The 288358-nt window shown below is 38.7% G+C and overlaps 10 protein-coding genes and 4 long non-coding RNA genes across 22 annotated transcripts in view; 8 read left to right on the top strand and 6 right to left on the bottom strand.

The window, feature by feature from the left end:
• LOC106091098 (protein cappuccino) overlaps positions 1–44453 on the top strand; it is a 321527-nt gene extending 277074 nt beyond the window's left edge. For 5 of the 6 annotated variants that reach the window (XM_059366107.1, XM_059366104.1, XM_013257526.2 and 2 more), the window contains 4 exons: positions 35049–35940; positions 35985–37004; positions 37080–37377; positions 43809–44453. In XM_059366107.1, coding sequence (XP_059222090.1) covers positions 35049–35940; positions 35985–37004; positions 37080–37377; positions 43809–43917 — 2319 coding nt within the window. In that variant the 3' untranslated portion in view covers positions 43918–44453. The remainder of the gene's footprint in view (positions 1–35048; positions 35941–35984; positions 37005–37079; positions 37378–43808) is intronic. The other variant, XM_059366105.1, reaches the window with a different exon arrangement.
• A 9526-nt stretch (positions 44454–53979) lies between these two features.
• Positions 53980–54897, top strand: LOC106091096 (probable RNA-binding protein EIF1AD). The gene is made up of 3 exons (XM_013257520.2): positions 53980–54134; positions 54192–54363; positions 54438–54897. Exons 2-3 carry the CDS (start codon positions 54204–54206, stop codon positions 54809–54811), a joined length of 534 nt encoding a protein of 177 aa, XP_013112974.1. The 5' UTR covers positions 53980–54134; positions 54192–54203; the 3' UTR covers positions 54812–54897.
• Positions 54898–66156: 11259 nt separating this feature from the next.
• Positions 66157–94907, bottom strand: LOC106089161 (centrosomal protein of 97 kDa). The gene is made up of 13 exons (XM_059364631.1): positions 94551–94907; positions 93971–94128; positions 93646–93906; positions 79207–79403; positions 79066–79149; positions 78717–78991; positions 78542–78619; positions 78294–78476; positions 75391–75567; positions 74944–75244; positions 74714–74884; positions 67234–67528; positions 66157–67152 (listed from the first exon to the last, which is right to left on the bottom strand). Exons 1-13 carry the CDS (start codon positions 94552–94554, stop codon positions 66637–66639), a joined length of 2700 nt encoding a protein of 899 aa, XP_059220614.1. The 5' UTR covers positions 94555–94907; the 3' UTR covers positions 66157–66636.
• A 385-nt stretch (positions 94908–95292) lies between these two features.
• Positions 95293–96964, top strand: LOC131995735 (uncharacterized). The gene is made up of 3 exons (XR_009397585.1): positions 95293–95750; positions 96034–96152; positions 96237–96964. It is a non-coding gene; the product is annotated as an uncharacterized LOC131995735 (long non-coding RNA).
• Positions 96965–97621: 657 nt separating this feature from the next.
• On the top strand, positions 97622–105360 carry LOC131995734 (uncharacterized). The gene is made up of 6 exons (XR_009397584.1): positions 97622–97710; positions 99210–100144; positions 103024–103346; positions 103415–104146; positions 104430–104548; positions 104633–105360. It is a non-coding gene; the product is annotated as an uncharacterized LOC131995734 (long non-coding RNA).
• Positions 105361–110936: 5576 nt separating this feature from the next.
• Positions 110937–112935, bottom strand: LOC131996351 (uncharacterized). The gene is made up of 3 exons (XM_059365954.1): positions 112646–112935; positions 111194–112574; positions 110937–111127 (listed from the first exon to the last, which is right to left on the bottom strand). Exons 1-3 carry the CDS (start codon positions 112898–112900, stop codon positions 110997–110999), a joined length of 1767 nt encoding a protein of 588 aa, XP_059221937.1. The 5' UTR covers positions 112901–112935; the 3' UTR covers positions 110937–110996.
• LOC106089162 (uncharacterized) lies at positions 112929–113515 on the top strand. Its single transcript, XM_013254942.2, has one exon. It carries the CDS (start codon positions 113096–113098, stop codon positions 113429–113431), a length of 336 nt encoding a protein of 111 aa, XP_013110396.1. The 5' UTR covers positions 112929–113095; the 3' UTR covers positions 113432–113515.
• Positions 113516–117882: 4367 nt separating this feature from the next.
• On the bottom strand, positions 117883–133852 carry LOC106089169 (uncharacterized). The gene is made up of 6 exons (XM_013254951.2): positions 133764–133852; positions 133610–133701; positions 119873–120161; positions 119592–119805; positions 118140–119520; positions 117883–118073 (listed from the first exon to the last, which is right to left on the bottom strand). The coding sequence occupies exons 1-6, from the start codon at positions 133769–133771 to the stop codon at positions 117943–117945; spliced, it is 2115 nt and encodes a 704-aa protein (XP_013110405.1). The 5' UTR covers positions 133772–133852; the 3' UTR covers positions 117883–117942.
• On the top strand, positions 126912–128200 carry LOC131995542 (uncharacterized). Its single transcript, XR_009397496.1, has 2 exons — positions 126912–127131; positions 127805–128200. It is a non-coding gene; the product is annotated as an uncharacterized LOC131995542 (long non-coding RNA).
• A 5847-nt stretch (positions 133853–139699) lies between the features above and the next one.
• On the bottom strand, positions 139700–140187 carry LOC106089163 (uncharacterized). Its single transcript, XR_001221565.2, has 3 exons — positions 140067–140187; positions 139922–140012; positions 139700–139859 (listed from the first exon to the last, which is right to left on the bottom strand). It is a non-coding gene; the product is annotated as an uncharacterized LOC106089163 (long non-coding RNA).
• A 6418-nt stretch (positions 140188–146605) lies between these two features.
• Positions 146606–254003, top strand: LOC106089164 (uncharacterized). The gene is made up of 6 exons (XM_013254944.2): positions 146606–149451; positions 236474–236981; positions 237052–237246; positions 240683–240814; positions 240890–241214; positions 244417–254003. The coding sequence occupies exons 2-6, from the start codon at positions 236661–236663 to the stop codon at positions 244617–244619; spliced, it is 1176 nt and encodes a 391-aa protein (XP_013110398.1). The 5' UTR covers positions 146606–149451; positions 236474–236660; the 3' UTR covers positions 244620–254003.
• LOC131996071 (uncharacterized) lies at positions 193663–201677 on the top strand. Its single transcript, XM_059365519.1, has 3 exons — positions 193663–196768; positions 196863–197285; positions 201624–201677. Exons 1-3 carry the CDS (start codon positions 194003–194005, stop codon positions 201675–201677), a joined length of 3243 nt encoding a protein of 1080 aa, XP_059221502.1. The 5' UTR covers positions 193663–194002.
• A 3386-nt stretch (positions 254004–257389) lies between the features above and the next one.
• On the bottom strand, positions 257390–285792 carry LOC106089167 (large ribosomal subunit protein uL13m). Of its 4 annotated transcripts, XM_013254947.2 has the most exons (8): positions 285682–285791; positions 285321–285444; positions 271271–271518; positions 271060–271208; positions 266881–267397; positions 258453–258674; positions 258063–258391; positions 257390–257999 (listed from the first exon to the last, which is right to left on the bottom strand). In XM_013254947.2, the coding sequence occupies exons 1-8, from the start codon at positions 285703–285705 to the stop codon at positions 257537–257539; spliced, it is 2076 nt and encodes a 691-aa protein (XP_013110401.1). In that variant the 5' UTR covers positions 285706–285791; the 3' UTR covers positions 257390–257536. The 4 variants fall into 4 exon arrangements, with proteins under 4 accessions (XP_013110401.1, XP_013110403.1, XP_013110402.1 ...); XM_013254949.2 differs by lacking the exons at positions 285321–285444; positions 285682–285791 and adding an exon at positions 277687–277777; XM_013254948.2 differs by lacking the exons at positions 285321–285444; positions 285682–285791 and adding an exon at positions 271640–271706.
• Positions 271858–277326, bottom strand: LOC131995555 (uncharacterized). The gene is made up of 2 exons (XM_059364302.1): positions 276986–277326; positions 271858–271946 (listed from the first exon to the last, which is right to left on the bottom strand). The coding sequence occupies exons 1-2, from the start codon at positions 277284–277286 to the stop codon at positions 271942–271944; spliced, it is 306 nt and encodes a 101-aa protein (XP_059220285.1). The 5' UTR covers positions 277287–277326; the 3' UTR covers positions 271858–271941.
• Positions 285793–288358: the final 2566 nt, after the last annotated feature.

Here is a 288358-nt window from a genome sequence, read left to right as displayed (position 1 = left end):
TTATCGACAGATCGGTCTATATGAGGGCTATATCTTAATATAGCCAGATCTGAACCGTATTTGGGTCGAATGTTGGGAGCCCTTAAACTACACACTGTTTCATATTTCAACAAAATTGGATAAAACATAAAGCTTTTATGGGCTTCAGATTCTTTATCGCAAGATCGGTCTATATGGCAGCGAAATCGGACAAAAAATAAAGCATTTGTGGGCATTAGACCCTTTATCCGCAGATCGGTCTACAATATATAGCAGCTATAACTAAATATAGTCCGATCTAAAGCATATTTAGGTCAGAGGCTTAAAAGAACCCATTGATTTAAATTTCAGCGGAATCGGGAAATAAATAAAGCTTTTATGAGCATCAGACCCTTTATCGGGACATCAGTCTATATGGCACCTATATCCAAATATAGTCCGATCTGAACCATATTTGGGTCAGATGTCGAGAAGCCTTAAACTACTCACTGTTTCATATTTTAGCAAAATCGGATAAAAAATAAAGCATTTATGGGCATTACACCCTTTATCCCCAGATCGGTCTATATAGCAGCTATATCCAAATATGGTCCGATTTGGCCCGTTCAAGAACTTAACCAGCATGCATCAAAAATACGTCTTTGTACGAAATTTCAGGTCAATACTGAAGGCTATAGAGTGATTATAACAGACGGAGGGACAGACACATCGTTAAATCGTCTTAGAATTTTACGACGATTCAAAATATATATACTTTGTAGGGTCGGAAATTGATATTTCGATGTGTTGCAAACGGAATGACTATATGAATAATCTCAGAGAAGGAGATCGTGGCACCGCCCTTCGATGCTAATGGACATCGGACGATTTTCCGCTTGCCAGCCATATAAGGCTCAAATGAGTAGAATACAAATCAGACAACGAATTTTGTAGCCAAAACAATACGGATGCATGAACATTACGGATATGCAGATCGATAATAATAATATGGAAATCAAATGAAAGGAGTTCGGAAGAACAGTAAAAATAAGACATTTCTGAGAGTCAATGCCCGTGGCGACGCCTGTAATCCAAAAACCCTCAAATAGAACAATGTTAGACTTATTGAAAGGTTTTTAGGAAAGGGGTACATCTAACATCCAAAACAATAGGATCCTCAATAATGAGTCAATAAGTTATAAGGAAGGATTATTATTAGGATTATTAAAGAGACATGCATTATCACTTTCGCAATATGGTTTCCCACTTAAAGCTCTTAAATGATCAAATTAAAATATTCGAATCAAAATGTTGCTCCTTATATAGTAGAAGAAGGAAGCCTGTTTCAGGTAGTAGTAAAACCATTTAAGATTGGTTTGTTTAAAACATCTAAATCGCCCACTAGCAGTAGCTACTAAATTTCCCATGAACATACCACTAAGGAACAGGGGATACTACTCTCATATTAATGAGTGCAGCCCGATTAAAGTTTAAGCCTTCTTTTTTATGCCGAGTCCGAACGGCGTGCCGCATAGCGACACCCACTTGTTAGAGAATTTTTAACAACTCAGTATACCTCACAAATGTAGCCAGCATTAGTAAGGGGATAAACACCCCCGAATATTTTTCTGATGTTCATCCCAATTCCCTTCAACTCAATATATCTCATTCCAAATTGCACTAGCCCAATGTTTACCTATTTTTCGCGTTTCTCTTCTCTCTTGATATTTCCGCTGTCACTACACTTTTAACAAAATAAAGATAGTAGATTCGTACACTACTCCTGAAGGTTGTTATTGTCGTTGTCGTTGCCACATTTTCATGTGGAGGTTGCAATCCTCAAGCTCAAGCTCCATTAGGTGAGCTAGCCCGTTCCGCTGGGTGGCAATTGGTTATTTAAAGGCGACAATAACTCGCCTTGTCATATCGAGCATCCTAGGCGCTATTTATGCAAGAGCCGGTGCCGCCCGACCACCCACTGATACCGCTGGTTGTCCGCGACTGCCGTTGCAGCTACACCATATGGAGCACTCCACTATCCGCTGCCTGTGTACGCGCCTGGTAGCTCGCAGCTAAGCTTCCCGTGCCAGCTATGAACGCTCAACACATATCGGACCTCAATGTTCCAGCCTGTGTAGTGCTCACAGCTATCCCGTGCCTAGACTCCTGAAGGTATTATGGAGTATTGTACGAATCTACGATGGGTTTCGGGCTCGGTTTTTTAAAGAACTCCCCTTATCATTGGGGTAAAACTTGAATACGACAGCACTCAATGATATGAGAGAAGTATTCCCTAGCCAAAAGGTGGAGTGTTCAATTCATATTATTAAATGCCTGCAGTTCTTAAAAATCCGTTTCCACCCATAATTTTATTTCTAAAAATTTAAACCTTCGTTATACATTATTAAGATCTTTCTTGGTCTTCTTCTACTTTAAATGTAATAAATTACCTATGATCATCGTCAAAGCTGTCTTATATAAGTATTTTTAGTAGATAAAAATCCAAGGCGATTTCTACCTACCATGGAGATATCAACGAATTGAATAGATCTTTTGTTAATATTCCGACCTTGGATATAGACACCACTTTCTATCAAGTCACTAATAGGGTAGTGGACAACACACATGTTGACTGCAGTTTTGAGTTTAGATGTGTATCGCACGATGAAGTTATACATAGTCTTATGTCAGTGAAGTCTAATGCCATTGGTCTTGATGGTATTGACCCAAGATTTATTAAAATACTGATTCCTTACCTACTACCTTATTTTACTCATCTCTTTAACTCAATTCTAATCTCCAGTAGATATCCGAGTATCTGGAAACGATCAAAGATAATTCCTATCCCTAAATCCAATGGCGATTTTCGTCCGATTTCGATATTATGCTACCTCTCGAAAGTTTTCGAAAAGATTTTACATAGACAAATGTCTGAATATCTCCAAAGGGAATCGCTGTTATCTGATAGACAAACCGGGTTTCGAGCTCATTATAGTTGCGTTAGTGCATTAGTTGAAGTTTCGGAATCGATAAGGAGTAAAATTGATGATGGTAATGTTAGTTTTCTCGTCCTTCTTGACCATTCAAAGGCTTTCGACTCGGTTGATCATCGTAATCTATATATGAAGCTCAGAAGATTCTTCAAGTTCAGTGATACTTCTATAAAGCTTTTTCAATCGTATCTCAGTAATCGGCAGCAGTCAGTGTACGTAGGAGATGCCATATCAGAGTCAATAATAGTGCCCAAGGGGGTTCCCCAAGGCTCTATAATAGGTCCGCTTCTTTTTTCACTTTACGCAAACGATCTTCCAAGCCAGCTAGTCCACAGTCAGATCATCATGTATGCTGATGACGTTCAGTTGTTTCTTAGCGGTTCTGTTGATGATATTGGTGAATGCGTTACAAAACTCAACCAGGACCTTTCACGTGTTTATAACTGGGCCACAGCAAATGGTTTATTTCTGAATCCTCATAAATCGAAAATTATTGTTTTTCACAAGAGTAAAAGATTTACTCTACGAGACTTGGATGTCACTATAAATCGTCAGAAGATTGATATTGTGTCTAGTGCGAAGAATTTAGGTGTAATTTTTAATAGCTCATTGACTTGGTCTAATCATGTGAATGCTATAGCAGGGCAGACATATGCAAAGCTGCGTACACTGTGGATCACACACTCTTATACACCTATTGAGGTTCGGACTCTATTAGCGAAGATGTTTCTAATTCCTGGTTTGATCTATGGCTGTGAACTGTTTGCGAACTGCGATTCACTAAGCCAACGGAAATTGAATGTAGTTTTTAACAGCATTATTCGGTATGTCTATGGTGTAAGAAGAAATCAACATATTTCCACCATGGCGAATTCCCTTTATGGCTGTAGTTTTGACAATTTACTCAGAATCAGATCTCTACAATTCCTGCATAAGATCATTGTGACACAAACACCCAATTTCCTCTACGACAAATTAGTATTCGCCCGATCTAGAAGGGGTAGAAAACTTGTACCTTTTCGAAGAAGGAGTCTAGTATCTAAATGGCAATTTTATACGAGTACCATACGTCTTTGGAATACCATTCCCCACGAAATCCAAAACATCAGCAACGCGTCAGACTTTAAGAAAAGACTTTTTATTCTTCTTAGTAACTAATTATTCAAAAATTGTTTTTCTCTCCTTTTAAACATTGTTAACTTCTTCCTTAAAGTGAAAACTATTTTAATTTATTATTATTCTCAATAATTTGTATTTCCATCATTAATATTCAAAAAAAATTTTTTTACATTTCTTTTATATTTCCTTAAAATTTTTATATTATTTTTATTATTATTTTTTTCAAAGGATATATGACTGTTCTTATAAGCCTGCACTATAATTATAAGATTTTTTATCTTGTTGTGTAGGTATTCATCAAATAAATAAATAAATAAATAAATTGGTTGTGAAAGTTTGTAATGCCCATCTAAATTTCCGTTACCACATACTTTTTTAAAATTTGAAGAATTTTATCTCTTGCGGTAAAAGAAAGTTCAACTTTGATGGCTTAATCGAAACTTTTTTCCAAATTTTCACACATATTTTCCTTTCAAAATATTTAATTACTTTGCAATTTCAGCAGTCACCGCAAAACGAGAGAAGTAGCAGAAACCAAAAGTTTCGTAATTTTCTTCTTCGAACATCATTTTTCATTCATTCACTCATTCACATGACACCTTTTTTGGAAAGGAGCCTAACTGAAATTGTTGCCCACTCACAAGGTTAACGACATTAAATTCTATTTGCCAGAACGAAAAAGTTTTTGCCAAAGAGAAAAAGTGTTGAACGCTGTGAAAATTGCATATGTCACAATTTAACTGTGTAAGACAACATTTCGAAGAAACACAGTGTCCACTAAAAAATATTATGAGGATTTTCCAAAGGATTTGTGAAACAATTTATGTCAAAACTTAAAATTAATTTTGTTCTTGCTGCCAATTCTTGCCTAAAGAATTTGCTAGGGAATAAGCTATAGTACGGATTTTTATGCAAAAGGCATTTTTGATCCAATCAAACTCAAATTTCATGTAAATTTCGTAAATGATAAAAGTCCAAAAGTAATTAACAAATAGTGCCACTTTTGATAGAAAAGTATATTTTGCACTGCCTGTGGTACATATTGGTACTTGTTCGACGAAATGAGTTGATGCAATGTAATTTTACTTCGCCCACAGTAAAACAAAGACACAAATGGCACAAATGCCCTTCCTTCTAAAGCTTTATCAAATATATTGAATTTAGGCATTCTGTTTGCAAAACATCGATATATCCTTATTCTTGATCCTCGTAAAATTCTTAGATGATTTAATGATGTCCCTATGTCTGTATGTCTGCCCGTCCGTCTATCAGCTGTAATTACAGTTTTGCAGTTTAGTATTCTGCCCATACGCAGGTTAACTTCTTGAACAGGCCAAATCGGACTATATTTGGGTACGGCTGCCATAAGGACCATTTGCCCTATTTTGGGTTTTGAGCCCTTAATAGGCGAATTTATTACCCGATTTCAGTGGAATTTGAAACAATGTGTTGTATATGACCCCGATGTCCGACCCAGATATGATACAGATCCAGATAGGTTACAGACAACAGCTATCATAAAGACCGATCAGTCGATTTTGAGCCGCGTTGATTTGCCGATTTCGGTGAAATTTGAAGCAGTGGGTTGCACTAAGCCCCTCGAATATCGGACCGTATTTAGATCTAGCATTATATAGAGCGAATTGCCAGTGTAGTGTCTTAAGCTCATAATAGCCACATTTATTTTCCGATTTCGATGAAATTTTGAAAAATGGGTTTCTTTTTCAAAATTGAAAAAAGTGATAGCAAACTATTTTCTGTAGCATGCGTTACCGATTAACCAGCCACCAAAAATTTAATTTCAAAACAAATCTTTTTCATTGTAATAGCGACATTAAAAATAAAAAAAAAAACATTGTTGACGAAGCTAGTGAGGTCTAGGAGGGGCTGCAATTTTGTTTCGACTTCATTGTATCCCTTAACTACCAATTGGCCTCTCACACAAGCCATTCTCTTAATATTGATCCGATTTGGCCAGAATTTGGTCAACGAGTTACATTTATGCCGTCGAATATCCATACTTTACAAGACCCAAATAAGTGCACAGATAAATATAGCTGCCATATAAGCACATATTCCGATTTTTTATTTTGATCCCATAAATATCTCAATTTTGTATATAATTTGTCTGAAATTTTGTATTCAAAGCACTTTGATGCCTTCCAATACCCATCCAAATACAGCTGTGATGACTTCATTATAAAAAATAACAGCCAATCTCCACCTTTTCTGTTAGAGACCATAAGCTAATCAAAATATAAATTTCATATATAATTGAATATTTATTCATAAATTCATCCTTAAGCATAAAAACTCTCTAAAATGTTTTTAATAAACGATAACACATACAGTGGTGGCCATATAATGAGGGACAAAGCGTTTAATTTCGAAAGATCTACTTTTTATTGAAATTAAATGATAACAAGTAAAAGCATGCTAAGTTCGGCCGGCCGAATCTTATTTTCCCTCCACCATGGATTGCATTTGTCGAGTTCTTTTCCCGGTATCTTTTTTAGGTAAACAAAGTATAAGAGATAAGAATTGCTATGCTATTGAAGCTATATCAAGTTATAGTCAGATTCGAACCGTAATTGAATTGAATGTTGGATACCATAGTAGAAGTTATTGTGTAAAATTTCAGCCACTTCGAATAAGAATTGCGCCCTTTAGGGGCTCAATAAGTATAATAGGGATATCTGTTTATATGGGAGCTGTATCAGGCTATAATTCGATTCAGACCATATTTGACACGTATTATATTGAAGATCATGGCAGAAGCCGTCGTACAAAATTTCAGCCAAATCAGATAATAATTGCAACCTCTATGTAGACGTGGCTTTGACTAGGTGGTACACATTCTATTCCATCATCAGGGATTGGTTCTGCGGTACCAACGTTTTGTCGATATGAATTGGTTTGATAATCAAGCTTTGCTATTTTGAAGCTGTCATAGAACCTTGAGTTTAATCCATGATGGCGGAAACAATTGTCACTTCTTTGTAGGCCAATTTTTTTCCAAAGATGTGGGTTCGTGCTTCCATATCTGTTTCGTCACTTTTTTATAAACAGAAAAAAAAACTGAAATCGGTTTCAGTCACGAAATTTAGGTATCCACTTATGTGTTCATTGGAAAATGCTTTAATCACGAAAATGATAATATCATTCACAGTTTTTGAAAAAGGTGATTGAACAATAAAAAAATTGCATATTCAATAAAAAATGATGAAAAATTTTTTAAATTGTCAATTCAGTTTCTATTTGATTCAATTAAAAAAATGATTTAAAAATTTAAATTAAATTAATGATTGAAATGTTCGAAGTTTCCAATTATTTTTAAATCAATTTAAAAATTAATAGAAAATATGCAAATTTTATATTAAAACAAAAAACACTGTTATTAAGTAGGGAAGTTGGTTAGGTTAGAGGTTTGGTAAGAGTGGCAATCCTTTACAGACTCACTCAAACAATTTAAAATCCATTGTGATATTACGGTAGCTACGGACCAAGGCCTCTGGTGGGAATCGAACCCACGACCCCCGCTCTGGCAAACTTACGCGAGGAATGTGACACCAACAGAAAAACGATTGTCTAGAATATGTTATTATTAGATCGATGCTGAAGAAGCCGTTATGTCATTAATATGCATATTTTGATCAGAAAAGAAAGAGAAAGACTGTTGGTATGGGAAGTATATCTTATATTCGGAAAGTTTGCAAAATATCGTGCAAGACTTCTTCGAAAAACGGGCGCTCATAAATGTGCTGTTAGGCTAAGATCATATTTGAAATTAAAAAAAAAATAATCCGATTTGATTGAATTATTAGTTGAATATAATTATTGAATCAAATAATTTTTTAATTGACTAATCACGATCGTTATTGAAGAAAAGTTCACATTCAATTAGAACATGATTGAATTAATTAATTTTTTTTGAATATTGCATAAATCTATTTCAATCGAAAAAATTATTGATACAATTATTTGTATACCCTCCACCATAGGATGGGTATATGCTAGATATATGATATATGCTTCATCGACATGACATTTTATACCTGAATCTGAATCCACTGGCTCTGCAGAAGCGTGAATAGATTAGACCAATACTTACATACTAGACACATAGATTAAGTGTGAGGCAGCCTCTGAGGCTACACACTATCGCAGTATAATCGAGGTGATAATAGGAAACCTGGAAGGAATGGAAGAGGTTTTCGATAGGATACCTGAAACGACACTTCAGGTCGGGTGCGAGGCACTAGAGCCAGAGGCACAGTTTCGGATTGACAGAAATCTGGTATTGTCATCTAGAAGATCATGTCACACAGATGGATCAAAGCTAGAGGCCAGATTGGCCCTGGGGTCTATATTGAGAACGCAGGGACTCTTTTTCGAAATTACTTTTTAGTATTTATTCTGGCTATGGTGTATGTCCATAGTGGCATGGGACGGATTAACGTCCGTACCCTCTTTTCAACCTAACCTAAAGCTATGCGCCTGAAATTTTCCACAAATACTTCCTTTCAGTATTCTCGAATCTTGACATCTTGAGCCTCTAGAGGGCGCAGTTCTGAAATTTTACGATTTGGCTGAAAATTTACGAGGTTTTTTGTTTTTACTTTGAATATTTCTTTTTAATTTAAATAAATTTTCCATGAACGGCCCAAATCGGTCCATAACAGCTGCGATATAAACCAACCACCCGGTTTGACTTCTTGAAACTTTAGTAGGGGCGCCATTATTATGCGATTTGTCTAAAATTTTTAATGTGGTATCTTATTATAACTTCCAACAAGTATAGTATGGTGAATGTACTATTATGTGAACTATTATGCTATTGGAGCTATATCAAGTTATAGACCGATTCGGACCATAAATGAATGCTGAACATTGCAGAAGTCATTGTGTAATGTTTCAGTTCATTCGGATAAGAATTACACCTTGTTTAAGTCAATACCCAAGATAGGTTTATATGACAGTTATATCAAAACATGGACCGATTTGGCCCATTTACAATCCCAACCGACCTACACTAATAGAAAGTATTTGTGCAAATTTTCAAGCGCCTAGCTTTACTCCTTCGAAAGTAAGCGTGCTTACGATAAAGAGACGGACGGACGGACGGACAGACAGACGGACATGGCTAAATTGACTTAAAACGACATGACGATCAAGAATATATATACTTTATGGGGTCTCAGACGCATATTTCGAGGTGTTACAAACAGAATGACGAAATTAGTATACCCCCATCCTATGGTGGAGGGCCTACATGGGGTATGGGATATGCCTACAGACTACTAAATATATACATATATAATTCTTATATATTACATAAAACAACTCAAAGCGTGCTAAGTTCGGCAGGGCCGAATCTCATATACCCTCCGCCATTGATCGCATTTGTCGAGTTCTTTCCCGGTATCTCTTTTTAGACAAACAAATGATGAAAGAAAAGAATTACAATGCAAATTTTCAAGCGCCTAGCTTTACTCCTTCGAAAGTAAGCGTGCTTACGATAAAGAGACGGACGGACGGACGGACAGACAGACGGACATGGCTAAATTGACTTAAAACGACATGACGATCAAGAATATATATACTTTATGGGGTCTCAGACGCATATTTCGAGGTGTTACAAACAGAATGATGAAATTAGTATACCCCCATCCTATGGTGGAGGGCCTACATGGGGTATGGGATATGCCTACAGACTACTAAATATATACATATATAATTCTTATATATTACATAAAACAACTCAAAGCGTGCTAAGTTCGGCAGGGCCGAATCTTATATACCCTCCGCCATTGATCGCATTTGTCGAGTTCTTTCCCGGTATCTCTTTTTAGACAAACAAATGATGAAAGAAAAGAATTACAATGCTAATTGAATTGAGTGTTGGAGACCACAGTAGAAGTCTATGTGTAAAATTTCAGCCAAATGGAATAAGAATTGGGCTTTTTAGGGGCTCAAGAAGTAAAATAGGGAGTTCGGATTATAGGGAAGCTATATCAGGCTGAAGACGATTCTGACCTTTTGGACGTCATAATGAAACATGTCATGTAAAATTTCGGCCAAATTGGATAATATTTGCGCCCTCTAGAGGCCCAAGTTATCAAGATCCCAAATCGGTTTATATGGCAGCTATATCAGGTTATGGACCGATTTCAACTGTACTTGGCCCAGATGTTGGACGTCCTAACGAAACACGTCATGCAAAATTTCAGCCAAATCGGATAGGAATTGCGCCCTCTAGAGGCTCAAGAATGTTATGGACCGATTTGAATCAAAATTGACACAGTTGTTGGAAGCCATAACAAAACATCTCAGGCAAAATTTCAGCCAAATCGGATAAGAATTGCGTCCTATAGTGGCTCAAGAAGGCATGATCCCAAGATCTGATCGAGACATTAAAAACAAATTCGACTAAGAAGGAATTCTGACTCAATTTTTCCATTCCATTGGTATTCATTACAAAATTAACATTCAATATAAATAGTTCTCCGGCTTAACAATGTAGGTAGTTTAATAACATCCAGTCTAAACTCATATGACGGTATGGTATCCCTCCAGATTGGAGTGAAGAGTATTGTGGGGGTTCTTAAGTTTTTGAACGGTTTAAATCGGATTTGGATATAGCAGATCTCCCACTTTAAGGTCATGGGCTCCTAAAAGGCTCTATTATAACCTGATATAGACGAAATTCGGAGAAGTGAGTAATTTTTGTCCCCTCGAAATTCTTACCTGGTATAGAGCGATACCCTTAAAAATACTTCTTGGGTTCACAAATGTTAAATCTTTGGATAAAAAGTATATCCATAGCAGTGGGTATCCAAATTCTGCACGTCCGAACTTAATGCATTTTTATACCTACCACCGAAGGATGGGGGTATATTCGTTTTGTCATTCCGTTTGCAACACATCGAAATATCCATTTCCAACCCTACAAAGTATATAAATTGTTGATCTCGTAAAAATCTAAGACGATTTAGCCATGTCCGTCCGTCTGTCTGTTGAAATCATGCTACAGTCTTTAAAAATAGAGATATTGGGTTGAAACTTTTCACATATATTTGTTTTTTTGTCCAAAGCCAGGAAGATATAATAAAGCCCCCATATAGATCGATCCGCCGATTTAAGGTCTTAGGCCCATAAAAGCCACAAATTTTATCCGATTTTGCTTTTGGGACTGTGCGTTAGGTTAGGCCCCTCGACATCCTTCTTCAATTTAGCCCCGATTGGTCCAGATTTGGATATAGCTGCTATATAAACCGTCTCTCGTCTTGGACCCATAAAAGGTCTATTTATTGTCCGATTTTGTCAAAATTTTGTACATTGAGTTGTGTTAGGCCCTTCAGTATCCTTCTTCAATTTGATAGGTTCAAATTTGGATATAGCTGCCATATAGACCCATCTCCCGATCTAAAATCTTAGCCCCATAAAAGGAGCATTTATAATCCAAGTTCGCTGAAATTTGTCACAGTGACTTATGTTAGGCTTTTCAACATCCGTATCGTATATGGTTCAGATCGGTCTATATTCGGATATAGCTACCAAAAAGACCAATATTTTGTTCTATAAAATTGAACTATGACCACTCAATGTCCGTGCCGAATTTGGTCCACATCGTACCATATTTCGATATAGCTGCTACGGGGGCATACATTTTGCATTTTTCACCGGATTATGAAGAAAGGTGGTTTACATATATACCCGAGGTGGTGGGTATCCAAAGTTCGCCCCGGCCGAACTTAACACCTTTTTTCTTGTTATACCCTCCACCATAAGATGGGGGGTATACTAATTTCGTCATTCTGATTGTAACTACTCGAAATATTCGTCTGAGACCCCATAAAGTATATATATTCTTGATCGTCGTGAAATTTTATGTCGGTCTAGCCATGTCCGTCCGTCTGTCCGTCCGTCCGTCCGTCCGTCTGTCTGTCGAAAGCACGCTAACTTTCGAAGGAGTAAAGCTGGCCGCTTGAAATTTTGCACAAATACTTTTTATTAGTGTAGGTCGGTTGGTATTGTAAATGGGCCATATCGGTCCATGTTTTGATATAGCTGCCATATAAACCGATCTTGGGTCTTGACTTCTTGAGTCTCTAGAGGGCGCAATTCTTATCCGATTGGAATGAAATTTTGAACGACGTGTTTTGTTATGATATCCAACAACTGTGCCAAGCATGGTTCAAATCGGTTCATAACCTGATATAGCTGGCATAAAAACCGATCTTGGGTCTTGACTCCTTGAGCCTCTAGAGTGCGCAATTATTATCCGATTGGAATGAAATTTTGCACGACGTGTTTTGTTATGATGTCCAACAACTGTGTCAAGTATGGTTCACATCGGTTTATAACCTGATATAGCTACCATATTAACCGATCTTGGGTCTTGACTCCTTGAGCCTCTAGAGTGCGCAATTATTATCCGATTGGAATGAAATTTTGCACGACGTGTTTTGTTACGATATCCAACAACTGTGCCAAGTATGGTTCAAATCGGTTCATAACCTTATATAGCTGTCATATAAACCGATCTTGGGTCTTGACTTCTTGAGCCTCTGGAGGGCGCAATTCTTATCCAATTTGAATGAATTTTGGCACGTAGTATTTTGTTATGATATCCAACAACTGTGGCAAATATGGTTCAAATCGGTTCATAACCTGATATAGCTGTCATATAAACAGATCTGGGGACTTGACTTCTTGAGCTTCTAGAGGGCTCAATTTCCATCCGATTTGGCTGAAATTTCGCAAGACGTTTTTTATTGTTACTTTCAACAACTATGTCAAATAAAGTACAAGTCGGTTCATAACCTGATATAGCTGCCATATAAACCGATCTGGGATCTTGACTTATTGAGCCTCTAGAGGTCGCAATTATAATCCGATTTGCCTGAAATTTTGTACGACGGATTCTCTCATGACCATTAACATATGTGTTTATTATGGTCTGAATTGGCCGATACAGCTCCCATATAAATCGATCTCTCTATTTTACTTCTTGAGCCCACAAAGGGCGCAATTCTTATTCGAATTGGCTGACATTTTACACAGGTCTCCAACATAAATATAATTTAATTGTGGTCCAAACCGGACCATATCATGATATCGCTCTAATAGCAGAGCAAATCTTTTCTTATATCCTGTTTTGCCTAAGAAGAGATGCCGGGAAAAGAACTCGACAAATGCGATCCATGGTGGAGGGAATATAAGATTCGGCCCGGCCGAACTTAGCACGCTTTTACTTGTTATTTGTTTAAACTTGTAACATAGTTTAGATTGGGTTAGGTTGAAAAGAGAGTTTTTTATGAAATTTCTTGCTTTCCAATTTCAATTCTTAAATTTAAACCAATTTCAATGCAATCCTTAATCCTTATTTTGAATAGAAGCCTTTTGCTTTCAATTATAAAAGTTTTAAATAATTTTTTTTTTTTTGGTCCTCAATTAAAAATTTCAGTATTTATATTTTTTAACTTCTTTAACTTCCGCTTTATTGCATATCTGAGAAGCAAAAATACAGCTTATGCCACTTTTCCACAGTCTATCAAAGATTAGTTACTTTAGGTTCATGTTATTTGTTACTCCAGATGTTATACGCACCTCATTAAATTGTTTGCGACCTATAATAAATCAATGTTGTGCTGAAAATTGTTGCCAATGTTCACCGCTTTACGATGGTCAGACAATGTCACCAAAGCGGCAAAGTTTTGCTGTGACTGAACCACAATAGCAACCACCAAAACTTTGGGGATTAACTTCTCCTCCCAGAGTTGAAGAAAGCTTTCTTTTATGTGTTGAATTGTTTTGTGTATCTAATGTGGGTGTGTTGTGTGTATAAAAAGGGCGGATATTAAATTGGCCAGTCCAATGATTTGGCACAGTAGGCATACTTCGAATTCAGATTATTTAGAATTTGATTGGCCCTAGAAGTTGAAATTGCCTTAAGCTATTATTTTGCTATCCCTTGCCTTGGGATATTTCTACTTCTTTGGTCGCCCCCGTCTGTAGGTTAGTAGAAAATTAACATGACTTTTTATCTGTTTTATCTGTCGCCTTCATTTTGAATCGCAATTTTATTCCACAATTGCTTCACATCCATACATGTATGAGTATATGTATGTGGCTGGGGAATTTGAAATACTTAATGTTGTCCTTCCAACTCCTAAGACTATATGTAGACAATGAACAGCAGTAGCAGCACCATCACCAATATGACTGCATGGATGTTCATGCCAATGATGACGACGATGATGGCAAGGGCAATGAAAAAGTTTTGAGCTATCAAAACTAATCCATATTGATCCACTAAACGAAGAAACTCTTTTTAAACACTCATCAGATAATGCAAAAATATCGAAAAGTTTTTTCATTAAAACAATTCAAGTGGATTTAAGAGGACTATTATACATGTCAACTTTACTTTGGCTGAAGCAAAAAAGTCTAAAACAACACAAAGACAGAGCCATAGTCAAGGAAGCATGACAATGATGAACCACGGCGTTGGTGATAATGCTTACTGTTGGCTTATGCTACTCAAGCACAGGGATGTCGTGTCATATGATTTTCTGTATTCCATGCACTGCCTTTAAATTGTGACATGTCGGCCACACTTTGTGCCTTTGTAGAATCAACCCAAGTGGCCTGAAAAAACAATCCAAGCTCGATGAGATCAATTTTCGATATAGCTCCATATATACCAATTCCTCGATTTGACTTCTCCAGACCGCGACAATCCGATTTTCATGCGATTTAGAAGAAATTCAATGCGTTGAACACCTCCAATAACTATGTTAGCAGTCGTTTAAAACAGCCGTCGAGTTCGTGGATGATTCAGAAAGTTTAGTTTAACCGAGCTTAACGTCCCTCTACCTATAGCAGGTGTGACATCAACGCCGTTGTAACACATCGAAATATTTTTTTGAAACCCGAATGTTGTGTCAGATTAGGCAAATATTTGACTCAACTTTTTATCATATTTGTCTAAAATATGTCAAATTCATACAATGTTATGTAGTTACCATATGTAGTTAATTATAGATATGTAGTTAATAATTAGATCAAAAAAGGCTTTATTTGCCCTTCATTCGATTGCAGGCAAAATTTAATGGCCCTTGTTTAAACTTAAAATGTTTTTGTAAGGGCATACTCGAGCAAATACAATATTTGACTAATCTAAACCTACCTTAAAACATTTTAGACTTGTTCGCCTGTCTGTGTCTTCAAATGACGCAAACTTCGGAACGGGTAAGGCTAAGCGCTGGCAATTTTGCAAAAATATATCTTAATGTTGGAGTTCGATTGAAATAGTAGGTTCGGTTAGGTTGAAAAAGTGGTGCGGATATTATTCCGCCCCATGCCACTATGGACATACACCTAAGCCAGTAATCGGCTTTTTGTGCGCTCTAAATACTAAAAAGTAACCTTAAAAAAGAAAATGTGAGTAAGGAACTCCGTGCTACTTACAAAATCCTTAATTGTTTACCATAACTATGTTGTTCCTATGTTGGTTTATGTCTGGTATTGTGTCCCCACCTAAGTAACGATGTCTGTTGGCCGCGAAAGCCGGGCAATGAGATAGTGAGACGTTGGAATGCTCCAACGTCTCACTATCTCATTGCCCGGCTTTCCACCACATGCCGTGCATTGGAATTGTAAGTGTTTGTTATAGCTGTCATACAAACTGATTGTATGATTTGACTGCTTGAGCACGTGGTGGGTGAAGTTTTTATAGGATTTGGATATTATTGAAAATTTGAATGTAATCTTCTCTTGCGACATGCAATACATCCACTTGGAGTCTCGTCGAACAAAGTATCATGGCTGATACTATGTTCGTTTTTCGCGACATTTTTCCGTGATGACTTTTTCTAGATAATAGATTTTGAAGGAAAAAAACTTTCATTTCCCTCATTACTTATGAAAAATCTTCATTAAAGTATTATGTTTTCATTAAGATTTTTGTAGTGTATCAAAAAAATAACTGTGAACTAGTAAGGAAGGACAGAAGTCGGGCGGTGGCGACTATATAATACCTTATGAGTACAATGTGGGAGCTATATCCAATTCGGAACCAATTTTGATGGTCGTCGGACAAACAATCCGTATCAAATTTAGAGCAAATATGTTCAAACTGTAATAACTACGGTTGACAAATGACAACATAATTGCAAATTACCCAAAAACGGACGAACATATATCTGGGAGCTATATCTAAATCTGAACCGATTTGGAGTAAACTTCTTAGCTATTGTGGTAGTTGATACGGAAAGCGTTGTACAAAGTTCATGCAAGATTGGTCAATAAATGCGCAGGCAGTGGCTCTAGAAGTGAAAATCAAGCGATATACATAAATGGCAGCTATAACTAAATCTGAACCGATTTCTATGAAATTCGAGAGTCAAGCGGAAATCCTTCCTACCAAATTACGAGGGAATCGGTTAACAAAAAACCATTTTATTGCATTATTACTGCAAATCGGACAAAATATATGGGGGAACTATATCTAAATCCAAAACGATTTCGAGCAACCCTCTCAAATATTGTGGCAGTCATCAGGGAAAGCGCTGTACAAAATTTTCGGAAGATTGGTTAATAAATGCAACTGCAGTGACTATAGAAGTGAGAATCGGGCGGTATATATATATATGCTAGCTATATCTAAATCTTAACCGATTTCTATGAAATTCACCAGTAATGTTAAAAGTCATAGGAAAATTCTTCCTCCCAAATTTCGAGAGAATCGTTTAACAATTGACCATTTTATTGCATTATTACTGCAAATCGGACGTACATATATATGGGAGCTATATCTAAATCTGTACCGATTTCCATGAAATACACCAGTAATGTTAAAAGTCATAGGAAAATTTGTCCCGCCAAATTTCGAGGAAATCAGTTAACAAATGACAATTTTATTTCATTATGACTGCAAATCGGACGAACATATATGTGGGAGTTATATCCAAATCTGAACCGATTTTTTCCAATTACAATAGGCTTCGTCTCTAAGCCGAAAAACATGCCTGTACCAAATTTGAAGACGATCGGATGAAAATTGCGACCTGTAGTTTATACACAAATTAACATGGACAGACGGACAGACAGACGAACGGACAGACAGAAAGAAAGACGGACATAGCTAAATCCACTACCACTCTTCCTTTTGGGTGTTACAAACAAATTCACTAAATTATAATACCCTGTACCACAGTAGTGGTGTAGGGTATAAAAATATGTGTTGTCAACTGTGGAAAACTAATATAGTACCAGCCTTTACATGCAAAACAAATATCCTCATTTCACCGCCCTTATGAGATGTTATGTCTTATGAGATGTTACTTTTTGTATTCACATATAATCGAAAATGTTTGTCAAAATTGTCAATTTTCATTCGATTCATCATATTTGCTATCACACCTGTACGTTATTTTTGTATGACATAACCTAAAAATTTGAGCAAAAGTTAATTCTTTTTATGCGTAAAAATGATCAAAGTTGTAAGAAAGCTGGTTAAATCATAAATTTGTGAAAACAATTTAATTTGCGGTTGCTTTCATTCGAAACAGAACAGCAAAAATAGCTGATTTCCTTATGTTTTTGTCAGAAGGAATAGAGCACGCTCTACTCGAAAAAAATTACATGTGCTATTTTGAAATGTGATTTTCGTTTGTATCACACAACACGTACTACTCAACATGTGCTAAATTTGACATTTCATAAGACAACTGTTAATTTAGTTGGACCTTTATTTTGGCACTTATGCGAACGTATAGAAGGCAATTGGCATTAGGTTTGCTAAATCACAGATTTCCCATTTGGCATCCCTGCTTAAGAAGAAAGCAAAAGTTTTCCCCTTTTTGCGGTGAGCTGAAGCTGACGCTTCTGTCTGCTGGCTCTAACGCCAGCTTTTGCCAACCACTAAACATTAACGCTGGCTGGATTTGTTTAAGTGACAGTTGCATTTTGTGGTGTGTTAAATGTACGTTAAAAGGATAACACGAGCTGAGCGAGCCAAGGGGGGAACTTGTGGCTCTTGAAGTAATTGACGAGACACTCTCCCACCCACACACACACCCAGGCATAGGCTAACTGACACATTGTGTACATTGGCACTTGTTGAGACTTCTAGACACATCAAAAGTCGAGGGGGGAAATTAAACACCGCGATTGTTTTGGAAGGGAAAGCTGTATCATTAAATATGATAAGAGCATCTTTGAGCGGTGTTAAAATCCTGTCATATTTTTTATTACCCAAGGTTCTGCACTCGATTAGAATATGATTTTAGACCACAGAGACAGAAGTGCATGAAATGTTTCCGGATTTCGTGTCGTCATTATTTTATGACATTTTTATAACCTTGGATAAGACAAATAACAGTTCAGTGGTATCTTCGCAATCTGTCTTTTATTATGAAGCAGTTGGCGTTTCCACCAACTTCCGAGCCCTACATGGATGGTTAGTGAGTCATTCTTAGTGTATGGAGTATTAATATTACAGGACACTAATTCGTCATTTCGGGCATCTACGATAACGACGTTAAAAAGTCCAAATGTTGTGTTGTAATTTTTTTGTGCTCCTACGATGCACATACTATCAAAAATGACTTTTGTCTGGCTAAAAGGAAATGTAAGATTATCTTTTAAATGATATGGCAACATCGACGACTACCACATTATCTGAGAAGTTTGCTCGAAATCGGTTCAGAATTAGACATAGCTCCCATATATTTGTTCGTCAGATTTTAGGTAATTTGCCATAATGTTGTCATTTGTCAACCGTAATTTTACAATTTGAATATATTTGCTCGCCGAGGTCCTACAAAATTGGTTCAGAATTGGATATAGGTCCCACATTGTACTTATAGGGTAGGTGTAGGGTATTTTAAAATCGGCACCGCCCGACTTTTGCCCTTCCTTACTGGTTTAAACAAATACGTCTGTTTTGCTATTTAACTGTACACATCAAAAAATCGCCAAAAAAATTTTTCAATTTAAAATTAAATTGAAAATAAAATCGTTTCAAATAAAAATTTATTGAATCCATCATTTCTTAATTGAATGTGATTTTTATACCCTCCACCATAGGATAGGGGTATACTAATTTCGTTATTCTGTTTGTAACACCTCGAAATGTGCGTCTGATACCCCAAAAAGTATATATGTATATTCTTGATCATCATGCCATTTTGATTCGATCTAGCCATGTCCGTCCGACTGTCTGTTGAAAGCACGCTAACTTTCGAAAGAGTAAAGTTAGCCGCTTGAAATTTTGCACAAATACTATTGGGTTGCCCAAAAAGTAATTGCGGATTTTTCATATAGTCGGCGTTGACAAATTTTTTCACAGCTTGTGACTCTGTAATAGCATTCTTTCTTCTGTCAGTTATCAGCTGTTACTTTTAGCTTGCTTTAGAAAAAAAGTTTAAAAAAAGTATATTTGATTAAAGTTCATTCTAAGTTTTATTAAAAATGCATTTACTTTCTTTTAAAAAATCCGCAATTACTTTTTGGACAACCCAATATTTATTAGTGTAGGTCAGGATTGGAATTGTAAATGGGCCAAATCGGTCCATGTTTTGATATAGCTGCCATATAAACCGATCTTGGGTCTTGACTTCTTGGGAGTCTTGAGGGCGCAATGCTCATCCGATTTGGCAGAAATTTTGTACAACGGCTTCTGTCGTAACCTTCAAAATACATGTCTAATATGGTCTGAATCGACCAATAGCTTGATACAGCTCCCATATAAACCTATCTCCCGATTTTGCTTCTTGAGCCCCTACAAGGCGCAATTCTTATCCGAATAAACTGAAATATTACACAATGACTTCTACAATGTTCAGCATTCAATTTATTTATAGTCCGAATCGGACTATAACTTGATATAGCTCCAATAGCATAACAGTTCTTATTCAATATTCTTTGTTTGCCTAAAGAGAGATACCACGCATAGACCTCGACAAATGCGATCCATGGTGTATTAGATTCGGCCCGGCCGAACTTAGCACCCTCTTACTTCAATTAAATATTCAGTGAAATCGGATTATAAATGCGCCTTTTATGGGGCCAAGACTTTAATTCGAGATATCGGTCTACATGGCAGCTATATCCAAATCTGGACCGATTTGGGCCAAGTTGCATAAACATGTCGAAGAGCCTAACACTAAGCACTGTCCCAAATTTCGACGAAATCGGACAATAAATGCTTCTTTTATGGGCCCTAAACCTTTAATCCAGAGATCGGTCTATATGGCAGCTATATTCAAATCTGGAGTGATCTGGGCAAAATTGAAGAAGGACGTCGAAGAGCCTAACCAAACTTACTGTCTCAAATTTCAGCGACATCGGACAATAAATGCGTTTTTTATGGTCCCAAAACCTAAAACCTAGATATCGGTCTATATGGCAGCTATATCCAAATCTGGACCGATATGTGCGATATTGCAGAAGTATGTCAAGGGGCTTAACTTAACTCACTGTTCCAAATTTCGGGGACATCGGGCAATAAATGAGCATTTTATGGGCCCAAAACCATAAATAAAGAAATCGGTCTATATGGCAGCTATATCCAAATTTAAACCGATCTGGACCAAATTGAAGAAATATGTCAAAGGGCCTAAGACAACTCACTGTCCCAAATTTCAGCGAAATCGGACCTTAAATGTGGCTTTTATGGGTCTTACACCATAAATCGGAGGATCGATCTATATGGCAGCTATATCCAAATCTGGACCGATCTGAGCCAAATTAACGAAGGATGTCGATGGGCCTTACACAATTCACTGCCCCGAATTTCATCAAAATCGGATAATAAATGTGGCTTTTGTGGGCCTAAGATCCTAAACCGGAGGATCGGTCTATATGGCAGCTATATCCAAATCTGAACCGATCTGGACCAAATTAAAGAAAAATGTCAAAGGGCCTAAGACAACTCACTGTCCCAAATTTCAGCGAAATCGGATAATAAATGTGGCTTTTATGGGCCTTAGACCCTAAATCGGAGGATCGGTCTATATGGCAGCTATATCCAAATCTGGGCCGATCTGAGCCAAATTGACAAAGGATGTCGAAGGGCCTAACACAACTCACTGTCCCAAAATTCAGCAAAATCGGATAACAAATGTGACTTTTATGGGCCTAAGACCCTAAATCGGCGGATCGGTCTATATGGGGGCTATATCAAGATATAGTCCGATATAGCCCATCTTCGAACTTAACCTGCTTATGGACAAAAAAAGAATCTGTGCAAAATTTCAGCTCAATATCTCTATTTTTAAAGACTGTAGCGTGATTTCAACAGACAGACGGACAGACGGACAGACGGACGGACATGGCTAGATCGTCTTAGATTTTTACGCTGATCAAGAATATATATACTTTATAGGGTCGGAAATGGATATTTCGATGTGTTGCAAACGGAATGACAAAATGAATATACCCCCATCCTTCGGTGGTGGGTATAAAAATTACAATTGCAATCGTGGTTGACATTTTCTTGTTTTCAATTAAAAAATTTGTTGATCAATCATTTTTAAGATCAGATTCCTGTTCTACTCCTAAATACCTTTAATTTGATTTCCATATTGCCCTGATCGATCGCCATACCTTTTTGAGGGGGTTTTTTGAATGGTTTACTTGTGGGGTAAAGGGGAAGTCCGCCCCTCTTTCGACATACAAAAACCGTGCAAATTTTAAGAAAATTGGTTCAGCCGTTTTCGAGTCGATACGAAAAAAACAAACATACTTTGACTTTTTATAAATGATCTATTACGGATGCTGACTGAGGAGCTTCCAAGGGGTAAGAATCCGAACCAGCTATGCAGAAGGACCCATAGGATCTTACATATGGCATATGACTGGGCTAGACCTAGGAGTCTCAATGTTAACCCAGAGAAGACTGAAATATGCCTGTTCACGAGGAAGACGAAGGTGGGCCAATTTAACGCACCACGTTTCCTCAATAAGACGATTTCGATATCTGACAAGGTCAAATACTTAGGCGTGATCTTGGACAGAAAACTGAATTGGAAGTGTCACATTCAGGAGCGTACTGAGAAGGCTCACAGATATTGGGCACTTTGTAGACGAGCCGTAGGCTCGAAATGAGGCCTGACTCCGAGGATAGTTCACTGGCTCTACAGGAGCGTGATTAGACCAAGACTTACTTACGCCTCAGTGGTTTGGTGGACTGCTGTGGAGAAAAAGTGCAACATAAGAACCATACAACAAGTTCAGAGAACATGTTGTTTTGGCATAGGCGGAACGATGAGGACCACGTCCACTAGGGCACTGGAGACTATTCTAGATATCCGACCCATTGACATACAGATTAAGTGTGAGGCAGCCACTGCGACTATGAGACTTAAAGCGATGGGAGAATGAATTGTGGATGGGAGCAGCTCAGGTCATCGGGTCTACATTAAGAACCCAGCGACCGAGATCTGTTTTAGACTGTCTGACCATAATACGGTTCTACAGGCGGAGATCCGGGGGATCACGGAATGCGGTGGTGTGGTGCTAACGCGAGGACGTTTAGTGTGAACATCTTAACGGACAGTAGAATTGCCAAAACAACCAGGTTGGTAAAGTCACAAACAGTCTTGCAGTGCAAGAAGGAGATTAACGTCTTCTCTGATGATGGGAAAATCCGTATTGTTTGGGTGCCGGGCGATAACGAAATTTGGGGGAATGAAAGGCAGACGATTTGGAGGTGAAGGCCGTCAATAAACTTGGTTTACCCGAAGCCTTTCGGATCGACGCTGTCCGAGTTAAGGGCGTGTGCGACGAATGCGCATGCAACCGTATGGAACAGCGAAACGGTCGGTAGGACAAGAAAAATCCTATAGGGGAATCCAGATCGTGAGAAGACGAAGCTAATACTGAAAGAAAGTAAGAAGGAAGTCAGTATAGCTACTGGTGTCATAATAGGGCACATAGGACTACGAGCTCACTTATTTAAAAATCCTAACATAGATTTTCTTGTTCGAGGTTACTTCTTTTTTAGTATTTAGAGCGCACTACAAGCCGTTTACTGGCTTAGGTGTATGTCCATGGTGGCATGGGGCCTAACCTAAGCTAACCCTAAGTTTTATATAAAAGATATTTCGGATGCAATTTTTTATGACGCCAGATATAATTAGATCAACTTGTAATTTACTCAGGTGTAAATTTTTGCAATTATTGTACTTTTTCAAAAATGTATTATCATTTTCGTGATTGAAGCAGTTTCAATAATAAAATTAATTTATCAAATACTTTCGTGATTGAAAGCGATGTTTATTTTTTCCTGTATGTAATAATAGTTTCAACTCTTCTTCATTTGAGTTTAAATTAAATTTAAATTAATTATTCTGTTACAGCAGTTTCCACAATAAATAATAAGCTCCACTAATTACATAGTCTGCATGATTCCATTTAAGAAGTGTTTAGGAAGATTGCCCACATCCACCTTTAATTTTTCACTCTCTCTCTCTCTCTCTCTCTGCACTTTCCTTCGGAACTATTTAATAAAGGTTGCAAATATTTTGAATTTTCAGCCAAAGTTCAAAGCTTAAGAAAAATTATTTAGCAATAGAATGAGTCTCGACAAATTCACTCATTCGAGCAAACTGTGGTAAAACTTTAAGTTATGTTTATTTTCTACCATAAAAATAAAGCACAATCCTGAACACACCACCAACACATTTACCCAAATATTTGCACAGCGTTACCACATTTTTGCCACATTTGGTAAAAAGGGAAAATAGTATTCCAACTTCGTACTCGTATTTGGGTATATACATATTACATAAGTGTCATAGGTAAATATACATACATTCTTAAAAGAACCACAAGTTTGTTTGTGTGTTTTTCGCATGTTCCCATATGCAAATACTGGTAATTTTAAATTGACCAAACCGAGGGTTTTTGCAGTTACCGGGCATATGAGAATGAAAAATCTCAGAAGTGTCAATTTTACTATGTATTAGTTCAAAAATTTTAGTTGGTATACGTGGGTGCAATATCAGGATGTAGTTTGATACGGCCAACCTCAAGTATGGTCTGCCAAGTTTTTTTTTTAAACAGACTTGAACTTTACTTTTACATTCGTGATTAATTCACGATTAATTGCAAGAAAAATTCAAAAAAAAAAAATAATACAAATTGCATTTGGCATTAATACATATTTATATACAAATTATCAAGAACTTCATGCCACATATTTAAACTCAAAAGTATTGCGGTCACCAAAATTGTTTATCACCAATATTTTAAGTGAGTGTTCGTAATTTTGGCGTGTATGTTTACAACGCTTCAATTTAGTCCATTTAAATTACTATTGTATCGATAGTTCGCCGAGCTCTGACTACTATCAGGGTGGCGGATAGCTGAACGAACTCAAGGTGATCTGTGAAAAATAAGCTACCCTCGACAACGAATGGCTGAGATCGAAGACATGCTTTAAAAAGCCATTTATTTATTCCCGACGACGTCTTTGCGACATGACCAACGGATGCCGCCAGTTGCCTAAGTATGCATCCACAGGGGTACTCTACAGATAGATACGTCCGTCCTAAATCTTGGCAAGTCTTGGAGAACGCTCTGTGCCACACAACCATTAAGTCGGTAATGTAGGTTTTGTTGATATGATATCCAGATTAATGACCGACCTGGCTCTGAACGCAAATACTCATAAGGCACATAGAAGATATTACCGTCCCCACAAAGACGTCGGTGAAGTTCCTTGGGATGAGACTGGAATCTGAGTTAAGATACACGAAAAAAAAATCCAGTACTCAACGGCGAAAGCAGCAGAAATAAACTCGCGGCTAAGCAGGCCAATGGTCAATATATGTGGATCTCTTCCAAGCAAGAGAAAGATTCTAATGGAGACCACAAACAGTATTTTATTTTATGGCTCCGAAATGTGGGCGCCGACCCTAAAAACGCTACGAGAACAAAGCGAATAGTATCGGAGCATAGAACAGCAGTGCTACAAGTCACATCAGTTTATCGCGTAGTATCAGGAGAAGCCGTGCTTATAAACGCTGGCATGGTCCCCATTGATTTCCTCGCAATGGAGCGACACAAGATCTTTAGAGTCAAACATGAGGCCGTGGATCAAACTGAACACACACGACGTGTAGAAGAAGAGACCATCCAAGTATGGCAACAGAGATGGTTAAACGAAGCTCGGGGCAGGTGGAGACACCGACTTATCCCTGATATACACAGGTTCACGTCTTCGTGCATACTGTATCTATGCACGCAGATGTGAACTTCTACCTAAGCCAGATGTTATCCTGCCATGGGTATTTCAAGAATGGGAAAGTTTTACCGCTGGGTAAATGCCCTTCTTACAACTGTTTGTACGAGGCGGAAGAAGTAGAAGACGACGAACATACATTCTTCGACTGCAGTCTATGGGCTGAGTCTTAATCACAGGGTGTTACAGGATGGGGTTTAAGTCTATACCGCCGACTTGACGGATACGGCGCATTTTCCGATCCTAACCCGCAAAAAAATAGTTCGATTTGAACTTTCCAACCCCGTTATCCCTCCACTTACTCTAGAGTAAGTTGTAAAATTAAATGTAGAAGAACAAAGAAAGGCAAACGTCGGGCTGAGCCGACTATATAATACCCTACACCACCGAGCATACGTAATACTTTTAATAGATAGCAAATATCGAATAGAACCTTATACGAATTTCTTACGATGGTACGAAAATTGTGGCTTCTACAGCCTTAAAAGTCGAAACGCATAAAAGATTTTGATGAAATTTTGTACACGTATTGGGATGTCAATTAAATCATCTCATAAAAAATTTTGTAGAGATCGGACCAAAATTGTGGCTTCAACAGCCTTAAAAGGTCATATCGGATGAAAAATATTGGGTTGCCAAAAAAGTAATTGCGGATTTTTCATATAGTCGGCGTTGACAAATTTTTTCACAGCTTGTGACTCTGTAATTGCATTCTATCTTCTGTCAGTTATAAGCTGTTACTTTTAGCTTGCTTTAGAAAAAAAGTGTAAAAAAAGTATATTTGATTAAAGTTCATTCTAAGTTTTATTAAAAATGCATTTACTTTCTTTTAAAAAATCCGCAATTACTTTTTGGGCAACCCAATATATAAGGAAGCTATACCTAAATCTGGACCTTTTTTTTTGAAACTTTGCACACACGCCATAAAAAGCACTTCGTACCAAAATTGTGCGTTTTACAGCCTTAATAGGTCAAATCTTTAGCACACATATTGGGACGTCAAAAAAACCACTTCGTGCCAAATTTGGTAGAGATCGCACCAAAATTGTGGCTCCTACACCTTTAAGAGGGTATATCGGATGAAAGATATATATGGGAGCTATATCTAAATCTGGACCGATTTCAATAAAATTTTGCAAGCAATTTGGGTCGTTGAAAAAAACCCTTCTTGCCAAATTTTGTAAGGTGGGACCAAAATTGTGGCTTCTACAGCTTTAAAAGAGCAAATCGGATGAAAGACATATATGAATGCCATATATAAATTTGGACCGATTTTTTTCAAATTCAATAGCATTCGTCCAAAAAAGACACTTATGCTAAATTTTGTGAAAATCGGACAACAACCAGTCACAACCAGTACCTTGATTACAAGAATATGTACAGCGGTCAAAAAAAGTATTCATCATTCAATGTTTTTTTTTTTAATAAGTCTACAAAAGACAATTGGAATAAAAACATATTAAACTAATGATGCAGTAGTGCTTGTGTGATATATATGTACACAATTTCATTGTTTTTAAAGAAAAAAATAGTATTTATTGGAACAAAAAGGGCCATTTTACAGCTGAACACAAAAAATTAAACAAAAAAAGTATTCATCATTGCAAAAAAACAAAAAAATAAATAACATAATTTAAAAAAATTAATACTTTGTTTTTCGACCACCGCGTCTTATAACTTCTTTTAAACGGTTTGACATCGATTGGACTAATTTAGCGGTTATATTTTGGTCTATATTAGTCCATTCCTCCATTATCACCTGTTGCATTTGACTCTTGCTCGAAAAATTGCGCGTTCTCAATTTGCGTTCGAGATGTTCCCAAAGATGTTCAATTGGGTTCAAGTCGGGACTTTGAGGAGGAGTTTTAATGACTTTGGGGCAGTTATACAGCATCCACATCTTGGTATTTAAAGCAGAATGTTTGGGATCATTATCTTGATAATATTGAAAGTTATTACCAAGCCCAAGTTTTACAGCACTATCTTTTAAATTCCTCTTTAAAATGTCAATGTAATACTTATGATCCATTACTCCATTAATAATTTCAAGATTTCCCGCTCCTGAAGCCGCCATACACCCCCAAACCATTAAACCACCTCCACCATGTTTTACAGTAGCAACTGTGTTTCGTTCTTCAAGCTCTGTATTTGGTTTTCTGTAAACTATGACCTTTCCATCGCACCCAAAAAGATTAAACTTGCTCTCGTCTGCAAAAATTACTGTTTTCCAAAATGATTCGGGCTGTTTTACATACATTTTTGCGAAGTTTAGCCTTTTCACTCGGTTTATTTTATTTATAAAGGGCTTCTTACGTGCAGTTCTTCCTCTGTAACTATGCCTTTTGAGTGTATTTCGAATTGTTTGTGTAGTAACTTCCTTCCCTAAATATTCCATAGTGTTTTTACGAAGAATGGTCGCATTTGTCTTCGGAGTTTTCTGAACTTGCCGCACTAGCCAACGCACATCTCCAACTGAAAGTGCTTTTGGTCGACCAGATCTTGGTTTATTGTCAACAGTTTTCGTTTCTGTCCACTTTCTGATGATGGATTGTATAGTAGATCGTGGTCTATTTAATATTTCACTGATAGTTTTTTGAGTTAAACCATTCCTGTGGTGTTTTATTATCAAAACTTTTACCTCATCAGAAACCTCGTTTTGCTTACGACCCATTTTGACAAAAACTATATTTTCAATGAAATTAAATATTTGCTTTCAAGGGCAAAGCCTCCTTTACTAAATAAAACAGAAAAGGGGGATTCCCAAATAATATTTGAATTTGACTTTGATGATAGCACATCAATGATGAATACTTTTTTTGTTCTGTTTTTGGTGTTATTATATAAAATTGCATTTTTTGCGCTAATTAAATTTATTTTTTGAATTTATTTTAAAACATATTACGAAAAATAAACTATTGCATAAAACTGCATTATTTGTTTACTTTAAATTTTCTTCAATTACCCAAAATAAGTGAATTTATTATCAATTTTGCTAATGATGAATACTTTTTTTGACCGCTGTATATTTATCGATGGGTCTAGGCTCTTCTCCTTCTTAGCGTGCAAACAAATGCACAAATCTATAATACCCTGTACCACAGTAGTGGTGTAGGGTATAAAAATGAAAAAAGGCCACTGTTTGACTTCGTTATTGGATTAAAGTGGCAACACTGCAGCGAACATTGGTTTGGTCGTGTTTTGTGCCTTGTGATAATGTTTCGTTAAAGAATTTGTAAAATCATCATAATCGCTAATTCAAGTATCATTCAGCCGAAGAATACGGCCAGACAGGGCACAACTATTGAGACACCCACATAAAAAATCTTCACTTTCCCATGGGGACCAACTTTGGGTGTCAAAACAAGAATTACTGTCATCTGCAAGTGTCTTCTCCTACATCGTAGTCCCCTTCGACCCCCTAGCCGGCTAAGTATGCTCACACTCGAATGACTTATTGAAACATGTGTTTGGCAGGCAAAAGATAGCATCACTCCCCTTCTCATCCTCATCCTCATCATCACCACAACTCAGACAACATCATAGGATTTGTAGAGGATAAAAAATCAAAGAGTCATAAACAAAACTTTTTTCATTTATACTTAAATGTAATCTCTTATACATTCCTCTCACTAGTTCTCTGTTTGCCACTTTCGCTCACTTCCCACAGAAGCTTAGACAAGCATAAGAAAACAAATATGGGGCAATGATATCACTTGCCAAGGATAAGCATTGGGTTGTGTGTGAGTGTGGGCTTGTGTTTGTGGGAGTGTTTGATGGTTGGTGTCATGAATTTTACCACAGCCAATAAAGCTTAATGCTAATTTCTTGTGAAACATTCATAATTGTTATTATTATTGGCCCCTATTGGTTGATATTAGAGAGACATAACATTGGCAACAGGAAGCATTAACACTAACAATAATAATAGCAGATATCTTCTGGTAATACCACCCTCACCGCCACCGCCTCTCGCCAACCAAGCAAGGCAAGCCGTTTGAATCAAAACGAGGAGGACGATAATGTCACTCGCTCTACGATATGGACAATGTTCTGCGGCTATGTAGTTAAAATAAGCACTCTTTTGTGGTCAGTTCATTATATTTTCATTTGTATCAACACTTTCATGCCTTGTAATCTTTGCTTTGTTAGGGGAATTTGAGCGTTTTAATAAATAAGTATTGGTTTGATGCTAAACATCTGCGATTTGGAATTTGGAGTAGTAAAGGCGGTGGGCAAACACACACACTACACATTATTGCAAATATTCACAAGAAGATGAGCCCGCGGGCATGGATATATTGTAGTATCCAATGATGTCCAATGGTATATTAGCTAAACACTGCCACTCACTTGAATAGAACACATACTCAATTAATACAACAATCTTAATTTTTTTTCTCAAAATTGTAGCAGAAAGTGGTAGTAAATCTTTTAAAACTTGTCTTTAATATAACTAAAGGTAGGCCACCTAGCGCAGAGGTTAGAATGTCCGCCTATGACGCTGAACGCCTGGGTTCAGATCTTGGCGAAAACATCAGAAAAAATTCTCAGCGGTGGTTATCCCCTCCTAATACTGGCGACATTAGTGAGGTTCTGTACAAATGCCGCCATGTAAAAATTTCTCCACAAAGAGGTGCCGCACTGCGACACGCCGTTCGGACTCGGCTTTAAAATGGAGGCCCTTTATCACAGGATGAACATGAATCGCACATTCCTCATTGATAGGCGAGAAGTTTGCTCCTTTTCCTTAATGGAGTATTCATAGGCAAATTTGCATTTGCAATATAACTAAAGATAATACAACAAAATCATTAAATCAATGGGACATCCCAATTGAAATTAGTAAAGTCATGAAAATTAAAGTCTAATATTATTATTATTATATTCTAAATTGAGTACGAAGTTTTTCCAACATATTCCACAAGTTTGTGGCATTATCCTGTTGAAGGATCCATTGCTTTATACTTTTTGATGTAAAATTTTGTAGGTTAGGTTAGGTTGAAAAGAATGTGCGGATCAGAGAACTGCATAAGACCCAATATTTGGCACTCAATAGACACTTATGAAAAACTCTCAATAGACACTTATGTTTGTTTCGCATGTCACCACAAAAATAAGTTACATATACCTTAAAAATTAAGTTACAATTTAATTTTTAGCTGGCACACTATTTTAAGTTAAAACTTAAATTTTAATTGGCATGCGAAACAAAACATAGGTGTCTATTAAGTGTTTTTCATAAGTGTCTATTGAGTGCCAATCATTGGACATATTTACCCCCTAAATCGGACATATTTACCGACCATAGCAATATGGTACTCCAATAAAAGGTATTTGCGGGTAAAATACGAATCTGATATCTAAATGTGGGACCAAGTTTCTGGGGGTCCACCTCTTCCCCAAAACACCCCCATCTGACCATCGCAATATGGGCCTTAAATAAAAGGTATTTGAGTGTAGAATACGAATCTGATATACAGATGTGGGGCCAAGTGTTTGGGTGGCCGCCCATTCCCGAGAACATCCCCCAAAGAGGAAAAATTTACGACCATAGCAATATGGGACTCAAATGAAAGGTCTTTGGAAGTAAAGCAAGAATATGATATCAATATTCGGGAAAAGTGTCTATAGGGCCACCCCACCCCCATAACACCACCCAAAAAGAAAGTATTTGCCGACCATTGCAATTTGAGGCTCAAGTGAGAGGTTTTTTAGAGTATAACACGAATCTGATATATATTTTCAAAGCCAAGTCACTGAGTGGCCGCCCCATCGCCCAAAACACCCCCCAAACCGAGCATGTATGCCGACTATGGGAAAATGGGGCTCAAATGGAAGGTATTTGGGAGTAGACCATGAATCTGATATCAACATTCGGGACCAACCAACAACAATGAGGGGTTCAAATAAATGATATTTGAGAGTATTTCACGATGCTAATAAATGTTCCCCTTTCCTTTCCCATATGGGCTCAAATAAAGATATTTGGGAGTAGAATACGAATCTGATAACCAAATGTGTGACCATGTATTTGGGGTACCGCCCTTCCACAAAGAGAATTTACTGATTATTGTAAATGTGGCTTAAGTGAAAGGTATTTGAGATTAGAAAACTAATTTCATAACCAATTGTTAGAGCCAAGTGTTTGGGGACGTTTCATCCCATAAACTCCCTTTAACCCAATGGCAATATGAGGTTTAAATAAATGTTATTTGAGAGTAGAGCCCGATGCTGATATATATTTCAGAGTTAAGTATCTGGGGAACCACACCATCCCCCAAAACACCCCTAAATCTGACATATATATATATATACCGACCATTGCAATATAGGGCTCAGATGAATGGTATTTGGGAGTAGAGCACGAAATTGTTACCACGTTTTTGGGTTTCATACTACACCCTTAACCCACCAACCACCACCCTGGGTGCCTTCCCACTCCCAAAATCCCCATGAGAATATCGGTCTCAAATAAAGCCTTTTTAGAATGGCCCTAAACCCTCCGAGCGAATTCATAGACCAATTAAGATCATATGGATTCAGATAAAGGCAGTTATATTGTTATACTGTTAGTCAAGCGATATTCTATTTTCGTAGCATGGCAATTCACTAAATTTTGTTCCATATAAAGTAAAAGAAGGCGCAGCGGAGCGGGCCGGGTTCAGCTAGTCTTGGAAATAATAATGGAACTTTTGAACGGATAGAGATATGTCCACGAAACTATACATAGTTGAAGTATATATACAATGTTGAGGTATTTTCCAATAAGTATGCAAAATTTGGGTTTTCATGATACAGCAATATTATTGTCAATTTTGTAAGCAAAAAAATTGGATGATAAATGTCCATCGCAAATCAAAAAACACGAAGTCACCCTGCAAGATTTTTTGACTCTCCGGATGAATTTTTCACCTGAGGTTAGCAATTTGAAAATAAAATTAGGGGAGAACCTTCCACCTTTTATGCATGTGTTATACATTTTTGAAAATATATTTCAGGGGACTATTGTATTAAAAAGTTGTGCGGAAAAATTCCGAAAATGGGGTAAAATGGAAAAAAATTAAAATTAATTTTTTTTTTTAACAATGACGTGTAACTTTGATTAGCTTTAAAATCGGAATGCATAGAAATATTATCATGATTTTTTCACAGTTTATAGATAAAATGCTGCTTTAAAGAAAAAAATAATAAATGTACCAATATATTACAAAAGGCGTTCCAACTGGCCAAAATAAGGTATAAACATCGCTAAAAATAACCTTTTTAGTAAATTAATGTAGAAACCTTCTGCAATTTGTTATTAGACTTCTGGGGCTACTTGAAAGTGCTAAAAACTTTTGGAAGCGGTGCTGTGAGATTTGAAAAATTTTAGGAAAAAAAATTTTGTTTAAAAGTTTTTAATTTGGGGCTGCTTTAACAGATATATTAGTTGGTCAAATCGGGACTTCCGCAGCATTAATCGCATCTACATTTACATATAAAAGAATATAACACCTACTTAAAGAAAAACAAGTTAAAAAGCGTTAAGTTCGACCGGGCCAAACTTTGGATACCCACCACCTCGGGTATATATGTAAACCACCTTTTGTCATTATCCGGTAAAAAATTCATAATTTATGCCCCCATAGCAGGTTTATCGAAATATGGCCCGATTTGGACCAAATTCGACACGGATATAGAGGGGTCTAATAAGTACAAGTCATTGTTAAATTTTGTACAACAAAATATTGGTTTTAGTGATAGCCAAATCCAAATATATACCGATATGAACCATAAATGGCACGGATGTCGAAAAGTCTTACATAAGTCACTGTGTCAAATTGCAGCGAAATCAGATTATAAATGTGCCTTTTATGGGGCCAAGACTTTAAATTGAGAGATCCTTCTATATGGCAGCTATATCCGAATCTGAACTGATCTGAGCCAAATTGAAGAGGGATGACGAAGGGCCTACCACAACTCACTATCCCCGATTTCGGCAAAATCGAACAATAAATGCGCCTTTTATGGACCAAGACTTTAAATTGATAGATCGGTCTATATGACAGCTATATCCAAATTTAAACAGATCTAGGCCAAATTCAAAAGGGATGTCGAAGGGCCTAACGCAACTCACTGTCCCAACTTTCGGCAAAAGCGGACAATATATGTGCCTTTTATGGGTCAAAAACCTTATATCGAGAGATCGTTTTATATGGCAGATATATCCAACCCTGGACCGATCTGTGCCATATTCCAGAAAGATGTCGAGGGGTCTTACCTAACTCACTGTCCTAAATTTCGGCGACATCGGATAATAAATGCGCCTTTATGGGCCAAAACCTTAAATCAAGATATCGGTCTATATGGCAGCTATACCCAAATTTGGCTCGATCTGGGCCAAATTGCAGAAGGATGCCGAAGAACCAAACACAACCCACTGTCCGCAATTTCGGCGACATCGTACAATAAATGCGACTTTTATGGGTCCAAGACCTTAAATCGAGAGATCGGTCTATATGGCAGCTATATCTAAATCTGGACCGATCTTGGCCAAATTGAAGAAGGATGTCGGAGAACCTAACATAACTCAAAGTCTCAAATTTCGGCGAGATCGGATAATAAATGCGCCTTTTATGGGCTCAAAACCTTAAATCGAGAGATCGGTCTATATGGCAGCGATATCCAAATATGTCCCACTGTCCCAAATTTCAGCTAAATCGAATAATAAATGTGGCTTTTATGGACCTAAGACCTAAATCGGCGGATTGGTCTATATGGCAGCTATATCGAAATCTGGACCGATCTGGGCCAAATTGAAGAAGGATATCGAAGGGCCTAAAACAACCACTGTCCCAAATTTCAGCAAAATCAGATGATAAATGTGGCTTTTATGGGCCTAAGACCCTAAATCGGCGGATCGGTCTATATGGGGGTTATATTAAAATATAGTCCGATATAGCCAATCTTCGAACTTCGAACCTGCTTAAGGACAAAAAAAAAAACCTGTGCAAAGTTTCAGCTTTTTTAAAGACTGTAGCTTGATTTCAACAGACAGACGTACGAACATGGCTAGATCGTCTTAGATTTTTACGCTGATCAAAAATATATATACTTTATGGGGTCGGAAATGGATATTTCGATGTGTTGCAAACGGAATGACAAAATGAATATACCCCCATCCTTCGGTGGTGGGTATAACAAACGGAAAGACAAAATGAATATGCCCCCATCCTTCGGTTGTGGGTATAAAAAGTTATGATGGAAAAATGGTAGCACCATGATTTTTTGCAAAAAAAATGCAATCCTCTATTTTTTCTGGAAGTTTTAGATTTTGAAGCGAATAACTTTTAATAAGAAGGGACAGTTTGCACAATTTTTTTACTCGTAGAATTTTGAAGCCTTTCTGGCGATATCAAAAAATTTTCAATCGTGTCTGGGTCGCCCACACAAACTGGGAGTTAAACACGAATCTTATATTGAAATCTGGGGCAAGTATCTAGAGTCCGTTTCAGCTCAAAAAAACGCTCCCAAATGGTCACATAGGTTGATCGAAAAATAAGGTTTTATTATAAGTCCTTATGATGTGGTTGTGCTAAAAATACGACCTTAAGAAGTTTATTCGAAGATCGATCATTTGTCAGCTATTACCTCAGTCATTGAAATGATTAAGATCTCAGCTCATGGTTGCCCTACCATTTTTTCTACCCCTAACTAAACTGCTAAATTTTTTTTTATTTCAGCCCTTCCATATGTACCAATGGACACATACCGAAGCTCCCACAACATCTCAACCCCACACCCCTGGAAAACTGGATAAAGTGAACGTTTGGCCATACTGTTCTACCCCAGCCGTTGTAACACGAATGCCCAAAAGCATTCAAGTGGACACACCACAATTAGACAGGGAAAATGGTTTTCAATACCTCTTGAGAAAAAGACTCCTCAGTTGCTCAACTATAGCGGAAGTCCATGCCGTAGTCAATGATCTCATGTCAGCGGGTGAACCGTTGAGAAAACCCTCGAAACGTTGCATACCTTTGATGGATCTTCTTAATGCTAGTGAGACGACCGTATATCAGTATGACAAGAACGTAAGTGATGATGGAAGTTCAGGCATTGAAGTTGGCGGTCTGCAAGAGGCTGGAGTGCAAGCAGTTGAGGAATCGCAGGCGAACCACGAGTTTGTTTGCACAAAATGTGGCGGTACGGATAACGCTCGACGGGAAACCGAAACGAGCGATAAAGCTGTGCAAGCATCACTTCTTGAGGAGATATCTGCAGAAGCAAATGATAAGCCAACAACAAGCACGGGCGCACCACCTCCTCCTCCGCCACCTCCACTGCCAGATATGATACCGTCGGGTGCATTACCTCCACCACCGCCCCCGCCACCACCACCTTCTCTAGGGTTACCACCACCTCCGCCACCACCACCTTTAGGTTCAGGACCTCCGCCACCACCACCACCGGCTCCACCTTGTGCTAGCACCCCAATACCTTCCCTAAATAATCTTAATGCATCTACTAGCGGCACTACGCCACCTCCACCTCCTCCTGGTACTCCTAAAACCCCCTCCACACCTGCTCCTTTGCCAAATCCAACCGAGGGGGGCTGGTTCAATCAATCAAACAGTAAGTATATCTCCCCTAAGATCCCAATCTAAACTAACTATCAGTAATTCCGCCAAATGCCCACCATATAGCGCTACGAAAGACTGCCGTTAATCCACCAAAACCAATGAAACCCCTCTACTGGACCCGCATTGTGACACAACCTCCACCGCCTAAGCCACCACCAACATTATCGGCCACGCCCTCGGATGAAACTGACTCCAGTCCAACAAGTTCCCCTGACGATGCACCTGCGTTCAAGCCTCATGTGGCTAAAGAAATCTGGCAGGAAATCGATGAGACATCATTGGACAATATTGATGAGTTCACAGAGCTTTTCTCTCGCGAAGCTGTTGTGCCCGTCACCAAGCCCAAAGTAAAGCCAGAGGTGCGGGTACGTCACACAAAAGTGCTGGACAGCAAAAGATCTCAAAATGTCGGCATCATTTCGCGCAGTTCACATGTGGATTTTTGTGAAATAGAACATGCTATCTATCATGTCGACACATCGGTTGTCAGTCTGGAAACCCTGCAGCAAATCATCAATATTAAGGCCACCAATGAAGAGCTGGAACTAATCAAAGAAGCTGCCCAGAGCGATATTCCCCTAGACTATCCCGAACAATTTCTACTGAAAATCTCACAAATATCCATGTCTACCGAACGAATATCCTGCATCGTATTTATGGCTGAATTCGAAGAATCGGCAACACTCATTGAACGCAAGCTTGAGGTTGTTATGCACTTATCGCAATTCCTTATAGAAAGTGAAGAGTTAAAGCTGATTTTCGCGATTATTCTAACTTTGGGCAATTACATGAACGGTGGCAATCGCCAACGGGGTCAGGCAGATGGTTTCACTTTGGAAATTCTAAGCAAACTCAAGGATGTTAAATCGAAGGAGTCTCAAACCACACTATTGCATTTTATTGTGCGCACCTACATTGGACGAAAACGCAAAGAAGGCGTACAACTGCTGGAGATTCCCTTGCCCATACCCGAACCATCTGATGTTGAGAGAGCCAGCCAAGTGGACTTCGACGAGGTCAGGCGGCAAATAACCGAATTAAATCGTCAACTTAAATGTGAGTTATGACTTTTTGTTAGGCAAATTTAACTCTTTCATTATTGTCTCTCGTTCCTCTTCGTTTTTTTCTTAGCAAGTAAAGCCATTACCGAAAAGGTAATTTCAAACTCAACACCCCAAAATATGGAACCATTCAAATCAAAAATGGAAGAATTCATAGAGCATGCGACAAAAGTTGTTGACAAACTCTACAAAGAACTTGACGATTGTCGGGATATGTTTGTAGAGACAATGAGATTCTACCACTACTCACCGAAGACTGGCACTCTAGAATCTTGTACTCCGAAGACTTTCTTCGAACATTGGACCAATTTTACAAATGATTTTAAGGATATTATGAAAAAGGAAATTGCTGTGCTGTGGAATGATCTGTAAGTAACTCCTCAGTGTCGATTTTATCTGTCTCATATGGCCCTCTGGTAAAATAGTAAACTTTAACTATGAGTGTCAGTGTAAAATTCCTACACTCAACGAAGTTTGTTATTCAAAACAGCAAAATTGTTTGCTAAAACAACAGTTTTTGTTTGCTGAAAAAGGGAAAGCAGACATGGCTGCTGTTTCAGCAAACAAAGTGCTTCTGTTTTTGCAATCATTTCGTACTGCTATTTCATCTAACAAAATCTGCTGTTTTAATACAAAAATCTGCTAAAAAAATATTCGAAAAAAAATCTGCTGAAAAGAAAAAATGTTTTAATTTTTATTTTATGCTATTATTTATTTTTACATTTTATGGCCGGTCATGTGTTTTGATTACTTTGAGCATTTTTTACAAAAGTAGTCAAGCTTATGACCATCGCAAATTATCTTGGTAGAGAAGATTTTAATTTGAGGGATATTACTGAAAGGAAATTACCTGATCACAAGATCTTACATACATATACATTGCGGTCGTTGGTATTCATCTGGACCAATCTGGGCTAAAACCAAGAGGGATTTCGAAGGCCCTAATACAACTCACTGTCACAAATTTCGGAAAAATCTAACAATAAATGAGCCTTTTATGTACCCAAAAATCAAGCTATATCCAAATCTGGATGGATCTTGGCCGAATTGCAGAAATATATCGAGGGACCTAACACAACTCACTGTCCCAAATTTCACCGAAATCGGACATTAAATGCGCCTTTTATGAGCTTAAGACCTTAAATCGAGAGATCGGTCTATATGGCAGCTATATCCAAATCTGTACCGATCTGAGCCAAATTGAAGAAGAATGTTGAAGGCCTTAACACAACTCTCTGTCCCAAATTTCCGATATAACCCATCTTCGAACTTAACCTGCTTATGGACAAAAAAAGAATCTGTGCAAAGTTTCAGCTCAATATCTCTATTTTTAAAGACTGTAGCGTGATTTCAACAGACAAACGAAAGGACATGGCTAGATCGTCTTAAATTCTTACGCTAATCAAGAATATATATACATTATAGGGTCGGAAATGGATTTTTGTATGTGTTGCAAACGGAATGGCAAAATGAATATATACCCATCCTTCGGTGGTTGGATTAAAAACCATATGAAATGTTAACAGTTACTGAGACACACCTCTCCATTTGCCTACTGGTCAATATCTCATCCAAGAACTTGCTTAAATCTGGCTGTGCCAACGTTTTTTTAGCCTACCTATGAAGGACACAAATCTAAATTAGCCTACTGGCCAACATCTTATTCTGCAAACCCATTTATTTGGGTTTTCTGATATTTTGCATTTTACCACAATAACAAATAGAATAGAATAACAACAGAGCAAAGGTATTTAAACAGGGAAATGCCGCAGAAGTTCTTCATACCTACTTGATGCCTATTATGCCATAAAACGCAGCGCACATGCGCCTGTGCTCAAAAGTCTTTTACAAACAAAATGTGCAATAAACAACAACAATGAAAGGATAACTTCAGCGTGAGAAGTTTGGGTGAGTGGCCGGAATCTTTTTTTCTCATTTTCTTTCCAAAAATCTTCTTCTAACAAACCCAACATAAATGCGGCAGTAATTTTCAGCAGTAAGTCTGCTGTACTGAAATTGCAGAACTACTGCTATAGTAGCAGCAAAATTAACTACTAACAATCAACAGACAGCGTTTGTTATTTTTAGCGGATTTTTTTATGGATGTAGTTCCATCGAACTAGAGGAATTGACAAATTTTCAATTTCTTTCTTCATTCTCAAACATGCAAATGCAAATTTGCCCATGAACATTCCATTAAGGAACACGTCCAAACTTCTCACACATCATTGAGTGCTGTCATAAGCGGACATGCTATTCTCTACGCTACGGTGGCCTCCTAAAACATATCGGCACTGAAAAGCACTAAAAAGTTTAGGCCGAAGCCTATATATTGGGTTGCCCAAAAACTAATTGCGGATTTTTAAAATTAAAACTTAGAATGAACTTTAATCAAATATACTTTTTTACACTTTTTTTCTAAAGCAAGCTAAAAGTAACAGCTGATAACTGACAGAAGAAAGAATGCAATCACAGAGTCACAAGCTGTGAAAAAATTTGTCAACGCCGACTATATGAAAAATCCGCAATTACTTTTTGGGCAACCCAATATTATTTACAAAACTAATGCAAAAAAGATCGGTTTATAAAGAAGCTATACTGGGTTATTTGTCGATTTTATCGAAGCCTAGTATAGGCTGTCTATCTCGACAGCAGCACTGGTATAGCAACACCCAGAGAAATAAGTTTGAAATTTTGCACAAAAACTTCTTATTAGTGTAGGTTGGCTGGGATTATAAATGGGCTATATCGGTCCATGTTTTGATATAGCTGCCATATAAACCGATCTGGGATCTTGACTTCTTGAGCCGCTAGAGGGCTTAATTCTTATCCGATTTAGCTGAAATTTTGCATGAGGTGTTTTATTATGACTTCCAACAACTGTGCTAAGTACGGTTGAAATCAGTTCATTACCTGATATAGCTGTCATATAAACCTATCTGGGGTCTTGACTTCTTGAGCCACTAGAGGGCGCAATTTTTATCCGATTTAGCTGAAATTTTGAATGAGGTTGTTATAACTTTCAATAACTGTGCTAAGAATAGTTCAAATCGGTCCATAACCTGATATAGCTGCAATATAAACCAATATGGGATCTTGACTTCTTGAGCCTCTAAAGGGCGCAAGTATTACCCGATTTGGCTAAAATTTTGTACAACGACTTCTCTCATGACCTTTATCATACGTGTCGAATATGGCATGAATCGGTTTATAGCCTAATGCAGCTCACCTGTAAAGCGATCTCCCTATTTTATTTCTTCAGCTTCTTAAGTGCGCAATTCTTACTAGATTTGGCTGAAATTTTACACAATGACTTCTACTATGGTCTCCAATATTCAGTTCAATTATGGTCCGAAATGAACCATTACTTGACATTGCTCCAATAACAGCAATTATTTTCTTTTATCCTTTGTTTGCCTAAAAAGAGATACCGTGGCAAGAACTTGAAAAATGCGATCCATGGTGGAGGGTATATACAATAAGATTCGGCCCGGCCGAACTTAGCACGCTTTTACTTGTTTTAGAAATTTTGTTGGAAGAGATGATTTTAATTTGTGGAATATTACTGTAAAGAAGAAACCTAATCTATCCAGTGGTATAAATTTCGAAATGTGGCTGAGATTGCTCGCATTTTGGTTATTGCTCTACTAATGTGTACATGACTGGCATGGCCTTTTGTATCTAAATTTAAAGGAAAAAAGATTATGGAAAGTTGATTATAAACATCCACTGAGACACACATTTACATAAGTATTTTATTCTTTCTTCTAACATCCCCTTCAGAATTAAACAGTAGTCATTTTCAGCAAACACAGACTTTTCACCAGTAAGCCTGCTCCTCTTAAATTACAGAGGTCGGAATAACGGGTCGAACGGTACTTTTTAATATTCATGCGAAAGCGGTCCAATTCAGTCCATGTGCGGATATACACTTAACCAAATTTTTTAATTTGACACATTAGCCAATCACGGATATATGGGACTCGGGTTGTTTGTTCCGTATAGACTAAAAAACGGCAGAACCGATTTTCTCGAAATTTTCGCTTATTGTGTAGGTTGGTCTGGAGGGAAACATAGGCTATATAATTTTTCGGTATCGGAAGGGGGACGGGCCCTCCCCCTTATGCCAAAAACACAACCCAAAATCAAAAGTGGACCGATCGCGACAATATAGGTATCAAATGAAAGGTATTGGAGAGTAGAATACGAATATGGAATTAAAATTTGAGTCTAAGTACCTATCGGACCGCCCCGAAAGGTATTCGAGACCAGAAAACGAACATGATATTAAAATTTGGGTCCAAGTTTCCTCCTAATGATACGTCAAATGGGTTATTTTACCCATTACGACAATATGGGACTCAAATGAAAGTTATTTGAGATTAGAAAACGAATTTGATATCCAATTTGGACCCAAGTGTTTTGGGGTACGCCCTAAAGCACCCCCTAAACTGAACTTCATTTCTGTTGGGAATAAAGAACCAATTTAATATCCATATTTGAGTCGAAATGTCTGAGTTGCCATCCCTCCCCTAATGACAATATTACCCTAAGGAGAAACATTTCCACCAGGAACCGAGTAAGCCTGCTCCTCTTAAATTGCAGAGGTCGGAATAACGGGTCGTACGGTACTTCTTAATATTCATACGAAAGCGGTCCAATTCAGTCCATGTGCGGATATACACTTAACCAAATTTGTTATTCAAAACAGCAAAAATATTTGCTACAGAGCAGTTTTTGTCTGCTGAAAATGGGAAAACAGACATTATTGCTGTTTCTGCAAACATAGGGCTGCAGCATTAGCAAAGATTTTTTATTGCCTTTAAAACTAACAAAATCTTTTTTTTGAGTACACAAGTCTGCTGAAAAAAATGTGTATGGTTCTTTTTATGTTTGGATGTTACTTGTTTTGATTACTTTTAGCATTTTTGTGAAATTTTTTTAGAAATGTAGTTGAAAGATGTGATTTTAGGCCTGCTATTCTGAAAATGCAGTACTACTGCTGGGTTAGCGGAATTACTGCTACAATAGCAACAAAATTAACAATTTATATTCAGCAAACCGTGTTTGCTATATTCAGCAAAAAATTTTCTATAAGTGTAGTAAATAGTACAGTAGACAAAAATGCAATACAGTACGGTGGACAAAAATGCAAAATCGAAAATGAAAAATGTTATGAAATGTTTGGCTAATCTTCTAAAAAACCCTTCAAGTAAGAAGATTTTAATCGACGTTTTCGTAAGATTTTTTAACAAATGAATGCTACATATTTTTTCTCATAAATTAAAAGTTTTGTTTATGTAAGCAAAATTGATTTTTTTAAATTCGGTTACCAAAATAGAAAAATATCTTAAAGAGGACATACCTGAAAGCTCATTTGTCAACGACAGGTGTCACAGATATAAACATATGGTTAGTACCGTTATTTTTATATAAGAGCCAAAAATAAAGCAATAAGTGTCAAAATTGAAATTTTCAGCAGAGTGGATCTAAAAAGGGCCGACCTGGGCCGGAAATCAGTAAAACGGAAAACACAATTCAGGGACCAAGCCGTAAGTTAAAGTAAACGCCTTCTATAGCCTTAAGAACTCAAATAAAGAGATTGGTTTATAAGAAAGCTATATCAGGTTATGCGTATACCGATTTGGACCATACTTGGCGGAGTTTTGAGAGTCATAGCAGAAGGCATTGTGCAAAATTTTAACCAAATCGGTTGCTAGTTGAACCTTTTGGAGGCTCAAGATGTTAAATCGGGAGCTCAGTTATGGGAGCTTTATCAGGCTACAGAGCGATTTGGTCAATACTTGTGCTAGGCGTTGAGGCTCGTAACAGAGGTCATCATGCTAAATTTCAGATAATAATTGCGACCTCCAGGGGCTCATGAAGTTAAATGGGAGATCAGTTTATATGGGAGCTATATCAGGATATAGACCAATAAGGCCCACACTACACTTTTTTCTATATAACTCTAAAATATACATCTGTGCACGTTATCACAGTACATAAACTACACTCAACCAAATTTGTTGTTCAAAACAGCAGAAGTTTTTGTCTGCTGCAGTTTTTGTCTGCTGAAATGGGAAAGCGGACATTACTGCTGTTTCAGCAAACATAGGGCCGATGTATTAATAAACATATCGGTCAGCTAAATCAGCAAACATCATCTGCCGTTTTAAGTACAAAAATCTGCTGAAAAAATTTTCATGCTATTTGTTATGGTTTGCCAGTTACTTGTTTTGATTACTTTAGGAATTTTTTTTTAGAAATTTTGTTGGAAGAAATGATTTTAATTTGTGGAATATTACTGTAAAGAAGCTACCTGATCCATCCATTGGTATACATTTCGAAATGTGCTCAGGCACATTTCGAAATGCATAGCTCGCATTTTTTGTTATTGCTCTACTAATGTGAACATGACTGGCATGGGGTCTTGTTTCCAAATTCAAAGACAAAATATTATGGAGAGTAAACTTTCAGTGCTGATTATAAGCATCCACTGAGACACACATTTACATTTGTATCTCATTTTTTCTTCTAACATCCGCTTCATAATTAAGCAGCAGTCATTTTCAGCAAACAACGGACTTTTCAGCAGTAGGCCTGCTGCTCGGAAATTACAGAACTACTGCTGAAATGGCAGAACTACTGCTATAATAGCACCAAAATTAACTGCAAATATTCAGCAGACAGTGTTTGCCATTTTTAGCAAACTTTTTGCTATGAGTGCAATTAGATGAAATTTGGCCCGACAAACAATCATATTAAATTTAGTATGTACTTCTTCTTCTTGTAATTTCAGTTTGAAGAAATCCAAGGCCGTACAATCGCGCAAAGCTGTCAAAACTACAAAAGTAAAACCCGGAGGACTCAAGGAACGTATTTTGCGTCTCAACAAGAAACCAACCTAGATATGTCCACTCAACACACTTAGCTAGTATATAGTTAAAAATCTTATGTTAAAAAAGAAAATTGCCTTACAGTCAAAAACGAAATGACCGAGAAATGCACACATTTAGTACCGAGTACTGATTACTGAACTGCGTTATTATTGATTAAGTTTACATATTATTATTTCTTTTTTGATATTATGAATCAATCTAAGAATCTATGTATTATTAGAAGTTTATCTAGATATTAACAAGTACGCAAACGAACAGTGATTATGAAAATCACTGCACATTCTGTACCCCTCCTCTGATTGTTGAACCTATCTTCACTTATTACTATTTTGGAAGACCAATTATCTTTTGTACACAGAAATACAATACATTTATATAGATGACACCTTTTGTTTACCATACTCCTTATTCAATTTAATGAGAAACCAGGATCCCGAAATGATGAGATCAATATCCTTCTAGGAATAAGTTTTTTTTTCCGGGCACTTTATGATGGTTGTCAATTTCACAATAATTATAATAAAAACTATAACTCACTTTTTGTATTCCTATGTGCTTTCAATCTATAAAATAAAATTTTTAGCTTTAAAAGTGTACGCATAAGCGCAAAGTAATTCTTTTTTATATATAAAATTCAATGGGATTCAAATGAAAGCTATTCAAGAGTAAAGTACGAATTTCATAATGAAAATTGGGTCCTGGAGGACCGCCCAGCCCCAAAACCCCTTAAAATAGGTTTGACCCTTAAATTTATTTGACGATCATGACAATATGGGACTCAAATGATAGGTATTCGGGAGTAGATTACGAATATGGTCAGAAATAAGGTATAACCTTTATGATTTATTGATAACGTTATTGATCCACCGTTACCCCAAAAACACAACCCAAAATCTAAAGTGGGCCGAAAAACAAAAAATGGGTATCAAATTAAAAGTATGCGGGAGTAAATAACGAATCTGGCATACACATTCATGTCGAAGTACAGGGGGTCACCCCACATCCACGAAAACGAACAAAATTGACACATTAGCCAATCACGGATATGTGGGACTCGGGTTGTTTGTTCCGTATAGACTGAAAAACGGCAGAACCGATTTTCTCGAAATTTTCGCTTATTGTGTAGGTTGGTCTGGAGGGAAACATAGGCTATATAATTTTTCGGTAACGGAAGGGGGACGGGCCCTCCCCCTTATGCCAAAAACACAACCTAAAATCAAAAGTGGACCGATCGCGACAATAAAGGTATCAAATGAATGGTATTGGAGAGTAGAATACGAATATGGAATTAAAATTTGAGTCAAGTACCTATCGGACCGTCCCGAAAGGTATTCGATGCCACCAGAAAACGAACATGATATTAAAATTTGGGTCCAAGTTTCCTCCTAATGATACGTCAAATGGGTTATTTTACCCATTACGACAATATGGGACTCAAATGAAAGTTATTTGAGATTAGAAAACGAATTTGATATCCAATTTTGGACCCAAGTGTTTTGGGGTACGCCCTAAAGCACCCCCTAAACTGAACTTCATTTCTGTTGGGAATAAAGAACCAATTTGATATCCATATTTGAGTCGAAATGTCTGAGTTGCCATCCCTCCCCTAATGACAATATTACCCTAAGGAGAAACATTTCCACCAGGAACCGAGAAGGAGCACATTCCCACACATCAATGAGTGCTTTCCGATTCAAGTTTAAACTCAATGATAAGGGACCTTTTTTATAGCCGAGTCCGAACGGCGTCCCGCAGTGCTACATCTCTTTGGGGAAATTTTTTTAAATGACCATGCATGACATTGTACCTCGCAAATGTCGCCAACATTAAGAGCGGATAAACACCGCCTTGACCGATGTTCTCGCCAGGATTGGAACGCGTTCAGCGTCATGAAGTACAATGGCACGAATTAGATATCCGCATTCAGGACAATGTGTCTCCACCCTAAAAAGATATTAGAGAGTTAAAGAAGACGCAGCGGAGCGGGCCCCGGTTAGATTCTCAATAAGTTCCTTATTTCATCACCTTTCTACCCTATAAAGGAAATTTTGAGAAAGCCATATTTGTATGAGAAACAAATTAATTAGCTCAGCCCAACTTTCTCAATGTTCGTCCGATCGTCATTCGTTTACCGATTCGCGCGAAATTTTGCACGAAGGATACCCGATTCTTGTCTGAACCGTTGAGTGGAGCGGACGTTTTGTTATTTCACTCCGTGAAACATACTCAGGCCGTAGCATGTTGTCTGCTACTGAAACCTCGACTGGTGGAGCGGCTGCTCCAGGCTCCAATTGAGTGACGAGCCTTAAGGACAAGGCCGAACCTATTCTTCCCTCGCATGCCTATAATTTGCCTAGGCCATTGGCATTCCCCGCCAAACCAACACGCTCTTTAAGAGGTTGGAATAATAGAAGAGGCATCGCTCTCAGGTTTATTGAGAGGCTTGATGCGAATGATGCTAATATTCTCACTCCGGCTGTCTCGCAGACCTCAACAAGTCTGAAGGGGTTGTATCCTACGGATTCAACAAGTTGAAACTGAAGATCTATAGAAGCGGTGGGGTTGGGTTATCGGGAGACGACTCAGCAGTCGTCGAGTGGGGATGGCACACAATCGAGACAGGAGGGGATGGCATCGAAACGGAACCCGCCAAGCCCTGTGTGGGTGGATCACAAAGTTGGACTGTACGCCAGCAGGGAACCACGGAACTCAAAAATTACTTCGACAGTACCAGTTAGTGAAGCATCTAAGGAGAAATCGTCCACACCGCAAGTGTCGAGTGTCCTGAGGAAGATTGTTTTCTCACCTGCCACTGGATGCGTACGGAAGCTCATCATGATAAGTTCTAACGAATCTTGTGAGGATGAACTCCTGGTGGAATCAGAAGACGAGGCCAACACAACTGTGGTGGAAGTTCTGAATCCTGACTATGGTCCGGTTTCTACAGATAAATCTCCACCATTGTAAGGCCGCTTCTGCGGCACTAAAGGTCCTCCTAGTGGCAGGGGGATTTGAAGTGGTTCTTACCCAGGAACCATGGGTGTGTGGAGGAATGGTTCGTAGACTAAAAATTCCGGGGTTTAAACTTCTCAAGGGTACGGGAAATGGGAGACACAGAGCCTGTATTCTTGCAAGGAGTAGTCTAAATGTTTTTCTTCTTTCGTCACTAAGCACTGAAGATTTAGTAGTAGCCAGCCTTGAAATAAACAAGTCTCATTACCGGCAGGCTTCCCTATATATGGCACACGATTCAGAGATGCCGCCTTCAAACTTTAAATCGCTGGTTGAAGCCGCTTCTGTAGGGAAGAAGAACCTCATTGTAGGAAGTGATGCTAATGCATATCACCACATATAGGGAAATTCGGATGTCAACGAAAGGGGTGAGCTGCTTATTGAATATATTATAAGCTGCAATCTGGCGATTTGTAATAAAGGAGATAAATCGACCTTTATTACCAGAAACAGGCAGGAGGTACTAGATATAACCTTTGTATCGGAAAATATAAATGGAAGTATATGCGACTGGAAAGTGTTGGATGACCACAGCTTCTCTAATCATCGTTATATTAGTTTCAGCTTTGGAGAAAATACTGAAGTAGTGGCCCCTCGGCTAAACAGAAGAAAGGCGGATTGGGATAAATTTCGGCACTAGAAAAGGAAGTAGAAACTATGGAGGATATAGACATAGTGGTCAAGCGGATCACGAAGGCCCTGAATGTGTCAGTATGCCCTAATAGCCAAGCCAAGGGGCAAACAGCGACCGCCATGATAGACCCCAGAGCTGGTTGGTCTAAGGAAGGACTGCAGAAACTCTTCAACAGAGCACAAGTCAAACGAGCACCACACGATTGGGACATCTATAAGGCTGGGCTAAGGATACAAAAGGGCGAGCTTAGAAACGGTACGGTAGACTTGGGATCTGTGGATCTAAAAAGATGGGTCAGCAGAGGAACACCTCAAGGAGATGTACGTTCTCCCCTACTTTGGAATATAGCCATTAACAATATATTATTGTCTCTGGAAGAAAATGTGTAAAAATGGTCGCGAATGCTGATGGCGTGGCAATTGCGGTTAGGGGAAAGTTTCCCAGAACTCTAAGAGATATATTTCAGGAAGCTCTATGTGCAACAGCAAAGTGGGCTACCGAAAGTGGCCTAGGTATAAATTCGTGCCAGACAGAAGTGTTTCTTTTCAGCAGGAGATACAAATTGCCTACTGTGGCACCTGTTTCGTTGGGTAGAGAGAATGTTCCGTTCACAGAGAGCGTAAAATACCTGGGTGTTTTGCTGGACAGGAAATTTAACTTCAAATCCAACATTTTAGAAAGGGCAATAAAGGCAACTCTTGCCCTATACACCTGCAAGAGAGCCACCTCGCAACGAAATGGCTAATCAGTTAAAAATTCACCTGTTCTGGGTGCCGGGCAGCAGAGATATCCCAGGGAATCGTAAAGCGGACGAGCTTGCGAGACTAGGAACTACCCTACACATTCCAGGGATACTGGAATCTGTGGGTATGCCTCCAGCAACATGTAAGTTAAGTTTTCAGGACCAGATCAGAAAGACAACGAATGATAGATGGTCACAAAGAGGGGGCTGTGAGCATTCCAAAACTATGTGGCCTAATCTAGACTTGAAGAGGTCTATTGCTTTGCTGTCATTGGCTAAAACAGATGTCTTAGTCATTGTATCCGTCATGACAGGTCACTGTCTAATCAGAAAACATGCTGACAGACTTAAGGTTTCCAGCAATGACTTTTGCAGAAGTATGAAAACATCGAAGAAGAAGTGACTATAGAACACCTTCTGTGTGTGTGTCCCGCACTTATAGTCTGAACGAGTTCCACTTTAGGTTCTCATTTCTTTGAGAACCCGCCTGATTTACCCTATGTGAATATTCGCGAGTTATTGGTCTTTTTAAAGCGATCTGGGTGGTTCAGCGGTAGGAACAAAAAGGCTTCTTCTGTTCCTGTGGCATCACAATGGACGAAAACATCTAATAAATCTGATGGCAGACTGCCACTTAAACCTAACCTACCCGACACTACTGCTGAATTTTATTGAAATCGGTTCAGATTTTGATATAGCTCCCATCACCGACGTAGCCAGGATTTCATTTTTGGATGGAGGGGATGCCCAAACCACTTTTATCGAAATCGAAAAATTGTCAAATAGTTCGGTAACTGTGAATTTTCACGCTTATTTTCGACCAATTTTCAGAAAGGCAATATTCATTTCGCTCATACAAATTCTCCTTCAAACTTTATTACAATCGGTCGAAAATCCTTTTTTGATGGAAATGATACTGGATACAAATTTAAACCAATATGTTTATATTTATATTTATATTTATATTATATTATATTATATTATATTATATTATATTATATTATATTATATTTATTATTATTTATTATATTATATTATATATTATTATTATATTATATATTATTTATTTATATTATATTATATTTATATTTTACTCAATATGTTTATATTTTGCATCTTGTTGTTATAAGTCCCAAATTTTTCAAATTTTCGAGAAAAATAAAAAGGTACTAGAACCGAACATCTAAAATGTATTTACACGAAGGGATATCTATGTTCTTACTATTGTAAATTTTGTTTCTTTTTTTTCGTCAATTTTGATTTCGTCGTCTTCTTTCGTCATAAATAATTTATGTCCTCATAATTTTCAAAAGAAAGAAAATTCCTTTTGAAGTGTAAAATAAAGATTTATTTCACAGGAAAAAGCTTGCATACTAATTGGAAGGTCCTAGGTTACCTAAACCTAACCTAGGTGTGTAGGCCTTTGGTGTCGCATAACTTGCCTTGCCGGGCTTGGGTATAAATACCACCCTTGACTTCGTCCGGGTGTACTAAATGGTTTGAAGTTCCTCAAGGCTTCCTTTATCATAAGTTCAGTGTGGAAGTGTGGAAATGCGTTTTCAGCAAAAGTCTCAACATGTCCTCCGTTGTATCTGCTCTCACTCCCATATCGTCTTCTAACCTTTCAGTTTGGATATGGGGCTTTGAAAGAAACTTTTTTCGTTCTTCCGCTCTGGTATGTGTGTAATGTAAAAGTCTGCGGACCTCTTTCCCAATATTGCAAATCTCCCCGGTCATCCATGGTTTTTCTTGGGCTGATTTCCTTTCCTGAAGAGGACAACTATCTTCGAAAGACTCCACCAGTGCAGTCGTAATCCTGTTGTCATTGTCGTCAATGTCTTCTATGCTTGGACAATATAAATTATCTTGCCCAAGTCTTCTTCTGAGTAGTCTTCCGAATTTTGGTCAGTTGGTTTTCGACTCACATAGGAAGCTTATCGGATTCTGCGCTGGTCGTGCTATTCTAAACCTAATATAGCGTTAGTCTGAGAGGGAATGCTCCATGGAGACCATCCAATCCTAAACCTCATCGATTAGATTTTCCGAACATATTTTCACATCTAAAACCTCCTCCCCAATCCTATTAACCAAGGTAGCGGTGTTATCAATATAAAGAGTTATTGGATCATTAGTATTCAATTCTGCCAGAGCTTGGCCCCGCATATTAGTGTTAGTACTACCCTACCACGAAATGTGGTGAGAGGTCGCATCGCACCTTATTAGTACCTCATTTCCTGTCACGGCACGGTCAGCGCCGAATCTGAAAAGCTTCTGGAATAAGTTGAAAACCAACTCGCCAAAATTCGGAAGACTATTCAGAAGAAGACTTGGGCAAGATGATTTAGATTATCCAAGCATAGAAGACAGATTATCCAAGCATAGAAGATGACAATGTCAACAGGATTACAATAGTGAAGTCTTTCGAAGATAGTTGTCCTCTTCGGGAAAGGAAATCAACCCAAGAAAAACGCTGGATGACCGAGGAGATTCGTAACATTGGGAAAGAAGTCCGCAGACTTTTTAACAGAGCACGTCGTAAAAAAAGCGGAAGTTTATTGGGATGTGTATTACACACGGCTCAAGGAATACATTAAGATTACCAGAGCGGAAAAACGTGCCTCCTGGAAGCTTTTCTGCGTCCAGGTCCATAGGGTTAACGACGCCGCCAAGATGAAAAAGTTTCTCTCAAAACCCCATGTCCAAACTGAAACGTTAGTAGTCGACATGGGAGTGAGAGCAGAGACAACGGAGGACTTGTTGATACTTTTGATGAAAACGCATTTTCCACAGTATACGACGGGGCTCACGGAGACAACGGAATCTTGGAATAATGAGGATGATCATAACAGAATTTATGGTGAAGGAATCCTTGAGGAGCTTCAAACCATTTAAATCACCCGGACCTGATGGAATATTTCTGCGTTATTAAAAATGCAAGTTATGCGACACCAAAGGTCCACAGAACCTATAAGACTTACGTATTTTCTACTCAAAACCATGGAACGTATTGTGGACACCATGATAAATAATAGGACATCCATCGAACTACTCAAATACAAACAGCATGCCTATGTCAAGGGAAGGTCGGTGGAGGCTGCCCTGCACGAGGTTGTGCATAAAATAGAAGAATCCTTCGATGCCAAAACGTACCAATCCTTAGACCAGTACCGAGACTGGATAAACCATATGCTAAGAAAAAGATGGATAAATTGTATGTCCCATGACATAAATATATGGGAGAAAGTGGCAGAAGGCACGCCACTTTTATGGGTGACCACCATAAATGACCTATTACGGGTGCTGACTGAGGAGGAGTTTGAACCCGTCTACTACGCAAACTATTGGGTTGCCCAAAAAGTAATTGCAGATTTTTAATAAAACTTAGAATGAACTTTAATCAAATATACTTTTTTACACTTTTTTTCTAAAGCAAGCTAAAAGTAACAGCTGATAACTGACAGAAGAAAGAATGCAATTACAGAGTCACAAGCTGTGAAAAAATTTGTCAACGCCGACTAGATGACAAATCCGCAATTAATTTTTGGGCAACCCAATATATTAAAATACTTCTAAGGAGTAAGGATCCGAACCAGCTATGCAGAAGGGCCGAAATGGTCTTACATGTGACATATGACTGGGCTAGACTAAGAGGGCTCAATGTTAACCCAGAGAAGACTGAAATATGCCTGTTCACGAGGAAGACGAAGGTGGGCCAATTTAACGCACCACGTTTCCTCAACGATTTCGATATCTAACAAAGTAAAATACTAGGGTGTGATCTTGGACAGGAAACTGAATTGGAAGTGTCACATTCAGGAGCTTACTGAGACGGCTCACAGATGTTGGGTACTTACGCCTCAGTGGTTTGGTGGACTGTTATGGAGAAAAAGTGCAACATAAAGACCATACAACAGTTTCAGAGAACATGTTGTCTTGGCATAGGCGGAGCAAAGAGGACCACGCCCACTAGCGCACTGGAGACTATTCTAGATATCCGACCCATTGCCATAAAGATTAGTGTGAGGCAGCCACTACCGCTATGAGACTTAAGTCAATGGGAGAATGGATTGAGGATGGGAGCTGCTCATACCACCGAAGCGACGATAGGAAACCTGAAAGGAAGGGAAGAGGTTTCCGGTCGGATACCTGAGATGAACCTTGAATTCGAGTGCGAGGCATTGCTGCCATCGGCACAGTTTTGGATTGACGGAACCCTAGTATTGCCATCTGGAAGATCATGTTACACGGATGGACCAAATGTAGAGGACAGAGTAGGCCTGAGGGTCTACATTAAGAACCCAGGGACTGAGATCTGTTTTAGACTATAATACGGTCCTGCAGGCGGAGGTCCGGGCGAACGGAATGAGTGAAGTGGTGTGGTGCTAACGCGAAGGCTTCGAGTGTGAACATCTTTACGTTCAGTAAAATTGCAATAAGGGCAATAACAACCAGGACGGCAAGGTCACGAACAGTCTTGCAGTGTAATAAGGAGATGAGGATGGAAAAATCCGCATTATTTGGTTGCCGGGCCATAACGGAGTAAGGGGAATGAAATGGTAGACGATTTGGAGATGAAGGCCAGAGGACTGCCGTCAATAAACTTGGTTAACCCGAAGCCTTTCGGGTCGATGGAGTCCGAGTTAAGGGCGTGGTTATTGAACGTGCATGCAACCCTGTGGAACAGCGAAACGGTCGGTAAGACGGCAAAAATCCGTCGCAGATCGTGAGAAGACGAGGCTGGTACTGAAAGGAAGTAAGAAAGAGGTCAGTATAGCTATTGGTATCATAACGATGTATCCCGTTATGACTACGAGCTCACTTATGTAAAATCGGTGAAGCAAGTGATACCATGTATGCCCTACACATGCGGGGAAGATGATGAGAAGTTGGAGCATTTCCTTTGTCATTGTCCGGCTTTCGCGTCTAACAGATACCGGCACTTAAGTGGAGACACAGTACCAGACATGAACCAACTTAGGGGCGTGGCATGCAAAGCAATTAATCATTTTGTAAGTAGCACGGAATTCCTAGCATACACTTTTTTTTCGATGTTACTTTTTAGTTTTTAGAGTGCATAACAAGCCGATTACTGGCTTAGGTGTATGTCTATAGTGGCATGGTGCAGATTAATATCTGCACCCTCTTTTTAATCTAACCTAAACTTACATATGACACCAGCATTAGAAGAGGATAACCTCCGTTTAAAATTATTCTGCTTTCGCCAGGATTAGAACCCAGGCCTACAGCGTCACATGCGTACATCTGCGCAATGGTGGCCTCCAACCAAAAATTTGCTACTTTTAGCAGATTCCATCTAGAACATTAATTTGTTAAATTAGATTAAATATCAACTTCATGATAGAACAACTTATTTAGCATGTTATACGACAAGTAAAATTCAAAGAAACAAATTTGTTTGTACCATTTTGTAGTATTAAACACTAAAAAATTTGGCTCAGCAATGTAAAAAAAATGCGACTGTTGTTAACGTGTTTTGTTTTCTTTGAATTTAAAACTTGAATAAACTTAACGCTTATTTTAGGCAATGCAACTCTTCTTCGCCACCAACACACACAGTTGTACAAATAGTATGTGAGTCATTGCTTGTGCAACACTGATGTGACTCGATGCCAACCAATCTCTTAAAAGTGTTAAGTGTTGCCGTATTAGCCTTTGGTTTTTGTGAGCTTGGCTACTCCCGAACAAACAGCAACACATTTTCGCAGATAAAATAATTTTTTATTTTTAGTTTTCACTAAACTAAATGAATTTAAAAATTAAACTGTCGATATATTTTGAAAGCACTGGAAAATATCTAAACTCCTGAGACTTGAACAGGTAAATTTATCAAAGCATACTTTAGTTAGCTTCCTTCTAATCGCTAGCTCATTAAAGATTTTGCACAAAATGTCCCGAGTAACACGTCAAAAACATGTCCTCAAAGAGATGATGGAGGACGATTATGAACTGCCCAAGGAGAATCAACAAATAGTTCGCGTAGTTTGCAGCCGCGGAAACAATCTGCATGAGGTGGAAACCGCCAATGTGGGAGAAGATCGTTTTCTTGGTAAGATTTTTGCGATATAACTGTAGTAGTAACAATAGATTGGGAAAACTGAAAATCTGTATTTTTCCACACAGTGACTATGCCCAACAAATTCCGCAAAAATCTTTGGGTCAAGCGTGGCGACTTTATTGTAGTTGAACCCATTGAAGAGGGTGACAAGGTTAAAGCTGAAATATGTAAAATTTTAACAACAGAACACATCAAGGAATACAGTAAAGCCGGCGTGTGGCCTGAGAGATTCATTAAAAAGTCCAACAACGAGCATTGCCCAATAAACGGTACTTACAGTAATCGGGAGGCCCCAAGCAATGGGAATTCGTCTAATGATGATGATGATGATGATGACGATGACCTAGAGCCTAATACAAATCGACCTGTTGCCAGGATAATAGATGATTCAGATGACAGTGATGATGACGATAGCAGTTCCGAAGAGGATGAAAGTTAGAGGAATTCTTAGTATATACCCCAAAATATTTTTATTGGAAATAAATAAATACCATGTTTTTTCTGTGCTGAGTACAGTTTTGTAAATTGCCTAAAGAATTGTGTTACTTTATTCTAAACAAAATTCCATGTCCATGTGATGTCGGACACATTACGAATTGCTGTCGTGGTTCCCAACTTCCGCCATTTTCTTTATCTGCTTGGTTGTACAAGGCGCTTTGGGAGCCCATTTTGTCTTATCCACATTTACTGGCAAACCCATTTTCACAGATTCTTTCACAGGCTGCGGTTACTACTACCGGTGACCGACCCATGATATTGACCTCCCCGGCAAATCAGAGCAGTCCTGGTTCAATTACGATCCGGCAGTGTGTTAGGTTAGATTTATGTGGCAGTCTGCCATTAGACACACTTAGACGTTTTCGTCCATTGTGATATCACAGGAAATGGAGAAGGAAGATGCCTTCTAGATCCTTCCTTGGAACCATCCAAATGCATTCTGCAGATGCAGCGGCCTCAACTGCTAAAGAGCTAGGATTGATCACAACGTGATCTGGGACCACGCGTCAACTGTTTAACTGCCCAGCCAGACCTACTCGACTCAGACCCAGATCCGTCTCGACGCACCCCACCTTAGTCCAAAGTTCCTGAATCTGACTATTCAGCAGAACCAAGCAGACGAAATATACAATAGAACACAACACACTCCTACAACAACAACAACCACCCAAACAAGACGAGAAAGATGCCGTGAGTTCCTACGATTAAACCAGCCAGGCCACTCAAAAAATCTAATAGGTTGCAATTGTTCACATCTGCTCATTCAGACAAGACCTCAATGAAATAGGAACCTAAAGTAAAACCTCTTCTTATCAGTGCTACACAGCTACTGCAGAAATTATTACTTACAACCTTCAGTCTTTCAGCTTTTTTACAATCAGACAATGACTTTTCATGACGAACACGTTGAGTGGGGCTTCTATTCTAGGCAACGACAGCAAAACGGTAACACTCTTTATGATAAGATTGATCTTGGAGCGCGGCACAGCGACGATCTGTTGGTGTTCTTGTAGCCACATTTTCATGTGGAGGTGGCGATCCTCGTCAAGCAACTGTAAGTGAGCAAGCTCGTTCCGGTCGAAAGAACCGATTGCCGCGGGCCATTGTTGTTGTTGTTGTTGTAGCAGTTTATTGTGTACTATCTTTCGTCTGCTTGATTCTGTTGAGTGTCAAGACCCAGGAACTCCGCGACTAAGATGGGGTGCGTCCACAGGGATCTGGGTCTGAGTCGAGTGGGTCTGGCCGGGCAGTTGAACAGGTGACGTGTATCGTGCGGTCCCTGGTTACAGTCGGGACATACATCTTGCACGTCGGCATCAATCCTAGCTCTGTGGGAATTGAGGCGGCTGCATCTGCCGGAACGTAATTGAGCCAGAATCACTCTGGTTTGCCGGGGGAGGTCGATTTCTTCGGGTGCAATGGGTGGCGGTCGTTCTCCAAGGACTACATTCACTCGGTAGCCAGTTAACGCGTCTGCTACCGTGTCTGCATGAATGTTGTTCAGACCCGCTTGATATGCCGCTTGATCTAGAGGTTCTCTCTTGTAGCGCTGGACCTCACGCTCTAGATCATGTAGATCTACCTTAAGGCTTCTGGGCGGTGGGTATCTATCCACAAGATGATGATTTGGATGATTTCTACGATAACAGCCCAAAAGGTATTGCTTAGACAGCATGTAGTTATGTCTTCGCACTGGTAGGATCTTTGTCTCCTGGTGGAGGTGGTCCACATGAGAACTAAGGAGGCAGCCCGTCGCAGTTCGGAGGGCGGCATTCTGACAGATCTGAATATTATTCCACTGCGTGTCACAAAGCTGACGTGACCACACTGGCGCTGCATAACTTACCACAGACCGGCCAATTGCTTTGTACGTGGTCAACAAGGTTTCTTTGTCTGCACCCCAAGTGCTGCCAGCGAGTGACTTGAGGACCTTGTTTCTACTTTTGACTTTATTGCAGATTGCTGTGGCATGTGGGGAGAAAGTGTAGGAGCTGTCAAATGTGACGCCAAGTATTTTGGGACACTTGATGGTCGGAATCAATTCTCCATCGACCATCACAGTCAGCTCAGAATTCACCTCACGCGTATTTGTAGTGAACAGTGTGGCTGAAGATTTGGTGGCGGATATCTTCAGATTTCTTGCAGCGAAATATGAGGCAAGCTCGTTGAGGTAGACGTTCAACCTATCGCAGATGTCATCAATGGGTGGGGGGCCTGATGCCAAGATCGTACAGTCGTCCGCATATGATACGATCTCTATGCCGTCTGGAGGAGGTGGGATGGAGGATAGGTAGAGGTTAAACAGAGCCGGAGATATCACCCCGCCTTGGGGAACTCCCTGTTTCACTCTACGGTGTTTTGACTTCTTATCCCTAAATTCCGCAAATGACTGGCGGCCACACAGATAATTCGCGACCCAACGTTTAAGGCCTGGCTGGAGGGACGTGTTGGCGATGTCCTCAAATAATTTGGCATGGCTGACCGTGTCGAATGCCTTCGATAGGTCCAAAGCCACGAGGACCGTCCTATCACATGGCCTGGGTTGATTGAAGCCACGGCAAATGTGTGTGGTGATGGCATGCAAAGCTGTTGTTGTGCTGTGCAGTCTCCGAAATCCGTGTTGATGCTCGGCGAATGGAAATTCTCCTACGAGGCTCGGGAGGAGTAATGCCTCAAGCGTCTTAGCCACTGGTGAGAGAAGGGAGATCGGTCTGTACGACTCCCCCAAACTCGGGTCTTTACCAGGCTTCAGTAGCGGGATCACTCTGCCCATTTTCCAGACATCGGGAACTATAAGAGTGTTCAATGACAGGTTAAGGACAGTGGTAAGGTACTCAACTCCAGGTAAATCCAGATTCTTCAGCATCAATGTAGAGATTCCGTCGGGGCCCAACGCCTTGGAAGGTTTGGCGCCACGGATGACATTCGTAACTTCGCCCACGGTAAATTGTGATGGCTGTTCATCGGCTCGGAGACCACGAATACGGCGAATGGCTCTCCTCCTTGCCCTGTCTCTCTCGGGATGCACGATAAATTGACGGTTGAACAACCTGGCGCATCTCTTCGGATCAGTCACGGTTAACTCGCCAAAAGTGACTGAGGTCCTGTCGTCCCGTCTACCGGGGTTCGAGAGAGACTTAACAGTGGCCCACAATTTGCCTGCACCGGTGCCTAAGTTACATTGCTCCAAGTGTTCCAGCCACAAATTCCGCTTATGTTCGTTGACTACCCTGTTTATTTCCAGATTCAGCTCGCTGATTCTGGGGTTAGCGGGGTCCATAGCACGAATCCCATCACGCTCGTCTGCGAGTACCACTGCTTGCGCCGGGAAATTGGGTCGCACTTGCGGTATTCGACCGGCTGGTATAAAGCGAGCGGCTGCTGCGTTGATGATGTCTCGGAATATCCTCTCGGCCACAAGCACATCAGAGGGGGGTGGCAGTTCATTGAAGCGGCGATTGGTATACTCTCTGAAGCCAGTCCAATTGGCCTTCTTGTAGTTGATGAACGTTCGGCGTTCAGAGGTTATGAAGTCGGGTGGTCGGTCGATGGTGAGGATTATGGGGAGGTGGTCTGACCCCAAAGAGATGACGGCTTGCCAGGATACGTCACTCAGGAGATCAGGGGATGCGATTGAGATGTCTGGCGAGCTGCTGCACCTCCTCGTAATCCTAGTGGGGGCATCCTCATTCACCGTGCAAAACGTGGAGCTATCTATCTGCTCTGCCAAAGCTATGCCACGCTGGTCGTTGCCTAGGGGAGAATGCCATGACGAGTGATGTGCATTGAAATCCCCCAGAACCAGACGACCATGGCCAGATAGCAACCCACTTATGTCGGGGCTGTAGGCCTGGCCATTAATCGGGGCACAGCTGCCAACCGGCGGTATATACACGTTGTATATCTCTATCTCGGCAGTACCAGACCTGACTGCTACCCCCATACATTCCATGTATGGGTCACTAGCGTCAAGCGCAGGCGAGATAGGTCTATACTGCACGGAATGGTGTATAACGAAGGCCAATCCCCCACCTCCATTCCTTGAGCGATCCTTACGTAGCACATTGTAGCCGTGACAACTGTGCAAGCTGCAGGTGTTAGTCAGCTTTGTCTCCTGGATCGCTGCGACCGATATGCTCTTCCGACTCATAAAATCTACAATCTCATCAATCTTGCCTCGCAGTCCATTGCAGTTTAACTGCAGGAGCGATACATTTCCCGACACTGGCCTGGCAATAGTAGGGCTAGGGTGCTGTCTTTGCATAAATTGCCGTACGGGAGAGGTCGGGGGGGTCACATAGTCCGACGACGAGGACGCCGAAGGCGACGACGGCGACGCTTGTGACCCACTGCTGGCTATGTTCGCACAGCACCTAGCGACATAGCCAGTATGACTATACTCCCGTAGCGAAGTTAGGCCAGAGCAAGAACGGAAATGTGCCCACTCCAAGCACCTGTTACACCTCACCGACACTGACCGATGATGAAGGCGGTTCTGGCAAACGGAACAGAACCAGGGTCCGGGGTTCTTTTCAATCCCGGCACGGACCAAAAGCATACGGAGAAGGCACTCCGGGATGTGCCTCTCCCATGACGAAAAAAGACGAACACGTACACTGAGGGCCATTAATTATTTAAAGCGCCAATAACCCGCCTCGTCATATCGAGCATCATAGGCACTCAGTATTTCCCACTGAGACTCTCCGCTCGATACCGCTGATTGTCCGCGACTGCCGTTACAGATACTAGGTATGGGGCATTCTACTATCCGCAACATGTGGGTTCGCCCGGTAGCTCGCAGCTAAGCTTCTCGTAACTGTAATAAACACCACACAGATCAGACCTCAATGCCGGTTTTTGTTGTTCATCTGCTAGGTTCTATTAAGTATCCAGACCTAGAAACTCTGCGACAAACTTAAGATGCTTCCAGAGGTTTTGGTCCTTAGTCAAGTAGGATTGACTGGCCAGTAAAACAGGTGGTATGTGTCGTGAGACCCCAAGTTACAATTGGGACATACATACATCTAACACGCAGGCATCAATCTAGCTCTGCAGAAGTTGAGGCGGCTGCATCTCTCGGAACGCAATTGAGCCGCAACTACTCTGTTTTGCCGAGGGAAACTGACTTCTTCAAGTGAATTGGATGGTTCTGCCGTGCCTGGGTCAATGCTATCTAGACCTGCTTAAAACGCCGCCTGATCTAGAGGTTGTCTCTTATAATGCTGAACCTCACGCTCTAGATCATGTAGATCACATTGATAGCTCTAGGCGATGGATGCCTTTGGTGTTTGGAATGGACGATAGCAGCCCATTAGATGCAGCTTAGGCAGCATGTAGTTGTACGTTTGCACGGCTAGGATATCGCAGCCCTTGCCGATGAAGGACTCCATCGGGTCAATCTGGTACGTACAAGCGCCTGCCATGGCATTTGCCATACTGTCGATACAAATTTCGATCCCTTATCTACATTGGTTGCACTCAACTCGTATCTTTCAATGTTGGGCAACAGCGTAGTTTTCATATTTTGGAAGTGCCTAAACCACCCGTTTGAAGAACCTTTCCAGTACCAAGACCCATTTATATGTTGTCTAAGCAGTGTCTGCTTTTGCACTAGCCACCCTAATCACCATATCGTGGACAGGCCAACTCAACCATCATCTCGTCAAACAGATTCTACGATGAATCTTCATGAACTAAGAGTGCTAATTTCAGCAGTACAAAAGGAAGACTCAAAATCAAGCAGCGTAACAGCGTTTGAACACCATTCATGAGGACATGGCAGCAGAAGCGATAACGGATTAGCCGCTATCCTACGGATGCAGACGAATTTATATTGATCCGAGATAGACAACAACGCTTCAGATATGTATCCCGCCTGTGACAATGTATCCCGTGAGCACACATCATCTGTTTTTATTTCCAATTTTACTTATCCTACAATTTGTAAAGATGTGTACGATCAAGTTATGAAGACACACTACACTGCTACATCTACAAGAACTTGGTTTTACCTTCACTTTACAGCAGGCGAAATTTCGCACATTCGTTCTTGACTAATTCAGGTTATTTTTTGTTTTTCACCTTTAACCGACCCAGATAACCGTCGTCGAACTATCGCCGTTAAGCGGTATGATTAGGTAAGAATAGTTGGTTAATTGTTAATTTCAGAGGTCAAAATTCGCAGCCCAATTGTTACACAAAGACCACAACAGCCTCAGATGTTTTCATATTGAATTACTATGATCATCAAAAGTGTATCAAAACCCATTGAAATTTAGTTTATTGTAACATTGCGGTTAAAATGTTGAAGATGTACGTATTTACCTCTTTTACTTGGGGAAAGTATGTATTTTCAATATTCATGCAAATTTGGTTTAATTTAATTTGATTTATTTTATACATGTAATTTGAAGCCTTCAGAATTAATAATTTGAAAATTGCTATGTACATATTAACAATAATCTCACAAAAGCCAAAAATTTCACTGGTATTGACACACTTTTGACGCTCACTGTTTATTTAAAAAACAAAACAATAAAACTGCACATAATTTTTTTTTCCTTTATTAAAGCTGGATTGATTTTTTATTTCTCATTGTAATTGCAGATTTCACAAAAAAAAAAAATAAATTAAAAATGTTATAATTGCATGTATAATAAATAATTGATTGGATTTTGTTGTTTTCATTTTTTAAATATTATTCACTTATAGCTAAACAGAGATTCATAAAAAACGAGAAAAAGATTTGATCGAATGACGTTCCAAGTGAAAGAATACTTAATGTTGGGAGTAGTAGAGCTGGACTATAAGAAACACAAGAAACCAAACCAATAGAGTTTATGTCCTGTAGTTTCGTTGTTCTTATTACAAGTGGAATATCTGGATGGAGTGTATTTTGCTTGTATCTTTTTCGGTGTATTATTTATTCTTAACAGAAAATATTTTTAAATCACAAATAAGACTAAACCTTTATTTACTGAAATTGTTTTCTTTTTCTTCTGAAATATGCAATCCCACCAATGGACGTCAAAAGTTATTGGAAACTAACAAAAGGAAAATATACCAAAAGCAAAAATTGATTTGTGTTTATTTCTCTTTCGATGAGCTTGAAACCAATTATTTAAATTACCCGGACCTGATGGAATATTTCCGGCGTTACTACAGAAGGAGACCAACTATCTAGCGCCCTATCCGGCCTGTTTTTTCACAGCGTGCCTGGGACTTGCATATACTCCGAAAGCCTGGCAGGAGGTAAGGTTGGTGTTTATACCCAAGTCCGGCAAGGCAAGTTATGCGACACCAAAGGTCTACAGACCCATAAGCCTTACGTTCTTTCTACTCAAAACCATGGAACATATTGTGGACACCATGATAAAGAGTAGGACATCCAGCGAACTGCTCAAATACAAACAGCATGCCTATGTCAAGGGAAGGTCGGTGGAGACTGCCCTGCACGAGATTATGCATAAAATAGAAGAATCCTACGATGCCAAAACGTACACACTGGCGGTATGCATTGACATCGGAGGGGGCTTTTAAAAATGCGCGGGCCTACACTCTGATTCAATCCCTAGACCAGTACCGGGTGGACCCGGTCCTTAAAGACTGGATAAACCATATGCTAAGGAACAGGTGGATAATTTGTGTGTCTAATGGCATAAATATAAGGGAGAACCCAGGACTGAGATCTGTTTTAGACTGGCTGACCATAATACGGTCCTGCAGGCGAAGATCCGGGCGATCACGGAATGCGTGAGGTGGTGCTAGCGCGAGAAAGTCGAGTGTGAACATCTTTACCGACAGTAAAATTGCCATAAGGGCAATAACAACCAGGACGGTAAGGTCACGAACAGTCTTGCAGTGTTAGAAGGAGATTAACGCCTTCTCTGAGGATGGCATAATCCGCATCGTTTGTGTGCCGGGCCATAACGGAGTAAGGGGAAATGAAAGGGCAGAAGATTTGGCGGTGAAGGCCAGAGGACTGCCGTCAATAAACTTGGTTAACCCGAAGCCTTTCGGGTCGACGCAATCCGAGTTAGGTAAGACGGCGAAAATCCTATGGGGAGATCCAGATCGTGAGAAGACGAGGCTATTACTGAAAGGAAGCAAGAAGGAGGTCAGTATAGCTATTGGTATCATAACGGGACACATAGGACTACGAGCTCACTAATGTAAAATCGGTGCGGCAAATGGTAGGATATGTAGGGCATGCGGGGAAGATGATGAGACGTTGGAGCATTTCCTATGTCATTGCTTGGCTTTCGCAGCTAACACACACCGGCACTTAGGTGGGGACACAATACCAAACATGAACCAACTAAGGGGCGTGGTAAACAATTAAGGATTTTGTAAGTATCATGGAATTCCTAACTTAGATTTTCCTTTTCAAGGTTACTTAAGAGGGCACAACAAGCCGATTACTGGTATAGGTGTATGTCCATAGTGGCATGGGCGGATTAATATCCGCACCCTCTTTTAAAACTAACATAGCCTAGCCTACGTACTAGACAATTTCTTTAAACCGTTTCAGTGTCTAGTACCATTTGATGCTTTCTGTTAAAAAAAAAATATAGTTATCGTATGACGATAAGCCCACTATTTTGGCCTATAGGTATGATTTTATGCCATGAGCAGAAAAATTCAATTTTCTTCGCTAAATGGTAAAATGAATGCTAAAACAATAACTTTTGGCGGTTAAAACTTGTGGCTGATAAAATTAAAACTGGAGAAATGCTACGTGGCTATATATGTCCTAAATAGCAAATATATTAAAGTTAATCAAAATTGGACAATGGAATCGATGCGTTGATTCCATGATTTGACGAGTTTCGATCACTTGGTAAGGGGGTCAGAAATCAGAAATCTTTGGGTATGTAGGGCTTTGTAGGTCGTACATTGGTAGAATGTATTTATCACGGAGAAATTGCGAAAATATTTCTATGATATGCATACTACACTATCAAAGTTCGACGCTTTGTCCAATTTGCTGTCTCTTTTCATACCGCATGTGGTCTACAGCCAATTCGTATTACGTAATAAGATCGATATTCCTTACACTGCATTCAGTGCGACAGTTGATTATGTATTTCTTCATCTTCAAACTAACTACTACAGACTGTGTATTTTGAGAGTGCTCTTTCATGCTTCTCCAAGTGTACTAGAAGGTAGTCAATCACTTACGTCCGCATTTTTTTTAATTACTTTGGAGATATAAAATCGGTTAGTGATTAAGGCTCCTATGGTCTCAAGAAGTCATATATGCGAATCTGTTTATATCGGCAAAAAAATGCAAATTTGCATTTTTAGACAAACTTCTCACAAATCAATGAGTGCTGTCAAGTTTAAGCTCAATAATAAAGCGCCTCCTTTTTGTAGCAGAGTCCGAACGCCGTGTCGCAGTGCGACATCTCTTGGGGAAAAGTTTTTACATGGCTGCCATACCGCGATAAAGAGAATACTGCAGAACCAATCAATGATGATGGTATAGAATGTTTACCTCCTAGTCAGAATGGGGTCCAAGTAGCAGTGACCCGACTAAAGAACAACAAGGCAGCAGGAGCCGACGGGTTACCCGCTGAACTATTTAAGACCGGAGGCGACACGCTGATAAGGCGTATGCATCAGCTTACCTCAGCATACTATGTCCCGTACACAAGAAAGGAGACAAGACGGAATGTGCCAACTACAGAGCAATTGGTTTCCTCCCCATCGCATACAATGAGAAGGACAAATCAACACCTACCATCTCTATGTTGGTTACAAAGCCGCTTTCGATATGCCTTTATTTCAAGCAATGTCTGAGTTTGATACCCCAGCAAAATTAATAAGACTCTGCAGAATGACACTTGCTGATACGTGTTCCTCAGTAAGAATAGGAAAGAATCTCTCCGAACCAAATGAGGTTTCAGACAAGGAGACAGCCTATCATGTGATCTCTTTAATATCCTGCTGGGGAAGATTATACGAGATGCAGATGTGAATAGATATGACACACTACTCACAAGACAACACATGCTACTCGCCTATGCCGATGACATCGACATCATAGGTCGGTCACCAGAAGTAGTAGTAACCGAAACCGAATGACACCAGTTTTGAGATAAAGCGAAAAATAATACTGGCAAACAGATGCTACTTGGGACTAAGCAAGCAGTTTTGAAACAAGGCCACCTCTCGACAGACAAAGATTACATTATACAAGACAATGATACTACCCGTGTTGTTATATGGTTCTGAGCCATGGGTACTTGTGAAAGCAGATGAGGCAGTGCATGGAGTATTTGAGAGAAAGATTCTTCGTAAAATATATGGACCAGTTTGTGTTAATGAAGAATTTAGGCGACATATGAACCACGGACTGTATGAGCTGTATGACGACGATAGCATAATTACACGCATCAAAATACAACGGCTGGGTAAGCTACGTCATGTTGTCAGCATGGATGAAGAAGCTCCAGCAAAAAGTCTTTTGAAGGCAAACACGGTGGTACACGCAAACCGGGAAGACCAAAAGTATAATGGGAAGATCAAGTTGTGAGAGACACCTTGAAACTTTTTGTCAGAGATTTTAGAATGAGCGCAGAAGATCGAGGCGCTTGGAACGCTATTCTACGTTCGGCTAGTGGAACAAATGTTCTGTCATAGCCAATTAAAGTTAGTGAGTATGACATACCGTTTTTTCAAATGGTACAAGGCCCCACAAATTTCGTCAACATTAGGAGGGAATAACCACTGCTGAACATTCAAAACCACCTAGGTTTCGGCGTCATAGCCGGACATGGTGGCCTCCATAATATATCGGCACTTAATCTATTTATGGGCCGTGCCAAATTTTAGCAAAATTGCTTGAAAAATTAAGCTCAAAATGGGGAGATCGGTTTATACAAAGTAATGTGTAACATCATAATCTAGTATAAAAAATAAATAATATACAAAATAAACAAAACAAAATATATATTAATTTTGTTAATTTTTCTTTTGAGACGCGCTTAATGATCAAATAATCTTTGCAATGGAAAAGGAAATCAAGGGAAACAAACCTACCAAATTGGGTAGGAACCTACTAAAAATGGCAACACCAATCACGATTTGGACGCCTGGTCTAATCTATCCGCGTTTTTAGCAATTTTCGCTTTGCTTGTTTGCTTGTGCACTTAATTTAGGAAACCCTAAATGGGGTCACATGTCCTTTGATAGAAGTGGTGGTTGCATATTTCTTCATTTTAGCTGCAAGAGATTGTGGAAGTGTTCATGTGTGGATGGGTGTGCTAGTTATTACAGAGGTCATCAATCAATCTTCACCTTTATTTTATTTATTATTTCATTCATTGCTAAGAAATGCAAAAGCTATACAACTAATGTTACGCCTAATGTAATCAATCAGTAAGTATGTACGTTAGTACATATAAGTGTATGTGTGTGTGTGTAAAAATACTATGAGATCTTATTTAAGCCTTTGGTGAAAAAGACACAAATACAAATGACTAGGAGCCTGAGACAGTGTTGTTGTGAGTGCTTTACATGGAGACGGAGAGGGGGAGCTAATAATTTAAAAATAATCGATGCAGCTTTCTTGCATATTCTCGCATACCTGATACATGATTTTATATGTAAAGCGATAGTGGATAGTGGAAAATGTGCCGTTTCTTTTTCATTATGGTGAATCATGTGCATATCATTCTAGAAAAATGATTGGGACCAAATGCAATGCGTTTATGAAATCAAAAAGTTAAATCATTATCCTCACACATCCCCTGAGTATCCAATTCAGCCACTGCTGCCGACAGAGGTGGCATGCAAATTGTGTTTTTCGTCATCATCTTGTTTCTCGCTAAACGAAACCGAATCGTTTGAACGCACATCATCACTGACAACACCGCTTTCCTCTTGCATCATGATTCGTCTATGGTTCGTGGGTGTTTCCAAGCGCTGGTCCATTTCGGTAGCTGCCGTTGATGTTGTGTTAGCGGTTGTACCACTACTACTGCTATTTGGAGTATTTGGATTCTGAGATTCTATCAAGGCTAGAGTAGATGGCCGTATTTTATTAAATGGAAAGTTTGTTTGATTCTCCATCTGAGGTGTATGCACCGCCACAATCTCTGTCTGCGTAGAGGCAGAATCTCGTTTATCACTATTGGTGGTATTTACACTGTTGGGGGTTTGCGATAAGGCCTCGGCCACGCCGGCAGTAAGCAGACGCTTAACGTTCTCCTGTGGCAAGTTACAAAACAGCGTCAGACAATTGAGAATATCCCGCATCGAACCCTGCAACTGTTGCACCTATTTTTCAGGCAATAGAAAATAAAGAACATGTATACACAAATGTTGTCATTGCTTTGGAAGCCTTTGCTTTCTATTTACCTGACTTGTTAACATGCCACACGTTTTAGCTAAATCGTTTACCACTGTTGTAGAACTATTATCGAGACTCAAAGTGCTCGATTGTGCCATACCTGCGGCTGTACTGGATACTGTTGTTGTCGGTCCACTATCTCCTTGAGTGTCACTGGCTGCATTTGAGGTGCTGTTAGTTGCTGTATTCTGCATAGAGGAAACTTTTTTCCAAAGTGCGTTAATGGCCTGCATTTGCAATTGTTGAATTTTTCGTTCATTTTCCAATTGTGCCTTTGTCATCTCCATGTCCTTGGTCAATTTGCTAAAAATAAATAGAAAAGCAAATTTCCAATTAAAATAAGATGCGATAACGTTTATACAATGAACGAAAAATTAAAGGGTAGGTCTCTTTATCATTTCTGAGTAGTAAGGCCCTCTCTATTGCTGTTATTGTTGTTGTAGCCACATTTGCATATGACGTTAGCGAGCTCCATAGGTGAGCAAGCGTGTTCAGGTTCAAAGAACCGATTGCGGCGGGGACGTTATGGCCATTGGTGATTACCAATAATTTGCCAATCCCATGGCAGCCGGTTGTACGTACCGGATTGACCCGATGGAATCTTCATCGGCAAGGGCTGCCGCCTCAGTGTACGTGTTCGTCTTTTTTCGTCATGGGAGAGGCACATCCCGGAGTGCCTTCTCCGTATGCTTTTGGTCCGTGCCGGGATTGAAAAGAACCCCGGACCCTGGTTCTGTTCCGTTTGCCAGAACCGCCTTCATCATCGGTCAGTGTCGGTGAGGTGTAACAGGTGCTTGGAGTGGGTACATTTCCGTTCTTGCTCTGGCCTAACTTCGCTACGGGAGTATAGTCATACTGGCTATGTCGCTAGGTGCTGTGCGAACACAGCCAGCAGTGGGTCACAAGCGTCGCCGTCGTCGCCTTCGGCGTCCTCGTCGTCGGACTATGTGACCCCCCCGACCTCTCCCGTACGGCAATTTATGCAAAGACAGCACCCTAGCCCTACTATTGCCAGGCCAGTGTCGGGAAATGTATCGTTCCTGCAGTTAAACTGCAATGGACTGCGAGGCAAGATTGATGAGATTGTGGATTTTATGAGTCGGAAGAGCATATCGGTCGCAGCGATCCAGGAGACAAAGCTGACTAACACCTGCAGCTTGCACAGTTGTCACGGCTACAATGTGCTACGTAAGGATCGCTCAAGGAATGGAGGTGGGGGATTGGCCTTCGTTATACACCATTCCGTGCAGTATAGACCTATCTCGCCTGCGCTTGACGCTAGTGACCCATACATGGAATGTATGGGGGTAGCAGTCAAGTCTGGTACTGCCGAGATAGAGATATACAACGTGTATATACCGCCGGTTGGCAGCTGTGTCCCGATTAATGGCCAGGCCTACAGCCCCGACATAAGTGGGTTGCTATCTGGCCATAGTCGTCTGGTTCTGGGGGATTTCAATGCACATCACTCGTCATGGCATTCTCCCCTAGGCAACGACCAGCGTGGCATAGCTTTGGCAGAGCAGATAGATAGCTCCGCGTTTTGCACGGTGAATGAGGATGCCCCCACTAGGATTACGAGGAGGTGCAGCAGCTCGCCAGACATCTCAATCGCATCCCCTGATCTCCTGAGTGACGTATCCTGGCAAGCCGTCATCTCTTTGGGGTCAGACCACCTCCCCATAATCCTCACCATCGACCGACCACCCGACTTCATAACCTCTGAGCGCCGAACGTTCATCAACTACAAGAAGGCCAATTGGACTGGCTTCAGAGAGTATACCAATCGCCGCTTCAATGAACTGCCACCCCCCTCTGATGTGCTTGTGGCCGAGAGGAAATTCCGAGACATCATCAACGCAGCAGCCGCTCGCTTTATACCAGCCGGTCGAATACCGCAAGTGCGACCCAATTTCCCGGCGCAAGCAGTGGTACTCGCAGACGAGCGTGATGGGATTCGTGCTATGGACCCCGCTAACCCCAGAATCAGCGAGCTGAATCTGGAAATAAACAGGGTAATCAACGAACATAAGCGGAATTTGTGGCTGGAACACTTGGAGCAATGTAACTTAGGCACCGGTGCAGGCAAATTGTGGGCCACTGTTAAGTCTCTCTCGAACCCCGGTAGACGGGACGACAGGACCTCAGTCACTTTTGGCGAGTTAACCGTGACTGATCCGAAGAGATGCGCCAGGTTGTTCAACCGTCAATTTATCGTGCATCCCGAGAGAGACAGGGCAAGGAGGAGAGCCATTCGCCGTATTCGTGGTCTCCGAGCCGATGAACAGCCATCACAATTTACCGTGGGCGAAGTTACGAATGTCATCCGTGGCGCCAAATCTTCCAAGGCGTTGGGCCCCGACGGAATCTCTACATTGATGCTGAAGAATCTGGATTTACCTGGAGTTGAGTACCTTACCACTGTCCTTAACCTGTCATTGAACACTCTTATAGTTCCCGATGTCTGGAAAATGGGCAGAGTGATCCCGCTACTGAAGCCTGGTAAAGACCCGAGTTTGGGGGAGTCGTACAGACCGATCTCCCTTCTCTCACCAGTGGCTAAGACGCTTGAGGCATTACTCCTCCCGAGCCTCGTAGGAGAATTTCCATTCGCCGAGCATCAACACGGATTTCGGAGACTGCACAGCACAACAACAGCTTTGCATGCCATCACCACACACATTTGCCGTGGCTTCAATCAACCCAGGCCATGTGATAGGACGGTCCTCGTGGCATTGGACCTATCGAAGGCATTCGACACGGTCAGCCATGCCAAATTATTTGAGGACATCGCCAACACGTCCCTCCAGCCAGGCCTTAAACGTTGGGTCGCGAATAATCTGTGTGGCCGCCAGTCATTTGTGGAATTTAGGGATAAGAAGTCAAAACACCGTAGAGCGAAACAGGGAGTTCCCCAAGGCGGGGTGATATCTCCGGCTCTGTTTAACCTCTACCTATCCTCCATCCCACCCCCTCCAGACGGCATAGAGATCGTATCATTTGCGGACGACTGTACGATCTTGGCATCAGGCCCCCCACCCATTGATGACATCTGCGATAGGTTGAACGTCTACCTCAACGAGCTTGCCTCATATTTCGCTGCAAGAAATCTGAAGATATCCGCCACCAAATCTTCAGCCACACTGTTCACTACAAATACGCGTGAGGTGAATTCTGAGCTGACTGTGATGGTCGATGGAGAATTGATTCCGACCATCAAGTGTCCCAAAATACTTGGCGTCACATTTGACAGCTCCTACACTTTCTCCCCACATGCCACAGCAATCTGCAATAAAGTCAAAAGTAGAAACAAGGTCCTCAAGTCACTCGCTGGCAGCACTTGGGGTGCAGACAAAGAAACCTTGTTGACCACGTACAAAGCAATTGGCCGGTCTGTGGTAAGTTATGCAGCGCCAGTGTGGTCACGTCAGCTTTGTGACACGCAGTGGAATAATATTCAGATCGTTATACCCCATTCCGTGCAGTATAGACCTATCTCGCCTGCGCTTGACGCTAGTGACCCATACATGGAATGTATGGGGGTAGCAGTCAGGTCTGGTACTGCCGAGATAGAGATATATAACGTGTATATACCGCCGGTTGGTAGCTGTGTCCCGATTAATGGCCAGGCCTACAGCCCCGACATAAGTGGGTTGCTATCTGGCCATAGTCGTCTGGTTCTGGGGGATTTTAATGCACATCACTCGTCATGGCATTCTCCCCTAGGTAACGACCTGCGTGGCATAGCTTTGGCAGAGCAGATAGATAGCTCCACGTTTTGCACGGTGAATGAGGATGCCCCCACTAGGATTACGAGGAGGTGCAGCAGCTCGCCAGACATCTCAATCGCATCCCCTGATCTCCTGAGTGACGTATCCTGGCAAGCCGTCATCTCTTTGGGGTCAGACCACCTCCCCATTATCCTCACCATCGACCGACCACCCGATTTCATAACCTCTGAGCGCCGGACGTTCATCAATTATAAGAAGGCCGATTGGACTGGCTTCAGAGAGTATACCAATCGCCGCTTCAATGAACTGCCACCCCCCTCTGATGGGCTTGTGGCCGAGAGGAAATTCCGAGACATCATCAACGCAGCAGCCGCTCGCTTTATACCAGCCGGTCGAATACCGCAAGTGCGACCCAATTTCCCGGCGCAAGCAGTGGTACTCGCAGACGAGCGTGATGGGATTCGTGCTATGGACCCCGCTAACCCCAGAATCAGCGAGCTGAATCTGGAAATAAACAGGGTAGTCAACGAACATAAGCGGAATTTGTGGCTGGAACACTTGGAGCAATGTAACTTAGGCACCGGTGCAGGCAAATTGTGGGCCACTGTTAAGTCTCTCTCGAACCCCGGTAGACGGGACGACAGGACGACAGTCACTTTTGGCGAGTTAACCGTGACTGATCCGAAGAGATGCGCCAGGTTGTTCAACCGTCAATTTATTGTGCATCCCGATAGAGACAGGGCAAGGAGGAGAGCCATTCGCCGTATTCGTGGTCTCCGAGCCGATGAACAGCCATCACAATTTACCGTGAGCGAAGTTACGAATGTCATCCGTGGCGCCAAACCTTCCAAGGCGTTGGGCCCCGACGGAATCTCTACATTGATGCTGAAGAATCTGGATTTACCTAGAGTTGAGTACCTTACCACTGTCCTTAACCTGTCATTGAACACTCTTATAGTTCCCGATGTCTGGAAAATGGGCAGAGTGATCCCGCTACTGAAGCCTGGTAAAGACCCGAGTTTAGGGGAGTCGTACAGACCGATCTCCCTTCTCTCACTAGTGGCTAAGACGCTTGAGGCATTACTCCTCCCGAGCCTCGTAGGAGAATTTCCATTCGCCGAGCATCAACACGGATTTCGGAGGCAGCACAGCACAACAACAGCTTTGCACGCCATCGCCACACACATTTGCCGTGGCTTCAATCAACCCAGGCCATGTGATAGGACGGTCCTCGTGGCACTGGACCTATCGAAGGCATTCGACACGGTCAGCCATGCCAAATTATTTGAGGACATCGCCAACACGTCCCTCCAGCCAGGCCTGAAACGTTGGGTCGCGAATTATCTGTATGGCCGCCAGTCATTTGTGGAATTTAGGGATAAGAAGTCAAAACACCGTAGAGTGAAACAGGGAGTTCCCCAAGGTGGGGTGATATCTCCAGCTCTGTTTAACCTCTACCTATCCTCCATCCCACCTCCTCCAGACGGCATAGAGATCGTATCATATACGGATGACTGTACGATCATGGCATCAGGCCCCCCACCCATTGATGACATCTGCGATAGGTTGAACGTCTACCTCAACGAGCTTGCCTCATATTTCGCTGCAAGAAATCTGAAGATATCCGCCACCAAATCTTCAGCCACACTGTTCACTACAAATACGCGTGAGGTGAATTCTGAGCTGACTGTGATGGTCGATGGAGAATTGATTCCGACCATCAAGTGTCCCAAAATACTTGGCGTCACATTTGACAGCTCCTACACTTTCTCCCCACATGCCACAGCAATCTGCAATAAAGTCAAAAGTAGAAACAAGGTCCTCAAGTCACTCGCTGGCAGCAATTGGGGTGCAGACAAAGAAACCTTGTTGACCACGTACAAAGCAATTGGCCGGTCTGTGGTAAGTTATGCAGCGCCAGTGTGGTCACGTCAGCTTTGTGACACGCAGTGGAATAATATTCAGATCTGTCAGAATGCCGCCCTCCGAACTGCGACGGGCTGTCTCCTTAGTTCTCATGTGGACCACCTCCATCAGGAGACAAAGATCCTACCAGTGCGAAGACATAACTACATGCTGTCTAAGCAATACCTTTTGGGCTGTTATCGCAGAAATCATCCAAATCATCATCTTGTGGATAGATACCCACCGCCCAGAACCCTTAAGGTTGATCTACACGATCTAGAGCGCGAGGTCCAGCGCTACAAGAGAGAACCTCTAGATCAAGCGGCATATCAAGCGGGTCTGAACAACATTCATGCAGACACGGTAGCAGACGCGTTAATTGGTAACGGGGGAATGTAGTCCTTGGAGAACGACCGCCACCCATTGCACCCGAAGAAATCGACCTCCCCCGGCAAACCAGAGTGGTTCTGGCTCAATTACGTTCCGGCAGATGCAGCCGCCTCAATTCCCAAAGAGCTAGGATTGATGCCGACGTGCAAGATGTATGTCCCGATTGTAACCAGGGACCGCACGATACACGTCACCTGTTTAACTGCCCGGCCAGACCCACTCGACTCAGACCCAGATCCCTGTGGACGCACCCCATCTTAGTCGCGGAGTTCCTGGGTCTTGACACTCAACAGAATCAAGCAGACGAAAGATAGTACACAATAAACTGCTACAACAACAACAACCAATAATTTGCCTTGTCATATCGAGTATCATAGGCACTCAGTATATAAGCAAGGGCTGGAGCCGGCCGATACTGCTGATTGTTCAAGACTGCAGTTGCAGCTACTTCGTATAAACAGCATTCCGTTATCTGGAACCTGTGGACGCGCTCGGTAGCTTTCAATTGCGCTTCTCGTCATGACAAGGAACACGACCCGGTACGGGATAGCTGTGACCACAACACAGACCGGAACATTGGGGTCCGATCTGTGTAGTGTTCATTGCTGTCACGAGAAGCTTAGCTGCGAGCTACTGGGCGTGCACAGGTTGCGGACAATCAACGGTATCAAGCGGAGAGTCCAAGCGGCCACGGATCTTGCTCAAATACTGAGCGCCTATGATGCCCGATATGACAGGGCGAGTTATTACTTTACTTTAATTGGATATGACAGAACATTTGTTCCACTAGCCGAACGTAGAATAGCGTTCCAAGCGCCTCGATCTTCCGCGCTCATATTAAAATCTCTGACACCAAGTTTCGAGGTGTCTTCCACCACTTGATCCATCCATCCATCGGGCTTTTGGTTGTTGTTGTTGTAGCAGTTTATTGTGTTCTATCTTCCATCTGCTTGATTCTGTTGAGTGTCAAGACCCAGGAACTCTGCGACTAAGATGGGGTGCGTCCACAGGGATCTGGGTCTGAGTCGAGTGGGTCTGGTCGGACAGTTAAACAGGTGACGTGTATCGTTCGGTCCCTGGTTACAATCGGGACATACATCTTGCACGTCGGCTTTTGGTCTTCCCGGTTTGCGTGTACCACCGTCTTTGCCTTCGAAAGATTTCTTTGCTGGAGCTTCTTCATCCATTCTTACAAAGTGACCTAGCCAATGCATATTTTCTGTGAATAGATAACTGTGCCTCTTAGGTATAGCAGATTTGACTTACGTTGGCGTTTCGGAGTTCAATCAACTTCCGAAAGTGCCCTTTTTTAATAAAAGTTCAGAACGTTTTATACATATAAACGAGAAAAACCCTATATAATTTTGGATTTTCATTTTCCGTATTTTCCATGCGATATCTCGTGTTAAATATTTGGACATGTACTATATGGTTTTATGAAAGATTTTTTTCAAAGACTTACTCGATATATTCATGTGTTCGTCGTTTTAGCAATTTTTCGGCAATATCCTTGGTTTTTTTGCGAGTGCGATAACCACGCCATATTTTTTGTATTACTACGGCAGACGATTCAGTATCATGACTACAGCTCAGCATATTCGAATTGTCCATGTTCTGCTTGAGTTGCTGACATCTAAAAGGCACGATAAAGCTTTAAATTTAATTATGTATTTTAAGAGCCATGCTATATACCTCTGAGCAGCTTTATTGCGTATTGTCTTCAGTTTGTCGACATTTATGTGATCACTATCATCGTCAGAGCTGCCACCTCCGGAACAGTCATCTGGTGCAGATACATGGACAGAATTGCTAACAAATTGCCTTGATTTTATTTGCTGTTCCATATGTTGTTGGTTGGCAACCATTTTAATACTTGAATGATGTTGCTGAGCATTAGAATTGTTTGATTTCCTGGGACTCATTATGGGGCTACGTTCCGTTGTGTTACGTTTTAAATGAGGACTTCGCATTTTTGGAGAATTTAGGCGATTATCTGTCGTCATAGAAGAAATTTATTAAATCAAAGAACATTTTATTCAAACTTTCTCCGTTGAGAAAAATCTGACATATTAACCAAACAAGAAAACTTTTTCAATATTTTTATTCAAAATTGATGTTGCAAGAGCTCTAAATACAAACCTTTGTTCTTGCTAGTCTTTGTTTGCTGTATCTGGCTATTTATGGCGGACACTGTCACCCTTTGAGCCACAGCTGCGGGACAGACATCGGGACTCATAAGAGTTTCTGGTACAGGTACCATTTTTGATGCAGCAGCTAAAGGACCTCCACTAAGAGGTTGGTTAATGAATGATTGTTCTGTAAAGATGGAATTTGGTTAATATCTACCTTCAGACTTTACAAAAAGTAGTAAAAAATATTTAAACAAAAAAAAATAAGTTCTAAAAACTTTGTAGAATAAAAAATAAAATGTTTTTATTTCTATACAAGACTGTTGTAATCAATTTTGCTATTTTTAAATTGTTTTTTATTTAAATTATTTATTGATATTTCGTTCGTGTTTAGTTTCTCATTTGGATATATCGTTTCTTGAAATGCACTCCATTTGCACGGTTATTTTTTTTAAGGAAATCAATGGATAAGAATTGCTATGATATTGGAGCTATATCAGGTTACAGACCCAATCGGGCGTACACCATAGTAGAAGTCGTGCTGCAAAATTTCGCCCAATAAGGGCTCAAAAAATAAAATCGGGAGGCCGGTTAATATGGGAGTTATAAAAGGGTTGGACCGAGTCAGACCATACTTAAAACGTAAATTGGAGGTCATAGAAGACATTGTACAAAATTTCAGCAAAATCGGAAAAGAGTTACGCGTTCTAGAGGCTCAAAAGTATAATCGGGAGATCGGTTTATATGCATACTATATCTAACCAACTTGACACAGTTGTTGGAAGTCACAGCAAAACAACTTATACAAGATTTTCGCCAAATCGGATACGAAAAGCGCCTTCTAGAGGCTCTAGAAGTCAAGATCCGATTTCGGTGTATATGACAGCTATACTAAAACAAGGATCGATATGACCCATTTACAATATCAACTGATCCATCAAGAAACAACCGACCTACACTAACGGACAGACAGACAGATGGACATAGTTAAATTGGATCAGAAAGTGATTCTGAGTCTTTCGGGTATATCTCTCTACTTTGTGCCACAGTAGTAGTGTAGGCTACAAAAACATTAAAAGCTTGGACCCGAATTTTGAATAAGCTCAATTTTCGAAAAGTTGAAAAGTCTATACTCAAAAACGTAGCACGAAACAAATTTGAAGTATTTTATAATTTTTTTAGTATTATAAACTAAAACCAGTCTGGACCAAATAACCCATTTGTAACAGCCATCTACCTTCATCAATAAGAAGAATCTATAAAATATGTTAAGGGGATAGCCTCATTCGTTCGAACGCTATCGTGATTCCGGCTATCTGTAGAGCGGATGGACGAATATGGGTAGACTGTCTTAACCCATTAACGAAGAAGGGATAGAAATATACCCATGAAAATATAACTGTTTAGCTCGAGTTAGAAAAGAGATGTCCTAATTAAATAAGGATTGAAGTAAAATGGACGAATGAAACTAGAAAAAAATGTTCCCGTCATATAAGGCCTTGTCGAAAATTGGCAATTTTTTATTTTTGTATTTTTTATCCCTGGTGAAATTCCTGGAAGCCGTTTTAGGTTACTGTTGCATTTGATGGTTTCTATACTTAAAAAAAATAAATGAATGGCGATAAGCCACTCTGTTTTATGTCAAAGTCATTCATATCCACTTTTCTTGGTTTCATAAAATATTAAGAAAATTACTTTTTTTTATAAAAGCGTAGTAACATGGGAAATAAAAATAATTTATTTTTTAATTTTTTTTAAATGCAAACAAAAAATATTGAAAAATGTAAGTGCTCGGAATCGACTCCGGTCTCGGAGTTAAACAATCTTCCCAGAGTCGAGTCAAAATTACTCGACTCCGCAGCCTTGGATATTAACTAAATGAACTTCGTCGAAATGAATTTTTAAATTATATTATCAAACGATTTATTGGATGCTTGGGTATCAAATATCATAATTTAAGACATTCGCACATTGCATAACGCTTTAGAGACATATATAATGAATCTTCATGTCAAGAGGTTCAAACAACAAAAAAACAAAACTTGTTGTCGTTAAAATAGGATCCTAGAATAAAAAATGTCAGCCTCGATTGTAAAAAAATTTCATTGATTCAATGGAATATATAAAATATCAGTTAACCGGTATTTCTCTAACTCACTAACGCCACTATCGGCAGGGACGGCCATTTAAACATCTTAACAAAGGGTTTTCCAATAGGGACTTGTCAACTTTGAATTTAATTTGTGAACGCACTTTTACAATAATCATCCAACTGTCACTGTCAATCACGGTAAAGTAAACTAACGAACAACATCTGGATATCTTAAAAATTTTCTATCGAAATTGCAAGTCGTTTACCGCTTCTTAAAGAGCGAAGTCAAAATAAAATCATCTCGATTGACGAAGCTCATTTTTCACTTAATAGGTTCATCAGTAAGCTAAATATGTTTCTTTGGTCAGGTGAAAATCCACATGTGCTTCACGAATCAACACTTCATCCACAATAAATAACAACACGACGGTGCCACAAGCCACACAGCACACGTATCAATCAATTGGCCACCTCTTAACATTTTCTTTGGGCCTACGTCAAGTCATTGACCTTTTCCAACAAGCCGACGACGTTGGAAGAGCTCAGAGCCAACATTGAACAAACTTGGAAATAGCGACCTTTTCAGCTGAATGTATGGTCGAGTCATCGAAAATTGGATGCAAAGTATTGACAGATGCAAACAAGCCCGCGGTGGCCATTTGAACGAGGTCGATTTCCCTCCATAAATGCTTTGATTGTGCTACAAGCCGATAAGAAAGTTTTTGAAATATCTCAAATGGTTTGCATTTTATTTAAAAATTTGTCAAGTCCTTATTGGAAAGCCCGATAGTTTATATTGTTTTGTAGAAATATATATTTACCGTTGTATGGATTTGGTGTTATAGTGCGAGGAGTAGATTCTTGTGAGTTATTCATTTTAGAATTTGAATTATTTGTAGCTGGAGACGTGTTACTATCCAAGCTTTGCATCATTATCGTATCACAATTTTTGACATTCTCTATCAAAGATGTCGTCATTTGTCCTATATGATTCACATTTCCCACTGCAAAAAAATTGTTTAAAGGCGTTTTATATTTGGCTTGGGGACATATCTTACAACAATCTTACCTTGATCATTTGTAGTGTTTCCATGATAGCTATTAACCATGGAATCTGGTGACCCCTGGCGACCACTTAAGCGAGAAACTAAAAAATGAGAAACATATGTGTAGAACGAAAAAGTTCCAATAAAATTTAATTTGATTAGAAAATTAAAAAAAAAACACTCATAATCATAACATACATCTTGGTGACTGAATTCGGCTTGCTGGTTTTTTGCGCCCCGAAGAAGGTGAGTTGTTGACAGAGGCATTTGAATTTTCTGAGATTTCTTCCTGTAGCTGACGTTGGTGATGTTGGGCCTTGCTTAATATCAAACGCAGTTTACGTTCATTTTCATTTTCCAAGGCTTTTCCTATCAAAGGGCATACTGAACTAAGGTATTTTGCAAGGGCAGCTTGTTCACCTAAACGGAAACTTCGGCCACGGCCTTGGCTGTAAAGCCATTCAGCTTTTAAGCTGTAATTAAAAAGAACAACATAAGCATAGACTGTGTAATCCAGACATTATTCGAAATTATTTGTGGAAAGTACCTTTCAATAGGATCTACTACAAATCCATCGATTACCTTTAGAGTTAAACACCAATTCAAGACAAAAGGTCTGTGATCAAATCCACTGCAATATAATTGTTTTTAATGTTAATGTTTTTAAAATCACTTTAATGTGTCTTACTCTGTCCCAGCAGTCATTGAAACACATGGGTTTTCGCTTATGGTTATACTGTTCAAATTATTTAGATGGGTCAATGTACATATTTCATTGAGATCGCTTATGTTATTCTTAGCCAACGTTAAAATTTCCAAGGACTGGGGCAAATATTTGTCACACTGTCTCAAATGGGTCAAACGATTTCCATGCAGATAGAGTTCCTAAAAAAAAAAAATAATGCAATATATGCAATTTTTTTCATTTCATTTATTTATTATTTATTACAAATATTGAAAAAAATATGACGAAAAGTTTTCAATTAAAAATATAATTGAAAAATATCATTTTTAATCAAAAATTTAATTAATAAAAGGACGAATTGGTTTTAAATCAAAATTAATTAAAAAAATTGTTGCCCATAACTTCAAAGAAAACTGTCAGTAATAATTTTGATAATTTTTTAGTTTTTCATACAAAAACCTGACTGTCCAGTCGAAATTTTGATAAATACATTCTATATATGCCTTCCGCTAAGGCTTCAATAGGACATCGCAGCTTTTAAGGCTGACTGATGCAATGAGAGAGGAAAATAATGAGAACAAGTTATGTTCTCTGCTTTCAATCGAATTTTCGCATGTGCATTCATCGCCCACGCTCTTAACTCGGACTGTGTTGACCCGAAAGGCTTCGGGTTAACCAAGTTTATTGACAGACCGCCAAACCGTCTGCCCTTTCATTCCCCCTTACTCCGTTATGGCCCGGGACCCAAACGACGCGGATTTTGCCATCCTCACAGAAGGCGTTAATCTACTTACGCCGCAAGACTGTTTGTGACCTCGCGTTAGCACCACACCACCTCACGTATTCCGTGATCGCCCGGATCTCCGCCTGTAGGACCGTATTATGGTCAAGCAGTCTAACAGATCCATTCGTGCAACATGATCTCCCAGATGGCAACACTAGGGTTCTGTCAATCCAAGAGTGTGCCGATAGCAGCAGTGCCTCGCACTCGACCTCAAGGTTTATCTCAGGTATCCGATTAGAAACATTTTCCCTTTCTTCCTGGTTTCCTGTCGTCGCCTCGATTATACCATGATGGCATGAGCTGCTCCCATCCTCAATCCATTCTCCCATCGCCTTAAGTCTCAGAGCCGCAGTGGCTTAATCTGTATGTCATTGGGTCGATTATCTAAAATAATCTTCAGTGCTCTAATGGGCGTGGTCCTCATCGCTCCGCCTATGGAAAGACAACATGTTCTCTGAACTTGTTGTTAGGTCCTTATGTTGCACTTTTTCTCCATAGTAGTCCATCAAACTACTGAGGCGTAAGTAAGTATTGGTCTAATCACGCTCCTGTAGAGCCAGTGGACTATCGTCGGATTCAGGCCTCATTTCGAGCCAACGGCCCGGCCTGTCTACATAGTGCCCAACATCTGTGAGCCTTCTCAGTACGCTCCTGAATGTGACACTTCCAAATTAGTTTTCTGTCCAAGATCACACCTAAGTATTTGATCTTGTCAGATATCGAAATCGTTTCATTGAGTAAACGTGGTGCGTCAAATTAGCCCACCTTCGACTTCCTCGTGAACAGGCATATTGCGGTCTTCTCTGGGTTTACATTGAGACCTCTGGGTCTAGCCCTGTCATATGCCATATGCAAGACACTTTCATAGAAATAACAGTAGCTTTTGTTATTTTTTTATTTATATTTTATTTTTTTATCGGGTACTTTGGGCGCTATAAACCAACATGATCGTCCCATCATTACTTTTTTTATCAACAGAGTTGACAGTTTTCAAGGCTACCATTTTTGGGGACTTCTTTTTGAACAGTAACACAGTGGCTAATATATAATAAAAATATATAGAAACTAAGCAATATTAGATAGCCTCCGCCTCACCAAAGAGAGAGAGTTTCCCTTCAAAATGATTCCAACGAGTCTATTCATTGTGTCTTAAAATTAAAAGCCTTCCAAATGGAGGGATGGATTATTAACACCGGGCCATATGGGTACCATGTAAAAACTTCTCCACAAAGGGGTGTCGACACTGCGACACGCAGTTCGGACTCTGGTATAAAAAGGAGGTCCCTTTTAATTAAGCTTAAACTTAATCGGACAGCATTCATTGATATGTGAGAAGTTTGCCGCTGTTCCTTATTGGAATGTTCATAGGCAAAAGGTTATAATTGGTGGGAAAATCTTGTAATTAAGAATTCACGGGATTGACAAATTTATTTTAGTAAAAATTAATTTGAAGATTTATTAAACGAACAGAATTCAAAGGTGGGTTATTTTTGACTGACTAAAAAAAAAAAACTGAAAAATATTTCTATACACCAATGCAAGGAAAACAAAACGTACTTGATTAAAATAATATATGTATAGGAAAAGCATACTTGATTATAATAATAACTAAACAAGTAAATATCGATTGGAGTATTTCTACAACACCCCCTCTCAATCGATTATTCCAGCTTCAACTCGTAGCTTCTGAAATTTATTGGTATCCAAGGATTTGGTAAATAAATCCGCCAACTGTTTTTTCTGATCTTATGTGTTCGACCACTATGTTTCCATTCATAATGTTGTCTCTAACAAAATGGTGCTTGATGTCAATATGCTTTGCCCTTTTGCTTTCAAGATTGTTAGACATTCCAATGCAGCCTTTATTATCCTCAAAAATTTTTACTGCATATCCGCTAATTTCCCTTAAATCTTCTAATACACCTCGTATCCACAAAGCTTCTGTACTAGCCATGCTTAGAGCTATGTACTCTGCCTCGGAAGAAGAAGTTGCCACTGTTTCTTGCTTCTTGCTGCACCATGATACTGTACATCCATAGACCTTGAACATGTATCCACTAACAGATTTTCTGTCTGACAAATCTGTGGCCCAATCAGCGTCGGCATATCCAATTACTGGTTCATCAGAGTAGTTTCTAAAATTCAGTTTCATCTTCATTGTACCTTTTAAATATCTCAGTACACGCTTAAGATGTTGCCAGTGAATTTCATTTGGGTTTTCTTGAAATCGACCTAAATATCCAACATGGTAACAAATGTCAGGTCTAGAGCATACCATAATATATATTAAACTCCCTAAAAGTTGCCGATAGGGTAGATTCGGGTTTGTTGGAGATTCACCTTTTTGCAATTGCAAGCCTTTCTCCATGGGAGACTTTACAGGATTACATTCTGTCATCCCAAACTTATTCAGGATTTTGGAAATGCTTGCTTCTTGCGATATGCTTAATTCTCCATTACATAAATCCATATTCATACCTAGAAAATGTTTTAAAGGACCGCAATCTGACATTTCAAAATGTTTTGATAGTTGAGTTTTTAAGTCCATTATTCGATTGATATTATTTCCAACCACCAATACATCGTCAACATATAGTATAAGAATAAGAACACTGGCTTTATCGGTATCCATTTTAAAATACAGGCAATAATCGTGCCTGGATCTTGAAAATCCTAGTGATTGAAGAAACACGTTAAATTTCTCATTCCAGCATTTAGGAGCTTGCTTCAGGCCATACAAAGATTTTTCCAATTTGCACACCAGACCAGGGTCTGCTTTGACGCCGTGGGGAATTTCTATGTATATATCCTCCTTTAAATCTCCATGTAAAAAAGCTGTTTTTACATCTAGTTGGTGAAAGTGATAACCGTGACGAACACCAATGGCTAATGCAATTCTCACAGTTGTTAGCTTAGCAACGGGGGCATAGGTTTCCCAGTAGTCAATGCCATGTTTCTGGAGAAAGCCTTTCGCAACTAATCTTGCCTTATATTTTGTAAGATTCCCATTACAGTCTTCCTTAAGTTTAAAGACCCATTTTGTCTTCAAGATTTTTGCACCTACTGGAGGCTTAACCAAATCCCAGACATGATTTTTCTTCATAGAATTCAATTCGTCATTAACAGCCTGCATCCAGCTATCGGTATATGCATCCAGCTAGGGTATATTATTTTGAACCACATTCGCCTCATGTCCAGTTATATAGTCCATAAATTTCATTGGAAATTGTTTAATTCTTAGGCTGCGTCTTTTTCCTATATCCGGGTCGTTTTCTTCAGCTGAATTTTGGCTATCATCTTCATCAGACGTTACTTCATTCTGTTCATTCATTTGTGCAATTGGTTCTTCAGATTCCGCTTTGTTGTTTGCACTATTCTCTTCAGCAGACACAGCATCATTACCGTCTTCCCCCTCTTGCTCGTGGATGCTCCAAATTATTTTGGGTTCACTTGATTCATTAACGAGACCTTTGTACGGGAAACAATTTTCGTCGAATTTAACATCTCGAGCCAGTATTACCTTTCTTGCTTGCATATCCCACAGCCTGTATCCATTTGGAGCGTAGCCAATAAAAATTGTTTTCTTGCTTTTCGAATCCAATTTCTTTCGGCATTTATCTGGTATCCAAGCAAATGCTTTTGTACCAAAGATTCTTAATTTATCATAATTTGGCTTATTCCCAAACCACTTTTCTGCCGGTGTTACCATTTCATTTAAAGCCCTTGTTGGTATTCTGTTTATAACATACACGGCGGCAAGAGCTGCTTCGTTCCAAAGAAATTTAGGAACTCCACTGTCCAATATCATGGCTCTTATCTTTTCTGTGACGGTTCTATTGAACCTCTCAGATACTCCATTCTGCTGCGGTGTGTATGCAATGGTGGGTTTAACTTGTATTCCTTTTGATTTGTACCATTCTAGCTGTGCTTTAGACAAATATTCGGTACCTTGGTCTATTGTAAGATTTGATATCTTCACATTAGGGAACATTGTCGTCACCATGGCCTCATATTCTTTGAATTTCTGAAAGACTTCTGATTTTTTCTTTATGCAGAAAATCATAGCAAAATGGCTGTAGTCATCTATGAATGAAACAAAATATTTGGAACCATCCCAGGCCACAGGAGTTATTGGCCCACATACGTCAGAATGTATCCTTTCAAGTAATCTTGTTGATCTAGACCTAGTTCCATCAAAAGGTTCACGACACTGTTTTGCCTCAGTACATATATCACAGAACCCCAAAACGTTTGGCTTTATGTTTTCCTTTATCAAATTTTGTTGTAATACGTTTTTCATACCTGATGTTCCGATATGTCCAAGCCTTTTATGCCAAATTTCGAAATTGTTTTGATGACAAATGAAAGCACCATTTTCTTTGTGGGTTAAGGTTAATTCATAAAGATTGCCACGCAAGTATGCCGATGCTATTTCTTCGCCATCTTTAAGAATCATAGCCTTATTCTTAACAAAATTTACCTTAAGTCCGGCCTTAGTCAACTTCCTCACCGACAGCAAATTATCTCTCAATGTTGGGGCATAAAGTACATCTTTCATTGTTATATCTATGCCCTTGTTACTCACACCTTGCACAACACCAACATTCTTAGCTACAATTGACTCATTGTCCTTGGCAACATTAATTTCAACTGGATTATCCAGGCTAGACATTGTGCTAAAAATATCTTTATCTTTTGCTAGATGGTCACTCGCACCAGAATCCAATTTAAAGACAATTTCAGCTTTCTCTGCTCTGGTTCTATTCCTGTACGCCATAAACGCGACTGCTTTCGTATTTGTCTTTGCAGATCGTGCTTCTCTTTGCCAACAGTCTTTAGATTTATGCCCAAACTTGTCGCATTTAAAACATTTTCCATTAAATCGGGGTTTGGCTTTTCGAAAAGCATTCTTCTTACTTGAAAACGCAGCTTTTTCTTCCACATTAGCTTGATCACGATCCAAGAAGTTTGCTTCTTCAGAAATGAGTCTCTCTTTCACGATGTTAAATGTCAATTGCCCATTTTCCATATTTTGCATAGCTGTAACCAGGGGGTCATATTTATCGGGCAACGTCAAGAACAGTTGTGCTAAAACGTCACTTTCTTCCACACAAGCTCCGGACAATTTCAGCTTTCGTATTAAATTTTCAAATGCCATTACATGACTTACAATTGAGTCTCCATCATTCATTTTCATCTTGGCCAATTGTTTTCTGATTAGAACTTGATTCGTTACAGACTTCTTCGCGAAAACAGATTGAAGGCTTTGCCACATAGCCTTTGTTGTTTCTTTGTCACGCACAAAACTAATGCAATCCGCATGTAGGAAACTCACTATTCTGTCCATTGCCTTTTTGTCCTTTTTCTTGAACTCAACTTTTTTAGTTGCATCATCTGGAGGGTCGCCGGTGAGAACTTCCAACAGATCCAGAGAGTCCAAATGAATTTTCACTCTAAATTGCCAATCATCAAATCCCTGGCCGTTAAACTGGGGAATTCCATGAACTTCCTTGATTTCGCCCATAACCTCTTGTAATTAAGAATTCACGGGATTGACAAATTTATTTTAGTAAAAATTAATTTGAAGATTTATTAAACGAACAGAATTCAAAGGTGGGTTATTTTTGAGACTGACTAAAAAAAAAAAACTGAAAAATATTTCTATACACCAATGCAAGGAAAACAAAACGTACTTGATTAAAATAATATATGTATAGGAAAAGCATACTTAATTATAATAATAACTAAACAAGTAAATATCGATTGGAGTATTTCTACAACAGAAAACTTGTGGCAACACCATGGATACCAACTGAAGGACTTCAATCGGACCATCTGAAGCACATTACGAAGTTGAGAGCGGCGAACTTATCCAGAAGGCAAGAACTTTTAACGCTGTTTTAAGCAAAGAATGCAAGTTAAGAATTGGTTTTCGATTCTGCCATGTCTGACTCTCGAAGTAAAGATAGCTCCGAGCGAGGAAACTCGGACCAGTACAGATTAATCGCATCACTACATGGCTGAATAAAACGAACTCCTTTTAATTGTATTAAAACCTAAGTGTATATGTACTTCTAATTCGGGAACCTAATATTTAAAACAATAGGCTTTCTGTGTTCGGGTATAGCAAACTACAGTTATGATGACTTCCGACGGTGAGGTTGGCTACCGGCGCCTCAGCTTAGCTACAATCTCATGTTGTTGTTGTTATTGCTGAAACCACAAATTTGTAGGTGAAGGCAGCGATACTCTGCCGAACGCCACGATAACATTATGACTATTGGTTATTTAAAACTCGCCATGTCATACCGAATATCAAAGGTGTTCAGTATTTAAGAAAGAGCTGGTGTCCCCAGACTCTCGGAGAGTTTCACGATACGATATTGCCAATTGTCCACGACTGCAGTTACAGCTACTCCGTAGTTGAAGACGAGCTCGCCTGGTAGCTCTAGCTGAGCTTCCCATGATGACGACGATGAACACCACACAAATCGGAGCTCAAAGTTCCAAGCCTTGTGTTGCCTATAGTTATCCCATGCGTGTTACAATCTCATCGGTTTTTGTGCCTTAAGGTTTTTGATTTTTGTTTTGGCAGTGTGCCAGCTAATACGCGAGGATGGTGGCGATCAATGCACACCGAGTTAATTTCAAATTCTGGATTTTGGATTTATAATATTTTTAATGCTCATACCTTTATGATTAGTAATATCTCAGAGATTTCCGAAGAGAATTTCTTTTAGGACGATAAATTAAGAGCGAGTCCACAGGTTACGGATAGTGGAATGCTCCATGCGGAGTAGCTGCAGTGAGAGGCCGAGCGACACCGGCTATTGGATCAATACTAAGTGCCTATGATGCTTGATTTGACAAGGCGAGTTATTGGCGCCTTTAAATAACCACCCTATTCCCGCGGCGATCGGCCCTTTGGACCGGAATGAGATTGCTCACCTATTGAAGCTTGACGAGGATCGCCACCTCCATGTGAAAATGTGTTTACAACAACATGGATATTTGGGTTCTTGAACAACGAGAAGGTCCTACGGGTCCATTACTTCCACTTTTCACCGTTCCAATCCCATAGCAGCCGGTTGTACGCACCGGATTGACCCGAAGGAATCCTCATCGGCAAGGGCTGCCGCCTCAGTGTACGTGTTCGTCTTTTTTCGTCATGGGAGAGGCACATCCTGTGGTGCCTTCTCCGCACGCTTCTGGTCCGTGCCGGGATTGAAAAGAACCCCGGACCCTGGTTCTGTTCCGTTTGCCAGAACCGCCTTCATCATCGGTCGGTGTCGGTGAGGTGTAACCGGTGCATGGAATGGGTACATTTCCGTTCTTCCTCTGGCCTAACTTCACTACGGAAGTATAGTCATACTGGCTATGTCGCAAGGTGCTGTGCGAACATAGCCAGCAGTGGGCCACAAGCGTCGCCGTCGTCGCCTTCGGCATCCTCGTCGTCGGACTATGTGACCCCCCCGACCTCTCCCGTACGGCAATTTATGCAACGACAGCACCCTAGCCCTACTATTGCCAAGCCAGTGCCGGGAAGTGTATCGTTCTTGCAGTTAAACTGCAACGGACTACGTGGCAAGATCGATGAGATCGTAGATTTTATGAGTCGGAAGAGCATATCGGTCGCAGCGATCCAGGAGACAAAGCTGACCAACACCTGCAGCTTGCACAGTTGTCACGGTTACAATGTGCTACGTAAGGATCGCTCAAGGAATGGAGGTGGGGGATTGGCCTTCGTTATACACCATTCCGTGCAGTATAGACCTATCTCGCCTGCGCTTGACGCTAGTGACCCATACATGGAATGTATGGGGGTAGCAGTCAGGTCTGGTACTGCCGAGATAGAGATATACAACGTGTATATACCGCCGGTTGGTAGCTGTGTCCCGATTAATGGCCAGGCTTACAACCCCGACATAAGTGGGTTGCTATCTGGCCATAATCGTCTGGTTCTCCCCTAGGCAACGACCTGCGTGGCATAGCTTTGGCAGAGCAGATAGATAGCTCCACGTTTTGCACGGTGAATGAGGATGCCCCCACTAGGATTACGAGGAGCCCCCCCTGATCTCCTGAGTGACGTCTCCTGGCAAGCCGTCATCTCTTTGGGGTCAGACCACCCCCCCTTAATTCTCACCATCGACCGACCACCCGACTTCATAACCTCTGAGCGCCGGACGTTCATCAATTATAAGAAGGCCGATTGGACTGGCTTCAGAGAGTATACCAATCGCCGTTTCAGTGAACTGCCACCCCCCTCTGATGTGCTTGTGGCCGAGACATCATCAACGCAGCACAGCCGCTCGCTTTATACCAGCCGGTCGAATACCACAAGTGCGACCCAATTTCCCGACGCAAGCAGTGGTACTCGCAGACGAGCGTGATGGGATTCGTGCTACGGACCCCGCTAAATAAACAGGGTAGTCAACGAAAATAAGCGGAATTTGTGGCTGGAACACTTGGAGCAATGTAACTTAGGCACCGGTGCAGGCAAACTGTGGGCCACTGTTAAGTCTCTCTCGAACCCCGGTAGACGGGACGACAGGACCTCAGTCCCTTTTGGCGAGATAACCGTGACTGATCCGAAGAGATGCGCCAGGTTGTTCAACCGTCAATTTATTGTGCATCCCGAGAGAGACAGGGCAAGGAGGAGAGCCATTCGCCGTATTCGTGGTCTTCGAGCCGATGAACAGCCATCACAATTTACCGTGGGCGAAGTTACGAATGTCTTCCGTGGCGCCAAATCTTCCAAGGCGTTGGGCCCCGACGGAATCTCTACATTGATGCTGAAGAATCTGGATTCACCTGGAGTTGAGTACCTAACCACTGTCCTTAACCTGTCATTGAACACTCTTATAGTTCCCGATGTCTGGAAAATGGGCAGAGTGATCCCGCTACTGAAGCCTGGAAAAGACCCGATTTTGGGGAGTCGTACAGACCGATCTCCCTTCTCTCACCAGTGGCAAAGACGCTTGAGGCATTACTTCTCCCGAGCCTCGTAGGAGAATTTCCATTCGCCGAGTATCAACATGGATTTCGGAGACAGCACAGCACAACAACAGCTTTGCATGCCATCACCACACACATTAGCCGTGGCTTCAATCAACCCAGGCCATGTGATAGGACGGTCCTCGTGGCACTGGACCTATCGAATTATTTGAGGACATCGCCAACACGTCCCTCCAGCCAGGCCTGAAACGATGGGTCGCGAATTATCTGTGTGGCCGCCAGTCATTTGTGGAATTTAGGGATAAGAAGTCGAAACACCGTAGAGTGAAACAGGGAGTTCCCCAAGGCGGGGTGATATCTCCGGCTCTGTTTAACCTCTACCTATCCTCCATCCCACCCCCTCCAGACGGCATAGAGATCGTATCATATGCGGACGATTGTACGATCATGGCATCAGGCCCCCCACCCATTGATGACATCTGCGATAGGTTGAACGTCTACCTCAACGATCTTGCCTCATATTTCGCTGCAAGAAATCTGAAGATATCCGCCATCTGTGTTCAGCCACACTGTTCACTACAAATACGCGTGAGGTGAATACTGAGCTGACTGTGATGGTCGATGGAGAAATGATTCCGACCATCAAGTGTCCCAAAATACTTGGCGTCACATTTGACAGCTCCTACACTTTCTCCCCACATGCAACAGCAATCTGCAATAAAGTCAAAAGTCTAGGTCCTCAAGACACTCGGTGGCAGCACTTGGGGTGCAGACAAAGAAACGTACAAAGCAATTGGCCGGTCTGTGTGTTATGCAGCGCCAGTGTGGTCACGTCAACTTTGTGACACGCAGTGGAATAATATTCAGATCTGTCAGAATGCCGCCCTCCGAACTGCGACGGGCTGTCTCCTCAGTTCTCATGTGGACCACCTCCATCAGGAGACAAAGATCCTACCAGTGCGAAGACATAACTACATGCTGTCTAAGCAATACCTTTTGGGCTGCTATCGCAGGAACCATCCAAATCATCATCTTGTGGATAGATACCCACCGCTCAGAAGCCTTAAGGTAGATCTACACGATCTAGAGCGTGAGGTTCAGCGCTACAAGAGAGAACCTCTAGATCAAGCGGCATATCAAGCGGGTCCGAACAACATTCATGCAGACACGGTAGCAGACGCGGTAATTGGCTACCGGGTGAATGTAGTCCTTGGAGAACGACCTCCACCCATTGCACCCGAAGAAATCGACCTCCCCCTGCAAACCACAGAGCTAGGATTGATGCCGACGTGCAAGATGTATGTCCCGATTGTAACCAGGGACCGCACGATACACGTCACCTGTTTAACTGCCGGCCAGACCCAGATCCCTGTGGACGCACCCCATCTTAGTCGAGGAGTTCCTGGGTCTTGACACTCAACAGAATCAAGCAGACGAAAGATAGAATACAATAAACTGCTACAACAACAACAACAACCGTTCTCAATGTAGCACTTTAGTGAAAGTTTTATTAATATGCAAAGGAAATAAGTTTGGCACAATGTCAAAGCAGTCGCAGCGGAGCAGAACGTGTGCAGTTGTTTTTGTTGTAACAGTGTGACGTGTTGTTCTATATTTCGTCTGCTTGATTCTGCTGAATATCCAGGTCTGGAACTCTGCGACTAGGTTGGGGTGTGTCCAGAGAGATTTGGGGCTGAGTCGAGTGGGTCTGGCTGGGATTGGGATCCCAGGTTACAATTGGAACATACATCCTGAACGTTGGCATCAATTCTAGCTCAGTAGGAGTTAAAGCGGCTGCATCTGCCGGATGGCAGTTGAACCAGTACTACTCTGGTTCTACATGAATGTTTTGAAGACTTGCTTGATATGCCGCTTGATCTAGAGGTTCTCTCATGAAGAAAAAGATCCATCTTGAGCCTTTTGGGCGGTGGATACCTATCCATAAGGTTATGATTTAGATGGCCTCTGCGAAAACAGCCCAGAAGGAATTGCTTTAGACGACAAGACATGTCATATGAGTTGTCACTTTTTGGATTTATAAGATTTGTCTATGTACCTAGAATACGAATAGAGTGCGCTCTTATCGACATGTATTCTCATATGTATTGTACGTTCTTTACAGACATGTATCTACATAAAAGTTCGATGAAAGAAAAGCTCAATTTATTCGAAATAGTTGCATATTTGTGCACGATGCATAGTTGCACGATGTGTACAACTTTCATAGTTGCTGTTTTTGAAATTACATATGACATGTCTTTTCGTCTAATGCCAGCTTTAGACAGCATGAAGTTTGTCTCCGGATGAAGGTGGTCCACGTGGAAACTGAGGAGACCGCCCGTCGTATTTTGAAGAGCGGCATTCTGACAGAACTGGATATTATTCCATTGCGAATCACATAACTGACAAGACTACACTGACACTGCATAACTTACTACTGACCGGCAAATTGCTTTGTACGTGGTCAACAAGATTTCTTTGTCAGCATCCCAAGTGCCGCCGGCAAGTGACTTGAGGACCTTGTTTCTATTTCTGACCTTGGTGTTAAATGTGACACCAAGTATTTTCGGATACTTGATGATCGGAATCGTTTATCCATCGACTAAAGCTCCTTCCCACCTCATTCAGCTCCTTCCACCTCATTCAGCTCCTTCCCACCTCCTGCGGATAAGTAGTGAACAATGTGGCTGAAGATTTGGCGACAGATATCTTTAGATCTCTTGCAGCGTAATAAGCGGCAAGTTCATTGAGGTGGGACGATTAATCTAACGCAGACGTCAATAAGAGTGAGGGGCCTGATGCCATGATCATAAAATCGTCCGCATATGATACCATCTATATGCCGCCTGGAGGTGGTGGAATGGAGTATAGGTAGAGGTTAAATACTGCCGGAGATATCGTACCGTCTTGGAGAACTCTACGGTATTTCGATTTCTTATACCTAAATTCCTAAAAGACTGGCGACCAGGCAGATAATTCTTCACCCAGCATTTCAGGCCTGGCTGGAGGGGTGTGTTATCGAAGTCTAAATAGTTTCGATAGGTCCAGTGCCACAAGAACCGTCCCATATGGCCTGGGCTGGTTGACGCCACGGTAAATGTGTGCGCTGAAGGCATGCAAGCAGTGCTATGCGGTCTTCGAAACCCATGCTGATGCTCAGCGAATAGAAATTCTCCAACGAGGCCTGGGAAGAGAAGTCTCTCAAGTGTCTTGGCTAATGGTGAGAGAAGGGTGATCGGGCTGTACGACACACACTTTGTCGGGTCCTTTGCAGGTTTCAGTAGCGGGATCACTCTGCTCATCTTCCAGACATAGGGTACTATAAGAGTATTCAGAGACAGGTTGAGGACAGTAAGGTACTCGACTCTAGGTAGATCCACAATCTTCAGTGTAGAGATTCCGTCGGAGTCCAACACCTTGGATGACTTGACGCCACAGATGACATTCGTAACATCGTATACGGTAAATTTTGATGGCTGTCCTTCAGCTCGGAGACCACGGATAGGACAAATTGCTCTCCTCCTTGCCCTGTCACTTTCGGGATGCAGCTGGCTGAATCTGGCTGCAACGGAATATTGGACCGCAATTGTGATATTCGACCGGCTGGTATGAAGTGAGCGGCTGCTGCTTTAATGTCTTGGAATTTCCTCTCGGCAAGTAGCACATTTGAGGGGGTTTCAGATCACTGTAGCGGCGAATAATCAGCTTTTTTTGTTTGAAAAACGTCCGACGCTCAGAGGTTATGAAGTCGGGTCGTCGTTCGATGGGGAATATTATGGGAAGATGGTCCGATCCCATGGAAATGACGGCTTGGCAGGATACTCAGAAAATAAAATGATGCAATGAAAATGTCTGGCGATCTGCTGAATACTTGTGTGGACATCCTCATTCATCGTCCAAAACGTGCAGTCTTCAACCTGCTTTGCCAAAGCTATGCCCCGCCTTGGGGAGAGAACCAGGCGTTTATGGCAGTTATCTGGAACACAACTACCAACCGGTGGTATGTACACGTTGTATAGCTTTATCCCGGCAGTACCGATCCTGACTGCCACCCCCACAAATTCCATGTAGAGTTCACTAGCGCCAGGCGCAGGCGAAATGGGTATATTCTGCACGGAATGGTGTACCGCGAAGGCCAATCCCCCACCTCCACTCCTTAAGGTATCCTTATGTTGTACCGTGAGAACTGTGCAGGTGTCAGTAAGTATTGTCTCCTGAATCGCTACAACCAAAATGTTCATCCGACTCATAACATCTACCATTCCTAGTCACATAAGGCTAAAGCAAGATCGGAAATGTACCCACTCCATGCACCGGTTACACCTTAGCGACACCGATCGATGCTGGATGCTATTCTGGCAAATCGAACTGAATCAAGGTCCGGGGTTCTCGTCAATCCCGGTATAGACCAGAAGGGAAAGGCACATTCCGTAGGGGATGTGTTGTGGTCTATGCCGGGATTGACGAGAACCCTTGACGAAAACAGGACGAATACGTAGAAGCGGCAACTGGGTCAATCCGGGAAACAAAACCGGCTGCCATAAGATTGACAGCTAGTTGTTTTACCATTTTCATTCATACGGATATCAGAGAACTCGGTTAGTTCTCTACGAAAGTTTGTTTTGATAGCGGCAACTACTACTGCAAACTATTGTTTGCTAAACTCTTATATTTTTTGTATAAGTGCGCGCACATATATTTACCTTTAGACATTTTAAAAACGATATTTCCGATATACTGCCAATACTATTTTCAGCCAAGTTCAAATACTCGAGTTTCGTATTCGTGTTTAAATGCTCAATATTTTTGATGTTGTTTCCCTCTAAATTTAGAATACGTAAATGCACACATTCCTTTAGACCCTCAATGGACAAAATGCCATTATATGATAGGTTCAATTCTCGAAGACAATGCAATCGACATATGCCATACATGCGTAGCAATTGATTTTTACTTAAGGACAACTGCAATAGAAAGAGTAGCACAATGGAAAAATGTGGTAAAACAGAGTGGCAGACTCTTACTTACCTTTTCTATTTTAAGATATGAGTCGATATTATCAATTTTCTGCAGCTCATTTTCATCCAACAGAAGAATACGAACATTTTGAGCCTCTTCTTGTTTTGGCACTTTCTTCAGTTGCTTGCGGGACAAGTCCAATACAATTTTCTCGCCTTCTTCTTCACCTGAAGAACAAAAAGAACCATGGGGACGAGTGTTAGATGGTAGATATACTATGTCAGCGTTCTTATAAATCAATTCAAGTGATGGTGGCGACACACTTAAGAGTGATTGTTGTGGCTGGCGGGCAGGCTAAGTGCATTATATGAGGGAAGTTGACTTGGGTCATTGATGGGTGGGTGGGAGGTTGGACTGTGACGTCATGGTCTTTTATTTAATATTTTTCGTTAGTGATTTAACAAAAAGAAATCACATAAATATGAACAAGGCCAGCAAATAGTGCAATTTATACAAAAAAAGCAGTAACTTATAATTAAGTAATTGTTATGAAAACTTAATTTTCTCATAAAACTAAAGGAATTTTAAAACCACCACATATCACACCAACAAGATTTTTTGCCAAATTTAAAGGACGAAGAGAACTTACTCATTTTCTATCACCAAAGTTCGTTTGCTTGAGTTTATTTGCAATGGTTTTAGTTGTCCAACAACTATTAACAACGTTTTGGAAAAATCAATTTTCTCGTCCTAAGTATTTTTTAACACTAGACCTCGGCTTCGAGGAAATTTTCTACATGGCTCCAGCTCGGCATAAAGAGCTACATAATATTTGCAGTATTAATCTTGTGTAGCTTGGCCATACTGGCCATTGATTTCACTTGTAAATCTTTTCTGGATGCTTGGTTCCCTATACTGTCCACGATTCCTCTCCGATTCCCGACTAGGATTTCCGCTCGTTTCACGATGAAGATGGATGGATGGTGGAATGGCCGCTGCACAGAGTGGATTGAGGAATGGAATGGAATGGATAAGAAAATGAATAATCGGCGGAATCGATAATCGTAAATCGGAACAATTTTTTTTTGTTTTTTAATTTTAAAGCAGGGTACTCTGTTCTAGTTCTAGTTGCGAAAATCTTCAACATAAATGTTAATACTATATGCGGTTTTCGCGGTGAAACTCCAAAAATGAGCAGAAAATATTACATGTAAATAGCAACATTTTGGCCAAAGAAACACAAAAAAAAAAATAAAATTTGGTAACCGTGTCAAACCATTTAAGTACGGCAAATTTTCTGCACCAATACAATCGTACCGTTATTAAAGTACAACATATTTCCGATCTGCATGGTGTTCATTGCTGTCAAGAGTATGTCGTGGACCCCGGAGGGTCCGAACTGCCTCAGCGGAGAAAGGGGACATAGTGTGCTGGCGGGCGCTGGCTGTTGGCGTTAGAGCTCCGGCTGTGGCTCAGTCTGGGGCGCGGTTCTTGCCAACACACCATGTCCAGAGACAGCTGACAAAAAAAACTAAATTGAAACCAGCTCTGGATGGGATAACAACACAGGGTCATACTTACTTTACGGCAGGCACGTTATTCGCCTTCTTACTCGCACTTACCGCTATGGATTCGCTCTTCAGGGGGCACTGAGACATCCTACAGTGCCCTGGACGGCCCACCCCAACCATGGTATCCGTTGTCCAACAGTTTTGGATACCCCAGAATCGTCTCCCCGTTCCCCCTCTACAGCATGGTGCACTACCCCTTCCTTACCTTAATGATCTACTCTTCCATAGCGAAATGAGAATACTAAGCCAAGTGGAATTTCATTTCTACGTTATAAAAGGTATGTATGGGCTTTATTTAGAGGTTACATCCTCTGATTTTGATTCTATACGTTAAATTAACATTGATCAAAATATTTAAATGTTAAAGAAAGCTTTATAATTACTGCAATTTACAAAAACAAAAAAAAAACGCAATTTTTAAGGCAATGCAAAGTAAGAAATTCAATTAATTAGATAAAGATTAAAACAAATCAAACTTCTAAAATCAATCCAAAAGGACTTAAAAAAAAAAAAATAAAAAAATTACAATATATATATAACTGTTTTTTTTTTTCTTTTCAGAAAAGTGCCTTTGTTGCGTCTGTCAGATCGCCGGACTGGAATGCTTCGACGACGGCTCCCCTGGATAGCAAGACAATTTGGTAGCGGAGGTGCCCTGGATCTCCCTTTTTATGTTCTTGGTAAGTATGTATAGGTAGTTCGTGTAATGTCTTACCCTCAATAAAAATATATAATTTCTTGTTTTTCTTTTTTTTTTTTTTTAGCCAACCTGCAGGGACAACATTAAACGACCAAAGGGTCTTTTATTTAAAGTGTATTCCTAGTGCCCTAGAATGAGCTCACCCTACTTCCTAGGTTGTATCGTCCGTTCAATCACCGGACTGCAGATATGAAACCCAATGTCTACCCTGTTTGCTGCCTAAGTTATTCTGTTTTCTTTTTTTTTTTATTTCTTATATTTTTATTCCAGGATGTGTGTCAAGCTAAGTTTCTCTGTGTATCGTTCTAAGTATTGAACATATAAAAAGGAGCATACATCGGCCTACCTTGGCACCTACGGGCTGCTGGTGCAAAATTCCCTCGGGGACACTGGAGCAGATGGCGGCGGTGGAACCAATGATGAAGCTGGAGATGCTGATGAGATGATGATGTTGTTGAGGATGGAAATGTTGACGTTGCCGTGGATGACGATGGTTAAAATTGCAGTAGAGGTGGGTATTTATTATTTGACAAAAAGTTTTTGTTGTTCTGTTTAGTCTTTGCTATGTTTTATTCGTGGCTCAAATTAACGTTCTTTTTCAAAGCTTTTTATATTTCACAGGATCTTTTTTCTTTAGCATTAATTAGCACTAATAAGTTTATTTAGCTTTAAGTTGATCTAAAGTAACTTCAGCTTTTTTACTACAAAAGCTAGTCTTTATTCCTTTCACAAAAAAAGGAACATTTATTTGCTTTTAAATAAAAAACTTTATGCCTTTGGCATCACATATTCTGATTTGTTTTTTTTTTTCTCTTTTGTTTGTCAAGCTCACAATCAAAGGTTTGTAGAACACAACATAACCTTTTCTTTTTTTTTTAAAGTTTTCTCTCTTTTTGAAACACCACTTTCAACACTCTTGAGTACACCACCTCTTACTGCTTGCACGGCTCCATCCAAAAAGAACTCGTCATCTTCCCTTTACTGTCCATCATGGTTCCCCCAAGCCATCATGTCCACCGAGGAACCATCATAAAATTTTGTTTTCCAAAATAGCAAAAACAAACAACATATGGTTTCCTCGATTTTCATTGTAGTAGTTACCTTTGTATGTGGAGGTAACATATGCTGGTATCGCAGGGTTGCATTCACCAGCTGCCATAAAAAAAACAGACTGTTCAAACCCAGATGTCGCTCTTCTCTAATCAGACATAGGGTGACACGCTACAAACCCAATCATCCTTTAGACGTCACCGTCATAGGATGGGAGGGAAAAACAAATTTTTGTCATGTATATAATAACATAACGTGTGAACGTAGCATTAGTCAAACCTATCTCAGTGGGTGTAGCCTCCTTAAGAAAAAGTAATTCTTCTCCAATAAATGTACCTTGGGCTATAAGTATACCTTGAGTCGAGTAGTACCTATCCGGTACTCGACTAACCAGTTATACCTTCCTTAGACATACCTTGATCAAATTAATTATATCACTAAAGCGGACGGACGGAAAAAATATGCTGAATAAGCATTTAAATTAAAAGGTAAGTAAAAGTGGTAAAACTAAATATTGTGAAATAAAAACGAAAAAAAATAAAATAAAATAAGCATATAAAAATGCTTTGGATAAAAAAATTACAAGGTGCGTCCAAAAAAAACCAAAAAAAGTGCGGTAAACTTTACGCGTGTGCGTGTGTGTGTGTATAGAAATGAATGGACGAGTAACTACGCCAAAAAAAACTTAATAAAAAACTCTACTTGCCTAACAAAACGCAATAAAAATGAAATGTAAATAAACAAAAGTGTAATGTATAGAAAATTATATGCCGGCCGTGGAGGAATTCCCATGAAAAAGTGAATTATAAGATAAAAATTGTTATACGGTGCTGTGTGTGTGTGAATGGAACCAAACGGCAGTAAACTAAAATAACAGGCACCGGCCAGTAAATAATGCCGGACAAAGAATTAATAGAAACAAAAAAGGTAAAAACCTAAATTTTTAATAACCAACAGTGAAAATTGGCAGAAAAATAAATTTAAGTGGTTATGTACAAATCATATGTGGTTTGCAAAACGTAACCTACAAAAAAAACTAACTAAAAAAAATTCAACCAAAAAAAAAAACGGTTTAATTTGATGTGCAAGTGTGTGTGACTTTAAGTGCGTATTACTTTACGGTATCCCTACCATCATCTGTAAACCACTCAAATCATGAATGGAGGTGGGGGTGCTAAAACCAAACTGAGTGCCAAGACAAATTACTCCGCAAAAAGTGAAGTGTGAGAAACCAACAAAAACAATTGCGGAAAATGTGTGTGTGTCATGTGCCTAATGTAATGCAACCATAGAACAGGTGTTAACACTCTCTTCTTCTTGTGATTTAAACAGATCGAAAGAAACAGAACGATAATGAAATGCTGTGAATCATTTATAAGTTCAATGAACGCAAAGTGAAAGTGTTGTGAGAAAGTTAAAGTAAAATCAAGGTAAAATCTCAACTTGGAAAACGGGAAAAAAAATAAAAGAAAATTTATAAAAATTGTGTAAACACAAAAAAAATTAAAGGAAATGGAAAATTAGAAATTTTCGAAATAACAATAAAAAAACTCTACCAAAGAAAATTTTCGGAACCAAAGCTAAAATGTTTGAATGAAATTAATGTGAAACAAAAGAATTATTTCAGTGAAAATACATACACCAAAGTTGAAAATGTAAAAAAAACAATATAAACAAAATTGAAGTCTATTTTCGTTTGGTCAAATAAGTGAAAATAACAAGCCGCTAATTTAAATCAGAAAAATTTTAAATGACAAAAAAAACAAGAATCTAAAAAAAACTACGAAGCTCCCAAAGATAAAAATACAATGAGATTCAAAAGCAAAAATTCCTCAAAATTCTAAATTTCAAAAAAAAAAATAAAAACAAAAATTCCTCTAAAAAATTAAAAATATCAAACCAAAGGAAAATCTTAAAATAATAAATAATTTTAGAAAAAAAAATTGCATTTTGACTAAACAAACTTTCTTCTTGGTTCTCTTTCCAGATGCTGCAACGACACCAAACTCGCATCGGCCGCTTCGCTTGAGAGCACGGACCATACCAGACGTGGACCAGCGACATAATGTGCCCAGGGCAGATGAACTGGTAATTGTCAAATAAATAATACGCCACGGCGTATTCTTTATTACTCCTCTCAGCCCCCTACTTGCACTCACCACGGCATCCCTCGCCCCATGTCCAAGATGCCATAGCGATAGAAAGACGGGTCGGCCCGACATACACCGAGGTCGTCAAGAGGCTCTACCGTGGTTGAGTGATCTCCTGGGGCCGGCATCGAAAGATGACAATCTCTCGTCCGGACAAAACGCCTTCCGCCGCAACTCGCGCTCCATGTCCAAGATGCCATAGTGATAGAAAGACGGGTCACCCACTGCGAGGTTGACAGCGAGCTCTCCGGCGGTCGAGGCACCCCAGATAGGCAGAGAGAAATGGCACTACCTCGTTCTAACCCCTGTGCACATTACACCACTGGAACACTCCTGGCGGCCCCGCACTCGCGACTGCGTAAGACCACGAGTTTCGTCGCTCTCAGTCCCCGACGGATAATTCAGGTAAGTATAAGGTAAGTATAAAGTTCCAATCCTCTAGGTCCATTTACTCATCGTACACACACACACGTCCTTCACCGCCCGTTGACCATGGGATGTAACTTGCAAGGAATTTTATGGAAGCAATTCAAATGACCATCTATAGACGGTTTCGCCTAAACTGCCGCCCAAGGCGAACAAAAAAAAATCTAAGTTTAACCCAGAAACTGCGTGCCTGCCAAAACTAAAGCTAAGTATCCTTAAATCTAAAATTAAAAGATAATTCAAATTCTAATTCATTTCAATACTTATCCTACAGCCTACTATTCTATTGCCTTGCATCTACTATCCTTGGATTCCTAAGGAGGATTTGGAAAGTACCATCAACCAGGTAAGTGATTGCTACTTCCTCATCAAAGGTGTCGCCGTAGTATAGCGATCTATCATCGTTATGCCTATTGCTTAAGATCCTTCGCGTGGTATACCCCTATTGTCCTGCCTTTCAAGTCTTCAATCTCGTAAAGACATCTTCCCACCGGGCGTACAATCCGACATCTCAAATACTTTTTGTTGAGTTTGGCATTAACGCCCTTACTAAAATCGCTCAATTGGTGATTTCGACGGTATACCTCTTGACCCGGGAAGAATCGAACCGCTCTAGCCCTTGTATTATACTTACCGGCCCTGCCTGTATAGGCCTTCGATATGTTCTTTCGAAGCCGTTCCCTTACGAGTTCCAATTGGGTAGACTTAGGCAAAGCGGCATACTCCGGGTCCTTCATGACATCTAACTGGCGAGCCAACCTGTACACGCTTCCATGAGTTACCATATTTGTTCCAAATAGAGCAAAATATGGTGTCATACCCGTGGAAGCATGTACCGAAGATCGCAGGGCACATTCGATGGCCGAGATATTCTGGTCCCACTCCTTCTGATCTTCCTGCAAATAGGACCTTATTGCTGCCAGTATAGATTGGTTCACTCGCTCCGAAGCGTTAGCCTGGGGCGAGTAAAGACCTGTCCTGAAATGGGTGACCCCATAGGCTTCGAGGAAAGCAGTAAAATCCTTGCTCGTGAACTGCTTACCGTTATCAGACATCAGGGTCTCAGGCACGCCAAACTTATGGAAAACCTCTGTCGTCAAGAACCGGATTACGTTGCGCGATGTGGCCCTTTCAATGCAATCCTGGCCAAGGCAACTCACCGTGGCGCCACTGTCCAACAGTCCCTCGACCTCTTCCTCACCAATCTTTATCCGCATGTAAAGCCGGGAATCTTCACCCTCATACAATTTCGCAGAGGCTATTTCTTTTCTAAGGTCTTTCCTTTTCTTGTACCTGAGCCTGGCTTTCTCAATTCTTGTCTTATTCACCTTGAGGTTACCTTCGCTAAAAATTCTGTTTCTAACCTCTTGGTACTTCGCCCTCCTTATGGTCCAAGGCGTTATTTCCTTTAATCTCAATTCAGAATTTAATTCATTCTCCAATTCATTCTTAATCCTATCCTTATTCTCTAAAATAGTTACTCCAGCGGAGTCCTGCTCCACATGATCGGCTACTACTGGGGGTGCATCGGTTTCGGGCGCGTTTCCCCCTCTCTCGGGCCCGCTTGTCGGTTTCCCTGACACCGCGGACATTTGGGTTTCACCACGTTCTCCATCCCGCACCCATAGCAAAACAGTTTCCTTGTGGTGGATGGGCAGTCCACAAAACCGTGGCCCTTCTCCCGGCAGTTCCAACAGATATAATTGGACTGCCTACTGATGGCTTCTATTTCCAGTTCCAGCTCCTCTTGGTCATATTCCAGCTCATTTACTCTAGGGGCAAATTGCTGGCGGTGTGCCTGAGCGAACTGCCTTTGATTTGCTAGCAGCAACTCCGCCTTCCTACACTCCTCTCTGAAGTGCTGCAACCCATACATTCTTATCGGAAAGACCAGCGCCGCCATTGCCTGTTTGAGATTGCCTTTCATCATCTCCACCATCATCTCCTCCCTCATGGGCTCCCGTTGCTGGTGGCGAAGGCGCAGCATAGCGCTACAGAAGTCCTCGAACGACTCGTGGGACCCTTGCCTTCGGTCCATCATCCTCCTCTGTATATCGAAGTCGCTCTCGAACTTCCGAAACTGCGCCAGGAATGCCTGTTTCAATTCCGGATAACTGCGAATGTACCCCAACCTCCTCTGCATCCAGTACCACTCCTCCGCCGGTCCCTCCAGCAGCTGTGGGAACTTCACCAGCACCTCATCCCACTCACACCGATAATCCTCCCGAAGCTGTTCTATACGGAACATAAAATCCTCGGCGCTCATCGACTTCGTGGTGCCATCAAACTTCACCCGCCATTTCTCCACATCTATTCTTCTAATGGCCTGACGATTCGGAATAGGCGAAACTTGCGGGTAATGTGGCGCCGGCGCGTTTACGGCATCCGGAAGATATGTGTTTCTGTCACCCAGGTGGTACTGCTCCGGTGGTGGATGAGGGGATGGCCACCCATCCGGTGGTCCCTGCGGGGCGTCTACGGCTGGAAAGGTTTGGTACTGATTCATTGTTGGCTCTCGGTACTCGCTGCCTCTCGGAATTCGATTCGATGGTGGTATCTGCTGGCCTACGGCCGTGTGTGGCTGCGCTGGTTGTGCGGTCGCTGTCTGTGGGACGCCTGTGCCCATCGGAACATTTAAGTGGGCCAAGCTCTGCTGTACAAGCTGGGGTACCAGCTGCCTCAACTTCTCATCGAGTAACCTGATGAGCTCTAACTGTCCCACACCAATGGCCGAATCTATGACCGCGTTTAGGGAACCTCCTTCTCGTGGAGCTTGGTAAAGCGCCTGGCGTGCAGCATTCGTCTCCCGGTTCTCTCTACGTTCTCTCTGGACCGTCTGAGCTGTCAAGCTGCTGAACTCCGGCGTGTCCGGAGTTATACGTACGTCCGACATATCCGATACCGACAAGGCTGGACTGGAAACCGCGGACGTGACCATCATGGGGGTGACTGTTGCTGTTGTTGTGGCCATTGCCATTGCCGAGGCTGCTGCTGTGGTCGTAATGGCTGTCGCCATGTTGGTTACTGTGGTTGTTGTTGTTGCCATAGCCGATGTGGTCGGATCAGGAACCTCACTAGTGTAACTATTTGCTCTGGTATTGACCATTAAACCTACTCCAACCTATAACCTATACTACTAATTAAACTTGATGACAATTCCAAATTACCAAATTCAGCCAACTCAAACTCTAAATACACTAATTATGTCTTCTTCTTTAAACGCAGATATGAAAACCAAAATTCACAAACAAGGTAGAAAGTGTAGTGCATATATCCTACTATAAGGTGGGGAACAAGTGAGAGAAGAGCAAATCCAAGCGGATAAGCGAAGCATTCTAAGTTTCCAAATAGGACTTCTCCAAACGTATCCGGAAACTGCTTTCTCTGCCGTAATGCATTGTATGACCCTGAGATGCTGTAGTATATTGGTATTACGTTTGCTACCTACGGACATAACCACACGGCTGTTGTTGAAAACATAAAGATAAACCCAACAACGTCTCATGTGCTTTGGCTCATGGGTATGATTGTATTAAGCGGACGGACAGGTAAGCCAAAGTAATTTGGGCTATTGCAGTTAACTATTGTATATAATGGCATCTCCTTCTCTCCTCAGGCCCGTCGCAAACGAAATGCGGATACCAAAATCCTTAAACTTCGTGACTTACGGGAGTTAAAGATTAGTAAAACACCGTGCCACATCCTGCATCTAACCAGCTTCCAGTCACCACCAGTTTGGCACGCGATCCAAGCTTTTGAAAACTTACGATCGGGACTCAATCCGGTAACCGAAATCCGATCAGTTGCTGGCTGTGGCGATAAAATGATGCGGTCAACCCGATAACTCGGGCCCCATGTTGCGGGCGCCATTCTTGTCGTGGACCCCGGAGGGTCCGAACTGCCTCAGCGGAGAAAGGGGACATAGTGTGCTGGCGGGCGCTGGCTGTTGGCGTTAGAGCTCCGGCTGTGGCTCAGTCTGGGGCGCGGTTCTTGCCAACACACCATGTCCAGAGACAGCTGACAAAAAAAACTAAATTGAAACCAGCTCTGGATGGGATAACAACACAGGGTCATACTTACTTTACGGCAGGCACGTTATTCGCCTTCTTACTCGCACTTACCGCTATGGATTCGCTCTTCAGGGGGCACTGAGACATCCTACAGTGCCCTGGACGGCCCACCCCAACCATGGTATCCGTTGTCCAACAGTTTTGGATACCCCAGAATCGTCTCCCCGTTCCCCCTCTACAGCATGGTGCACTACCCCTTCCTTACCTTAATGATCTACTCTTCCATAGCGAAATGAGAATACTAAGCCAAGTGGAATTTCATTTCTACGTTATAAAAGGTATGTATGGGCTTTATTTAGAGGTTACATCCTCTGATTTTGATTCTATACGTTAAATTAACATTGATCAAAATATTTAAATGTTAAAGAAAGCTTTATAATTACTGCAATTTACAAAAACAAAAAAAAAACGCAATTTTTAAGGCAATGCAAAGTAAGAAATTCAATTAATTAGATAAAGATTAAAACAAATCAAACTTCTAAAATCAATCCAAAAGGACTTAAAAAAAAAAAAATAAAAAAATTACAATATATATATAACTGTTTTTTTTTTTCTTTTCAGAAAAGTGCCTTTGTTGCGTCTGTCAGATCGCCGGACTGGAATGCTTCGACGACGGCTCCCCTGGATAGCAAGACAATTTGGTAGCGGAGGTGTCCTGGATCTCCCTTTTTATGTTCTTGGTAAGTATGTATAGGTAGTTCGTGTAATGTCTTACCCTCAATAAAAATATATAATTTCTTGTTTTTCTTTTTTTTTTTTTTTAGCCAACCTGCAGGGACAACATTAAACGACCAAAGGGTCTTTTATTTAAAGTGTATTCCTAGTGCCCTAGAATGAGCTCACCCTACTTCCTAGGTTGTATCGTCCGTTCAATCACCGGACTGCAGATATGAAACCCAATGTCTACCCTGTTTGCTGCCTAAGTTATTCTGTTTTCTTTTTTTTTTTATTTCTTATATTTTTATTCCAGGATGTGTGTCAAGCTAAGTTTCTCTGTGTATCGTTCTAAGTATTGAACATATAAAAAGGAGCATACATCGGCCTACCTTGGCACCTACGGGCTGCTGGTGCAAAATTCCCTCGGGGACACTGGAGCAGATGGCGGCGGTGGAACCAATGATGAAGCTGGAGATGCTGATGAGATGATGATGTTGTTGAGGATGGAAATGTTGACGTTGCCGTGGATGACGATGGTTAAAATTGCAGTAGAGGTGGGTATTTATTATTTGACAAAAAGTTTTTGTTGTTCTGTTTAGTCTTTGCTATGTTTTATTCGTGGCTCAAATTAACGTTCTTTTTCAAAGCTTTTTATATTTCACAGGATCTTTTTTCTTTAGCATTAATTAGCACTAATAAGTTTATTTAGCTTTAAGTTGATCTAAAGTAACTTCAGCTTTTTTACTACAAAAGCTAGTCTTTATTCCTTTCACAAAAAAAGGAACATTTATTTGCTTTTAAATAAAAAACTTTATGCCTTTGGCATCACATATTCTGATTTGTTTTTTTTTTCTCTTTTGTTTGTCAAGCTCACAATCAAAGGTTTGTAGAACACAACATAACCTTTTCTTTTTTTTTTAAAGTTTTCTCTCTTTTTGAAACACCACTTTCAACACTCTTGAGTACACCACCTCTTACTGCTTGCACGGCTCCATCCAAAAAGAACTCGTCATCTTCCCTTTACTGTCCATCATGGTTCCCCCAAGCCATCATGTCCACCGAGGAACCATCATAAAATTTTGTTTTCCAAAATAGCAAAAACAAACAACATATGGTTTCCTCGATTTTCATTGTAGTAGTTACCTTTGTATGTGGAGGTAACATATGCTGGTATCGCAGGGTTGCATTCACCAGCTGCCATAAAAAAAACAGACTGTTCAAACCCAGATGTCGCTCTTCTCTAATCAGACATAGGGTGACACGCTACAAGTAGCTTAGTTATAAGCTACCGGGCGTGTCCACAGTTTGACAATCAGTGGTATCGAGCGGAGAGCATCTGTGAGAAGCCGGGTGGCACCGTCTTATGCTTGTGATGCTCGATACGAAAAGGCGAGTTATTAGTGCTTTAAATAAATTAAATAACCAATGGCCATCATGTTCCTGCGGCGATCGGTCGTATAGACCGGAACGAGCTTGCTTGCCGATAGAACTTGACGAGGATTGCCAACTACACATGCAAATGTAGCTACAACAACAACAACAGTATACGTATACGACTAGGATGCACTTATGACTGCTTTGGCTTCTTATTTAAGGCTATATTACACAGCATGTAGTTGTCTTATGAAATGTCAAATTTAGCACATGCTAAGTTGTACATTTCGTATGATACAAACGAAACTAACATATGCAAATCACTTTTCAAAATAGCACATGTAATTTTTTTCTATTAGAGCGTGCTCTATTCATTCTGACAAAAAAAAAATAAAGAAATCAACGGTTTTTGTTGTCAGTCGAATGAAAAGTATTACCAAACAAAACTCTACCCCCAATGAAACTACCTTAAGTGGCAAATGCCGTAAATTGAAATGTCAAAGTAGCACATGTAATTTTTTTCGATTAGAGCGGGTTCTATTCCTTTTGACAAAGACATAAAGAAATCAACGGTTTTTGTTGTCAGTCGAATTAAAAGTATTACCAAACGAAACTCTACCTCCAATGAAACTACCTTAAGTGGCAAATGCCGTCAATTGAAATGGCAAAGTGCCACATGTAATTTTTTTCGATTAGAGCGGGTTTTTTTCCTTCTGACAAAAACATAAAGAAATCAACGGTTTTTGTTGTCAGTCGAATGAAAAGTATTACCAAACAACAAGTGGCAAATGTCGTGAATTGAAATGTCAAAGTGGTTTTAGAAATAAACTTGTTTTTTAAACTTATCCTCGTCAAATGTGTTTTATATATGTATTTTCATCATTATTTTTGTTTTGATTATGCAGTAAATCTAAATGTCAAAGACTTCATAACACAGCCGTGATCTTTTATAAATTCTTAAAAATATGTTCTACTTGATCCGTTATTCTACACATAAGCAACAGAACAGCTTATGTGTCGAGTAACGGATCAAATAGAACATATTTTTAAGAATTTAGAAAAAATCACAGCTGTGTTATGAAGTCTTTGAAATTTAGATTTACAACAAAATCAAAACAAAAATAAAAAAAAATTTGCTTAGCTGTTCGTATGACCTTGAATAAATATGTTGCGTTCTTCCTCTTTTAGTTTTGTTATTCAAATTGAATTGTGACGCCATATCTTTTAATAATAGGGGTTTAGATTAGCCGCTTATACATACATATAAACGAGGATAGCATTTTTCTCCATACGAACTAAACGAGAAAATCAGCTAAATGGGAAAATAAAACACCCCTAATATTGATGAAAATAAGGGTGCATTAGACACATGTACACCTAACCATCAGTCATGGCTGAGACCAATATCATTCGATTTTTTTTTCGATGAATGGTGTCTATCGATTACCGTTTACAAATAAATGTGTAGTCATTAATTGACAGATATTAAAAAACACGTTATATGCATAATGAAGTTATAAAATGAGAAGTAAAGTATGAACAATTAAATGAAATTATAGGAAAGAAAAAATCGATGTACCGCTTTGGCAAAAACTGTACTCCCTATCATGGCAAGATTAAAGGTGGTCTCATTTGTACAACAACCACAAATCATATGGTTTAATCCGTCATCTTGTCATCATTGTTTGATCATTGTTTTGCCAACACACGCTACAAATTTGTGTGGGTGTGTGTAACACATTCTGTTAAAAATTAAACTATAACAAAAGAAAAGTATGGAAAATTAAAAAAAAAATTAAAGAAAGGAATAAATCGACGTACCGTTTTTGGCAAAAGCTGTTATCAACATGTAAACACGATGTGTAGTATAAAACGCCTATGACATTATAGGTGAATGTCAGCCTGAGAACGAGAAGAAGAAGACTTAGATACTTAATTCATCGGTGCTTTCGGCGGGATTCTGTTTGGCTACTATTGTTTTTTTTTAACAATTTCGCAATATTGTTTATTAAATCAGCATAATTCTCAAAATTTCAAAGAAGTCATGGCATTTGAAGAGCGTATTCATGTGAACGGCAGCATGCTAAGACAATTTGCCGGGCAAAATATTAGCATCATATTGTGTGTGGAGGATAAAGCCGGGATGAACTTATCAGCCAGCTCAACTGATGACCAAAGAATTACTGTTCTGCTTCCAGAATCTATCACCGCATCGAAAGGTGATTGGGTTGAGGTCATAGGTAGACCTTCAGGCCCCACGGCTGTGAAGGCTAAAGAAGTTATTTGCTTAAAAGGCGACAACGCGGACTTTGATAAAGAGGCTTACAATATGATGGTTCAGTTTATGAATAATTGCAAGGAGATTTATCGTTGTGGCTAAACTTTGTTTATTCCTATACGATGTTTATTTATAAGATAATCGCTAAGTAATTTTGTTAAATAACTACACTATAAAAGTTCCGAATTTGCAGATTTTCCTTTATTTCTATTTCTTGAAATGGTGGCCTTAAATCATTTGTTGGCAAGTCTTTGGTTAAGAAAATTTTTTAGGCAGATTGCTTTAGTATATTGCGCTTATTTTTATGATACCTTAAACCATTATTGTGGTACAGGATAGAATAAATTTGTGCATTTGCTTGCAAGGTTAATAATGAGAAGACCTAAACCATTGCGAGCATGTATGCCAATTGTCATCTGATATGGTCACCTATTTTATGTCGTCCTAGGTATGACCATGAGTATATTGCGGTATGTTATACCGGCTGAACAAGTAGTGTTATGAGTATAAAAAGATATGAGATCCGGCCGTTTTTACCTTTCTTGTTTCGGATTTGACATTTATTTTAACCACTTTCGTGGCGCTTCCAAATTCAATTTATTTATATCCCTTTCTAAGCCCTAAAATAATAGCTAACACTTTATCACAAATAAACTGTTCGTCCCCCGGTGGTCGTGTCTATGCGCTAGCTCCGTTTTTATGCCCTCCTCCATAGGATGGGGGTATACTAATTTCGTCATTCCGTTTGTAACACCTCGAAATATGCGTCTAAGGCCCATAAAGTATATATATTCTTGATCGTCATGATATTTTAAATTTTGCACATGTACACATATAAGTGTAGGTCGGTTGGGATTGTAAAAGGGTCAAATCGGTCAATGTTTTAATATAGCTGCCTTACAAACCGATCTTGGGTCTTGACTTCTTGAGATTCTAGAGGGCGCAATTCTTATCCGATTTGGCTGAAATTTTGCACGTATCGTTTTGGTATTATTTCCAACTGCTGTGTCAAGAATGGCCTCAATCGGTTAATAAACTGATATAGCTGCTATATAAGCCGATCTCCCAACTTTTTGAGCCTCTGGACGGTGCAATTACTCGATTTGGTTGGCCTGGCTGAATTTAGCACGCTTTTACTTGTTTTTTATATGCTCGTTATTTTGCAGCAGTCAAAAATGAAGACGGCTTCTAGGTTCATGGAATCAAACCGATAGATTCCTTTATATGTGGATTGTATATCTATTATATGTGGATTGTATGTATTTATTAACTTACTCATCTGGCCCATATTTGTTGTGGTTGGCGATAAATATTCGACATATCGCGGTAAATATTCGACATATCAAAACATTTGCACATGTACACATATAAAATTTTGCACATGTACACATATAAGTGTAGGTCGGTTGGGATTGTAAAAGGGTCAAATCGGTCAATGTTTTAATATAGCTGCCTTACAAACCGATCTTGGGTCTTGACTTCTTGAGATTCTAGAGGGCGCAATTCTTATCCGATTTGGCTGAAATTTTGCACGTATCGTTTTGGTATTATTTCCAAATGCTGTGTCAAGAATGGCCTCAATCGGTTAATAAACTGATATAGCTGCTATATAAGCCGATCTCCCAACTTTTTGAGCCTCTGGACGGTCAATTACTCGATTTGGTTGGCCTGGCTGAATTTAGCACGCTTTTACTTGTTTTTTATATGCTCGTTATTTTGCAGCAGTCAAAAATGAAGACCGCTTCTAGGTTCATGGAATCAAACCGATAGATTCCTTTATATGTGGATTGTATATCTATTATATGTGGATTGTATGTATTTATTAACTTACTCATCTGGCCCATATTTGTTGTGGTTGGCGATAAATATTCGACATATCGCGGTAAATATTCGACATATCAAAACATTTGCGACATATCGCGGTATACTATTATATATTAAAAACAAGTTAAAGCGTGCTAAGTTCGGCCGGGCCAAATCTTATATACCCTCCACCATGGATCGCATTTGTCGAGTTCTTTTCCCGGCATCCTTCTTAGGCAAAACAGGATATAAGAAAAGATTTGCTCTGCTATTAGAGAGATATCAAGATATGGTCCGGTTTGGACCACAATTAAATTATATGTTGGAGACCTGTGTAAAATGTCAGCCAATTCGAATAAGAATTGCGCCCTTTGGGGGCTCAAGAAGTAAAATAGAGAGATCGATTTGTATGGGAGCTGTATCGGACTATAGACCGATTCAGACCATAATAAAAACGTATGTTGATGGTCATGAGAGAATCCGTCGTACAAAATTTCAGGCAAATCGGATAATAATTGCGATCTCTACAGGCTCAAGAAGTCAAGATCCCAGATCGGTTTATATGACAGCTATATCAGGCTATGAACGGATTTGAACCTTATTTGACACAGTAGTTGAAAGTAAGAATAAAATACGTCATGCAAAATTTCAGCCAAATCGGATAGGAATTGCGCCCTCTAGAAGCTCAAGAAGTCAAGATCCCAGATCGGTTTATGTGACAGCTATATCAGGTTATGAACCGATTTGAACCTTGTTTGACACAGTAGTTGAATGTAAGAATAAAATTCGTCATGCAAAATTTGAGCCAAATCGGATAGAAATTGCGACCTCTGTGAAAAATGAATATAGTACCAGCCATTATAACAATTTTGAACAACTTCTAGACGGACTATACAATGTATTTGTCTATAATACATGTTCAACAAATGGTAAGAAGTGAAAACATAGTCGCAAAATTAATCAAAGATAATCACAGTTTATTTTTACATAAATCAAATTTATTGACGAATGACTGTTTAGGCATAAATGCCTTCCATGTAGTTCTCAAATGATTTCACGATTTTCATATGATCTGGGCCAAGCTGTGTGTCGGCCATGACGGCCAAACGGTATTTATCACCAAAGTGATGTATGTTCAGCGAGAGACCTACGGAATGAAGGAGAAAATATAATATGCTTGCTTTCGGCATTATCATCTGATATTTATACTCACATGTTTTGGACTGAGGTGGTCTGAAAAATAAAACATCCTGCACTGTTTGGCCCCAAGTGGTTTCAAAGTTGGTACTTTCACCGTGAATTTCGGTTATGGTGATGGGAAAATTCGAAGAAAAATAATTGATGCAGACCTTGGTAAAAACTCGAGGAAAAATTGAAGTCAACATATCAAATTTTGTTTGACCCATAGAAGCTAAAAATATCATAATTTGCTTGCGGCGAATCTCGTTTACGATTGAATGAATTTGCAGTATATGTTCTCGATTTGGTACATTAAGGGGGAGCTGAAGAAAAACCACCCCACCAATGTAGGCCGATTTATCATCAAACTTGTCGGTGAAATATCCCTTAGCAATTGTTCGACAAGTGGTATTGAGCATTTTCGGTACCGGAACGTCTTTTGAATGAGCTTGGAAGTAATCGTAGATGGCACCCGACAAACAGGAAAGTACAAACTCCGACTCGCGCATTTCATCGTTAAAGTCGATGCGCTTTCGCAGCTCCTGGGCATCGATTGACTTGGAAAATGAAACAATTTTTCGTCCAGAATAAGACATTTTTTGGAGTTTATTCATCTCTTTGGAGGGATATTGAACCAGTTCCTCGAAAATATTGACCGGAGCTTTGAATATTTCATAACAAACCCTAAGAAATTCCATGTTGGCATATATCAGCAAAGGCATGAACACCGAAAGTTGTCCAAAATATGTGGACACCATTGTGGTTTGGCCCTTGACAATCAATTCTTTGAGGGCCAACAGTTCACAATAGCAACGATAGGGAAGTGCCAGAACACTGTTGACGTTTATTTTCCATAGCAAAGTAGCCCAAGTTTTTGCGAGATTCGCAGGGTGCATTGAGTTTTGAACAGCGATTTTACACGCATTCCATGACAAATGTCTATCTTCAGCTTCTTTGTAAAGGAGTCTACGTATAACTTGGAATTTGCTTTCTGTTTCGAACTGATACCTTTGAAGGCGATAGGGCTTCCTCTTATTCACCGTTTGGCATTTCCAATATGCTAAGGCCACATTAACCGTTAAAATCAAAAGAACGGAAAATAGTTGGGTGATAGATGTGATTTGAACGCCAGTGGTTCCGTCTGGTCCGTCCAGAGATTCAAATTCATATATGAACTTATTCCATTGATTAATGATCACCCTTAACAGGTATTTGAGTAGTCTCTCAATGTGTTCAGGCTTACGAATGAAATGTGATAGACGTTTACTTTTAGCCTGATTTCTGCTCTCGCCGCCTATTTCAATGATGGGCATTTCCGTGTTATCTCGAAGCATTAGCATTTCACTTATATGCAGATCCTCTTCCTCCGCTATGATCAGATGATGTATTTTCAGAAGTATGAAGAAATGTTCATCCTAAAGTGGAGAGTAAGCAATCATTTATAGGCCACACAAACACAAACAGATCTCCTATACTCGTACTATACCTGCTGCCCATCTACCTCAGTGTCACTGCTTTCGGTATTCAGCGAAGATTTGGTTACCGCTGTTGGTATGACAATCACTTGCCATTGTGGTAGATTTGATGGTATATACTTTTCAACTAGAGTGCTGACAAACTCTTGAATATTGCCATCGTGTACAGGACTTCCCCGGTATGTTGACTTATTCAACAAAATGTGGTTGTTTATGTTAAAGGAATAAATCGACGTACCGTTTTTGGCAAAAGCTGTTATCAACATGTAAACACGATGTGTAGTATAAAACGCCTATGACATTATAGGTGAATGTCAGCCTGAGAACGAGAAGAAGAAGACTTAGATACTTAATTCATCGGTGCTTTCGGCGGGATTCTGTTTGGCTACTATTGTTTTTTTTTAACAATTTCGCAATATTGTTTATTAAATCAGCATAATTCTCAAAATTTCAAAGAAGTCATGGCATTTGAAGAGCGTATTCATGTGAACGGCAGCATGCTAAGACAATTTGCCGGGCAAAATATTAGCATCATATTGTGTGTGGAGGATAAAGCCGGGATGAACTTATCAGCCAGCTCAACTGATGACCAAAGAATTACTGTTCTGCTTCCAGAATCTATCACCGCATCGAAAGGTGATTGGGTTGAGGTCATAGGTAGACCTTCAGGACCCACGGCTGTGAAGGCTAAAGAAGTTATTTGCTTAAAAGGCGACAACGCGGACTTTGATAAAGAGGCTTACAATATGATGGTTCAGTTTATGAATAATTGCAAGGAGATTTATCGTTGTGGCTAAACTTTGTTTATTCCTATACGATGTTTATTTATAAGATAATCGCTAAGTAATTTTGTTAAATAACTACACTATAAAAGTTCCGAATTTGCAGATTTTCCTTTATTTCTATTTCTTGAAATGGTGGCCTTAAATCATTTGTTGGCAAGTCTTTGGTTAAGAAAATTTTTTAGGCAGATTGCTTTAGTATATTGCGCTTATTTTTATGATACCTTAAACCATTATTGTGGTACAGGATAGAATAAATTTGTGCATTTGCTTGCAAGGTTAATAATGAGAAGACCTAAACCATTGCGAGCATGTATGCCAATTGTCATCTGATATGGTCACCTATTTTATGTCGTCCTAGGTATGACCATGAGTATATTGCGGTATGTTATACCGGCTGAACAAGTAGTGTTATGAGTATAAAAAGATATGAGATCCGGCCGTTTTTACCTTTCTTGTTTCGGATTTGACATTTATTTTAACCACTTTCGTGGCGCTTCCAAATTCAATTTATTTATATCCCTTTCTAAGCCCTAAAATAATAGCTAACACTTTATCACAAATAAACTGTTCGTCCCCCGGTGGTCGTGTCTATGCGCTAGCTCCGTTTTTATGCCCTCCTCCATAGGATGGGGGTATACTAATTTCGTCATTCCGTTTGTAACACCTCGAAATATGCGTCTAAGGCCCATAAAGTATATATATTCTTGATCGTCATGATATTTTAAATTTTGCACATGTACACATATAAGTGTAGGTCGGTTGGGATTGTAAAAGGGTCAAATCGGTCAATGTTTTAATATAGCTGCCTTACAAACCGATCTTGGGTCTTGACTTCTTGAGATTCTAGAGGGCGCAATTCTTATCCGATTTGGCTGAAATTTTGCACGTATCGTTTTGGTATTATTTCCAACTGCTGTGTCAAGAATGGCCTCAATCGGTTAATAAACTGATATAGCTGCTATATAAGCCGATCTCCCAACTTTTTGAGCCTCTGGACGGTGCAATTACTCGATTTGGTTGGCCTGGCTGAATTTAGCACGCTTTTACTTGTTTTTTATATGCTCGTTATTTTGCAGCAGTCAAAAATGAAGACGGCTTCTAGGTTCATGGAATCAAACCGATAGATTCCTTTATATGTGGATTGTATATCTATTATATGTGGATTGTATGTATTTATTAACTTACTCATCTGGCCCATATTTGTTGTGGTTGGCGATAAATATTCGACATATCGCGGTAAATATTCGACATATCAAAACATTTGCACATGTACACATATAAAATTTTGCACATGTACACATATAAGTGTAGGTCGGTTGGGATTGTAAAAGGGTCAAATCGGTCAATGTTTTAATATAGCTGCCTTACAAACCGATCTTGGGTCTTGACTTCTTGAGATTCTAGAGGGCGCAATTCTTATCCGATTTGGCTGAAATTTTGCACGTATCGTTTTGGTATTATTTCCAAATGCTGTGTCAAGAATGGCCTCAATCGGTTAATAAACTGATATAGCTGCTATATAAGCCGATCTCCCAACTTTTTGAGCCTCTGGACGGTCAATTACTCGATTTGGTTGGCCTGGCTGAATTTAGCACGCTTTTACTTGTTTTTTATATGCTCGTTATTTTGCAGCAGTCAAAAATGAAGACGGCTTCTAGGTTCATGGAATCAAACCGATAGATTCCTTTATATGTGGATTGTATATCTATTATATGTGGATTGTATGTATTTATTAACTTACTCATCTGGCCCATATTTGTTGTGGTTGGCGATAAATATTCGACATATCGCGGTAAATATTCGACATATCAAAACATTTGCGACATATCGCGGTATACTATTATATATTAAAAACAAGTTAAAGCGTGCTAAGTTCGGCCGGGCCAAATCTTATATACCCTCCACCATGGATCGCATTTGTCGAGTTCTTTTCCCGGCATCCTTCTTAGGCAAAACAGGATATAAGAAAAGATTTGCTCTGCTATTAGAGAGATATCAAGATATGGTCCGGTTTGGACCACAATTAAATTATATGTTGGAGACCTGTGTAAAATGTCAGCCAATTCGAATAAGAATTGCGCCCTTTGGGGGCTCAAGAAGTAAAATAGAGAGATCGATTTGTATGGGAGCTGTATCGGACTATAGACCGATTCAGACCATAATAAAAACGTATGTTGATGGTCATGAGAGAATCCGTCGTACAAAATTTCAGGCAAATCGGATAATAATTGCGATCTCTACAGGCTCAAGAAGTCAAGATCCCAGATCGGTTTATATGACAGCTATATCAGGCTATGAACGGATTTGAACCTTATTTGACACAGTAGTTGAAAGTAAGAATAAAATACGTCATGCAAAATTTCAGCCAAATCGGATAGGAATTGCGCCCTCTAGAAGCTCAAGAAGTCAAGATCCCAGATCGGTTTATGTGACAGCTATATCAGGTTATGAACCGATTTGAACCTTGTTTGACACAGTAGTTGAATGTAAGAATAAAATTCGTCATGCAAAATTTGAGCCAAATCGGATAGAAATTGCGACCTCTGTGAAAAATGAATATAGTACCAGCCATTATAACAAATTGACCAGCAAGACCGCATTGGCCCCTCGAATATATGGACTCCCAAAGATCCATAAAGAAGGTACACCGTTGAGACCAATATGTTCATCAATAAACGCGCCGTCCTATCATCTATGTAGGTACATAGTGAATATTTTGAAAAATATCACCAAGGATTCCAAATATAATGTGAAAGACGCAGTGGACTTTAAAGCTAAGATAAAGAACATGACCATAGAAAATGACGAAGTTTTAGTATCTTTTGACGTGGTGTCCTTGTTCCCAAGTATTCCAATAAATTTAGCACTCCAGACAATTGAGAATAAATGGGACGAGATTGAAAAATATACCAATATTCCAAGGGAAATTTTCAAGGAAATTCTAACATTCTGCATTAAGGACAGCAGATATTTTAAATACGATGACAAGTTGTATGAACAGCTTAGAGGAATGCCAATGGGATCACCCGCTTCACCCATTATTGCTGACATCGTAATGGAGGAACTTCTCAATAACACATTTGACAAAATAAGAAAACCTAAGATATTGACAAAATATGTAGACGACATTTTCGCGATTTTGAAGAAATCAGACGTGGCAGAGACGCTGAAGACTCTGAACTCCTTCAACAACTACATCCAATTTACGAAGGAAGAAGAATATGATGGCAAACTACCTTATTTGGACTCGGTAGTTTATAGACATGGCAACCAGCTAAAAATAGATTGGTATCAAAAATCGACGGCTTCCGGAAGATTAATCAATTTTTACTCTAAACACCACAAGAGAGTAATAACAAACACAGCAACGAATTTTATAAGAAGAGTATTTAGCATTAGTGATCCAGACTTTCATCCTGACAATGAGAGGAAAATAAAGGCAATTCTTAGAGCCAACGACTTCCCTAATTGGACAATTAATTCACTATTAGGCAAGGCCAAGGAACGTCTTGGAAAAATCATAGACGGAGAGCAGCCTACAAAAGAAAAATTTATAAATCGCTAACATACATACAAGGATTCTCCGAAAGATTTGGCAAATCAAATCTATACGACAAGGACAAATACCATCTCGCATTAAAAACAGGCAAAACTGTGAATGAATTATTCAGCAAGACAAAATGTAAAATTAAAAATGAGGAAAAATCAAACGTGGTATATAAAATTAGATGTAACGGCGACAAGTCCAATATATGCCCGATGGCATATATTGGCACTACCATGACGAAATTGAAAACTAGGTTATCTGCACATAAATCTGACCAAAAAGCCAATAATAGACCAATCGAGCAGAAAACTGCACTAGCAGCCCACTGTGCATTGACTGGTCATAAGCCAAACCTCAACGATGTGGACATCTTAGCTCAAGAGAATAATTACAAACGAAGATTCACTCTCGAGATGTTGCATATCATCGACTTACCGCCTGACGAGAGAATGAATTTCAAGAAAGATATAGAAAGCTGCGCGAAGGTATACCGCCACACAGTCAACAAGCACAGCAGAAGAGAACATTTAGTTGCCAACAGACAATAGTTCGTGTAACAACTCATTAAATGTAATAGGAATTAAAGTTTCTTAAAAATTATTGTTTTTCTGTTTTTATTGTGTGATTCGTTTTTACTAAAATTTGTGTTTTTCTGTTTTTTTATTTAAATACAACTAGCCTTGAAAATGGTAGACGGAGTCTACCGAAATATTGGAGAAAAATAAAAGAAAAAAACCTTAAATATTTGTGTTTTAATGGACCTATAGCCGATACAATACAACAAAATTACAAGAATTTTAAACCAGGTCAACAATACCCTAACAGAATTTTGAACAACTTCTAGACGGACTATACAATGTATTTGTCTATAATACATGTTCAACAAATGGTAAGAAGTGAAAACATAGTCGCAAAATTAATCAAAGATAATCACAGTTTATTTTTACATAAATCAAATTTATTGACGAATGACTGTTTAGGCATAAATGCCTTCCATGTAGTTCTCAAATGATTTCACGATTTTCATATGATCTGGGCCAAGCTGTGTGTCGGCCATGACGGCCAAACGGTATTTATCACCAAAGTGATGTATGTTCAGCGAGAGACCTACGGAATGAAGGAGAAAATATAATATGCTTGCTTTCGGCATTATCATCTGATATTTATACTCACATGTTTTGGACTGAGGTGGTCTGAAAAATAAAACATCCTGCACTGTTTGGCCCCAAGTGGTTTCAAAGTTGGTACTTTCACCGTGAATTTCGGTTATGGTGATGGGAAAATTCGAAGAAAAATAATTGATGCAGACCTTGGTAAAAACTCGAGGAAAAATTGAAGTCAACATATCAAATTTTGTTTGACCCATAGAAGCTAAAAATATCATAATTTGCTTGCGGCGAATCTCGTTTACGATTGAATGAATTTGCAGTATATGTTCTCGATTTGGTACATTAAGGGGGAGCTGAAGAAAAACCACCCCACCAATGTAGGCCGATTTATCATCAAACTTGTCGGTGAAATATCCCTTAGCAATTGTTCGACAAGTGGTATTGAGCATTTTCGGTACCGGAACGTCTTTTGAATGAGCTTGGAAGTAATCGTAGATGGCACCCGACAAACAGGAAAGTACAAACTCCGACTCGCGCATTTCATCGTTAAAGTCGATGCGCTTTCGCAGCTCCTGGGCATCGATTGACTTGGAAAATGAAACAATTTTTCGTCCAGAATAAGACATTTTTTGGAGTTTATTCATCTCTTTGGAGGGATATTGAACCAGTTCCTCGAAAATATTGACCGGAGCTTTGAATATTTCATAACAAACCCTAAGAAATTCCATGTTGGCATATATCAGCAAAGGCATGAACACCGAAAGTTGTCCAAAATATGTGGACACCATTGTGGTTTGGCCCTTGACAATCAATTCTTTGAGGGCCAACAGTTCACAATAGCAACGATAGGGAAGTGCCAGAACACTGTTGACGTTTATTTTCCATAGCAAAGTAGCCCAAGTTTTTGCGAGATTCGCAGGGTGCATTGAGTTTTGAACAGCGATTTTACACGCATTCCATGACAAATGTCTATCTTCAGCTTCTTTGTAAAGGAGTCTACGTATAACTTGGAATTTGCTTTCTGTTTCGAACTGATACCTTTGAAGGCGATAGGGCTTCCTCTTATTCACCGTTTGGCATTTCCAATATGCTAAGGCCACATTAACCGTTAAAATCAAAAGAACGGAAAATAGTTGGGTGATAGATGTGATTTGAACGCCAGTGGTTCCGTCTGGTCCGTCCAGAGATTCAAATTCATATATGAACTTATTCCATTGATTAATGATCACCCTTAACAGGTATTTGAGTAGTCTCTCAATGTGTTCAGGCTTACGAATGAAATGTGATAGACGTTTACTTTTAGCCTGATTTCTGCTCTCGCCGCCTATTTCAATGATGGGCATTTCCGTGTTATCTCGAAGCATTAGCATTTCACTTATATGCAGATCCTCTTCCTCCGCTATGATCAGATGATGTATTTTCAGAAGTATGAAGAAATGTTCATCCTAAAGTGGAGAGTAAGCAATCATTTATAGGCCACACAAACACAAACAGATCTCCTATACTCGTACTATACCTGCTGCCCATCTACCTCAGTGTCACTGCTTTCGGTATTCAGCGAAGATTTGGTTACCGCTGTTGGTATGACAATCACTTGCCATTGTGGTAGATTTGATGGTATATACTTTTCAACTAGAGTGCTGACAAACTCTTGAATATTGCCATCGTGTACAGGACTTCCCCGGTATGTTGACTTATTCAACAAAATGTGGTTGTTTATGTTAAACGAACTGTAACAAATTTCAATTATTATTCCTTTCTTTTTGATAAATGAAGTGGAGAAATACCCTATCTTACCTGTTGTCAATTACCCAGCCATAGTGGCCCCAGCATTTCATCAGTTTCTGTCGGAGCTTTGGGAATTTTAAATATCCAGCTTTTTCTCGAACTTCAGTCAAATGGTCCTCATAGTGTTTTTTAATGGCCTCAAAATCGCATGGGCCTCTTATCTGTAGAAGAAAACTGAAAATTCCAGCATTGCGTTGTGTATCGATGAACGATCGGATCTTCTTCGTTCTAGATATTTCCAATTCCGGATATTTTATGGAGAGAATGTAATGGACCAAAGCATTACAATAGTGGACACCTATGACAAATGGAAAGGTCGTTAATCGTCTTTAAGATTCAGCTTGATGTCTTAAAATTTATTTGATATAATAATACATCCGTAAATTTGCTTAAATATGATTCAGTTTAACCTTTAACTGGCTACATGACGATAAATTTTACCCTCATCCCATTTTTGTTTAACAACTTCATTTTTTCTCAATCTTGCATTTCTCAATACCGTGCTGGTGTAAAATTTACCATACGTCGACGTTTGTGCCATTTTTTCTTTGAAACATTTTTACCACCACCTCGCTATTATGGTGTGTATTTAGAAGAAAATAAAGTACCCCACGTCAAGTTTCAAAGAGTAAATTAGGGGGTCCGTTTGTTTGGGAGCTATATCAGATTATGAACCGATTTGAAACGTAATTGGCATTAATGTTGGCAGTCTTGCCGGAAGTCATCGTACAACATTTCAGCCAAATCGAAAAATAATAGCGCCCTCTAGAGGCTCAAAAAGTCAAATCGAGAGATCAGTTTAAATGGGAGCTATATCAAGTTATAAGCCGATTTAGGTCATACTAAGCATGAATGTTGGCAGTAATGACAAAACACCGCGTGCGAGATTTCGGCCAAAATCGGACAATAAATTCGCTATCTAGGGGCTCGAGAAGTCAAATCGGGAGATCGGAGCTATATCGGGTTATGAATCGGTTCATAACCGTAATTAGCATATATGTTGAAAGACATAACCGAAGTCGATATAGTCAAATCGGGGGATTGGTTTATACGGGAGCTACATACTATATCGGGTTATGGCCCGATTTGGCTCAAAATTGGAGCATGTGTTGACAGTCATAATAGAGTAAACGCCACATCGGCTAAAAATTGCCCCCTCCAGTGACATATATGTGTAGAGTGCAGTGCCCAATAACAGGACATGACAAGATTTAGTGGACCTGAGTTTTTTAAGACAAAACATGAATTTCACTTATTTATTTTTCAATCATAAGTACAGAGAGTGAACTTAACAAATGTAATGTTTGATACGAATTATATTATATTTTGTTGTAGTTTTGTTTCTTTAAAATTTAGTGTTTTTTGTTAATTAAAATAAGGCTCGTGCACCCAGAAAACAGATTTCTTGTCTCAACCAAATTTTTTGCCAACCGCATCTTTTCAGTTGGGACAACCGTATTGAGTAATCTCCGATCTTCGGGAAAACAATCCGAATCAGGCATAAGTTTATCAAAAATTATTAGTAATTATGTGTAAACAAATTGTCATATATGCATGGGGGCCACCGTAGCTCAGAGGTTAGTATGGCCGCCACTGACGCTGAACGTCTGGCTTCAAATCCCGGGGAGAACATCAGAAAGAACTTTTCATCGGCGGTTTCCCCTCCTAATGCTGTCGAAAGAGGTAATAACCTTAGGTTAACTGCCGTGTAAACTTCTCTTCTAAGTGGTGTTACTCTGCGGAAGCCTTTCTTACACGGAATTAAAAAGTAGATTCCTCCCCCTTACCCTAATTTTCAGAAACGCAAGATCTCGGAGATAAGTGGTGCGATTTAAGCGAAATTTTGTGTACTCTGTTATAGTAACCTAAAAACAAAAATTTGGCATCCAAATTTCGGATGGGGTACCTGGGGGGCCGCCCCAACCACAAAACCAAAAAAATTTATATAGATAAACCAATCACGACAATATAGGACTCAAATGAAAGGTTTTTAAGATTAGAAAACGTATCTGATATCTAATTGTCTGACCAAGTGTTTGGGAGACCACCCCAACCCAACAGCACGAATTTGATATCAATATTCGGGAAAGTGTCTATGGGGCCACCCCACCTTCATAACACCACCCATATAGGAAGTATTTGCTGACCATTGCAATATGGGGCTCAACTACGAGGTATTTTCAAGTAGAACAGGAATATGATATATGCTTTTAAGGCAAGTCAATGTGTGGCCGCCCTACTCCCAAAACACCCCTAAACTGCTCATGTTTGCCGACTATGGAAATATGGGGCTTAAATGAAAGGTATTTGAGAGTAGACCACGAATCTGATATCAACATTCCGGATCAACTGTCTAGGGGACGCCCCACCAACAATCCCAAAATAGGACGTATTTGCTCACCAATAAAGTTTGGGTCTTCAAGCATTGGAGCTCGATATTGATAGTTTTTCGGGCCCATACCCTAAACCAGATATAATAGCTGACTTTCGCAATAACGGGTTTAAATGGAAGGTATTTGAGATAAGAAAAAGAATTTGATATCTATTTTCGAGGTCAATGCAAATATGGGACTCAAATAAATGATATATAGATAGATGAGAATAGAGCCCGATGGTCATATATTTTCAGGGCTTTGCGTTTTACTGACCATCGCAATATGTGACTCAAATAAAGGTATTTGGAAGTCGAATACGAATATCTAAATGTGGGACCATGTATTTGGGACACCGCTCTTTCCCCATAAATCCCCCAAAGGTAAAAATTTGCCAACCATGCCAATATGGCTCAAATGAAAGGTATTTGAGATTAGAAAACTAATTTGATAACCAATTTTGGGGCCAAGTGTTTGGGGAACGCCTCACCCTATAAACTCTACTTAAATCAATGGCAATATGGGGTTTAAATAAATGGTATTTTAGACAAGGGCACAGGGCCAAGTGTCTAGGGGACACCCTCATCCCTGAAAACATTCCTAAATCGGACATCATTAGAATATCGGAGGAAATAAAGTCTTTCTATAATGGCATTAAACCCTCCGAGCGAATTCGTGGTCCAATAAAGATCATATGGGAGTCGGATAAAGGCACTTATATTGTTATATTGTTAGTCAAGCGATATGCATATATTGGGTTGCCCAAAAAGTAATTGTCGGTAATATAGTAGTAATATAGTCGGCGTTGACAAATTTTTTCAACGGCTTGTGACTCTGTAATTGCATTCTTTCTTCTGTCAGTTATCTGCTGTTACTTGTAGCTTGCTTTAGAAAAAAAGTGCGCGAAATTTTGTTTACATTTGTTTGTTTGGCGTCAATTTTAATATGGGTACCACATGTATTGAAAGAAATTCATTTAACAAACCGAATCAACGCTTGTGATATGCACCTTAAACGCAATGAATTCGACCCGTTTTTAAAACGTATCATAACTGGAGATGAAAAATGGATTGTTTACAACAACGTTAGTCGAAAACGATCATGGTCCAAGCATGCTGAACCAGCTCAAACCACTTCAAAGGCTGATATCCACCAAAAGAAGGTTATGCTGTCTGTTTGGTGGGATTGGAAGGGTGTGGTATATTTTGAGCTGCTTCCAGGGAACCAAACGATTAATTCGGATGTTTACTGTCAACAATTGGACAAATTGAATACAGCCATCAAGGAGAAGCGACCAGAATTGGTCAATCGTAAAGGTGTCATATTCCACCAGGACAACGCTAGACCGCACACATCTTTGGTCACTCGCCAAAAACTGAGTGAGCTTGGCTGGGAACTTTTGATGCATCCACCATATAGCCCTGACCTTGCACCATCAGACTACCATTTATTTCGATCTTTGCAGAACTCCTTAAATGGTAAAACTTTCGGCAATAATGAGGCTATAAAATCGCACTTGGTTCAGTTTTTTGCAGATAAAGACCAGAAGTTCTATGAGCGTGGAATACTAAATTTGCCAGGAAGATGGCAAAAGGTTATCGAACAAAATGGCAATTATATATTTGATAAAAGTTCATTCTAAGTTTTATTAAAAATGCATTTACTTTCTTTTAAAAATCCGCAATTACTTTTTAGGCAACCCAATACTATTTAGCATGGTATTTCACTAAAAGCTGTATTTCGTAGCATGGTATTTCACTAAAAGCTGTTTAATTATCGAAAATAAATATTCAAAGGATAATTTTGTTCCATATAAAGTAAAAGTAGGCGCAGCGGAGCGGGCCCGGTTCAGCTTGTTTTATATAAAAGTAACTGGGGGAAACTCCGCTCCTTCAAATCCTGTCATACTAACTTTTGACAAGATTTTGACAATATAGGTATCAAATGAAAGGTGTTTGGGAGTAGAGTATGAATCTGATATCCAAATTGGGGTCAAGTGTCTGGAAGAGCGCCTACCCCAAGCGAACCCCAAACGGACATATGAGTCGATCGGGACTATATGGGACTCAAATAAAGGATCTTTGGAAGTAGAGTACGAACCTGATATTAAAAGTTGGGCCATGTGTCTAGGGACTCCCCAATCCCATAAAAAAGAATCTTCTTTTGAAGACAAAAAGATGATAGAATTTTCCTTAAAATTAGAATTATTTTCAAAAGACAATATTTCAATGAAATGAAAATGATGACAAAATATGGTTATGGTTAATTAAGGCCATTAGTATGATAACATCTAAAAAGACGGCTATTGTTTGCAAGAAGTAGATTTACCAAAAACCCCAAATGTGACAATTTTTGAGAAACCGATTTTATAGCCCGAAAAACGAAAAATCCTATTTCAAAAACCGAACTGATCACCATACCAAAAACTGCAAAACAACAAAATGTTTTCTGTAACATCACACGTTTAATGCTTAAATTCTGCTGTTCCTAAATGCTTCAAATACTGGTGTATTATATCTTATGTTTTTATTTTGGTATATAGTCTAAATTTTTTTCTATTTTGATACGATTTTTTTCATTTTTAACGATTTTGAGTAACAGCAGACAAAAATCTGCCAAAATTATTTTTTTGAATTGAATAAAATTAACAATTAATATATAGCAATTGATTAAGTTATCGTTTAGAAGTTAAATAATGTTGAAAAGTTAACTTAAATAATGAGTTAAAATCAGCAGACAATATTTGCTGTTATCAGCAAACTTATTTCGCCCACCACAAAAACGGGCAAAAACACCGATCAGGAAAAAATGGATGCCTATTAGATTATTATTACTCTTGGATTTCCTTGTCCAGCTGAACCCCATAGGCTTTGATTTTACTTTGGAATAGAAAGCAAAATATTGGGTTGCCCAAAAAGTAATTGCGGATTTTTTAAAAGAAAGTAAATGTATTTTTGATAAAACTTAGAATGAACTTTAATCAAATATACTTTTTTTCTAAAGCAAGCTAAAAGTAACAGCTGTTAACTGACAGAAGAAAGAATGCAACTGCAGAGTCACAAGCTGTGAAAAAATTTATCAACGCCGACTATATGAAAAATCCGCAATTACTTTTTGGGGAACCCAATAAAACCCTTTCTTAGGCAGGTTAAAGCAAAATGTCGTGTGCTATAATCGTGATTTCGAAGCTGATCAAAGCTTCATCATCAGTCCGATCAGCCCCAAAAATATAACATGCTTTCATCAACTCACTAATTAGTGACCTGTGCAATGGTAGGAACATTGGATCATATTAGGGCACCTTTCTTCGAGCGCAGTAAGAAAAGAAACCACCAACATCTCTACTCAAAGATTTTGCATAATTTTCTTCAAAATTTTCTTTTAAGTAGGTATTGACTTTTTGTCTTATAAGCAGAGTATTGTGTTCAGCTTTCGGAAATGTTGCGAAAAATTTTAACAAAACATCATAATTTTTGAAATTTTTTGTTCTAACTCAATCTTACATCTACATTACACTAAGATTAATTGTTCTTTTGAGCAATTAGTGTTAAAAAATCATTTATATATTTCACATGTTTTTAGCTATACGTTTTTTTATATGGAGATAGACAGTTGTGAAAAGTCGAATAGAATACCATGCACATTTGAAATTATTTCAGTCATCTTTAAAACCAGGATTCACTAATAGAAGGTTAGGTCACATGCAAAACACAAAGTGGATAGGCCCCATAAACATCATTAAGGATGTCAAATCTGACGATTGAAAATGTCATCATATAGGAGAAAACGTAAACAAAGAATGAATGTAAAAAGAGAACAAGTTGACATCCTCAATGCCAAGTACTGCCAAATATTAAAAAAAAAGTATATCGGCTGATCGCTTGGCTTAACCTTATTCAGTGAATCCTGCTTTAAAACATTGTCAAATAAATATTAAAATTGTTCTCTTTTGTAAAACATAATTGTGGTGCGGTTTAATTTTGAGAATTTCTCTGCTATTCGCCACAATTTTAGTGATTTCCGACTACTATTCGGAATACTTTTATCATCTTTTTGGAACTAAAAGCGTAGAAATTGATCATTGAAGAATGGACTGTGACTTCTGGCATTACAATGAGTCTATCAGAAGATTAGTATTTGATGCACTTTAACCCATCGCATCCAGGTATTAAATGCACAGTAGACTTAATTCGATCGCGCTTCATATGGAAGTCTTTGAAAAAGGATGTGACAGAATGGTGAAGAAGCTGCATGAAATGTCAGCGCTCAAAGTACAGCGACATACCAAAAGTCCATTTGGAGAATTCAAGCTACCATTGCATACACATACACATAGATATTGTTGGCCCGGTGACTCCATGCCAAGGTTATATATATATTTTAACCTGTATTGAGAGATTCTCGAAGTGGAATATAAAAGAGGAAACTGTTGCTTCAGCATTTGTAAATGCATGGACTTCTCGATTTGGCGTCCCAAAAAAAAATAATTATGGACCAAAAAAAGCAGATTGAAAGCTGTCTTTTTCGTAAATTACCTCTATTACTTGGATCCAGGATTCACTAATAGAAGGTTAGGTCACATGCAAAAACACAAAGTGGATAGGCCCCATAAACATCATTAAGGATGTCAAATCTGACGATTGAAATATACGATACGAATATAGGAGAAAACGTAAACAAAGAATGAATGTAAAAAGAGAACAAGTTGACATCCTCAATGCCAAGTACTGCCAAATATTAAAAAAAAGTATATCGGCTGATCGCTTGGCTTAACCTTATTCAGTGAATCCTGACTTGGATCGAGAGTACAACACACAACTCCATATCATCCACAAGCAAATAAACTCGTGGAAAGATGGCATCGTACATTGAAATCAGCTTTACGATTTCATGGAGGTACAAATTAGATAGATGTTTTACCTTTTATTAAGCTTGGTTTAAGATCTAGAGTTGTGGCCGATAGTAATGTTTCTTCTGCTGAAATGGTATTTGGAAGTACATTGACTCCACCAGGTGAACTTGTTGTTGATTCAAACCGACTCAAGATGACCCGGATTGGATTGTCAATTTCCGTAACTGCGGAAATCATTGGACTTAAGCCATTAGTCATTGGACATCAGTCCAGCAATAGAGATACGTGAATGATGCACTGAAGACGTGTCAATACGTCTTTTGGCGGTTTGATGTGGTCAATAAACCTTTGCAAGTCCCATATGATGCACCGTATAAAAATATGTCAAAAAACGACAACATTTTCAAGATTCTTTAAGACGGTTAGTTTCCAATGATAGACTCAAGCCGTACACTTGCAAGAAGCATACATCCTGTCCTAAGAGGTTGTTAAGGAAAGCAGCAAAGAAGGTTCGTTTCCCTGATTAACAACGCTGAAGGAGGAGTACTGTGGTGATTTCTGAACAATCATACCAAAACATTTCTTAGCCTGATTTTAAGTAGGCTATGATTTTTTCCTTATTTTATGATGTGTTCCAGCTAAAGAAAATTTTAATCATGCTTGCTTTGATATTTTCTTTTGTTTATTGTAACCTAAATGGTATTGAAATTATTTCAGTCATCTTTCAAAATTTGGGAAACAAACATTAGAATTGTTCTCAGCGGCCGTAATGCACAAGCCATCGTTTGAATCCGGCTTAGTTTTGAACTGTAGCAGGACTTTTAAAGTGCCGACCACCAGACCACAACATTATAGATCTCACAACTACAGTATACAACCAGTGCAACCCTCGAACTATTGCCAATAGCTCTCTTGCAGGTCCATAGGCCAGAGCTTCCTTTCTTGGCTGTCCAAAATGTTGGATTTGAAGTTCAAATTCCTGTCTCGCAAACACTGTCTGCTGATATTAAATTAAACATTTTAAACTTTTGAATAAATCTATACACAATTTTTTAAATTCCAAACAAGAATTGAGGCATTTGCTATAGCTTAATAAAAAAATTGTCAATTTAAGGTATTCATTTATTGTTTAAAAGCATAAATATTATAGTAGTAGTTTTTTTGTTTGCTTATGTAAACTGGTTCAAAAGCAAAAAAAAAAACATGTAAGATCGTGCTAAGTTCGGCCGGGCCGAATCTTATATACCCTTCACGCGCGGTATCTCTTTTTAGGCAAACAAAAAATATTGAAAAAGATGTGTTATGCTATTGGAGCTATATCAAGTTATAGTCCGATTCGGACCATAAATGAATGCTGAACATTGTAGAAGTCAATGTGCAATATTTCATTTCATTCGTATTGCGCCTTGTAGGGGCTCGAGAAGCAAAATCGGGAGATCGGTTTATATGGGAGCTGCATTAAGCTATTGATCGATGTAGAAGGTCATGAGAGAAGCCGTTGTACAAAATTTCTTCCAAATCGGATGAGAACTGCGCCCTCTAGAGGCTCAAGAAGTCAAGATCCCAGATCAGTTTATATGGCAGCTTTATCAGGTTATGTACCGATTTGCGCCATACTTAGTTGTTGGAAGTCATAACAAAGCACCTCATGCAAAATTTCAGCCAAATCGGATGAGAATTGCCCGCTCTATTGGCTCAAGAAGTCAAGATCTGAGATCGGTTTATATGACAGCTTTACCAGATTATTAACCGATTCAAATCATACTTAGCACAGTTATTGGAAATAATAGCAAAACACTACGTGCAAAATTTCAAATCTGACAAGAATTGCGCCCTCAAGAGGCTCAAGAATTCAAGACCCAAAATCGGTTTGTATGGCAGCTATATCAAAACATGGACCGATTTGGCCCATTTACAATCCCAACCAACCTATACTAATAAGAAGTACAATATTTGTACTTCTTAAAAAACTCTACTTTATATGCTTGTAAAATTGAAAGTTAATATGTAATATAAAATGTTTTGAAATGTTTACTACAATTTTTAACTTTTTACCAAAAAACTACTGCTGTCCCATTTTCAGCTTTTTGCTGTTACAGCAAACATTTTTGCTGTTTTAACTAACAAATTCCCCTGATTTACTGTACTGTATCTCAATTATGAGAGCTGTAGCTCAATCTGTAGAGAAAGTATCATTTTGTACGTATTTAATTCTAGCTGTTCATAGGCTGCAGAGCAAATTACGCTATTTCGTACAATATTGCACTATTTGTGGTACCAAAATGTACGATTTGTGAAAAAATCGTTTGGTCACCCAACTCATTAAGACTTTCAAAGAAGGTTGCCATAGTGTACTTATATACCAAAATTCATACCACTAGCTCAATTAACAAAGAATATACCAAATAGTACCAAATGCGATACTAAACGTACCTTTTTCAAGCACTTTCCGTTCGTGCTGAGCTAAAATTCACCCTTTTGTACTTTTTGGTACTTTTTAGTACCTAAACGACGAATATCACCCAATCCCGTCTTATCCCGTGAAAGAAAATGTTGCACAGTATTTTTAAATGATCTATTTGACATTTGTCTTTGGTCTTAGGGTAGGGTATTACTATTAAACATTTTTATTTAAAATTGAATTGTATGTTATGTTTGGTTGATTGTTGCATTATTGTGTCTTTCTTTGATTGCATTATCATCTATTGCTGATAAATATAAAGTACTAAGCTAATATATTTTGTTCCACCGGAATCGTGCCAGCTTATCAGACCGCGAACCGTTATGACTAACGGCCAGCGTTCAAAGATCAAATTTGTACATTTTAATTGTCTCAGGCACATGATTGCTCATCAGCTCACTTGGATTGCAGGTATGCGGATTTTAAGAAAATATAGCATTTCAAAGTCTGTTGTCGATTGTTGACATTAATCGTTATTTATTTATAAATAGCATAAGTAGCTGGCCCGGTGGGCTTCGATACACCCTATATCAGTTATAGACCGATACGGACCATACAGAACGACGCTGACAAAATTGAATTAAGAATTGAACTCTACAAGTGTAAGGAAAAAATGAAAACACGAGATTAGTTTTATAACAATTTTTGTTTGCTAAAACAGCAAAGATTTTCTGCTGTTTTCAAATAGTAAAACCCAAATTTAGCCAACAAATATTACAAATACTTTAAAAACAAGATATTTATACCTTATCTCTTAATTTTAAGGATATAGCGTATTACTTTTCTAATTTTCTACACTTTCATAATCTTTTAAGGATTTTAAGGATTAAAGTTATGCTTTAAAACAAAAAATGTATATCTGAATTTGCCAATGTATATTAACAGGAAGCAAATGCTTTAATAATCGTCAATAAGTTAAAAAATGTGAAACATTTTTTTGCAAAAATGCAAATTCTCTTTTCAGGTTCTGATGAAATTTCATAATTCATATTTAAGCGCATTTATATTGATATATAATGTTTTTTAATTTTTTTAAGCAAAATTGTTGTTGTTGTGTTACAGTTGACCTTTTATTCTTTAGTTGTCGCTTTTAGTTTGGCTTGAGGTCATATGTATAAAAAAGGATATTTTTGTTTTTTAATTACATATTTTTTCCTTTATTTCGATAATCGCCGATTATCTTCCTCAGAGAATGACTGCTTTTTTGCAAAACAAGTAAAAGCGTGCTAAGTTCGGCCGGGCCGAACTATATACCCTCCACCATGGATCTCATTTATCGAGTTCTTTCCTGGTATCTCTTTTTAGGCAAACAAAGGTTGAAAAAAATTGCTATGCTATTGAAGATATATTAAATTATGGTCCGATTTGCACCACAGTTGAAGTTAATGTTGGAGACCATAGTAGAAGTCATTGTGTAAAATTTCCGCCCTTTAGGGGCTGGAAGCAAAATAGGGTTAATCTCAGGTATCCGATCGGAAACCTCTTCCCTTCCTTTTTTCCTATCGTCGCTTCGATTATACCGCAATGGTATGAGCTGCTCCCATTCTCAATCCATTCTCCCATTGCTTTAAGTCTCATAGCCGCAGTGGCTGCCTCACACTTAATTTGTATGTCAATGGGTCGGATATCTAGAATAGTCTCCAGTGCCCTAGTGGGCGTGGTCCTCATCACTACGCCTATGCCAAGACACGTGTTCTCTGAACTTGTTGTATGGTCCTTATATTGCACTTTTCCTCCATAGCAGTCCAACCAACACGCTCCTGTAGAGCCAGTGGACTATTCTAGGATTAAGGCCTCATTTCGAGCCTACGGCTACGTCTACATAGTGAAGATCATTAAATTTCACAATTTTTGTTTGTTTCTCTTTCGAGACGAGCTCAATGATCGGAGAGTTTCTTTGCAAATGGAAAAGGAAAGCCAGAGATAGCAACACACACCGACCACTATGGGACGCTTTACCTCTTGGACAGTTGTTGGAAATCATTACAAAACACCTCATGGAAAATTTCGGCCAAATTGCGTCCTCTAATGGCTTAAGAAGTCAAGATCCAAGATCGGTTTTTATAGAAGCTATATCAAAACATGGTCCTATATTGCCCATTTAAAATCCCAACTGACCTACACTAATAAGAAATATTTGTGAAAATTTTCCAGCGGCTAGCCTTACTCCTTAGAAAGTTAGCTTCCTTTCGAAAGAAAGACGGACGGACATGCCTAGATCGACCTAAAATGTTGTGACGATCAATACTTTATGGGGTCTTAGGCGAGAATAGAATATTCCGAATACAACGATATTCATGGCATAAGAGAGTGGACGGCCACCGTAGTGCAGAGATTATCATGTCCACCTATGACACTGAACGCCTGGGTTTGGAGACTGGTGAGAAAATCAGAAAAAAAAATTTTAGCGGTCGCTATGACCTACTAATACTGGCACCTTTCGTGAGGTACTATGCCACGTAGAAACTTCTTCCTAAAGAAGTTTTGCGCTGCGGTACGTCGTTTGGACTCGGCTATAAAAAGGAGGCCCCTTATCATAGAGCTTACAGCTTTAATCGAACAGCCCTCATTGATATGATATGATGATATGATATGATATGAAGATACCCATGTTCCTGAATGTTCATGGACAAATCTGGATTTGCAATCTAACTGATGGTCAGTCTCGAATATGCATCATTTTTTAAGGTGTTGAACTTAGTAGAGTTGGCCAATATAAGGCGGTGGTTAGCTTGGAGTCCTAACCAAGCTACCGTTTGCCATGGCCTATTGGCCTGCCTTCGATGGAAGAAGGACGGATAAACAGCTTGCTTTTGGTAAGGGGACGCTAAGTACAATAACAGGAGTCATTGACCTTGCGCTTTAGACCCTATGGTTGCGAGCATACGAATCTCATATAATGATTACGAGGATGAGAGCACTTGCACTTGAGAGATCGGGCACTTTATTCAAGTCCGAGTCTGCACATCGGCATTGCATCTTGTAGTACTTCTCCCACCTCGAAATATTTGTCTGAGACCCCATAAAGTATATATTCTTGATCGTCATGCCATTTTAAGTCGATCTAGTCATGTCCGTCCGTCTGTCTGTCGAAAACACGCTAACTTTCGAAGGAGTAAAGCTAGCCGCTTGAAATTTTGCACAAATACTTCTTATTAGTGTAGGTCGGTGGGGTTGTAAATGGGCCAAATCGGTCCATGTTTTGATACAGCTGCCATATAAACCGATCTATGGTCTTGACTTCTTGAGCCTCTAGAGGGCGCAATTCTCGTCCGATTTGACTGACATTTTGCACGTGGTGTTTTGGTATCACTTTCAACAACTGTGTTAAGTAAGGTTTAAATCGGTACATAACCTGATACAGCTGCCATATAAACCGATCTCGGATCTTGACTTTTTGAGCCTCTAGAGGGGGCACTTCTCATCCGATTTGGCAGACATTTTTTACAACGGCTTCTCTCATGATTTTCAACATACGTGTTTAATATGGTCTGAATCGTTCAATAGCTTGATACAGCTCCGATATAAACCGATCTCACGATTTTGCTTCTTGAGCCCCTACAAGGGGCAATTCTTATCCGAATGAACTGAAATATTACACGATGACTTCTACAATGTTCATCATTCATTTATGGTCCGAATCGGACTATAACTTGATATAGCTTCAATAGCATAACACTTCTTATTCAATATTCTTTGTTCGCCTAAAAAGAGATGCTGCGCATAGAACTCGACAAATGCGATCCATGGTGGAGGGTATGTAGGATTCGGCCAGGCCGAACTTTGCACGCTCTTACTTGTTACTTCTGAACACTTACGAGTGACATTATGCTCATATTCAACGCTTCAGTTGCAACGCTTACTTTTCTATTCAAAGTTAATGTTGGCGCACATCTTGGCTAACTTATATAGAAAGATACTCCCTTCACGTTTGATAAGTTTCATATGTATAGTTGTTATATTGTATAGATTAAAAAGTTTTAACGTTATAAATTCAGTTTTATACCGTTTTGAATCTTCCATAAATGTTGTTTGCGAATCAGGTGGAAACACATACTTACATATAAACAAAATGAACAGTACGGGTACAAGGAGACATGCCGCCAAAAAGCACAACAGTGTTTTAAGGAAATATTTTAGTTCATTCCAAATTCTAAAAGCAAAAAACACTCTTGATTTTCTTAATCAATCGATAAATTAAAAAAAAAAACATACTTTTCCATTTATTCTCTTTGCCGAACTACTTATTGCAATCCTAAGACGTGTGCCCTCTTTCGTTGATTGTACTTAACTGAGTCAAAGCTGTGCATGGAAGCAAAACCCGGGGCTGTTGTTCGTACTCGTATCTCTTGAAATGGGCACATATACACACACTGGCCTAACGTATTATTTTTTGCATTTCAATCGTTATCAGTGTCATGCTTCTCTTGCAAGTTGAAATTAATGGAAAGTTTTTGGTACCACTGTGCATCATTAGTTGATCGTAAGTTGTGTGGGAGTGTCATATAGATCTATTGACAGTACTTCGTGTTGAGGTTATTCGGAATAGGTTAGGTTAGGTTAAGTTGAAAAGACATAACATAGACATGGACATACACATAAGCCATTAATCGGTTTGTTGTGCGCTCTAAATACTAAAAAGTAACCTCGAAAAAAAATCTATGTTAGGAATTCCGTGCTACTTACAAAATCCTTTATTGTTTTCCATAACACTCCCCTAAGTTGGTTCATTTCTAGTATAGTGTCCTGGTCGTTATTGCCCTGATGGCTCGGTTGCTGTCCCTAAAGATGTTCACACCCACACGTGAAAACCACACTACCTCACGCATTCCGTGATCGCCCGGATCTCTGCCTGCGGGATCGTATTATGGTCAGGCAATCTAAAGCAGATCTCACTCCTTGGGTTCACAATGTACACCCTAGATGACCGGAGAGATTCGCAATATTTGAAAGAGGTCCGCAGACTTTACAACAGAGGCCGTCGTAAAAAGGAGGAAGTTTACTGATGTGTACAACACACGGTCCAGGGAATACAATAAGATTACATAAGATTACAGAGTGGCAAAACATGCCTCCTGGAAGCTTTTCTGCGCATAGGTCGATAGCGTTAACGACGCAGCCAAGATGAAAAGGTTTCTCTCAAATTTCATCAAAACTATTTGAATGATTTTTTTCTGTGTTTATTTTAATTTGGTCTCAAACTAGTTTCATGATTTCAACAGGTTATTGTTTGTGTCGGTAAATTGGTTTTAAATGACTTTTACTGCCATAAAATTTTATGCGAACAAATGGAAAAAAAACTAAGCTATTAAATATTTCAAAAAAATTAATTTTATCAGTTTTTACGACGGGCCATCTACATTCTGCTTAAATGGTGTCCCTAATTTCTTCTTCGAACTTAATTAAAATCTATCGAAAATCCATTTTTGATGGCAAAGATGTCTGCTAAAAATTGCATCCAACTATTGTCGGTTATGCTTATAATTCCCATCATGTCTATATGTCTTAAAGTTTTCCTAATGTATTGGAGATTAAATAAGAAAAGGTGGTAGAACTAGAAATCAGAAACACGAAGAGATTTCTACGTTATTGCAGTTGTAAACTTTTTTTCTTTGACCACTTATTATACCCTCCACCATAAGATGGGGGGTATACTAATTTCGTCATTCTGATTGTAACTACTCGAAATATTCGTCTGAGACTCCATAAAGTATATATATTCTTGATCGTCGTGAAAATTTATGTCGATCTAGCCATGTCCGTCCGTCTGTCTGTCGAAAGCACGCTAACTTCCTAAGGAGTAAAGCTAGCCGCTTGAAATTTTGCACAAATATTTCTTATTAGTGTAGGTCGGTTGGTATTGTAAATGGGCCATATCGGTCCATGTTTTGATATAGCTGCCATATAAACCGATCTTGGGTCTTGACTTCTTGAGCCTCTAGAGTGCGCAATTCTTATCCGATTGGGATGACGTGTTTTGTTATGATATCCAACAACTGTGCCAAGTATGGTTCAAATCGGTCCATAACCTGATATAGCTGCCATATAAACCGATTTTGGGTCTTGACTTCTTGAGCCTCTAGAAGGCGCAATTCTTATCCGATTGGAATGAAATTTTGCACGACGTGTTTCATTATTATATCCAACAACTGTGCCAAGTATGGTTCAAATCGGTCCATAACCTGATATAGCTGCCATATAAACCGATCTGGGGTCTTGACTTCTTGAGCTTCTAGAGTGCGAAATTCTTATCCGATTGGAATGAAATTTTGCGTGACGTGTTTTGTTACGATATCCAACAACTGTGCCAAGTATGGTTCAAATCGGTCCATAACCTGATATAGCTGCCATATAAACCGATCTTGGGTCTTGATTTCTTGAGCCTCTAGAAGGCGCAATTCTTATCCGATTGGAATGAAATTTTGCACGACGTGTTTCGTTATTATATTCAACAACTGTGTCAAGTATGGTTCAAATTGGTCCATAACCTTATATAGCTTTCATATAAACCGATCTTGGGTCTTGACTTTTTGATAGGGCGCAATTCCTATCCGATTTGAATGAATTTTGGCACGTAGTATTTTGTTATGATATCCAACAACTGTGTCAAATATGGTTGAAATCGGTTCATAACCTGATATAGCTGTCATATAAACAGATCTGGGGACTTGACTTCTTGAGCTTCTAGAGGGCGCAATTCCTATCCGATTTGGCTGAAATTTCGCAAGACGTTTTTTATTGTTACTTTCAACAACTATGTCAAATAAAGTACAAGTCGGTTTATAACCTGATATAGCTGCCATATAAACCGATCTAGGATCTTGACTTCTAGAGCCTCTAGAGGTCGCAATTATTATCCGATTTGCCTGAAATTTTGTACGACGGATTCTTTCATGACCATCAACATACGTGTTTATTATGATCTGAATCAGTCCATAGCCCGATACAGCTCCCATATAAATCGATCTCTCTATTTTACTTTTTGAGCTCACAAAGACCGCAATTCTTATTGGAATTTGCTGACATTTTACACAGGTCTCCAACATATAATTTAATTGTGGTCCAAACAGGACCATATCTTGATATCGCTCTAATAGCAGAGCAAATCTTTTCTTATATCCGGTTTTGCCTAAGAAGAGATGGCGGGAAGAGAACTCGACAAATGCGATCCATGGTGGAGGGTATATAAGATTCGGCCCGGCCGAACTTAGCACGCTTTTACCATCTACCGAGTGGTAGATGAAATAAGTAAATTATTGATGTTAAATGACCAAGCGACAACCCCAAGTTTAATACAGAACTTGCTCTCATAGATAGAAGTCTGCCGACTAGTATTATTTTAATATTTCCTTACCTAAGGTGGAATTATCTTTTCATCATAAAAAGATTTTTTTGGAAGATAAATCAATAATGCAATTCAAAAAATATGTCACTGTCTCCAACACTACGGTCAATCCCTACATAACTAATAAATTTCTACCAGCATCAACGCTGCTTGCTATGATTTCGATCCTAACTCACTATGAGCTCCGTATCAATTGCCTTAAATACTGTCTTCTAAATTATGAAACTCCAAAAAAAAACGAAATGGTTTCATTTGAAATAAAATTTTAAAATGCAAATTAATCTGGGCGATTTGGTCTTTAAATAAATTGTCATAACCCATTAAAAACGAATGGGTAGAAAAATACCAAAGAATGGAGTTATCTTAGAAAAATTCCAGACCGAGCTAGGAAGGAGGTATGCTAGACAGAAAAAAATAAAAAAAAAACTATGTGCAATTAAAGGTTCGCACCCGTTTGAGCATGGATGCTGGACATTGAAAAGATGCAACCACAACAGATGGACGGATGAACGGCATACTCCACTTGACTGATGAACGGCATACTCCACTTGACTGACCCAACTGCTCGATGAAAGCTCTACCTGTTCTGTTGATATAATGGCGCAGTGGCAAACTATTGCCCACTCTATGGAAAATGCTGCGAAATCCGTACTAGGGTACCGGAAGCCTCCCCCAAGGAACTCATGGTACGACTAAGGGTGTCGGGATGCTACAGAAGCCAAGAATGCGGCAGTGTCAATTGGACCAATAGAATAGTTTGTATTATTGATTAAACTTTTTGGAATTTGGATTTATGATAAGCTCAAAAATCCAATTAAATTGGTTTCTTACTCAATTAACCAATTTATTTGAAATTTTCCATTTCTTGTAATTATCGTTTATATAATAAACATTTTTTACATTAATAAAAAAAATTGTTTCATTGGATTAAATTGCGGATAAAACATGAAATATATCGCTTAAAAATATATTGTATACATATGTTTTTTCTAAACGTTCCCAGGCTTCAAAAAAGATAAATTGTCGATTCCATTTTGAGCTTCTCTTCATTGTCGGCAATACCGTCTGTAAAGAGTATTATAAACAAAATAATTTATATACATACATATTTAAAATGAATCGTAATAAATACCAATCCTAGCATTTTGCGTGCAATACCACGAAATCTAGATCCACATATCTTCCATCTTCAACCCCCAAGTCGATATCTTATATATAAAAATCAATTTGTGTTTGTTTGTTTGTATGTTTGTGTGTTCCTTATAGACTCAGAAACGGCTGAAAAGATTTTCTTGAAATTTTCACAGATGGTGCATAATGATCCCGTGGTGAAAATAGGGTACTACATTTTTTTACCCTAATTTTCAGAAACGCCAGATCTTGGAGATGGGTAGTGCGATTGTGTGCTCTCATATAGTACCCTAAAAATAAAAATTTGGTATCCAAATTTCGGATGGGGTACCTAGGGGGGTTGCCCCACCCTAAAACCCACCAAACATATATTTAGAACAATCACGACAATATGGGATTCAAATGAAAGGTATTTTGGATAAGAAAACGTATCTGATATCTAATTGTCGGACCAAGTGCTAGGGGGACCACCCCAAGCTCAAAAACACCCCTAAATCGGACATATTTACCGACCATGACAATATGGGACTCAAAGGAAAGGTATTTGCGAGTAGAATACGAATCTGATATCCAAATGTGGGACCACGTTTCTGGGGATCCACTCCTTTCCCAAAACACTCCCCAAACAGGACTTATTTACTGCCCATGGCAATATGGGGCTTAAATAAAAGGTATTTGAATTATACAATAGAATACGAATCTGATATCAAAATAAGGGACCAAGTGTTTGGGGGCCGCCTCTCACCAAAAACATCCCCAAAAGGGGACAAATTTACGACCACAGCAATATGGGTCTCAAATGAAAGGTCTTTGGGAGTAAAGCACGAATTTGATATCAATATTCGGAAAAGTTCTGACTATTGCAATATGAGCCTCAAATAAGAGGGATTTCAAAGTGGAACACGAGTCCGATTTATATTTTCAAGGCCAACTCACTGAGTGGTCGCCCATCCCCCAAAACACCCCCAAGCCGACCATGTTTGCCGACTATAGAAATATGGGGCTCAAATTAAAGTTATGTGGGAGTAGACCACGTATCTGATATCAACATTAGGGGCCAACTGTCTAGCAGACGTCCCACCACCATAACAACCCCCAAATAGGACGTATTTGCTCACCAAGAGAGTCTTAAAGAGAGTGGAACTAAATATTCATAGTTTTTAGGGCCAATACCCCAAACCGGACATATTTGCTGACTTTTGCCATAAGGAGTTTAAATGAGATTAGAAAAGAATTTGATATCTAATTTTGAGGGCAATGGCAATATGGGGTTCAAATAAATGACATATAGATATATGTGGAGCTTAAATGAAAGATATTGGGGGGTAGAGCAAGAATTGATACCCATTTTCGGGACCAATTTTCTGGGGGTCTACCCCTTTCCAAAATACCCCACAAACAGCAATTTTTTAGTGACCACCGCAATATTGGGCTCAAATAAAGGTATTTGGGAGTAGAATACGAATTTGATATCCAAATGTTGGACCATGTATTTAGGGCATCACCCCTTTCCCAAAACACCCCCATAAGGGAAAAACTTTTTCGACCATGTTAATATGTGGCTCAAATGAAAGGTATTTGAGATTAGAAATCGAATTTGATAACCTAATTTGGGGGACGCCTCATCCTGTAAACTCTGTATTTTTACCAATTTAATAAAAGAAAACAATTGATGTTTGGCATAAATAAAAAAAATATTTTATTGGAATAAATTGCTGATAAAAAATTAAATATATCGCGTTGAAATATTTTTTAATTTTAATTTATATTTTCTAAATGAAAGAAGAAAAAATTGTCTTCCCTTTATGAGTTCTCTTCATTGTCGTGGATACCGTCTGTAAAAAGTATAATGAACAAAATAATATACATACATATTAAAATGAATCGTAATAAATACCAATCTTAGCATTTTGCGCAAAATACCACACATGGACTACTGCATTTGTTATCTTCCGTCATTAGCATCGTTTTCCAACCCAATATAGTCTCTAAAGGGATAAATGAAATTAAAATGAAATTATTTTTATAAATACCTCGTCTACCTTCTTCCATGTCCTCAAATTTGTTTCATTTGGAATGTACTTATTTCATTTGATCACATCCTAATTTTTTCTTCCTCATACTATTTTAGCAAAACACTATTTAAAAATATATTTTTATACCCTCCACCATAGGATGGGGGTATACTAATTTTATCATGCTGTTTGTAACTCCTAGAAATATTTGTCTAAGACCCCATAATGTAAACATATTCTTGATTGTCATGACATTTTAAGTCGATCTAGCCATGTCCGTCCGTCTGTCTGTCGAAAGCAAACTATTGTAACTTTCGAAGAAGTAAAGATACACGCTTGAAATTTTGCACAAATACTTCTTATTTGTGTAGGTCGGTTAGGATTGTAAATGGGCCATATCGGTCCATGTTTTGTTTATGTTTATCTTTTAAACCGGTTCTTGAGCCACTAGAGGGCGCAATTCTTTTCCGATTTGGTTAAAATTTTGCATGAGGTGATTTGTTATGGCTTTCAACTACTGTGCTAAGTATGGTTGAAATCGGTTCATAACCTAACATAGCTGTCATAAAAACCAATCTGGGGTCTTGATTTCTTGAGCCTCTAGAGGGCGCAATTCATATCCGATTTGGTTGAAATTTGGATGGCGTGTTTCGTTATGACCTCCAACTACTGTGCTAAGTATGCTTTAAATTGGCCCATAACCTGATGTAGCTGCCATATAAATCGATCTTGAATCTTGACTTCTTGAGCCACTAGAGGACGCAATTCTTTTTCCATTTGGCTGAATTTTTGCATGAGGTGTTTTGTTATGGCTTCCAACAATTGTGCTAAGTTTGCTTGAAATCGGCTCAAAACCTGATATAGCTGCCATATAAACCGATCTTGAATCTTGACTTCTTGAGCCTCTAGAGGGCGCAAATATCATCTGATTTTGCTGAAATTTTGTGCAACGGCTTCTCCTATGACCTTCAATATACGTGTCAAATATGGTCTAAATCGGTCTAACACCACGTACAAAATTTCAGTCAAATCGGACGAGAACTGCGCCCTCTAGAGGCTCCAGAAGTCCAGACCCAAGATCGGTTTATATGACAGCTATATCAAAACATGGACCGATATAACCCATTTACAATCCCAAGCGACCTACACTAATAAGAAGTATTTGTGCAAAATTTCAAGCGGGTAGCTTTACTCCTTAGAAAGTTAGCGCGCTTTCGACAGACAGACGGACGGACATGGCTAGATCGACTAAAAATGTCATGACGATCAAGAATATATGTATTTTATGGGGTCTTAGATTAATATTTCGAGTAGTTACAAATAGAACGACGAAATTAGTATACCCCCATCCTGGAGGGTATAGAAATGATTTTTTGTTGATGTACATACATTGTGACTTAGGAAGTAAAAGTAGAAGCAGATTATCGCCTTCTCTGAAGGTGTCGCAGTCCGCATCGTTGGGTCATAGCATAGTAAAAGGGAACGAAAGAGCTGACGAGCTGGCAATGAAGGTCAGAGGACTGCCGTCAATAACCTTGGTTAACCGTAAGCCTTTCGGGTCAAGGCAATACGAGTTAAGGGAGTTGTCGTAATACTGTGAAACAACGACGGCGAAAATCCTATGGGATAGCGTCGTAGCGGGACACATAGCATGTGGGGAAGTTGATGAGTCGTTGGAGCATTGGAGTCATTACCCGGTTTTGGTGGCTAACAGACACCGGTACTTGGGTGGGGACACAATACCAGACATAAACCAACTTAGGGGCGTTGTATTAAAAACAATTAAGTATTTTGTAAGTAGCAAGGAATTTCTAAGTTAAATTTTCTTTTTCGAGATTAGAGCACACTACAGCCGATTACCAGCTTAAGTTATGTCCATTGTGTCATGCATGCTGAGCATTCCACTAAGGAACAGGGACAAACTTTTCATATATCAATGAAACGATTCAAATTTAAGCTCTTTGATAAGGTACCTCCTTTTTATAGCCGAGTTCATACGATGTGGTGCAATGCGACAAACCTTTGGAGAGAAGTTATTACATGGCTGCCGTACCATATAGTACATTACCCTCACAAATGTCACCAGTATTAGGAGGGGAAAACCACATCTGATATCTTTTTTCTGATGTTCTCGCCAGGATTCGAACCCAGGCTTTCAGCGTCATAGGCGGGCATTCTAGCCTGTGCGGTGGCCCCTAAGTGGAATGGGTCGAATTAATATCCGCACCCTCTTTTCAACTTAACCTAGCCTATAGTGTAGAGAGGGTTTTAAAAGTACAATACTTTCAATTGAGTATATGCATTTTTTGTTTATCTGCTATATGTTGGGAAAACTTTGATCACTAAGCAACAAAATTTTTGTTTTGCACTCAAAAATTAAAAAGAAACATATTTTTCGTGACGCACGTTGAAATGTTGACAAATTCGAAAGCTTCCTAAATTGGGAAATCTTTTCAAACAGGTGAGATTTCTATTGTGCGCAATTAGTCAGCATCCTTCAAAAAACGATTTGCGGTCGATTAAAAGGAAGTTCGAAGAAGAATTTGAGGCCGTCATTTGAGCAGAATGTATGTAGGTGGTTTTGTTCAAAATGTATTTTCTTCCAATGCATCAAAAAATAATATTTGCTTAATGTTTTAAGTTTGTGCGCGTAGTATTTTGTGGAAATAAATAGCATTTAAAACTGATTGGCGAAAACGGGACAATATCGTGTTGCAATATTTCACCAATTTGAGACAAATTAAAACTAGCGGAAAATATATATTTTTATATTATTTAACAAATATACTAGCCAAGTCGCCGAAATGTTTGACAAAATAATTGAATATCCCAATCTTTCTATAAAACTAAAAGTGATTTCGATTGTGCAAAAAAGTGTACAATTTTTTCGACATGTCGCAATGAAATCGAAATTTTGTGTTCGTTTGTCCAAATAAAAAATGTAACCCCACCACCGGGTGTAGTTTTCGTTTGTAATGGTTCTGCCTTAAGAGGAGGAACATTTTTTCGTTTCGTACACTGTGCCACATCTTATCCAAAAATCTTGGAAATAGTTCTGGTGTTTTCTAATATGAGCTTGCGAAATTGTTCATAATCACATGCGAAAATGTTCAGCATATCTCTAACGGTTTATGAGTTTAATGGGCTTACAACGATTTTTTTTGATAATTTTTGTCAAGTTATCTTCGGAAATTGTGAAACTATTTATAAACCAATTGAAATTTTTTTTGACATCTTTAGAAAGTATAAAAAAAGGAGCAAATAGCTCCTTTCTATTAAAAGTTATTCGCTTCGGAAAATAAAATTTCCGAAAAAATCAAGATTTTGCTTTTTTTTGCAAAAAAGTAACCTTATTATTTTCTTCATAGCTTTCTATACCCTCCTCTAGAGGATGGGGTTATACCAATTTCGTCATTCCGTTTGTAGCACATCGAAATATTGATCTGAGTCCCAACAAAGTATATATATTCTTCATCGGCTTGACATTCTTAGTTGATTTAGCCATATCCGTTCGTCTGTCTGTCTGTTGTCTATCTTCTTATTACAGCAGGTCAGTTGGGATTGTATACGTGCCAAATCGGTCCATGTTTTGGTATAGCCGCCATATAAACCGATATGGGATCTTAAGTCTGAAATATTGCACCAAGTATTTAACTTTAACTTCCAATTCTGCTAAGTATGGTTTAAATCGGTTCATAACCTGATGTAGCTCCCAATAAACCGATCTCGGTTTTTTACTTTTTGAGCCACTAGAGGGCGCAATTATTAACCGATTTGGCTGAAACTTTGCACCAAGTGTTTTGATATGACTTTCAACAACTGTGGAAAGTATGGATCAAATCGGTTCATAACCTGATGTAGCTCCCATATAAACCGATCTCGGTTTTTGACTTCTTGAGCCACTAGAGGGCGTAATTATAAACCGATTTGGCTGAAACTTTGCACCAAGTGTTTTGATATGACTTTCAACAACTTCGGAAAGTATGGATCAAATCAGTTCATAACCTGTATAGTTCCCATGTAAACCGATCTCTGATCTTGACTTCTTGAGCCTCTAGAGGGCGCAATTATTATCCGATTTGGATAAGAATTCCACTTTGGTCTCCAACAGCCGAACCAAGTATGGCCCCAACCGGTTCATATCTTGATAAAGCTGAAATAGCATAGCAATTTTTATCCATTGTCCTCTATTTGTCAATAAAGAAATATCGGCCAATGAACTTGACAAATTCGATCTATGGTGGAGGGTATTTAAGATTTGGCCCGGCCGAACTTAGAACGCTTTTACTTGTTTTTCTTCCAGTGGGTGTAATTTTCTTTTATATGTTTTGAAGAGGACTAAATGTAAATGCGATTAATGCTGCAGAAGTCCCGATTTGACTCAAGGGTCATTTTAGCGAAGTTTGTACCTTATTTTGGCCATTTGGAACGTTTTTTATAATATTTTGGTACATTTCATATTTTTTTATTTGATCCACCATTTTATCCACAAACTTTGAAATACTCATGATAATATATTTTTGACTATGTAAAGTTTCAGAATTATTTCCAAGATTTTTCGATTAGGCCGCACTATGCGGCGTTCACTAGCATAGAGGCAAAAAAAACGGTAAAATATCAAACAAGTAAAAAGGTGTTAAGTTCGGTCGGCCGAACTTTGGATACCCACCACCTCGGGTATTAATGTAAACCACCTTTCATCAAAATCCGGTGAATTTGCATATCTTATATCCCACAGCAGTTATAGCGAAATATGTTCCGATTTGGACCAAATACTAATATGTACAAATCATTGTTCAATTGCGTACAATAAAATATTGGTCTTTTTAGTAGCTATATTTACAATAAAAATAAACCGATCTGAACCATATACAACATGGATGCCGAAAAGCGTCACATAAGTCACTGTGCCAAATTTCAGTGAAAACGGCTCTATAGCTGCCATATATTTGCATATATGGCAGATATCGCTCTATAGCTGCCATATATGCAAATCTTGATCGATCTAGACCGAATTGCAGAAATATGTGGAGGGGCTTAACTTAACTCTCTGCCCCAAATTTCGGCGACATCGGACAATAAATGCGTCTTTTATGGCCCCAAAACCTTAAACCGAGAGATCGGTCTATATGGCAGCTATATCCAAATCTGGACCGATCTATGCCATATTGCAGAAGTATGTGAAGGGGCTTAACATATCTCACTGTCCCTAATTTCGGTGACATCGGACAATAAATGCGCCTTTTATGGGCCTAAAACCTTAAATCATGGGATCGGTCTATGTTGCAGCTATATCCAAATCTGATCCGATCAGAGCCAAATTAAAGACAGATGTCGAAAAGTCTAAGACAACTCACTGTCCCAAATTTCAGCAAAATCGGATAATAAATGTGGCTTTTATGGGCCTAAGATCCTAAATCGGAGGATCAGTCTATGTGGCAGCTATAACCAAAACTGGACCGATCCGGCCCAAATTAACGAAGAATGTCGAAGGGTCCAACACAACTCACTGTCCCAAATTTCAGCAATAAATGTAGCTTTTATGGGCTTAAGACCCTAAATCGGAGGATCGGTCTATATGGCAGCCATATCCAAATCTGAACCGATCTGGACCAAATTGAGGAAGGATGTCAGAGGGCCTAACACAACTCACTGTCCTAAATTTTAGCAAAATCGAATAATAAATGTGGCTTTTATTGGCCTAAGACCCTAAATCGGGGATCGGTCTATATGGGGGCTATATCAAGATATATTCCGATATAGCCCATCTTCGAACTTAACCTGCTTATGGACAAAAAAAGAATCTGTGCAAAGTTTCAGCTCAATAAAAAGATATATAATAATGGAAAAAATTAACGCGTTTTATTTAACAATTGCCATATTTGATGCATGGACAAAAATTTCTTCATCCGAAGACGAGGATACGATTTTTAACTTAGTTGTTGGACGAAAAGACAACATATTAGTGACTTAAATTGTCCATAAAAAATTTTGAAATATTTTTATCCGTTTCAAAGTTACAAAACGATTTTGAGAATTTGTCGATAACGAACCAGTGAGGTGAACCACTAAACATATCACAGACTATGAAAAAACAGATAAACTAAGCGATAAATTAGTATGCATATTGTGAAATATTTGCTAAGAATTTTGAAGTATTTTAAATTCCCAAATTTCTAATTGATCCTGAAACTTGACCACTTCTCGGATTTTGGATTTAGTTGGAGTGTTATAACAACAGATTTTGAATTTGAGTTATGACGCTCTTTAATAAATTTATACACCAGTTGTGGCGAATGACTGTGACATCGCTCTCATCTAAACTACTACATCAAACAGCACAATAAAATAAAATTCTGTGAGAGCCAAATAACAGCCTTTAGCAATGCATTGCATTGCTACTGCGTACTCTTTCCCAACATAAACATGAATCTCTCACATTTCAAGCTTCCCAATTTCTCCAAAGCTCCAATGGCTGAGTATATTGGACATCAACTCGGCTGATGGGCCACAAATAAGTGTACTGTAGATAGATCCTGATGAGTATTGTGGCTGCAGTTCGTGCGTTGTGGTCGTTGACGATTTTTGGTGCGCTGCGGTAAAATTTGTCTGCTATTATTTGCTGCTAAATGCTGCTGCCATTGTGTGTGTGTAAAAAGTGTTGCTAAATCATTAAAGTAATGGTTTTTCATTCTTTGTTAAATGAAAAATTAACAAATTGAAATGTAAAAAATTATCCGCATTAGCAAAGCACACACACGCACACACCTAGAAAAGAATTCTTCCTTAAAGAAAATAAAATTGAAAATAGCAAAAAAAAAAAAAAAAAACACATTCAGTCCTTGTACTCGTTCTTTGCTAAAGTGAAATCTTGTAGGAGTTCAATATTGTATAATATACGTTCATGCCGTCGTACATGTGTATATGAGTGAAAGGAGAGAGAGTGAAGAAACAACAGAAAAAAAACGTAACGAAAAAAGAAATGTTATTTCTGACGAAAAGGCATGAAGTGAAACAAGCCTATCAGTGTCCATTGTAAAAAGCAACGAAGCAAAAAAGGAATCAGAAAGCCTTTATCGCAGTACCTTTCGTAGTGGAGTATATGGTGTAATTCTTTGCCAGAGAAAAAATATTAAAAAGTTTAAATACTTATTTCCAAATTTTTTCTACAAAGTGCAAATTATATGTGTTCTGTATTTTGATATGAAATTGTCCTGAACGAAATTGAAAGTGACTTCCCCGAAGAAAACAGCAACAAAATTTTTATTCACGACAAAGGAAAGAAGGAAAATCAAGGATTAAACGTAGAAATAGCAAATGGAAAACAACACAGAAACGACAAAAATATGCTTGCGGGCTTTATGATGAAAATGTAAGTGTGTGCGTGCACGTTCCGTTGGTGAGGTGGTAGTGCGGTAATGCCAAGCTGGAGAAGAATGTGTTTGCTTCGTTAAAAATAGAAAAGTGATATATTTTATTGTCGCTCCTAAAAATCAGCTACGAAATCCTAAACAAGCACGCATACACTGTCATGCACAACGGGCGATAAGTAGACACATTACGCTACTAGGCCGTGGCGTGAAGGAGCACCCCCCCACCCCCCACACAAGAAAACGAAAATAATAGTAGTGCGTATGTGTGTGACTGGGAAACGGACATTACGCCAGACAAACAGTTCATTTGTTTGTTTGTCAGTCATCGTTGTCGCTCAGCCATAGTGAGACAAATAAAACGAACAAAAAGAACACACAGCGAGAGTGAGTAAGAGAGAACGAAACGTAAACCAAACCATACCAAAAGAGTGATTTGCTTGCTTGCACATATCTTGTGCTGAGATGTGGTGCTGATTATTGTAATGGCTGTGTTAGTGGTGTTGGTGATACCAATAGTATCGTCGCTTTGATGATTGTGGGGCATTGATTGTGAGTAAAAATTGTATAATGTGTACAAATGGTGTGCGTGAGTGTGTGCGCCAGTAACGGAGAATATGAATGAAAAAGCATAAATTGCTTGCTGCGCTCTTCCTTATACACTTACACCCACATAAAAGAAGGCAACCAAAACGTCAACGTTAACGTTAACAGCAACGACAACGTCAACGGCAACAACACGCCTCCCAACCAGATATAACAAAAGCCATAATCAACGACCGCATTGGTGGCAGCGACATCAAGAACAGACATCACTAACAACAACTGGTAACCATGTCCCAGAGAAGGTGTTGTAGAATCTGTCAAAAACAGCAGCAGGCTTGCTTCTGATAGTAGTTGTAGTAGTAGTGTTAACGTACATAAATACCTACATAGACACATACATACATGTCAGCCTATTATGTACGCCTGCTGTTGTGTGTACACGTGTACATGTGATGTCTGCCGACAGTGCTGCCAACGTACTGCTGTAATACACACTTTTACTACAGACAGAGAGCCTGCCACTTATTGCGCGAGCATAGAATTGAATTCTATTTGATTTCTTCACCTTATTCTACTACTACTACTGTTCTTTGATGTTCCTCCTTCCTTCCGTCCGTCCCCACTTTACACTAACAAGAAAAACAACAACAATAATAATAATAATACACCAACAATAACAACAACGATAACGACCCACATATGTATCTCTTCGCAGTAGCTGGCCTCAAAGTCAGAGTCGTCGCAACTACTCTAGGCCATCGAAATGCTTCTTCTGTCTGCTCATTGTGGTGCAAGCGAAGAAGGTGATGGTGTCGGAGGTGAATTTTGAAGTGTGGTGTATTTGAGAGGACACGGATACGAACCCACGTGTATTTACAACATTTGTGGTGTCTCTACGTCTCCAGTGTGCGTGTGGGATTCACTTTTCACTTCTCTCTGAAACAAAAATAAATCAACAACAAAATACCAAAAACATAGTTTACAGTTTAAACTCAAATAAGGCAATATAAACAGCAGCAGCAGCAACAACAACATAAAAAACAACAACGACATTCACAGCGCTGTATTATAAGAATACATGCAAACATACATGTTGTGTACATACACACACACATTTATACATATATATGCACTTATTCTCCCCCCATTTGGTTTCAAAACTAGCCAAACATCGTCGTTGTCAGATAGGAAACAGAAGCACCAAATCGCAGAACATCCATCCCAACCGATATATCCACAGAAGCACACACACATACGTACATACACAATACACAAACACTTTCTGACTCACATAACATCAACGTGGCAACGTGCTCCAGTTTACAGAGGATAAACGGAAAACAGCAGAACTCTTTAAATTTCTTGGTTTTTGGTGAATAAAACTCGACAACAAAAACAATAACAACTAACAGCTTCTTCAGAATAACAACAAGCAAATAGGAGCAAAACTGAGATAATGGAGGGCGAGTAGAAAAAGCAGCAGCTGGATAAAAAAGGTGGGTCAAGTGTAAATTTTGATACATACCATACACATAATGATATACCATACATACATATACATGTTTGTGTGTAGGTATTTTTGAATTAATACCACCACAACACAAACAAACACACACACACTCACATAGTAGATGAACGCTTGTATGTTCATGACAAAATCCTGTAAAACACATGGTGTCGATTTGCCAAAAACTTTTTACATAAAACACATGCCACGCAAGTAATAGCAACAAATCATGTTTCTTTAATGAAATGCTATCCCTTCTTCCCCGAATACGCCTGCACTTTTCCCAGTCCCTGACACTTGACAGTTGAACAAAGATTGCTTTGTTTCCTGCTACTCGTTGGCCAAATATTCAAATGTATTGAAGTGAAAGGCCAGAAAATGAAAGAAAGAATGAGAGAGAGAGAGAGAGAGCGAGAAACAAAGAGAACAAGTCCTTCCTTTTCATGTGTTATTTAATTACCACAAAGAAGAGTTATTTCACACACACACATGCACATACTCAAGTAGGCAATTTACTTTCGGTCCGTCGTTGTCAACTTTCGACGGAAGTCATCTGTGTGGTTAGGAAATTTAATTTAAGCTCTTTAAGCTAAGAACGGAAGTATCTGTGTGTTTATTTTTATCACATTTGTGTCTGCGAATGCCTATGAAATTATAAAAATCTGTCTTGTATTTAAATTGCACTAGAATCCTTTTGAGAAAGCAATAGTGCCATTCTAGTGGCTGTTTTATACACACACACACACACTCAGAAAAAGGTTCATTCAATTCTGTGATTCAGTGACTCTGACAGAACCGTTGATTGCAAGGCCGAACTTAAATGTTTGTATATCCCTAACTAACTATGTATATCGTTCATCAAAATATTGGTCTTCTTATATATAAAAGTCAAGGTAAACCGATGGGAACAAATGGGGTTTCAAGTAAAAAGGAATTGGGAGTAGAGTTTGATTGTAACATTTAAGTTTGGGACAAATCTCTTAAGGGCCACTCTACCACCAAAACCATCTGAAAGGTTCTAGTCTCCAACTCTAACAACTCCACAAATTTTTTTGTCTTTTTATAGGTATAGGGATATTGTTTAATACACGAAATTGAAATACTAAAATATATATATATACGATAATTCATTTTCAAAATTTTGCCTGTTAGGACTAAGATAATTTTAATTTCGAGACGAATGAGAAACGAACGAACATGTAAAATGAAAATGATCTTCGCCCTAACTGGCAAAAAATCTTGAAAATGAAAATTCGGTGGAGCCCGGCCGGGATTCGAACTTGGGCACACAGAGCAACAGCGAGAGCCGTTGCCGTTGTCTGGCGTTGGAAGTCATCAATGTAACTTTCAAAAGACGCACAGAATCATGTGTATGCTATGGGAGTAGTATAATTGTGTAGACAAAAAAATCTGCCATTATACAAAAACACATGTATTGGGAAAAGTAAAAAAAAAGTATTGGGAAAACAGCTAGTAGACAGGGTTGCCGAGCATGAGTAAAGTGGCATTTATATTATAGAGGCATTTTCGCAATAAATAAGATATAAGTACACCATACCAACGTAAGCCTTCACACCTTATATGGCCGATGAGTTATTCTAACTAAATGATGAAACGGTTGGCGTGTTTGGTGGTTGGCGTGTTTGGTGATCTCTGGCTTACCTTTTCCATTGCAAAAAAATTTCCGATCATTGAGATCGTCTCGAAAGAGAAACAAACGAAAATGATACCATAATTTATTTAAATGTTCTTTTTATGTAGCGCAGATTACTTTCTTAAGTCCGGTACAATATACTTGTTTGACAGTAATAACATGAACTCAATACCGGCCTTGAGTCGATAAAACCGTTTTCGTCTTTCACCAGACTTCTTTGAAAACTACTTAAAATATTTGAATATTATTTGTTGTATAATACGACGAACATATTTGCATCAACAGCATTTTCGATTTATTTTGTTAAATTATGTTACTGGCCTAAATGCAATTGTCAATTACTGAATAGACAATAAAGGGCTGCAAAAGCCAAAATTGATTGTTGTCACAGCAAGTCATTGTCCTGTTGTTGTTGTAGCAACATTTTCATGTGGAGGTAGCCATCCTCGTCAAGCTCTTGTAGGTAAGCAAGCTCGTTCCGGTCCAAAGGACCGATCGCCGGAAAGAGTGCAGCCATTGGTTGTTTAAAGGCGCCAATACCTCGCCTTGTCATATCGAGCATCATAGGCACACAGCATTTGTGCAAGAGCAGGTGCCGCCCGGTCTCTCACTGAGATTCTCCCTTCGATACCGCTGATTGTCTGCGACTGACATTGCAGCTACTCCGTAGGAGCATTCCACTACCCGCAACCTCTGGACGCACCCGGTAGCTCGCAGCTAAGCTTCTCGTGACAGCAGTGAACACAACACAGATTTGACCACAATGTTCCAGCCTTTGTGGTGCTCGCAACTATCCCGTGCCGGGAAGTCATTGTCCTGTTACCCACAAATACATTGGCAGACTTTCAGGCGTAGTATGTTATCAAATAACAGAGACATATAGTTGACGATCATCGCGGGTACATCATATGGAAAACAACATGTCTTCAACTTTGACTGTTAACCATGGACGAATTTTATACGCGTATGGATCTGGTAAGAATCAATTGCATGGAAGTGAAAAATACAGGAAATTCCTTACAAAATATTATAAAAAAGGTTAATGATGGAGAACTACACGGGGTTTCCAAATAAAGGTTGTCTGACAAATAGATGGCGGTAGCAATATGAAAAATAATTTCCTGAAAAGTGACAACTTTAAAAAACATATGTTTTAAGTTTGAAGCCATTGAAAATCGCTGGAAAAAGTGTACCGCGCTAATAGGGGACTATGTTGAGAAATAAAGAAGAAGTTTCCCAATTTCGACTACTACTCTTGCTACCGCCCTCGCATGTATTACAGCGAAGACATTTTTTAAAAGCAATTAATTTAACTTTGAGAGTTTGTAAAAAATAAAATTACTTAAGTTTAAATTGGCCAATGCTTTTTAAATACATTGCTATCTGTAGTAAATGAAAAACTCGCACATTCCACCTTAAATATGTGAAAACACCACAAATTTCATAAAAATCCCAAAATATCATAAAAAATCCAGAGGGAAAAAGTTTTGTTATGATGCATACACATAATTTTTTGAATATCCGTTTTACGCCATAACATAGAAAGTAAAAGTCTTTGGAGTTTTTCTGTTCTCAAATACTTTCAAAATGTCACATGAATTCCACAGATGTTTCGTTGATGATGACATGTTAGATCATTGCAATTGTTTCTGAAAGATGACATTAATAGAGAAAAATGAGACATTTGCAGGCTTTTAATAGATGAAGAGTGAAATTGGCATGCAAATGTCCATGGGAATTTTGAACAAGTTGCATTTCCACGAAAAGAAAGATTAGGGTCTGCGTCAATTGTGCTATGGTGAGATGTAAATATGTTTTGATAGAAGGGTCTAGAACCAATACGTACACTCTGCTGGTAATGGCATCCTTTAAGAATTTAGGGGTTTTGTTTGATGCTAGAATGATTGGGAAGTCTTTACTTGGATGCATAAAAAAGTGGTCTAAATTGAATGAGTGGAATCTGTCCAGAAGAATTTCCTCTTATTTGCACTATGGGCCTTAGGACGGACTGGTGTTATGCATCTAATCCCTTATCGACTTTAGTTTAGTTGGATATCGTACTCGTGGTGAAGTTAGTTAATGGTGAAATTGACTATCATTTCTTGATTGGTCATTTACATTCCAATGTGCCAATCCGGCTAATGAGATATTATGTCCCATTAAAATTACCCTTTGAAAGACGCAACTATGAAGCATATACTCCGTTTTGAAAGAGGTTAATAATGCATACCACTTATTCTGCTTGTCTGATACAATACCTATTATAAAAAGAGCTATCTTGGCGAACTAGATCTAATTTTTTTATCTTCGCTCAAAGGGTTGCCAACTATGCCGGCTGTTCAATATCTGGCTGTTTCAAGATTTTGTTTTCTATGTATGTGCTATTACCCCTCTTTTGTTTCTTCGCATTTCATTTGTTTTCATCATTTCATTTGACTCCTGTGTATGGACTTTTCAAGCTTTCCGTTACAATCATTGTTCCTACCATAACTATATTGATGCCTACCGTTTCTGTTGGAATCTGCTGCTGTACCCAGATCGCGTCGGAGACAAAATCTGTCACTGTAGATTCGATGAAGTTGCCGACTCAATCTGTATCCACCACTGCTGTTTTGATGACGTTACCGTTTTCATCTTGAACCCGTTACTGTGGGTTTGTATGCGTCTTCTGGATGCATGAGTGTGAATGTAGAAACCGGGTTCATTGACATTTTAATTGATTTCGGTGTACTGAGATGCTAAATCTGAATTCAATACTATGGGTTCGGCGATTACTTAATATACTTTGCCTATCTCTATGGGTGAATGTTATTTTACTTGGATTGATGTGTATATACTTAATGGATATTTTAATTGTAATGTAATATTTTTATTTGTATGGTTTATCCAGCTGCTACTAGCTGATGAAATGAAATAAATAAATAGCAAATATTGTCTGCTGGCAGTTAGTTTTTAATTTTGCTGCTGCAGTTCAGTCATTGCAATTTTAAAATAGCAGGCTGGAAGCTGAAAAGTCTGTTGTTTGGTGAAAATGTCTGACGTCTCATTAATGATGGGATTCCGCTTTTCACTTTTCAGGTGTCACACTACCAGACAGTGAATGTGGATTCATGGGCTAATCTCTATTCCAACTCAAATGAATTTAATCAAAAGAATTTATTACTCAAGTAACGGTAATCTTCTATTATCTGTTTAATGTTCTTCGAATTTTGCCATCTGCTGCTACTTTGTATTTCTTGTATGCTTTATAATTTTATTGGTAATTAACAAGTTATAGTCCGATTCGGACCATAAATGAATGCTGAACATTGTAGAAGTCATTATGTAATATTTCAGTTCATTGGGATAAGAATTGCGCCTTTTAGAGACTCAAGAAGCAAAATCGGGAGATCGGTTTATATGGGAGCTGTATCAAGTTGTTAATCGATTCAGACCATATTAGACACGAATGTTGAATGTTGTTGTCATGGGAGAAGCCGTTGTACAAAATTTCTTCCAAATCGGATGAGAATTGCGCCCTCTAGAGGCTCAAGAAGTCAAGATCCCAGATCGGTTTATATGGCAGCTATATCAAATCATGGACCGATTTGAACCATACTTAGCGCAGTTGTTGAAAGTGATACCAAAACACCACGTGCGAAATGTCAGTCAAATCGGATGAGAATTGCGTCATATAGAGGCTCAAGAATTCAAGACCCAAGATCGGTTTATATGGCAGCTATATCAAAACATGGACCGGTATGGCCCATTTACAATCCCAACTGACCAACACAAATAAAAAGTATTTGTGCAAAATTTCAAGCGGCTAGCTTTACTCTTTCGAAAGTTAGCGTGCTTTCGACAGACAGACGGACGGATATGGCTAGATCAACTCAAAATGACATGACGATCAAGAATATATATACTTTATGGGATCTCAGACGCATATTTCGAGGTGTTACAAACAGAATGACGAAATTGGTATACCCCCACCTATGGTGGAGGGTATACAAATTAGATTACATTTAACGTGTCTGTTTATTCATTGCGCTAATAAACAAAAATGTTATCGTAGTAAATATTGTTTGCCAGTGTTGAACTGGTGTTGAACCAATATGTGTTCAGTGTTTTATCCGATTTTGTCGTTAAAAAAGCAGTTTTAGTAAGTTAAAATAGCAGATCCAAATGTTGCTTAAGCAATAGCTTCCTATTTTAAGCACAAAAATATTTTGTTTTAGTAAACATGTTTAGCACTTAACCAAATACCAAATTTCTTTGAATTCCAAATTTTTACGAGAAAATATTTACTTATTTTTGAAACTAAATATACTTAGTATCAATATAAACAACGGCCAACGAAGATGGTCGCATAGCTTTCAGTTTGTAATTTTTAATTTTATTACACAACAAGAATGTACAATTCATATAATTAAAGATGTTAAATGTAGTGTTTTTGTTACTTAAAGTGTGGCCGAAATATTTTTCTAAGAATTACTACGCTATTTGAACTATACCAAGTTAGGAACCGATTAGGGCCATACTTGGTTTGGCTGTTGGAGATCAAAGTGGAATGCATTGTGCAAAATTTCAGCCAAATAGGATAAGAATTGCGCATAGTAGCTCAAGAAATAAAATCCGGAGATCTTTTTATATGGAAGCTATAACAGATTGTGAACCGCCCTCAAGAAGTGAAGATCCGAAATCGGTTTATATGGGAGCTATATCAGGTAATGAACCGATTTGAATCATACTAGCCACAGTTGTTAGAAGTTAAAACAAATCACTTCGTGCAAAATTTCAGCCAAATCGGAAAAAATTGCGCCCTGTAACGACTAAAGAAGTCAATATCCGAGATCGGTTTATATTGGAGCTATATCAGGTTGTGAACTGATTTGGACCATACTGCGCACAGTTATTGGAAGTCGAAATAAAACATATGGTGTAAAGTTTCAGCCGAATCGGAGTGGCTGCAATGAAAAACCCAATGAACCCAAATTCAACATAATGTATGAGAGTTTATTAGTTGTTATTTATAAGAGCTTAAAAGTTGTAAACGGGTTTCCAAAGATGATTCTTGCTTAAATGTTAATAAAAAGGAAGTATGTAACCGATTTTATGTATATTATTTCAGTCATTAATAAGCGATATTTCATTCATTCGTGCATCAGGATATAATTTTTAAGAAAAAAGTTATCGCCCTAATGGACATACATCTAAGAAAAGAAAAGAGGATGTGGATATTAATCCGCACCATGCCACTATTCAGCAATTCCGTGCTACTAACAAAATCCTTAATTGCTTGCCATACCACGCCTCTAATTTCACGTCTGGTATTGTGTCCCTATGACTGTTTCTGGAAACTTATATTTTTTAAGGAGCTAAATGAAAATACCTTTACCCCACTCCACATAACTAAAAGAGATAAAAAATTATTAAAAAAATAAAAACATTGAGGAAATTTTAATAACGAAATTACAAATGTTTACAAAGTTTTCTATCAATAACCTCTGTGGAAAATAGAGGAAGGAAGCGAACAACTTCATATATTTCCATCAAGAGTTAATTAACCCAGTAGAAAAATCCATTAAGACTTGGTTGGGTCATATCCTACCTTTTAGGCTGGAAACCGTAAGAATGGATAATGAGGAGCGACGCCCGAGAAGCGAATGGATTTGCTGTACCAAGAGAGAGTACCGAATAAAGCAAATGCTTTGGCCAACGATGGAGTTAGATGGAGAGAGCTTTTTCATTCCTTTGTTTACGCTGAACCATTTACTATTGGTCATCATATAAAATATTCCAATTGTTTAAAAGGACATATGTATAGATAACATTGGATTTTATATTTTTTATTTTTGTTCAATAAAGCACAAAACTTTTTTTTTTTAATTTTATTGCATCAGTATTAAAATATAAAAGATAAGAAAAAACAAGTTAAAGCGTGCTAAGTTCGGCCGGGCCGAATCTTATATACCCTCCACCATGGATCGCATTTGTCGAGTTCTTTTCCCAGCATCTGTTCTTAGGCAAAAAAGGATATAAGAAAAGATTTACTCTGCTATTCGAGCGACATTAAGATATGGTCCGGTTTGGGCCATAATTCCAATCCCAGATCGGTTTATATGGCAGCTATATCAGGTTATGAACCGATTGGAACCTTTTTCGACACAGTTGTTGAAAGTAAGAATAAAATACGTCATGTAAAATTTCAGTCAAATCGGATAAGAATTGCTCCCTCTAGAGGCTCAAGAAGTCAAGACCCAAGATCGGTTTATATGGCAGCTATATCAAAACATGGACCAATATGGCCCATTTACAATCCCAACCGACCTACACTAATAAGAAGCATTTGTGCAAAATTTCAGGCGCCTAGCTTTACTCATTCAAAAGTTAGCGTGCTTTCGACCGACAGACGGACGGACGGACGAACGAACGGACGGACGGACGAACGAACGGACGGGCGGACAGACGGACGGACATGGCTAGATCGACATAAAATGTTGAGACGATCAAGAATATATATACTTTATGGGGTCTCCGACGAATATTTCGAGTAGTTACAAACAGAATGACGAAATTAGTATACCCCCATCCTATGGTGGAGGGTATAATATATAAAATATAAGAAAAGCTGTATATCACTATTAGTTTTTCCACCACTGTATATTTCGAAAATATTAAAAATCTAAATCGGCCTGAGGCAAAATTGCGTATTAGCAGTACTTTGAAATGGAACTACGTCAATTTGACACGCCATATGGTATGCCAAAAATGCGTGGTAAGTCCTAGGTTATTGTCCAATGGAAAATGAAATGTTTTAAAGTTCGTAGCTCTCGTGATTTGGCAAGTATATCTAACACAGCACTAACCATTTCTTTAGTAAGTTTATTGGATATGGGTGCGTATGTTTACTTTTCGATAACTATGCCCTTATACGTTGTACTTCATACGCCACCTTGTTCACCAATTTTTCTTATAAAGGCTACGTGCCAATTGAAAACAAAGTTGTAGGGTTTGTAAAAATATGACGTTTGGGCGTGGTGAATAATTTTGGAATAGCCCAGGGGCTAGATTTTTGACTGAAGCAATGCAAATTTTGAATTTTATATTGGGTTGCCCAAAAAGTAATTGCGGATTTTTCATATTGTCGGCGTTGACAAATTTTTTCACAGCTTGTGACTCTGTAATTGCATTCTTTCTTCTGTCAGTTATCAGCTGTTACTTTTAGCTTGCTTTAGAAAAAAGTGTAAACAAGTATATTTGATGAAAGTTCATTCTAAATTTTATTAAAAATGCATTTACTTTCTTTTAAAAAATCCGCAATTAATTTTTGGGCAACCCAATAGATCAGAGTTGCATGTTCCCAGTTGTGAATAGATACGTAGGTCTAATTCAATTTGCGAGCAGCGATTGCTACTGCTTATGATTTATTGATAATATTGTTAAAAATATTATGGTATTTTGACATTCCCATTGAAAAATTGATTGTAAATGCTTCATTGTTGAAAAAAATTGATAAACCAACTTGTTTTTAATAGAGACATTTGCAAACGCAGTGTGAAATATTTGTTGAACGACTTCGGCATCAGCAATCATTCAGCTTTCATATGTTAATGAAATCTTGGTACAATAAAAGCATTAATCCAAAGAGATATTTTTCTGAGAAATATTGCCCAAGTAGCTAATTGTTCTTATAGTAAGTTTACTAAACAATTGTTTTTAATCAAGTTTTTTTTGCAAAATGTTGCAATAAATTTCGATTATTAAAAAAGCGTGGCTTGTTTTTGCTCTGGCAGATTTGTCAAAAATTTGGATTGTGAGAAAATTACAGCTTGACACAGAAAAATTTAATTTTTTTCTCACCAGCGTAAAAAATATTCACCAGAGCATTTTTACATCTCACCATAGTGAATTGCTATATTTTGGCACATCTCCAAAAATTCTAGGAAGAAAGTAAATTATCAAAAATTAAAAAAAAAATCTCAAATTATGACCCTAATCTATATCTCAAACACAAGAACTGTTGGTGAAAAACTGTTGCCGCATTTGGAAATAACGCGTCAATTTGAGATAGAGACCTTAAAACGCAGAGCAAACTTCAAATGTTTTTCATTTTGTTGACCAGTGTCATTGTTGTGAGCTAAATTTTGCATGTTGATTAGTAAACGTTTGATTCTTAAAAAAAAAAACAAAAATAATCAAAAAAAAAAAAAACTGGTTTGACCAAAAATCATCTTTTTTGGTAATGAACTGTGTTTTAACGTTAACGTTAAGTTTATGAACAGACGTAGTTCATAACAAAAAATTAATTCCTTCATAAAAGATATTTGTTTGACGTAAAGAAATCACAAATGTTATTTTTTCGTGTAGTTACATACTATATTACAAATGAAAGTTTATAATTTATAGAACTACTAACTGGCCCGTTTTTTTTAATAAGTATTTCTTTATGAATCCGGTGTTCAGTATATCAAGACTTAAGTGTCAGGGTTCGAATCAACATTATGTAGTTTGTTTATTTTGTTTGTATTTACTCACAAATATATGACTTATAAGTACTGTTGCTCATATAAAAGCCTTCATGGATCAATCTTATAAAAAAAATTTAATGTATAATTCGACCCCTACTCTCAAAGTTCCTTCCTTTTGTTCCACATTTTTTAAGTCGACAAGCATGCCCGTTTTTGGTGGGCGCTTAGACACTTTTGTCTAAATTTGGTTATCAGATTTGTACTTCAATCTAAAAGTCCCTTTTTTGAGTCCCTTATTGACTTGGTAGACAAGGATGTTCGTTTTTGGCGGCCTAAGTCACTTGGTACCTAATATTATAATCACATTCGTACTAAACATCCACTGACCTTAATTGTCCCATATTATTCCGATGGATCTGCGCACTTGGTCCTAAATTGTAGTTTCATATTCTTCTCCTAAATATCTTTCATTTGAGTCCCATATTGTCCCGATCGGTCTACTTTTTCGTTTTTGGGGTTTTTGGGAGAGGTGGTTTGTTGCATCTCTGAAACTGGCTGCCAAATTTAGATATGATCTATAACACCTTTTAGATCAAAATCTGCGAAAATTTCAAATACGGAACAATAGACTTCTTAGCAATTCCACAACTTATTTTATTAAAAGGATATCCCCACTCATAGTTCTCTCGTCCAGTCTTAGTTATTTTGAACACCAGCCAAAGCCCACGTGATCAGCGTCTCAGACAAAGTGTAGTCCACACTGCCTGTGATGTCTAGCATTGTGCCAAGGACAACACGTTTCCCATAACCGCCACTTGAGCAATTTGTGTAGCCACAATATCCGGAGGCATTTGGGGTACAATTAAATTCTGTTCGACTGCAATGTACAAACCTTGAATCCGGCTTAGTATTAAACGGTAGTGCATTTTTGGAGCATCGTCCACCAGACCACAGTATGATTAAAATGTTTGTCCCATTGTATGCAAATGTTTCATAGTTTGAAATGCTTGTTGAAGTGTAGAGAAAAAGTTTCAAATGTCATGTAATAACTAATTTCTACGGATCAAACAAAAAACAACTAAAAGCGAGTTAAGTCTGGCTAGACCGAATCATATATACCCCCCACACCATGCATGACATTTGACACGTACTTTGAATGAGGTCTGATCAAGAAATAACCGTTATTTACATTTTTTTCAAAAAGTATTTATTTACTCATCAATTACTATCTTGTCCCTTTCAAAGTAATGCTAACATCGTCCTTCTATTTGTAACTCATCGAAGTATTGATCTGAGACCCAACCAAGTATATGAGGTATGATAAAAAATAACCGTTATTTTACATTTTTTCAAAAAGTATTTATTTATTCATCAATAATTATCGTGTCCTCTTCAAAGTAATACCCCTCCAATATTTTTTCCCATTTTTTTTAGTTTTTTCCAATTCCCAAAACATTTCTGAAACGCGCTTTTTGATTACATAAAACTTGTACAGTTTCTTTGATCCACTTTTCGAATGGTAAAAAAATCGAAAACACGCCAAATCACGACTATCCTTTTTATCTATCAAAAATAAACTGACGATTCAAAATGGCTGATATTACCAAAATATATATCATACATGTGTAGCAAAGTAACAGAAAACAAGTAAAAGCGTGCTAAGGTCGGCCGGGCCGAATCTTATATACTCTTCACCATGGATCGCATTTGTCGAGTTCGTTTCCCGGTATCTCTTTTCAGGGAAACATATGATAAAAGGAAAGAATTGCTATGATATTGGAGCTTTAATATCAAGTTATCGTCCGATTCGGACCATAATTGAATTGAATGTTGGAGACCATAGTAGAAGTCGTTGTGTAAAATTTTAGCCAATTCGAAAAAAAATGCGCCCTTAAGGGCTCAAGAAGTAAAATAGAGAGATCCATTTATATGGGAGCTGTATCAGGCTATAGACAGATTCAGAACATAATTGACACGTATGTTGAAGTACATGAGAGAAGTCGTTGTACAATACATTTCAGCCAAATCGGATAATAATTGCAACCTCTAGATGCTGTGCCACATTTGGCACAGTTGTTGGAAGTCACAACAAAACACCTCTTCCAATATTTCAGCCAAATCGGATAAGGATTGCGCTCTCTAGTGGCCCAAGAAGTCAAGATTCAAAATCGGTTTATATGGCAGCTATATCAGGTTATGGACTGATTTAAACCGTACTGAGCACAGTTGTTGGAAGTCATAACAAAACACCCCATGCAAAATTTCAGCCAAATCGGATAAGAATTGCGCCCCCTAGTGACTCAAGAAGTCAAGATTGGTTTTTAGGGCAGCTATATCAAAACATGGACCGATATGTCCCATTAACAATCCCAACCGACATACATTAATAAGCATTCAAGCGGCTAGCTTTACTCCTTAGAAAGTTAGAGTGCTTTCGACAGAAAGACGGACGGACGGACAGACGGATGGACGGATGGACTGATAGACGGACGGACATGGCTAGTTCGAGGAGTTACAAACAGAATGACGAAATAAGTATGCCCCCATCCTAAGGAGGAGGGTATAAAAAGCGAAGATCGAAATTTGAAAATAACGATTATTTTTGATTAGACCTCGTATATAGGACATATATTAAGTTACGGGCCGTACTAAAATTTCAGTCAAATCGGATAACAATGGCGACCTCTAGAGGCTCAAGAAGTTAAGATCCAAGATCAGTTTATATGCCAGCCATTTACAATCGCAATCGACCACAACAAAGTATATGTGCAAAATTTCAGGCGTCTGGCCCAATTTCTGAGAAGGTTAGCGAGCTTTCGACAGACAGGCAGACGTACATGGCTAGATCACCCTAAAATGTCATGGCGACATATACACACTTTTTGAGGCCTTAGCCCCGTAAAAAAAATTGGCGAATTTTGAATTTGCAGATGTTTTGCAAAAATTCAGAAATTCCTAGGATATTGCATTCAATTAACGCTTCAAAATAAGTTTTGCGAATAAAATTTTCTCCGTAGCTCTAAACATTTATGATTTGAGATCGCTTGATGTTGCTAAGACATTTCTAAAAATCTGTATGGGTAGATTTACAAAAATAAGAAATGGAGACAATGCTAGTTTCCGCTCAATCAACTTGAGAAATTTTAATAACCAATTCCCTTGACCGATGAGTTTACTAGGTTTCTCCCCTTATCAAAAAGGAGTTTAATAAATTAAGATGTGAAATTCTCCGGGGAGCGTTGCCCTGTTCTTGTAATTTCGAATTTGACCCTGTCGTGTTATTTATGCTTGCATTCTTATCATCATATCACTTTGAGCCTATGCCCATTTACCCCTATCAACTGGTGGGATCGTGTGTGTGCCTCCTTTTTGGCCGGTGACCTTGTTTGTGTGTGATATAGAGCAGAGCCGATTCCCTTTGTTCCATTATTCTGCTTCGGTTTCGTTTTCTCTAAGACTGACATTAACAAATACTGTCACGTAGCGCAATACACCCACCGTCTTCTACTCTTTTGATTTGGAAAGGTAGGCAGACGGGTAGGTAGGTACGTACATGGTATGATGTTGGGTATGTACGAACACACATGAGTACTTGCTTGACAATCTGATATGGAGTACACTAGTAAATTGTACATCATTCGTGCCCACGTACAATCTGTACATGTGTCCATGCGTGCAGGCAAGTAGCATTCATTGTATGTGAATATATTTTCATTTTAGAACCTTGTCTATCCGTTGCTGTAATAATTCAATCCATGCTTATGCTAGGACAGAGGACTACGACGACTGCTAGCGCTATGAGGAAAAGGCACATCAACATAAAATAACCGTAAAAATGTTTTAGGGCCTTCTCGGTTGCAAGGATCATCCTAGGAAAAAGACCCATCACTTTCTTGGAGGGGGTTCATTATCGCACAAAATAGAGAGGCTCATTCACGCAAATAAACACTCACACGAGCACAAATACACAGGCGCTGCTCATAAGTAACCACTTACAACACCCTTCACAGTTTCTCCATGTCCATGCTTGCAATCCCACAAAGGCGTGCGGAGCTGATGAAGGAACCAACTTTCTACATCTGTGCAAGAAGAGAGAGTGTATGAGTATGTGTGTGAGTTTGTAGGTGGATAGTAAGGTTATACGGAATGCACGAACACACTTGAATTTTTGTGATGTGATGAAAAACGTGATTCTTTTTTGTAACGTAATGCAAACATTGCCCCCACATTCGTACACCCTAACAAAAGAATACGAGTACGTATGAATGTACCACACACAACACAACGACACAGATTACATTTCATTTGGCTAAGAAGAACATTGCCAAGAACAAACAGAGCACATTCTGGGTATCTGCTATCGCATGTGCTTTTTCTCTACGTATGTGTGTGACATTGTAGGTGTGTGTATCTGTTTGATATACCATTACATTATTTTATACATGGCACAAATTAGTTGCCCTTCCTGAATGGCGGTGGTGAAAAGCTTCATACGTCCTTTCTCTCTCTCTCTCTCTCTCTCTTTGTTCCTCACTCTCGCAAGCTTGAGTTTTGGCTTCCGCATTTCTCTTTTTGAACTCTGCAAAAACAAAATTTTCGTATCAAATAACAGGAGAGTAAGAAAAACAATTTTATGTTCTGAGTCAACGTTTCTCGCGCTCACAAATAAACCAAGTGCTCACACACAGAGCGAACAGTGGAACAGTTTATTTCTGCAATTGTGCGTGTGTTTATTTATAGCCCACATTGTTTTGTTTCCTGAAAGACATCAGTAGAAACAACATACTACTGAAATGTATAATGAGACATAAGCAGGCAGGCTGGCAGGCATTCACGCACATTTCGTTTTGACGTCCGTCCATAAACACCTTCATATTGATTCTATTAAGTGGTGCCTTTGCCATCATCGCTGTTGCGGTCGTTCCACCAAATTGCCGGAGTTACTTGCTTGTTTTCTTCGACGAGTCCAACGGCATTTCTAGCTAATTGCTCTAGTTTGAATGCCTTTGGAAGTTATAATCACGTATCATTAATTGTCATAAGAATTTGTGAGAATGAGTTTTTCCAACTGAAGCAGCAATTATGTGTCGCTTAGACCTAGGGTATACCGGACAGGATTGTTTGAAGTCTAAGTGCAGTGAGCTGCCTTTTCTGGATATATTTACACAGAAATACAATCAATTTAGGATTAAGAGCAAAAGTAAGCCGAAGCAGACTACATCAATCGTTGAACTCCATGTAGTTTTTGAAAAGTTCTACTTAGAATTATAGATATAAAATTGTGTTGAGGCGGTGTTTAAGTTTTGGCAAAATGATAAGACACCTCGCTTTTATGACCCAGTCTGAATGGCTTGCAGTGTTGCCAAATCGAAAAATCATGAAAATAATTGTAGAACTTTTGGACGGATAGAGATTGACGAAACTTAACTTAGTCAATATTGCCCAAATTCTATATACTTATGAAAACATTTCAATATATGTTAACTAAGTTGAGTTTCGTGTACATAACTCTATTCGTTCAAAAGTTCTAGAATTATTTCTACGATAATTCGATTCGACAGCACTGTGCGGCGGGCCACTTAGCGATGTCTCTTTGTACACAAATACTCCCAAAACGTCGGCACCATTATTGAGAAGATAATCACAGCGGAAAATTGTTTTTGATGTTCTCGTCTGAGTTCAAAATCAGACGTCCAGTATCATAGACGGACATGCTAACCTCAACGCAACGGTGAGCTACACTTTGTTCGGGAATTTTAATTGATGGGATCGAGGAATAGAGAGAGTTAAAGAAACGCAGCACTTAACTATTTTGGGTGAATCTGAAAGAGAGAAGAAGATGATTAAGGTGTGGTGGAACAGCTGGTGTCTCACGGACATCGACCATATAGCACCTTGCCCTGCCATCACATCACAAGAGCTAGGATAGGCTCTTATAGCCCCATTAGTTTCATTATTGTCCTATAAGCTTTTTTTGTTCATTCCTATGCCTCTTAACCCGCCCCTGTCGTGCTTTCGACAGACAGACGGACGGGCATGGCTAGATCGATTAAAAATGTCATGACGATCAAGAATATATATACGTTATGGCGTCTTAGACGAATATTTCGAGGAGTTACAAACAGAATAACGAAATATATATACCCCCATCCTATGGTGGAGGGTATAAAAATGGAGCTTTTATAGGCCTAAGAACTTAAATCAGGACATCGGTATATGTATATGACAACTATATCCAAATATAGACCGATCTGAACTATAATGAAACATCCCACTGTGTCAAAATACAGCGAAATTCGAGTAATAAACATGCTTCTATTGACCCAAGAGCTTAAATAGGAAGATCGGTATATATGGCAGCTATATCCAAATATGGACCGACCTTGACCATATTCAGGTTTAACAGAACTCAGTGTGCCAAATTTCAGCGAAATCCTTTTATGGACCTAAAACCTTAAACCGGGAGATCAATATATCTGGCAGCTACATCAAAATATGAACCGATCTGGGCCGAAATGGACGGGCATCTCGCAACTCGTTATACCAAGTTTCAGTGAAATTGGATAATAACGCATGTTATGGGACCAATACCTTAAATATAGAGATTGGTCTATATGACAGTTATACGTATGTCGAGCGGTTTAACGAAACACATTGTGCTTAATCGGTTAACAAATTCTCCTTTTATGGGTCTAGAACTTTAAATCTGGAAATCGGTATATATGGCAGCTATATCCAAATCTGGACCAATCTGGGCCGTATTGAACAGGGGTGTCGAGGAGCCTAACACAACTCGGTATACCAAATTTGTGCGAAATCGGGAAATAAAAGCGCTTATTATCGGCCAAAGACCTTAAATCTGGACCGATCTTGGCCAAATAGAACAAGAATGTCGAGGGGCCTTAAATAACTTACTCACCCAAATTTCAATGAATTCGGACAATAAATGCGCCTTTTATGGGCCCAAGACCCTAAATCGGGAGATCGGTATATGTGGCAGCTATATCTAAATCTGGGCCAATTTGGGCCGTTTTAAACCAGGATGTCGAGAGGCCTAACATAACTCACTGTCCCGCATTTCAGCGAAATCCCATAATAAATGTGACTTTAATGAGCCTTAGACCTTAAATCGGCAGATCGGTATATATGGGGGCTGTATCAAGGTATAATCCGATATAGCCCATCTTCGAACTTTACCTGCTTATGGACAAAAAAGAATGTGTGCAAAGTTTCAACACAATATATCTATTTTTAAAGACTGTAGCTTAATTTTAACAGACAGACGGACGGACAGATATGGCTAGATCATACTTTATAGGATCGGAATCGGATATTTCGACGTGTTTCAAATGTGTTATACCCACCACATTAGTAAGAGAATAAACATTATCCAGTTTGTACGAACCAATGAAGAAGTGTGAAAGTACTCGTATTGGTTGGGATCCAAGCAAACGCAATTTCTTACATTTCTTCAGATTGAGAGACATGCCATATGAACCCCAGCAATTGACGAGAGAATGTAGTTAGTACTGTAAGCAAGTCGATTCCACAAGTGAGTTCGTATGCATAAAAAGCTTCATGTTATCAGCGATCAGTAGTATTTTGGAAAAACGAATAACATCGGGAAGGTCGTTAAGATTAAGAACAAAAAGTAAGGGACATAAGTGACTTTCTAGAAAGTGACTTCAGAAGAAACAATGAAATTCTTTGAAAAATATCTCTTGAACTGAAATCTCTGCGTAGGGCGTAAGATGATATCCTGTCTTAAGAAGCCGTCGGAAACCCCGTCACATCGAGATTAATAAGCAACAGCTTATGTATAACGTTATCAAAAGTTTTGCTAAAATCTGTTATTTATACTGTCTGTCTATTCACAAAATCCTTATGAACGTGGCATACAAATTCCATGAAGTTGGAGGATGTGGATCTGGCTCATTGCAAAATCGAGCCTAAACGGTGAAATAACACCCTTCAGAAAATGTGATATACTCTGTGAAACCAGAAGTTCGAAAAGCTTAGGAGTGGTGCTCATTTTTGTGATACACCTATAATCTTATATATAAAAATCAATTGTTTGTTTGTTTGTTTGTATGTTTGTGTGTTCCTTATAGACTCAGAAACGGCTGAACTGATTTTCTTGAAATTTTCACAGATGGTGCATAATGATCCCGTGGTGAAAATAGGGTACTACATTTTTTGATATCTGAAGGGGGGCGTACCCTCCCCCTTACCCTAATTTTCATTAACGCCAGATCTCGGAGATGGGTGGTGCGATTTAAGCAAAATTTTGTGTGCTCTCTTATAGTACCCTAAAAATAAAAATTTGGTATCCAAATTTCGGGTGGGGTATCTAGGAGGGCTGCCCCACTCTAAAACCTACCACACATATATTTACACCAATCACGTCAATATGGGACTCAAATGAAAGGTTTTTAGGAAAGACATCGTATCCGATATCCAATTGTCGGACCAAGTGTTAGGGGGACCACCCCAAGCCCCAAAACACCCCTAAATCGGGCATATTTACCGACCATGGCAATATAGGACTCAAATGATTCAAATGATTTGCGAGTAGAATACGAATCTGATATCCAAATGTGGGACCACGTTTCTGGGGGTCCACCCCTTCCCCAAAACACCCCCCAAACAGGACTTATTTACTGACCATGGAAATATGGGGCTTAAATAAAAGGTATTTGAATGTAGAAAACGAATCTGATATCCAAATATGGGACCAAGTGTTTGGGGGGCCGCCTCTCCCCAAAAACATCCCCCAAGGGGACAAATTTACGACCATAGGAATATGGGGCTCAAATGAAATGTCTTTGGGAGTAAAGCACGAATCTGATATCAATATTTGGGAAAAGTGCCTATGGGGCCAGCCCACCCCCACAACACCACCCAAATAGTAAGTATTTTCTGACTATTGCAATATGAGGACGTATTTGCTCACCAAAACAATTTGGGTTTTAAAGAGAGTGGAACTAAATATTCATAGTTTTTAGGGCCAATACCCTAAACCGGACATATTTGCTGAATTTTGCAATAAGGAGTTTAAATGAGATTTGAAAACGAATTTGATATCTCATTAGGCCAATGGCAATTTGAGGTTCAAATAAATGATATATAGATATATGAGAATAGAGAACGTTGCTGATATATTTTGGGGGCGACCATCCCAATCCCCAAAACATCCCTAAATCCGGCATATTTACCGACCATGATAATATGGACCTAAATTAAAAGTATTGGGGGTAGAGTAAGAATTGATACCCATTTTCGGAACCAATTTTCTGGGGGTCTACCCCTTTCCCAAAATACCCCACAATCTGCAATTTTTGAGTGACCATCGCAATATGGGGCTCAAATAAAGGTATTTGGGAGTAGTATACGAATTTTATATCCAAATGTAGGACCATGTATTTAGAGCATCACCCCTTTCCCAAAACACGCCCAAAGGGAAAAAATTTGTCGGCCATGCCAATATGTGGCTCAAAAAAAGGTTTATGAGATAAGAAAACGAATTTGATAACCTATTTTGGGGCCATGTGTTTGGGGTACGCCTCATCCTGTAAACTCCTCTTAAGCCAATGGCAATATGGGGTTTAAATAAATGGTATTTGAGAGAAGAGCACGATGCTGATATTTTTTCAGGGCCATGTATCTGGGAGTACACCTTACATCCAAACTTAAATTCGTAGACCAATAAAGATCATATGGGATTCAGATAAAGGCACTTATATTGTTAAACTGTTAGCCAAGCGATATACTATTTTCGTAGCATGGTATTTCACCAAAAAATCTTCCATGGAAACTTTTGTTCCATATAAAGTAAAAGAAGGCGCAGCGGAGCGGGCCCGGGTCAGCTAGTTAACTTATAAACATCAATTGCCGGAGATGATGATGACAAAGCTCCATTTCCAATAGCGTGGAAAATAGGCTATATGCTATGAGTAAGTAATTATTCAAGTGAGAGGCAAACAAAGTTCGATGGCAAAAGATCTCAGAATATAGGTTGGGATACCATTGAGTCAAGGAGCGAGTGTGGAGCGTAATGGTGATACGATATTATGAGTTCTAAACGTATTCTATTTAGAGAGGACTTTTTGGTACAAATTTTTACTGTTTAGCAAATTTTCGCTATTTTGACAAATTTCGTGACATAGTACCTAAGCCCGCCCGTTGGCTAAGTTGATAGCGTAGTTGGCTTCCATTGCGGTATAAGTTGTTCTGTAACGGATTGCCACTATTAGCAACCCCACGCCAAATCTCGAAGCACTGTAAAAAGTCCAAACGGAATAATGAGCTATGATGGATGCAACCGAACACTGTCTTAAGGATAGTCCATATACTTAGATATAAATGTCATCATGTCTAGCAGAGTCAAATTAAGAAGGCGATAAACTTCTACGTGAGATGACAGAAAAAACACATATTAACCCAAGGACAACGTTGGGTAGTAGAGGGCCAGACCAAGATTGGGATAAACCTCTACGTCACAGGGAAAGCATCATATGGACAGCAGAACAACATTTGGTAGAAGCAGAATGAAAGAATCGACTCGCAGTGGACTTGGGAGTCTAAATTTCGGTACCTTATAGCTACAAATAGCTATAAGAAAACAGACTTTCTTAGATTTGTATTCGTTAATTCTTTCTAGTTCGATAACCTACTCAGTAACCATTCCAGGATCTCTCAAATGGTTGACAAACCTTTGCGGAAATTCGTTGATATATTATTTAATTGGATTAGAAAACAAGTAAGGAAAGGCAACAGTCAGGCGGAGCACACTGTATAATACCCTACAACATTGGTTCGACCGCTATCGTGATTTCGACAGACAAAGGTACGGACAAACGATCAAGATCAATATTTCGAGGTGTTACAAACGGAATGACTAGGTAAGTATACCCCCATCCTATGGTGGTGAGCATGAAAAGGAGGACCCTTATCATTGAACTTAAACTTGAATCAGACAGCACTCATTGATATGTTCGAAGTTTGCCTCTGTTGCTTAATGGAATGTTTATAGGCAAATTTTCATATCTAAATCTGGCCCCAGTTTGCACACACGCTAGGTCATTGAAATAACGGCATAGCGTTATTTCTCCAAAAAAGACAAATGTCATATCGCCCAAACGATGACACAAAGCCTAAAAACGATTTTTTCAAATGTCAGAAAGCCCAAATGAACGCAACAAAATCCAAAAATTGAATTTGGACATTGTAACAATTTAACATACCAATATGTCGCAATATTGAAAAATGTCACCAAGCCCAACATTTTTTGTGCCATAACACCTAAATCGAAAAAACTTCATGACATCAAAAAAATATCCATTGATTGTTTTGGGCCTTATGACATTTTCTTATATAAGAACTTTATTACGAAATTCACTGCTCCGCCGTTTCTGGAACCGTTTCTTTAAGGAACAGAATTCATCTTCTTGAATTGTCTTTTTTTATACCCACCACCGTAGGATAGGGGGTATATTCATTTAGTCATTCCGGTCTCTACAAAGTATATATATTTATTTCGGATCGTCGTAAAATTCTAAGACGATTTAATGATGTCCGTGTGTCTGTCCGTCCGTCTGTTTTAATCACTCTAGAGCCTTCAAAAATTGAGATATTGAGGTGAAATTTGGCGCAGATGTGTCTTTTTGATGCATGCTGGTTAAGTTCTTGAACGGGCCAAATCGGACCATATTTGGATATAGTGGCTATATAGATCGATATGCCGATTAAGGGTCTAATGCACATAAATGCTTTATATTTAATCTGATTTCACCGAAATTTGAAACAGTGAGTAGTTTAAGGATTCCCGACATATAACCCATGGTTCAGATCAGACTATATTTAGATATAGACCGATCTCCCGATTAAGGGTCTAAAACCCATAAAATCTTATTACCCGATTTCGCTGAAATTTGCAACAGTGGGTTATTTTAAGCCTTCCGACATCTGACCTAAATATGGTTCAGATCGAACTTAACATGGTTCAGATCGGTTTATAATTGGAAATATCTGCCAAAAAGACCAATATTTTGTTGTCATATATATTAGACCGTGCCGAATTTGGGTGCTTAAGTTATTCAATTTTCACCGGATTGCGACGAAAGGGGGTTTACATATATACCCGAGGTGGTGGGTAGCCGGGATCAGCCGATTTTTTATTTTTATAAGTTTTAATTTTTGATGAAAACTCGCCGAAGGCGAAAAATTTCTTGCGAAGGTCTTGGACTATACCGAATATATCTGAAGCACATATGGATTATGGAGGGATTCAACATGTCCACGACCATTCTACAAAGCATGCAATTCTGAGCCGAAGTTTTTTTCCTAAAAATTTCCCTAAAATTTTAAATGTTTTGTTTTTTGTTCTTTAATATACTTGAAGTTATTTTTTGAAAAATGCAATAAAAAATTCCCATATGGCCCAAATAATATTGGGTTTAATGTCATTTATTTATTGGGTTTTGAGTTTTATGGCATTGGGTCTTAAAACATTAATATTTTTTTGGTTAGTTGGGAGATATTTTGTTTCCATTTTCATCAAAGACCCTAAATTATTACGAGAAAATCTCATTTTACCTAAAAGGCGGTCATAGCGCGCAAAAGTGTGCTAAAACAACTAGCATAGGAAAAATTTGGGCGATATGACATTTGTTGTTTTGGGCGAAATAAAGCTACGTCAGATAAAGATTTATATGGGCAATTCCATTGTAATGGGTGCAACATTTTTACCGAAATATTTGAACTTTGTGCAATTGTTTCCCCTTTAACGAACCATCATGTCATAGGTTTTGAAAGTATAGAAAGTGCAACGGCCATCAAAACTAACGTAACGGGCGTTTCCGTTACAACTAGTCTATCGTCAACGACGTACTCTGTTATAAAGTCTGCGGACCTCTTTCCCAATAATATTACTTATCCATCACTCATCAATGGTTTTTCTTGGGCTGATGTCCATTCTCAAATAGGACAACTATCTTCAAAAGACCACACTAGTGCAGATACAATCCTGTTGACATTGTCGACAATGTCTTCTATCAATCTAAATTACCTTGCCCAAGTCTTCTTAGGAGGGGTAATCTCCGCTGAAAATTGTTTCTAATGTTCTCGCCAGGATTCAAACCCAGGCGTTCAGAGTCATAGGCAGGCATGCTTACCTGCGGTGGCCCTACGGTGGCTTCAAAGTATATTATGCCTAAGAGTATATTATTAATAAAACTTGGATTGCCGAAAGGAGCAGTTAAGTGTGTTGTTATTTATGGTTCGTGGGTACTAAAAGGTAAAAACTCGTCTAAAAGGACAACTTAAATTCATCGTGACAGAAAAAGGTTATTTATGAGGAAAACTTTAATTCAACCTGGCTGAATAAGGTTTTCTTTGGGAAAACTTTAATTCAGCTTGGCTGAATAATGTTTTCTTTAGGAAAACTTTAATTTAGCCTGGCTGAAAAAGGTTTTCTTTAGAAAAACTTTAATTCAGCCTGGCTAAAAAAGGTTTTCTTTAGGAAAACTTTAATTCATCCTGGCTGAAAAGGGTTATCTTAAGCAAAATTTTAATTCAGCCTTGCTGAATAAGGCTTTCTTTAGCACAACTTATATTCAGCCTGGCTGAATAACGTTTTCTTCAGGAAAACTTGAATTCAGCCTGGCTGAATAAGAAATTAGTCTCTTTCGATTGCCTAAAAATTCCTTATTTGAATTTCATTTAATATTTGCTGTATATATTTCTACCCCCAATTAGGCTAGGTTAGATTGGGTTTAAGTGCCAGTGTGCCATCAGGCTCACTTAGACGTTTTCGTTCATTGTGATACCACAGGATCAGGAGGGGGAAGGTGCCTTCTAGTTCTTACTGTTGAACCATCCAGATCGATTTAAAAAGCCCAACAACGTGCGAATGCTCACATCGGCTTAACCAGGCAAGCTTTCAAAGAAATGAGAAACTAAAGTGGAACTTCTTCTGACTACACACAGCAGATGTTCTACAGTCTCTTCTTCTTCTTCAATGTCCTCACTGGCAACCTGCAGTCATGACGGACACAATGATTGAGACGTATGTTCTAGCCAGTGACAGAAAAGAGCTAAACCTCTTCAAGTCTAGATTAGGCCACATAACTTTGGAATGCTCACAATCCCAAAATTATGACCATCTTTCATTCGTTGCTCTTCGGGCCTGATCCTGAAGACTTAGCTTACCAGTTGCTAGAGGCATACCCACAGGTTCCAGTTTCCCTAGAATGTGTAAGGTAGTTGCTAGTGTTGCAAGCTCGTCCGCCTTATAATTCCCTGGGATATCTCTGTGGCTCGGCACCGAGCCAGAACAGATGAAGTTTGAATGAATTTTGAATTCAGAAATACGTTTCCCAGGGATTTAATGGCTGCGTGGTAGTTTGAGAAGATATTTATGCCCACTTCTTTACTTGCAAGGATCTCAGCTTGATACACAGTGCAGTGGTCGAGTAATTTTCTCGATGTGATAGTTCTAGTTTTTCAGAGTAAACCCCAAAGCCCACCTGATCGTCTAGTTTGGAACCATCCGTAGAGAAGTCTTTGTAACTTCTATTAACAGGGAATTGTAGTTCCAGTCGGTTCTATCAGGAATAGTGGTACAGTACTTTTTATCAAGAGTGGCCGTTTTTATCAAAGAGTTCGCTGTCGCAGATCATTCAGAAGTAAATAAGAGTGCTGGGAAACTTTCCTTTAACCACAATAGCCACGTTATCAGCATAAGCGCCCACTTTTACCCCTTTTTCTTGAGGTCTTCCTTTGTTGACCCATATTTTTAGATTAACAGATCCCAAGCCTGCCGTAATGCATCTTATAGTTATTAGCTTTAGCTTTCTTATGGTAGTGTTATTGCTTAGTTACTCCAGCTCCCTTATGATTGATGTCGATTTTACATCATTGAAAGATATTCGGAGGCCTCCTTCTTCTTCTCTCCAAAGAAGTGTCGCACTGCGGAATGCCATTCGGACTCGGCTATAAAAAGGAGGCCCCTTATCATTGAGCTTTAACTTGAATCGGAATGCACTCATTGATATGTGAGAAGTTTGCCCCTGTTCCTTAGTGGAATGTTCATGGGCAAAATTTGCAATTTGAAAGCACATTCAATGTCCAGAAATGCTACTAAAAAAAAGTAAAAATTATTCATCCAAACACTAAAACTAATTTGCCGAAATATTAACCGAAAATAATTGTAAAACCCAATCTTACCATAAAACCAAGATATCCGAACAGACATACACATTTCAGCCATGAACAACTTCTCAACAAAGAGATGTCAGTTATCAGTGACACGCCGGAGGTCCCCTTAAAATTGAGCTTAACTGTGAGAAGTTCGTTTCTCTCTAATTTATTCCATAATGGGATGGTCGGGAAACAGTATACCTCATAGCAGTTAGGAATAAGCTTACCTAAAGTTATGTAACTGCAATTAGAACCACTTATCATCTTGAAAAAACATTGAATTATAAAACACTTTTAGTCCTTTGTTTCTTTTTAGTATACCTGATTTCTAATGGAATTCTAAAACATTGCAACTCCACCCTGTTATGCAGTGAAAATTGTAACAAGTTAATACAAAACATTCCCAACTGTCTCTTAAAGCAAGTTTTTGTGATCTTATGGTTGTTGCAAGTGGCTAAGAACAAACCGTTTACATTGAAACCCAGGGTCTGACATCTGTTTTAGACTGCCTGACCATAATACGGTCTTGCAGGCGGAGATCCGGGCGATCACGGAGTGGTGCTAACGCGAGGAAGTCGAGTCTGAACATCTTTACCGACAGTAAAATTGCCATAAGGGCAATAACAACCAGGACGGTAAGGTCACGAACAGTCTTGCAGTGTGAGAAGGAGATTAACACCTTCTCTGAGGATGGGAAAATCCGCATCGTTTGGGTGCCGGGCCATAACGGAGTAAGGGGAAATGAAAGGGCAGACGATTTGGCGGTGAAGGCCAGAGGACTGCCGTCAATAAACTTGGTTAAACCGAAGCCTTTCAGGTCGACGCAGACCGAATTAAGGGAGTGAGCGACTAATGCGCATGCAACATTGTGGAACAGCGAAACGGTTGGTAGGTAGACGAAAATCCTATGGGGGGATCCAGATCGTGAGAAGACAGGGCTATTACTGAAAGGAAGCAAGAAGGAGGTCAGTATAGCTATTGGTATCATAACGGGAAACATAGGACTACAAGCTTATGTAAAATCGGTGCAGCAAGTGATAGCATGTGTAGAGCATGCGGGGAAAATGATGAGACGTTGGAGCATTTCCTTTGTCATTACCCGGCTTTCGCGTCCAACAGATACCGGTACTTAGGTGGAGACACAATATCAGACATGAACCAACTTAGGGGAAAACAATTAAGGATTTTGTAAGTAGCACGGAATTCCTAACTTAAAATTTTCTTTTTAGAATTTACTTTATAGTTTTTAGAGCGCACAACAAGCCGATTACTGGCTTAGGTGTATGTCCATAGTGGCATGGGACGGATTAATATCTGCACCCTCTTTTCAACCTAAGCTAACCTAACAGCATCGCGTTTAAACTTTAATTATAACCAGTGTTGCCGTTATTGGTAGGTTCCTACCAAAATTGGTAGGTTTTTATTCTCTTGATAGGTTGGTAGGCTGGTCTCATTTTTTGGTAGATTATTCCAACGTACAAATACTAAGTCAATTACTGAAAAAATTGCCGCGCATAACTCAAAATTATTTCACTTCTCGTCGATTCTCCACAGAAAAAATAACTCTGAGAAAAACCAACTACCGAGTTTGTTTGTGAAACTTTAAATTCTCAACGAATTTTGGCATTGAATTGAAGACTACACGTTGAAGTAGATATCAAGAGACTTGACAGACAAAATAATTGAAATTTTGTGGATTTTCAACAAATTCTTTTGTTGAGTTAGTTGTTTAAATACGCGTACTACCATGTAACACACAAGACTCCCTTGCCATTAAGTACTACAAACTAATTTTATTTTGTTATTTTTTAAAAGTGGTTTTTATTTTTTTTTTAAATCGAATTTTATTGAAACATTTATTATTGTGCAATAATGCTTACTGAATTATTTCTGCATGAATAACGTGATGTCGGTAGGCAAGAGGTTGCGTACAAGACTACCGAACATGAAATCGTGAGTTCATATCACGCAGTGGCCGAAGTAACAAAATTGGATTTTAGGGTATTAGTGTAGAGAGAGAGAGAAGGAGAGTGGCAGAGAAAAAAACCTGAGAGCAAAGCAATAAATGAACAAGACAAGCAGTGCGAAAGAAAATAAAAACACCAACACACCAAATCTGTGCAGCAAGCACATGTGGTGGCTGATTAAATAGTTTTCTGTCTTCCTTATGAACATATTGTTGTTGTTTTTATATGTTGGCTTGCAAAGAGTGCCTTTCAACAACAAATTTGTATTTTGAAATTCAAAATAAATTGTTGCAGGAAAATTAACAAAATTCGGCAAAAGTTGTTGTTTTTCAAAATTATTTTTATTTGTGCGTATTCATTAAAAGTGCAGAATAAAACCATGGATTTTGATACATGGCCTCTCACTACTTTAAATTATAGAAAAAAGGGCGTATGTTCTCCTATTGACAGTAACTGGTACGAGTCAATTGGAAAAAGCTGCATACAAATATATTCAGATCTGGTACATACTCAGATGTTGCAACTCAGTGTATGCAACTTACGGTAAAGGCTAAAATGGGTAGTTAAAGCGTATTTCTGGGAACAAACCCTTATTCGTGCTATCGGATTATCCAAACTCGGCACAGTTGTTCATTGAAATCGGGACAAAAGTATATACGACTCTTACGAACTCAAGATTTCTTATGGGGAGATCGGTATAGATGGTGCTTTATCAAGCTATAGGCCATCTTTGAACTTTAGGCAATAGAGTGATTTCATCAAACGACGATCTAGTATTTATACATTACTATCCGGGTCCGCTCCGCTGCGCCTTCTTTAACTCTCTAATATGTTTTTAGGGTGAGGACACCCTACGCTGAACGCGTTCGAATCCTGGCGAGAACATCGGACAAAGCGGTGTTTATACCCTCTTAATGTTGGCGACATTTGCAAAGTAAAATGCCATGCATGGTCATTTAAAAAAATTTCCCCAAAGAGGTGTCGCACTGCGGGACGCCATGCTTAGAGTTAAATGGTAATGCCATATTCGTTTTCCGGTCTCCAATACCTTTCATTTGATACCCTTATTGTGCCTATCGGACCACTTGCGGATACGGGTGGCGTTTTTGGGGTAAGGGGGAGGGTCCGCCTCCACCCGATGTCTAAAAATTATATAGCCTATGAAAATTTTAAGAAAATCGGTTCAGCCAAGTATCATGTAGTCATAATGGGTCTAATAGCGTTTTTGAGGGGACGCGTAATTCGATCTGATTTTGTATGCCAGATTCGAAATCTACTCCCGAATACCTTTCATTTGACCCCCATATTGATATGAACGTTCAATATGTCTGTTTGGGGGGAGTTTTGGGGTTGGGTACTTTGACTCAAATTTTCATACCATATTCGTATTCTACTCTCCAATACTTTTCATTTGATACCTAAATTGTCCCGATCGGACCTCTTTTGATTTTGGGTTGAGTTTTTGGCATAAGGGGGAGGGTCCGTCCCCCTTCCGTTATCAATAAATTATAAAGTCTATTCCTACTTCCTGACCATATTCGTAATCTACTTCCGAATACCTTTCATTTGAGTCCCATATTGTCATGATCGTCAAATAAACCTATTTTAAGGAGTTTTGGGGCTGGGGCAGCCCCACAAGGTACTTGGACAAAACTTTTATTATGAAATTCATACTCTACTCTTGAACACCTTTCATTTGAATCCCATATTGTCCTGATCGCTCCAATTATATTTTTGGGTAGTACTTTTGGGATAAGGGACAGGGTCCGCCCCCTCCCGATATCAAAAAAAATATATAGCCTATGTTTCCTTCCAGACCAACCAAGGTAATCGGTTCAGCCTTTTTTGGGTCTATACGGAACAAACAAACAAACCGACAAACAGACAAACAAACACAAATTGATTTTTATATATAAGATATGTTTGAAAATGACTATCTCTTTGCTATTCCAACTCCAGCCAACAACTTCGGTGGTGTGTATGTTTTCCTTCCTTTGAGCTGTTACATTTCTAAGAGATTTGCTTTATCTTTACACAACCTACTTGAAAGAAGAGCTGGGGGATTTGAACAATTGTCATACTTGGACCAGTTTAACATGTGTTTAGATAACCTTCCACAAACCAATAACTCGTTTCTCTGACGATCAATTTGATCAATTTATACTTTTCCGTACATAGTCTTCGATGATAGTTCATCATTATAACCTAATATTCGTGTCATTGTAATGTAGAGAACGAATTTGACTATATGCCTTACGCTTTTGTGTGTTAGTTAATACGTCTCTCGTTGTTATGTCGCAATGTCGTTCACTCTCTCTCTATCTCTCTCTGCCACTTGTTTTATTATTTTCCTTTCTATTTCCCTCATTCATTGCTACTGCTTGAAAAGAATTGAACGGACTATTGTGACGAGTATTTAATAACTTTTACAACTTGGAGCAAAACAAAAAACCTCAACAGGAGGAAGAAGAGAAACATAAAGAGGAAATTAAAGTAAGAGGGAAATGAGGAAAAAATGAAAAGACTCTTGTTTGTTTCTTTCAAGCGTCTTAAGGCTGCCAAAATGAAATTGTATTCATACTCAGCAATGTACTTAATTTCATTTATGGCCACATGCCTACTCATAAATATGAATGTCCTTAGACTTTCCTTTCGTCCCATTCGCCAGTGTCTGAGAAGTACAAAGACTAGTTTATTGTTATGGTAATTTAGGCAACGAACACACAAAAATATGAGAAATAGGAAACATAACAACATTATGGAAATATTGCCATTGAGTCTATTTAGGGCGGTCTTGGTTGTGCAGCTTTTGCAATGCCTGTGGAGGCTAAATCGCATTCAATTTTACTTCATAATAAGGATGTCCTCTTAATATATTTTATTTCATTTCAATTAAACTTCTATGCTCTATGCAGCACAACAATGTACATATATCTCTTATTATTTATGGATAAAATTGATTTGAATATATTAGAGAGGGAGAAGGATATTGTGGGAGAGGTTTAAGTTGAATTATATTTTCTATCAGAGAAGTTTCGTTACGATATCGCGGTATTTGAAACTTTCAATGCTCAATGCAATGTAATCATTGTCACTTTAATTTCTATCATTTTCACCATTATATTCCACACCACTGCTATCGTGAAGAGTACTGCAATTGTATTTATTTATTTCATGCCTGAGAATGCTTGCAAATTTCAATTAGGTTAGAACTTTAGATGCTGGCGACATTTGTGTTTTACTATACCATGTTAAACTTCTCCCCAAACTAGTATAGCACTGCGGTACGCTGCACCGTGTGGAATTTGACCTCAGAACAAAATATGATGCACCATTCGAAAAAGAATACAATTCTCTTTCATATATGGTCTTAGGATATTCTTCTATTACTGCGAAATTGATAAAGACACCTCAAATTTTGTATTGAAGAGACCAGTGAGACCACTACTGGGTGCAGGAACTGACCCAACGGCAGTGACATTTGGTACTAAAGTCAGAGCTTAATTTTCTACTGCTTGTCAATATACTTTACGGCGATCCTATAATTTCAACAGGTCAACTGTTTTTAAATGAATTTAATTTCCATAAAATGTTAGATAAACAAACTAAAAGTATTAAGCAACCCTAATTCTTAAATATTAAAAAAAAATTACCAAATTTTACGAAGAGCCATCTACGTTCTGCTTAAATGACGTTCCAAAGTTCTCAGTTGAACTTAAACAAAATCAACTATTGGGTTGCCCAAAAAGTAATTGCGGATTTTTCATATAGTCGGCGTTGACAAATTTTTTCACAGCTTGTGACTCTGTAATTGCATTCTTTCTTCTGTCAGTTATCAGCTGTTACTTTTAGCTTGCTTTAGAAAAAAAGTGTAAAAAAAGTATATTTGATTAAAGTTCATTATAAGTTTTATTAAAAATGCATTTACTTTCTTTTAAAAAATCCGCAATTACTTTTTGGGCAACCCAATAGATCACGAACAATTTTGGAATGTAAGAAGGAGATTAACGCCTTCTCTGAGGAACTGAGGATGACACAATCCGCATCGTTTGGCTGCCGGGTCACAGCGGAGTTAGGGGAAATGATACAGCAGACTATTTGGCATCGACGGCCTACCAAATCGGCGTAGAAAGGATGTGCCGATAGACATGGCTAAGCCGTATCAAGAAAAATTTTTGTGTCGACCCGCCCGAATTTTAAGTATATTTACTTGTTTTAAAACTATTAACCAATATTGATATCAGTAAAAGATTTTGAGTCGATCGGTATACTTTTCAATGGTTCGATCTCTTCTCCCTTTGTGCTTTACATAAAATTTAGTAGGCTAAATTTTAATACCCTGGTGAATGGTATAACTATTTTCAAAAATATTAACTTCAGTTTTTATCCACCACTTACTAATCCTCCAGTCGGTGGTTAAAAGATTGGGATTACAGCCCCTTAGACTCCCAAGTATGGATTCAGGATCTAAGGGAATCCTTTGTATCCAAGAATGCGCCATTGGTCGAGAAGGAATATCTGCAACTGGCCAGATCTCGCCAATCTTTTTTAGGGCACAACGATACATCTCAATCGAGCGTTTATTCCTTAAAGCAATTAATTGTATCGTCCCCAATACCAGCCTCCTCACAAACTGGAGGAGGCCCAGGCAATTCTTCAAGGACATCGGAGTATAAAGATGAAAGCCCATTGACTATCCCACTCCAATTGTTCCTAGGTACGCAGCCCTGTTCTTCTCCCTTGTCGACAACTACCATCACCAAGCTGTTCTTAGCGATATAAGCAAAGGTTCTTGGACCCGTATTACTATTGTTCGCCTTAGTTCTTTTGGGCATGGGATGCTCTACAGGTGATCGCAGCCTTTTGGTTGGCTGTGATGTCGTTTCCGAATCTAAACTTATAGGCTTTGGGGTAGCCTATGCACCAAATCTCAGAGCGTATTGGTTTGCCGGAGAATGCCGATGTCCTAGACAAATAGGTACGGCCTTGTCCTTAAGGCTCGAACCGGGTGTTTCCGTCATAAGCCCCTGCTGACTAGCCGTCTGTCGGCTTGTGGAGCCTGGCAAGCCGCTCCACTCAACGGTTAAAACAATAAGCGTATGGGGAGTAGAATACTTCGAAATATTTGTCTGCGACCCCATTAAGTATATATATTCTTGATTGTCTTATCATTCTAAGTCAATATATTCCATCTGTCCTCCCGTCCGTCCGTCTGTGGAAATCAAGATAGCAGTCGTACGCGAAAAACTATTCGCTTCAAATTTTAAACAAATACTTCTTATTGATGTAGTCATCTCAGCTCTAACCATTCCAAACTTCAAAAAGATATCTCTACCCATTCTCACAGGGGATTTATTTATCTAATTTTTTTGTGCAACGGGAGACATCGTCTAACTCAATATTCTGATTTTCAGCGAAATCGGGTAATAAATAAGGCTTTTATTGGCTTTGGACTCTAAATCGGCGGATCGCTCTATATGACAGCTATACCAAAATATGGTCCGATCTGAACCATTTGCAGTTTGGATGTTAGAAGGGTTAATGTAACTCACTGTTCCTAATATCCACGAAATCGGTTAATTAATGCAACAGTTATGGCAGCTATATCTAAATATGATCCGATCCGAACCATAATCCGGGATGACAAGAGGCTAAATATGGCACAACTCACTGTTTAAAATTTGATTGAAATATTATTAAATGTATTGTAGCAGTTGTAGCCTTAAATCGGCAGATCGGCGTATATGGCTGCTATATGTTAAAATTATTCGATTTCACTGTTTCAAATTTCATCGTAATCGGGTAATAAATACGCCTTTTATGGGCTTAAGACCATAAATCGGCAGATCGGTTTATATGACAGCTATATCCATATATTGTCCTATCCTTTCAAGAACTTAACCTGCGTATTTAAAAAATATGTATTTGTGCGAAATTTCAGCTTAATATTTCAATTTTTGAAGACTGTAGCCTGATTCCAACAGACGAACGTACAGACACGCGAACATTGTTAGATTGTCTTTAAATTTTTCGATTTTCGAGCGATCTACAGACTTAACGACTTGAGGCAATAAAATGGTAATTTTTCATCTGAATTCGATGAAATTTGACACAGTGAGTTCCTTGTAGACCCCTACCCATTCCTGTCAAATGTGGTCCAAATCGGACCATATATGGATATAGCTGCCATATAGCTGCTCATAAAAGGAAAATTTTTCATCCGGTTTTGATGAAATTTAAAACAGTCTGATCTGAACCACACTTCACAGGAATGGGTGGGATCGACATGAACTCACTGAGCCAAATTTCATCGAAATCGGATGACAAATGACCAATTTATTGCCTCAAGACTTTAAGTCTGGAGATCGGTCTATATAGCGGCTATATATAACTAAAATCCAATTTTATGCGATCCAAAGATCAGGCTTATATACAAAGAATACGAAGTCATCAAAAATTGTTTGGAAAATATTTGTATCTCCAAGATATCGGCAATGTTATAAATGCCCAAAAAAGGTAATTATTGGGTATTTATCCAATAAATACCCAAGCGTTGGGTATTTACCCGGTAGAAACCCATCTCTAGTATTGGGAAATTAACATTAGTATCGATACTAACGATATTTATTATTAAAATTATCGAAAATATCGAATGTTGCGATTATCGATAGTTTGCCATCTCTATCTGAAGCACTTATAAAATACCTTTGCACTGTTGTTATTCTACTTTACTGCACACAAGAGATGGATTGTTGTTGTTGCGTTAAAAGGCCAAATATCAAATAAAAACCACAAATATGGGTTTACTCGCGGAGCGTAAGAAGGAACAATACGTAGGCAGACAAAAAAAAATGTTGACACAAGCAGATTTAAGGAAGTTTCTTCAATAAGTATTGACCAGTAGGTAAATGGAAATGTGTGTCTCTCATAGGAAAATGAAAAAAATTTTGGCACAGCCAGATTAAAGGAAGATATTGACTAGTAGGCAAATGGAGATGTGTTCTCAGGCTCTTCTCTGTTAATAATTTTTTTCTATTTTGAATAACAAATTCCGTTGAGTTTTTACTTCAAGTGCCAAATCTGTTGGAATTGGAAATAATGTGGCAACTTGATATAGAAACCACAAAAGATTGGAGAAAACAAAAGTTATAGACCCGATTGTCCCTAAATAACATAGATATAACTTCAATATTAACTGATACCCCGATTTGACTTTTTGAGCATTTAGAAGCCATTTGTGCGCCGATACGATGAAGGTTACTTCAAAATACTGAGACCAATCGCTTACAATCCGACAGATAATTATTTGATATCCTTATTAGAGTTGAAAAATATGAAAAAACTCCAAAAAATCTGCTTTTGAGAAAAACGATTAAAGAAAAAAACTCAACAATAGAACCGAAAAGTAGCTTAAGGGTCAAAAAAGATAATAAAAACGTTTACTTTAAAGTTGGTGGTTGCAGTAATATTGGCCAATTAATAATTGATTCATTAGAACATCGTGAAAATTAAAACTTCACATGAGCTTAATGATGATTTTCTTTACGGCACTTGTTACTTTGACTCCTTGCAACCTAATTAAGACTTATCGCCGGTATTTTCTCTTTTTATGATTTAATTTTTAATTACAGCCCTCGGTCGATTTCCCAATTTGAAAATATCAACCATGTTGATACCCATAGGCCTTGTGTTCGGTGTGTAGCTGTGCTAACCTGTACATATGTGTGCGTGTGTGTCGTTTAGAAAATTTAATGGAGTCGAAGAAAATTTCATATCTGACCTGAATTTAGCCAAAACTCAGAAAAGGCTCATACACCAGCACATAAACAAAAAAAGTTAAACATTACCCCCTCCCTCTAGGGCTTTCTATGTATGTCTGTCTGTCCCAATTTTACTCTCTCGGTAAACTCATCGGCAAACAACAAACAAGGCATCCCTCCTAGTTTATCGTTGTGCCTTAGCTTCATACGGATTTGCTCCGAATTCTCATATGGACGCACTTAAGACAACGATGTTTCCTTCAAGGCTTAAGAAAATACTTTGCCAAGATTTAGAAGAAGTTGTGGGGGGAGCGATGTATGGTCGGTCCATAAGGCACAAGTCTCAAATCATTGTTGGCCGCCACAAATGACAGTGCTGGCTCGTACATTCACATGGGCACTCCTCAGACAGTGGCTTGAGTACTTTCCTCTTTACACATGAACTCTGTCAAATTATGTCGTTTACTTACTTTTACAGTTTAAATCTTAATCTCCTCTCTCTCTCTCATCTTTTGATGGGATAATCCTATTTAGATTAAGGCATGTGAGCATCTACCCAACTGAACGATTTTCAAGGAGTTGGCTCTATATTTTCGTTTGAATATGTAACCGTATTTAATGAATATAAAATGGGGCGAAACTAATTTAAATGGAATAAAGTTTAATGATTCAATTTAAACGTGATCAATTAAAAAGGCGAAGAAACCGAAAGGGAGTTTGTAGGATAAACCAACATTGATAAGCCGCCCTATCTAAAGGAGTTTATTTTCAATTTGTAAAACAAATAGAGTAATGATGATTCATGCATTCATTACCAACAAAAGCCATCAATAAATTGTTGTTCAGCAAGGCTCTAGGCAATGTTAAATTATAGTGGCTGTCATCTATCTCACTCGTTTAGTAAATTTTTCTAAATTTTTGTTTGGAATCCAAACCCCTGAAATTCTCATGCAAACCTCCAATAAAAGTGGAGTTAATCGGGTTTATACAAGGTCAATTAGGCATAGTGAAACGTTTCCAAAAGACTGTTTATGTAAATTAGTGTTATAAAAACAACATTACAAATGAACATTAATGTCGTATATATAAAGCTAGGCTTATATACAAGGTGAACTACAACTATAAATTAAAATTACAGAAGAAGCCAGTATTTAGGGTATACAAACGAACGGTAACTATAATTCATATGTAGTTTTTTCATGGTATAATCTTCCTCTGAACTCTGGTTTTCGAATTCGCCAAATGCATTCCGATCCAATATTCTTCATCTGAATCATCAATCAATCAAAAGCGATTCTTATATACCCTCCACCAGAGTTACCGTTGCACAGAAGGATAAAATCAAAACAAAACAAGTAAAAAAGCGTTAAGTTCGGCCGGCCGAACTTTGGATACCCACCATCTTGGGTATATGTGTTAACCACCATTCGTTAAAATCCGGTGAAAAATGCATACCTTCCCAGCAGAAAATATTGCACCCCTGGATGCAATAGTGTAAGTTAAAACTATTGTGACATTAGCATACACAGTTGCTTCCGGCATGCATGATTTTTGTGGGCGATGTCCCACTTAAATGCGATTGTTTAAGGATCAAAAATGCGCTTCTTGTTTAACATCAAAAATGGAACTTTATCAGCACAAATTTAATTTGCCTTTTTCATGCAAGTAAAGTTTTCAATGAAAACACCGTTTTCAGCTATTAATGCCCCATAAAATAAATGATTTTTTCTATTATTTTGTTTTTATTTGCAGTGTGTAATTAAAAATAAATTTTCATTAACATACAAAACTCAGTGTCAGATGGCGTTTTATAGTAATTAATTAAAAAAATAAATGCAATAAAATAAAAGTATTTGAATTTGAATTCAGTCTCAAAATCTTTTAAGAATACTGCCTTAAAAAAGTATAAAACAACAACAAAAGATAAAACACAACACGATAACCTTTTTACCCGAGTTCACAAATTCAACTGAAGATATTAAACTCACTTTAAAGCACGCGGATAAAGATCGGGTCAATTTCTAGCTTTTGTGTAGCACGAATTGATTTACTTGATCTTCGTTCAATGAGCTCAAAACACTATTAGCATACACAACCGCTGATCAGAAGCAATATGGATGCAAAACAAATTCGTCTTTACCATACTTTAAAGTCGTGTTTCATGCATACCCTATGTAATAGATTACTGCACAAAAGTATGTTAAAACCATATTTTTTTGTAAATTTTTTGAAGAATATTACTTTATATTATAGTTTCATGCATACTTATTGAGCCTTCAAAATGCGCATTAGTATGCAAGAATATTTTCGTATTGCTTCCAAGACAGGAACAACTGTTTGCTGGGTATGCCCCATAGCAGCTATATCGAAATATGTTCTGATTTGGACCAAATACTAATAAGTACAAGTCATTATTCAATAGTGTATAACAAAATTATGGGTCTTTTTAGTAGCTATATCTAAAAATAAACCGATTTGAACCATATACGACACGGATGTTGAAAAGCCTAACATAAGTCAGTGTGTCAAATTTGTGAAATCGGATTATAAATGCCATGGGGCCAAGACTTTAAATCGAGATATCGGTCTATATGTTAACTATATTCAAATCAAGATCGATTTAGCCAAAGTTTCAGAAAAATGTCGAAATCAGACAATAAATGCGCCTTTTTTGACCACAAACCTTAAATTGAGAGATCGGTCTATATGACAGCTATATCCAAATCTGGATCGATCTGGGCCAAATTGAAGAAGGATGTCGAAGGGCCCAACACAACTCACTGTCTCAAATTTCAGCGAAATCGGATAATAAATGTGACTTTTATGGGGCCAAAAACTCTGAATCGGCGGATCGGTTTATATGGCAGCTATATCCAATTCTGGACCGATCTGAGCCAAATTGACGAAGGATGTCTAAGGGCCTTACACAATTCACTGTCCCAAATTTCAGCAAAGTCGGATAATAAATGTGGCGTTTATGGGCCTAAGACTCTAAATCGGCGGATCGGTCTATATGGGGGCTTTATCAAGATATAGCCCGATATAGCTCATCTTCGAACTTAACCTGCTTATGGACAAAAAAAGAATCTCTGCAAAGTTTCAGCTCAATATCTCTTTTTTTTAAGACTGTAGCGTGATTTTAACAGACAGACGGACAGACGGACGGACATGGCTAGATGGTCTTAGATATTTCCGCTGATCAAGAATATATATACTTTATAGGGTCGGAAATGGATATTTCGATGTGTTGCAAACGGAATGACAAAATGAATATATTCTAAGTTGTTTCTTATGTACCCTTTAATTTCTTCTTAATTAGTTTTTATAAGTTTCTACTTTAATGTTCACCATATCCAAAATATAATACGAGTATAAGAAAGTGCTTTCAGCACAGACAGGAGCAACTGAAAACTTTGCATCAACTAAAAAGCGACGACCATCAAGTTAAAATTTTTTCAATTGACCGGTCACGACTGAAGTTGCTGGCGCACGCATTAGCTAACAATGTAGAATAAATTCAGCGCCCGGTTTGTCAAGTAGTTGATGATAGAATGCAAGCCATTTAATAAATTTTTTTCTGGTTGAAATGAGAAATTTAAATATTTGTTTTGAAGTTTTTTCATATAAATATAATAAATGAATCAGAATGAATTAGACTGAATTGAATTCAAAATTGGACGATGTTTCATTTTTTGGATATTCTTTCATAAATTTTTTAGCTTGGGGTATATTTTGTAATGAAATAGCACCTATTTTTTATTTAGGTGTATTTCCAAAAATTTTAGGTTTATTTCATTATTTTTATTTGGGGTTTATTTTATTTATGTGTGGGGATTATTTTATTATGGCTTTTTTCATTTTCGGTTTGGGGTTATTTCGTAGTACCGAAGATTTGGCAGCACAAACAATTTTTCGAAATACCAAAGTTACCAACTTTAGGGCCCTGTTAAGATGCGCCCGGACCTCCTAGGGCCTTGACTTGTCATTTGGCACATGATCTCGATAATACTTGAGCTCTAACCATTTCAAATAGTTATCGCTATCTGTTCTCATATATTTTTTTACTACAATAGTTGTTTTCGCACTTTTGGATCAAATTTTACACATTTTTCAACGATTATACTAGTGTGCCTTTTTGGTTTTGGGACCATACTCCTCTGTGATACATTTTTGAATTTATATATCCAGAGGTGGTAGTCCCTTCACTAGTGTTGTTAGTGCTCTTCAAATTGTCTTGAAGATGATATGTCCTCTCTACGAACAGGTGTCGCTCAGCTGCTCCCCATTGAGAGTCCATTGGGTAGACTTAATCTTGAATGTTCATTGGATTATTAAGTAGAATTAAGCAGAATTAAGCATTGTCAATCCGTCCGTCAATATTTTGAAACACGAGAAACACCGGCCGAGTTTTTGCACAAATGATTCTATTTGATGTTCATGTTTAGGTTTCATATCCTATCTTTCGGTGACTTTTTAAATCCTCCTGGCGAGAATATTAAATTGAATAAGAGTGACAGTCTTGTAGTCTCAGTCTCTCTTTGACAATATTAGGCAGTTTTTTCATCACAGTAGCGACAAAACAAGCCACTGGTGCCACTCGAATACGAGATCGCTATCAACGCAGCTAGTGAATACATAAGAAAAAATTTGAGCGGTTAACAAAGGGGTTTTCAGAAGGGACGCTGCAAAAGTAGACCGATAGGCACAGCAAACGACGCCATAGTTTTTACCGCTCTTTCGACATTTCTCTTCAGAATAGAAAGATATACGAGCAAACAACATATCGAAATTATTAAAATTTACTACCGAAATTCGGAGTCAGTGGCCTCAGCGTTAAAAACGCTACGCCCAAGGTTCATTTCATTTATTGGTCAGACAGCAATCCACACGTACTCCATGAGTTATTATGGCATCCCGAAAAAATTACGGTTTGTTGCGGTTTATGGGCCGGCGACGTCATTGGGCCGTACTTCTTTCGTGATGATGAAGACCGGCACGTTACTGTAAATGGAAATCGCTACCGTCACATAGCCACATAGCGAATGTCACAATCAATTTATTGGAAACCATGTTTGGAGAACGTGTTATCTCACGAAATGGTATAGCCGATTGGCCGCATCGGTCCTGTGATTTGACGCCGTTAGACTATTTCCTGTGGGGCTACGTCAAGCCTATGGTCTATTCTAACAAGCCAGCCACAATTGATGAAATTCGTACGAATTTCGACGATTTATGCTTGAAAACTGTCGAAAATTGGGTTCATCGTCTGGACTTCTGCAAGCATGCTCGTGGTGGCCATGCAAACGAAATCGACTTCCATATATAATGGCATCGAACGTGCTTTCAAGGAATAAAGAATTTCATTCATACCCAAAACCATTTTTGTTTTATTTTAAAAAATATTTGTAGTGCTCTTATTGAAAAACTTCTTCACTTCTCAACAATGAGATGCCCGATTAAAGTTGAATCGGACAGCACTCATTCGTTTGGGAGAAGTTTTCCCTCTTCTTCATGGAGGCAGTAAGATCAGATTCAGCTTCAGCAAATTTTACGCCTGTATATAGTGTGTGTTTCTGCAGTTTTGTGCTCCTTTTCGAAAAAGCTATGGACCGAATAAGACAAATTCTCGGAGTGTTTTTTATACCCACCATCACAGAATGGGGGGTACACCAATTTAGTCATTGCGTTTTTAACACCTCGAAATAGTGATCTGCGATCCCATAAGATATAAGACATATAGTCTGGATCGACTCGACATTCTAAGTCGCTCTAGCCTTGTCCGTCTGTCTGTCAAAATCGCAAAAGCGGTCGAACTAATTGTATTGATGTAGGTTTTTGGGGATTTCAAATAGGCAATATCGGTTCAGATTTGGATATAGCTCCCATATAAACCGATCTCACGATTTGATATCTTGAGCCCCTGATAGCCGCAATGGTTATCTGATTTGGCTGAAATTCGGTATATAGGGTTCTTTTAGGACTTTCAACAACTGTCAAAATCGGTCAATAGTCTGATATAGCTTTCAAATAAGACGATCTGAAATCTTGAGCCCCCGGAAACCGCAATTTTTAAAGGATTTGGCTGAATTTTGCACTTAGTGTTCTGTTATGACTTCCAACAACCGTGCCAAGTGCGGTCTATAACCTGATATAGCTCCCATATAAAACCATCTCTCTATTTGAGATCTTGAGACCATGGAAGCCGTCGATTGGCCGAAATTTTGTACGTAGTGTTCTGATATGACTTCCAGCAACGTGATATGGCTCCGATATAAACCGATCTCCTGATTAGTCTTCTACGTTCCAAGAAGCTTAAACTTTCGTCTGATTTGTTAGAAACTTTATACTTACAGTACACATGTGCCCTAAAACTAAATTCATTTTTGAAAATGTTTAGTATAACCCATGGTGTTGGCTTCCCAAGATTCGGTCCGGCGGAACCTTACACGTTTGTACTTGTTTTTTTTTTTAAATTTATATATGTAAAAATGAATTTGTGTTTGTTTGTTTGTGGGTTTGTCAATTTATTTGTTCCGTATAGACTCAACAACGGCTGAATCGATTTCTTTCAATTTATCACAGATTGTGGGGAGTGGTTCGAAAGAGCAATGGGCTACATGATTTTTTGATATCTCAAGGGGGGTGGACCCTCCCGCTTACCACAAAAGTACCATCCAAAAATAAAAGTGGACCGATCCGGGCAATATGGGACTCAAATGAAAGGCATTCGGGAGTAGAATACAAATTTGATATCAAAATTTGGATCTAAGTATCTAGGGGGCTGCCTCGATCCCAAAATTCCTTCAAATAGGCATATTGATGATGTCTAAGTATTTTCGGGATGCCCCATCCCCAATAGGCCCACCAAATGGGAATTTTACTCCATCATGGCTATATAGGACTCAAATGAAAGGTATTTGGAAGTTAATTACGTCATTAAACTTTGTGTCCAAGAATCTAGGTGGTGCTTTACCTCCAAAAATCACTTCCAATAAATTATTTGACCAATTAAAACAATGGGGGATCGAATGATACATCTTTTTGAGAAGAGTTCGTCATTCAAATATATACGCCCTCCATCAAACGACTGTATCTAGCGGACCACCTCACGACAAAACAGTCGATCAATTGTAATGACCTAACAGGTTACTGTGTGATTTAAATAATGTGTGGGGACACAAATAAATGTAGACCGCCATACCCCAATAATTATGATGTTCAGCGTGATAGGAGGAGTTTTAAACCTTAATGTTAAGATTGCAACCACTTTTAGCTCGTTGATAGACAAGACCAAACGACGTGCTGCTAGGCAAAAGTTTTTTGTTCAAAAGTTTAACATGGTTTAATAGCACGAATTATCGCCACCGCACCAAATATATAGACGGCAATTTAGTTCTTTACCACAGAAAATCGTCTAATATGACAATTTGATTTGTTTAAAAAAAGTCTAAATGATGACTATTTAATATAGTCGCTTATAGACAACTACCACAAGATGATCAATGTTATAGCCACTCCAAGCGAGTAGTAGCACTAAAATTTAAATTAGCGCCATCTACTGGATGTTTTCAAACGGATTTAGTTGATTCAACATGAACAGATCGATATGACTTCGTTGCGTTTGTTTGCGGTATTTTTTTTAACTTTCCCACTCTAAGATGGGCCTTTATAGCACTTTTCAAAAACACCAGATCACGGAGATGAATAGGAATTTTTTTTTTAAGAGAAATTTTGTTTTCACGTTTACATTAACCTAAAATCAAAAATCTGGTATCAGAATTGGAGGTGGGGTGCCTAGGAGGTTCGCCCACCCCCAAAATCCGCCAAATGGATTTATAGACCAATCACTACAATATGGGTATCAAATTAAAGGTATTTGAGAGTAGAAAGTAAATCTGATATCCAATTGTGGGACTATGAGTTTCGTGGGTCACCCCTCCCCGAAAAAACCCCCCAAATCGGGCATATTTAATGACCATGACAGTATGGATCTTTAATGAAAGGTCTTTGGGAGTAGAGCACGAAATTGACCGTCACTTTTGGAACCAAGTCTCTGGGGACCCACCATACACTTAAACAGGACTTTTACTTATTGGGGTTTAAATAAGAGGTATTTGAGAGTAGAAAAATCCACAGGAAAATTGGAATACATTTTCAACTGAAATTATGCTCAAACATAGCATTATTGGGCGCAGCAAAGTGCGCCGGGCTCAGTTAGTCTAATATATAAAAATCAATTTGTGTTTGTTTGTAAGTTTGTTTGTCTGTTCTGTATAGACTCAAAAACGGCTAAACCGATTTTCTTGAAATTTTCACAGATGGCGCATAGGGTACTAAATTTTTTGATATCGGAACGGGGCGGACCCTCCCCATTACCCTAATTTTCAGAAACGTCAAATCTCGGAGATGGGTGGTACGATTTAAGCGAAATTTTGTTTGCCCTGTTATAGTAACCTAAAAACAAAAATTTGGTATCCAAATTTCGGATGGGGTGCCCCACCCCCAAAACCCATCAAATATATAGACCAATCACGACAATATTGGACTCAAATGAAAGGTATTTAAGAGTAGAAAACGTATCCGATATATATTTGGGGGACCACCCCACCCCCCAAAACTCCCCTAAATCGGGCAATTTATCGACTATGTTAATAAGGGGCTCAAATAAAAGGTATTTGAAAACGAATCTGATATTCAAATGTAGGACCAAGTGCTTGGGGCCGCTCTTCCACCAAAACACCCCAAAATAGGACAAATTTACCGACCATAGCAATATGGGGCCCAAATAAAAGGTCTTTGGGATTAGAGCATGAATCTTGAAAACACCCCCACTGTTCAAAATACATTTATTTTGAACATGAGAGATAACGCATTAGCATTTCATAGCCCACGCGTTGTTATCTTATAGAGTCTGTGTGCGGTTTAGGGTCTATTTGTACGATCGCCTATCTCATAAAACCAATACGCACAGCCGTATAAACCCTGCATGTGTACTTTTAAAAAGGGAATAGATAATGAGTCTAAGAAATGCATGTGTGTGTTTACTTAGGATCGTAAAATATCAGATAAGGAGAAACGGAGATATCACTGCGTTGGTATCTCGTTCTAGTTTAGTTTTAAGATTTTCATTTATTGTAGTGATAGGAAATTTGAAAATAAATGGTCAGTATAAATCTAGCATCAGAGAAGTGCGTTTTAGATTCAGCTCAACATTTGGTCCTTCGTAAAATTGAGTTATCCCCCACCCGAGGTAAGAAGCTCAATGGAACTAGGCCTATAAAGCAATTTAATAAAAATTGTTTAACACCCACTGAAAAATTAAATTCTGTGAAGAAGCGTCCTCGTGGCTTTAAACAACGAGAAGAAAAATAATAATAGAAATCACAATCCACTAAAAAGTGGAAATACAGTGAAGAAGCGTTCTCGTGGCTTTAGACAACGAGAAGAAAAAAAAAAAACACATAATAAAAATATCAGAAAAATAAACAAACAAAACTACAAATAAAGTAAAATGGTTCGTCAGCAGTTATACAAGCGTCAAAATGAGATTGGTGAATATATCATCAATTTGAAGCAAAGCTGCCTTAAGGAAACCGCAAGAAGTGTGGCTAAGGAAACCTGCAAAGCCCAGTTGGGGCAAGTTTGGCAGGAATTCAAAAATAACCACACGAAGTTAACCGAATTGGGTATCACCGAGGAACCGTACTTTAAAAACAAGTATTATGAGAAGGTGAACTCATTGGTGGAGGAAATCTGTGCAGCCCTAGAGACGAACGAGGATGCAGCCAGCCAATTGGAAACTGGAAAAACTGAATCGTCGGGGTTGAAATTACAACAAATCCAACCGCAGGAAAATGGGGAGTCCAAAAATGAGAAGGAAAGAATAGCGGGAAAAAGGAAGGAAAGAATAAGAAAACTTATTCGAAAGTTAGTAGGAGAACTACTAGAGTTGGAACAACTCAATATTAAAGTCTTGCTGGAAGAAGCAAAAAGATCATGGGAAACACAGATGAATCAAATTAATGATCTATTATGGGAACTCACTATCAACCATGAGGGGTCTTACGAAGACATCACTAAAGAAGTTGATGAAGTAGAAAACCTCTACAAAAGAAGTAAAACAACGCTGATCTTAAGATTGGACAAATGTAAGGAGGAGAGATGTCCTATAAAACTAGCGGAGATAAAAATACCGGACTTCTACGGTAACGTGGAAGAATGGCCATCTTTCCATGATTTATACAAGAAGCTCGTACATGAGGCCGAGAGCTTATCGGACGTTGAGAAAATGTTTTATCTGAAAGCTCATATTAAAGGAGAAGCGTCAAAAGTAATTAAACATTTACCGGCAGATGGAAGCAATTACCAGCCAGCGTGGGAGATACTAAATCAACGCTTTGGAAATAAAAGAATTTTGTTTCAAACGATACTAGACCGATTGTTAGATCAACCCCATGTGTGTAGTGAGAACGCTAAACAAGTAAAAGGATTACTTGATACAACAATTGAATGCGTCCAAGGGTTAAAAGCAATGAAATGCAACATCGAGGATGCTGTAATGGCGCGTGTAATCATCCGTAAGCTAGACAAAGAAGGTTTATTATTATACGAGCAGCATACAAAGAAATCGAAAGAAATTCAGGAGCTTAAAGATGTTTTGGAGTTCTTGGAGGAACGATATCAAAATTTGGAGGCAGCAGGTACAAAGAAGTACAGCAGCAATTACAATCATCGGCAACAGCAGCCTATGAAAAGTACGACACTCTATACGGATAAAAGTGCGTGTCTATACTGTAGAAAACAAGGACACTTAACGGAAGAATGTCGAAGTCTGTTGAGATTGCCAGTGGCGGAACGAGTATCATGGGTTAAAACAAAAAATATATGCCATAGATGCTTGAACCACAATCAGAATGCAAGATGCGATAGTACCATCAAATGTGGAACCTGTGGGTTTAAACATCATTCGGTACTCCATCTAACTAAGACATCCACTACATGTGTTGCTAACGGGACAAGGAGTGTCCTACTGGCAACGGCTCAGGTGCAGGTCAAGAATATACATGAAGAGATGGTTACCTTGAAAGCTTTGGTGGACCAAGGATCACAGTCAACGTTTTTAAGGGAAGAAGCAGCACAGATACTTCAAATCCCTCGAGAAAAGGCCAATATGGAATTGCATGGACTAGGTGACAATTTGGTGGGAGTTGCAAAATCAAAAGTAAAAGTTAGGATCCATCCGAGATTTCCCAGCAACTATTCACTCGATGTCGAAGCTCTTATTTTACCAGCGTTAGCTTCCGTCCATTTGGATTCTTCGTTAGTACACAACCAGGGTGTATGGAAAAACTTTCAATTGGCTGATCCAAACTACTACAAGAACGAGAGGATAGATATGGTGCTTGGCGGAGATGTGTATGTGGACATACTAAAGAACGGAATACATAAGAAGCATGGAATGTTGGGGCAACATACCAAGCTGGGATTAATGTTGTCCGGCCCATTAACGATTCGAGTCCCAGTAGCGAAAAAAGGTGTCAATGTCACTACAGAGATTGAAAGATTTTGGGAAACTGAAGAGTTGGATATGGACATGGTTACAAACGATGACAGCGATTTTGATGCAGAAAATCCCGGAGCGGAAGACGATGACGCCGAGGATGATGACGAGGACGACGACGAAGATGAGGACGACGATGGTGATGATGATGACGACGACGAGGAGGAGGATGAAGATGAGTCGGAGGATGAAGAGGTACAACAACCCAAAGCCAAACAACCTAAATTGGATAAGCCCGAGAAACAACAAAACGGCGTAGCCAAACAAAAGGAGCAACCCCCAACTGAGAAGAAATCGAAAAAAGAAAAGAAAAAACAGAAACAAAAGGAGCAACAACAACAGCAGCAGCAACAGCAAAATAAACAAGATAAGCAACAAAAAGCTGGTGGTGAACGCTCCCTTTCTGGCGGCGTAAAAGTTGTGGACATTCGTGTGGGCAATGGACCAGAAGCTAAACCCGGTAAAAGTTCTCAGGTCTACTACGAAGGTCGCTTGCTTTCCAACAATAAGGTATTCGATAGCGTGAAAACAGGCGCTGGCTTCAAATTCCGGTTGGGGCGCGGTGAAGTTATCAAAGGCTTGGATGTCGGTGTCGTCGGCATGAAAGTCGGTGGAAAACGTCGCATAACTTGTCCTCCACATATGGCATATGGTTCACGCGGTTCTCCACCAACCATACCACCTAACAGCACATTGGTATTCGAAGTCGACCAAAGAGTACGTCTGCGATGGAGGGTGGCCCTGGATAGATGCTAACGATCAATCTTGTGAGACATCTCCTCTAAAACCTCGCATCAAACCAAGCTGCAAGTTTGATGACTTTGCTGCGGATTCATTTTGGAAGAAATTGGCGCTAGTAAACAGCTGGATGTTTAAAGTTTTCAACCAGACAACGGGACATATTCAATGCTCGAGCCGCTCACAACGAATAATAGAGTTACCCCTGCAAGGCGTCTTGGAAGTGGAACCTGGCTGCACCGTTAGAACCCTAGGAACAACAATCACTGCGCCGTTAAGCCTCCAGTCTAGTCGAGATGTAGAAGATAGAGTGAATTTCACAGCAGACTTAGCTCAGATTGAAGAATTTAACATGCTTCCTTTGGGACCAATGATTATCAATCACACCCGCCAAGTTGATGAAGTGATGACGAAGCTTAGAGATGTCCAGAAAACAAATGTCGATCTAAGGGGCTTGCAGTTTCATCATATGAGTGGTCATGCTGCTCTTATTTTAGTTATTCTCATAATAATAATATTAGCGATATGTTTTATTAAGAAGTTTATTCAAAGGCAAAATGTATCAGCTTTAAATTTTTAGATCTTTAGAACTTATGTAAAATAATATATCTAATATTACAGTCCACTATTACAAATTATCGAACGACAAATCAAAGATATAATTAGACAAAAATACAGTCAGTCCACTATGTAGACTTACGCGCCCGGCAGAATGTTCAAAATACATTTATTTTGAACATGAGAGATAACGCATTAGCATTTCATAGCCCACGCGTTGTTATCTTATAGAGTCTGTGTGCGGTTTAGGGTCTATTTGTACGATCGCCTATCTCATAAAACCAATACGCACAGCCGTATAAACCCTGCATGTGTACTTTTAAAAAGGGAATAGATAATGAGTCTAAGAAATGCATGTGTGTGTTTACTTAGGATCGTAAAATATCAGATAAGGAGAAACGGAGATATCACTGCGTTGGTATCTCGTTCTAGTTTAGTTTTAAGATTTTCATTTATTGTAGTGATAGGAAATTTGAAAATAAATGGTCAGTATAAATCTAGCATCAGAGAAGTGCGTTTTAGATTCAGCTCAACACCCACTGTCCAAACCGGACATATTTGCTGACTATTGATATAAGGGGCACAAATCAAAAGTATTTGTGATTAGAAAACGAATTTGATCCAATTTTGGGTCCAAGTGTTTCGTAAACCAATGGTAATATGGGGTTCAAATAATTGATATTTAAGAGTAGAGCCCGGTGGCGATATTTTTTCAGGGTTAAGTTTTGGAACAAGTTAATTTTCAAATGAATATTTTAAGAACAATTCAAATAAAAAATCTAATTTTAGAAAATATAAACGGTGATGGTCCTACATCTTACCATTACCTCCAAACAATTACCTGTTCGAGCTATCAACATTTGTTAAAAAGTTATAAACTGGAACAGGCCATATAGGTAAATTCAAATGGCACAATGTAATTGTCGAATTCAATGCTAGAATGGACATTCAATGGTTTAGAATAATAAAAGGGCAAACCCAAATCCGGTATAAATTTCGATGTAATTTTAACTTTTTAAAACTTTGCAATCCACAGGAAAATTGAAAAATGGGTTTCCAACTGAATAAAGCTAAAAACCCAGCAACTGTTGTCAGTTTTATTCAAACATGCTATGTTTTTTTTTGGCATTGCAGCGTATGGCAGCCCTTTTTTTGTTCAATCGTCGTGGCACGATGTTGAGCTGATAATCGCATATCGTAGCAATGCATTTGTTTTCGACAGATGCCAGCAATAGAGAAAAATGTGACATTTGCAGGCCTTTAGTTCGTAATACGGTCTACATTGATGATTCCTTATTCCCCGGTTATCGAATATATTTAATGTTGTCTTGAAATTGTCAACCAAATTTCAACTATGCTAAATTTATTTTAAGCACTGGATCTGGGATCAACTCAAGAACCTTTAAACCCCATTTTTATTAAATTCAGTTATTCAATGCAAGATATTAGAAAATAAATAACTGGTGTCTTAATAATGGGTGAGACCTAATTACATCCATGCATTACCCGTACTTACTTACATTAATTGGCTATGACGGAACATTTGTTCCACTAGCCAAACGTAGCATAGCGGTCCAAGCGCCTCAATCTTCTGCGCTTATTCTAAAATCTCTGACACCAAGTTTCGAGGTGTCTACCACCACTTGACCTTTTCACCGGGCTTTTGGTCTTCCCGGTTTGCGTGCAACACCGTGTTTGGCTTCAAAAGACTTCTTTGCTGGAGCTTCTTCATCCATTCTGATAACATGACCTAGTCCAAGCAGCCGTTGTATTTTGATGCGTGTAACTATGCCATCGTCGTCATACAGCTCGTGGTTCATACGACGCCTATATTCTCCATTAACGCAAACTGGTTCATATATTCTACGAAGAATCTTTCTCTCAAATACTTCAAGCACTGCCTAATCTACTTTTACAAGTACCCATGCCTCAGAACCATATAACAACACAGGTAGTATCAGTGTCTTGTATAGTGTAATGTTTGACTTTCGAGAGGTGGTTTTGTTTCTAAACTGCTTACTTAGTTCAAAGTAGCACATGTTTGCCAGGATTTTTCGCTTTATCTCAAAACTGGTGTCATTCGTTTCGGTTACGGCGGTGCCGAAGTAGATAAAATTACTGACTATCTTAAAGTTGTGGTTCCAAACTTTCTCCATTTTCTTTATCAGCTCGATTGTACAAGGCTTTTTGGGAGTTGAAACCATCCATTTCGTTTTATCTCCATTTACTGCCGGACCTATTTTCACTGACTCTTTTTCGATTCTTTCAAAGGCAGCAGTTACTACTTCCGGTGACTGACCTATAATTTCGATGTCGTCGGTATAGGCGAGTAGCATGTGTTCTCTTGTGTGTGCCATATCTATTCACATCTGCATCTCGTATATTCTCCTCCAGCAGGATATTAAAGAGATCACACGATACGCTGTCTCCTTATCTGAATCCTCGTTTAGTATTAAATGGTTCGGAGAGATTCTTTCCTATTCTTACTGAGGAACGCGTATCAGCAATTGTTATCCTGCAGAGTCTTGCTAATTTTGCAGGGATACCAAACTCAGACATGGAATACCAAACTTTGAACGTAAAGGGGTATCGAAAGCGGCTTTGTAATCAACAAATAGATGGTAGGTGTTGATTTGCCCCTCTCTGGTCTTTTCCAGGATTTTGCGCAGTGTGAATATCTGGTCCAGGGTAGATTTACCAGGTCTAAAGCCGCATTGATTGGGCCCAAATATCTCATTGACTTTAGGTTTCAGTCATTCACACAGTACGCTCGAGAGTATCTTGTAAGCGATGGGGAGAAGACTTATTCCTCTTTAGTTATCACATTCCGTCTTGTCTCCTTTCTTGCTGAGGTTCCAATCATAAGGTATGCGTTCTTCCAGCCAGATTGCGCAGATAAGCTGATGCATACGCCTTATCAGCGTGTCACCTACGGTCTTAAATACTTCAGCTGGTTAACGTCGGCTCCTGTTGCCTTGTTGTCCTTTAGTCAGGTCACTGCTACTTGGACCTTATTCTGACTAGGAGGTAAACATTCTATACCATCATCAGGGATTGGTTCTGCGGTATCATCTTCGCTGCCAGTGACAGCCTTGTGGCTTTGTGAATATTTTTATGTTGAAATCTGGTTCTACTAACTACCAAGATTTTTGCCGCGGCGTAATCTATCAGTTTCAACCCATTACTGGACGTTATCTCGTGGAGGCTAAACTTTCCGACTGTTGGACCAAAAATGTCTTCCTCCCTATCTTCGCATTTAAATCTCCCAGAACGATTTTGATATCATAAGCGGGGCAGCGGTCATATTCTCTCTTTAGGCGTTCATAGAAAATATCCTTGGTCTGCTCGTCTTTGTCTTTCGTCGGGGCATGGGCACAAATAAGACTGATGCTGAAAAATTTGGCTTTTATGCGGATTGTGGCTAGCCTCTCATCCACCGCAGTAAAGCTGGAGACAAGATGTTTCAGTCTCCGACTAACCACAAATCCGCAGCCAAATTCATGCCTCGTGTTATGGCAGTTATAGTATAGTTCGTCACCGTTTGGTGTTGTAGTGACGCCATTCCCAGTCCATCGCACTTTCTGTAAGGTGGTAATATCTGCCTTGTACTTCTCTAATACATCCGCCAGTGCGTATACTGCACCTTCTCTATAAAGAGTGCGCACATTCCAGGTGCAGATCCGCAAATCATGGTCCTTATTTTATTTTGCGTGGGTCGTTAACGTTTGGGGGTCCGTTTTTACTATTCCTTTGTTTCTCATAGTAGTTCTCATAGTTTGCCGGTGGCGGGTTACTGCCCCAGCGCCCCAACCGTATGGGTCTTGGGAGATTGCACATGTATCCCTCGTTGTGATGAGCCGCTTTCTTCAAGATCCGACGCTCGCCCCTAACCTGGGAACAGACGCTATTATTGGCCATTGGTTATTTGAAGGCGCCAATAGCTCGCCTTGTAATTTCGAATATCATTAACACTCAGTATTTAATTAAGAGCCAGTGCCACCTGATTCCTCACTGAGACTCTCCTACCTTTAGTGCTTGAAAATTTAGACTTCCACTTTCAATGAAAGCTTTATAGTGCAAATTACAAATATGCAAAGGAAATTTTTTGCAGCGTATTGTAAAAGAAGAAGGCGCAGCGGAGCGGGCGTGTTTCGCCCAGTCCATATTGGAGTATTGCTCTGAGCAATTCTAAGTCTTCATCACTTTGTCAGTTGTTTTGCTGCATAGTTTGTCATATGTGTGCTCATGTTTTTTTTTTTTTTTTTATTTTTAACAGGCACAAGGTCATTGTGTCACTATAAACAAACACACTTTCTCACGCCTGCATTAAGAGAATAGATGAAGAATAGAGAATTGTCTGCGGCCAATCGCTGTGGTTGTTGCGCCATTACACGCGATGGTTTACAAATGTTGTTTTTTAACGATTGCAATTCGATTGATAACGTGCAAACAGTTAAATGCCTCTACAATGCAGGAGTGGGAAATCCAAATACGGCGAAATGTTGCCGAATTTAAATGATGAAGGAAGACCACAATTTGGGTTTTTTTACGCTAACTGGATTATGCTCCAGTTTAGAAAAGGCAGTTGTGAATTTATTTTTAGAAGGTTTGCATTTGTTTTGTGTTGTGTAATTAAAGGGAAAACTTGCGCGGTAAACAAAAGTGAACCCAAAAAAGAAAAACAGTTGAAGAGAGCATTATTTTATGTTGGGATCAAAATGCAAGCCCCTTTCAAGCTGGGAATAGACAGAAATGAAGAAAAACGAGTTAACTAAGTTGTTAAAGTATACACCTGTTATCACACGATATGTGCTGTCACTTTCAGTATTCGAAAGACCTCCCTTATGTACATCAAATCGAACAGAGCGCGCTCAAATCGGCATGAACTGTCATATGTATTGGATTTTTTTATTAGACAGGAGTCTACATGTATGTTCGGTGAAGTTAGAAAGCGTTGGATAATTATTCGAAATTTCACTTTTCGTTTAAAATTTTTCGTACGTGTTACACAATGTGTACAACGTTCAGAGTTCCTATCATATCGTATCATAGAATATCATTTTATGATGGCATTTATATTTATATGGATGCTTTTTCCCCGGGGCACGGGGTAGCTGTGAGCACCATACAGGCTAAAGCAATGAGGTCCGATCTGTGTGGTGTTCATTGCTGTCACAAGAAGCTTAGCTACGAGTGGAATGCTCAACATCGAGTAGCTGCAACGGCAATCGTGGACAGTCAGCGGTATTGGGCTGAGAGTCTCAGTGAGTGGTTGGGTGGCACCAGCTCTTGCACAAATACTGAGTCCCTATAATGCTCGATATGACAAGGCGAGTAATTGGCGCTGTTAAATAAGCAATGGCCACCTTGTTCCCGCGGCGATAGGTCCTTTGGACCGGAACGAGCTTGCTCACCCACAGGAGCTTGACGAGGATCGCTACATCCAAATGAAAATGTGGCTACAACAACAACAACATGGATGCTTTTCTTAGGTTTAGCCAACGAAACCCCATTCTATTCTCCTGTTGTGTGAGATAAACACTAGTTAAGCCAATATATTTTTAAATCATTTAGTTCGATGGATCATTGATTTATCAAATACAAATTGTCAATGACGGGCTCAACTACCGGCTGGATAGTTTAAGTTTCAAATCAGTTCATAAGGTTTTTGCTAATTGCTGTATCCATAGTACTGGAGGAAAAAATCAAACTCCTTAGTCTATGCTAACCAATACTGCTATATCTTGTTCTTTCCATATCAAATTCAGTCACCGTTATGCAGGGTTTAGCTTCCTAAGTTTTGATTGAGTAGCGTGCAGGATGTTTTGTCCTAGGCCAACAACACCACCAAATGGGAATTTTTTGGACCGATTAGGCCATTCCATGACGATCAAAATTTGCTTTAATATTTCGGGGTTTTCCAAACGAGTTAACTCGATTAGTATGTCTCCAGCCAAGAGTGTAGCAGACTCGTATTGCCATTGTCTACCATGAAAAATATAAGCCTACACGACATCAACAAAACGTATCCCGTGGTACTTATGGAAAAGGTGAGTCGATAATTTACTATCTTCATCAAAGGGCTTCATCAATCTGGAAAGAAAGAATATTATCAGAGATGGGCGATGGGTAAAAACCCAAAAGGTATTTACCGGTAAATTGGGTAAATATCAGGGTATTTAACCATATAACCGAAAAGCTGGATATTTATAATTTGGCAAATATCTTGAAATTTGGCCCAGTAAGTTTTGGTAGACCCCAACCCAAATGTTGGCCAGGTCGGATCATATTTAGATATAGCTGCCATATGAACCGATCTCCGGATATAGGGTATTGAGCCCATATAAGTAGGAGGTCGGCATATGGCAGCTGTATCCAAATGTGATCCGTGTTGGGATCTACCAAAACTCACAGTGCCAAATCGAAATCGAAAGAAAAGCAGAATTTTTATAAACTGAACACTCTATATCAGGGGATTGGTCAATATGGCAGCTATATCCAAATATGGTTCGATCTGGACGGATAAAAAAAGAGGAATTAATTGCCGCGACACTTTAAGTCTGGTGATCGGTCTATATAGCGGTTATATAGAACGATAGTCCGACTTTATGAGATCAGACAGTCAGTTTTAGATACAAAGAATAAGAAATTATAAACAATTTTTGCAAAATGATTTCAATTACCAAAATATCTGAATATTTATAAATACCCAAATAAATACCCACAAAAGGTATTTGTTGGGTACTTACCCGGTAGAAACCCATCTCGAAATATTGTAAAACTGCATTGTTTGCAAGTTCACGACTTAATGACGTACTGGTTTTAGCTCTCTAACCTTATCATTGAAAACTTGAGCTGAAAAGCCAAATTTTATGCTCCACACTGGCACAAATGTCCGTGGATCTTAATAATTTTATCAAAATACACAAAGGTAATTGAAATTCATTTGCGAAATAAGTTAACGTTATATTTAACGAAATAAGTTAACCTTTATCAGTTCGAGGTAATTGAGATGCTCAACAAGAAGGACGATAGGAAAAGGCATGAGCGGGATGCATTCAGGATTGGATTGCTACAGTTTTTCAATTTTGCGAAGAGCGGAACTTTGCCGATAATATCCACAGAAAAAATCCCAATCGATATTCAGCCAAAAAAACGATAGTGTTATCGACATTTTGCCAGCTCTACCGCTAGGGGCCCACGAAGTCAAGTCGAAGGACAATTTTATATGGGAGCTAAATCCAAACGCATCAATATGAAATATATGTGCAAACTAAAGGGGACGTTATTATTCGTTCCACAGATATTGTGATTACCGCGGGCGGATGGGCTTCGGACCTGTAAAGATCGACTTACAATGTCAACAAGATCAAGAATAGATATACTTTCTGGGTACGCTGACCAATATATCGAGGTGACTAGATTAGTATACCCTATGTCATACGCTCATTGTGCGATAAACCAAAGAACGTATACTATAGATTCTATTACCACATTCTTCGATAGTGACATCCTAGAACAAAGAAGCAATGCAGGTTAATTGCAGGCAAACAATCCTTTAACGTAATAATAGGAATCTTTGTAAAAAAAAGCTTTATTAAATTTGCTTCTGCTTAGGCATGAAGGCATTGACACAGCGCCACAATTAAGCCATCACACATCTTAAGATGTATTCGAGTACCTAATGGATGATACGAGAAGGCGGAGCAGGTTCCGTGTCTATTGTAGCACTCTGAGCCATTCGAAAGCCCTTAAAATAGGGAGCTACGTTTGGTTGCATCAAGATAATGAATTGATATTCTGTATAAAGCACGTTCAAGGAAGTCACTTTTCAAAGCTAATTTTCCAATGGTCTGAGTGTTCTACAGCCATGCTTTTATGTCTATCCTTTGAAAAGTATCTAAACAACAACAACTCAATGGAGGCGATAAAACAACAGACGCCAACTCTTCAAATGAAACCGTTTAACGTGAATGTCATAAGTGTTCCACTCCACATATTAAATAGGCATACAGCACCTGGTTGATAACTTAATGTTTACAAATTAAATTAATCCTTAGACAATGAACATTTTCGCAACTCTATCATATTTCGCACATTATTTAACTGTGTGTAAAATATTGAATATTTCTTGAATGTACCAACTCGTAAAAAGTAGGACAGTCTTTCAACAAAGAAAAGGGAAGTAATTTTGTGTCTTTTGTCAAAATGTATATCGATCTTTCCATGATTTATATAACATATTTTTATGCCCAACTAGGATGGGGGTATATTCATTTTGTCATTCCGTTTGCAATACATCGAAATCTTTTCTTATATATAAAATTCAATTTGTGTTTGTTTGTTTGTCGGTTCGTTTGTTTGTTCCGTATAGACTAAAAACGGCTGAACCTTTTACCTTGAAATTTTCAAAGATTGTGTAGGTTGGTCTGGAAGGAAACATAGGCTACATAATTTTTTTTTGGGGGGGGGCGGACCCTCCCCCTCGCCAAGAGTACAACCCAAAAATAAAAGTGGACCGATGGGGACTATAGGAGATTCCAATAAAAGGTATTCAAGAGTAGAGTACGAATTTCATAATAAAAGTTGGGTCCAAGTACCTAAGGGGCCGCCCCAGCCCCAAAACTCCTTAAAATAGGTTTATTTGACGATCATGACAATATGGGACTCAAATGAAAGGTATTCGGGAGTAGATTACGAATGTGATCAGGATAGGCTTTATAAATAGAGTTAATAATTGCTTTAATTGGATTTTTGGGCATGTCATAAATCCAAATTGCAACATTTTTAATCCACTAAATTTCCTATCTTTATCCTTAAATAATTCAGCTTTGGATTTCGAAATTTCATGACTAATATTTCGACTCGCCCCAAACCCATTATAAATAAGTTTGGCGCCCTAAAGAGGCCTTCGGTGAGTTCTTTGAGGGTTAAAATGATTTTCTGTAATAATGTTTAATTTCGGGAATTTTTTTTTCGTACCGCTCCGCTCACTCTCCTATATATATATATATATATATATATATATATATATATATATATATATATATATATATATATATATATATATATATATTTATATATATATGTATATACATATATATATATATATATAGCGAGTTACCCGCTAAACTATTTAAGACCGGAGGCGACGCGCTAATAAGGCGTATGCATCAGCTTGTCTGGGAAATCTGGCTAGAAGAACGCATAGCCGATGATTGGAACCTCATCATACTATGTCCCGTTCACAAGAAAAGAAGACAAGACGAAATGTGCCAGCTACAGAGGAATAATTGCATTGTATAAAAGATACTCTCGAGCGTACTGTGTGAAAGATTAAAACCTAAAGTCTATCAGATAATTGGGCCCTATCAATGCGGCTAAATTCACCCTAGAGAAGATATTCACACTGCGCCAAATTCTGGAAAAGCACGAGAAGGACAAATCAAGACCAACCATCTCATTGTTGACTCTGCAGGATGACACTTGCTGATACACGTTCCTCTGTAAGAATAGGAAAGAATCTCTCCGAATCATTCAATACCAAACGAGGTTTAAGGCAAGGAGACAGCCTATCATGTGATCTCTTTAATATCCTGTTGGAGAAGATGATAGGAGATGCAGATGTGAATAGATATGGCACACTAATCACAAGAGAACACATGCTACTCGTCTATGCCGACGACATCGATATCATAGGTCAGTCACCGGAATTAGTAATTGCAGCCTTTAAAAGAATCGAAATCTGGCAGTAAACGGAGATAAGACGAAATGGATGGTATCAATACCCAATATGCCTTTTACAGCCAATCAGATAAAGAAAATGAAGAATGTTGGGAATCACAACTTTGAGATAGTCAGCGACATCATCTCCCTCGGTACCGCCGTAACCGAAACGAATGACACCTGTTTTGAAATAAAGCAAAGAATAGTACTGGCAAACAGTACAAGGCCACCTCTCGAGTGTTTGAGAGAAAGTTTTTCGTAAAATATATGGACCAGTTTGCGTTAATGAAGAATATAGGCGTCATATGAACCACGAACTGTATGAGCTGTATGACGACGATAGCGTAGTTAAACGTATCAAAATACAACGGCTGCGTTGGCTAGGTCATGTTGTCAAAATGGATGAAGAAACTCCAGCAAGGAAGTATTTTGAAGGCAAAAACGGTGGTACAAATGCGATCCATGGTGAAAAGAATAGAAGATGCGACCCGATCGACGTTAGCACGCTTTTACTTGTTTTGTCATTACGTTTGCAACATCTAGCAATATTCAAATCCGACTATATGTATTCTTGATCGCCGTAAATATTGAACTATATCTTTATAAAGCCCCATACATACCGATGTCCCTATTAAACTTCCTAAGCCCCAGAGGGCGCAGATATTATCCGATTTGGCTGCGTAGTGGTTTCTTTTATGACCTTAAACTTTATTGTCGAATATAGTCTGAATCGGTCCATAATCTTATATAGCTCCCATATAATCCGAGCAGCAGATTTTAGTTCCTAGAGGGCGCAATTCTAGTCCGATATGCCTGAAATGCATAATGCATATGATTTCTCCTATGACCTCCAACATCCTGGCAAAGTATTTTCTGAATCCGTCTCTAACTTGATATTGCTCCAATATAAACCGATCATCCGATTTTGCTTCTAATGCATATGATTAGGTTAAGTTTAAGTGGCATTCTGCCACCAGACTCACTTAGACGTCTTCGCCCATTGTGATACCACAGATTCTAATGCATATACCTGCAAATAAAAGTTTGTTAAGTTTGGCTGGGACGAATCTGGGGTACCCTCCACCATGGGGTCTGTTTATAGCTTACACAAATGAGCTCAACTGAAAGGCATAGTTGTACTTTACGTACCAAATTTCTGGCAAACCAAGAAAACATTAAAAGTTCTAGGGGTCGTAGAAGGTCAATCAAAGCACCGGCTTACATGGTTTTAGATCGATTTTAAAATACTTGCGTGTTGGAAGTCATAACAAAACACTATGTTCACAGCTTCAGCGAAATCGGACAACAATTGCGGTTTCCAGGGGCTCGGGCAGACGGACAGATCGACGAATGCGCAGATGGACATTGCTAGATCGACATAGATTGTCAAGACGATGAAAAATATATGTATTGGGTTGCCTAAAAAGTAATTGCGGATTTTTTAAAAGTAAATGCATTTTTAATAAAACTTAGAATGAACTTTAATCAAATATATAATTGGCATTTTGTTCGATAACCTTTTGCCATCTTCCTGCCAAATTTAGTATTCCACGCTCATAGAACTTCTGGCCTTTATCTGCAAAAAAATGAACCAAGTGCGATTTTATAGCCTCATCATTGCCGAAAGTTTTACCATTTAAGGAGTTCTGCAAAGATCGAAATAAATGGTAGTCTGATGGTGCAGGGTCAGGGCTATATGGTGGATGCATCAAAAGTTCCCAGCCAAGCTCACTCAGTTTTTGGCGAGTGACCAAAGATGTGTGCGGTCTAGCGTTGTCCTGGTGGAATTTGACACCTTTACGATTGACCAATTCTGGTCGCTTCTCCTTGATGGCTGTATTCAATTTGTCCAATTGTTGACAGTAAACATCCGAATTAATCGTTTGGTTCCTTGGAAGCAGCTCAAAATATACCACACCCTTCCAATCCCACCAAACAGACAGCATAACCTTCTTTTGGTGGATATCAGCCTTTAAAGTGGTTTGAGCTGGTTCACCATGCTTGGTCCATGATCGTTTTCGACTAGCGTTGTTGTAAACAATCCATTTTTCATCTCCAGTTATGATTCGTTTTAAAAACGGATCGAATTCATTGCGTTTAAGGTGCATATCACAAGCGTTGTTTCGGTTTGTTAAATGAATTTCTTTCAATACATGTGGTACCCATATTAAAATTGACGCCAAACAAACAAATGTAAACAAAATTTCGCGCACTTTTTTTCTAAAGCAAGCTACAAGTAACAAGCCGTTGAAAAAATTTGTCAACGCCGACTATATTACTATTATATTACCGACAATTACTTTTTGGGCAACCCAATACTTCCTGAGGTCGCAAATCAATATTTCGAGGTGTTACAAACGGAATGACTAGGTAAGTATACCCCCCATGGTGGTGGGTATAAAAATATATGGAATATTTGTATTTTGTATTTGTATTTATTTTTATTGTGATAATACCTATACAAAAGACTAGGAAGACTGGGTCAGGTAATCGTACAGTTTTGATTTGCAACTTAGTTATAAAGTAAAAATTAAGTAATATATTTTATTTTGAACAAATTGAAGGCAGCAATTGAAGGCAGGAATATGTTGCTTGATACTTTTGAATGTATGCCTAGAAAGAGAAACCGTGCAAAGAACGTGACAAATGGTATTCATGGTAGTGGGTATGCAAAAACGTAGCACTTGTTTACTACTTTTGACTTAAGGATGAATCTTTTTAAAATTAGAAGAAGTCGGCTCTCTAGAATCTAGTGTTAACTTATTAATACAAAATATTTGTTTCAATTCGCCAAAATATTAACAAGTTTGTAAACCAACCAAATGCCCGGTAACTATTTATTAGCAAGAAAAGAATAATAGATTAGAATTGAAGTCAAAGGAGGAAACATCGTTCAAAATTTCGGCCATATCGGATAAGACCTACGCCCCCTACGGGCTCAAGAAGCAAAATCGGCAGATCGGTTCCTATGGGAGCTATATCAGGTTTTGTAACGATTCAGATCATAATGGGCATATTGGTCATAGGTAATGTCATCATGCACAATTTTAGAACCATAGGATAAGAATTGCGCCCCCAAGAGGCCCAAGACGTCAAAATCCGAGATCGGTTTATATGTCAGCTATATCAAAACTTGGAATTATATAGCCCATTTGAAATCTCAACTGAAGTACTAGTAATAGGAAGTACTTGTGCAAAATTTCAAGCGCGTAGCTTTTCTCCTTCGAAATTTGAGTGCTTTCGACAGACTGACGGACATGGCTAAATCGACTTAGAGTCTCAAGACAATCAAGAATATATACTTTTTGGGGTCTCAGATGCATATTTTGATGAGTTATAATGGAATGACGAAATTAGTATGCTGCCAACCTATGGTGGAGGGTGTAAAAATGTGAATTAACAAGCTCTTTATTTGGACGGAGCGGATTTTGAGATTGGAAACCGCTCCGCTCTGGGCTCTAAAAATTTCGATTCCCCTCCGACAAAAATAGGCATGCCGCGCTCCGCTCCGAATCCCTGCTGAAGACTTTATATATATCAAAAATTAAAGGTTTAGGAGCTTTCGTTTGTCGAATATTTACAAAATTTCAAGAAGGAGGAAACATCCCGTTCCTTCCGATGACAACTTTGAAAGCGCCGAACACTTGTCTTGTCTTTTTGTCCCTTCTTTCATAATATGTTCTGATTTCCTGTAACACAAAATTTTCCTTCTTATCTATATTTGTTCACTACTTTATACCGTAAGACAAAAGTATTTTTTTCCGCCGGATATACAAATTGCCCACAGTTTAACCTGTCTCCTTGGGTGGAGAGAATATTCCATTTACAGAAAGCGCAAAATACCTAGGTGTTTTTCTGGACAGGAATTTGAACTTCAAATCCAGCATTTTGGAAAGGGCAAGGAAAGCCATTCTTGCCCTATACACCTACAAGAGAGCTATTGGCTAAAGTTGGGCGTTTAGACTGCGTGTCATGCAATGGGATATATAGTGCAGTTGTCAGACCTATAATGCTATATGGTGTTGTGGTCTGGTGGACGGCGCTTCAAAAGTCCACCTGCTGCTCTATACTTTACCGGATCCAAAAGATGGCTTCTTTGTGCATCACAACCGCACGGAGGACGACACCATGTGATGCACTGAATTTAATTATACATTGTGGCTACCCAAATTGCAGCGACCATTGCCGTGAGGTTAAGGGAGCTTTCTCATCAATCATGTGGCGGCTACGGACACTGTTATCCTTGATACAATATCCGATGTTCCAGGTAGTGTGGATTACACCCTACCTGTGTCGCTTTTTGATAAAAATTACTGTACCACTATTCTTGATAGAACCGATTGGAACTACGATATCCCTGGTAACAGAAGTGACATAGACTTCTATATGGATGATTCCAAGCTAAACGATCAGCTGGGCTTTGGGGTGTACTCAAAAGATCTAGAACTGGTCGTATCGAAAAGGTTACCCAACCACTGCAGTGTGTATCAAGCAGAGATCCTTGCAATTATGGAAGTGGGGGAATAGCTAAGATATAATGTCATAACGACGATTGGCATAAATATCTTCTCAGACAGGCAGGCTGTTATTAAATCCCTGGAGATCGCATTTCTGAACACAAAAACCGCCCTCGACTGTCGCATATCTTTCAAAGAGATAGCTGAAAAGTTCAAAATGCGCCTATTCTGAGTGCCAAGCCACAGATATATCTCAGGGAATTGTTAAGCGGACGAGCTTGCGAGACTAGGAACTACCCTACACATCCCAGGGATACTGGAATCTATGGATATTCCTCTTGCGACATGTAAGCTAAGTTTCCAGGACCAGGCCCGAAAGATTCCGAATGATAGATGGTCACAAAGAGAGGGATGCGAGCATTCCAAAACTATGTGGCCTAATCTAGACTTGAAGAGGTATACCGCTTTGCTGCCATTGGCTAGAACAGACATCTCAGTCGTTGTGGCCGTCATAACAGCTCACTGTCTAATCGGTAAACATGCTGACAGACTGAAGGTTGCCAGCAACGACTTTTGCAGAAGCTGTGAGGACATCGAAGAAGAAGAGACTTTAGAACATCTTCTGTGTGTGTGTCCCGCACTAACAGTTAGAAGGAGTTTCACTTTAGGTTCTCATTTCTTTGAGAACCTGGATGATTTAGCGGATGTGAACATTCGCTAGTTATTAGGCCTTTTTAAGCGATCTGGATTGTTCAACAGTAGGAAATAGAAGGCATCTTCATTCTTCTGTTCATGTGGTATCAGAATGGACAAAAACGTCTGAGTAAGTCTGATGGCAAACTGCCACTTAAACCTAACCTAACCTATACCGTATTATCTAGACACAGCACACAGAAAACATTTTGATGACAAGATAGAGGAATCTACCGAATGATTTTAGGATGGTGTATAAATGAGAAAACCACAAAATTGATCCGTGATGGTTATTAAAGGACATGAAATGGCAGAGAAGGTTAAGATGTAAATCAGATTCTTTAGATCGGAACGTTGGATACTGTACCGTCTTTATGTAAGGTAAGATTAGGATGAAAAGAGGGTGCGGATCTTGATCGTTTTCTCACGATCAAGATCGCCCCATAGGATTTTCGCCGTCCTACCGACCGTTTCGCAGTTCCACAGTGTTTTCTCACCGTGTATTAGATATAGGTCAACCTAGTTCAGTGAATTTGAAAGTCTATGTCCTCCTCTAAAAATGCCTAGGACATTTTATAATGCTCCGGCTAATAGCTTTGTATTTATTTCCAAGCCTTTTCCGGTTCAGACCACTGTATGACGTTATACTTAACTTCAATGTAAAAAATCCGGAAAAAAAAACTATTACTACGTGCAGTTAGCACAACCCTCAAAGAAAAGAGGGTGTGATCAATAACACTTCATTGTTTTCGACAGACCAACACTCAATTACAGCTATATACTAACACCAATTGCAAATTGTCGCAGTTAGTGCCGGTCGTAGAAATTCTTTTTACCATTTGGTATTTTCTCACCGCAAATAAAGGTATTGACCAAATACAACGCCTGGACCGTATTATAGTCAGTCAGTCGAAAACCGATCTCAGTCACTGGGTTCTCAATGTAGATCCCCAGGCCGACTCTGTCCTCTAGTTTTGATCCATCGGTGTAGCCAGATCTGCCGGATGGCAATACCAAAGTTACGTCACTCCAATACTGTGCCTCTGGCAGCGGTGCCTCGGAAACCTGTTCCTTCTTTCCAGGTTTAATATCATCGCCTCGATTATACCACGATGGTATGACCTGCTCCTATCCTCTATCCATTCTCCTATCACCTTAAATCGCAGAGCCGCAATTGCTGCCTCACCTTAATCTGTATGTCAATGAGTCGGATATCTAGAATAGTGTCCAGTGCCCCAGTGGGCGCGAACCTGTTGCATTATCCTAACGTTGCACTTTTGCTCCATCGCAGTTCGCCAGTAAGTATTTGTCTAATCACACTCCTGAAAAAGCAGTGGACTATCCTCGGATTCACGCCCTATTTCGAGCCTACGGCCCATCCACATAGTGCACAACATCTGTGAGCCTTCTCGGTACCCTCCTGAATGTGACACTTCGAATTCAGTTTCCTGTTCAAGATCACCCCTTAGTATTTCATCTTGTCAAATATCGAAATCGTTCTATTGAGAAAACGTGGTGCATCAAATTGGACCACCTTTGTCTTCCTCGTGAACAAGCAGATTCCGTTCTTCTCTGGGTTAACATTGAGATCCCTAGGTATAGCCCAGTCGTATGCCATCTGCAAGACCCTTTAGGCCCTTCTGCAAAGGTAGTTGGGATTCGTTCTTCTTAGAAGTATTATAACATCGTTCAACATCGACGAGTTCAAATGCCTTCCTGTCAGCATATGTAATAGGTTATTTATTGCGGTCACCCGAAGTAGAAGCGATAAAATGCACTCCCGTGGCGTGCCTTGTGTCACTTTATCCACACTGTGTGTCATAGGACCCACAATTTATTTACCTATTCCTTAGCATATAGTTTTTTCCTCTATACCATTGGTCCTGCTGTATATTTGCATCATGGAAGTGGGTGATGGTTTCATCGTCTGATCCCTGTTCTTTAGATGGCATTGAGTTTCATGTCACTCCACTGTCTAATGTTTTAATATTAGGATCTTTGCATATCCTAGTTTTCCAAATCTTGAGAAAGTCGGTAATGGTTTCATCGTCGGGTCCCTGTTCATTAGGCTGTATTAAGTCTACTGTCTCTAAACTGTCTGATGATTAAATTTTGGGATCTTTGCCTATCCTAGTCTCTCAAATTTTGAGTAAAGGGGCTTCTTGGGAGTAGGTTATGGCTCATGTCGGCTCCCTGTTCGTTTGGCTGCATTGAGTGTTATGTCACTGCACTGCCTTTCGTTTCAATATTAAGATCTTTATCTATCCTGGTCTTTCGAATCTTGAGAAAGTCATTGGTGGTTCCATCGTCGGGTCCCCATTCGTTAGGCTGTTAAGATGTCCCCTCTATACTCAGAGTTTCAACACATTTTCGAAAACCCGTTCGTTTTCAAGATGCTCCACTTGGGACCGATGATCTGTTGGAAACCTTACGGATGAACTACCGATATCAATGACTGCACAAGTCATCTTATACCTGTTGTGCTTCCTTGCCACTCTGGCGCAAAATGGCGGTTCCTTTCCTTTCTTATCGACCATCTTCCCCTTCCGTGATGGCCATTGCATCCTTTTGGAAGTCACAATCCTCCATGAAAACTCAGGGGCCGTGCGTGCTTCCTTCGTTCCTGTTCCGACTTTGTCTCCCTCCGCAGCACACTCTCTGGAGTCTCCATTGCAGGAGGACAGGCTTGGTCTTACCAGAGTACTTAAAAGCTGGGAGCTCTTTTTCTTCTTCAGCATTTTAGCAGTGTAATGCTCTTCTGGAGATCTGATTATCTTTCCAGCTTCCATAGAAGTGCCTGAAATTTCAGTTCTATCCCTTCCAACATGCTGCACTTTCGCCCGATTTCGCTGCCGGTGCATACTCCTCTGTCTCCTTCGTCATGCCCCGGATTGCTTCCTCGGTTATCTTACGAGCTTAGCACTTCTGACGTCATTCCGCTGTCCTCATCTCTCGATTCTGCTGCTATAACTGTTTCATTGACACTGTAGTCTGAATCTGAATTAGAAACACCACTTTAACTTTAAGGCTGGGGACTAACTGCGCATCCTTCTGGCTTATCCGTCTCTTTCTCATTTGTTAGTCTGACGATTCGTTGTTCGTCTGGACCATTACTCTCGACTATACGTGCCAAGGCGCCCATACCTACAGGAGGTGAACAACATGCTACGGTATGATGCCACCACCGCGTCTGTTGGATCTTTGGAGTCTATTTTGAGCCACTCCTGAAAGGTTTTAAAGTTTTTTCGTAATAGGAAGTACCTATTGCGAGATACGGATATTTTTTTTTGAGGAGCGAAATGAAAACACCTCCGCTCCACTCACGGCAGCTTATGAAATATAAGTTCCTTTTGGTAGGATCCACTCTTTTTGAGTGAGTCGCTCTACATTTTGAAGGAATTTCTTTGTGTTCAGGAAGGCTATGCGCACGGCAGATGTTCTATTGTATCCTCTTCCTCGACGCCCTCAAAGCTTCGCAGAAATAGTTATTTGCAACCTTTAGTCTGCCAGCATGTTTCCAATCAGACATTGACTTGCATTACGGACACAATGGGTGAGTCTATTGTTAAAGCCCACGTCAGAAAAGCGGTAAAACTCTTCAAGTTTATATTGGGCCATATAATCTTTGAGCGTTCACAGACCCAATTCGTGACCATTTGCTATACCTTTGTGTCTCATCTAATGATATCTTTATCGAAAATTCCACAGTACTGAAGGTATGTACATTGCATAAAAACCGACCTTTGTAAATGAGATTTGTAAAAAAAGTCATAGCCAGGGTTTTAATTCACTTTGCCTCTGCTGTTTGCCTTGTGTGCAATATAAGACAGTGCCGCATGCAACTTTAGAATGCATCCTTTGTTCCATAATATAATGTAGAGGCTCTCAGAGCGTATCATCCTTACCCTTCAGTGCTTTTGCAGCAGCGTTCAGTGATGGATACTTTTCCGCTTTTATTTTCAACGTCGTCTTTGTTTGCTGGTTATCGCATCCAAAGTTATTAAATTTTCTATGGCTTCGCACAATGATGGGCCTCCTGCAAGGTTTCCCCAACGGAAAGGTGAACAGTTGCAAACTGCATGTGGCCATGTTAGCATGGACATGCACACATAACTGCAGTTGAATTGGATTGAATGTACATGCAAGTCTGCACAAAGGAGTATTAGCAGTGGAATAAACAACGGCAACAACAACGCCAACAGAAACACCAGCAGCCACGCTATAATCGTGTATGTATATTAGACCATCCCATCCCATTAGGCCGAAAAATGTGATCCCAATAAGCGAAATACGAAATATTATGACGATCGGTTAACGATAACACTTGCCGAAACGGCGTCCAAAATTGAGAAAAGTGATTTTTTGGTATCCATTGGAGGAATTTGAGAGACTGATCGAAATTTGCCGACTTGAATTAACCAAATAAATTGTAAGAGGGGCCTATCGAGAATTAATGAACTTTCGATAATATTTCTTGGTAGAAGACCCAGAATATACATTCAGGTGCAATGGATGGCAAGAGCATTTTACTCTTTAAAAATATCACTGCTAAGCCCTCAGTTCGAAATTTAAGACGGAGATAAAGCTGCTTTATTTGACATCTGTATATTCATCGCAACATCTTACGCCAAAGCCTTAAAGTTACAATGCCCTTCAGCAGTATTATGAGTGAAAATCGGACTATGCTATTGTATATATCGGAGCTATATGCGAATCTGAACCGATTTTTAAGCCGAGGTGGAAAGACTACTCCATACCAAATTTCGGTTAAAAATTGGTGCAACTACGACCATTTAAGTGAAAATCGGGCGAGATATATATTGGGTTCCCCAAAAAGTAATTGCGGATTATTCATATAGTCGGCGTTGACAAATTTTTTCACAGCTTGTGACTCTGTAATTGCATTCTTTCTTCTGTCAGTTATCAGCTGTTACTTTTAGCTTGCTTTAGAAAAAAATGTAAAAAAAGTATATTTGATTAAAGTTCTTAGTTTTATTAAAAATGCATTTACTTTTTTTTAAAAAATCAGCAATTACTTTTTGGGCAACCCAATATATATATATATATATATATATATATATGGGAGCTTTATTTAAATCTAAACCGATTTTCACCTAAATTCATTGCATTTGTTCTTAGGCCCAAAAAAGTGATATGTGTAAAGTTTCGTGATGATTGGGTAACAAAGGCGAATTGTACCTTCATAATAAAACACGGACAGACAGACAAGCGGATTCGCGACATGGAAGTAATTCTAAGTCAATGGGTACACTTTGAACTGCCAAAGTAACGGCTCAAGGTGTAACTTGTGTTTAATTAACAATAAGTGCTATATATATGTTTACGTTGTGTTCAAATTAAATTCTAGAACGTAAATTCCTCCAATCGATCCCAAAAATACACGTTTTCCTATTTGGACGCCGTTTCGTCGTTATCGTTAACCGATCATCGTAATATTTCGCTTAATGATATCAAAAGAAAAAAAAAATGAGGGGTATGCGTTTCAAAAACAAAAACACTTTTTGTTTTTTGGGACACTCTAATGTAAATGTCCCAAATTTGATTCCACGTGCAAATTGTTTTCCAACCGTGAAACTAGAGCAAGGACATTCAACTTTGGAGTGAATTCGTAATATGTATCATAAATGATTTAATATTTCCAACTTCATGCACATGAAATGCACAAGTGTGAGTAACAACTGCATATATGACTTATAACTGTTTACTATTTCATATTTGTTTGAGTGTGTGCGAATTCAAATTCCCCTTTTCAAAATGAACATAAAACAGCTTTTGAAGGCTTGTCCTCTCTTTGGTTGTTTAGTTCTTTTTCTCAGATTAAGAACTTTTTCACATAGAAAAGAAAACTGCATTGACTTAATTTAGAATAAAAAAAATAACAATGCATATGTAAGCGCATAAACCCATAATTATTTTATGACATGATAACACACGAAGGAAATTGCCAACTAAATCAACGCTCACAGCAGATGTTCTAAAGTTTCCTCTTCCTCGATGTCCTCACAGCTTCTGCTGAAATCGTTAGTTGCAACCGTTAGTCCACCAGCATTCCAATCAGACTAGGATATATCATGAGTGAGACTTATATTGTAGCAAACAACAGCAAAGCGATAGACCTCTTGAAGTTTAGATTGAGCTTCATATTCTTGGAGCGTTTTATGGTCTCCAAATATAGAATACTTGCTTATTTCATTTAACATAAATTTTCCCACAAACCTTCCACTAAGGAATAGGAGATGCAAAATGCAAATTTTGCCCATGAACATTCGTCTAAGGAACAGGGGTAAACTTCTCACATAGCAATGAGTGCAGTCCGATTCAAGTTTTAAGCTCAATGATAAGGGGCCTCCTTTTTATGGCCGAGTCCAAACGGCGTGCCACAGTGCGACACCTCTTTGGAGAGAAGTTTTACATGGCATAGTATCTCACAAATGTTGCCAGCATTAGGAGGGGAAAGCCACCGCAGAAAATTTTTTTCTGATGGTCTCCCCAGGATTCGAACCCAGGCTTTCAGCGTCATAGACGGACATGCTAACCTCTGCGATTGTACGGTCCATATAATTTAATGTTCGAAGATTATTTCATGCAAATGTTGACCATGACTGTGACTCAAATGGTCCATCCGCTTAGTTCAATTTTGGCACACTCTTCCAACACTTCGGCCGGTATCTCACGAACAAATGCTTCAATGTTGTTTTTCCAATGCGTCAATTGAAGCGGTCTTGCCTTTATAGACATGAGCTTTAACATAGCCCCACAAAAAATAGTCCAAAGACGTTAAATCGCAATTAAGTGGTCCCGAACGTGAAATAAAATGTTCACCGAACTCGCCTCTCAATAAGTCCATTGTTAGCCATGCTGTGTGGCATGTGGTACTATTTTGTTGAAACCACATGACATGCAAGTCAAGCCGTTACATTTTAAGCAAACAAAAGTTGAATATCATCTCACGATAGCGCTCACCATTTACAGTTACGTTACGATTCGCATCATCTTTGAAGAAGTACAGTCCAATTATGCGACCAGCTCATAAACCGCACCAAACTGTGACTTTTTTCTGGATGCATTGGTAGCTCTTGCAATGCTTCTGGCTGATCTTCACTCCAAAATCGAAAATTCTGCTTATTTCAGTGGTTCGATTAAACTGATCACAAAATGGTAGTTAGTCATGACCGAGTAGATCATGAACGGCTGTTTCAGTATACTTGTTCTTGCTGTTGCCATGACAGACAATTCTCGCCGTAGATATGTATCTGCCAACCCCGAAGTGAATGACTAGGAGGACGAAAATCTCTGTTTTTCGTGTGCTTTGATGTTTGATGTTGATACAAGCAGTTTATATCTTCCTAAGCCAGTCTATCGGACTCCGCTGTTAGTTCGACAGATGATACATTATCAGGTCCTGCAGATTTTAGGAAGTCGAAAATTTTGATCCACCAAAAAATTCTCAACACTATGACACAACAATCCCCGACGAATACATATCAGTGACAACATCTTCCGTTGTCACGTTGTTCGTTGGAGAGTTCCCTGTAAATTTTTATGCAAGAGAAGTTTTGTTATTCCTCGATAGACATTGCCCATGATTTTTATACCCAGCACCGAAGGATGGTGGTATATTCATTTTGTCATTCCGTTTTCAACACATCGAAATATCGATTTGCGACCCTATAAAGTATATAACAAAGCAAGCAGCCGATTTTCCCGCTCATTTTGTGTGGAGATAAAATTCTTTCCTGACTGTAAAAGGGCGAATTCGTACCACTGCCTGCTTATCAGAAATAACAAATGCTGGTGTTGAACAAAAGGCTGTAAAATGGTCTAGATATCTAGATATAGATGTCAATTTTGAAGTGTAGACAAATGCAATTAAAAACTTGATTTTCATTTAAAAATTATGAGGCTTACAAACTTTAAAATTAAAAAAAATATAAAAAAAAATTATTTATTATACATATATATATATATTTTTTTTAAGATTCTTTTTTATACCCACCACCGTAGGATAGGGGGTATATTCATTTAATCATTCCGTTTGAACACATCGAAATACAAATTTCCGACCCTACAAAGTATATATATTTCGGATTGTCGTAAAATTCTAAGACGATTTAAAGATGTTCGTGCGTCTGTCCGTCCGTCTGTTGTATTCACTCTAGAGCCTTCAAAAATTGAGATATTGAGCTGAAATTTGGCACAGATACGTCTTTTTGATGCACGCTGGTTAAATTCTTTATTTATTTTTAACCGATTTTGCTGATATTTGAAACAATGAGCTTTATTTTTGAACCGATTTCGCTGATATTTGAAACAATGAGTAGCTTTAGGCCACCCAACATAGGACCCAAATATGGTTCAGATCGGACTATATTTAGATATAGCTGCCATATTGAATGATCTGCCGATAAAGGGTCTGAAGACCATAAAAGCTTCATTTATTACCCGATTTCATTGAAATTTGAAACAGTGGGTAGTTTTAGGTCTCCCGACGTCCGTCTGAAATATGGTTTGTATCGGACAGTATTTAGATATAGCTTCCATACCGAGCGATCTGCCGATAAAGGGCCTGAAGCCCATAAAAAACTTTATTTTTTATCCGATTTTGCTGAAATTTTAAATAGTGAGTAGTTTTAGGCCACTCGCTATCCGACCCAAATATGGTAAAGATCAGACTGTATTTAGATACAGCTGTCATATAGACCGATATACCGGGTAAGGGTCTGGTGCTCATAAAAGCTTTACTTATTACCCGATTTTGTTGACATTTGAAATATAAAATTCAACAGCGACTTATATTTATTAGACCACTCAAAGTCAGTGCCGAATTCGGGTGCATAAGTTATCCAATTTTCACCAGATTGTGGCGAAAGGGAGTTTACATATACACCCGAAGTGGTGGGTATCCAAAGTTCGGCCCGGCCGAACTTAATGCCTTTTTACTTGTTTTTTATATCAAAACCGAAAAGTTGTTGACTGGGAATTCCCTCATTTCCCACTCATTTTACGACTTCGATCCCATTAAGTTTATTTTGTGTAAATTATGAGCAGAATCAACGTTTTTAATTATTATATTTTTCAAAATTTTTAGCCTATTTCAGTGCAATTTGAAACAACGTTGAAACATCGATATGTTTAAGTGACCCAGTTATGTGTGTCTGATATAATCATATTCGTTCCTCCGCCTGCCTATTCGAAGGACCTTCAATATTTCTAAATTTGACGTCTTGATGTTACCTTTCATCGAATTCGTCAAACATAACGCCGTTTTACTCAATTTATTTTATCCATTTTTCTACTAACACGAGGGGAAAAGTAACATTTAAGTCAACATCTTAACATCTTTTTTATGCGCTTTATTAATGTTCATACAAACACAAATACAAAAATTATATAAATATCTGTCCAATTGGACACATTTGTATGTACGTATGACTTAATGTCCTTACAAACGAAAGGGCATTGTGCTGTTTACAGTAGATGCAGGTATCTAACACACATACACATGTGCAAATGCGCACAAAATACATGTCTATTCAACGAAATGTGTGTCATTTGTTGCTGTAATACACGAACAATACGACCAAAATCCTAAAAGTAAATAAAAAAATTGCCTTTGCAGGTCAACAACCTTTAAATCGATTTATGTAACTTTCATAAGCGGACCAATCGTCTGTACAGTCGAATAAAAGCACATGTCAAAAACGTTCTTATGCACCAGAATGCTTATACGTTTGTTTAAATCGTTAAGACACAAAAAGTGATCGTAAAAAACCCGATCAACAAATTACTACGGCAAGTTCTATGAGGCCAAAATGAATATTTTTTATGCAAGTTCCCTTTAATGAAATCGTGAAAATGAAATAAAACCCCATAACAAATCTCCACTGACAACATTGAAATACTTTACGTTTCGACTTTGTAAAGTGGTTGAACTTTAAATTAAACTATATATATATATATATATATATATATATATATATATATATATACTAGCTGACCCGGGCCCGCTCCGCTGCGCCTTTTTTTACTTTATATGGAACAAAAGTTTCCATGGAATATTTATTTTCGACAATTAAAGATTTTGTGGTGAAATACCATGCTACGAAAATAGTATATCACTAGGCTAACAGTTTAACAATATAAGTGCCTTTATCTGAATCCCATATGATCTTTATTGGTCTACGAATTTAAGTTTGGATGTAAGGTGTACTCCCAGATACATGGCCCTGAAAAAGTATCCGCATTGTGCTCTTCTCTCAAATACCATTTATTTATACCCCATATTGCCATTGGCTTAAGAGGAGTTTACAGGATGAGGCGTCCCCCAAACACATGGCCCCAAAATAGGTTATCAAATTCGTTTTCTTATCTCATAAACCTTTTTTTATTGTGCCACATTTTGGCATGGCCGAAAAATTTTTTCCCTTTGGGCGTGTTTTGGGAAAGGGGTAATGCTCTAAATACATGGTCCTACATTTGGATATAAAATTCGTATACTACTCCCAAATACCTTTATTTGAGCCCCATATTGCGATGGTCACTCAAAAATTGCAGTTTGTGGGGTATTTTGGGAAAGGGGTAGACCCCCAGAAAATTGGTTCCGAAAATGAGTATCAATTCTTACTCTACCCCCCAATACTTTTCATTTAGGTCCACATTGTCATGGTCGGTAAATATGCCCGATTTAGGGGTGTTTTGGGGATTGGGGTGGTCGCCCAAACACTAAGCCCGAAAAATATATCAGCAACGTTCTCTATTCTCCTATATCTATATATCATTTATTTGAACCTCATATTGCCCGTGGCCTAAAAATTGGATATCAAATTCGTTTTCAAATCTCATTTCAAATCCTTATTGCAAAAGACTATGAATATTTAGTTCCACTCTCTTTAAACCCCAAATTGTCTTGGTGAGCAAATACATCCTATTTGGGGGTTGTTATGGTGGTGGGACGTCCGCTAGACAGTTGGCCCCTAATGTTGATATCAGATACGTGGTCTACTCCCACACACCAATAATTTGAGCCCCATATTTCCGTAGTCGGCAAACATGACCGGCTGGGGATGTTTTGGGGGATGGGCGGCAACTCAGTGAGTTGGCCTTGAAAATATATATCGGATTTGTTCCACTTTAAAACCCTCTTATTTGAGCCTCATATTGCAAAAGTCAGAAAATACTTACTATTTGGGTGGTGTTGTGGGGTTGGGCTGGCCCCATAGACACTTTTCCCAAATATTGATATCAGATTCGTGCTTTACTCCCAAAGACATTTCATTTGAGCCCCATATTCCTATGGTCGTAAATTTGTCCCCTTGGGGGGATGTTTTTGGGGAGAGGCGGCCCCCCAAACACTTGGTCCCATATTTGGATATCAGATTCGTCTACATTCAAATACCTTTTATTTAAGCCCCATATTTCCATGGTCAGTAAATAAGTCCTTTTTTAGGGGTGTTTTGGGGAAGGGGAGGACCCCCAGAAACGTGGTCCCACATTAGGATATCAGATTCGTATTCTACTCGCAAATCATTTGAGTCCCATATTGCCATGGTCGGTAAATATGTCCGATCTAGGGGTGTTTTGGGGGTTGGGGTGGTCCCCCTAGCACTTTGTTCGACAAATGGATATCAGATACGTTTTCTTATCCTAAATACCTTTTATTTGAGTCCCATATTGTCGTTATTGGTCTAAATATATGTTTGGTAGGTTTTAGGGTGGGGCGGCCCCCATAGCTACCCCATCCGAAATTTGGATACCAAATTTTTATTTCTATTGTTCTATGTGAGGGCACACAAAATTTCGCTTAAATCGCACCACCCAGAAGTTTTACATGGCATAGTACCTCACAAAAGTTGCCAGCATTAGGAGGGGAAAACCACCGCTGAAAATTTTTTCTGATGGTCTCGCCAGGATTCGAACCCAGGCGTTCAGCGTCATAGGCGGACATGCTAACCTCTGCGCTACGGTGGGATCATTATGCACCATCTGTGAAAATTTCAAGAAAATTGGTTCAGCCGTTTCTGAGTCTATAAGGAAATCACTGGCACTGTTGTTACTGTTACTCTTTGGCTCAACTTAAGGAAGGAGCAGATGGAAAAAATATGCGCCAACATATTGTGTGTCATTCAAACATAGAGGCACTTAAATAGAATGCCGATTGCTGGACCAGAGAGAAGTGGTTATTGTGGTCATTTACTTTTGGATCGCTCACATTGATTTAAGTAATGCAGTGGCTTTTAATTGTTGGCTTACACAATTGTGGCTAGTTATATTGCTGGTTGATGTTGGTGGAACTAACACATTTTGGAGTTTGGGGGAGCAAAGAAGTAGTTGCACATATAAACGTGAAAGCATTTATCAAATATATGGTCATTATGACGGGTTGATTTTTTTATTCCCACCACCATAGGATGGAGATAGAAAGGGTATACTAATCTAGTCATTCCGTTTGTAATACCTCGAAATATTGATTTGCTGCCCCAAAAAGTAGATGTTCTTGATCGTGTTAACATTCTAAGTCGATTTAGCCATGTCCGTCCTTCCTCGTGTCCGTCCGTCACTATAGTGGTTGAACGCGTAGAGCTAGCAGCACGAAATTTTGTACAGATATTTCTTATTCATGTAGGTCGTTTGGGATTGCAAATGGGCCATATCGGTTCAGATTTAGATATAGCTTCCATATACATATATATCGACCGGTTTTCATTAAAATGGTTGTAGTTGTCCCAATTTTCAACCCAATTGCACGAAATTTTGGTATGGAATGGTCTTTTGCCCATCTGAAAACCTTATTAAAATATCATCCAAATCGGTTAAGAATTACATATAGCTCTCATAAATATTAAACGCCCGATTTAAACTTCTTAGGCCGTAGTAGCTACAAATTTCGATCATCACGAAATTTAGTAAAGATTGTTTTATTAAATATCTTCACACCTCTGCTTAATTTTATTAAAATCGATTCAGATGAGCATATAGCCCACATATATATAGTAGTATAGTCCGATTTTCACTCAAATGGTTTGCAGCGTCAAGAATTTGTTAGAAATTTACAAAATTTGTTTGATATTGCACATGCCGATGCCTTGAATGCTGATAAAAAAAATAAGTTCTTACAAAGGCAGAGATACTTTTCGAGGATTTACTTGGAATTGGCCCAATATTAACATGGCCACTTATCTAAGGTTTAATTGAAATTGACCAACATGAACATAGTGTCAAACGCATGAAGGAGAAACAACGCTTTCGACATCATCATCGGCAAGAGAATCTATATTCTGAGTCTTTGGTTAGGTAAGTTTGAAAATAGGGTGCAGATATTAATCCAACCTATGCCACTATGGACATACACCTAAGCCAGTAGTCGGCTGGTTGTGCGCTCTAAAAACTAAAGAATAACTTCGAAAAAGAGGTTATGAGAGGTTGATGAGTCTTACATCATGGATTTAGAAGATTTTTCAATTCCAACTCAAAAAGTACATTCGAATGGCATATACCCGGGCAGAGATATATTGCAAATTTTGCCCATGAACATTCCACTAAGGAACAGGGACAAACTTCTCACATATCAATGAGTGCCGTCCGATTTAAGTTTTAAGCTCAATGATTTTCGATAAGCAAATCTAATATTCAGAGAATTCGGAGGCATATGCCAAGGGAGCGTGCAAAATTCCTAAAAGAATTTTTCTAAAATAAAGTGTCAGACTTTTTAACTGTGCACTGGGATGGCAAACTCTTAGATAGAACTAACTAATTTGCATTTCTGCGAATGTGTTTTTTTCATATGTCATAATGTCTTACTTCATATGCAATGTTTTGAAATTGGTTTTTGTTTGATTTTTTTTTTGTGTGGAAGAAATATTCTTTGGTAATATGTAATATATTTTAAAGTATATTTTGCCGCAATTAATGGAATGCTGCCAACCATTTGAACAGAGAGATGACGAACCGTCCAAAGGACGATCACAACTCTTCTCTGCTGTTTGGGCCCCTCAATGAGGGGAGTATATATAATTAGAAAGGTTATTTTCTTAACTAATTTGCATTTCTGCGAAAAAAATGAAAAAACTCTTAGATGCACATCAATCTAAAGAAGAACGTCTACCTATGGTTATTTCTTAGAAAAATACAGAACAGAAACTAAAAAAAAATAGATGCCAAAAATATAGAAAGCTGCGCAAAAACTTTATCCGGTGTTAATGCTGCAAGTATTGAGAAATGCGAAAATAAGTTACCCGGTGCTAATGCTGCAGATTAAGAGACTAATCGAACTTTACTTGATTTAACCAAAGAAATTGCGCTCCTTCTATAATCTGTGACACCAAGTTTCGAGGTGTCTTTCACCACTTGATCTTTTCACGGGCTTATGGTCGTTCCGGTTTGCGTATACTACCGTGTTTGCCTTCAAAAGACTTCTTTGCTGCAGTTTCTTCATCAATTCTGACAAGATGACCTATCCAACGCAGCCGTTGTATTTTGATAGGTGTGCATAATTACACGCATAGTGTATAGTTATAGTCGTCATACAGCTCATGCATCTTGTGGTTCATACGACGCCTATATTCTCCATTAACACAAACTGGTTCATATATTTTACGAAGTCATATATATATATTTTATATTTTACGGCTTTGTAGTCAACAAAGAGGTGGTAGGTGGTAATTTGGTCTGTGGTGGATTTACCAGGTCGAAAGCCGCTTTGATGGGGCCCAATTATCTCATTGGCTTTGGGTTTTAATCTTTCACGCAGTACGCTCGTGAGTATCTTGTATGCGATGGAAAGTGGACTTATTCCTCTGTAGTTCGCATATTCCGTCCGTATGCTAAGGCTCCAATCGTCGGGGGTGCGTTCTTCTAGCCAGATCTCGCAGACAAGCTGAAGCTTATCAGTAGGGGTTTCTCCTCTCTCATTTTCTCCCGATACCTCTCCTTCATTTGGTGCAGGTTGATTGGAGGGTTTTATCATTGGAAATAATTTGTGCTTTCATCAAGCAGTTGCGTCAGTCGAGTGGAGTATGCTGTTGCCATCTATTGTATTTGCAGCTTTTCAATGTCCAGCTTCCGTGCAATGTCAGATAGTACTTTTATCGCCATGCTCAGACTAGTGCGAGCCTTTGCTGCAAAAAGGTAATGATGAGAATCGAGCCCATCGATCGTACTAACTACCATGTGCTCTCTCCTACAACGGGTTTAATGAGGGGACTATCCAAAATTAATTGAACTTTCGATAATATTTCTTGGTAAAGACCAAGATAATACATTCAAGATTCGACCACCAGGTGCCATGAATCAGGCGTGGTGGATGGCAAGAGCAACTTACTCTTTTAAAATATGACAACTAAGCTCTCAATTCGGAATTACTGACAGAGATAAAGCTGCTTTATTGGACATCTGTCTATTCATCAAAACATCTTACGCCAAAGCTTGGTAACAATGCCCTTTAGCAGTAATATGAGTGAAAATCGGACTTTGGTATTGTATATATGGGAGCTATATGAGCACCTGAACCGATTTTGATCAAATTGAGCAAAAGTGGGAAAAGATTTTATAATACAATCGTTACCAAATTTCGTGCAGTCGGTTACGAATTGGGGTAACTAGAACCATTTAACTAAAAATCGGGCGATATAATCTAAATTTGAACCGATTTCCAGCAAAATTCATAGGGTTTGTGATGATTGAATAGCAAATGCGATCTGTACCTTGATTGCAAAACATAAATGCTAGAAATAAAAGCTTTTTTCAATTCGAGAGGGGCGGATTATGACTTTTTTTCGTAGATTTTTCTCACAATTTAAAGTGGATTACGTTTTTCCAATAAGATTTTTTTTATCCATACAAATAAACCCACCCTAACTATGTTAAGTTAGGTTAAGCAAGCAAGTTTAGCAAGATTTCGAAAACAGTCGTTCGCCTCGACAGGCCAACATGCTAAACTATGGGCTTCGCTATGTGTCTTAGATTTGACTGTTGTTTTGAGAACTATCAAAGGTCCTTTCTATAATTATCATATACAAACATGGACATACATTGCCCAGAGCACCCATTTCTAGTATCATATGACACTTCCTTTTCATTCCTTTTATGTGGTTTTATTGGCAGCAACAATATTAAAAACAGCCACTTTTCCCATTTGGCAAGGCACATAATATATATTTATGGAATGGAAAAGCAATTTATGGTGTTCGCCAATAATACCATAAACTATAAGTTCATGCATCCTTAGAGGGCATTGTACCCAGGCAAAGGGAGCTGAGATGCGACATATTTGCGGATACCTGTTCATGTGTCATAGAATATTGTCTCCTGGCAGGTGTGGTGTTCGTGCTCTTTGCTGTTCCACACTCTTGAGTGTCATAAAACACATGCATTGTCTCGACGACTGAGCGATATTGTTGGGGAATCAAATAAAGGGGATGCGATAACTTCGATGAAGCCTATTATTATTTAATGAAAAATGTTTAACGTAACCTAACCTAATTTTTTTAGGGCTTTTAGGGCATCCGCTTCAAATTGTGCATAATATCCTTAGCATCTGCTGAAGAAAGATTTTTTTTTATTTCACAAGTAACACAATCCAGCGAACAACATTGTTGCATCGATCGGAAAATTTATATTTTCTCTGACATTCAACTCCCAATAACTTTCAGAATATACCAAGAGTTCCCTTTTATGGAGTACCCAGAGAGGATATTCTATAGACCCCAACGACTTCGACAAATATTTCAAGTTACAAACGGAATGACGAACAAGTAGAAGCGTTAGGCCGGGCCGAATCTTATATACCTTTCACCCGGTATCTCTTTTTACGTAAACAAAGGATAAAAGAAAAGAATTGCTATGCTATTGGAGTTATATCAAGTTATGGTCCGATTTAGACCATATTAGAATTAAATGTTGAAGACCATAGTAGAAGTCATTGTATAAAATTTCAGCCAATTCGGATAAGAATTGCGCCCTTTGGGGACTTGAGAAGTAAAAAAGGGGGATCGGTTTATAGGGGAGCTGTATCAGGCTACATACCGATTCAGACCATATTTGACACGTATGTTGAGGGTCATGGCAGAAGTTGTTGTACAAAATTTCAGCCAAATCGGATAATAATTGCGCTCTCTAGAGGATCAAGAAGCCAAGATCCGAGATCGGTTTATATGACAGCTTTATCAAGTTAAGGACCGATTTGAACCATATTTTGCACATATTTTCGAAGTCATAACAAAACACGTCATGCAAAATTTCAGCCAAGAAGTCAAGATCCAAGATCGGATTATATGGCAGCTATATCAAAAAATGGACCGATATGCAACATTTCAAGCGGCTAGCTTTACTCCTTCGAAAATAAGCGTGCTTTCGATAGACAGACGGACGGACGTGACTAGATCGATTTAAAATGTCATGACGATCAAGAATATATATACTTTATGGGGTCTTAGACAAATGTTTTGAGTAGTTATAAAATATATATATTGAGAGTATAAAAATAGAATTCATGGTAGTGGTAACACCAAATTTGACCAGGCCAAACATTTATGTTTTTTTGCTTGTTTAATCTATACAGAAAATACAAATAAACAACAACTTGATTTGGAAATGAAGGATGTCGTTAAAATTTTAAGGATCTATGATATTCGTAATTCTCAAATAGTCTAAAAAGTTCTTTCGCAATTCAATCAATGAAACTAATGTTGTTTTAATAACTAAATTAATTAAATACAATTAGCATGCATTAGGAAAAGCGTTCTCCCAATAACTCGAAACGCGGTATTTAGAAATAGTTGGTTGTTGCACATAGATCACTCCCAAATGTTTACAGTATGTTTCAACTTATAGTAAAACAACATTATTGTAGGTTAAAATTTGTGGACTTAACATGAATAATATGTTAGAATAAAAAAACCATTCAGACAACCATGTGACTTCATGTTGTTTCGACTTGTTTTGGCCCGCGAACTGTCACTCGAGGAATTAACCTCACACAGCACAACCACGATTGTGGAAAAAAATATTTATGATTGGTGTAGTTTATTTTCATTTTGATAGGGCCCATGAAGCTCCAATGTCTCGTGGGAATACGTGTATGTGCCAGTGTGTAACTATATCTATTTGTATGTGTTAATAACTCGAAAACTTCCTAAAATACACAGAATGGTAGTTGGTCAGCTTGTGTTTATGGTTCCAAAGACTGCAAAGGGGTCTGTTGCTTGATTGTTGTTTCCCATTCTATTATAAATCCGAAATCCAGCTACAAAGTCATAGAAGTAATCGTGTACTGCATTATGAACATATGTATGTACATATACACCTGTAGGGATACACATACATTTCCACAAACAGAGCTACAGTTGTGGCCATACATTTGTTTAATGGCAAATGAGTTACACTCTGTGTAGACATTTTCGAACACACGCGTTGCTTTGTATTCGTAGCATGGTAGCAGACTGACTCACTAGGACTCCGTTTCATTTCCGTCTTACAAATTTCAATTACGACATGAGCACGCGACATTAAAGGAAGCGCGCATTCAATTGTGCACCTATGTCGGCCTGTCATCATTTCACAAGGAAATATGGTGTATGTATGTGTGTGTGTGTGTTAGTGAGTGAGTGTGTAAGTCCATGTGTCTTCGTGCACTTAATGAAGTGAGCAGCAGTAAAATATGCATAATTGTAACGGAAGTGCGACTTCCACATGTTAGTTTCGTATGAGAGGGTATTTGGTTTATCTGTGTATGTGTGTGTGTGGACGTGTGAAATACAATTAATTTGATTATTGCGTCAAGTATATCAATTCAGGGTTCTCACTTTGTGCAGTCAAAAGAAGAAATATGCAATGCAAAAATGTAAAATAGGAAGGAAATAAAAGCTAATTGATATGTCTACGACTTTCATTTTTTTAGAAATTTTGCTCTGACTGAATTTGGTTTATATTCTACGAATAACTGAAAAACGTAGTATTTATTAATTGCAAATAGCCAAATATAGATATTAAAATCATACTAATACTAAAATTTCCATAAACATTCCATTAAGGAACAGGGGATACTTCTCTCATATCAATGAATGCAGTCCGATTAATGTTTAAGCTCAATGATAAGGGTCCTCCTTTTTTATGTCGAGTCCGAACGGACGAATGTAGCCAGCTTTAGTAAGGGGATAACCACCGTTGAAAATTTGTTTGATGTTCACGCAGGGATTTGAACACAAGCGTTCAGCGTCATAGGCGAACATGCTAACGGATTTGTCAAGTTCATTGCTATGCTATGTTGAAGGGCATAGGAGAAGTCGTTGTACAAAATTTCAGCCAGATAGGGTAAGAACCCCCCACTTTAGAGAATCAAGAAGTATAACCATAGATTGTTTTATATGGGAGCTATATCAGATTGTGAACCGATTTAGGCCATACTTAGCACAGTTATTGGAAACCATAACAAAACACCTCATATACAATTTAAGCCAAATATCGTAAGAATTACGCCCTCTAGAGGCTCAAGAAGTCACGGTCCGAGATCGGTTTATATGGCAGCTATATCAGGTTATGAATCGATTTGAACCACACTTAACACAATTGTTGGAAGCAATAACAAAACACATCATGCTAAATTTCAGCCAAATTGGATAATCATTGCGCACTCTAGCGGCTCAAGAAGTCACGATCCGAGATCGATTTATATGACAGCTATATCACCTCAAACAAAATTTTAGTCAAGTCAAGATCAATGATCGGTTTATATGGCGGCTAAATCAAAACATGGACCGATATGGCCCATTTCCAATTCCAGCGCCTAGCTTATTCCGGATAAGAATTGCCCCCTTTAGTGGCTCAAGAAGTATAATCGGGAGAACGGTTTATATGAGAGCTATATCAGATTGTGAACCCATTTAGGCCATACTTAGCACAGTTATTGGAAACCATGACAAAACACCTCATACAAAATTTCAAGCGCCTATCTGTATTCCTCCGAAAGTCAGTGTTCTTTCTACACATAGACAGATGGATTGACAGACGGACATAGCTAGATCGAATTAAAATGTTATGGCGATCAAGAATATGGGGTCTCAGATCAATATTTCGATGTGTTACAAACAGGAATGACGAAGCTGGTATCCTATGGTTGAGGTTATAAAATTATCTCAATTAAAAATTTCAATATTCCGAAAGAAGTGGTTAGAGGTCTTTCTAATCATAACTAAAAGAAACATAAAGGAAATGTATTAGAGATAAGATGTAATACGATAGACCTCTTATTCATTAAGATGTTTTCTTATATATAAAAAATTTGTGATCAGAAAACGAATTTGATATTCAATTTTTGGGGCCAAGTGTTCAAGTAAATGATATTTGAAAGTAGAGTACGATTTTACGATCGGCCATATTTTCCGACCATGGCAATATATGGTTCAAATGAAAGGTATTGGAGAGTAGAGCACGAAATTGAACCCCACTTTCGGTAGCAAATTCTAGGATTCACCCCTCTCCCAAAATACCCGACAAACAGGGCTTATTTAATGGCATTGGCAATATGTGGCTCAAATAAAAGGTATTTAAAATAGAGTACGAAATTTAAACCCACTTTTGAGACCACGTATCTGGAGGCTCACACCAACCCCTAAGCCCACCAACCTCCACCCTGGGGCCTTTCCTACTCCCAAAATCCCCATGAGAATATCGGGCTCTAATAAAGTCTTTTAAGAATGGAGTACATCCAATATCCATTCTAAATGACCCTAAACACTCCGAGCGAATTCATAGACCAATAAATTTCATATGGGATTCACCCGGGCCGGGATCAGCTAGTAAACTATAAATTCAGAAATATCATTATATGAAAAATTTCTGACATGTTAACGAGTGCTCTTCGATTCAAGTTTAAGGCTTAATGATAAGGAACCTCATTGTTATAGGCATCTCCGAATGGTGTGGCGCAAAGCGGCACCTCTTATACCTCTATACGTGGACCTGCGCCACGGTAGCCTCCCTCATTATATGAACGCTATATTTATATCTGAACTGATTTAGGTGGACTTCGGCAGAAGTTTACCAAATGTCATACAAGCCAAAAATGCGGTATATGCTGACCCACCACCGAAGAGTTGGCCATTTTGTCATTTATTTGCAATACACCAAATAATACATGTTGAACCTTACAAAGTATACATACTAGACGTCGTAATATCCATAGACGATCTATCCGTTCAAATCACTCTACAGACTATAGTTCAAAGATGGCCTACACCTTGATATAGCACCCCTATGGTAAATTTGCATTTACCACAAGTTTTCGCCCCTCAACATTTGAGTATGGACCAGATCTGGTCCTATTTGTATGTAGCCGCCATAAACCCCTATTTTCCGATTGAAGACATTGAACGCACAAAAGCCGAATTTCTTTCCGACAATTTACGAAATTTGGAAGAGATCCCATGACACCCGTTACAGTACTTATCAGAACTTACGCACTTTGTAACAGTCTTTGTCCCTCGACATCCACTTTGTCCCTCGACATCCACTTTGTCCCTCGACATCCATGATTTTGTTCTTCACTCTTAATGAATACACAGAAGCGACTAGATGTGAAATACTTTACGGCAGCACTGATAGAGGCATGTTATTATTTCTCATATCATATTTATGTCTCCTTCAAAAATGTATTTGATTTTAAATAAATGAAGACCTTTTGTATTTAATTGGTACTAACAAAACAACGGCAATACCCAATTTTAGTACCAAAAAATAAATGAAAGTCATAGGAGAATCATGATTAGTGTAACCATGATTTGACGTGTTTAACGCCTAGGTAAGGGGTGTCATCATCACAAACTTTAGGTGTGGGAGGCTTCAAAGGTCGTAGATTGGTAGGTTTTATTTATCTCAAAGAAATTGCTAAAATACCTCTATGAAATGTATACAAAACTAACCAAGTTCGACGTTTTGGCGACATATTATTTGTACATAGACCTATAAAGAGAAATTAACACATTGCTAGAAGAAGAATGTCCCTCACCCTAGCAGAAAAACAAGAAAGAAAAAAACTCGACTGAGCCAGGCCGTGATTTGAATCTAGGACTTTCGGGCAGAACTGTTGTCGTCGTCTTGCCATTCAAAGCCATTTACACAACGATGCACAGAACTATGTGTATACGCTGGAAGCAATTGTAGGTGTGTGAACAAGAAATCCATTTTTTTCGGTTTTCCATTGCATAAAAAGATTTCGGTCATTAAGTTCCTCTCGAAAGAGAAATTAACGCATCATTAGATGATACTCGCCCTAACATACATAAAAATAAAATTTTTTTGAAATGCTTAAATCTGATTCAGCCTTGGTAAGGCATACATGTTATTTTTTGTTTTGATTTTTTACCGACCCTACAAAATATTTTTATTCCTGGTCGTCGTAAAATTCTAAGACGATCTAACGATGTTTGTGTATCTGTTCGTCTGTTGATTGTAACCTCGTTACAGCCTTCAAAAAATGAGATATTGAGCTGAAATTTTGCACAGATTCGCATTTCTTTAATACGCAGGTTGAGTTCTTGAACGGGTCAAATCAGGGTAGGGGTTGTAGGTTGGGGTGCCCTATAGACTTGTTGTTGTTGTCGTAGCAGTGTGTGGTGCACTGAGGCGGCAGCCCTTGACCGATGATGGACATCTACGGGTTAATCCGGCACGTAGAACCGGCTGCCATGGTGTTGCTATAAGTTTGTCCAAATGTGGGACGTATGGGTTTTCCAAATCTCCTTCCCTTTATATGGGACAAAATAGCCTTTAATTGGATTTACATAAACACCATATTTAAAATTTTTTTTTAAAATTCGATTAACAAATGTATGAATCAATTTATTTTTTGATTGAAAATTACAAAATTCATAGAAAACATTTTCAGATTCAATTAAAAATTAATTGAATCAATTAGTGTTTCAATTAATAATGGAAAAAATTTCAATCACGACTGTAATTGAAAAAAATCATATTCGATTTAAAAATGATTGAATCATTAATTATTTTTTTGAAAACGATTTGATTTTCAATAAAATTTTTAATTAAAAATTTGTGTGTGGGTTTTTTTTGTGTAGTGGGCATTATTCTCATCTCTTAATGGCTTAATATTACTCACTGTTCCCAATTTTATCGAAATGGTTTAATAAATGCAACAGTTATGGCCCTAAGACTCCAAATGGGCAGATCGGTGTATAAAGCAGTCATATCTAAATATGATCTGATCTGGTCGGATGACAAGAGGCTTTAAACAATTCACTGTTTCAAATTTCATCGAAAACGGGTAATAAATGCTGCAGTGGTTTTAAGACCTTAATTCGGCAGTTATTTTTTAATATTATCCGATCTAGACCGTATTCTGGTCGGATGACAAGAGGATTAAGATGTCTCACTCTTTCAAATTTAATCGGCTTAAGGCCCTAAATCGGCAGATCGGTAGGTATTATTAACCGATTTTGCTGAAATTGGGAACAGTGAGTTGTTTTAAGCCTCCCGACATTTTAACTGAAAACGCTCCAGATGAACCATATTTTGATACAGCTGTCACATAGGCCGATACGCCAATTTATTGCCCTCAGTCTATAAAAGCCTTATTTATAACCCGATTTCGCTGAAATTTTATACAGTGATTTGTTTTAAGCTCTCCGTTATCTGAACCGAATATGGATCGGACTATATTTAGATATAGCTGCTATGTAGACCAATCTTCCAATTTAGGGTCTTAATCCAATAGAAATCGGTTTTATTGGCCGAATTTGCTGAAACAGCTGAATAAATGCTGAATATATCCATGGTGGTGGGAATCCAAAGTTCGGCACGCCTCAACTTAAAACGTTTTTACTTGTTTAATTTTCGATATTATTCTTAGTAACTGGTGTCCTTTCTACAAACCACTGCATATAACGGAGCTATATCTAAATCTGAAAAAATTTATGAAACTCATTCGTAATGTCAAGAGTTACAAGAGAATTATATGTGCTGAATTCGGAATTTCGAGATATATGTAAATCTGAACCGATTTCAATTTACTTCCATATACATAGTGGTCAAAAAGTCATGAAAGTAAACAATGTACCTAATTTCGAAAAAATCGGGTGATAAATGTAGATCTGAAAAGAATCCATTGCCATGAATCTTTATGCTCTAATCATTCAACGGACCTACACAAAATTCTAACTTGCTACATCCTCCCACCAAATTTGAAATATAATACAATAAAACTTCTTTGTTCTCATTTTAGACTCATTGAAATAATCTTCAAACTTTCCCTTCAATTATACCATAAGTCAATAGTTCTACTACTATCGTATATCAAAAAAAACGCACACAATAAGAAGACAGAAGGCAGAGAATAACGTCACGTTTTCAGCTGTTAAATATTCTTTCGCACAAGATCCGGTGATGTGGGACAACCCCCGCAGCGGGAAATGCAACAAACCCAACGTTATATACCGTCTGTATCTGATCTATATGGAACGGACGAGATAGAACTACTACTGGACGAAATACGCGAACTGGAACCGGTCTGCTGTCAGCTGGACGATGAACAGGATTTTGAGATAGCTGGCAGCAGGGCCGGAGAGCTATCACTATCCTTGGAATCGCCACTGGGCACATGCACTTCGTGGGACTCACATGCCAATTATAAACAGCGTATCACCCAAACGCCACTGCCATGGGGTGTAGCCCTACACTGTGATCCGCAACATTTAAAAACGCCCACGGGCATCGTTCGAATATTGTTGGTGGTAATTATCAAACACTCTGATTATCAGCAATTAAAAATGATTTCATTTTGTTTCTGAACTTCCATTTCAGTTATCTTCAGCGGCCTGTTTGGCCTGTGAATGTTCAGCGGGAACAGTACAAGTTGGACTCTTTTTACTGCCACTCATTGGACGCCTCAGACTGATGGTTTTCTGTGCACTCTTTTCTCTTCTCATCACTTGCCTCATGTTATTTCTCGATATTTCGCATATAGCTCTAATGTTTCCCTTTAATTGGACAAAAATTGTAAGTATCGCCTAACAAGGAAGAAAAACATAAAATAGCACTCGATAATACCAATAGATATACATACTGATCGACATAATAAAAAAGCAATTGGCTTTCCTCTGATGTTTTTTGTTGTACTATCTAAAATTTGCGTGTTATTTCCAACACCTGAAGCAATTTTTCTCTATCGGAATAAGCCATAGGTTTCTCAAAAAGAGGAGAGGAGGCCACCATAGTGCAGAAGTTAACATGTCTGTCTAAGCTGCTGGGATTGAATCCTGACGTGGAAATCAGAAATATTTTTTTGGTTTTCCAAGCTACCACGCATAGAAACCATGTATAAACTTTCCCTTCGAAGAGGTGTAGCACTGGGGCACGCCGTTCGGTCTCGGCTTCAAAAAGGAAGTCCTTTATCATTTAGCTCAAATTTGAATTGGACAGCTCTCATTGATATGTGAGAAGTCTACACCTATTCCTTAAGGGAATGTTCATAGGGAAATATGCATTTGAAAAAATAGATGGCACAAAGTTCGTAACACCCCTGAAAAAGACATATAATGTGGAAAGGTAGTGTATAACAATTGCGCATTGTGGATGCCAGATATCGTTAGTAAAAAATGGTCTCAATTTTTTTAGTTATATTTTAGTTACATGTTGAAACTAAAATATAAAATATATAACACTGCTACAGTGTTAAACACTGAGGCGACAACCCTTGACTTTGAAGAACTCCATCGGGTCAATCCGGTACGTACAACCGGCTATCATGGGATAGTTTAGTTTAGTTACATGTAGTGATCAAAAGCTGTCGTTGGTCAAAAGGGACCCAGTCTTTTTTAGCGATTTTCCTAAAATTGGATATTTAAAATAAATTTTTGTCAATAAAAATAAATTAAATCAGCGAGCCCTTAAATAAATATATTTATCATTTAAATTAATCAGCACATGCGCTGGACTAGTATATATGTGTGCACTTTTTATAGAATATGTGATAGTGGATTTATTCCAATGAGTACAATGCCTTCTATGCGTTCAAAATTATCCCTAAACGACTTTTCCAAATGTTGAATCTTTACGTACTGCATGTCTTTGCCACTGATTTGCAGAGAACCTGTGACAAGGCAACAACCAACAAGAATTATTTCTTAAAATACGTATTAGACATGCGTGCGTATGATTACTGTTCGATAGACATTCCATTATTCATACGCCACCTTGGTTAAACATATTCCATTTCAAAACACTTATCAAAAATTTATTTGCAATTTTTATCACCAAATGCTACGAACTTACGAAATTTTGACAAAATTCGATGAAGGTTTCTTTGTATTTGTAAAATATATATACGCACTACAAGTATAGAGGAAATTATTTGGAACACGTACACAACATTTCCTTGCGAATTCGTGTCGAAAAATACAACAGTGTTCAAAACAAAAGAAAGCTAGGGTAGGTTTAATTGGGAAACCTAACTTTTCTAATGTCGAATCATCCAGGTCGCTTTAAAAAACTCAACAATTTAAGAATGTTCACATCCGTTAAATCAGACAAGTTCTGAAAGAAAAGAGAACCTAAAGTGCAACTCCTGCTGACTGCCTTTTTCTTTCTCGACATTCTCACAAAAAATTACAAAACTAACTTGCCCATGAACATTGCATTCGGCAACAGGGCCATGTATCAATGAGTGCTGTCCGATTCTAGTTTTTGCTCAATTATAAGGGGCCTCCTTTTTATAGCCCAGTCCGAAAGGCGTGCCGCATTGCGATACTTATTTAAGAAGATGTTTTTAACATGGTAAAGTACCTCGCCAGCGTCATATGCGGACATGCTAACCTCTGCGCTACGGCGGCCTACCCCGACGTCCTCGGAGCTTCTGCAAAAGTCGTTACTTGCAATTTCAGTCTGTCAGCATGTTTTCCGATCATAGGGTGACTTTTTATGACGGACACAATGTCTGAGACATCTGTTCTAGCCAGCGACAGCAAAGTCTAGATAGGTCCACATAATTTTGGAGTATTCACAACTTGAACTTTGTGACCATATGTCATTCGTTGCTCTTCTTTCCTGATCCTGAAGCCTCAGCTTTAATGTCACAGATTCCCCTGGAATGTGTTAGGTAATTCCTAATCCCACATCTCGTCTGCTCTAACATTTCTGGGGATATTTCTGTGACTCGGCACCCAGAACAGGTATATTTTCCTCATTTTTCTCATTGAGAGACCTGCGACAGTCGAGGGCGGTTTGTGAACTCAGAAATGTTTTTCCAAGATTTAAAGGTTATGTGAGAAGCTATTTATACCAATCGTCGTTATGATATTATATCTTAGCCATTCCACCATATCTTTTAATGTATGAATCACCGCTTGATACACATTACAGTGAACAAGTAATCTTCTCGATACGACCGTCCTATTTCTTCAGAGTACATCCCAAAGTCAACCTGGCCGTCTAGTCTGGAACTATTCGTAAAAAAGTCTACGTACCTTCCATTACCAGTGATATTGTAGGACTAATCGGTTCTGTTAGAAATAATGTGACAGTACTTACATACTTTCTCTAACTTACAATGTGTAATCAACACTGGCTGGAACATCGAGCATTCTATCAAAGATAACAGCGTCCATAGTAGACGCATGACCAAAGGAATAACTTCCCTTAGCAATTTGTCTAGCCACAATATCCAGAAGCATTAAGTGTAGCATTTAATTCAGTGCATGAGATGATCTCGTCCTCAATGCGGCTGTGATGCACAAACAAGCCATTCTTTGAATCCGGCTGGGTATTGAACAGTAGGTAAACTTTTGGAGTACCGTCCACCAGACCACAACACCACATAGCATTAAAGGTCTGACCCAGTGCATGATACGCGGTTTAAACCCCCAACATTTGTCAATGGCTCGCTTTCAGGTGTATAGGGCAACAGTTGACTTTCTTGTTCTTACCAATTCAATTTCTTGTCCACCCAGGTATTTTGTGATGTGAATAACTTGTATCTCCTGCTGAAAATAACAACTTCTGTCTTCGACGTATTTACGCCTAGATTACTTTTGGTAGCCCACTTCGAGTTCGTACGTAGGGTTTCCTGAAGTATATCTCTAAGAGTGTCGAGAAACTTTCCCTTTACCGCGATAGGCACGTCATCTGCATACGGAACCACTTTTACACCTCTTACTTCCAGAGGCAATAATAGATTGTTAATGGCTATATCTCAAGGTTGAGGAAACAATACACCTTCATGTAATGATTGAGAAATATCTTCGATTTCTCCGGTATTATTTTAAACATTCTATCAATATTATTGTATACTAGAGAGACAACTTTTTATTAAACAGTTATAAGAAATACGAGTTAACAGCTTGATGACTGTTATGGTCTTGCCACGTCTACCTTTTCTACAATTACCTATGCATATCTAAAAAAATCCTATTACACTTAAACTATCTTCCTTTACCAGAATACATGGATGTACCTGAGTATTGGTTTAATATTGATTTTGAGCTCCACACTAATAATGCATATGGTGCTCTTTGCCGAGGAGTATACGCTGGTACCAAAGTACACAAAAGATACACTATTTGCATCAGCGGTAAGTTATTTGTAAGTTATAACATGCCCCTTGCTGGTTTTATCAATCTTTTCTTCGCTGTCCCCCCTCTTTCAGATAATCGGTTATATTTGTGCCATTGAATCGTTGTTATTGTCTGGTATTGCTTCCTGGCCATGGTCACAATATCGCCACGTGCCCGACGATGGTAGTGATATGTATATCGAGGATCGTGAAATGACACCCATGAGTCCAATCGATAGTACGGATGTGCCGAATCGTCAACAGCTGCAACTACAACTGCACCAACAACAATCTCAAAATCACAATAATTGTAATAATAGCGCAACAGCGCACAGTGAATCGAACCATCACAACAATCAACACAATCGTACAATATCATCACCAACGTCCTATAATAATCAAAAGCCTTATATACCTGGTAAGCATTTTTTTCATCTCGTAATCATATTCAATGCTTTCTATACACAGAATAGCATAGCAAAGAACAGAAAGCATTGAATATTATCTTGAGGTAGAATATGTTCGAAAAATTTACGAAAAATTTTTAAAGATCAAAATAAACTAGCGCAAACAGATATTTTGCACTAAAGTCGTTAATTTGGGTGGACATTTTTCTTTTGCTTCGATATTTTTAATGGCATTGCCGATGTGTCAAATTTTCAATACAAAATTTTCTGGTTTACACAGATATTATGATAAAATTCATGTATTTTTTATTAATGTGTTTTCTCCCCATGTTTCTTTATTTGTTATACCCACCACCATAGGATGGGGGTTTACTAATCTAGTATTTGTAACACCTCGAAATTTTGATCTGAGACCATACAAAGCATATATATTCTTGACATTTTTAGTCGATCTAGCCATGTTCGTCCGTCCACCGTCCGTCTGTCGAAATCACGATAGCTTTCGAACGATACTTTTTATCGATACAGGTCCTTGGGGAATGCAAATAGGACATATCGGTTCAAATTTGATATTGCCCCCAAATAAACCGATCCTTCTTGAGCCCTCAATTTTCATCCGATTCGACTGAAATTGGGTTCAAGAACTTCTGTTCTGACTTTCAACATCCGTGTCGAGTATAAACGATATAGCATAGCCCCCATACAAACTGATACCCATATTAAACTTCTTCAGCCCCTAGAAGACTCAATGTAAACCTGATTTGGCTCTTATTTGGCACAAAGGCTTCTGTTTTGACTTCCAACATCTGTGTCAAATGTGATCCGTATCGGCCTATATACTTATATAGCTCCCTTATAAACCAATCCCCGGATTTAACTCTCGAGCTCCTAGAAGCCTCAATTTTTACTTGATTTGGCTGAAATTTGGCATATGTTAAATGTCTTTATATATGTATATTTCACCTAATCTTTATATGGCCAATGTCAGTTCGTACTCGACTCCTAAAACCTTTTTATTTGATACCAAGATTGACGGTCCTTGAGATACTTGGCCCAAAAAGTTGGTTATAAAATTCGTACACTGCATTTCCGTTAAGCCCTTTTGGGGTTAAAGCTCCCTGAAAGATGATTCCATATTATAATATTTGGTTGATACCATCCTTCTAATACCCTCGCATTTTAGACACCATATTGCCAAAACGGACATGTACCTTATGGGTATGTTCGTGGAAAGGCGACCTACCCCATATCCCTTTTTTCATCACAGAATCATTATTCACTTCGAACATTTCAAGAAAATAGACTTCGTCGTCTATATACTAACATACTAACAAAAATAAATTATTGCGTTCCTACCATACATAATAATGATATGAGCCGCCACATTTTGCAAAATACTGCATCCTCTACCCCCGTTCATTGAGTGGATAGCATAGCGACACAATTATTTACTATGACACTTCTATGCTTAAAAACAACTAGACAAATGTTTTGTCTAGTTGTGTAGGCACCCAAAAGGTATACATACAAACAACAACAAAATTGCAAATGCCACTCAAAGCCGATGTTTTCCTGTGTCAAAATTTTTACGTCCTTGAATGTCCTTTGGAATGTGTCCTGTCAAACTGCAATGAGCGGCAAGAACCGTCTTTTCTTCTATGGGTTTGCGAGACAGTTTTTTGTCGGAAAAGCCAGGGCTGTAAGTATAAGGCGTTCCGAAAAGCTAGGGATATAAGTTGTTGATTTGAATATCTTTGGCGATTTTTCCTTTTCTGAGTTGGAAGATTTTTCTTTTACATGTTTAATGAGACTGTTTATAATGTTGTTTGGAAAACCATTTAAGCTGAGGAGTTTTAGCTTGTTTTGCTGTCTATAAACCATGGTGTCCAGATATGGTAATTTTCCTCGCTCTCGTGTTCCATTGTAAACTGGATTTGTTTGTCAAATGAATTCAGTTCTCGGAGAGTATTTTCCATTTCTGTTTTTTTAATTACACAGAAAATATTTCGTCAATAGTCTTGGTTTTTTGGTTAATTTCTTCATTGTCACATTTAGCAATTCCTCCATTATGATGTCTGCAATAATCGGAGACACTGGGGATCCCATTGGCATTTTTCTTTTTCTTTGCTCATATATCTTGTCAAAGTATGTAAGCTGGAGTCCTTTATGCACAATGTAAGCATCTCTATGAATATATCCTTTGGGATCTTTGTATACTTTTCCACGGTAGTCTATTTCTCTTTTATCACCCTAATCGCCAAATTTACTGGTACGCTTGGAAATAGGGAGATAACATCAAATGATACAAGTATCTCTGTATTGTCGATAGTTGGATCGTTGACCCCGTTTCTAAACTGGATTCCATCCTTAATGTTCTACTGTGAATCCGTTGTCAAGTTGTTTAATATGTTAGTCAAATATTTAGATAGTCCATATATGGGAGAATTCATGGATGAGCAAGGGCATTCCTGCTTTGTGGATTTTCGGTAGTCCATACATCCTAGGTACAGTAGCCACTCGGCTTGTGAGTCTGTTTTTTTCAACCATGGTCGAAATATTTAGGTTGAATAATTTTTCCATGAATTTATTTTTTTTTTTTTGCCTGAAGCCCTGAAGTTGGGTCCCTCTTCAGACGCCGATTTATCACCTAAAATCATCCTTTTCCATTGCCATCCTTTTCCATTGTCACAGTTTTTCCTCCTTTGTCAGCGCAAAGTATCAAAATATCCTCGATTTCCTTTAAGAATCGCCTTGTTTCTCCCAGTGTATTAAGCACAAGCTTATCACGTCTGCTTGGCTTTGTTTTTCGCACGTGGTCATCTACTAATGTAACTAATTTTATAAGTGACTTTTATTGTAGCTCTCTACTCTCCCATGTTTGAACACAATCTTCTCCCTCAGCTATTACTTTTAATAGCGGGAACGTCACTTTTGTCATTGGAAGAAAATATTTGGGACCTAAAGTGAGTAACCACTCAACATTGGTTGGTACAGTCGTGTTGGTTGGAAAATTAACTTTTAACATTAACATTAACATTCAGGCGCTGGACCGTTAGATGTACCAAAATCTTTCCTTCATAAAACCCTTGTCCGTTTAATAATATATATTATCAGTTTTTGCAACAATATTGAGACAAAAGTATAGCTTTTATACAACATAAAACAATAAATTTCAAACCATATTAAAATCACGTATTTGTGTTCTCTTTTCAGCCAAACGACCCAATGAAATAAATAATCAAAGACCAACACTGGGTCACACTCAAACAACCCGTAAACCGAATCAGCGTTATCGTGAGGGTTACCACTATCAACCTGTTGCGTCTACGTCCCGCCAGAGTCCCACATTCGTCATAGGCGATGACATTGGGGCCGGTCCATCCACATCCCGATCCAATGATAATTCTAGTGCGTGATAGTTTTTATTCCTCATTATAATATTAACATTTTTTAAAAATAAAAACCAAATTTGCATTGAAAACCAAACCAAAAAATCTCAATCCAAAAACAAACAAACATTTTTTTTAATTTAAACATAACTAACTTAGAATTGATTTAAGTAAATTTGAAAAAGAGAAGCAAAACAAAAAACCAAAAACAAATTATAAGAGACACAAGTAAATTGTAATGAAATTAGATAAAAAAAATAAAATAATTATGGATGAGAAAGAAACAAAATCAGAGTTGAAACGAAAGCTAATGCGCAAGCGCAAAAGAGTTGAACACAAAACTAAAATAAAAACAAACAAAATTATTATTTAAACTGAAACTGAAAACAATTGGAAACTAGAAAGAAAAACTGAAAACACAACAATAATAATGTTAAATTTGTAACTGTGTAAAATTAAAAAATTAAACAAAACGAAAAAACCAAAAACAGCAGCATTATAAGAAACTGGAAATATAAGAATTTAAAAGAGACAACCCCCTTGCAAAAGGTAACACGATAAAGAAACCCCCTATAAAATACCAAATTTGCAATAAAAACAACCGAAAAAATAAAAATAAACAAAATTTAGTAATCTATAGAAAGGTAAAGCAAACATCATACTAGAAGTAAAGAACAGTACTGACATAACTAGAAAACAAATTGCAAATAAAAACCATCAAAATCTCTCATCAACACATCACAATTACCCATAGGCTTTGGGATACATCATTACTTGGGTATGCAGATCCATTAACATCCAAAAACTTCGAGTTACTTTGAATCGTGTTCAATGCTCAATGCGAGAATGTGTGCAACCTGCACAGTGGTTTCTTTAAGATATATGCATATTGCCTTATCTTGTATTCGTAAGCGATGGTACATATGCGTATTGATCATGTGTTTGGATCCCATGTCTGCCAGGAGAAAATAACGATTTACTTTGTGTCAACGCAATCAGCTGAATTAATTCATTTTCGTAATTAGTAGAGTTAACATATGCTCAAGCTTTCCCACGCTTTCGAACTTAAGACAATATTGAAAAACTTCAATATTGTGTCCCCATTTTATTTTATTTTATTAAAATTAATGAAATTCTCCCCAAAAACATTTATATTCTGCCGCACAGTTTGTTACACGCTATCTTACGTGGAAATAACACCCAATCTCACGTGGAAATAACATCCAAAGGTGTTACATGTATTTACATATGCTACATGTATTTGTCCTAAGACATGGTAAACTTAGGACATGGGAAAGTTGTACACGCCGTGTAATACGTAACCATAGCGTAAATGCCTATTAAATTATTGCGAAATCCGAAGAGCTATTTTCTTTGTCAGAACACAAAGTCAAACAACAACACACAACAAAGAAAATAGTACTGAAGTAGAGTTAATTTAGCCCATTTTGTGAGCATTTAATTACATACATTTGCTATTAAAATTTTGTGAAATTTATCATGATTCAGCGACATGTTGCTACTATTTTGCTCTTAGAACTCGGTATTCGTATTCGTCGGTGTATTCGTATTATCTTCGTCCCCATTTTTTTAGTGCGTTTTGACAGTTGTTACTGTGAAAAGTTGAAGTCAGTACTAGGCTTTATTCACAAAACTTAATGAAGCTTTAAAATAGGTTTATTTTACAGTTCTATAAAGTAAATATGTCAAATAGACCTATACCAAATCTACATTAAGTTTTGAGAATTAGGCCGTCATATGAAAAACGGATTTAGGAACCAATCAGAACTTTTTCGATCAAAGCAAGCTCTTATTTCATTAAATATATATGTAGAGATACACATACATACATACTAAAGGCCTGCAAATGACACATTTTCTCTTTTAATGCCACCTATCGAAAACAAACGCATTGCTACGATCTGTGATCATCAACCAAACATGATGCCATGACGGCCTGAAAAAACAGCCAGTCGTATGCTGCAATCCCGAAACAACATGACATACCTGTAATGCATCTGACAACAATGTGATTTTGAAAGTATTTGAGAAAAGAAAAAACCCAAAGAATTTTGTTTATCTGTTAAATGATGGCGTCAAACTAATATTTGACAAAATGCATTGTATTTTTTTTTTTTTTTGTAGGTTAGGATTTTTAGGATTTTTATTTTAATTTCAAATAGTCCTTAAAAAACAAATAGCCCTTAATTTATCGGAATACCTTCATATCCGAGAACCCACATCAGCGTCACATCGTGGACCCGGGACCCTTCCAAGGTCTCCAAACAATCCGCCACACACCTCGACCTTGCAGTCCTCGAACCCAAGGCCTTGAGTGCCACCATACCTAGTTTTGAGGGCGACAGATCCCTTACCAGAATTTATCTTGCGGCTACTGTAACGGCACAGACTCTGCCTGCAAGACTGTACGCTCATCCAGTCGTCTCAGAGACATACCAATGTTGAATGCGTCTGAGTAGAACCCCAATCCAGTTCCTGACTCCATCTAGCCATCAGTGAAAATCGAGATCTCATCTCCCTCAAACACAGCATTCGCCTTCATTCGCCCCTTTCGAGAAAACGAATCCTGAATGTCCTAATCCTAATCGATATCGGAGTCAGAGAGTCGGAGATTCTCCTCAGTTTATCCACCGCATTATTACATCTAGGATAGAACTGCGGCCACACCTGTCTTCCTTGAACATGCCGAGCTCCATCAGCCAAAGCGCGTCCTTGGCGATCTAGTTCCGAATATAGGTCTCAATGGGCTGCATGTGCAGCATAGCCTCCAGGACTGCCCACGGTGCGAATCTCAGTGCCCGTCTAACTCCGACATAAGGCAGTCTCTGGACCTTCTCGAACTCCCTCGCACTAGTCCTCTTTATCTACGGCCCTCCACCATACCAATGCCCCATAGGTCAGCACTGGTCTCACAATGGCCGTATACATCCAATAAATCATCTTGGGGGTTATACCCCACTTCCTACCGAACATCCTCCTGTAGGAAGAAAAAGAGCACAGTGCCTTATGGCTCCTTTTTTCCGCATTCCTTTTCCAGGATAGCTTAGAATTGAGGATTGAGGATTACGCCACGATACTTCGCCTCCTTCGACAGCTGCAGGGTGATTCCGTCCAACGAGGGAAGTCGGAACTTCGGTATCTCATATCTGCGAGTAAAGAACACCATCTCCGTCTTCTTTGGGTTGGTTCTCTACCCATTTCCGATAGCCCATCGCGACAATCTCCTCAGTGACTCTTCCATGATCTCACTTATCGTCGACAGAAACCTGCCCGGACCAGCAACACGGCGACGGCTGCATAAACGATTTACTTAATGCCATCTCCACCAAGATCCAACAGGATTTCATTCATCCTGGGTTCGACAAAATCAGCGAGATTCGAGAGCACTTTACGTAACCTAGATGCCTCACTAGGAGTTTCCAATTCTCCACAGAATTTCGCCCAGGAACTCCTCTTCGCCTTCCTCGTCTCCTTCTTGAACCTGACAAAGCTCTATCTTAGCCTTATTATAAGACCTCCTGCTCTGCCCCCTGAGTACCTTTAGTTCCGATGACCACCACGACTGGCTGGTTTTACCCGACGGTACTCGTTCGGGACATTCGTCCAAAACGGTCTCGTTCAGTCATCCCTTGACAAGAAGAAACATGAATCGAAGTTTAATTCGTTTTAATAGCCAACTAAATCTCCATGTTTTTTTCTAAAAAAAAATCGTCAAAAATTATACAAAATCATTTTAAATTAAAAACCATAAAAAATGTATGCTCATTAACCTACTACAACTAGGTTATATGTTCTTATAAAACATTTTCGAATGGTATATATATATATAATATTTTGTTATGGCTGTAATTTTAATTAAACGACACTTTTGAAGTAAAATTTTACACAGAACGACGTGCAAACCTACTTTGTAAATTTTTAATATTAACAAACTTACAAAATATTTAATATTTTTAACATTAGTATGTTTATCCATGAGATAACTGCCCAGGTATCATATGTTGGAAATCATGCAGCGTAAATAAGAAGTCAAAAGGCATTAAGTGCGGCCGGGCCGAACTTTGGATACCCACCTGTGGTTTATTTCGACAAAATCAGGTGAAAGTGAACCATTTATAAACCCGTAACAGCTATATCGTATTACAGTCTGATTTAGGCCAAACCCAACAGAAACGTCAAGGAACTTACTTAACACTTTGTTCCAAAATTCAGCGAAATAGGGTAATAAATAAGCCATTTATAGGTGAAGAATCATAAATTGGGAGATCGGAGTATATGACAGTTATATCCAAATATGGTCTTATCTAAACCATACTCTGAAATGTCGTTAAGAGGCCTACTACAACTTTCAGCGCCTAATTGCAACAAAATCGGACAATAAATGTGGCTTATATGGGTCTAAGACCATTTATCTGGAGATCGGTCTAAATATCAAGATATAGTCCAACGTAGCCCATCTTCGAACTTAACCTGCTTATGGACAAAAAAGTATGAGTTTAAAAAGTTTCGCCTCGATATCTCTATTTTTAAAGATTGTAGCGTGGTAATAACAAACAGACTTTGCTAGATTATCTTAGAATTTTACGACGATCAAGAATATATACTATTTCTTATAGCGTCGAAAACGATTATTTCGAGGTGTCGCAAACGGAATTACATATAAATATACCTCCGAGCTTCGGTGGTGGGTATAAAAATAGTGTGTTTTGCCATGTGATAAACATAGATGGTTATGGTATATTAGTATCATAATTCCTAGTCAGCTGTTCGCAACAACCTTTAAGTGGATATATCTTGAAATTTATTTAAAATATAAATATACTATCTGAGCCCGGCCCGCTCTGCTGCGCCCGATAATGCAATGTTGGAGAGGAGTACTCCTAATGTGGAATTTCTGCCCAATTTCAGTTGAAAATGTATTCCAATTTTCCTGCCGATTTTTCTACTCTCAAATACCTCTTATTTAAAACCCACAGTGCAATGGTCAGTAAAAGTTATGTTTGTGGGTGTGGTGGAACCCCAGGGACTTCGTCCCAAAAACGAAAGCAATTTCGTGCTCTATACCCAAAGACCTCTCATTTTAGATCCATATTGTCATGGTCGGTAAATATGTCCGGTTTGTGGGTTTTTTGGGGTGGGGTGACCCACGAAACACTTAGTCCCACAATTGGATATGATATTCGCTTTCTACTCTAAAATACCTTTAATTTGATATCCATATTGTAGTGATTGGTCTATAAATCCGTTTGGCGGATTTATTTGATTTTAGGATATGGTTAGTGTGCCATCTCCGGGATCTGGTGTTTTTGAAAATTATTGTTAAAGCCCGTCTTAGAGTGGTAAAGTTAAAAAATAATGCCGCAAACAACCGCAACAAAGTCATAACGAAGATAAATGCTGTATGATCAATGTAGTAAAGATGATTCTGTGGTAAAGAACTAATTATATTTGGTGCGGCGACGATAGTTCTTACAATTAAATCATGTAAAACTTTTGAACAAAAAAGTGTTACACAGCAGCACGCCGTTTGGTCTTGTCTATCGATGAGCTAAAAATGGCTGAAATCTTAACATTAAGGGTTGCAACTCCTCCTATTACGCTGATCGTCATAATTCCTTATACCTTTAATTTAACCCCATATTGCCATGATTGGTGTATACAACCGTTTGGTGAAGGGTGTCTATATGAGGATTGTGCGCCACACTCAATCTGCCACTTGAGCACATATTTGAATGACGCATTCTACTCAAAAATATCTAGCATTTGATCCCCCATTGTTTTAATTGGTCAAATAATCTACTGGAAGCGATTTTTGGAGGTAAAGCGCCACCTAGATTCTTGGACACAAAGTTTAATGTCATATTCGTAATCAAATCCCAAATGCCTTTCATTTGAATCTTATGTAGCTATGATCGAGTAAAATTCTTATTTGGCGGGCTTTTTGGGGGTGGGGCGACCCGCAAATATTTAAATAACATTTTTTATGTCATATTCGTAATCTTCTGCCGAATTTGAGTCCCATATTGATTGGTAAGTCCAATATATTTGTTTGGGGAACTTTTGGAGTCTGAGTGCCCCCTTGGTTTCTTGGACCCAACTTTTAACGCCATATTCGTATTTTACTCTCCAATATCTTTCATTTGATACCCATATTGTCCCGATCGGTCAACCTTTCATTCGAGCCCCATATTGTACTTATCGTCCAATTGGCCTATTTGAAAGGGTTTTGGGGTCGGAGCAGCCCCTTAGGTACTTGGACCCAAATTTTGACATCAAATTTGTAGTCTTCTCCCGACTACCTTTCATTTCAGTCCCAGATTGCCTCGATCAGTCCAAATTTTTTTGGATTGCACTTTTGGGGTAGGGGGAGGGTCCGCCCCTCTTGAGATATCAAAAAATTATATAGCCTATTGCTCCTATTCAAACATACAAATAAACACAAATTAATTTTTATATATACAGACAGATAGACAAAAGAAGAAGAAGATAACTATGACAAAGAACACGCGGCAAGAAATCAAAAATTAAATATTTTTTTTTAATTGAATCAATTATTTCTCATTCCAAACAGTCAATCCCGGAATTCGTTTCAAAATCATCTACTCATCATTTCGTAATGGGAAAACGGTCTGTAACTATGGTGACTGAAAAAACCCACGAACCCAATCTGAAAAATACATTTTCTTATATGGTGAATTAAAAATCTCAACACCGTTCAATGTTTTAAACAAGTTATTGCTTTACCAGAATGTAGCAGTGCGTGATGCTACCAGAGGCTCTGGTCTGTCGCTACTATGGTATCACAATAGGCAAACATTCCCTGATTTGAGGCTGCCACTATAACCAAAGCTAACATAACTATTTCCCTTCGAGGCGTCCCGCAGTCATTTCGCCACTGTCATTGTTGAGTTATTGTTCGATTTTTGGTATAGTGATGTGGCTTAGGACAACTTTTATGTGGTTAAGTTTTAAGCACACTACGAAACCAATATAGGCTCAGAGGTTAGCATGTCCGCCTTTGACCCTGAACCACTGGGTTTAAATCCCAAAGAGAACGCCAAAAAAATGTTCGGACGGTGGTTATCCCCTTCTAATCCTGTCGAGGAATTTACCGTGTATACCTTTTTGCCAAGTGATGTCGCTCTGCGGCAAGCCATTTGGACTCAGCAATTAAACCGAGGTCCCTTATCATTGAGCTTATACTTGTATCGGACAGCACTCATTGATATGAGAGTATATCCCGGCTCTTCCTCAATGAAATGTTCAAGCAAAATAATAAATTGATGTTTGTCATCATCTTGTATCCCGCAATCGTTTCCCAGTGGAGACATAAATGTTTTGGGTGCAACCGAAAATTTCGCTCTGGAGCTGCGTAACGGGCTTTAAGCACTGCTTGAAAAGCAAATTTTGTATTAGGATAAGCAATTAGTATTTTTGTAAAAAAGCGTCAATTATTTGTGTCCGAAATTCAAAGAACTTCAGGACAGGAGGCGCAATATGGATGAGACGCTTTCCAACGATTTGTTGGTTTGTTTGTGGGGTAGAATGAACAGAGTAGACTTTAACGCACAGAAGACACAGTGCTGATTCTTGTTTCACAAGCGATTCACTGACCCATTACAATCGTCAATATCTATCGACGTTCTGAGCATGAAGATGCAGTGTGATGTCGTTTAGTCAAAACACGTATTCGTAGTGTCGAAAGAATCATTAAAGTGTTTGGGCTTTCTTGAGCGGTGCAAGAAGTATTCCACCCCTTCTGATCTTTTTAATATCTATACAACCTACATCAGACCAAGGATGGAATATAACTCTCATATATGGGCGAAGCTCCAAAGTCGTCCTTAGCGCTACTTGACCGACCGGTTTCAGCGAAGATCGATGGTGTTGATAGGGAACAGTAGGATATCCAACCCTATTGCTTCTCTTGAACATCGTCGGAATGTGGGTTGCGTTATACTGCTCTATCGTTACTTTCAAGGCGTGTGTTCTGGGGATATCCGTCTTCTTATTCCTGACGTTAGGACGTTGACCAGGTATACAAGACTTGGCAGGAACTCACACCCATTTGTTATTGATTGGCCAGTTAACCGAACCATGCATTGCATAGAAAAATTCGCCCGAACCATTCGTATGTACAATAGACTTTCGGTTGATTTCTTTCTCACCAAACTTGATGTTCAAAAATTTAAGACGAATATCAACAAGCACTACACCCTCTTTCCCCACTCCAATCCTGAAATGTACTAATTGCCAACGCAATGCACTGCATATGTAGGAGACATCCCCTGCGTGTTTGTTAAGAGAAGAAAAAACAAGTTGACTGAATAGGCAAGCCTTTCGCTTATACATATATGTATTTCAATCATCATCTACTTTTATCCTAAAATATTTAATGGATTTTAGACCTGAAACGACAATTGTTTATATTTGGCAATAAAAGCAAAGCTATCGACCACGCATACAAGCAACAGGGTTTGCTATTGTAAGCATACATCTTTCACGAAATGTTTATTATTCACTTCATATTAATATTTTAATTTAAACCACTGTGCATTTTAATTTTGAAAAGTCTGTCCATTTCTGATTTGCGTACTCTTTCAAGTAAAACTTACCAGAAATAGAAATAAGAATCACATTTTACCATTTCACAAAGCAAACCATTTTACTGAAATAGCCCAGAGCTGCAAATACAAATATCCAAATAGCCTACACAAACACATGCGTATCTGCGACTACACACACACATATGTATATGCTGCAACAAAGTGTCATTTCCGTTTCTCTTACGTTTAGCGGAAAATATTGCATGTAACCTGTAGACCGTGCATTCAGCCCACACATTTCCATTTCTAGTCCAACCAGCAGAAAAAACTATTTGAAAATTGTCGAAAGTCCAACTCCAACAACACAAATAACAACATACAGACAAATCTAATGAAAAAATAATATTTAAAACAGAAGACAAACGTACTGCCTACATACTCACACAAACACAACAAAACATCCATACAAATACATCAAATAAAAAATACAACTGAGAACAATGAAAAAACACGAAATGTAAAAAACAAAACAAACTCAATCTAGATTAAAACCCGCAACTAAAGTACTTGTTGTGTACCCCTTCAGACAAGACATGCATATTCACACCTACAATACAAAAAAAAAAACGAAGCAACCATAACAGAAAATCAGAAAAAAATTAATTGAAGAAAAAATATTTTTTTTGACAAGAGGTAAACAGAAGAAAACGAAGAACAACATTTATTTATTAAGCATGAGAAAAATGAAAATCATCTTGTTATAAACGTAGTTTTGCTTATTTTTTAATAAAAGAATAAATAAAAACAAAACAATTATATAAATGAACAAATACAACAAAACAAATGCTAAATGTTTATTTTCACAACTTTAAGCACGGGTGTGGGGAAGACGGGGACCACCGCAGTTCAAAGGTTAGCATGTCCGATTTTGACACTGAAAAAATCCAGGTGAAAACATCAGAAAAATGTTCAGTGGTGATTATCCCCTCTGATAGTTGAGTCCTGGCGACTGATAGAAAATTTGATACCGAATGTGCCTATTTCGATACCATATGGTATTGATAGTGAAGCAGCCTCCTACGGTATCAATACAATACCGCCTGGTATGGATACAATTAAAAATGATACATGAGGCATTCTCTCAAAAAAAGCACTTTAAAAATGTACTCATATTTTTTGACAACTTTAGAGAACTTTAAAGAAAGAGTATTTAGGTCCGTGTGATACAGGGCCTGTCAGGATTCAAACTTTTCAGAAAAATGTTCAAGCCGCTATAACTTACAACAAATTAATGGATTTAAAAACGCCTAAAGAGTTTTTTGTGCAGATTTCCTAAATTTTAAAACTATATATCACAAAATTTTTGTGACTCCCGACATTACTTGTGAATTTTTATATATATTTAGAAAATTTATAAAAATCGGGGGCAGGGGCAGGATTAACTAAATAAGGCTAAACCAAGCGATCAGCCGACATACAATTTTTTTAATTTTTGGCAGTACTTGGCATTGAGGATGTCAACTTGTTCTCTTTGTTTACTTTCTCCTATTCGTTGTTTGTTTACATTTTATGTTATTTATTTATTTATTGAATTTGCATTTGACTAATAGCTTTGATTCTTCATTCTGTTGACTGTACGTTGTCGCTACGGAGCCAGGCATTATCTTCCCGCAACTGTTAGACGTAATCATTATCAATCTTTTCTCCAATAAAAGTATCACTTGACTGAACATTGAGATTCTCCTCGCAAAACCTTTCTCTAGGAGTCACATTCATAATCATAGAAAACAAGGGTGCGGCTTGCACAACACACAGTTTCAGAACTGTGAGCCGCCAGACGCTAAATTTCGAACAAGTTAAGCCAGCCGCTTGAAATTTAACACAAATACAAATAGCGTTGGTCGGTTGAGATTGTAGATGGGCAAAATCGGTCCATATTTTTATATAGCTGTCATAGAAACCGATCTCCAAATTACACTCCTGAGCCTTAAGAGAGCGCAACTCTTATCCGATTTGGCTTAAACTTTGCACGTTAACTTTTCCTGTGAACTCCAACATATGTATGTCACAAGTATGGTGTGAGTCGGTCCAAAACCTGATTAGCTCCCATATAAACCGATCTCTCGATTGAACCTCTTGAGCATCTGGAGGGCTCAATTATTATCTGATTTGGCTGAAATTTTACACATAGAGTTTGTGTATTAAAGCTCCACGCTAAGTATACCGGTTCATAACTTGATATAGCTCCCATATATACGAATCTCCAAATATTGACTTCTACAGCATCTAAAGGCGCAATTAGGTCTGGCCGAAATACTTTTACTTTTCGAATTTCTTCGTATACACACCACCATAGGAAATGTGATATATTAATTCTGTCCATTCATTTGCAAGATCTAGCAATATTCACCTCCGATTGTATGTATTCTTGATCATCGTCAATATCGGACTATATATTTATATAACTCCATATACGAGTATATCGATCTTCTGATTTCTCGACTTAAGCTCATAAAAGGTGTCTTTTTTTTACCCTCCACCTTTGGATGGGGTATACTAATCTAGTCATTTCGTTTATAGCACAGCGAACTATATATCTGCGAACCTAAGAAGTAGTATATATATTTTTGATAGTCATGACATCTTTAGTCGATCTAGCCATGTCCGTTTATCCAGCCTTCTGCGAACACCACCAATAAAACGATACGTTTGAAATTTTGCGCTAATACTCCTTTTTAGCCAACGTTTCGCCGCCGTTTGACAGCAACTTAATAGAGAAAATAATAAGTGCAGACCATGGTACAATTAAAGGCGCTTAATACGGCATGTAGATGTCTTATGACATGTCACTTTTTGTATTCACATGTAATTGAAAATGTTTGTCAAAATTGTCAATTTACATACTATTCATCATTTTTGCTTTCACATCTGTATGTTATTTTCAAATGACATAACCTAAAAATGTGAGTAAAAGCTGATTTTTTATGTGTAGAAATTATTAAAGTTGAGAGAAAGTTGGGGTTGCTTTCATTCGACTGATAACAGCCGATTTCTTTATATTTTGTCAGAAATAATAGGACACTCTCTAATCGAAAAAATTACAGGTGCTATTTTTAAAACTTGATTTTCATATTAGAAACAATCACAACTATGTTATCAAGCCTTTGACGTTTAGATTTACAGAAAAATCAAAACAAAAATAAAAAATGTACTCAGCTGTTCGCATGACCTCACCTTATAAGTGCATCCTGAGTGCAGATAAAGAAATTTGTTTTGGTAGGCAGGAAAAACATTTGATAACTGAAATTTCAAATTTCGCTCACGAAACAATTAAAAATTCAGCGACTATTCCGAAAGCGGAATAGAATACCAAACCCTTAGGTATGATCCCCACAAACATATATTTGCCTAAAAGTAGACTTAACATTTGATTTTTCTGTATTAAAATCGGTGATGTGGCCTGTAAGGTGCACTTCGGCGGAAACAAAAAAATATTCAACGATGACGGCTAAACTTAAATTAGACGTTCACATTTATTTCTTAATAAGATAAGATAAGATAAGATATTCATGCAGATACGTAAATTGTAAAAAAAAATATCTTTCAAAATTCAATTAAGGCTGCGTGCCAATTTATTGCAAAGTTGTAGGGTTTGTAAAAATATGACGTTTGGTGTGGTGAATAATTTTTGAGTAGCCCAGGGGATATTAAGATTTTTTCCAGAAGCAAAGCCAATTTTGACGTTTATAGAGCAGAGTACAACAGAGTAATTAAATTTGAGAGTGACGATTACTAGCCACTTATAAACACATATTTAATTTTTTATGATTTAAAAAATGGCAAAACAAAATGTTTTTATTCGAGATATTTGCAACTTCTGTGTGACATAATTTTCGGACGTCGTCGGCATCAGCAATCATTCGACTTTTACATGTTAATAAAATCCTTGTACTATAAAAGCATTAATCCAAATATATATGTATATATTTGTTCTTACTGCAAGTTTACTAAATTATTTTTAAGCAAGTCATGGGTGATTATTTAAAATAGCTTGGTTTGTTTCTGTTCCGGCAGAAATGTCAAAAATTTGCAGTGTGAGAAAGTTACCGTTTGGCACAACAAAATTTAATTTTTTTTCACCAGTGTCAAAAAACTTCCCACATTTTACCATAGAAGATTGCTACCGGTTGGCACAGCTGCTAAGGTTAAATTAAAACAAATCCGTAGAAATATTTTTGTTATGTATTTATTTAGAAAATGTGTTAATTAGGTGCACTCTTAAAGTTATTAAATAACTACATACAAACGAAAACACATATGTTAGATGAACGCAATCGATACTTTTAATTTAACCATTAACCATTTTCGAAGGAGAGCTTATTTCAAGCCTAAATCTTTTGCAATTGTATGTGAACAAACGGCCATCATTTGATCCTTTACACTTTCAAAATTTTTCAAGGCTATTGGTTTAGCTTCGGGCCATTTGCCCAAATCGCGATAAATAGGACGGCAGAATTTCATACGGAAATTTGAATTTGCAAATGCAATAATTTGATCCATTCTATTCATAAGTTTGGCCATAATGCAGAGACGCATAACACGGAACAAGACTTCCGCATTTTTTGTCTGTTTCAAGTTATATGTGGACTCCAAAAGTTCAATTTTTTTCTCAGTTAGATCCTTTATTTCCTTGCATTCGATTAATTTTCCTAGGAAATCAATCAATTGATGGGTAGATATCTTTTGCTTGACTTCAGCATTCTCAACCAATTCCTCGGTGGTTTTTGTACTCCACAGTAGGGCAAGTTGGTTTGAGACGTTGGCAAGAGTTTCATCTAATCTGAAAACAGTTAATTAAGGTAATTACGTATGAGTTTTTATTGCAAATATTACACAGGCTTACTTTGGTATAATTGGAGGCATGCCCTCGCAAGTCAACCACAAGTCCCAATCAATTTGTTCGAGTTTTTCCTTTTTATCAGTGCCAATGAAATAATCATACAAAGAGTTTTTAAAATCGTCGGTCATCACTGATTGGTATGCATATTTTTGCAAATACGATTTTAAGAATGGCTCAAACACTTCAGGCCCTCCCATTAATTCTTCAATGTATCGCAAAAAGGTTGATCCTTTAATGTAAGGCACACTAGAGAATGCATCGTCGGGACCACAGTTCGAAAGGTCAACTACAAGCTTGGTCAATTCCGGTGTATTACTCAATTGAGTTCGGATCTGAAAGGAGAGGATATAATAAAACAACACGATCATAGTATAAATATGGAAAATAACTTACACATTCTTGTAAATCAGTTAGATTCCTAATCATATGGAAATCTTGCTCTTTTGAACCCTTCATTCGGCCCACAATTTTGGTTTCGACGAACACTGTAAAACCTTCATTAAGCCAAAAGTGTTCGAAATTTTTATTGGTCACCAAATTTCCGGTCCAGCTATGAGCGATTTCATGGGCGACAACATCAGCCAATGACTTATCTCCGGCCAGTAAAGTAGGGGTTGTGATGTACATTTGGTTTATAGTTTTGGAACTTTGAATTTCAAAATTACTGAAAATTGTAGTAGGCTCAAAATTTTAATTTTTTTTTTTTTTCTTTGGAAGAAATGTCAGACTGAATTCAATTTCATTTTTGGTGTACATAATTTTTCATTTCAATTCAAATTTCATACTGTTCGGTCGTAATAATAAGAAAATTTTCTCAAATATAAAATTAAACGGAGAAAAGAAGAACTTAGGATAATTTTGCAAGAATAGGCATTTATACTTCGGGATTTCAGAAAGAAAATTAGCAAAGAATTGGTTCCCGGAAACTTATGCTAGTGATTGGAATTTTAAATCGCAATCCAACTCATAAGGACGCATAGCCCCATTATAGGCATATTTGGGGGCACATTTGGAGTCCAGCATTTTGTCAATTGGATTGTTGAAGATTACAAATTTTTTTTTTTTTTTTTGAAAATATTTCTGTTTCTCCCTACAAGCAACCAGGACTGACATATAGTTCTGGTATCCATAAGGATACCAGAACACTACCCGGATTTTACGATTCCAACAATGAATGGAACGTTTTTGGAACATTTTAACCAAAATTAACATTTTGAAGGAAAATTGACAAGAAAAACGGTGAAAAAAGTCAAATTTAAATATAATGTCAAAACAAGTCTTAATGGAGCGTTAACAGGAATTACATCAATGAAATAGATTAAGCTTTCACCCTAATTTAATATACATAGACACCTTAACTTAATTATCTACGAGCATCTCAAAAGTTTAACCCTCTTTTGCCATATCTAACTACCATGTCAACAACGATCGTCAACTGGCCAGATGACAACGTGGGACAATTGCGGTAAGTCTTTGATTATTTTCTCTTCCATTTGTTAAATCTTTGGAATGCTCGGAATATTAAAACAAAATACTCATTTTATCTACATAACATTTCAATAAGATTTTTTTTTTAATTTAACGTCATAACATTTCAATTAGGAATTAGAAATAAGTTCAGAATAATAACACATTTACATTAATAATTTATATTCCGTTTTATTTTTCATTACACCCTAATACACATTTTATTTTACATTTATTGTCATTGAATCACTGCATTTTAATTAATCTCTTCCACTCAACCAATTTTATGAATTTTTATTAATTTCTATAATATATATTATAATGTTTTTGTAAACGCCGTTTTTTTTCAATCACGAAAGGTTCGGTACTCTTGCTAAAGGATACTCTGGAGGGCAGTTAGGTATTCAGATACTTTTCTGCACGGCAGGGTGGGTGTAGGATACTATGTGACCAATTGACATCTTTGGTCACGCCTTCTTATTAACGTCATTCTCCTACGACTTCTATACTTTTCCTTTCCATCTGTCTATTATCATAAGAGCTACCTAAATTTTCTTTATGTAATTGCATCCATGCCTATTTCTGTTGGAGAAAGAACGCCCCCCAAGACTGAGCACGGCTGGGGCCAGTAGGTAGCCAGTTCCAAGGTGAATAGGGCCATTATATGGTAGATCGTTAAATAATTAAATGGCGCCCAACGTGGGGCACTCAGCGTAGATATTTGGTCAATTCTGACTTAAACATTTTGATAAATTTCAAGAAAAGAAAACTTGCTGAGGTCTCAAATTTTCTCTTTATACATTTCTCTCCTTTCACTTTTTCCGTCTTTTTTGATTGCAATACAGGATTTGTGTTTATTTTAATTGATAATTACACTAGTTTGCATCAAAGGTTCTATTCTTTTTCTATGATTCACTAGACATGAGTTTTATGGAGTTTTAGTTCTGGACATTTTTGGAGCTATACCATATAATCTCAGTCTCCTATTTTCCTTCGTCTATTTTTTTAAATTAATTGTGATTGAGATTTTTGAGTTTGGATGAATTTCGGATTTAAACTCTCATATTGGTTTAAAACTTTTCTGCTGGTATTTACAAATTATTCAGGTGGAGAGTTTTAATTCTGGATAAATTTCGGTATTATACTCCATTCAGAATAATGCTGTATAACAGTTTCTTTTATGGCGTTAGTTGGAGGAAGCAGAGTGAACTTTAGCCTTGAGATACTCAAACCGAGTAGTGATATTAGAGATATAGCTGTTATATTTGTTTGTTTAATTACCTTTTGAATTGGGGACCATATTTTTTTTTGTTTTGTTGAAATCATTTATATTTATTTCTATTTTACTTAAATAATGCCGGTTTCACATAGTAGGGATAACTCCGTTGTCCGTGACTCTGGTCAAGCTAATGGGGAACGTGCGATTGATTTGGAAAGCACTGATTCTAATCGTATGGGTAGGACAAGGTCGGAAACCAGACGACTTCAAAGACGAAGTCTGAGCCTGACGAGGCAAGTTGATAATTCGGTGCAGTCAGAGTTATCGCAACCGATGGGTGAGAGTCGAATTCGTGATGTAGTGTCGTCATCGATCAATGAGTTTCGAAATGAAATTACATCAATTATTGCGAGTCAGTTAAGTGCGGCATTAGGCGGCTTGAATTTGAATGGTAATTCGGATTCAAACCAATCTACCATTAGAAGAGAACAATTGCCCATGAGAAATGAGAATCCTATGGAAGCAATGCCCACTTCACAGGACAGTTCTGAAAAAGTCCTGAACATTATTCGTAATTGGAGACTGTCGTTTTCAGGAAGTAAAGATGGAATAGCGGTTGAGGAGTTTGTGTACAGAGTGGAAACTATGACAGACAACACACTTAGGGGAAATTTCACCCTATTGTGTAAATACGTACATCTTTTGTTTGACGGAAATGCCTTGGAGTGGTTTTGGCGTTACCATAAGAAGAATCGCAGTTTGAATTGGTTTGAGCTGTGCGGTGCCCTTAAAAGGCAGTATAAAGAGTTTTATAATGATTACGATATTAAGGACGAAATTAGGCGTAGACGACAAAGACCGAGGGAGACATTTGACGAGTTCTGTGACGCAATTATGGTCTTGTGTGACAAACTATCAGCACCTCTTTCCGATGAGGAGATTTGTGGGACTATGTTGCGTAATTTGCGACCAGAATTGAGACATGAACTCCTTCATATAGATATTACTCATGTATCGGAGCTCAGAAAGGCAGCACGAAAACATGAGAAATTCATGGATGATATACAGTGGTCAAATAAGAATCGTAGTGTCGGGAACAAGTCATATTTAAATGAGTTAGATGAATATGAGGAAGGATCTGAGACTGATTTGTGTGAAGTTAGCAGATCTATGGTATGCTGGAACTGCGATGAGCAAGGACACGGCTACAAAGAATGCATAAAGGAGAAAACGACGTTCTGCTATGGCTGTGGTAAGAAGAACACATACAAACCAAGTTGTCCAGAATGTCAGAGCTCGGGAAACTCCTTGCGGGATGTCCCTCGTCCGAAGAGAGGACATCCATTGAACCACATGAAGAAATAAAGAAAGACATAAAATTTGCTGCTGAAGACAAATCTACTAATTTATTCTCTGCAGCCACATCCTCTAATACCCGAATAAGACGTAATACAGATAGAATGAGGAATTTTTGGAATAAGTTGAAGGTTTTCAGAAAGTATGTAGTATCGGCTATAACCAACAAGGATAACGACACAAGACCTTACATTCATTTGACAGTAGATGGTAAGCTACATTTTGCATTAATGGACAGTGGCGCAAACAAAAGTGTCATAGGTGGTCAGTTTGCCGAGGAAATTCAAAGAAATGACAATTTTACAAGCTGCAAGGGATCCGTTAAAACTGCTGACGGTGAAAGACAAAAGATTGCAGGCACTATTGCGTTGAAATTTCTTTTCCAAGGGAAGCTATGTGAGTTTGAGTTTTTGGTCATACCGTCCATAAGGCAGGATATAATATGCGGTATTGATTTCTGGAATAAATTTGGAATCGGAATCTCGGTGAGGAATGAGGTCAGTGAGATCAGCTCAGTGGACATTGAGTCGGAGAAAATCGATCTTACGAATGACCAACTAAAACGTTTGGAATCAATTGTCGATACTTTTCCGAATTCTGAGAGAGATGGTTTGGGATGTACAACTTTAGTTGAACATTTGATTGATACTGGTGATGCGCGTCCCATCAAGCAGAGATACTACCCAATATCCCCGGCGAGAGAGAAAATATTATGCGAGGAGATTGATCGCATGATTTCTCTAGGTGTGATTGAGGAGTGCCCCGCATCCCCGTGGTCCTCTCCTGGAGTACTATTAATTAAACCAGGCAAAGTTCGGTTCTGCGTGGACAGTCGGAAGTTGAATTCAGTTACAATCAAAAATGCATATCCCATCCCGAATATAGATGGTATTATTTCTCGACTACCACCAGTGCGATGTATTTCAAAGGTTGACTTAAAAGATGCATTTTGGCAGATTAAGCTCTCCGAATCATCTAAGCCGAAAACTGCCTTCACTATTCCCAATAGGCCATTGTACCAATTCACAAGGATGCCCTTCGGATTGTGCAATGCGCCACAAACAATGTGTAGATTAATGGATATGGTAATCCCATACCATATGAAGAGCCACGTCTTTGTCTATCTAGACGATTTACTTATCGTTTCTGAAAATTTCGACGAACATTTACAACACTTGCAGGAGGTTGCAGCCCAATTCCGTAAGGCTGGATTGACGATAAATGTGAAGAAAAGTTGCTTCGCAATAAAGAGAGTCAGATATTTGGGCTATATTGTCGGAGATGGAAGCCTTAGCGTGGACCCTGACAAGGTAAAAGCAATAGCTGAGTTTCCTGCACCAAAATCAGTCAGGAATCTTCGTCAGTTTCTTGGAATGATAGGATGGTATCGACGTTTTGTGGAAGATTTTTCAACCCATTCTCACCCATTGACTGAGCTATTGTCAAAGAAACGTTGTTTTAAATGGACTGCAGAGGCTCAACAATCTTTTGAGTTATTGAAGTCAAGGCTATGTTCTGCTCCAATTTTAGCTCATGCAGATTTTAATAAACCTTTTATACTCCAGTGTGATGCGAGTTCTGTAGGTGTGGGCGCGGTTCTAGCTCAAGTTGACGATGAGGGTAATGAGCGACCCATTTCTTTTATGTCCCAGAAGCTAAATAAGGCTCAAAGGAATTACACCACAACAGAGCTGGAGTGTCTTGCAGTGGTGCTGGCAGTAAAAAAGTATCGTCCTTATATTGAAGGACATAGCTTTAAAGTGGTCACTGACCATGCAAGCTTAAAATGGCTAATGCAGCAAACAGATTTGTCCGGAAGATTAGCACGGTGGGCCCTTAAACTACAAGGCTTCGATTTTGTAATAGAGCATCGGAGAGGAAAAGACAATATAGTCCCCGATGCATTATCCCGCAGTTTTGAAACTGTCATTGAAGAGGTGGATATAGAAGTTCTCCCGTCAATAGATCTTAACTCACCGCATTTTGACAGTCCAGATTATGCAAAATGGAGGTCGGATATTTTGGATACTGAATTTCCCGATTTCAGAGTTGTTGGGAAAATCATCTACAAGCGGACTGAGTTTTCTACAGGTGGCACTGATGATGAAAGTCTTTGGAAGATAGTTGTTCCAATGGAATTAAGACACGATGTTATCTATGCGGCTCATAATCAGCCAACCTCGTCACATGGAGGAATTGCAAAAACCACAGAACGCATTCGACGATACTTCTTTTGGCCACGTTTAGTGACCGATGTTAAGGACTATATAAATAGTTGTGAACTATGTAAAACGTCGAAAGTTCCTTCAACAATTTTACGACCACCAATGGGCCAAATGGTCAAGACGGATCGTGCATTTCAACGTTTGTATATTGATTTGATAGGTCCTTTTCCTCGGACTAAGAAAGGCCACATCGGTATTTTAATTATATTGGACCATTTCTCAAAGTACACTTTCCTTAAACCTTTGAAAAAATTTGTGTCTAGGAATATTATACATTATCTGACAGACGACATTTTTAAGGAGTATGGTGTTCCGGAGATAGTCGTAACCGACAATGGTTCGCAATTCACAAGCAAAGAGTTCAAGGCGATGCTAAGCAAACATGGAATTGAACAACAACTCACGGCAGTGTACAGTCCTCAATCAAACGCGAGTGAACGGGTAAACCGGTCAGTGAATGAGGCTCTCCGATCATTCGTGCGAGAGGATCAGTCAAAATGGGACTTATTTTTGCCAAGTGTCAATTGCGCTTTGAGAAACAGCGTTCATCAGAGTATTGGAACTTCACCATACCAAATAATTTTTGGACAGAAAATGATAACACATGGGAAAGACTATGAGGTTTTGCGAAAATTAAAACTTTTGGAGGAGAATGATTCCGAGTTATCTAGACTAGACAAATTTTCGTTGTTGCGTGATTCGATTCAGACAAAGATCAAGGAAGCATATGAGAGAAATCAGAGAGTATACAATTTGCGTTCACGGAGGAGAGACCTCAAAATTGGGCAACACGTATATAGAAGAAATTTTGAAAAAAGTTCTTTGTTGAGAAAATTTAACTCAAAGTTAGCTCCTAGTGGGATCAAGGCCGAAGTATTGAGGAGGAAAGGGAATGCATATTATGAACTAAGGGATTTAGAAACAGGGAAAACAAGTACTTATCATCTAAAGGATATTTGGGAATAGTAAAAGTTTTTTTTTTTTTTTTTTTTTTTTTTTTGTAAGTTGGGGATAATTTTGTGATGTACATTTGGTTTATAGTTTTGGAACTTTGAATTTCAAAATTACTGAAAATTGTAGTAGGCTCAAAATTTTAATTTTTTTTTTTTTTCTTTGGAAGAAATGTCAGACTGAATTCAATTTCATTTTTGGTGTACATAATTTTTCATTTCAATTCAAATTTCATACTGTTCGGTCGTAATAATAAGAAAATTTTCTCAAATATAAAATTAAACGGAGAAAAGAAGAACTTAGGATAATTTTGCAAGAATAGGCATTTATACTTCGGGATTTCAGAAAGAAAATTAGCAAAGAATTGGTTCCCGGAAACTTATGCTAGTGATTGGAATTTTAAATCGCAATCCAACTCATAAGGACGCATAGCCCCATTATAGGCATATTTGGGGGCACATTTGGAGTCCAGCATTTTGTCAATTGGATTGTTGAAGATTACAAATTTTTTTTTTTTTTTTTGAAAATATTTCTGTTTCTCCCTACAAGCAACCAGGACTGACATATAGTTCTGGTATCCATAAGGATACCAGAACACTACCCGGATTTTACGATTCCAACAATGAATGGAACGTTTTTGGAACATTTTAACCAAAATTAACATTTTGAAGGAAAATTGACAAGAAAAACGGTGAAAAAAGTCAAATTTAAATATAATGTCAAAACAAGTCTTAATGGAGCGTTAACAGGAATTACATCAATGAAATAGATTAAGCTTTCACCCTAATTTAATATACATAGACACCTTAACTTAATTATCTACGAGCATCTCAAAAGTTTAACCCTCTTTTGCCATATCTAACTACCATGTCAACAACGATCGTCAACTGGCCAGATGACAACGTGGGACAATTGCGGTAAGTCTTTGATTATTTTCTCTTCCATTTGTTAAATCTTTGGAATGCTCGGAATATTAAAACAAAATACTCATTTTATCTACATAACATTTCAATAAGATTTTTTTTTTAATTTAACGTCATAACATTTCAATTAGGAATTAGAAATAAGTTCAGAATAATAACACATTTACATTAATAATTTATATTCCGTTTTATTTTTCATTACACCCTAATACACATTTTATTTTACATTTATTGTCATTGAATCACTGCATTTTAATTAATCTCTTCCACTCAACCAATTTTATGAATTTTTATTAATTTCTATAATATATATTATAATGTTTTTGTAAACGCCGTTTTTTTTCAATCACGAAAGGTTCGGTACTCTTGCTAAAGGATACTCTGGAGGGCAGTTAGGTATTCAGATACTTTTCTGCACGGCAGGGTGGGTGTAGGATACTATGTGACCAATTGACATCTTTGGTCACGCCTTCTTATTAACGTCATTCTCCTACGACTTCTATACTTTTCCTTTCCATCTGTCTATTATCATAAGAGCTACCTAAATTTTCTTTATGTAATTGCATCCATGCCTATTTCTGTTGGAGAAAGAACGCCCCCCAAGACTGAGCACGGCTGGGGCCAGTAGGTAGCCAGTTCCAAGGTGAATAGGGCCATTATATGGTAGATCGTTACAGGGTGACAAAAGTCAAACAAGGATTCTCCATACCACCGAATGGGAATGAGGGAGGCATGACCAAGAGATCATATTGTTTCCAAACATAAGGACCACACACATCGACGGCAGCTTTTAACATTTCTGATGTTTGTGAAAATTCTTCCGCACATTCATCGATTATTCCCTCTTCGGCCCAAACATTTGAATTCGGACCCAAGGGCTTTGACACCAAATCACCAATAGCAATAGCCAAAAGATATGCAGGGATTGGTACTTCTTGCTTGAATGTTGTTATACCAGCATCCTTCTTTTCAATTAAAGCACTCATGAGCGCCGTGAGATCTCTGGGATGCTCCACGGTTGCATTGTAAGTAAATTTCACCGCAGGTGTATCCTGACAGGGCACAATGGAGCGGGCGTGTATAGCTTGGCATTGACTGAACATATATGGATGTTTTTTGCCCAACGTCTGCTTAGGGTTTAACCACTGCAAACCGCTGGCGTTACTTGACGTTTCATATTCTATGAAAACAGAAAGACTGAAACAAGAGAAATGAAAGCATACTTGTGTTTAATATTAATCGCAATGATAAGTAGAGGAACAATAATTTTTTACGTCAATTTCATGGCAGCCGGTTGTACGTACCGGATTGACTCGATGGAGTCCTTCATCGGCAAGGGCTGCCGTCTCAAGGTACAACACAGTGCTACAATAACGTGAAATCATGACTTAGAGTTAGTATTCTACTCTGCTTTCGGATAAGTCGCTACAATTTTTGCGAAAAACATGGGGTTTCAACGAAAGAAAAATTGTGCAGCCATAATTTGGAGCAAAGAGTTGTAGCAATAGGACACCAGACTTAGGACCGAAAATAGTCAATATCAGTCAATATTTAAATATTGCTGTCATACAAACCGATCTGCTCATCTGATGTTTTGAGATCATAGAAGCCTTTTTTACGCAATGTTTGACAAAATATCCGATAGAGACCAATATCCCGGAAAAAAATTTGCTTTGTTCACAAATGTTAACTATGTGGAAAGAAATTTGGTAGGTTTTTTGAAATATTTGTTGTCGGATTTTTTTTGTAGTGGCAACGACTCACGAAACACTCGTGATTAGTGTAGTGAGCAGGGTTTCACTCACTCACGCATGAAGAATTTTAATTCAATCACGATTACGTGATTGGATTTAGATCTTACCTCATCTCATGTGCACACAGCAGTAACACAACAGAAAATGAAAATTCAAAATTCGATCAGATTCGTTTGGGTCTTTTTGTGTATTTTAGTGTGGATACAAATACGCTGAACAAATGAAGTAACTTGAATTCCAGAAATACGCAACGTCCTATGAAAAATTATTTTTAAAAAGCCGGGTATTCTCTTCTTTTTTTGGAAAATAAAGAAAAAATATTGATGGATTTTTTCTAAAAATAATTTTTTTGAGAAATTGTCTCTAAAGATAAAATTCAAAGCTTTGTCAATAGAGAAAAAGACTTCAATTAAATGAGCATAATAAAATGGGATTAGTATTGGGATAAATATGGGATACTATTTTTAAAAAGCCGGGTATTCTCTTCTATTTTTTTGAAAAATAAAGAAAAAAATATTGACGGAATTTTCTCTAAAAATAATTTTTTTAAGAAATTGTCTCTAAAGATAAGATTCAAAGCTTTGTTAAAAGAGAAAAGAAAATTAATATTGTATTTGATTTTAATACTCCTGACAAAAATTAAATATAGAATGGCAAAAAATAAGTGGAAATCGGATAATAAACACATAAGCGTGTCTTTGAAATCTAAATCAAAATTAGTAGTTAGAGCACTCAACAAGCCGATTACTGGCTTAAGTATATTCCAAAGTGGCATAGGACGGATTAACATCCGAACCCTCTTTTCAACCTAACCTAAATCAAAATTCTGAGCTGATTTCCAAATTTACATATGTATTAGGTTCGTTCTTTACACACATATTGTCTCAATCAGCATAAATATGCGCTTGAGTACATACATTCAAAAAGATAATATGAAAGTACACAAGCTAGCATTTTTGGAAAACGCCATTATTGCTGGTATCCCAAAATAATTACGATAAATTATTAAATGAAGGGAACTTCCCGTATAGTATGATTATTATTAATAAACAAAAATATTTCTTGGAATGAATAATAGTCACGATAAACTATTGAATATCCTCCCGGTTGGTATGATAACGCCAGCAAAGTTTTGTCTATAGAGACAACACTGAATTTTATCAACTTACAATGGCATGTGATTATTATTGGGCTTTTAATACACCTGTCAAAAATATAATATATTATGCCAAAATATAAGTGAAAATCTGGCAATATATAACGCAAATATACCTAAATCTGAACCGATTTCCACAAATTTAACTGATACGGTTAAGGTTATATTTCTTAGAGATCGACATACAAATGTGCGTATGTTTGTAAAAATATTTCAGTTATATTGAAATATGACCGATTTTTTCAATTTCAAAACTCGTCTTCCGTTGGTTAATAAAAAAGATTGTAAATCTAAAGTAATAAATGAACACAAAAATATATTAAAAGACTTAAGGCCTGGTTATGCTCTCGTAAACATACCGTAAATGTAGGAAAACGTGTCAGCTGTTTTGTTTTGCTTTATTAAAACGCATGCAAACGATTACCGAACGTCTGTCGACCGTAAACGGAATGTAGAATTCAGTAAAAACAAAATTTTACGTTCCGTTTTCGTGTCCATACCAAAAATTTATGTTTAGAAAACTTCTATTCTCCTATTCTATTTTTCTGTTGAATTTATTACAATTTATTGTTAATAATAAATGATGAATGGGTAGCCCACCATGAAAACGTGGCCAGTCTGACCTGTTCTGAAAAGTAAATGGGAAAAAGAGTGAGACATAGTGATAACAAGAAATTACAAGAAGAGAGTAGGGGTAAGCGCCAATAGGCGCTGTCGTATCCGCTAAACCATGTTAGCACTATGTCGTGAAACTGGGGTCTATAATCCACGCACTTCGACCTCACTGTACCAGAGCCCACGGCCTTAAGGGCCGCCACATACACATACTGATTTTGAACCGACACGTGATGATAATAAGCATAATTGTTTAGCCTTCATCAACATTACGAGAATCTTAGCTAAGAGCTATAAGGAATAAGTAGCATTTTTAATAGGTGACAAAGCGTTTTAGGGCTAATAAAAAAAATTGGAAGATGAGTGTATGAACTCTCTTGTAAGGTAATTTTTCATAAGTGTTTACGAGAAGGACAACTGATTTTCGCCGCTGCGCTATTATATGAAAATATTTTAATTTAAGCTACATCGGAAAATAACTGAAGCGGAAATGACTAAAAATAGACGTAGAATATCTATGTTATGGCTTCTAACGCCGGTTCATAGTATGGTCCGCATCGTTCCATAACCAACTAATATGACTCCCGGCACGGGATAACTATGAGCGAAACACAGGCTGGAATATCTGGCTTCGATCTATTTGGTTATTATCATTATTATGACTTCAGCTGATAGCTACCAGTCGCGCCCACAGTTTGCAGTTTGAGCTTGCCCATCAATAAGAGCTAGGCTGGAATATCTGGCTTCGATCTATTTGGTTATTATCATTATTATAACTTCAGCTGATAGCTACCAGTCGCGCCCACAGTTTGCAGTTTGAGCTTGCCCATCAATAAGAGCTAGGCGAGGATCGCTACCACACATGAAAATATGTAACTACTACGAAGACCACTCCCAAACAAGCCTAAATTTCGAGTTGACTTTTTGAGCACAATTCTTGCCCCATATGGCAGATAAGTTGTTGTTGTTGTAGTGGGAGTGTGTGGCACACTGAGGCGGCAGCCCTTGCCGATGAATCCTATGGCAGCCGGTTGTGCGTACCGGATTGACCCGATGAAGTCCTTCATCGGAAGAGCTGCCGCCTCAGTGTAAAACACACTGCTACAACAACAAAAACAACTAAGCGCAATACGTATACAAATAATCTGGGTTAAATTTATAATAATTTACAATCCAAATCCCTGTTATAACCATCCAACCATTATCTAAGAAGACTATTTGGGAAAAATTACCAGATAAGAAATATGAACAGTCGATAAAGACAACTAGAGTTAACATGAGTGCAATTGATTTTGTGATAAGATTAATATGAATTATCAATAGTCAAAACTTACTCTCCTTTAGCAGTGCCTTGGGGTAATTCCAGTGTTAGCTTTGCTCCAATATCCTCCACTGGATCACTGACAAAGTAATTCAAAGGAATTGAAGAATTCCCTGAAATTACCTCGGCGTTCAAAACATTAACATCACGGACATCCAAAATCTTTAAGACAAAAATACATGGTAAACGTTATAAATTAATAGATAGTTAACGTTTTAACTTACAATAGATTCCAGACCGTTTTCCAAAACTTTGAAATTATGAATCACAGATCCCTTAAGTTTCGTATGCTCAAAATCAACCTTCCATTGAAGTGTAGAATGCTTTGTTGTAATCAACTCCGGCTGGGAGTAAGAACTTGGATCAATTTTACCTAGACGACCCATTGTACGTTGTGCCGTATACAGAGGTACTGTTCGTAGTAATGATGGAGAAGGCGATAAGTGCTGCGTGCCCAAAGAACGATTGTGAACTGCAACGATAGGTACATACCACACTGATTTAGAAATCTACGAATGCCGATTATTTTGTATTGGACTTAATCTTATCGTGTTATTTTTTTGTCAATCAATGCCTTGGATGGAGATAGTTACCGGCGTTGTATGTAAAAACTAATCAACAAGTTGTATCAATGATGATGTGTTTCCAATCGGCATATTATTTTTTTTTTTTTTTTTTTTTTTTTTAGAAAGAATGGCGGAGACAAGTCTCACATATGCCAGGTTATATCCAGGAGCAGCCGTCCACACTGCCAAACTTAAACGATATCACAAAGTGATGTAGGTGCTAGATCCTCCAAAAAGCTCGTATTAATTCCAATTATATGCTCCTTTTTCGTCAAGAAGTGTTGAAAGTGGTTGAGTCTATCGTCAAGATTGTTGTACGTCGAGGGTGCTTATGCTATTAATCGAGAAGATGCAATAGAAAAAAATTAGCATCTAAATATCACATTCGCCCAAGAGGGCATATATCACAGATCCATTAAACTACTGCAAGTAAAGTGGTAAGGTGAGTGTACAATGAGATGGTGGTATGGACAAAAAAAGCATCAAATAAAGAAGCGAAACATGTAACAGCATACATGAAGCGATCAGATTCATTCATCAAACATCAATTTTGGCTTCTTGGATGAAGCACAATAAACATTTATATTCAGGTACTTGTTTACACTCAAGCAGGTCCTTGAGATTGGTATATTTACTAAAAATACTAAAACGAGATCGCAGTGAGCGATATTTAGGGCACTCAAAAATCATGTGCCCCACAGATTCCCGACAGCCACATTTGTCACAAAAGCATGACAAACCGGGGTTAAATCTATGCAAATAGGTTTTATCATAGGTGTGTCCTGTAAACATTCTATTAAGTATCTTTTTCTCCGCAGGTTCCAAGTCAGCCCCTAGGAACCAGGGACGGGAGGGAATATCAGGAAACAGCTCAAAGAACTTTCTGCCTTTTTCAGTAGATTTCAAACGATAGTCACGATTCCAAATATCATATATCTCATCCTTTATACGCCTTAACCCTTCCTCGAGGGTGTAATCAAAATTAACAGGGGCACCAAAATCTGCTGCATACTTAGCCAGCCAGTCAGCAGTCTCATTGATTTTAATACCAACGTGGGCAGGTGTCCATACAATATGGCATTTGTTGATATTAGAGAAATTCAGCTTCCGAAAAATTCCAGCAACAAGGTGATTCTTCGTACGAGGGGCACTCAGCAGTTTGCAGGCATTTAGACTATCCGTAAAGACAACAAATTCACAGCAGCCATCCTCCACCGCAATCTCAACTGCCTTAAACAGCGCTATTAACTCAGAGAAGAGGCTTGACGTCTTCCCCTGAATTCTAAACAGGAACCGCTGATCCCGCGTGGCATTAAAAACGGCGCATCCAGCACTCCCAGCTTTCACCGATGCATCCGTGGCAAACACAACAAAACCATCATCTTTATACTCCGCTATCTCTTTGCAATACATTTTCTGAAAAATCTCTTTAGCAACATTGGCTCTGTCTCCACAAACAATCGAAGACCGCACCGTCAGACTGACAGGCCTGCACTCTTCCTCTACAACGGAAATCACATCAAAAATCTCATGAAACATGTGATAAACATGACTATAGCTGGAGCGTACATACGGGTTTTCCGCAACCATTGCATATAAATCTGGGTTCATAGATTTCACTCTTAATAACTCCCTAGCCGTCAGCCACAAACTGCGCTCCGCGGCAGGCATCTCATTTGCAAGGGCATAGATAACATGAATTGGCGTAGAGGGCGTCACTCCCAAACATCTTCTCAGAGTGGCATTTTGAGTTGTCATAATCTTCTTATTTATACTCATCGGAGTATGGGCTGCAGTAGCCCTCGCATACTCCAGCTTCGATCTTATCAGAGAACGATATAGATTAAGAGCTACGGCCGGATCCAGACCTCCCTTAACAGGTGTCAGAAATTTAAAAACATTTTTTCTTGACTCAACTTCCTTGGCAATTCGCGTGTAGTGGTCTTTAACGGATAACGATGCAGTTATCGTCCTTCCTAGATACTTAAGGGTCTTGACTTGTTGAATCACAGCTCCATTAACAGACAGGCTCACCTTCTTCCTGCTGCCCTTCGCCAGGTACATAATCTGGGATTTATCCGCCTGAAAGGAAAGATTTAATTCTTTGCACAGATCATAAAAGGCTTGCACCTTCGTCTGAAGCTTCTTCTCCGCTTCATTAAAGTCTTTATCAAACACCATTATCAAGAAATCATCCGCATACTGGTAAACCAAGCTAGACCGATCTTCTATTTCGTGTAGGTTCTTCGTGTAAACATTAAATAGCAGCGGGGATAAACAGCTCCCTTGCGGCAGACCATCGACAACAGTGGTTGTGCTTTTGCCAAGACACAAAATCCTATTTGACAAAAAATTGCGTATCCACGCTATATAATGCATCTCCAAACCACAACCAACCAAAATCTTGCTCAGTACCTCAATCTTGACACAGTTATAAGCATTAGCGATGTCTAGGGCCACAATCATAACTTTAAAACCATTCGCCTTAAGAACCGCAGTACGGTGCAATAAATCATTAACACAGGATGAGGTAGACCTCCCACTCCTGTATGCAAAGCATCGCTCAGGCAAGAAACCCATAGCCTCCAGAAAGCAAGCAACCTTATCCTTAACCATAAGATTAATCATTTTCAGGAAGACAGCTATTAAAGAGATTGGTCTGAAATTCCTATAATCCTTCAAATCTTTGCCCGGCTTAGGCACCGGCACAATCTTGATCCTTCTCCAGCCATCTCTGATTAGATTATTCGCAAAGCAATTATTAAGGGCAGTAAACAGCACGCTCTTAGAGATATCCGGAAGTGCTTTGATCATGTCATACGTAATGCCGTCACAGCCACCAGCCGACGCCTTTCTTTTGCCATTCAGCACTCTCTCAAAATCCTCATATTCAAACTTTACAGCCCTAGGGCACACCAGATCCATTACAGCTACATCATCATCACACGGCACTTGTTCCTTGAGAAATTTCAAATATGCCTCATTATTTTCAGCATTCCACGAGCTGGTAGCACCGATCTTGCGCCTCCCAACCACATTTTTAACGAAATTCCAAGCCTGTTTCGTTCCCGGGTCAGCATTCAGACCAGCCAGGTTAGCCTTAAAACTTTCTCTCTTTGCATTTGATACTGCCAACTTCCACTCTTTCCTAGCAGTGCTCGCCGCTTCAATATTCTCCAGCGTAGGATATCTTTGACATTTCTTAAAGGCAGCTTTTTGAGATCTAAATAAGACATCCAAGTTCTTCTGCCACCAGAACTTGGGAACCCTGTTATCTTTAATCTTGAAAGTAGCACTATTTATTTCATTCAAAAAGGACTTTTCAATCTCATCCATATCAGGCCCAAAAGAAGTTCGACTTAAGGCGTCCGCCAGCAAATTCTTCGCTACAAACTTGCCATAGGAAATCCTATCCGACTTGATTGTAATCTCAATAGGAAAGTGATGGCTTCCACCAATTAAAAAGGATAAAGTGCTCCATTCCATCTCCGACGCACCATTAGCAAAACAAAGGTCTAAAACAGTACCATTATCATCAGCCAAGGATCTCTTGTAGGTATGTGCACCATTATTAAAGCAAATAAAGCCAGCATTGTCAGTTAGCTGCTGCAGGATCCGACCTTTAGGCATGGTGACACTGTCACCCCAAGCCAGGCATCTCGCATTAAAGTCACCAAGCAATACAACATCATTCAAAGTCTCCAGGTAGTTCAAAAGAGTCGACATCTCAAGCTCGAAAGCAGGAACCGATATAGACGGAGGACAATAAACAGCACAAAAGACAAAGTTCTTCTTCAAGTTCAGAGTTTTGACAATCACAATATCCAAGTCAGTAACAAAGTCTAAAGTTTTAAAACTAATATATTTTCTTAGGCCAATGGCCACGCCTCCGTAGCCATCACCACGTTTCTTTTCCGCCAGGTTAAAGTTAAAAATTTTATTATTCTTGTTAACGTCATCATGAGAAAAAGTCTCACATAAGCAGCAAATATCAAAACCATCCTTGTTTAGCAAATATTCTAATGTAGCTTTGTTCTTCTTCAGCGATTGCACATTATACTGTAATATTTTGATTGTCATTGTTACTGGCCGTAGAAATCAACTGAACATCATTACTAATTCCAACTTTATTAACACGCTCTGAAAAATGCCTGACAGCCACCAGGCCCGCATCACTGCCCACTTGCGTAAAATGATCCCGCATAAATTTCAGCAGCTCTTGCATGATCTTCTCCAGCTCACTCACCCTGCTGTAGCCAGGGTACTGGTATACTGGCTGAGAGGGAGACACCTCATCAAACATTCTCGGATGTATCTGCGCGCCCTGCGCCACAACCACCTCCTTACGCGCATTAGAAACCTTCTTCGCAACCGCATTATACGCCCACGGCGTCAAAATCCTGTTAGACTCTCTGACTCTATCTCTAACATTTCTTCCTCCCCCTTGCATCTGCGGGAAATCCTCATTGTCCATCAGCTCCTCAAATCTATTAGTTCTTACTTGTCCAAACGAATCCAAAACCTCCGACCTCGACATCTTGTTCTCAGCCATCAACTTGTTGATCCTTGTCTCTTTCTGCCAAACTTGGCACACATCTCTGTTAGACGCCAGATGGCCAGTCTTCCTACAGAGCACACACCTGATGATCTCACAGTCTCCTCCGCATTGATCGCCCTCTACGCCACATTTCAGACATCTTCTGCTGGACTTACAGCCCATCTCCAAATGCCCAAGCCTTCCACACTTCCTGCATTGCCTTACACTCGGATAGAACGTATGCACCATTGTCCTCGTATAATTCACCTTCACATCTCTTGGGAGTGCACCCCCGCTAAAACCAACCTTCACCGACCCAGTAGGAATCATCCTTGTTCTATCATCCAAATCTCTTCTAGTGAACCTCTGTACAGACATCAATTTAAGAGGGGAATCCTCTATTGCTAAGCATCTTCTTACATCAGCAGCAATTTCGTCCTCAGTAATCGACAGAGGTACATCCCTGAGCACACCAAAAGTTTCCACAAAATTACGTGGAATGAACGCCTTCAAATTCCTCTCAGCCAATCTCTTGTTACTAACAAACTTGTTGGCTGCCACCGCAGTAAAGAACTTTATCTTATACATTGTACGCCCCACATCCTTAATCTCATCAATGCCATCACTAGCAGAAATAATATCTTTAATTTTCTCGTACAGATATAAACCATTTCTTCTTCTCGTATTTCTAATTTCATCAGACTTTGATGTATCGACAAGGACAGCAAAGTCACCAACATGCCCCTCATTATAAGTAATTATCACATTCTCCTCTGTTCTTCTTCTCTTATTCTGCATATCATCTTCCCCCTCCCGTCCTCTAGATACCCCGTTACCTGTTTTAGCGGCATCCTTCCTTCTACTTCCAGTCGCAGCACTCACACCAGCACACATCTCACCACTCATACCACTAGCAACATTGCTTTCCAATATCTTGTCGCAGCTCGCACCAACACTTCCAATACTCCCAACGGTACATTCAATAGCAGCACCCTCAGCAATCATTTCACTTGCACACGCTTCATCCATATTTTCCTCAAGCATTCTCCTATTGACATCATACAATTTCTCCTTAGTCTTAATCAACTTGAAATTATCAGACACCACATGCGCCAAAATGAGCGGCTTAGCCGCCATGGCGCTTTCTTTCTTCTTCACTCCCAACGACAGCTTCCTGGATTCACACCACTCCAGCAGAAGCCTCCACCAACAGCCACACCACAGACCAAATTCCTCCAAAAGCCACTCAGCACCACACGCTTAGCAAAATCACGCTTCCAGAACAAAAGATACCAGCACGAAAAAGTACAAACGTGTGTGTATGTAAGTGTGTATATGTGGTTGAAACAGTAATATTCGCAAAGACCAAAGAAAACGATGTACACTCACTGACAGCCAAATACGTAATGAGGATCGGCATATTAAAAATATGATTTCATAGACGAGCACGTCAATGTGCATTACCCCCTTTGAAATACATCAATGCACAATTGCTAGGCGAACGAGTATGTACTCCATAAGAAATATTATTACTTACGTGGGAGTGTATTTTTGTTTTTTTTTCAAATTTGCACTATGGGCCGTATTGTGTATGGTATGAATGCAACTGTGAACGAAGCCGAGGCTTGTCGCCGGCGACGGCGGCTTATCCAAAATCTGATCGGCGGCGGCGTCATGTCGGCTTAAACAAGACATATTAACCAAGGTAGAACGCGAAGCGCACTATCTATCAACGAGTTTTAGTTGTGTGTGTGTGCATTATAGTTAAGAATCATAACACACACAAATAACGATAAATGTCGGGAGCTAGTTATAAACAGAAATTCATACTTGCACTTATTACTGATTTTGGTAGCTAGTGCACTCAATATTTTGTTATTGGCCAACCGCTACTACCTGTAGATGAATATATCTTGGGACTAGAGTCTATACAACCGTCATTAGAAGATAAGGCATGTCATATGAGCTGTCACTTTCTGTTTTCATAAGTCTTTCCTTATGTTCATAGAGCACTCTCTAATCGGCATGATCGGCATGTATTCCCATAAGTATTGTACTTTTTTATATACATTTATCAACACGTTTATCCAATAAAGTAAAAGTACGATTTACGGCTGGTGCTATATTCACATTTCGCGATATTTCGCCGAGTACTTTTCTAAGACAAGAGATTTTAAAGCAAAATCAATTTGCTAATTTAATTCAGTATTCGTGAAAAATAAGGGGTTTCAACGGTGAATAACGAAAATAGTACCAGCCATTAAATCGAAAAAGTTAGATATTTATTCCAAAATCTTTAAAATCTTATAAAATGTTCGTACGTATCACAAGATATGTACAACTTATTTATTAATTTCGAAGGGGTGGGGTTTGGTTGAAATTGCAACAAAATATATGAATTTGAGTATGGTCCACACACTCATATTTGTGTGTAAACATGTACGCATGACATAATTAGCAGGTAGTGTACCGTTAACAGCTGAATAAAATTTTTTCTCGCGAAGTGCATTATCTGTCAACGAGATTTGGTTGTGTGTATTATAGCTAAGAACCACAACACACACAAACAACGAAAAATGGCGCGAACAGAGTTGCACTAATCACTGATTTTGACAGAATATTCTGTAAATGAATATTCATTGCATGTACGTAAGCAGCTGATAAATTGATTGATGCCATATTAATTTTTATATGTAAATGGCAATATATTGGCCAAAGAAACCCAAAAAATCAAATGTGGTAACCTTGTCAAACCACATAAAAAAACGTACCCTTTAAGGCCTGGTTATGCTCTCGTAAATGTGTCGTAAATGTAAACAGCCAATTAATTATGCTTTTTACAAAACATAGAATTTGACATACATATCAAACAAAACAATTTTATTTTTTTTATCAAAAAAAGGCCTGAAGGTTAGGAACTGTCTGACGTCGGAGAACTGCAGGCATACTTCCAGAACACAACATGCATAGCTCAAGGGCAGAAGGCGAGTGATAAGGAGAACGTTCTGGGATGGGTGTTCTCGCCAATTCTGCTAGTAGTAAACAACTTCCTGTTGGATCTCAACACAGATGGCGGTAGAATGATCGCAATGCTAGATATACAATATATCAAAGTTCCTATGGACACTATGGTGGTATGCGGTAGGCACACTGAGTAGGGTTTCAGGCTATTTGGTACCGAGACCGATTCGAAAAGAGATTCGGGGACTACTATATTGGATTAGAATGACAGGGACTGGATTGGAGCTATTCGTGTATGTTCTTTAAGGACAGACATGGCAAGATCAACTCAGAACGTCGAGACGATCAAGAATATATATACTTTATGGGGTCTTAGACGAATATTTCGAAGTGTTACAAACGGAATGACTAGATTAGTATACCTCCATCCTATGTTGGTAGGTATAAAAAAAGAAAAAGTACCTACGTAGAGTAAGGTACCACATTCAGAAGCTAAAGCATATGAGCAAAGCGAAAGTCAATATAAGAGGGGCAAAAAGTAGAAACCAGAATTCATCAAAGCTGAAATAATTTCAAATTTTCAATCCAAAACGATGTTTGAATGAAAGAAAAATTCTCATAGCAATCGGTAAAAAGTTCTCATATCAATCGGTAAAAGTATCAATTGGTACAAAGTTCCACAACCTCCAGACCATATCTAACAGTAAGCATCAACATAGCATAAGCCAGTCATTTCCTCACTCATAGAGGCAAATAAATTTTTGTAGAAAATATCCTACGCAATTTATAGTACGCTTTACTATGTCCATGGTCAATATGAGCTCCAAAATTTAGGTTCTTATCGAGTACCAACCTCATTATTTTCCAACAGAACATGAAAGTCAAACATATGATTTCCAAACCACAAAGCTTAAGTCTTTAGCGGGTTTATTCTGAAAGCATTATAACCAGTCCATTTACTACCTAGATCCAAACAACGATTAATACCAATCACAAAAGCTTCAGGAAAATCACATTGGCCATTAAAAAGAAGCAGAACATCATCTGCGTATAATAAAACATCTGAGCAAATAAATAGATCTAAGCATTCAGGCAAATCATACATATTTCTACATAAAAGAAATAGCAAGGGCTCCAAGACCGAATCTTGGGGAAAACGGGAGGCAAGAGGGAGTATAGATGAAACATATCCAAAATTGTTATTTATTCTTATGGAATCCGAAAGCTGAAATAGTACTATCTTCCATATATGCTCGCAAACTTTTGATAAAACAGGCTGAATGGAAATTATTCTTTTGAAACACAAGAAATCGTTTAGTGAATTAAAAGCTGTTAGAACATAATTTGGCTACGTTCGTAACTCAAAACTTTCTTAAGCTTCTATTACACGATCAGGCATGTCATAAGAGCTGTCACTTTCTGTATTCTTAAAGGCTGCATCACACTACATGTTCTTGTCTTATGACATGTCACTTTTTATGTATCAGTGGTATTTCGTTATGAGTGTCAAAATTGCAAATTTACATACTATTCATAATTTTTGCTTTCACACTAGTATGTTATTTTTGAGTGACATAACCTAAAAATGTGAGCAAATACTATTTTTTTATGGCTACAAATTGTTGAAGTTGTGAAAACAATTTAATATGGGGTTGCTTTTATTCAACTTACAACAAAAACAGCAGATTTTTAATTAAGTTTTGTCAGAAGGAATAGAGCACCACTCTTGCTCGTTCCCGTCCAAAGGAACGATCGCCGCGAGAACATAGTGGCCATTTGTTATTTAAAGGTGCCAATAACACGCCTTGTCATATCGATCGGTTCTTCTCGGCCTCTCACTGAGACTCTCCGCCCGATACCGCTGATTGTCCGCGATTGCCGTTGCAGCTACTCCGTAACCTGTGGACGCACCCGGTAGATCGCAGTTAAACTTCTCGTGACAGCAATGAACACCACACAAAAATCAGCACAATGTTCCAGCCTGTGTGGTGCTTACAGCTAAAATTACATATGATATGTGTGACAGCTTTACCTTTTTCTAATTACCATTTATTTGTGTAAAAGCCAGAAGTGTCCCTATTATTTTGCAGACGTTCATTTTTGCTATTATGTTTAAAATAGGGTAAAATAAATAAACAGCATGTGTTTGACGTTTTCGTAAAGGAAATAGTCTTTGCAATCTACGTAGCTCTCAATTTAGGCGTTTTAGAAACCTTTATTTCTCGGTCCAACAACTGTTCTTATTTTTTGCAGATAACTGTATATAGATTCAACTTTTCAGCTGTTAAACGAATGAAAACCTGCACTACACGCCGAATTTATCCGATGGAACCAAGGATCGGCCTGTGGGTTGATGTTGCCGTAGCCAACTTCGTATATGCTTCGGTCAAGCTTCGTAGGGGTGCAAGCTTGTACCGGTTCATAGGACCTATCGCCGAGATCCTCTTGCTTAAATACTGAGTGCCTATGACGCTCGATGTGACAAGGCGAGATATTGGCGTCTTTAAATAAATAATAATATAGTTTTTGATCATAATAAAACACCTCATGCAAAATTTCAGCCTAATCGGATACGAATTGCGCCCTACAGAGGCTGAAGAAGTCAAGACCCCATATCGGTTTATATGACAGCTATATCAAAACATGAACCGACTTGAACCATACTTAGCGCTATTTTTGGAAGTGATACCAAAACACCACGTGCAAAATTTCAGTCAAATCGGATGAGAAATGCGCGCTCTATTGACTCAAGAAGTCCAGATCCAAGATCGGTTTATATGACAGCTATACTAGATTATGAACCGATTTGAATCATTCTTAACACAGTTGTTGGAAGTGATACCAAAACACTACGTGGAAAATTTCAGTCTCATCGGACGAGAATTGCGCCCTCTAGTGACACAAGAAATCAAGACCCAAGATCGATTTATATGGCAGCTATATCAAAACATGAACCGATTTGAACCATACATAGCGGAATTTTTGGAAGTGATACCAAAACACCACGTGCAAAATTTCAGTAAAATCGGACAAGAATTGCGCCCTCTAGTGACACAAGAAATCAAGACCCAAGATCGATTTATATGGCAGCTATATTAAAACATGGACCGATTTGGTCCATTTACAATCCCAAATGACTTACACTATTAAAAAGTATTTGTGCACAATTTCAAGCGGCTAGCTTTATTTCTGCGAAAGTTAGCGTGCTTTCGACAGGCAGACGGACGGACGGACAGACAGATGGATATAAATCTTTCATCCAACATGTACTTTTTGGCTGTAGAAGCCACGGAGGCCACCGTAGCGCAGAGGTTAGCATGTCCGCCCATGACGCTGTACGCCTGGGTTCGAATCCTGGCGAGACCATCAGAAATTAGGATTACGAGAAGGTGTAGCAGCTCCTCACACATTTCCATTGATCTCCTGAGTGACGTATCCTGCCACTTCAGTAAACTGACACCCCCCTCGAATGTGCTAGTAGCCGAGAGGAAATTCCGAAATATCAGTAACGCAGCAGCCGCACGCTTTATACCAGCCGGTCGAATATCCCAAGTGTGGCCAAATTTTCTGGCGCAGGCAGTGGTACTCCCAGACGAGCGTGATGGGTTTCGTTGTACGGACACCATTAACCCCAAAATCAGCGAGCTGAATCTAGAAATAACTAGGGTAGTCTACGAACATAAGCGGAATTTGTGGCTGGAGCACTTCGAACAATGTAACTTAGGCACCGGTTTAAGGAAGCTGAGGTCTACTATCACTCTCGAACCCCGTTAGTCGGGATGACAGGACCTCAATCATTCTTGGCGACGTAACCGCGACTGATCCTAAAAGATGCATCAGGTTGTTCAACCGTCAATTTATTGTGCATACCGAGAGTGACAGGGCAAGGAGGAGAGCAATTGGTTGTATCCGTGGTCTCCGAGGGCGAAGTTACGAATTTCATCCGTGGCACCAAATCATCCAAGGGGTTGGGCCCCGACGGAATCTCTACTCTAATGCTGAAGAAACTGGATCTACCTGGAGTAGAATACCTTACTACTGTCCTCAACCTGCCTTTGAACACTCTTATAGTTCTTGGTGTCCGGAAAATAGGTAGAGTGATCCCGCTACCGAAGCCTGGAAAGGACCGAAGTTTGGGGGATTCGAACAGACCGATCTCCCATCTCTCACCAATAGCCACGAAGCTTGAGGGACAACTCCTCCTGAGCCTCGTTGGAGAATTTCCATTTGCCGATCATCAGTATGGATTTTGAAGATTTTGCCGGTCATCAGCATGGATTTTGCATGCCATCACCGCACACATCTGCCGTGGCTTCAATCAGCCCGGGCCATGTGATAGGACGATCCTCGTGGCATCTATCGAAAGCATTCGACTCGGTCAACCATGCCAAGCTATTTCAGGACATCAATCCCATGGCAGCCGGTTGTACGTACCGGATGGACAAGATGGAGTTCTTCATCGGCAAGGGCTGCCGCCTCAGTGTAGAACACACTGCTACAACAACATTTCAGGACAACGCCAATACGCCAGCCAGGCCTGAAACGCTGGGTCGCGAATTATTTGTGTGGTCGCCAGGCATTTGTGCAATTTAGGGATAAAAAATCGAAGCACCGTAGAGTGAAACAGGGACTTCCCCAAAGGTGGGGTGATATCTCCGGCACTGTTTAACTTCTACCTATCCTCCTCTCCAGGAGACAATAATCCTACTAGTGCGAAGACATAACTACATGCTGTCTAAGCAATATCTTTTGGGCTGTTATCGCAGAGACCATCCAAATCATCATCTTGTTGATAGGTATCTATCGCTCAGAAGCCTTAAAGTAGAACTACATGGTCTAGAGTGCGAGGTTCCGTCTACTAGAGAGAACCTCTAGATCAAGCGGGTCAAGACAACATGCATGCAGACACGGTAGCAGATGCGGTAAATAGCTACCGGGTGAATTTAGTCCTTGGAGAACGACCGCATCCCTTTGCACCTGAAGAGATTGACCTGCTCTGGCAAACCAGAGTGGTTCTGGCTCAATTACGATCCGGCGGGTGCAGCCGCCTCAATTGCTACAGTGCAAGGAATGATGCCGACGTGCAAGATGAATGTCCTGATTGTGACCAGGGACCACACGACACACGTCACCTGTTTAACTGCCCAGCCAGACGAACTCATCTCGGACTCAGATCCCTCTGAACGCACCATATCTTAGTCACAGAGTTCTTGGATCTGGACACCCATATGAATCAAGAAAACGAAAGATAAAACACAACAAACTGCCACAACAAAAACGTTTCCGAAACGATGGGTCTTATGGACAGGAACGTGCTTAACGGGATCACCACTTACACATCAATCCCATGGCAGCCGGTTGTACGTACCGGATTGACCAGACGAAGTCCTTTATCGGCAAGGGCTGCAGCCTCAGTGTACAACACACTGCTACAACAACAACAACAACAACAACCACTTTCACATGCAAATGTGGCTACAACAACAAACATAAACATTTTGCACATTTACCCATCGATCGTAATGTAACAATCAAACAAACTGTGGACTTTTACCAAGCACGCACTTCATTTAAGTAAATTAAAAATCTATTGTAAAGCAACAATTCAATAAACATAAATTTTAACGCAATATATAATCGTTAGGATAGTCCATGATGGAGGGGAAGTTATCTAATGTTTCCTTGTCGATCATATCCAACCGTTGTGGCACTTCACGTAGAGCTCTTATTTGATTCGTCACATTTGCCATTATTTCTTCTGGAACTTTATCATCCGCAAACAAATGTAGCCGCTGCATAGTGTATCTGCGCTGTAGATTACCTTTCATTGAGTTATAAACAGCCTTCTGCATAACCATCTTTGGATCCTTTTCGTGAAGTTGCCAAGCAAGCGTCCACGAAGCACCTCCTGGATATCCGGTGTGATGAAAGTATACACGTTTGATCCATTCATCACCGGGTAAAGCAATTTCTTTGGTATTTATAACCACCACATGATCACCACAGTCATCTGCAAATATAGAATGAGAGTAAAAGAACGCCGTTATAAATACATTTTTTCTATTTACCCCTATGCAGAATTTAACTCATGTTCTTTGCTTTTTATTTCATTTTGTTAACTGAACTATCAAAAAAACCGTCTTTCTTATTACGTACACTGTATATTTTAAAAACACTTTAATAAAATGTTCATGAGGTGGAATCACTTACTCATTGGATGATAAATAGGTTTCTGCTTTCCCATCAAATGTCGTGATATAAGTTTCGCTGAATCGAAAGGATTTTGCCAGGTACAGTCGTATATGTGCCATTGTCTTGCAAATGTGGCCCATTGCTATCAACGAAATGACAGAAAAACATATATTAATACATAGGTTAATTAGAATAGAATAGTTGATGGCATCCGAATTCGCGTTTCAATGTATATACGTTCTGATCTGACCACAAAAGGACTGTGTATAAAAGCTTTGCTTACATTTCACCGGCATGAAATGTTCCTTAAAATTAGGAGTTATTTCCCATAAACGGTCCCTTAACTACAAATAATAATAATAAGAATTGTAATAAATACCTGAACTCGCTTTGCGATTGACATTGCAGTATAAATTTAAGTCAAAAAATTACAAGTTTTATTAAATAACAATTTTCAACGATGGTCGACGATAAATTCCATGCAACTGAACAGATGTTTTCTAATCGATTTTTTAGTCGACCCTTAACGATGTAGATTTCATGTGGCATTTTGGTAATGTCTCCTCCACACGTTTAGATATAACTGTAACTCTGTTACTTAAAACCATAGTTACACTTGGAGCAAATCTAGATTTGTGACGAGATTTCGGTCTCATCTCATGTTTTGCAACGAGGTTTCCCCTACATTTTCAGTGTGAGCAAATCTACTTATTGAAGGAGATTTGCAGCAAATCTCCTTCGAAATTCAAATGCAACACTGCGTTTGTATTGAATATAGCCAGGATTCACTAATAGAAGGTTAGGTCACATGCAAAAACACAAAGTGGATAGGCCCCATAAACATCATTAAGTATGTCAAATCTGACGATTGAAAATGTCATCATATAGGAGAAAACGTAAACAAAGAATGAATGTAAAAAGAGAACAAGTTGACATCCTCAATGCCAAGTACTGCCAAATATTAAAAAAAAAGTATATCGGCTGATCGCTTGGCTTAACCTTATTCAGTGAATCCTGGAATATAGCTTATTATTGGGATTTTTGAACTGCACTTTTTCTTAATATCTGACAATTTCTTATTTAAATGATAAAATTTAGTAGTAATTTAAAAAAATCGTTTCACAAACTTAATTGCTGGCCGAAATGTTTATGCTGAACACAATAAAAATGCTAATCACAATAAAAACGCAGTCACTAACTAGAGCTCTAGTGGAAACATGGTTTTACACTTGGAGCAAATCTAGATTTATGATGAGATTTCGAAAATCTCACGAGGTTTCCCCTACATTTTCAGTGTATGCAAATCTACTTATTTCGAGATATTTGCAGCAAAACTCCTTCGAAATTCAAATGCAACACAACGTTTGTATTGAATACCGGTTATTATCGGTTGTTGTTGTTGTTGCTGTAGCAGTGTGTTGTATACTGAGGCGACGGTAGTTTTAGGCAGCACTTTTCCGACAATTCTTAAGGTGTCATCACACTACATGTTCTTGTCTTACGACACGTCAAATTTTCCTATTGTTAAAGTTGCACACATAGCGTGAAACGAATAAAAGTAATACATAAAAATCATTTTTCAAAATAGCACTGTTATTTTTTCGATTAGAGCTTTGCTCTATTCCTTCTGACAAAAACATTAAGACGTCTTCTCGTTTTGTTGTCAGTTGAATGAAAGCAACCTCAAATTAAACTGTTTTCACAACTTAATGATTTAAATAGCTTTCTCACAAATTTGTAGCCACAAAAAATTAGCTTTTGCTCACATTTTTTGGTAATGGCATACAAAATTAACATACTGTAGTAGAGTTCAGTAGTGTTTTAACGAAAATCGTTCAGTTGAAAAGCGATAACAGAAAAGTTAACGAATTTGGTATTCAGTAGCCACTTTAAACGATAATCTCTCTTCTGAACTAAACGACGGACAATTATTGGTGTTAACTTTAACGAAATAAATAAAGATAAATATTTACAATGGCTTAAGAGTATTTTTCTCTGGTCTTTTCTTAAAATATGTGTGTGTACAATCAATTGATAAGCGTGGTAGCGTGTGTTTTTAATATAAAAAAACATGCCCGCAAAAGTTTTATACGAATAACTTCGTATTGATAGCACTTTCCCCCAAAAATTGTGTACATTTTATTTAGATTTGTGAAGTTTTTAAGTAAATACAATAAGCATTTCAGGCTATGAATCCCCTTTGTAGTTTTTCTTTTTTTTTTTGGGTAGAGTTGCCAGAGCGAAAAAAATAGATATGGATTTCTGTTAACGAGGAATTAGAGAATAACATAATTGTTAAAGCAAACGATTTTTTTGTCGACATATTTAAATAAACGATGTTCGTTATAAGTTACAGAATTGCGGTTCTGGTGTGATAGCAAAAATGATGAATCTAATGTTAAGGCTGGTACTACGCTTTTTGGAGAACATTTTTCCTATATCCATCTTTCGGTGGTTTGACGAGGTTACCACATTTGATTTATTTGTGTTTCTTTGGTCGAAATATTACCATTTACATATAAAAATTTATCAGCTGCTTACGTGCCTGTGTACACACAAATGTGAGTGTGTGCATCTAACCGAAATTCATGCATGCTGCTGTAATTTCAACCAAAACCGATCCCGAAATTAATAAATAATGAAAAACAATTTAAATAGAAACGAGTGCAGCTGTTATTTGTAAATTAAATTTTTTGGTATTTTCATTGGTATAAATTAAATAAGCACAACATTCCAAAAGCTTATTCCAGCATCTTCCATTTGCTTCAAAATAATGTTGTTGTAATTGCAAGACCAAAAGCACAACACTATCTTTCACAATCGCTATTACTTCGTACAGATTTATTCCAATAGCTTGTTATGAAAGAAATTTTTTTATATACAAATTCTATGCATCAACTGTTGTATTTGCTGAATGAAACAAACAAAATTTTTGCAGGATACCCTTCCGTGTCATCTGTCCATCAAATTCCAAAATTGTATTCGCTGACAAAAAAAGCAACTCATGCATACTTCAGGGAGTCACTCTCATCTATTACAAAATGAAAACTTTCGTC

Source organism: Stomoxys calcitrans, chromosome 3, assembly GCF_963082655.1.
Source record: "Stomoxys calcitrans chromosome 3, idStoCalc2.1, whole genome shotgun sequence".
NCBI classification, from domain to species: Eukaryota; Metazoa; Arthropoda; class Insecta; order Diptera; family Muscidae; genus Stomoxys; species Stomoxys calcitrans.
Note: the sequence above shows the minus strand (reverse complement) of the source record. Positions and strands in the feature narration are given on the sequence as shown.

Coding starts and splice junctions, on each gene's coding strand:
- LOC106091096 (XM_013257520.2), top strand. CDS start 54,204: ATGTCCCGAGTAACACGTCAAAAACATGTCCTCAAAGAGATGATGGAG. Junction 54,364..54,437: donor GGGAGAAGATCGTTTTCTTG/GTAAGATTTTTG, acceptor TTTTCCACACAG/TGACTATGCCCAACAAATTC.
- LOC106089161 (XM_059364631.1), bottom strand. Junction 67,529..74,713: donor CGAACACATGAATATATCGA/GTAAGTCTTTGA, acceptor ATTTATTTTTAG/CAAATTGACCAAGGACATGG. Junction 67,153..67,233: donor GTGGCATGTTAACAAGTCAG/GTAAATAGAAAG, acceptor CCTGAAAAATAG/GTGCAACAGTTGCAGGGTTC.
- LOC131996351 (XM_059365954.1), bottom strand. CDS start 112,900: ATGTTGATAACAGCTTTTGCCAAAAACGGTACGTCGATTTATTCCTTT. Junction 112,575..112,645: donor CTGAGGTAGATGGGCAGCAG/GTATAGTACGAG, acceptor TCTCCACTTTAG/GATGAACATTTCTTCATACT. Junction 111,128..111,193: donor ACCACCTCAGTCCAAAACAT/GTGAGTATAAAT, acceptor TTCATTCCGTAG/GTCTCTCGCTGAACATACAT.
- LOC106089162 (XM_013254942.2), top strand. CDS start 113,096: ATGGCATTTGAAGAGCGTATTCATGTGAACGGCAGCATGCTAAGACAA.
- LOC106089169 (XM_013254951.2), bottom strand. Junction 120,162..133,609: donor ACTGTTCATTTTGTTTATAT/GTAAGTATGTGT, acceptor CATTTGTCATAG/GTGTCCACTATTGTAATGCT. Junction 118,074..118,139: donor ACCACCTCAGTCCAAAACAT/GTGAGTATAAAT, acceptor TTCATTCCGTAG/GTCTCTCGCTGAACATACAT.
- LOC131996071 (XM_059365519.1), top strand. CDS start 194,003: ATGGTTCGTCAGCAGTTATACAAGCGTCAAAATGAGATTGGTGAATAT. Junction 196,769..196,862: donor TATTCGAAGTCGACCAAAGA/GTACGTCTGCGA, acceptor CCAAGCTGCAAG/TTTGATGACTTTGCTGCGGA. Junction 197,286..201,623: donor GTCATGCTGCTCTTATTTTA/GTTATTCTCATA, acceptor TATTTTTAACAG/GCACAAGGTCATTGTGTCAC.
- LOC106089164 (XM_013254944.2), top strand. CDS start 236,661: ATGCAACAAACCCAACGTTATATACCGTCTGTATCTGATCTATATGGA. Junction 236,982..237,051: donor TCGTTCGAATATTGTTGGTG/GTAATTATCAAA, acceptor CTTCCATTTCAG/TTATCTTCAGCGGCCTGTTT. Junction 241,215..244,416: donor TCAAAAGCCTTATATACCTG/GTAAGCATTTTT, acceptor TTCTCTTTTCAG/CCAAACGACCCAATGAAATA.
- LOC131995555 (XM_059364302.1), bottom strand. CDS start 277,286: ATGGCGGCTAAGCCGCTCATTTTGGCGCATGTGGTGTCTGATAATTTC.
- LOC106089167 (XM_013254947.2), bottom strand. CDS start 285,705: ATGTCAATCGCAAAGCGAGTTCAG. Junction 271,519..285,320: donor ACCTATTTATCATCCAATGA/GTAAGTGATTCC, acceptor CTATCGTTGCAG/TTCACAATCGTTCTTTGGGC. Junction 267,398..271,059: donor CAAGGCACTGCTAAAGGAGA/GTAAGTTTTGAC, acceptor CTCTTGTTTCAG/TCTTTCTGTTTTCATAGAAT.